The following is a 284,395-nucleotide window of genomic DNA, read 5'->3' on the forward strand; positions in this document are numbered from 1 at the left end:
TACTTTCAGTCATTCAGTCAAGAGTTAACACATTTACATGAATTGTGAGTGTTCTAAAGCCTAACTGTTTACAGGTAGTACTTGTGGACACATAATGCAAAATGTATGTAGTTGAAAGATGCTTGATAAGTCCGTTAAAATTGTTGGAACAATTTTGAAGCAGATTTATTTGTTCAACAGTCTCTTTGGCTTTCCTGTGAAGTAAGGAAACAAAAGGGTCTGGATTGTCTCTCTGTCTTCTTGGGTGACCCTTTGGTATGTCGCTTCTGCTATCAGGAAGCATGTGTCGTAAAAGTAATCAGCCTGGCTTTATCTGCAGACGGGCCGGAGCCGGAACCTTGATTCTAAATTAGAAATATGTTTTGAAAGAATCATCTGAATGATTCATTTGTCTGGTTCGACCACAGTTCCTACATCCCCCCCTTTGTTCGGCGATGTGTTGAGATGAAGACATCGGCGGACACTGTAGACAAATGGACAGAAGCAGACACACACAAAGCACCAACAAAACAACACCTCCATGATTGACCACTATACTGGTGCAGGGAATTAGATTATCTGAGTATTAATGGACTAAGTTTGAATTTTAGGAGTGTTATTCTACCTTGTCTCATTATGTTAATACTTGGATCAAATTGTGTGATTAAATTGTTAGTTTCCAACTCTTCTAAATTGTTCTAGGTTGTTCTGGTGACATCATTTATGGTAAAAATGATGTGACCCATCATGGAGCTCTCTCGGGCTCACATTCAAATTTTCAAATGGCTTTCAGACCTTAGGCGTGGTGCGTCAATCCTAATGTCATGACCTTGACCCTTATGGGGCAGACAGGTATTTTACCTTATAAAGAAGAAGGGAAAGAGAGGAAGAGGAAACAAAACAAAATAAAACAGTTAAGTGTTTCCTGGTATGGCTAACACTACTGCGTGCATCTAAGGTGTCATGTATCAGCTTAATGAAAGGTGTTCTACTTGTGCAGATGGTTGCATGTTTCTTATGGTGAATGTAGCTAAGTCAATGTTGAGCTAGGTTCTGAAACCAATATCTGTCTGTAGGAAGAGCATGTTGGTGAGTATGTTAATGTAGTGTAGTGTAAAATGTAATGTAGTGCAGTGTATGTATGGTCAGATCTGGTTCAGTCTGTCTTGCTCCCCCCTTTTCTTGAAGGGCTTAGATGAAGATTGGCTCTTTGCATCTTGGACTTGGGACGAGGGATCATCCCTAATTTGATGGGAGTCAGTCCAGTGAGGCAGGAAGTTCTTTGGCAGAAGGTGGGAGGAAGTTTGACATGGCTGTGTTGAGCTGTGGTGCAAAACTTTGTCTCCTACGTTGCATTCCTTTTGTAATGCCTTCTGGTTGTGACAGACTGTCTGACCTTCTGTGCTTGCTGTTGTTACTGTTGCACAAGCATGGTTCTTGAGATGGGAACCCGTTGGGTTTATTGCTGGGTGATGAGTAACCAGAACTGTGTTCTCTGGTACTACTGAGTTTTCAGCGGTGTTTGGCTGCAAGAGACCGCTTGTTCTGTGCTGATGTAGAACAGGTGGCAGTCATCTCCATTTGGAAGGTGGATCAGATGATCACTGACCTTCCGTTCTGTCTCTAGTCATAACGAGGGTGAATCATCCTTGTGATCATCCCTATTCATGTTGTTTGCCAAGAAAACTGACATCTGCCTCATCAGTTGTTCCATGTCTTCTGAGGTAGAACTGTCTTGTTCTTGGGCATGCTCAGTGCTGTGTTTAACTGAGTGAATGCGAGGTGGGTTCCGTCGTCGCTTACCCACAGCGGTTGCATTTGAATGGGTTGGTTGATGGACTTTGGCTGTCCAGTTTGGATCCCAGATGTTTCTTTCTGGTGGGTTTCTTGAGAAGTGTGGCTGGTCCCATGACATTTTCCAGCTGTCGGTGTGGAAGCTGTCAGTGGCATGGGGGTCACGTTCTCCGTGTCCTTTATGATGGGCTGTGGCGTTGTCATGCCACTGGCCGTCTTGCAGTGCACGGCTTGGATCTTGGCTGCCGGAGTTTGAAATTGTGGCTGTTTTCAAACCTTTCTTTGAGTTCATCTTCTGTTTGATGTAGGCCTTGTGTGTCAAGTCACGTAGCTGTTGGATTGACATTGTGTTTGGGCAGGCCATGACGCCTAGATGGTGACTTAGTCCAGGGTGCAGGTTTCTCAGGAAGAGGGTTTTGAAGTTCACATCCTCTTCAAGTTCAGGTTCGTGATGTGCACCTAAGTAGGCTTGTCGGAAACGGTTGTAGTAAGCTTGGGGAGTCTCTTGTCGACCTTGTTTGGTTTCCAAGGCGACTAGCAGTCCATGTTCAGACTCTGGGCCTGTAAATTCTTTGATCAGTGACTCACGTAATAGCTGGTAGTTGTGCTTAACGTGAACAGGTTGTCGGTCTAAGAAGCTTCGTACCTCGGGGCTGGATGTGGACCTGAGGAGATACAACCTGTCCCTGTCAGTCACATTGGGTCTCACCTCTAGGTAGAAGTCAATATCTCGGAGGTAAGTCTGGATGTTGTGGTTCTCCATGGAGTTCGGGTTGAACTGTGTGATGTTCTTAGCCAGCTTGTTAAGGTCTTTAAGGGTCATCTCGTGTGCAACTTTGGGGTCTGCATGGATGAGCTCTCTTTGGTTGATAGGGAAGAATTCTGTAGTGAAGGCCGGTGATGTTGTGGGTTGTGGCCACTCACTTCTTCCGTTGCATGGCAGTTCTTGGATGGGGGACTCTGTTGTGCTCAGCAGTGGTGATGCTGAGGGAGGCCCCTCCCTTCTTGACTCTGGTTTCTGGGTGTGAACATGTTTAAGTTCATTTCTGACCATGTAGAGCTTGCCGTTGGCATCGTCTAATTGTTGGTTTAGATGGTCCATTTCAGTGCTGTACCATTTCAAATGGTCTTCCAGAGCATTGATTTTAAAGTTCTTATCTTTAATGTCAGAATTGGCATTTTCTAGTTGGTTTACCAGGTGACATTGGACAGTCTTTAATTCTTGCTTGTCACGTTCCGCAACTGCAAGGGCTTCTTGGAGCTTGTCGACTTGTTCCTTTGTTTCTTGCTCCACAAGTTTGTCTTGAGCTTTCACCTTGTGCTGGTCTGTGCAGCGTTGGATGTGCATTAGCTCTCCCAGGAACTCCGTGGTCTGTCGCTTGAAGTCGTCCTGGACTTTCACTTCCAGCTTGTCTATGCGGCTCTGGGCACGTGTCAGCTCCTCCTGTAGGTGGGTGATGTGCTTGTCGCTTAGTTTCAGCTGGGCTGTGAAGGCAATGCTTAGAGAATTGGTTATCTTGCCTAGTTCAGTGTGGTCTTGGTTCTGGCTTGAATCATGTGTCGGGAATCTTCTCAGAATTATGATTATTATTAAAAATAATAACAGTTCAATTGTCTTTGGCATGAGGCAGTTTGTAATGCCGCTGAGCCAGGCGTCCACATCTTGGGCAGTGGGGTTTTCCGTCTGCGACATGTTGGCACGCTGGGGAGAAGAGACTGACACAGATCTGTGTGGGGTGCAAGCCTATATGTGGTGGAACAGCTAAGTGTCGTTTCAGTGAATGTACACCAATAGTGAAGTGTGGCTACGTGTTGGTCTCAGTGTGTAGACAGGTAGGCTAGTGATGAGAAGGCTTTGTCGCTCAACTGAGTGAGAGAGAGAGAAAGAGAAAAGGTTAAAACAAATTTCAATAGATGAAATATTTCCTATAAATATTTTCTATCAATGAAAAACTCTTTTCAACTCGTGATGTGAGGACTTTGCCACTCAACTGAGAAAGGGAAAAGAGAGAAAATGTTAAAACAAATTGTAAGTTTTTTTTTCCAATTTAGAAAAACATTTATTTCCAATAAATATTTTCTATTAATGAAAAACTGTTTCTAAAATAAAAGAAAAGAAAATATATATATTATTGTTTACGTTCGCAAGGACAATAAGACAATAATAATGCCGATACCTCTTTTCTTAGTTTGACAGGATTGACACCACACACCTTCAGTTGAACTGCTTACCAGGGATGCTGTGAAGGCAACGGTTGCTCAACACTTGTCTCTGTTAAATGTTCTTGGAGGAAGTGTCCAAATTTTAAATTGCGTTTACAAATGCAGGGAGTATGGAGAACACAAAAGGGTTTGATTAGAATCAAATACCTAATGGATTGTTTCTTTGGAAAGATTGTGTTTCTCTTTCTTTAGAATTGATTGATGGTTCGTCCAAGCTTGATCCCTACAAATGTGAAGAATAGGATGGAAGAAAGCAGGAGAGAACAGGAAAGACGTGAGGAAAAGGAAAGGAGAAGGAAGGAGACCAGATCCACAAATGGCTCTGAAGCCTTTGTCTAATTACGAGTATAGAATTGGTAGTTGATGAACAACTAACACATGAGAATAAATTTTAGTAAGAGAGGGTTGTCTCTGATTGGTTTGAAACTCGTAATAATTTATCAATGTCTCCTACAAAGGCTCAGGTGTGTCGTTCCTAAGCTAGAATACAAAGAGGAAAGGAAAAAAGGTAAGAAAATGAAAGGATGAAATAAGGAAAAGGGAATTAAACAGAGGTAAATGAATAAATAAAATAGAGTGGCTAAGTGAATAACCAAGAAGGGGAAAAAGGAAGATACAACGCAATAAAATAATGAGCAAGTGTGAGTCAAAATTAGGAAAAACTTTGGTGGAATAAGTTTGCTTAAACTTCTAAAGTTCAAGGCTTATTCATACCTAAAGTAATTCGATCTAAAATAGAATTTTAGATTTATGAAAATTGTGAAATTAGAAATAATGGAAATTTGGAAATGTAGAAATAATTTAAAATTACTTTCTAGAAAAATAGGATTTCAATTTAAATTTAATTGGTTTTATTAAATTCAACTTTGACAATTAAAAATTGTAAACCAGTATTTCTTTTTCAAGTCAAATGTAGGTAAAGCAATTAGTAACTGTAAACCAATATTTTCCTTTTCAAGTAAAATATAAAGTAATCAGTGAGAAAGTCAAGGGGAAAGTATGAAGGAAAGACCAACAAGTGTACAAGTTGAAGTGTTTTAAGTGGTTAAATCACTTTATAGTTGCTAAAGCAGACACTGCGTTCACACAATGTTAACTAGCTTAGCTTTGAGGCTAAAGGCTTTAGCATACGAACTTCAATGTAAAAACTACAGAGGTTAGCTTAGCAACACTGTGCGGTTTGTTTACAATGACGTTCTTCCGGAAGCGTTGGTTAAGACTTCCGTGCCACGACTGTAACTATGGCGACCAAACAAAATGATAGTGGCGAACATGTGAATTACATCAAATACATGTAACTGTACAAATGAAAGACACATGCACGTACAATCAAGCATTACGTGAAATGTCGGCGCATTTCAACTCTATAAATAAGAGACACCACTCGTAGCTGTTTTACGATGTGGGGCTTAAACTTAAAGTGATAGCTTCTGCTGTAGGCTAATAGATGAAAAATCGCGACCTCGGCGGGTCTCTATGTGCACGCAAAATATAACAGTTTCAAAAGCTTCACTTGATCAGTTTCAAATCACTTAAATTGCGCTCGGACACGTATTACACAAGCTCAAACAAGCAAGCATATAGCGTTTAGCAAACGGGAGAATATAGCACACTGAAACCAGTGGAACACGCACTATAATCAGTTTGGCTATAAATATAAAACAAGCAAGCGTATAGCGTTACTGCTTAACAAAGGGAGAATATAGCAGATTGAGTACAGTGGAACACGCACTATAATCAGTTTGGCTATAAATATAAAACAAGCAAGCGTATAGCGTTACTGTTTAACAAAGGGGAAAATATAGCAGATTGAGTACAGTGGAACACGCACTGACACTAGCTATAAATATATATAGTTTTAGAAACAGATCGAGGAACACGCTCGATCTTGCCGTTCTGTGAGGAGAGTATTCGTCCTACACAGAGGTATTTTAACTATTGCAGTTTAGTTTCAATTCAGCTCTCTGATACACAATAACGTTATTATAGCTATATGAATGACGCTGGAACACGCAGACATCAGGATAGCTATAAACAAGGCATTCTAGAATTTAAGGAACACGCTTAATTCTTACCTTATGTGTGATATAGATCTGAAATTTACTGCAGACTGGAGTTTAGAGACAAGACAGCAGACTGGGGTTACAGCTCTCACTCATTCAGGCACTCGTTCAAACGGGCCGCGCCGCGCGCGCTGCATACGTCACACAAACACTGAGGGATTTAATAATTTGCGTTGATAAAAAGAAAAATGACTTGATATGTGCTCCAAATTTAGATTAAACTGCCCAAATTATCCTCCACCATTACTGTAGGGAAAACACCCTAGGAAGTAAAATTAGCTCAAATGAATAAAGAGTTGTTTAGATTACGACCGAGCAACTGATTCGTCCAGCGTTCATTTGCTCGAGCCGTAATAAGCTCTTGTAACGGATATAAATATCCAACAATCGTGAAAACACTGATTAGAACACAGTAACTTGAAATCGACAGTTTAAGACATTAAATCATAAAGCACATAATACAAGACACTTTCTATTTAAAATCTACAAGAGATTTTATTTATTCTAACACAAACTAATCTAACACAAAGGCACGCACATACACACACACACACACACATACATTCATACGCGTTGCAGTAAGAAGGAAATGAGAGAGAAAGAGTTTTGTAAGAGAGAGAGAGAGGGAGAGAGAGAGAGTGATCTGATTAACCGAATTCCTATCAATGCATGTCAAAGACCCGAACGAACCATGAATCATTCATTTAAATGCACCAGTTCAATTTTCATCTGGAGGTACTTGCTTGCGTTGACTTAAAGGTGAATCTCCCTCGTCGTGCAGAGGAGGGTTTCCCAAGTCGATGATTGGTCCAGATCAGGTCCGTGTGGAACAATGAGAGGAAATCTCTTTGTCGCTGGAGTTGAAGCGGCCAAAGTCGTTGGTTGAACTTTGCGGCGAAACTTAGGACACGAGACTTTCAGCGGTAAAGGAGAATTAAGTAAAAGAAAAGAAAAGTGAGTGAAGGTTGGATGGCTTGAACGAGCTGCTTGTCTGTTCTTCTTGTTACTCCATAGCTCTTGGTACTTGTCTTGGCTTCTCTTCCCAGAACTAACCAATTCCTTTCGTTTACTGACCAACTTCTTCCCCCCGTTCACTATCTTGCAATATGATCATTTAAACTTAGTTGTGTGTCACACCTCTGAGGAGTCCTGGCCAATCAGACATTGTCCTGTTTCAAGAGGGCCTTCCTCTGACCCCAATAAAACATAAGTGTTACATCCTGTTTCTGCTTCAGCAGAGAGTGCCATTTTAACATAATTTCTATTAAATGGAATACAATACATTTTAAACAGATTTCATTCAAGCCATGATTTAAGAAAGATGAAAAGAAATAGATCAAGTCCAAATAAGGCATACTTTCAGTCATTCAGTCAAGAGTTAACACATTTACATGAATTGTGAGTGTTCTAAAGCCTAACTGTTTACAGGTAGTACTTGTGGACACATAATGCAAAATGTATGTAGTTGAAAGATGCTTGATAAGTCCGTTAAAATTGTTGGAACAATTTTGAAGCAGATTTATTTGTTCAACAGTCTCTTTGGCTTTCCTGTGAAGTAAGGAAACAAAAGGGTCTGGATTGTCTCTCTGTCTTCTTGGGTGACCCTTTGGTATGTCGCTTCTGCTATCAGGAAGCATGTGTCGTAAAAGTAATTAGCCTGGCTTTATCTGCAGACGGGCCGGAGCCGGAACCTTGATTCTAAATTAGAAATATGTTTTGAAAGAATCATCTGAATGATTCATTTGTCTGGTTCGACCACAGTTCCTACAAACAGGTACTGTAGTCCTGGCCGTAACAGGTTATATGGTCAATGTAAGACAAACTCTTGGTCTTTAGACAGTTTTAATGTGTATGAACATCCTCTAGCATAATAGGATTAACTTGTAGCTTGAATTGTTATTGGGATCTTTTACAGCTCAGAAACTTCAATCCAGAAACGCTTTGAATCGTGTAGTAGACGGTACAGCAATGGCCATGTGTCTTTTCAAATAAAATATGAGTCTTTAAGTATCTCTTTATGGAAGTATTATTCTATGTACTATATTAAAATAGACAGATAATATTGTCACATCTGGCAACAACAAATATGTTTTCAATAGTATAGTATAAAATGAATATTAATATGAAAATGAATGATCTGTAAGTATTTTGGAGATTTTTTTTTGCAATCTAATTATATTGGGCTTTATTAAACTTTATGAAACTATAATGAATTTAGGCCTGTATGCATTTTTTTATACTACAAGTCAATCTATTGAACCATTTACAGACTTTCATAAAGAGATCTGAAAGGATTTGTTGTCCTGTGGCTCCCTCTGGTGGACAGCATTAGTATTATGACCTTCATCCCTGAATCCCATTCATATAAATGACTGATTTAAAAAAAAAGTTCCTGAAACTCGGCATGTTTACTCAAGAAAGTCTTGTTGTCCATGTGTATGAAGTTCTGTGAATTTTGGATTCAAACATTCAAACTGATGGAAACTGATAGAAAAATAGATTTCTTCTCCTGTGGTTCCCTCTAGTGGACAACATTAGTACAACATGTTGTAGTCCGTCGACCATTTTGAGTTGCTAAAAACTTTTTTTCGATCTCCTAAACCACTCGACTGATTCACATGAAATTTTGCATGTCATCTATAGACACTAATGACAAAAGTTCTCAAAAGAATTTTAATTAGTCAAAGCGTTTAGAAGATAGTTCATTTAGCCATGGCTCAATACACTTATAAAACTATATCTTCTCAACAATCTGATGAATCCAAATTCTGTTGATCACTTGTTTGATGTCTTCAGGGTATCTAGATGATAAATTTGGGGTTAAATAGACAAATGGTCTAGGATGAACCCTTCAGTGTTTGGATCTCTGATAATCTCACCTGTGCTCGATATTCTCAGTCGTCTGAAGCTCTAAAATGATGTTATTGACTTAAAATCTTCTCATCTGCTGCAGCCCTCATATTTGTGAATGAACTTATTCAGTGTTTCTAGCACAAATCACTGTGACTCTGACTGACAGAGGTTTTTGACTCTTTATCACTGAACCAGGATAGAGGTTGATGATCCCAACTCTGATAGACGTCAGGACTGCTTTTACAGGACATGGTGAATGTGTTTCCTAGATGAACAGATTTCACTGCAGGCGTCTGAGTCGCTTCACCAACTGATTTATTATTATTTATAATGTTTCCTGAGGTGCACTTATAATGTTAATATGATTTTTACATCAAATAATTGTCATAATTTTGAAATAAATGGCTATTTCCACTCTGATTTTAGCGCTCTGATTGTTTACATGTGAAACCTTCTCGAATACTATCACTACATTTTTACTATTACAGCTGTCTAAATGAACGAATGGTGAAAAGTGTTGATTATTGCCTTATATTTAGATCTGTTCATCACAGGGAAGGTTGCAGTGATGAGAAACTGAGCAGATGACAGACAGTCTGTTGATGGTGTGAATGCAGTGATCTCGTCATTACAACTAAATTTCTGCACTCCAGAAATGCTTTCACCATAATTAACAATGCAAACACGATGTAAATCCAGTCAGAGATTTGTAACCTATGTGGGTATTTGTTATGGGTTTCTGATTAGATAAAGTTTTGTTTGTAAATTTGTATAAAGTTAGGTTAAAATGTACTGTGGAAAATGTGCTCTGAGATAACCTAAATTGCTGGGTCTGTCATTTTAATTTCTTTATTATTTGATTGGGCGCTTTGTGAATAATAACCTATCAGGTATCAGGATATGTAGGAGGGGCGGGACAAGGAGGAGAAGGAGAGAACGCACGAGAGAAGCAGAACAGGTGTGAGATGTCGGCGAGACAACTCTCTGAAAGTGTGAATTGTCTATAGAATAGTGCACTTTATAGTTCATCTCGAGGATATTAGAGTGGACTTTGAACTGTGTTACTGCTGGCTAAGCGTGACCGCGATGTTCGAGTTTATTTAAAGTGCGTCACAGACGAGAACGGAAGAACCACTGGCGGCGAGCCAGTACATTCTACGTGAACTGTCTATATCGTGCTAGTTATGGAGGAGAACGACAACGACTGTTGTGTTCATGGTACATTCGGGAGTCTCGTGCACTGTTGAACGGAGCGGGAGGATACCGCGTTGAGAACTGAGCTACCGGATGAATACGCTGACGGCTGCTCGTGAGTGCGGCTCGCGACTGATGGATTCCGATTGACCTGACGGACTGTGCCTGATCCTAACTAAAGAGAGCAACATTTTCTATAAAGGTACCTGTTTATTTTCTTTTCTTTGCGGCTCAATTGAGTGAAGCGGCCGTGTGTTTTTTGGCCTCTACGATCACAAGCAGCGAAACAGGCCTGCAACAGATACTAAGGGTTATTTAAATTATTTGCCGGCTTAGGAATTTATTTTATTGAGTTGGAAACATTTTTATTTTTGTTTTATTTTTTCCTTGATACTGTTGACTGTTTATTTTTCAGGTAAATGTCAATTTGAAAAAGGGACTCATACACTTGTTTTAATAGAAGCTTTATTGAAAAGAATACATCACATATATATTTTCTTTCTTTCTTTCTCATTGATACCATTTAAGTAAATTCAAGTCTGATTTAACTTTATTTGTATTTGTGGTAATTGAGTAATTCATTTTTCCTGCTATATTGAGATAAAAACAAAATAGATAGCATTACAAATTTAAGTCAATACAACCCATCATATTAAAGACCCAGGGCGTCACCCATAAAATTCACAGTTAGAGGAAGGGGGCGCTACACAAAATGGAGGCACCGCTGGGATGGGTTTTATAAATTTGTGGTCATCTAGGCTGTTCAATTGCATCTAAATTTCCTTGCTTTAATTGCGAGAACAATCATGGAGTCTGTATTGTACAAAAAATACCAAGATACACTCAGCAGTTGGTGTAAAGGAGAAGAACTTGATCCAGCTCATGCTATACTGATTGCTGGGGTGGCAGAGGATGTCAGCATTAGTCAAATTGAAGAATTGATGCAAACTGTGCGCTGTTGGGGTCGTGTAAGAGTAAGAGGAAGGACCTACAGTGTTGAAGCAGGAGGTTTGCTGGTTCTGTGTGAATGTAAAGAGGAAATAAAACCACAGATTGTTCCTGAAGTGCGGAGTGATGATGGTACTATTGTGTGGCACATAGTGGTGGTTGATCCAAGGCCTGATTCATCAGATGCATCAGAGGACTTTGTTGGCAAGCTACAAAGTTTTTTGCAAGCTGAAGGTAAAACAATTGCTGACCTCCAAGATTATGTAGCTACCTCAGCACCCGCTAAAGGTACTGAAGAATTCTTCATTCATGCTATGGCTGAAGTGATGAAGCAGTCTAACAGAGGTATGGCTGAAAGTCACAGTTATCGTCGACTTCGAGTGTTTTCTGGGATCACCCCTACCCCAATGGGAGAGGAACAAGTTGAATATTGGCTTGAACAAGCAACAGTGATGGTAGAGGGCAGTGATTGCCCTGAAAAAGAGAAGAGACGTAGAATAATAGAAAGTCTGAGGGGTCCTGCACTAGAAATTGTTAGGTCTTTGCGGTTTAGCAACCCTGAAGCTAGCTCAGATGAGTATATTTCTGCAATTGATAGGGCTTTTGGATCTCCAGAGACTGGAGAAGATTTATATTTTGCATACCGTCTCATTCAACAAAAATCTGGAGAGATGTTATCTGATTATGTACAGAGGCTGGAACCTTTTCTAGCCAAGGTTGTCAGAAAGGGGGGTGTAAGAGCTCAGGATATGAACAGAGTGAGAATTGAGCAGTTGTTGCGAGGAGCAGTCGGGGCTGACATTATGCTTTTACAGTTACGTCTCAAAGAGAAAAGAGCTAACCCTCCTACATTTCTTGAGCTGCTCAGTCAGATTAGGGTAGAGGAAGAACATGAACGCTCACGGCGTAAAGTCCATGCAAGGGTTCGGAGTGTTGGAGCACAGGATTGTGTATCTGCAACTGATCTTGATTTGCAAGAGCTTAGAGCTGATGTGAAGGCTCTACAAGATAAAATGTCTGAATTGAAAGTGAAGTCCAACCCTGTCAGCAAAGTAAGTGTCAGCACAAAAGAACAGGTTAGGCAGTGTACATCAGATGATAAAGCAATTGGAGCCTCTGAATTACAGAAAAAAGTTGATAGACTGAGTCAGAAAGTGAAGACATTGGAGAGTAGAGAGCCAGCTCAACCTGCTTCTGCCTCTGCTGTGAAAGTAAAAGTCGGTGATATTGGCAGTAAGAAACCTCTCTCCCAACAGGAGGATGATTTCTTTTGTTATCGTTGCGGGGAGGATGGTCACATTTCAACTAAATGTACTGCTACGCAGAATGAGAAGAAGGTAATCAGGAGGCTTATTGCTTCTCTTCGGAAAGCTAAGGAGAAACAAAGTAGTTCTGAGGTCAGTTCCGACAAGGAAACCACACACTGCTCTGCTAGAACACAAATGGTCCAGAACACAGCATCAGTTGCAATTCCGACTGGGTTGGTGGGACCAATTTCTACTGTGACATTGAAGGTAAATGGTAACCCTTGTACTGCGCTGTTGGATAGTGGGTCACAAGTGACCATTGTATTTGAGAAATGGTACCAGGAACATCTGTCACATATCCCTATTCAACCAGTATCAGGATTGGCTATTTGGGGACTTAGTGACGAAAGTTACCCCTACCAAGGTTATATAGTGGTGGATGTTCAGTTTCCTAAAGAATTAACTGGCACTCTAGAAACCTTGTCAGTGCTGGCACTTGTGTGCCCTGGTCCAAATACTCCTGATCAGACTCCTGTAATATTGGGGACTAATGCCAGTTTGTTCCAAAGACTGTTTGCTCTTTGTGACAAAGAGAAGGGTAGCAATCTGGTTCATGTTTTCAATATAAAAAGCTTTCTGCCAGACAGCCTACCTGAGTCTACTGTGTTCAAAGCAAGGCAGGGTGGTGAGGATGACATTGTGGGTCGGCTGAAATGGAAAGGGCCTGGCTCTATAACCATTCCACCAGAAGACATTTGTTGTGTTAGCTGTCAAGCAGAGTTTTCTCAACCAGTGACTAAGGGTATAGTTTTGGTGGAGGCTGATGAAGTAACACCATTGCCGCAAGGATTGATGGTTCAACCTATGGTAGCTTTAGCTTCAGCTGTAAATGGAGAGAATTTCTCTGTGCTTGTGCAGAATGAGACCAAGCGAGAGGTTATCATACCTGAAGGTGCTTTGTTAGGGAATGTGCAAGTTGCAGATATGGCTGTTCCACCGGCGAGAGTGAGTAAACCTGAGGAGATAGATCCAAGTCTTTTTGATTTTGGGGATTCTCCCATTCCTGTGGAATGGAAAGAAAGGCTTAGACAAAAATTAATGCAGAAACGAAATGTTTTCTCCCTACATGAGTGGGAAGTGGGACTGGCAAAGGGGGTGGAGCATTGTATCCAATTGTCGGACACCCGTCCTTTCCGTGAAAGATCAAGGAGGATCGCTCCTGCAGATATAGAGGATGTACGTAGACACTTGAAGGATTTACTAGAGGCAGGGATAATCAAGGAGTCTAGGAGCCCATATGCTTCTCCTATAGTAATCGTTAGGAAGAAGAGTGGCAAAATCCGTATGTGTATAGACTACAGAACCCTCAATAGTAAGACTATTCCTGATCAATATACAACCCCACGGATTGACGACGCCCTGGATTGTTTGGCTGGAAGCCGCTGGTTCTCTGTGTTAGACCTTCGAAATGGGTATTATCAAATACCCATGTCTGAACCAGACAAAGAAAAAACAGCCTTTATCTGCCCGTTAGGGTTTTATCAATTTGAAAGAATGCCGCAGGGGGTTATGGGGGCCCCTGCGACATTCCAACGTCTCATGGAAAAGGCTGTTGGAGACATGAACTTGCTCCAAGTGTTAGTATATCTTGATGACCTCATTGTGTTTGGAGCTACATTGGAGGAGCATGAGGAAAGACTCCTCAAGGTGTTAGATTGTCTGGAGGAGGTAGGTCTCAAGGTTTCATTGGACAAGTGTCAGATATGTAGGGATAAAGTCAAATATGTCGGTCACATAGTCTCAGCAGATGGGGTATCAACCGACCCAGACAAAATCGAAGCAGTTGCTAAGTGGCCGCAGCCAACTGATCTGAAGTCCCTCCGCTCTTTCCTGGGCTTCTGTGGTTATTACAGGAGATTTGTGGCAAACTACTCTGCCATAGTTAAGCCTTTGACAGAGCTTACGAAGGAGTATCCTCCCATTCGAAAAGGAAAGAAACAAAAGTCTCTCCCTGATCAGACATATCATGATGAATCAGAACCTTTTGGTTCTAGATGGACTGATTCCTGTACTGAAGCCTTCCATAAGATCATTGACTGTTTGACTCATGCACCTGTATTAGCGTTTGCTGATCCCACCAGGCCATATGTCTTACATGTGGATGCCAGCCTAAAAGGGCTGGGGGCTGTGTTGAATCAGGTGTATCCTGAGGGGTTACGTCCCGTTGCATTCGCTAGCCGAGGGCTCAATGTCGCTGAACAAAAGTATCATATCCACCAGCTTGAATTTCTCTCCCTTAAGTGGGCGGTGGTAGAGAAATTTCACGACTATTTGTATGGTGTGAAATTTACTGTGGTGACGGATAACAATCCGCTCACTTATGTGTTGACCACTGGAAAGCTCAATGCCACTGGGCATAGATGGCTTGCAGCCTTGGCGACTTATGATTTTGAGATAAAGTATCGTCCGGGCCATACAAACATTGATGCAGATCTACTATCAAGACGTTGGAATGACTCGCATACTGAAATGTGGAAACATCTTTCAGAGGTTGAGGTGAAAGGAATATGCAATTGTATCCAGTTGGGAGACTCAGCCAGTGCAGAGCGACTAGTTGACAGGTTAGGGGTGCCTGCAGAAGGTATTCCCAAGCTATATGCATTTGCAACTAATCTTGGAATGGCGCAGTTGGAACAATTCACTAGAAGTGATTTGAGGAGGGCCCAAGACATGGATGATGTCATAGGAGTGGTAAAGAAGTTTGTGAATGCAGATCTCTGGCCATCTAATTTGAGTCAGTATCCCCAAGAGGTAACGTTAATGAAGCGTGAAAGTGAAAAGCTGAGAATCAAAGATGGATTATTGCACAGAGTTCTGAAAGATGTATCAGGAAATGAAACGTTTCAGTTGGTGTTACCTGACAAGTTTCGGTTACAAGTGATTAAAGCTTTACATGATGACTTGGGCCATTTGGGGGTGGAACGCACGACAAGTCTAATTAGGGACAGGTTCTACTGGCCTCGGATGGCACAGATGGTAGAAGCTTATGTGAAAAATTGTGGCAATTGTGTTTCATGGAAGAGTACTCGTACACGGGCAGCTCCACTGCATCAGATAACTTCAGGGGGTCCTATGGAACTGGTGTGTATTGATTTTCTGACACTGGAGTTTGATACAGCAGGGTTTAGTAATATACTTGTTGTCACAGATCACTTTAGTAGATATGCACAAGCATATCCTACCAAAGATCAAAAAGCAGTCACTGTAGCTAAGGTGTTGGTCGAGAAGTTTTTTGTCCATTATGGATTACCCGCCCGAATCCATTCGGATCAGGGTCGGGATTTTGAAGGACGAGTGATCCAAGAGCTCTTAAAGAGTTTAGGGATTCGTAAATCCCGAACAACACCCTATCACCCCCAGGGTGATCCACAGCCAGAACATTTCAATAGAACGTTGCTGTCGATGTTAGGAACTTTGAACACTACACAAAAAAGGCAGTGGAGCCGTTATGTGAGTCAACTTGTACATGCATATAACACTACGAAGAGTGACGCCACTGGGTATTCACCATATTATCTCATGTTTGGTAGGGAGGCTAGGCTACCGGTGGATATTTGTTTTGAGACTGAGGCAGAGAGAGTCAGTCATTCTCAATATGTAGAAGGACTGAAGAGAGATTTGAAACGAGCCTATGATCTTGCAGAGGAAACAGCGACTAAAGTGCACATAAAAAACAAAAAAGCTTACGATAAAGTCGTGCGACACCAGACATTGGCTGAAGGTGACAGAGTGTTGGTGGAGAATCTTGGTCTTCGTGGAAAACATAAACTGCAGAGTAAATGGAATCAATTGCCGTATGTAGTGGTGAATAAATACCAAGATTTGCCCGTATATACGATCAAGCCAGAGAATGGGATGGGTCGCACAAGAGTCCTTCACAGAGATCACTTGCTGCCTATTGGGCAGACGGTTAGGATCCCCCAAGAGAACGACCCACCGCCTTCCGTGAATAGGCCTATAACTCGAAATCAGAGAGGTACCTGTTATAGTGATGATCATAACATGCAGTTTTCAGTATCACAGAGTCTGAGAGAGGTTGATGAGAATAGTGAGACAGAAAACGAGTTTGAAACATGTTTTCATGGAAAAGAACACCATGAGACTCTTGAAAAGCAAGTTCCTGAAACAATTGAGAATGATAATTCTGAGGAAGGTGAACTTATAGAAATCCACACTGCAGATATGAGTGATGGTGTAGAACATTTTCAGGATGGGGAAAAACCAGGTAGTCAAGAGAGAAGCCCAGAACCCCTACAATTAGAAAGCGATGGTTCAGTATCTGATGTAGAAGAACAGATTGAGGTGAATTTCCCTAGAAGATCTCAGAGGAAAGTGAAACCTGTCCTTAAACTTACTTATGATGAGTTGGGGAAGACGACAGATCATCCTCTGACTATTGTACATAGGGGAATAATTATTAAAATAGGTTCAAATTAAATTAAGTACATTGGTCTCATGGGGCATGAGGACCATTTAAAGGGGGGGGAGAGTGTAACCCATGTGGGTATTTGTTATGGGTTTCTGATTTAGATAAAGTTTTGTTTGTAAATTTGTATAAAGTTAGGTTAAAATGTACTGTGGAAAATGTGCTCTGAGATAACCTAAATTGCTGGGTCTGTCATTTTAATTTCTTTATTATTTGATTGGGCGCTTTGTGAATAATGACCTATCAGGTATCAGGATATGTAGGAGGGGCGGGACAAGGAGGAGAAGGAGAGAACGCACGAGAGAAGCAGAACAGGTGTGAGATGTAGGCGAGACAACTCTCTGAAAGTGTGAATTGTCTATAGAATAGTGCACTTTATAGTTCATCTCGAGGATATTAGAGTGGACTTTGAACTGTGTTACTGCTGGCTAAGCGTGACCGCGATGTTCGAGTTTATTTAAAGTGCGTCACAGACGAGAACGGAAGAACCACTGGCGGCGAGCCAGTACATTCTACGTGAACTGTCTATATCGTGCTAGTTATGGAGGAGAACGACAACGACTGTTGTGTTCATGGTACATTCGGGAGTCTCGTGCACTGTTGAACGGAGCGAGAGGATACCGCGTTGAGAGCTGAGCTACCGGATGAATACGCTGACGGCTGCTCGTGAGTGCGGCTCGCGACTGATGGATTCCGATTGACCTGACGGACTGTGCCTGATCCTAACTAAAGAGAGCAACATTTTCTATAAAGGTACCTGTTTATTTTCTTTTCTTTGCGGCTCAATTGAGTGAAGCGGCCGTGTGTTTTTTGGCCTCTACGATCACAAGCAGCGAAACAGGCCTGCAACAGATACTAAGGGTTATTTAAATTATTTGCCGGCTTAGGAATTTATTTTATTGAGTTGGAAACATTTTTATTTTTGTTTTATTTTTTCCTTGATACTGTTGACTGTTTATTTTTCAGGTAAATGTCAATTTGAAAAAGGGACTCATACACACCGATATAAAGTTGGTTTGACGTTGGATATTAGATATTCGATAGATATTCGGTCACGAAAATTTTCAATAGATTCTTTGTGAATAATTATAAATGTAAAAAAAGTGCCTTATTTGAAAGGTATTATAACATAGAACTAAGCACACATCGCAGTTTGTGAGTTTTAATCCTCTTTAATGTGTAGCAACATATTTTATCTCTAGCAGTGATGCGCTAGCGCTTAGGCCAGATAGGGACCGTCTACAAAGTACATGTGGAAGAAAAAACGATCTTATTTTTTTTTTTCACTTAAAAGCAATTTAGTGAACACACACAACGCTCACTCACAGAATAAACAATTTCAAAGACCTTATGTAGCTCCGCCCCTTTTCAGCGCTGCGCTCGCTCGTTATATTACATATTCTTGTAAAGTAAATATTCTTTGACAGTGATGCCATTGAAATGTAGATCTACCGCAAAATGTAATTTCAAAGACAATTTTATAAAGATGGCGGTGCGCTTGTATACTGTACACAAAATATGTAATTGGTTATGTTATTAGTGCTACCAATACAATCCTTTCATAATTCCCACTAAGCAAAGTTATGTCCAGAAGACGTCTCTTCACAAAAGTCGTACATTGAAAAGATATCCACTGAGGAGCCAGAATAAAAGTTTTTATGACGTCTTCTGAACGTCCAATATAGACGTTCGTTGAAACTCTGTACAAGGTTAAAAAATGAGCATAGACAGTAAAACACATGTTCACACCTTTAGACAACTTGGCATCTGTAATTCACACATCTTTGGATTATCAAGTCAAGTCACCTTTATTTATATATCCCTTTTTACAATGCAGATTGTGTCAAAGCAGCTTTACATTGATAACTGGTATATAATTTTGGCTATACAACAGCTCTTAAAGAATGGTGTTAAAGCAGGCAGATCAAAGCACTGTTGAATATCAAATGTCAAGTGTCCCCAACTAAGCAAGCCAAAGGCGACAGCGGCAAGGAACCCAAACTCCAACAGGTGACATCAGGTGTTAAAATGGAGAAAAAAAACCTTGGGAGAAACCAGGCTTAGTCGGGGGGCCAGTTCTCCTCTGGCGAACAGTCCTTTGTTACGACTCGGGTTGCTATCATAAGTCGGATAGGATCGCAACATTCAAAGTATTTATTTCAGTTCCATCCAGTTGAGGATCGTATTCATCATGCCGGTATGGACGGTTTGTTGAGGAACTGTGCTACTGGCTATCGTGTTGATGAGGCCTTCACAATGGATGATCTAGTTGACTCGATCTCTGCTGATACTTCAGGGCTGCGTTGTGGTCGTGTCAATGTGCAGGTCCTCAATCTCACCTGGATATGGCCCGGATCCGGCTGACTACGATAAGCCTCGGGATAAACAGAAAGACTAATATTAGCGTAGATGCCATTCTTCTTCTGATGTAACGAGTACATCTGGTGAAGTGTTCCCGGTTCGGGCTGACCTAATTTATGCAGCCTAATAATCCTTTAACGGATTTGAAAATATAAATTCGAGAGAAACCAGATCTGAACAAAGACTTTCTAGCTCAGCTGGGATTCGAACCAGGAACCTTCTTGTTGTGAGGAGACAGTGTTTTCCACTGAGCCGCTTGTGCTTCCCTTATGCATAGACATACATACAAACATACATATATCATACTATTTTTCATGTTTATATGTAAAATAAAATAAAATTAAAAACATTTACAGGAACAAAACTCTGTGTAGATATAAACACAGATCAGTGTTTACTGAGGATTTTACTGTGAATGTTGTACATTTCAGCATCTATCCAAACAATGTTAAAAGAAACACTGAGACAATGTTTTTGAAGCAGTTAATGAGATAATTAAAGGGATAGTTTACCCAAAAATGAAAATTCTATAATTTACTCACCCTCAAGTTGTTCAAAATCTGTATAATTTTCTTTGTTCTGCTGAACACAAAAGAAGATATTTTGAAGAATGTGTTAAACTGAACAGTTTTGGGGCACCATTGACTTCCATAGTAGTTTTTTTCCTACTATGGAAGTCAATGGTGCCCCAAAGTGGCCTGGTAACAAACTTTCTTCAAAATATCTTCCTTGGTGTTCAACAGAACAAAGAAAATTATACAGATTTTGAACAACTTGAGGGTGAGTAAATGATGATAGAATGTTCATTTTTGGGTGAACTATCCCTTTAAGTGATCAAATAATAGATGATTGAACATTTGCTAAAATCAAGCAGAGGAGGATTAAACAAACAGCATTACCATCTTTACTTATTACTAACCAGACTGACTTTATTTCTGTCGCACATCTACAGAAGTTATTATTGAGAATTAACAGAAGTTTAGATGTTGATGTTTGTTTCATTTGAAGTCACCATCAAGGTGGAGAGTGTTGCTAGTTGGGATCTTGGTCCTCATTCTTCTTCTGTTAGCTTTTATTTGGCTGTTATAACTGTGTTTGTAAAACACATTTGTTGTGGCAAAAAAAAAAAAGCCTAGATGAAGCAGGATAAGTTGTTATCAACTCCTTGTTATAGAAAAATTGTAAAATGAGCATCTAATGGTATGTTTTTAATTAAACTGATCTGAAGGTGGGTAAAAAGCATGCACAAGATTTGATTGAGTATATCATGAAGTCACACACATAGACATCATTATTTTGGATATGATTCACAATAATGGTGACAATCAAAACTAAAAAACTCATCCTTGTTTTGATTGTCACCATTGTTGTGAATCACATGCAAAATCTTGATGTCTGTGTGTGACGACATGATTACTCCCGCTCAAATATCTTGTGCACATGCTTTTTATCTAGCTTCAGGATAACTGATAATTTAATGCTATTGGTGCAATAATGCAGTTTCACAAGGTTGGTGGACGTAAATGCCAAATATAAACAGAAAATTAAAAACCGAAAAGTAGATTTTTGCTCTGTGATGATTTTGTTATCAACAAGAAGTTGATTTGGCTTTATCTGGACTTTCTTCGCCAAAACAAATGTGTATTGTCACAAGACATTGTGACAAATGTGTCCCACAGCTACAGCAGCCAATGAAAAGTTAACAGATGAAGTACAAGGACCAAGATCCCAACTAAAGCAAACACTCTCCACCACGATGGTGACTTCAAATGAAACAAACACCAACAAATAAATCTGTTAATTCTCAATAATTTCTGTATACGTGTGACAGTAATAAAGTCAGTCTGGTTACTAATAAGTGAAGCTGGTAATGCTGTTTGTGGAGTTTAATCAGATTTTGAGAGGTTCAGCGTCTTTTACTTGCAGTTGATTTTATCAAATGCTGAATCATCAGTTAATTATCTCATAAACTTCAACATTGTTTCAGTGTTTCTTTTAACATTGTGTAGATTGGACTTATATAAACACAGATCAGTGTTCACTGAGGATTTTACTGTGTATGTTGTACATTTGAGCATCTATCCAAACAGAGTTTTGTACCTGTAAATGTTTTTTATTTTATTTTATATACAAACATGAAAAAAGTCTGAAATATATATAGTTTAAATATATATAGTATAATTTTTAAGTAATTATTCTATAAGTATGTGAATTTTATGAATGTGTCTAAGGGCAGAACAAGTGTCTCAGTGGAAAACACTGTCTCCTCACAACAAGAAGGTTCCTGCGGTTCGAGTCCCAACTGATCCAAAGATGTGTGAATTACAGAGGCTAAGTTGTCTAAAGGTGTGAACATGTGTTTTACTGTCTATGGATGGATCCATGGCTCTTTTTTTTTAAACCTTGTACAGAGATCCAACGAACGTCTATATTGGACATTCAGAAGATGTCAAAAAAAGACGTCATAAAAATTTTCATTCTGGCTCCTCAGTGGACATCTTTTCATTGTACAACTTTTGTGACAAAGACATTGAAAAGAAATCTTTTGGACATAACTTTGCTTAAGCTCAAGTTAATTCAGTTCAGTTCAATATCAAGATTGATGTAGCATGTAGTTTATCAATTATGAAAGAAAATTTGAAAAAGCTATTATGCAACTTTACTGATATCACTAAGCTAAATATAAGAATTTAGCTCCAGCCAAGCAAGCCCAATGTTACAGTGGCATTGAAAAATGTTTTTCTGATGGTTTTACTGTCAAAAGTGATGCTGAAGGCATGCTATTGAAACGCAGTAATTGTGAAAAATCTCGCAAAGCCTCCTAAAGACTGAGCGTTATTACTGCCCCCTAGAGGAGCATGATGAAGTTGTTCTGAATGAGTTTGACATTCAAAATTTAAATAAATTAATGTAAATTCATACAGTGTTCAATCTCAACTTCACAGGGTGTGTCCTGTTACCTGGACCTAAAAGAACATTTCCATGCAGGTTTTTCTCTCATTTGTAAATCAGGGTAAATGCTATTGAATTAAATTCAAATCTGATAATAAATTCATTTAAAATACATACAGTTTTCTATGTCAACTTCAAATGTTGTGTGTTGTTGCTGGCTCCTAGAAGAACATTTTTATGTTGCTTTTAGTCACAGAACTGTAGCACAAGGCGAGCTATTGATATTCAAAGAAAGACATGAGCTCAGTGAAAATAAATAAAGTGTTCTAACTCGCATTCAAATGCTGTGTGTCTGTACTGGTTTCTAGAAGAACATTTTAAGGTTGGTTTCATCCAGGAAACAATAGCATAACATGTGTTATTGAAAGCAACAATTGAGAAAAATCTCGCAAAGCCTCCTAAAGACTGAGCGTTATTACTGCCCCCTAGAGGAACATGATGAAGTTGTTCTGACTGACTTTGATATTCAAAATTTAAATAAATTCATTTAAATTCATACAGTGTTCAATCTCAACTTCACAGGGTGTGTCCTGTTACCTGGACCTAAAAGAACATTTCCATGCAGGTTTTTATCTCATTTGTAAATCAGGGTAAATGCTATTGAATTAAATTCAAATCTTATAATAAATTCACTTAAAATACATACAGTTTTCTATCTCAATTTCAAATGTTGTGTGTTGTTGCTGGCTCCTAGAAGAACATTTTAAGGTTGGTTTCATTCACAGAACTGTAGCACAAGGCGAGCTATTGATATTCAAAGAAAGACATAAGCTCAACTCAACTCAACTTGTATTCTAACTCAACTTTAAATGCTGTGTGTCGTTATTGGTTCCTAGAAGAACATTTTAAGGTTGGTTTCATCCAGGAAACAATAGCATAACATGTGTTATTGAAAGCAACAATTGAGAAAAATCTCGCAAAGCCTCCTAAAGACTGAGCGTTATTACTGCCCCCTAGAGGAACATGAGGCAATTGTTCTAACTGAGTTTGATATTCAAACGTTTAATACATTTATTTCAAAATCATACAGTGTTCAATCTCTGCTTCACATGTTGTGTCTTGTTACTTGGACCTAAAATAACATTTTCATTCATATATTTATGTCATTTGTAATTCAGGATAAATGGTATTGAATTAAATTCAAGCCTGTTGAGAAATTAATTTAAAATACAGTTTTCCATAAATTCCAAAGGGTGTGTGTTGTTGCTGGCTCAAAAAAAAAAAATAAGAAGAAAAAGAAAAGGTTTTAGTCACAGAATTATAGCAGAAAACTTTTTTGTTTATTTGTTTTTAAAAAAAACAATGTTATTATCCAATTAAATAATCGCATATTTCCCCACATGCAATGTTCACACACAAACACACATAACTCACACAGCAAAAAAATAATGTGTTTACATCTTATGTGGTTACATCTAAAATTAATTTATTGTACTGAAGTAAAAGTGTTATTTAACATTTAGAAAGCATTAAGTTACACCAACAAAATTAAACCTACGCTTGGGATGAGGTAAACAGCTCTTTCACCAGTTGCAGTATGGGTGACCACCTGGTTATTGCTCTGTCACAGGGCATAGATGTGAGTTGTAAGAGATATATTTTTACTACTGTTATACCATGTAAATATTGATTTAAATTATTTGTAAAGCATGTTTGCTTTGTTGGATTAAAACGTGTTTTAAATCGCTAATAAGCTTTGTTAATTTTAGTTAAAATGAATTAAACAGGCTTGAATTTAATTCAATAGTATTTAACCTGAATTACAAATGACATAAATATATGAATAGAAATGTTGTTATGGGTCTAAGTAACAAGACACAACCTGTGAAGCAGAGATTGAACACTGTATGATCTTGAAATAAATTTATTAATCGTTTGAATATCAAACTCAGTCAGAACAACTGCATCATGCTCCTCTAGGGGGCAGTAATAACGCTCAGTCTTTAGGAGGCTTTGTGAGATTTTTCGCAATTATTGTGTTTCAATAGCATGCCTTCAGCATCACTTTTGACAGTAAAACCAACATCAAATTATTCTTCTAGGAACCAGAGACTAGACACGCCCTTTGAAGTTGAAACAGAGCATTGTATTTATTTTTAATTCATTTATGTATTATCTTTATTTTCAATAACATGTTTTCTGCTGCAGTTCCGTGGATAAAACCAAAACCAAAATGTTCTTTTAGGTCCAGGTAACAGGACACACCCTGGGAAGCAGAGATTAAACACTGTATGAATTTAAATGAATTTATTTACATTTTGAATGTCAAACTCAGTTAGAACAATTGCCTCATGTTCCTCTAGGGGGCAGTAATAACGCTCAGTCTTTAGGAGGCTTTGCGAGATTTTTCTCAATTGTTGCTTTCAATAACACATGTTATGCTATTGTTTCCTGGATGAAACCAACCTTAAAATGTTCTTCTAGGAACCAATAACGACACACAGCATTTAAAGTTGAGTTAGAATACAAGTTGAGTTGAGTTGAGCTTATGTCTTTCTTTGAATATCAATAGCTCGCCTTGTGCTACAGTTCTGTGAATGAAACCACCCTTAAAATGTTCTTCTAGGAGCCAGCAACAACACACAACATTTGAACTTGAGATAGAAAACTGTATGTATTTTAAGTGAATTTATTATAAGATTTGAATTTAATTCAATAGCATTTACCCTGATTTACAAATGAGATAAAAACCTGCATGGAAATGTTCTTTTAGGTCCAGGTAACAGGACACACCCTGTGAAGTTGAGATTGAACACTGTATGAATTTAAATGAATTTATTTAAATTTTGAATATCAAAGTCAGTCAGAACAACTTCATCATGTTCCTCTAGGGGGCAGTAATAACGCTCAGTCTTTAGGAGGCTTTGCGAGATTTTTCTCAATTGTTGCTTTCAATAACACATGTTATGCTATTGTTTCCTGGATGAAACCAACCTTAAAATGTTCTTCTAGAAACCAGTACAGACACACAGCATTTGAATGCGAGTTAGAACACTTTATTTATTTTCACTGAGCTCATGTCTTTCTTTGAATATCAATAGCTCGCCTTGTGCTACAGTTCTGTGACTAAAAGCAACATAAAAATGTTCTTCTAGGAGCCAGCAACAACACACAACATTTGAAGTTGACATAGAAAACTGTATGTATTTTAAATGAATTTATTATCAGATTTGAATTTAATTCAATAGCATTTACCCTGATTTACAAATAAGAGAAAAACCTGCATGGAAATGTTCTTTTAGGTCCAGGAAACAGGACACACCCTGTGAAGTTGAGATTGAACACTGTATGAATTTACATTAATTTATTTAAATTTTGAATGTCAAACTCAGTCAGAACAACTTCATCATGCTCCTCTAGGGGGCAGTAATAACGCTCAGTCTTTAGGAGGCTTTGTGAGATTTTTCGCAATTATTGTGTTTCAATAGCATGCCTTCAGCATCACTTTTGACAGTAAAACCAACATCAAATTATTCTTCTAGGAACCAGAGACAAGACACGCCCTTTGAAGTTGAAACAGAGCATTGTATTTATTTTTAATTCATTTATGTATTATCTTTATTTTCAATAACATGCTTTCTGCTGCAGTTCCGTGGATAAAACCAAAACCAAAATGTTCTTCTTGGATCCAGTAACAGGACACACCCTGTGAAGTTGAGATTGAACACTGTATGAATTTAAATGAATTTATTTACATTTTGAATGTCAAACTCAGTTAGAACAATTGCCTCATGTTCCTCTAGGGGGCAGTAATAACGCTCAGTCTTTAGGAGGCTTTGCGGGATTTTTCTCAATTGTTGCTTTCAATAACACATGTTATGCTATTGTTTCCTGGATGAAACCAACCTTAAAATGTTCTTCTAGGATCCAGCAACAACACACAACATCTATATTTGAAAAATTAGTCTATATGTATTTTATACAAATGTATTATCACATCTGAATCTCAATAGCATTGCTTTTGCATCACTTATGATAGTAAAACCAACTGAAAGCAGTTCTTTTAGGACATAGTAATAGATCACACTATTTGAATTTGGGATTGAATATTATGGTTTTTCCTCAAAATGTAAAACTTCTTTTTCTTAATAACATTGCTATTACCACTACTTTTATTCTTTCCAATATGTAACATTTACAGTCTTTTACCAGGTGAGACTGAGTGTGTGTATGTTTCAAAGTTTTGTGTACACAGTTTGATCGCCTTTTTCCCAAGAGTAAAGTATATGGATGGAAAAATTGAGCGTATTTCCTCTTCGTTTTGTACTTTGTAGACGGTCCCTATCTGCTATTTTACATTACAAAATGAATAGGTTTCTGATACAGCAAAGCAGATTAAACACATAAACTACATTGTGTGTCCTCTTCTACTTTTTCAAACAATTCGAACACAACTTGTTTTTTGTTCTTATACTGAATCGTTATTGATCTATTGAAGTATTTTCGAAGTTGAATCTCTGACGAATGTCAAACGTCCAATGTCAAACCAACTTTATATCGGTCTCATACACTTGTTTTAATAGAAGCTTTATTGAAAAGAATACATCACATATATATTTTCTTTCTTTCTTTCTCATTGATACCATTTAAGTAAATTCAAGTCTGATTTAACTTTATTTGTATTTGTGGTAATTGAGTAATTCATTTTTCCTGCTATATTGAGATAAAAACAAAATAGATAGCATTACAAATTTAAGTCAATACAACCCATCATATTAAAGACCCAGGGCGTCACCCATAAAATTCACAGTTAGAGGAAGGGGGCGCTACAGATTGATTGTGTAGTGTAAGAGCGTCACTGATTATAACAGGAGTTTTGGGAAGTGTCCAGATAAACTCTCGCTGTGTGATCGACAGCTTCAGTTCCTCAGATCTTTACTGTATAACTAAGATTAGGAAGAAAAAATAATAAAAGAACATGATCGAAAATTAGGGCTGCACGATTAATCGCATGCTATTCTCACGCGCATTTCGTCAGTAAAGCCGGTTCCCTGATTACCGCTAAATCGCCATCACCTGTTTTTAAACGGAGCGCCTTTTAATAGACGGAGCCGTAGTTCACGGACAAGCCACGCAATATCGCGTTCATTATCGCAGGCGATTCATCTGCGATATGAACGCGATATTGCGTGGCTTTTCAGTGATCTACGGCTCCGTCTATTAAAAGGCGCTCCGTTTAAAAACAGGTGATGGCGATTTAGCGGTAATCAGGGAACCGGCTTTACTGACGAAATGCGTGTGAGAATAGCATGCGATTAATCGTGCAGCCCTATCGAAAATATCAGTGACTTTAAAATATTGAGTGAGTGGAAATGAGGATAAATAAACCATAAATGATATAAAAATGATGATAACATCAAAAGAATTTCTAATTATCTGAAGAAATACTGATGAAACTCAACAAAGCTGATATTAAGATCATATTTGTGTTTCTGCACTGTTGAGTGTGTGTGAAAGTGTGTGAAAGTGTGTGAGCAGCTGCAGTATCAGTTCAGTCACTGTGACCAGGCCTGGATTAAGAACACGCTGGGCCCTGGGGCTATAGCAACACCAAGGGCCCCCTTTCATCTGATTGCCATTCCACAGTGTCTTGTACCACAAGAATATTTTTTTTTTATTGTTATCATTTTTATATTTTTACAAATTTCATTTTATCAAATCATTTAATATAAGCACAAGCACACTAAATATTCCATGCTATTTAACATATTTTAAAATATATTTAACATATAAAATATTTAACATATTTTAAAATTGTATTGCATATATTGCTGACACAATAATTCTTTCCTCTGATTAACACAAAATAAACTATTTTGAAGAATGTGGGTAACCAAACAGTTGATGGTCCCCAGTGATTTCCACATTATATTTTTTTCCTACTATGAAAATTAATGGGGACCAGCAACTGTTAGGTTACCCACATTCTTCAGAATATTTTCTTTTGTGTTTAACAGAAGAAAGAAACTCATTCAGGTTTAAAACAACTTGAAAGTGAGCATGTGATGACAGGATTTTAATTTTTGGGTGAACTATCCCTTTAAGGACAAGGGTCCGCATGCTAACTATTAGGATGCTGTCACTTTAAGACCTGCACGCGTCCGATTTTCTCAACTCATTTCAGACATAACCAACTGTGTTTATGTAAACCTTTTGTGTATTTGAGAGTATTGTAGCGCAATCAGACGCGAAAGATGAAGTCCATAGTCAGGTGCTGTTTGACAGGCTTAAGTGTGTGCACGCTTCGGGTGTATGGGGTCAGAAAAAGCGCATCTCAGAACAGCACACGAACTACAGGTTTAACTGGCAGGGCTTTAAAGCACATGCAAATAAAGAACTTTTGTGATTGCGAATAAGTGCAGTGTCCCGTGAGTAACTCTACCGCTGTGTTAACATGTTATGTGAATGTGTCGAGGTCGAGTTGTACGGATGGAGGCACCAGAACTGCAACTGATAGAATGTGCTTCAAAGGCAGATAGTGGAGACAAGTCACACGACATTGGTGTTCGTCAAAAAACAGTAGGAAAGTTAATTCGGGATTTTTACATGGGTGATGATGATGAGAGAAAAACACTGACATTCTGAATTCAAACGTCAATAAAATCAATCGACTCGTCCCTGTAAATGTTGAAAACACCTTACGTTTTCATGAGAAACAATTACCATCCGAATAGGGCTTAACTCGTTATAAGAATAATAACTTGCTGCAGTTGCTATCTCACCTTCTTCAACGTGTAAAGCACGCAGATCGGCGACGGTGTAGGTGGGTGAAGATAATTGTGAGCTGCCGCTGCACGCGGGGTCTTCCACTGGCTCGGATGTTTTATGTGAACTGAAGTAGTTAGTTAGTTTTGGAATTTTTGCTGTAAGATTAGCATCCCTTTTATCCCTTTCAAGCTTATTTTTCCTTTTTTGCGCACCACTATCACTTTTTTTTTATCATTTTGAACACCAGCGAGGCTGAACAAGCAATAAGCAAAGAGGCGTTTCCCGATGTCATAGCGCGAATTGTAAGGTGATTTTGATTGGACGGTGATTTATCAGTCAGGCACATTTTCCAATAATTTTTTCTTGTTATTTTATTAGACACAAATCAACCACCTTTGACTTGTCAATCTCATTTCCTCCAGCCAATCACGGGCCCCCTCTACCCGCGGGCCCTGGGGCTTCAGCCCCACCTAGCCCTCATGTTAATCCGGCCCTGACTGTGACTCGGAGGTTTTTGTACGACTCTTTATCACTGTGTGAACACATAACCACTGTGATAACTCTGACAGTGATAACGTCCAGCATCTTCAGTCTGGACTCCACTGATGGTCAGAGTGAAATCACTGTTAGATCCACTGCCACTGAATCTAGATGGAGTTCCTGACTGGAGGGTGTTTGTATAATAAATCAGTAGTTTAGGAGCTTCTCCAGGTTTCTGTAAGTACCAGGACACACAGTATGCTGAGCTGCAGCCAGCAGCACTTCTACTGAGTTTACAGCTTATCACAACATTTTCTCCTGGTGTTGCAGTTTTCACTGCAGGAGTCACTGTGATCTGAGCTCTACAGCCTGAAAAACAAATCATTTATGAGTCCAAAAAATACATTACTTGACATTTTTAAGATGTATTAAATTAGGCTATACAACTTAAATGATTTATTTTAAATTTATAGTGTTCACCTTGTAGTATAAAGCAGTATAAGAGCGTCCAGATGATGATGAAGGTCATGTTGATGAAGATTGTTGTGTGTGTCAGTGATGAAGTGTTAAACTCACAGCACTATAAACACTCTCAGAGCACTGAAGCATCTGATCAATATGCAAACACACTCCAGATCATTTACCTGAAGACAGATACTCAAAAAAGTGTAGATTCTTGTTTGTAAAACTGATGCACAATGACCTGAAGTTGTTTTTTTTTCCAGTCAAAATTTTCTTTTTCCAACTTGTTAAAACAAAAGAAAAAAAATCTAATTTATAATTTTATATTCAAAACCCTAGCGTTTTGAATGGTGTAACTTAAATGCCTCTGATTGGCCACTGTATTCAAGAAATCATCAGTGATTGGCTACATTGCTCAGCGCTGCAACAACACCTTCTCTCTCCACACTCTCCAGACTGGAAACACAAATACACACTGACGCATCGCATTTGCAAAATCTGTTTGTCCTGTTTTGTACCCTCTAGCACCCCTGTAGAACCGGGTCTGATCGGGTCAGTCGCACTGGTGCTTCTAAACACTTTTTCACAGTCGCACTGTAGAGCCCTGCCATTGGTAGCGTGGTTTATTGTAAAACTTTTTTTCCTCAGTCGTTCAGAACAAAAGTGGCAGACATGTTACGTACTTGTTCAGATGACATTTTCCAGTGAAAGTTCTTATTTTGAACAAACTTCCAAGACGTGAATCAGTAATTGTGAAGTAAGTGAAGATCCACACTGGTGCGGTGACTGACAGCCACACAAACACCTCAAAACATTAGATTCGTCCGCGCTGAGGAGCCGTGCCGACGCACAACCCATGTGTGGAAGATCATTCCACAAATAACTGCAATTGCAGGTTTCAAACAGAGATGGAGACAAAGAGACAAACTTACAGACTGCAGCTTTAATAATTAATCAGCATATTTACCAGAATGTGAAATGAATTCTGAACATTTTCTCTTTTCATGTGTAGGAGTTTGTGAGCATTAATGTGTTGAAGGAATAATGATGGGATTTTCTTTGACTGTTTTCTTCATGTTGTTTCTCTCGCTGTTGGAGAATTTCTCCTAGTTTTCTCTTGAATCCTAATGGAAAGCCACTGGTAACTGATTTCTCTGTGCTTCTCTCAGGCGTCACTCCTCCTAAAGTGAGCGTCCTGCCGCCCTCCAGCGCAGAGATCTCCTCTCTGAACACAGCGACACTGGTGTGTGTGGCCAACAAGGGCTTCCCGTCAGACTGGAGCCTGAGCTGAAGGTGGACGGGAGCAGCAGGTCTCAGGAGAGCAGCGCTGGGCTCCTGGAGAAGGACGGTCTGTACAGCTGGAGCAGCAGCCTGACTCTCTCTGAGGAGGAGTGGATGAAGAGCGTCTCGGTGAGCTGTGAGGCCACACGGAGCGGCCAGTCTGCGTCCACTGGAGACACTGTGAGGAGACAGCAGTGTTCAGAGTAGATCTGCTGACTATATGTGTGCTTTTACAGTCTTGATTTCATTACAATTCAGTCAATAAAACATAATTGTAACATTATGTCCTTTTTGTGTCATTTTTGTTTCGGCTCTTTCATTGGATCAGGGCTTTAGCTCATATTTTATAAATAAACTTCACTCAATGGAGCATGAAAACACCTGCAGATACATGATGAAACGAGATCTGCTCAATTCTCAGAGGAACACAATCACAAATGTGATGCAAATGAGTTTAACTCCACTCAGTTTCACTGTTTGACTTGATATTCTGAGCCATATATATATGAAATAAAATAAAATGATATGATGTCAAGAGGATTGGAGCAATAATTAAATTAATAAGGGAAACACATCTACTGGTGTAAAGATGTAACTTGCAGAAAGAGTCTGTAAATCACCAGCACTAATGCTGCAGGTAAACACATCTGTCGTGTCCATGATGGAGGATCTGCTTCTGTCACAAGACTCAACTATGAACATCAGGACTTCTGAAATGAACTAAAATGGACATAAAGGTGGAGATGGAGTGATGGAGGGACGCAGGAAGAATATTCTCACTGGAGTGACGTAAGCTGCTGTTTATATATGCTGCTCTTGTGTTATGATTGACAGCTGAAGATGAATGAACATACATGCTTCTGTTTACAACTACATTTGCTGAAGTTTGTGATTGTGTTCAGTTTACAGTGATCTAAAGAAACCTTTCTGAGAGAATCTGTTGTTGAGTGTGTGTGAAAGTGTGTGAGCAGCTGCAGTATCAGTTCAGTCACTGTGACTCTGACTGACGGAGGTTTTTGTACGACTCTTTATCACTGTGTGAACACATAGCCACTGACGTAGTGTAAACTCTGACAGTAATAATGTCCAGCATCTTCAGTCTGGACTCCACTGATGGTCAGAGTGAAATCACTGTTAGATCCACTGCCACTGAATCTAGATGGAGTTCCTGACTGGAGGCGGTTTGCATAATAAATCAGGAGTTTAGGAGCTTCTCCAGATTTCTGTAAGTACCAGGACACACAGGGTGGGTTACAGTATCTACCACCACTGAGTGTTGTAGCAGTACTGAGTTTACAGCTCATCTCAACATTTTCTCCTGGTTTAACAGTTTTCACTGCAGGAGTCTGAGTCACTGTGATCTGAGCTCTACAGCCTGAAAAACAAATCATTTATCAGTCATTAAAATATATATTATTTTTCACATTTTAAAATTGTGTTAAATTTATATAATTTAACTTGTTCCAAATACATGCTGTTTACCTTGTAGTATAAAGCAGTATAAGAGCGTCCAGATGATGATGAAGGTCATGTTGATGAAGATTGTTGTGTGTGTCAGTGATGAAGTGTTAAACTCACAGCACTATAAACACTCTCAGAGCACTGAAGCATCTGATCAATATGCAAACACACTCCAGATCATTTACCTGAAGACAGCAGAAACACTGTTTTGTCATTTAGTATCTTTGCTAATAAATTTCTATTGATCATTTTCAGAAACAGACACTCCTGATTTACTTCATGTTATTTTGGGTGGATCTTCTCCCTCTAAACACTGTTTTAATGATCAGTTTCATTCAGACTTTGATGCTGAGAGCATTTAATACCTGTGCTGCAGATTTGATATCATCATGATACTGTAGAACAGGTCAAAGGTCATCCGATAGAGAATGACCATCTCAATCTGGCTAAAGATTTCATTATAAAGCAGTTTAATAGAAGTAGTGGAGTTTAAATCACATGTGTTTGTAAATTTGATAAATGTAGTTTTTGACTAATTAATTATAAAATTTCCTCCTTCATGCAATAACAAGTATTTCCTTTAAAGATGAATATTTAGTGTGTGTTTTCAGCTCAATCATGTTGATGTTGAGAAGAGCTGCTGTTGAGTCTCATATCAGTGTGTGTGAGTGTCGTTCGTCTCTTTCTCTGCTGGAGTTTGTGTTCATTTGAGTGTGACGGAGGTTTTTGTACGACGCTTTCACTAGAATGAAGCACTGTGGTACACTTTCGGTGGAGGAACTGATCTGGTGATCAGAAGTAAGTCTTTCTTAAATTATCTTATTAATTCATTTTTATTTATTTTTTTGATTATTTCAGCAAACATTTGTTAAGAAAAAATGGGTTTTTAAAAAGTTTCTTTAATAATTGCAATATTTGATTTCATAATTTACATCATGTAAATTATTTTACATGAACAATTTAACATTATTGGTGACATTTGATTGCATTTTAATGTGTGGATGGCAGTATTTTATGATATATTCAATTATTTCTTGATATATATAATTTTGTCTATAATTAATGGTAAATTTAACAATTAAGGGTTTTTAAAGTCATGACAGCAAAGTTTGATAAAACAGACAAAATAAATCTAATTGTGTAATCATCATCATCAGACAAAGACAAATTTAGTTATTGAACATTTTAAAAATCAATCATTTAAACTATTAAGTTTGCTGATAATTATGATTGTGTCGTAACAGATTTTTTTGAAAATGTATAATTGAAACTGCTGAAAATTACTATTATGTCAAAAAAGAAGAATAGTTTTAAAAATACAATTAATGCTGAAATTATTATTTAAATTTATTTTTTAAATCTTGTGAAGAAATCACAGTATATTGATCAACTTTCATGTGGATGTTTTTAAAAATTAGATTGAGATTCAAATGTTTTGTAACTTAATTCTGAAAAAAAATCAAACAAGTATATTTTTCATATTTTTCATTATTTATTTAAATTTTAATGTTCCTATTGTCTTTAAATGTCATTGTTTTACATTAATAATTTAAGTTTGTATTATTGCTAAAGTTTCATTTTATTTTATGTATTGACTGCAGGACTTTAACCTCTATTCACTTATTTCTTGATATGTATATAATTGTCTATAATTCTTGATAAATTTAACGATTTAGTTTTTTTAAAATGCATGAAACAAAAGTTTTATAATACAAATATAACTTTGTTGGGTTCATCAGACAAAAAGAAACTTAGTTGAAGAGCATTTTGAAAATTAATATAAATTTGATATAAATTTAAAATATCAAATTTGAATCTGATGATTATGATTATGAGTGTCTGAATAGCAGAATATTTTTTAAAATACAATTAATATTGAAATGATCATTTAAATTTGTTTTCTAGATCTTATAATGAAATCTTAATATAATCATCAATTTACTTCGACAATCATTCTGGGGATCATTTTAAAATGTAACTTATATTTGAAGTCAAATCATAATTTCTACAGTTGTTCATGTGTGTTTGTGTGTGTTTGTGCAGCTGGTCCCGCAGTGAAGCCCTCCGTGTCTCTGCTGCCGCCCTCTTCTCTGCAGATCTCTGGAGACTCAGCCGCACTGCTCTGCCTGCTCAGCTCTTACTCTCCACAGGGGGCGACGGTGAGCTGGACGCTGGACGGGTCAGAGGTCACCGAGGGGGTTCAGACCAGCGCAGAGAGCGAGCGGGACGGACGCTACAGCCGCAGCAGCGTCCTGAGCCTCAGCAAAGCACGCTGGGAAGGCGCGGATCACTTCGTCTGCAGAGTAAGACATGACGGAGCTGATCACGAGGCCTCGTTCCTCAAGAGCTCCCAGTGCTGATGTTTCTCCGGTCCAGACGAGCCGTATCCGAGCGTCCGGCAGGATTCACAGCAGTCACGTGATTTACAGCTCAATACTGAAGCAGTCTTTCAATGTGCTGCCATTGCTGTTCATTCAATAAAGCTTCTGAACGCGTTACATTTGTGTCCGACTGCATCATTGATCAGTGTGTCGTTCATTCAAAGTCCTGCACTAAAGTTTCAGCTGCTTTTGATTGATTGTAATAGTTGAGAACAGCTGCATTTAGCAGGAAATGTCAAATGAAGCTCTTGGGGTTTGAACATGGTCACTGGAGACGGAGCTGCTCTATTCTGAGAGGATCACAATCACTAAACCTGCCAATGCAAATGTGATTTTCACCTCAAACTCACAGTTTCACTCTTTGATTGGTTCAACGCTCTCAACTGGAACACTTTCACTTCTGCTCATGAGAAATGAGTTATGAGTAATACATTTAGAAACAGCTTTAGATGAAGGAGCTGCTTGAAAAACATCTGCATGTTACTGATACACCATGACTTTAGTGTAGTTTAATGTACAAAAACAAAATGTAAGGCTTGATTTTCCTGCTAAACAAAAACTGAGATAAAGCGTCCTGCAATAAAGTAATAAAACTTTAATCTGGAAAAAAGATCTCAAAAAAGTAGCAATGGACAACGTCTTGCCCTAACCCCAAAAGGACAACGCCTCCCCCCACCACACACACACCTCCCCTTCCTCTGGCTCAAGTCACTGAAAGTTATTCAAAACATATAATGTAACTTGTGTATCTATTGTTTTTCCCTTTTCGTGTTTGGTATCATTTAATTTGTCTCAGTGCGATTGGTAAAACGGTCTCAATTTCATAGCAGTCACTAGAATTATGAAGAAGAAATTAAGGAAAATTCTGTCCTCTTTTTTTGGGGGTGTCTCTTCTCCTCTCCCCCAAAACAGGTGTTGGTGTAATAAACATTTACGATCCTTTTGTTCTGGTTCTGGTATAAAAGGTAAAGAGCAAAGTAGTCATGTGGGATCATCTGTAGGAGAGGCCCCCCAGAGATGGGTGAATGTCTGAGGACATTCACCCATCACTGTGTATATATGCATTTCTTTGAGTAATCGATGTTATGCATTTATCATTTCTGAATTGGCTTTAATTGGTTATGTGTGTAATTGACACGATACACTGTTACCTGACAAATAAAATGTTATATTTGATTTGCTCTGGATTCTCCTGATATCATTATTACCAGTAAATTATGGGAGGCTAATGCTACCGTAAATCTGTGTCCAGGGTAAAACAAACTGAAGGCACATGAATGAATGAGCAGTAGGCACTTCATCTGAAGACCTTTTGATTTCTGTTTACCGCTGATTTAGCAAGTTGTATGGAAGTGGCTAAATTAAAATACACTTTTGTTCGAGTGAGCAGTAGGCAACCGACTAAAGGTATTAGCCAACTTATTACACCCTCTGACGAAGATCAGACTGGCGAGTTTATGTCCGTGAGTTTACCGCGAAATCCCGGGGCGAGTATCTCTGTGCGGCATCGGGTCCCTAATGACTGAACAATTGAAATATGGAATATCCGGAATCATCAAATATCTAAACTAATGATGAATTTCTAATTGGAAGCACAACCTAAGTGTAAGAATCATTTGAAATTGGAGTCAGATTAAGCGAGTGAAATTAAGTGAACTTAATAGAGACGCTGAAAAGGCATACACGCGTTAACCTTCCCCGTCCTGTGGGAAACCGTCATTGGGCCCATTAGGCGGGCCTTACAAAAACAACATATGACACCATTATTGTTAGTTTGATTTGATATTAATTTACACACTCTGTTTTCTCTGAATCTGAGCATATTTGAGTCAAACCCGTCTGTCACAGGACAGATCACAGTCTAATAGAGCTGATTTCAGTCATAAGTCAGTTTTGAGCACATGTGTAGTTCCTGTGTTTGTCCTCTGTGTGTCAGTAGTGTGTGAAAGTGTGTGAAAGTGTGTGAGCAGCTGCAGTATCAGTTCAGTCACTGTGACTCTGACTGACGGAGGTTTTTGTGCGACTCTTTATCACTGTGTGAACACATCTTTACTGTTGATGTAGTGATAACTCTGACAGTAATAATGTCCAGCATCTTCAGTCTGGACTCCACTGATGGTCAGAGTGAAATCACTGTTAGATCCACTGCCACTGAATCTAGATGGAGTTCCTGACTGACGGGTGCTTGCATAATAAATCAGGAGTTTAGGAGCTTCTCCAGGTTTTTGTAAGTACCAGCTCAGGAGGTCTGGATCACTGCTAGTTTTACAGGTCACAGTGACTGATTGTCCAGTTTGAGAGAGCAGCTCTGAGGGAGTTTGAGTCACTGTCACCTGACCAACAGATTCTGACAAGAGAGAAAGATTAGAAATCACAAACACTTTCACAACCATATATCTTCACAACACATAAAAATAACAAGTAAATAATGTCTGTAATCTTTACTGACACAAACCTCGACATAATACTGCCAGCGTCCAGATCAATATGGTGCTGAAAGTCATTTTTGTTGGTTGTAGGTTCAGTTCTAGTGAAAAACAGTTGTTGATCATGTTTGATGTTTGACAGAGTTATAAACACATGCAGAGCACTGAAGCGTGTGTCGCTCATGTAAAACACTCTCTCTACGCAAACGCTTCAGCAGTGACAGGTTTAAGATGGTTTAATGTGGTTTCATTGAGATTTCATAAAACATTTCACATGTTAATATAATCCTTTATTGATAAAGCAACATCAGACCAACATCACGAGTACAAGTGTGATATTGCTTTTATACAACAGTTTAATGAACAGGAATCTATTATTGAGAATTTTACATTTTAGTAATTTATATTGCCAGTTTTTGTTCTGCTAACTGAAATATTTCCAAACTAAGCCGCAGAAGAACAAACTGCAGCGACTCTGAGAAACACAATAATTCCTGTTTGATTAATGATATAATATAATAATGATTAATTGACTCACTCATGAAGTCAGTCTCTTGTCTCCATCTACTGGTGAATCACTATAAAATCACCAGCACTAATGCTGCAGGTAAACACATCTGTCCTGTGATGATGGAGGATCTGTTTCTGTCATGAAACTCAACTCAAGCTTTATGTATCACTGGAGCCATATGTTTTAGGCATGAAACGTTATCATTGTTGAGATTCATATGCTGATTCTTGATATCTGTGTGTATTCAGAGTGTCTGTTTTAAAAAAAATATATGTGAACAATTATTCATATTTTTCAAGTTATGATCACCAGGGATGAGTATCAAGAGATGCAGTCACAATACTGTTATCAATGATGTGCAGTTTTTAAAACATAACCTATATAATCAGAAACTAGACTCTGAATGAGATCAGTAAATGAGAGGATTACATGTTGATTACATTCTTATCATCAAGCCAACATCATCAGATCACATTTTCTTTTGCTGTTCTTGCCATTACAAACACAGTTAAAACAGCCAAAGAAAAAGTAACATTAAAAAGTCAAGAGTCAAACTGCTTAACTAAAGCAAGCACTAACCACCATAATGGTGACCTCAACCAGAACTTATTTTCAATGAGACATCAACATCTAAACCTCTGTTAATTCTCAATAAGAACTGCTGTAGACATCTGACAGAAATAAAGTCAGTCTGGTTAGTAATAAGTGAAGCTGGTAATGCTGTTTGTGGAGTTGTTTAATCAGATCTTGAGAGATTTAATGTCTTTTATCTTCAGTTGATTTCATCTGACTGAAATCAGTTATAGTTCTTGTGTTTCTTTTTCCTTCAGTGATTCTGCTTGTTTACAGCAGGTGTTCATCACTAATGCTCAATCATTACTTACTTAATTAATCACTTAATTAACTTCAACACTGATTCAGTGTTATCTTTTCAGCCTTAGTGTTTAATGTTCTGATGTCTGAGTTTTTTGAGGTCACCATTGTGCAGAAGAGTAGAGCCTGTGCTTCAGTCCAGCAAAGGAATGAAAGTTAGGGATGTTGTTTTGTCTTATTTAAAAGCAGTAGCTGTATAGTTGTTGATGCAGTGATAGTTATATCAGCTCATGTGTGTGCTGTTGTTGGCTAATGGTTAACTGCAAGAGATGTACTTTTTACAGAGAATGTTTCACAAAATTAATTCTAGAAAAACCTGTAAAGTAACTATTTTTGTAAAAGCTTCAAAGAAAATTAGGATATGAATTAGGATGTTTTTGTTTGGCAGACACTTTTGCCAGTCATTGACCGTTATTAGTGTAAACATTTGGCGCCCTGTGCTGCCCTGCATTTAACTGTTTTTTAGCGTTTATTTTTTTAACAGTGCAGCTGCAGTATCAGTTCAGTCACTGTGACTCTGACTGACGGAGGTTTTTGTACGACTCTTTATCACTGTGTGAACACATCTTTACTGTTGATGATGTGCCAACTCTGACAGTAATAATGTCCAGCATCTTCAGTCTGGACTCCACTGATGGTCAGAGTGAAATCACTGTTAGATCCACTGCCACTGAATCTAGATGGAGTTCCTGACTGGAGGAGGTTTGTTGCATAAATCAGGAGTTTAGGAGCTTCTCCAGGTTTCTGTAAGTACCAGCTCAGAGCGTCTGGATCACTGCTAGTTTTACAGGTCACAGTGACTGATTGTCCAGTTTGAGAGAGCAGCTCTGAGGGAGTTTGAGTCACTGTCACCTGACCAACAGATTCTGACAAGAGAGAAAGATTAGAAATCACAAACACTTTTACAACCATATATCTTCACAACACATAAAAATAACAAGTAAATAATGTCTGTAATCTTGACTGACACAAACCTCGACATAATACTGCCAGCGTCCAGATCAATATGGTGCTGAAAGTCATTTTTGTTGGTTGTAGGTTCAGTTCTAGTGAAAAACAGTTGTTGATCATGTTTGATGTTTGACAGAGTTATAAACACATGCAGAGCACTGAAGCGTGTGTCGCTCATGTAAAACACTCTCTCTATGCAAACGCTTCAGGAGATTGTGGGCAAGTTTAAGATGGTTTAATATTCTGTTTCATTCAGACTTCAGAAACATGTTAATAATCCAGAGCCCCTTTTTTTTCAGAAAATCTGCACAAATTTAATTGTGAATTTGCTGCTGTAAAACAGTTCAGTAAACAAGAAGCTTAAAATTTAGACACAATATTAACAGTTACTTGGTCTGTTTTTGTACGGCCAACTGAAATATTTGCAAAAAAACCACAGTGTGACTCATAATAGTTCCTGAATGAAATAGTGTTTTGAATGAATCATTTGAGTGAATGAATCAATTATTCACCCATGAAGACTGTCCCTTGTTTCCAAAGACATAATAGGTGCTTCTCAATACTAAAAATTGATGCTTCCTCATTTCCTCACTCCTCCATCCTCCAGCCCGTGACCCGGAAACCGATCGAACACCTCAGGGAGGTGTGTATGCTTCCCTCGCATCCTGAGGGGGTGGAGCTAAGACGCAAGGAAAAGAAGTGAGAGGAGGAAATGAGGATGCAAAAATAATAAATGAGAAGAACCCTATGGCTGTGTCCCAATTCAGAGGCTGCATCCTTCGAAGGCCACATTCAGAGGTCAGTTGCGTCTCTGCTGTGCGACGAAGGCTCCTTCAAATGCGTCCCACTGAGCAAATTACGTCCAGAAGACGTCTTTTTGAGGTCTTGTCTCAGGTTGAAAAGACGTCCACTGAGGGGCCAGAATGAAAGTTTTTATGACGTCTTTTTTTGACGTCTTCTGGACATCCGATATAGACGAACAAGCAGAATCACCAAAGGAGAAAAATCACAATTTTTAAGCCACCATCGTGGAGATGAGTGTTTGCTTTAGTTGGGCTCTTGACCCTTCTTAATAATAGTTTTTGTTTGGGCTGTTTCAACTGAGTCAAAACAGCCAGATAAGCAAAGAGAAATGATCAGGTGTCGGTTATGTTTTCACTTAATCATTATTTGATCTGAATCACTGAACTCATTTAGAGCCCAATCTCTGAGTTATATTAATGTTATTGATTACAGCAGCACTGTGATTCTACAGCACAAGATCAGCTTTATCAATATAATCTGAAAGATTTTACATGATAAAAAAAAAATCTTTCTTTTAGACACACACAGACATCAAGAATCAACCTGTGAATCTCAACAACGGTGACAAGCAACATATTCTGATCAACAGATCAACTCTGAACATTAGAAAACAAGCTACTAAAAAGTCACAAAAAAACAGCAAAATTTAAATAGTGAGAATAAAGAAAATTACTAAGACAATTCAGCTCATAATTTATTCATGAAGCAATGCATGATGGGAGCCATGGGTGAATTTTGATTGGTGGCTCCCAGAATGCACTGCAACATGCTTTTTGATGGTCACCACTGTTGAGATTCACAGGCTGATTTTTGATGTCTGTGTGTGCCTAAAAGAAATATATTTTATTTTTTGTTCAGCACACCTTTTCTGAAATCATTTGAATCATATTGTAAAAGCTCAGAGGTTGGACTCTAAATGAGTTCAGTGATTCAGATCAAATAATGATTATGTGAAAACATAACCAACACCTGATCATTTCTCTTTGCTTATCTGGCTGTTATGACTCAGTTAAAACAGCCCAAACAAATTTTAACATAATAAGGCAAGGGACAAGAGCCCAACTAAAGCAAACACTCATCTCCACAATGGTGGCTTAAAAATTTAGATTTTTCTCCTTTGGTGATTCTGCGTGTTCGTCTATATCGGATGTCCAGAAGACGTCAAAAAAAGACGTCATAAAAACTTTCATTCTGGCCCCTCAGTGGACGTCTTTTCAACCTGAGACAAGACCTCAAAAAGACGTCTTCTGGACGTAATTTGCTCAGTGGGGTCCTTCATTTCCTGTGAAATGAAATATACAAAGATGCTCTGCGTCTGAAATCGAATACTTCCCTATCTGGTAGGTGAAAAACAGTACACCAACATGTTATGTCCGAATACATAGTATTTGAAAAACTCTAGGCGAAAAGTCCCTGGATGACCTACTACTTCCAGCGAGATTCTGCGGTGTGCATTCGATGGACACTTTACTATCCCATGAGGCCACGGGAGAGGATTTATGAATGGAGGTGAAGTGACGCAACTGACGCTGGTAGGTCACATGATAATGACGACATGGCGAATGTAGTACTTCTGGATTAAATTAATACTACACATATAAAACATACTTTTTGAATGATCGCAAAATAAGTTTAAATTCAAATGTAGTGTAAGGCCCGCCCAATTGGCCCGATGGCGGTTTTCCACCGGGCCGGGAAGGTTTCTTGCGCATTCAGTCTTTTCAGTGTGGCAAAGTAGTTTAATTCCAAGTAAACTTTTATCTGACTCCATGTTATTATGACCTCGAATTTAGTTTAGAATGTCAATTAATTATTGGTCATTTGTATAACAATTTAGCTATACATTTGATTACTCTATTTAACTCTTTACTCTTATTGTACTCGTTCATTCGGATTCCTATAACGCTTTGAGTCTCGCACCGGCCGGGCATATGATCTCATACGCACAATCTCGTCAGTCTTGGTCATTAGACAGAGGCGATGACTAATATTCTAGAGGCCGTACCCACTTTGCTCATTCTAGAATACGTTTATTTAGTCCCCATAGATCTGAACACACCGAATTAAGGTAAGATTACTTTTAACTAGGGGCCATGACCATTACCATAAAATCAGGCTGACCAATTTAGCTTCCTCTAGTGGTAACTTTACATAATCACACAGTGGTTTACCCACAGACACTTAGTTAGAATAATCTCACCATAACCAGAGGTTGAGGCCCATCCTGTTTAGATTGATCTAGCAACACTTTGTTGCTCTAAAAGGAAAAAACCCATTATTAGCCTACACAGTCTAAGTATACTTAACTAATGCCAATGTGCTAGTCGGAGCTCTAAAACATCAGCTGGTGTGCCCCACTGCTCCACCTAAACTGTACTTTAGTCCGTTACTAACCTGAGCGTAGATTTGTGGGGTTATGGACTTAACGTAATCTACTGGAGTCAATAATTTCAGAGTAAGTCAGAATAAAGTCAAATGTAACAATTTATTAGTCAGGTAAATGTATCATGCCAATTACATAATAATCTCAAAGATGATCAATACAAACATCAAATGCTCAGAAACAGAGTAAAAGATGAATACCTGACATTAGAAAAATGCACATTGCAATGTGGGCTCATCTGCACAGGATCGAGCCCTGAGCCTCCTGCAACATCTCTTTAAATACCCAGACCAAGACAGAAACTTCTTTCAAATGGAAACATGACTTCACAATGGTAATTTGCATTAATCAGGGTCCCAGACTGAGTAGTTTACACCTTTTAGGGACACACCCATTACAGAGAGCAAAATATCTCTAAAGTCTTTAAACCTTTATTACTTTCTGGTTTACTTCTATGGGAATGAGACCCTTGTACCAGTCGCACTGAGACATTTCAAATGATACCAAACATGTATAGTATTGTATGATAACTGTTCACATTGAACCATATAGATTTTGGGTGAATTTCAGGTCATCTCCGTATGTAGAGAGAAGAGATGGGGGAAGAGGGGGTGAAGGAAGGGAAATGTAGATTAAGGCATTGCTGAGGTGTGATCGACTCAGTGTGATTGCGTCTCGAATGGGGACGCTAATTTTGCAAGAGAGAGTTCAAATGTTAATTTCCTTTGTTTTCTCAAAGAGTGGCCCTTTCTTGGTCCAGGCACTCTGGCATCAGTCTTACAGGAGCATGAAAACACCTGCAGATACATGATGAAAAAACAAGAACATGTGGCCAAATTATGAACCTCATAGATAAAAGAATATATAAATGTATTTTTTTTTTGAGGTGCACATGCATGACAAACACATTTATAGTTATTTTGAGTGTTTCTCCCAGCCAATACAGATATGTGGGGCCCAGATGGGTGTCACCTGGGCTGCCTAACTGGGGCCCAGCCGATTTTGTCCACGGTTTCCAAGGCCCCACATGGGTTAGTCCAGATGAATTGAACACTGCTCAGTGTGCACACTACAGGCTGTTAAATGTAACACAGAAACATGCTGGAGTTAATGAGATAATTAGGTGATAATGAGCAGAATCACTGAAGGACAGAGAAACAACAAGAACTATGACTTCAGCCACAGCCTTCGATGAAATCAACTGAAGATAAAAGACATTAAATCACTGAAGATCTGATTAAACATCTCCACAAACAGCATTACCAGGTTCACTTATTACTAACCAGACTGACTTTATTTCTGTCACACACCTACAAAAGTTGTTATTGAGGTTTCCAGAGGCCCAGACAAAATCGGCTGGGCCCCAGTTAGGCAGCCCAGGTGACACCCATCTGGGCCCCACCATGCTGTGTTGGCTGGGCTGGAGTCACAGGATCATCAAACTTTGAGACAGTTGAGTTTGACTAACAGAGAGACGAGGTTTGTTCATATTCATTAGTTTACATCTGAAACATAAATTCGGTTAAAAGTTTAAAATAAATTCTTATCTTGCTTATCAGTTAAAACTTGGTGTCAGTAAGTTAAATAAAACACAAAATACATGCTTAAATAAATACATGTGTAGTTAAGTCCATAAATAATGCATTTATATTTTTAATTTATAGAGTTATGCATAAATAATTTCATAAATATGAATGCATGCATACATAAACAAATAAAGTAATTATTCCAGAGGCTTAGATATGTATCCTTCTTATTTTTCAGTGCAGATATAGACTGTTTTCTGTGAATGAACAAGATTTCAGATTCATTAGTGAAATAACGAGAAGAATAATAAAGTGCAGTAAACAGTGAAACTATTCACACTACAGACCAGTGTGTTTATAATGAAGACAATACATTAAAATAATATGTCAGTTTGCAATATCAAGCAGCACAATGAGCTGTTTTATACATCTGAAAATAAGTGTAAGCGGATCATACCGGAAGACACACACTGAATTTAAAAATGATGTTAAACATAAGGTGGTGTCATAGAGGCCCATTCGACCGCTCCGGACACATCGACACAACGTTCAACATGACGCTGTTCATCACTCACACTTACAAATCAATGACTTTCATCACAAATATCACAGCATTGTGCAGCATATAAACCACTGAGCTTTAAACTCCAGAGGAAAACCTTTCAGAGGTGAGGATGTGCTGGTTTGTGTTTTTGTATAACTCAATATGTAAAATCACATTAATGATCAACTAAATGCTGTGAAAATAGCAGCTAATGTCTATTGCATATATAGATATTCATATGTGAATGAGGTTATGAAGGGAATGAGGCAGTAGAGGGCGATACTGATTATTCCTTAAATATCTGCCACACATCTTCCTCTTGGAGCTCGTGGACATGCTGGAAATCACTAGAATGAGAGTTGAGGTCTGGACTGTGTTCTGATAGAGGACTGTGTGTGTTCATCAAGTGGAAGTTGATTTGATTGTTTTGCTGCTTGAGGTTTCTGCAACTATTTATGAGTGTTTGATGTTTTTATACTTGTGATTTATGTCAGTGTGCAGGACTGTGTTGATTTAGATTTTGATGGGACTTATTTTATGTATATCTACGCTCAGGACTTTAATTTTGAAAAGATGTCACAATTAGCCTCTTAGTTCAGGAAGCAGGAAGTACTAGTTGTACTACAAAAGTTTAGAAAAATTGTGGTAGCTGTGACATCCCCAAACATCATCTTTCTTTGCATCTGTTAAATGCAATGTCTGTAAGTACACAGTGTTCATTTCTTGTGTGATATGTTTGAGATGGTTATTTTGATATTTTGATGTACATTTTTTTAGTTTATTTAACTTTACTTTATCATCAATCTGTAATCTTTCAGTTTCATACTTGGTAATAGTGTCTTTTGTATATTTTTACAGTTTCACAGTTGAATCATAAACTTCATAAACGACTTGATGTCTCCAGCGAGGTTTTTTGAGTCACTGTTTAACTTACTGGATAGTTAGATGCTAGAGAATTCTAACAAGGCCAGTACAGTGAAAAGACATTAATACAACAGACTGAGAAGGACGCTCAAGAATTGTGTGGAATCAAGATTTAGACATTCCAAAGACTCTGTCACATCAATCTAATTTTTCTGCATATCAAGTCCTATATAAGCATGGCAGAAGGTCAGACAGACTCAGCAGATCTTAAAGGCACAGCCGAAGAGGTGCACTCTGTCAGCGTACATTCCTCAAAAGCATCCAGTCGTTCCTCAAGAGCATCCAGTCGTCACTCAAGTGCCAGCATAGCGGTCTTTAAAGCAAGAGCAAAAGCAGAAGCCGCGCAAGCCAGAGCAGCGTACGCTAAAAGAGAAATAGAATTGAAAGTTGAACAGGCACGTCTTCAAGCAACACAGGAGGCTTTGCAAGAGGAAAAAGAAAAAGATGCTGCTTTAGCAGAAGCTCATGTACTGGAGGAAGCATTGTTAGAAACGGAGCGTAGCGCAGCCAGTAGAGTATCAGTTCCTGTTCCCATCGAGGACAGTCGAAGTCGAACAGCAGATTATGTGAAAACACAATCTAAGGTCAGTAGTGGTACACTGCCATCTAGTGGACGGAAAGAAATGCAACCAGCAGTTCAAGCTTCTCACATTGTAAGTCCAATTAAAAGTGAATCAGATTTCAAGGACTTACCAATTAGTTCACAAATCATGGATTTTGGTGCAGACATGTCTCAGAATGTCACCAGAATGCAGTCTCCTTATCACTACCAAATGCAGAGTAGACCTCCTGATAAAGAAGATTCCTTGTCCATTACCTATGACCTCGCAAAGTATTTAGCTCGTACGCAGCTTGTGTCAGCAGGGCTTACTTACTTTGATGACAAGCCCATTAACTACTGGGCATGGAAATCATCTTTCCAAGGTGCTATTTCTGGTCTTGGTCTTTCTCCTGCAGAAGAGCTTGATCTCTTAATTAAATACCTGGGTAGAGAATCTTCTGAGCATGCACGGAGACTGAAAGCTGTTCATATCAGAAATCCATCAGCTGCGCTAATAATGACATGGCAGAGACTTGAGGAAATATACGGTTCTCCAGAAGCAATTGAGCATGCTCTTTTTGCTAAACTTGAAAACTTTCCCAGAGTGACAAACAAAGACCCACAAAAGCTTCGAGATTTAGGAGACATCCTCTCAGAACTAGAAGCTGCTAAGCTTGAAGGATACTTACCAGGTCTGGCATACTTGGACACTTCTAAGGGAGTGAATCCTATTGTGGAGAAACTTCCATATAACATTCAAGAGAAGTGGATGTCATTTGGATCCAAATATAAGCAAGAATATCATGTTGCTTTTCCACCTTTCTCAGTGTTTGCAAATTTTGTTCGTTCAGAAGCAAAAGCACGTACAGATCCGAGTTTCAGTACATTTCCTCACACGAAATATGAGAAAGGAGAAAGATTTGAGAGACAAACACAAATGCCAATATCTGTTCACAAGACTCAAGTTAATCCTTCAACTAAAGTCAGATCTGAACAGGGAAAGAGATCAGTTAGCCCGAACAAAAGCTGCCCAATACATGGAAAACCTCATCCATTGAGAAGATGCAGAGGGTTTAGAGAAAAGTCTCTACAAGATAGAATGCAATTCTTGAAAGAGCAGTCTGTGTGTTACCGTTGCTGTTCTTCTACAGACCACTTTGCCAAAAACTGCACCGTAGAAGTTCAGTGCAAAGAGTGTGGTAGTGACCGTCACCCCTCGGCACTTCATCCAGGTCCTGCACCCTGGAAATCTCAGGCATCTACCCCTTCCTCAGACTATGGCGGGGAGAATGACAAATTATCTAGTCATGAGGTTACATCTGAATGCACAGAAGTCTGCGGAGAAGGTCTGAGTGCACGGTCTTGTTCAAAAATTTGTCTCGTTTCTGTCTATCCAGCCGGACAAAAAGAGAAATCAAAGAGGATGTATGCTATCCTGGATGAGCAAAGCAATCGCTCTTTGGTGAGAAAAGATTTTTTTGACATCTTCAACATCAAAACAAGTCCATTGCCCTACACACTGAAAACATGTGCAGGCCTTTTAGAGACAGCAGGTAGAAGAATTTCTGATTTTGTTGTGGAGTCCATTGATGGAAAGATAAGTCTACCTCTCCCTACTCTTCTAGAATGTAATCAGATTCCAAACAATCGTGCAGAGATTCCAACTCCTGGTGTAGCATTCCATCACAGCCACCTGAGACATATTGCACAGGAAATACCACCTCTCGACTGCGATGCTGAGATTCTTCTTTTACTGGGCAGAGACATCCTGCAAGTACACAAAGTACGCAAACAAATTAATGGCCCAAATAGCGCCCCCTTTGCTCAAAAACTGGATTTGGGCTGGGTTGTCGTCGGGGATGTGTGTCTCAAAGGAGCTCATAGGCCCACTTCAGCTCATACTTTCAAGACTTTCGTCTTAGAAAATGGCCGTCACAGCTTTCTGAGTCCATGCTACAGTCAAATCAAGGTAAAAGAGAAGTTGGGTGTTAATTCACAGCAGCAACAACCTCTAGAATCCACATCTGAGGATTCCGTTCTGTTGGTGCCTGATGGTGAAAGCATTGGTCATTCGGTTTTCTCTTACACTGCAAATGATCATAAGATGGCTCCATCTGTGGAAGACACTAGGTTTCTCCAGATTATGGACAAAGAATTTTTTCAGGACAGCGGCAACAGTTGGGTTGCTCCACTACCTTTTCGTGAGCCCAGACAAAGTCTACCCAACAACAAAGACTACGCGTTGAAACGTCTTCTTGTGCTGCGACACACTCTGAGCAAGCGACCGCAAATGAAAGCACACTTCCTGGATTTTATGAAGAACTTGCTAAAAAATGAACATGCTGAGATTGCACCGTCTCTTCAGCAAGGTCAAGAAGTGTGGTACCTGCCGCTGTTTGGGGTGTATCATCCTAAAAAACCTGACAAAATTCGAGTTGTCTTCGATTCAAGTGCACCATATGAGGGAGTTTCACTGAACAGTGTACTTCTCACAGGCCCTGATTTGAATAACAGCCTGATAGGGGTCCTGATGAGATTCCGTAAAGGGTCTGTGGCTATTACTGCTGACATACAGCATATGTTCCATTGTTTTCTGGTTAGGGAGGACCATAGGAATTATCTTAGGTTCCTGTGGTACAGAAACAATGACCTTGACAGTGAAATCGTGGACCACAGAATGCGTGTGCATGTTTTCGGGAATAGCCCATCACCAGCTGTGGCTATTTATGGTCTAAGGAGAGCGGCTAAAGAACATGAAGAGAGTTTCGGCAGTGACACCAGAAAGTTGGTGGAAAAGGAGTTCTATGTTGATGACATGCTGAAATCATGTGCTACACAGGCAGAGGCGATCGACCTTCTCAAGCGTACACAAGAGATGCTTGCAGTGTCTAACCTTAGACTGCACAAGATTATCTCTAACTGTCCAAACGTGATTGAAGCCTTTCCTTTAGAAGATCGTGCCGAGGGCATTAAAGATCTACAACTTTTCTCTAATGGCCTTCCCATCCTACGTAGCCTTGGTGTGTCCTGGAATGTTGCAACAGACTCTTTCATGTTTCATGTTTCGGATGATGACAAGCCTTTCACTCGGAGAGGGGTCCTATCTACTGTAAATGGCTTGTATGACCCTCTTGGATTCCTTGCGCCTGTTACCATACAAGGGAGATTACTGTTGAGGGAACTTACCAAACAAGGTGAGGGCTGGGATTCCCCTTTGCCAGAGGACATGGAGGCTGAATGGAGAAAATGGAAAAATTCTCTTCAAGATTTGAAAAAGCTTCAAATACCACGTGTTTGCACATCCATTCCTCTGACTGATGTCCAAAGTAAAGAACTTTGTGTTTTTGCGGACGCATCAGTTAAAGCCATTGCTGCTGTAGGATACCTGAAGGTAACAGATCAACAAGGTCACACGGATGTTAACTTCTTATTTGGAAAATCCAAATTGGCACCACAGCCAGACATTACTGTCCCAAGACTGGAGTTGTGTGCTGCTGTATTAGCAGTGGAGATTGCAGAGATGATTGTAGAAGAGATGGACATGACCTTTGATCACATCTGGTATTATACTGACAGTAAAGTAGTACTAGGCTACATCCATAATCAAACACGGAGGTTCTATGTCTATGTGAACAACAGAATTCAACGAATCCATAAATCCAGTTCACCTGCACAATGGCGATATGTTCCCACAGGACTTAACCCAGCAGACCATGGATCCAGATCTGTGCCTGCAGCACTCTTGGGTACCAGTTCATGGCTCACGGGCCCACACTTCTTGCATAATTCTCAGCTTCGACCTGAATCACAAGAATCATTTGAGCTTGTGGATCCTACCTCAGATTCTGAAATACGCCCACAAGTGTGTTCGAACCTTACTGAAGTTCCAAAGTTTACATGGAACTCCGTGAGATTCAGTAGATTCTCTAACTTTAACACTCTCATAAGAGCAATAGCACGTCTGATTCACATTGCCAATTCTTTCTCCAAACGTTCACAAGATGATAGTTGCAGAGGATGGCATATCTGCAGCAAAGGTCCATCTAAAGAAGAGCTGGAGAAAGCAAAAATTCTTGTTTTGAAGGGTGCGCAATACGAGAGTTATCCAACGGAGATTAAGAGCATCACTGCAACTCACAACCTTCCTCGTAAGAGTGTGTTGAGGAAACTATCTCCTGTACTTGACAGCAACGGCTTACTTCGAGTAGGGGGTCGTATTAAAAGGTCTGATCTGGAAACTTGTGAAGTTAACCCTATCATTATCCCGGGTACACATCATGTGGCAACAATGATTGTGCGACATTATCATGAGGCTGTGAAGCATCAAGGCAGACACTTTACAGAAGGTGCTGTCAGAGCTGCTGGATTTTGGCTAGTAGGAGGTAAGAAGTGCATACGTGGTCTGCTTTTTAAGTGTGTAACATGCAAGAAGCTGCGAGGGAAGACTGAACATCAGCAGATGTCAGATTTGCCAGTGGAACGGTTGACAGTAGCTCCACCCTTCACCTATGTGGGTGTTGATGTCTTCGGGCCATGGGAAGTGACGGCCCGTAAGACCAGAGGAGGTCAAGCTAATTCCAAGAGGTGGGGAGTTATGTTTGCATGTATGTGCACGAGAGCCATCCACATTGAAGTAATCGAAGCAATGAGCTCTAATTGTTTCATCAATGCCTTAAGGAGATTTTTCGCGATCAGAGGGCCAGTTAAACAACTACACTCGGATCGTGGCACAAATTTCGTTGGAGCTTCTCGAGAACTCAAAATGGATGAAACTTGTGTCAGTTCGGAGGATGTGCAGAAATATCTGAAAGAACAGCATTGCACCTGGATATTCAATCCACCTCACGCCTCTCATATGGGTGGTCACTGGGAGCGAATGATCGGGATTGCTCGTCGCATTCTTGATTGCATGTTACTTAATGAGAAATCTTCCCGTCTCACACATGAGGTCTTGACCACGTTCATGGCGCAAGTTACTGCAGTGATGAATTCACGACCTTTAATCCCAGTGTCCTCCGACCCAGAATTTCCCTTTATTCTCACCCCTGCTACTCTTTTGACACAAAAGACAGGTGCAACACCTCCCCCACCTGGAAACTTTGAGAATAATGAGTTGCTTAAAGAACAATGGAAACAAGTACAAAGATTAGCTGACATCTTCTGGACAAGATGGAAAAAGGAATACCTCAGTACTTTGCAATCCCGACGAAAGTGGCAAGACAGAAAAACTAATTTGAAAGAAGGGGATATTGTCTTGGTAAAGAACATTCAAGTTAACAGAAATGAGTGGCCAATGGCAATCGTTGTGAAAACGTCACCAAGCAAAGATGGATTGGTAAGGAAAGTGGATGTTAAAGTGACTAAGGATGGCATTCAAAAAATCCTGTCACGTCCTATCTCCGAACTTATCCTCCTACTGTCGCCTGATAAGTTATAAATCGATTTGGGATTCTTAAAATCCCAGAAGGGGAGTGTGCACGACTGTGTTGATTTAGATTTTGATGGGACTTATTTTATGTATATCTACTCTCAGGACTTTAATTTTGAAAAGATGTCACAATTAGCCTCTTAGTTCAGGAAGCAGGAAGTACTAGTTGTACTACAAAAGTTTAGAAAAATTGTGGTAGCTGTGACATCCCCAAACATCATCTTTCTTTGCATCTGTTAAATGCAATGTCTGTAAGTACACAGTGTTCATTTCTTGTGTGATATGTTTGAGATGGTTATTTTGATATTTTGATGTACATTTTTTTAGTTTATTTAACCTTACTTTATCATCAATCTGTAATCTTTCAGTTTCATACTTGGTAGTGTAGTGTCTTTTGTATATTTTTACAGTTTCACAGTTGAATCATAAACTTCATAAATGACTTGATGTCTCCAGTGAGGTTTTTTGAGTCCCTGTTTAACTTACTGGATAGTTAGATGCTAGAGAATTCTAACAAGGCCAGTACAGTCAGTATTGTTGTTCTTTTGTATTATAACCACAACTTGATCCACATGTTGATCCATATCTCAAATAAAAGCAACTAATGGAACTTTGTGTTTTATAATCGATGCCCCACAGTGACTTTACTATTTAAGTTCTCATGAAACTTTATTACAGAGGTTGCAGATGCAGTCAGGAGTTCACTTGCTCTCCAGTGTTCACGGACCAGATCTGACTGATCCAATATGGTGGACGACTCACATGTAGATCTCAATCATGTCACTGATCTATAAGAGCACAAAATCTCAAGGCAGATATACATTTTCCACAACATTTTTAGTCTCCCTAAAGAGGGTATGAATATGAGGAAATTTAACAGTGACACTGATGGACTTTGTCTGTTTCTCTCAGCTAATGCTTTGAATTCTGACTTCAATAATTTATTAAAAAAAGTTTAATTTAGATGATTTTATTTCAGATGTTTGTGTGACGATGTTGTTTCAGATCCTCCTTTGAGCAGCTGCAGTATCAGTTCAGTCTCTGTGACTCTGACAGACGGAGGTTTTTGTACGACTCTTTATCACTGTGTGAACACATAGTCACCTGCACAAGAAAGACCACTTGTTCTGCAATGGAAACTCTGACAGTAATAATGTCCAGCATCTTCAGTCTGGACTCCACTGATGGTCAGAGTGAAATCACTGTTAGATCCACTGCCACTGAATCTAGATGGAGTTCCTGACTGGAGGGTGCTTGCTTTATAAATCAGGAGTTTAGGAGCTTCTCCAGGTTTTTGTAAGTACCAGCTGAAATAGTGTGTCCCATAAAGACTGTACACATTTCTGCTGGTTTTACAGTTGATGTTCACAGTTTGTCCTGGTTGAGCTGCTGTCATTGAGGGACTCTGAGTGACGGTGATCTGTCCTCTACACTCTGAAACACACAACAAGAAGAAAATCAACTCAAAACTTTGACAATATACTTGAAGAAATGAACTGATATCAAACTTGTGCTCCACAAACCTTGAGCAAACGCTGTGAGAGTCCAGATGAAGATGATGATGAAGGTCATGTTGATGAAGATTGTTGTGTGTGTCAGTGATGAAGTGTTAAACTCATAGCACTATAAACACTCTCAGAGCACTGAAGCATCTGATCAATATGCAAATGAACTCATTCTGTATTTAAATGAGGCTCTAAATGAAGGTTCAGGAGGAGCTCGTTCATCTCATCCTGTCAATCACAACATCAAATATGTGTCATGAAATCATGATAAATCAAAAAGTGTGAACTTTAAAAATGTAGCATAAAATTTAGAATAATTCAAACCCCATGTTAAAGCTGCAGTCCGCAACTTTTTTTGGTTAAAAATTATCCAAAATCAACTTTTGAACAAGTACATAACCAGCCAGTGTCTAATTATCTTGTCTCGATTCACAACAGTAAGCTTGTAATAATGTTTTATAATAAGAGCGGCATGGCGGATTTCCGCGGGAAATTCAAGCATGCAGCAGTTCATCTGTGCGTCATTACGTCACGTCCGTAAACAAAGGAAGGAGTCCCGTCCAGTCCCATCCAGGCTAGTTGGTTTTATCATGTGAGGAAGCTGCCGGTAGCGGCACAATTATAGCCTTTTCTCACAGCAGCTGAAATAGTTAAACTTATCATTTTGATGGCAGATTGTAATCCTGAAAGATCCAAATGACAATCATCAGTGACAACTGGAGATTCACCCGTAGTCAAAAAGCAAAAGACTTTGGACTGTGGAGTGGATACAGAAATTGAAACCTACAGGTAACGCTAATACACACTAAATACACAGTCATGTAGTGCTGATGTTGTTAACATTAACAATTTGAGAACAATATAACAGTAATAATAATTTGCACGGTTTGACATGATCTGAACTAAACGATCGTTAGATTTAATCACTATTGGCAGCGTGATTTATTGTAGTGTAACAGGATTAGGTGATTGACAACAGTGTTTGCCTATCAGTGAATAGTACCTCCTATTTAAAGGCCGATTGGCTGTTACCTGGGATGCGTCACGTCCGTTTTTCCCCTTTGTTTTGGCTGTGTTGACGGTGGCTGTGGAGTGCAGTTTCTATATTCTGGTGCTGCTGCCCTTTTGGTGCTGCTTAGTGGGTTTGATGACTGTTTGCCTCTCAGTATACATGACTTCCTGTACCCCATGGTGGTAGCGGTGGGTATGACTGTGACAAGCCCGTGCCTATGAAGCATTTTATTCGGCGTGATATCCTGATGGAGCTGGGGTCCCACGGGTGGTTTGATCTTCCTCCTTGTGGTGGTGGTTCTCCTTCATCGTGTGTGGTGTACACCTTGAGTGTTTGATAGTGTGATTAGAGTACACGGGTGTGTGTGCGCGTGGAAGTGTGGTCTTGTGAAACCAAACTCTACATTGATCCCAGCCGTTGGGAGCCTCAGCCCCTGCTGGTATTACTCCGTCTTTGTTTTACATATACATACACAAATACATACTACCTCAAGTTGGTTTAGTTTGATATCTTTCTCTTTTTGTAATTTGTGTTCTTGTGTTTGAAGTGGGGTTTCATGTATTTTTCTGTGATTCATTGTTTTGTATTTTAATTAACTTTTGTATTAATAAACATTTTGTATTTTTTTTTATACTTGCGTCTCTGGCCTAATTTTGAGGGAACCGAACCTGTGTGCTCTATTATTCAATTTGATTGGTTTGAGTATTTTCCCTGGGGTTAATCCTTAGGGTGGCGTAGTCGGACTTTATTACTGGTGAACAAAAACTTGGGCTTGTGTCCCAAAATTACACCGCCCCGCCACATTCGGCCTAATGCTTTTTTCCTCAGCTGGTCAAAACAAAAGTGGCAGACATGTTACTTACTTGTTCAGAGGATATTTTCCAGTGAAAATTCTTATATTGGTCATACTATCAGGACGTAGAATCTGTGATTCTGAAGTTCAGTATCCACACCGGTGCGGTGACTGACAGCAAGCATTAGATTCATCCGCGCTGACGAGCTGTGCCGATGCACAACGCATGTACAGATAACTGTTCCGCATATGACTGCAATCGCATGTTTCAAACAGAGATGGCGACAAAGAGGAAAAACTGCGGACAGCAGCTTTAAAATAGTAATTTAATATAGTGCCCTACAAATTGGATGTAATATGGCCAATGTAAGACAAACTCTTGGTCTTTAGACAGCTTTAATGCACATGTACATCCTCTAGTATAATAGGATTAACTTGTAGCTTGAATTGTTATTGGGATCTTTTACAGCTCAGAAACTTCAATCCAGAAACACTTTGAATCGTGTAGTAGACGGTACAGCAATGGCCATGTGTCTTTCCAAATAAAATATGAGTCTTTAAGTATCTCTTTATGGAAGTATTATTCTATGTACTATATTAAAATAGACAGATAATATTGTCTCTTTCCTTCAATCGAACGGCAATACTTTCAGTTACGTCTGGCAACTTGACAAATATAGTATAAAATGAATATTAATATAAAACAAATGATCTGTAAGTATTTTGGAGATTACAGTTTTTTTTGCAAACTAATTGTATTGGGCTTTATTAAACTTTATAAAACTATAATGAATTTAGTCCTATATGCATTTTTTATACTACAAATCAATCTATTGAACCATTTACACAGACTTTCATAAAGAGATCTGAAAGGATTTGTTGTCCTGTGGCTCCCTCTGGTGGACAGCATTAGTATTATGACCTTCATCTCTGAATCCCATTCATATAAATGACTGATTTAAAAAGTTCCTTAAAACTCGGCATGTTTACTCAGAAAGTCTTGTTGTCCATGTGTATCCATGTGTATTGTAACTGGTACATAATTTTGCTGCACAGCAGCTTCTTAAAGAATAGTGTCAATGCAGGCAGATCAAAGCACTGTTGAATAAATGTCAAGAATACTGTTGAATATCAAATGTCAAGTCAAATGTCAAGTGTCCCCAACTAAGCAAGCCAAAGGCGACAGCGGCAAGGAACCCAAACTCCAACAGGTGACATCAGGTGGTAAACAATTGGCAAATAGGTGTTAAAATGGAGAAAAAAAAAACCTTGGGAGAAACCAGGCTTAGTCGGGGGGCCAGTTCTCCTCTGGCGAACAGTGCTTTGTTACGAATCAGTTTGCTATCATAAGTCTGATAGGATCACAACAATCAAAGTATTTATTTCAGTTCCATGCAGTTGAGGATCGTATTCATCACGCCGGTATGGACGGTCTGTTGAGGAACTGTGCTACTGGCTGTCGTGTTGATGATGTCTTCACAGTGGATGATCTAGTCAACTCAATCTCTGCTGATACTTCAGGGCTGCGTTGTGGTCGTATCCAATTGAGGATTGTATTCATCGTGCTGGTAATGGATGGTCTGTTGAGGAACTGTGGCACTGGCTGTCGTGTCGATGAGGCCTTCACTATGGATGATCTAGTTGACTCGATCTCTACTGATACTTCAGGGCCGCGTTGTGGTCGTGTCAAGGCGCAGGTCCTTGGTCTCAGCTGGATACGGCTCGGATCCTGTTGACTACGGTAAACCTCGGGATAAACAGAAAGACTAGTATTAGCGTAGATGCCATTCTTTTTCTGATGTAACGAGTACATCTGGTGTTATAGGAAGTGTTCCCGGTTCCGGCTGACCTAATTTATGCAGCCTATTAATCCTTTAACGGATTTGAAAATATAAACTGATAATGTGTTATGTGTATTCCAGGTTAAAGAGATGCGTTTTTAGTCTAGATTTAAACTGACAGAGTGTGTCTGCATCCCGAACAATGCTAGGAAGATTGTTCCAGAGTTTGGGTGCCTAATAGGAGAAGGATCTACCACCTGCAGTTGATTTTGATATTCTAGGTATTATCAGTTGGCCTGAATTCTGAGATCACAATAAACGTGAAGGATTATAATGATTTAAGAGCTCGCTCAGGTACTGGGGAGCTAAACCATTTAGTGCTTTGTAAGTAATTAGCAAGATTTTAAAATCTATACGATGTTTAACAGGAAGCCAATGCAGTGATGACAGAACTGGGCTAATATTGGCCATACTTCCTAGTTCTAGTAAGAACTCTAGCTGCTGCATTTTGTACGAGCTGTAGTTTATTTATCAAGCGGGAGGAACAACCACCCAGTAGAGCATTGCAGTAATCTAGCCTTGAGGTCATGAACGCATGAACTAACTGTTCTGCATTTTTCATTGAGAGCATATGTCGTAGTTTAGATATATTTTTAAGATGGAAGAATGCGGTTTTGCAGATGCTAGTAACATGGCCTTCAAATGAAAGATTGGTATCAAAGAGCGGTACTCCATATTTAACTTGTGATTGATATGAAATCTCATCGCTTACTATTACAAACTGATAACGGTCAGATAAGTATGATTTGAACCATACCAATGCAATTCCACTAATGCCAACATAGTTTTCGAGTCTATTTTGAAGAATATTGTGAACGATAGTGTCAAATGCAGCACTAAGATCCAGTAACACTAATAGAGAGATACAACCACGATCTGATGATAAGAGCAAATCATTAGTAACTCTAATGAGAGCAGTCTCAGTACTATGGTATGGTCTAAATCCTGACTGGAAATCCTCACAGATACTAGTGATAAAGATGAATTAACAATATTAAGAAGAGGATCTATGACCCCCGGAAGCATATCTTTTAATAGCTTAGTCGGTATAGGATCTAACATACATGTTGTTGATTTTGATGATTTAACAAGTTTAGACAATTCTTCCTCTCCTAAAGCAGTAAATGAATTTAATTTTTCTTCAGGGACACTACAATGCACTGTCTGACACAATACTGTAGTAGACGGTTGAATGGTTATAATTTTCTCTCTAATATTATCAATCTTGCAAGTAAAGAAGTTCATAAAGTCATTACTGCTGTGCTCTTTGGAAACATCAGAAGTTGAAGCTTTATTTCTTGTTAATTTAGCCACTGTATCAAATAAATACTTAGGGTTGCGTTTATTTTCTTCTAAAAGTTTTGAAAAATAGGCAGATCTAGCAGGCCTTTCTGTACTCAATCATTCTCTCTCTCCACGAAATGCGAAATACTTCTAGTTTTGTTTTCTTCCAGCTGCGTTCCATTTTTCTAGCTGCTGTTTTTAGGGCCCGAGTGTGCTCATTGTACCATGGCGTTGGATTAATTTCCTTAATCTTTTTTAAACGCAAAGGAGCAACTGAGTCTAATGTGCTGGAAAAGACAGAGGCAATAGTTTCTGTTGCAACATCGAGGTCTTCTAAGCTGTCTGGTATGCTAAGGCGATGAAACTGATCAGGAAGATTATTTATAAAGCGTATATGGTGGCTGGTGTCTCTATTTTCACGTTCCGTGTAATAGAATCGCCAATAACTAGGGGACTTTCAACAGGATTCTCAGTGGGTGCGTCACTGAGTGGGAAGAACCTGTTTGATGTTCTTATTGGAACGGAAGAGTGGTGTTTTCCGCGGCTAGGCTGCCTCACCGTTACCCAAGTACAGCCGGAACCGAACAATGTACAGAGTTCACTAAGCTAGTCGCATCCAAAACAGTATCTGAAGCCCCTGCATTCTTACTATCCTCGATTAAAGTTTGGATGCGTGTCTCTAATTCTGAGATTCTCTCTGTCAGCCTGACTATTTCCCTACATTTATGACATGTAAATCCCTCGTCGCTGACAGAGAGAGCTATGCTGAACATGTGACAGATGGAACAGGAGACGATGCTGGGAGAGGATGACATGACTCACCGTGTTTGTAGACTGATCCGATCCGAGTTACCACAGCTGTTTGATGAACGCGTTGAAAGAGGAGCGCGCGAGTCTGATGACAAGTTAACAAGCTAGCGAGATGCAAACGCGTTGTAACAGCGATTTAGATTCAAAGATTACAAGCTAGCAATGTCAGATTAATGTGGTAGGCAATAATAATAATATAAGCAACAATGAATAAAGTCAAGTCAAGTCAAGTCAAATTTATTTATATAGCGCTTTTTACAATTTGTAATTGTTTCAAAGCAGCTTTACATATTAGGAGCACAGAAAAAAGAGAAATGGTTAAAAATAAGCTGTACAAGCAAGCGTGGTAATATGTAACATATACAAGATGGTGCTACATTAAGCCAATGTCGGCTGACTCCCAGGGGTGGAAAAAAACCCCTAGGAGAAAAACCCAGCGTGCTAGCACTGGGAAAAAAGTCCTAGGAGGGAAAAAACCCCTTGGAAGATATATATAATATATGTAAATGGATATGGAGATCAAAATCTGAATTATACATTTTTATTATAGAGATTAAAAATAGATTATATATAAATATATGTAAGCGGATACGGAGATTTAAAAATCTGAATTATAGATGCAGCCAGAACTGGATCTGTAGGCCCATTGTCTCCTGGGCTACGTTGTAGTCAGGTCCAGACACAGGTTCTCCATCTGATCTGGATACGGCCTGGATCCAGCACCCGGCAAACCTCAGGATAAGCAGAGAGACTGATATTAGCGTAGATGCCATTCTTATTCTGATGTACAGGTATATCTAGTGTTATAGGAAATGTTCTCGGTTCCGGCCAACCTAATTATTGCAGCGTAACAATCCTTTAACGGATTTGAAAAATGTTAATGTATTGATAATGTGTTATGTGTATGCAAGAGCAAAGAGATGTGTTTTTAGTCTAGATTTAAACTGACAGAGTGTGTCTGCTTCCCGAACAATGCTAGGAAGATTGTTCCAGAGTTTAGGTGCTAAATAGGAAAAGGATCTGCCGCCTTCAGTTGATTTTGATATTCTGGGTATTATCAACTGGCCTGAATTCTGAGATCGCAATAGACGTGAAGGACTATAATGCACCAAGAGCTCGCTTAGATATTGGGGAGCTAAACCATTTAGAGCTTTATAAGTAAGTAGCAAGATTTTAAAGTCTATACGATGTTTAATAGGGAGCCAATGTAATGTTGACAGAACTGGGCTAATATGGTCATACTTTCTGGTTCTAGTAAGAACTCTAGCTGCCGCATTTTGGACCAACTGTAGTCTGTTTAAAAGCCGAGCAGAACAACCACCCAGTAGAGCGTTACAGTAATCTAGTCTTGAGGTCATGAATGCATGAACCAACTGTTCCGCATTTGTCATTGAGAGCATATGTCGTAATTTAGATATATTTTTTAGATGGAAGAAGGCGGTTTTACAGATACTAGAAACATGACTTTCAAATGAAAGATTGGTATCAAAGAGCACACCCAGGTTCCTAACTGAGGACGAAGATTTAATGGAGCACCCGTCAAGTGTTAGAGAGTATTCAAGGTTTTTTCGTGAGGAAATTTTTGGTCCAAAGATTAGGATATCAGTTTTTTCTGAATTTAATAATAAGAAATTTCTTGTCATCCAGTTTTTAATGTCAGCTATGCATTCTGTTAGTTTTGTGAATTTGTAGGTTTCGCCAGGGCGCGAGGAAATATAGAGCTGAGTATCGTCAGCGTAGCAGTGAAAACTAACACCATGCTTCCTAATTATCTCTCCTAAGGGCAGCATGTACAGAGTGAAAAGCAACGGTCCTAGTACTGAGCCTTGTGGTACTCCATATTGAACTTGTGATCGATACGACATCTCTTCATTAACTACTACAGACTGATAACGGTCAGATAAGTAAGATTTGAACCATGCCAAAGCAATTCCACTAATGCCAATATAGTTTTCAAGTCTTTTTAAAAGAATGTTGTGATCGATAGTGTCAAAAGCAGCACTGAGATCTAATAACACTAATAGAGAAATACAGCCACGATCGGATGATAAGAGTAGATCGTTTGTAACTCTAATGAGAGCAGTCTCAGTACTATGGTATGGTTTAAATCCTGACTGGAAATCCTCACAGATTCCATTTCTTTCTAAAAAGGAGCACAGTTGTGTTGAAACGGCCTTTTCTAGTATCTTTGACAGAAAAGGTAGATTCGAGATTGGCCTGTAATTTACTAAATCTCTCGGATCTAGTTGAGGTTTTTTAATAAGAGGTTTAATAATAGCCTGCTTAAAGGTTTTTGGCACGTATCCTAGTGTTAACGATGAATTAATTATATCAAGAAGTGGACCTACGACCTCTGGAAGCATTTCTTTCAGTAGTTTAGTCGGCATTGGGTCTAACATACATGTTGTTGATTTTGATGATTTGATAAGTTTAGATAATTCTTCCTCTCCTATAGCGGCGAATGATTCTAGTTTTACCTCAGGGACACTACAGTGCACTGTCTGAAGCGAAACTGTAGACGGTTGCATGTTTATAATTTTCTCTCTAATATTGTCAATCTTGCAAGTAAAGAAGTTCATAAAGTCATTACTGCTGTGCTCTTTGGAAACGTCAGCAGTTGAATCTCTGTTTCTAGTTAATTTAGCCACTGTGTCAAATAAGTACCTAGGATTATGTTTGTTTTCTATTAAGAGATTTGAAAAATAAGTAGATCTAGCATTTCTTATAGCCGTTCTGTACTCAATCATTTTTTCTTTCCACGAAAGGCGAAAAACTTCTAGTTTTGTTTTCTTCCAACTACGTTCAGCTTTTCTCACAGCTCACCGAGTGTGCTCATCATACCACGGCGTTGGATTAGTTTCCTTAATCTTCTTTAGACGTAAAGGAGCGACTGCATCTAATGTGCTGGAAAAGAGAGAGCCAATAGTTTCTGTTGCAGCATCGAGTTCTTCTAAGTTGTCAGGTATACTAAGGCGATGAAACTGCTCGGGGAGATTATTTATAAAGCAATCTTTAGTGGTAGAAGTGATGGTTCTACCATATTTATGGCTGGGTGGTGGTTTTGTAGCCTTGGCTAACTGTATTATACACGACACTAAATAATGATCTGATATATCATCGCTCTGCTGTAGAATTTCAACAGCATCAATATCAATTCCATGCGACAGTATTAGATCTAAGGTATGATTACGACAATGAGTGGGTCCTGACACGTGTTGTCTAACTCCAATAGAGTTTAAAATGTCTGCAAATGCCAATCCAAATGCGTCTTTATTATTATCTACATGGATATTAAAATCACCAACAACAAGGACTTTATCCGCAGCCAGTACTAACTCTGATAGAAAATCAGCAAATTCTTTGATAAAGTCAGTATGGTGCCCTGGTGGCCTGTATACAGTAGCCAGCACAAATGTCAACTTACATAATGTTACATAAAGCACCATCACTTCAAAGGAGTTATATTTGAAATTCTTTTGAATGATTCTGAATATATTACTATAAATTACAGCAACACCTCCCCCTTTGCCTTTCTGTCGAGGATTGTGTCAATAGTCATAACCTTGAGGACTAGACTCTTTTAGCCAGGTTTCTGTCAAACACAGCAAGTCTAGTTTATTTTCTGTGATAATTTCATTTACAATAAGTGCTTTTGAAGAAATAGATCTAATATTCAGTAGCCCAAGCTTTATCATTTGTTTATCTAATTTATCTGTGATTTTCATTTTTTGAACATCAATTAAATTTTTACCCTTAAAAGGTTTCGGAAGTTTTTTGTATTTACTAGTTCGAGGTACAGACACAGTCTCTATGTGATAATATCTAGGTGAAAGAGTTTCTATGTGCTGTGAATTATTTGAGTTCTGTGACGTGAGGCAGCTAGCAGACGGTCGGTTTAGCCAGTTTGTCTGCGTCCTGATCTGGGCCCTGGTTTGTCATGGTTTAGCTCTAAGACTATTTGCCAAATTTCTAGATAGAAGAGCAGCACCATCCCGGGAGGGATGAATACCATCTCTTTTCAACAGATCAGGTCTGCCCCAAAAGCTTTTCCAATTGTCTATGAAACCTATATTATTCTGCGGAGTAATAAAAGTAAGAGATTCAATAAAAGTAAGAGAAAACAAAGCTATACGGAGACACAAACCACCAGCAGCGAGGCAGCGAGCAGAGGCAGCTAGGCCTGAGTGAAAGTCCTTTATAGTCCTGGTAATGAGCTGCAGCTGGGTGTGGTGATTAGTGTGGAGTGTGTGAATGTGACTGGCAGAGAGGATGATGGGGAATGTAGTCCGGGAAGAGACAGGAACAGACGGTGATCATAACATAACGCCCCCCTCCCGGAAGGCGCGTCCTCGCAGCATAAAAGGAACAGCTAGGGAGGGGGGTGGGTGCATTGGAGACCTGCATGCAGACAGGAACGGGGTCCCCAATGCAGGTCCAGGAACTTGGGCAGCCATGGCGGGTCAGGTGCCGCGGGCAGCCAGGGCAGGTCAGTAGTGCCAGGAATCCACGGCAGGTCAGGTGACCTGGGCAGCCACGGCAGGTCAGGTGGTTCAGGCAACCACGGCAGGTCAGGTGGTTCAGGCAACCACGGCAGGTCAGGTGGCTTTGGCAGACATGGCAAATCAGGTGGCTTGGGCAACCACGGCAGATCAGATGCAGTTGGCGGCCCTGGCAAAACAGAGTCTGTAGATGACCACGGTGAGCCAAAGTCCATAACTGGCCATAAGGAGTTATAGTCCATAGACGGCCATAGCAGCTCAGAGGCAGTTGCTGGCCACGGCCGTGCAGGGTCCCCACCCGTAGGCTCCCCACCCTCAGGTATACTGCCCCCCACCCTCAGGTATACTGCCCCCCCTCCAAAAAAAATTCTTGGAGGATTCAACGGAGGCCGTGGCGGGCTCGTGGGCAAGGAGTTCGGGTGGCGCTGGCAGGGCAAGGCGCTTGGATGGCGCTGGCAGGGCAAGAAGCTTGGATGGTGCTGGCAGGGCAAGCAGCTTCGGTGATGCCAGCAAGGCAAGGAGCTCGGGTGGTGCCGGCAGGGCAAGACGCTTGGGTGGAGCAAGAAAGATCTCTGGAGTGGTCTCCGGACCCACAACGGGCTCTGGGAAGGCCTCTGAGCCTTGCAGAATGAAAGAAGCCTTCTTCCTCCTCTTCCTCCTCTTACGTGTATGAGGCGGTGGCTCTGTGTTCACCTCTTCTGTGGATGCTGCAGCGAGCTCACGGGCTGAATCGGACTCTGGAGCGGACTCACTGGCTGGAGCCGGCTCTGGAGTGGACTCACTGCCTGGAGCGGATTCGGGAACAGACTCACTGGCTGGAGCGGGCTCTGGAGCGGACTCAACGGCTGGAACAACCCCTTTGTTCACTGACACTGAAGGGGCAGCCATCTTGCCCGTGGGCACTGGCGAAACGGCCATCTTGTCCAACGCATCCAGAGAGCTTGATTACGTTGCAATCGGCGAAATCGAGTGCGTTGTAACCGACGATTTTGAGTGCGAAGCGACTGGCTGGCTTGAGAGTGAAGCGGTCGGTTGACTTGAGAGCGAAGCGGCAGGCGGAGGCTTAGGAATGCCAGCCGCTCGTGTTGAAGTCAGCGGTGGATCAGCCACACTGGAACGCAACCCTCTCCGCTCCCGGACAGACCCAGAAACGTGACGTGATTCTAGACGATCAACGGGGACTTGACTTGGCTCAAGAAGATCAGCGAAGACGTGACAAGATTCTGGGCGTTCAGCGATGACTTGACTTTGCTCCTGAAGATCAGTGGTGACTTGAATTTGCTCATGGAGATTGACTATGACTTGACTTGATTCAGGATACACAGTACTGACTAGACTTGGTGTTGTTATTATGGTAGCCGCCATTTTGTGAGTGTCCTCTGGCGCGGCAGCCATTACATGACTAGACGAGGTGTCGCATTCCTCCGTGACACCCACAGTAAACAGAGAGCCAACAGACAACAAAGCATAGTCCATAAAGCTGCTAAGTGATGAACGCGGTCCCTCTCGTCTTGATTTATTCAGGAGAGGTTGGTTGACGCCATCACAAAAAAAGTCAATCAGTGCACAGTCAGGCAGATCTGAGAAGTAAGCAATGTCCAAATATTCTTTCACATATTCCTCTAGCGATCGTGTGCCCTGCGTACTCCACAATAACAATTGTGTAATGTTCATACCGGACCAATGCACTCCGGGAAAGCTACTGGATCGTGGTGGTGGCGAAGTCTTCTGTAACGATGCAGGACTCATGGTAAGATCCATCTGCAAGCTTTATTGAAGTCAGAGTGGTCGTACAGGCAGGGTCAGAAAGGAGCAAACAGGAATCACAAGGAACAGGCAGAATCGTGGTCAGAATACAGGCAATGGTCAAAGGCAGGAATAGGAACAGACAGGAAAACAGGATAAACACGGGATACCGCTCGGAATTTGACACACAGGGTAATCAAGACTTCGCGGTGAGGTGGTGTGAGTGAAAGTCCTTTATAGTCCTGGTAATGAGCTGCAGCTGGGTGTGGTGATTAGTGTGGAGTGTCTGAATGTGACTGGCAGAGAGGATGATGGGGAATGTAGTCCAGGAAGAGACAGGAACAGACGGTGATCATAACATCTATGAAGTTCTGTGAATTTTGGATTCAAAGATTCAAACTGATGGAAACTAATAGAAAAATAGATTTCTTATCCTGTGGTTCCCTCTAGTGGACAACATTAGTACAACATGTTGTAGTCCGTCAGCCATTCAACTTTTTTTCGATCTCCTAAACCACTTGACTGATTCACACGAAATTTTGCATGTCATCTATAGACACTAATGACAAAAGTTATCAAAAGGATTTTAATTAGTCAAAGCGTTTAGAAGATAGTTCATTTAGCCATGGCTCAATACACTTATAAAACTATATCTTCTCAACAATCTGATGAATCCAAATTCTGTTGATCACTTGTTTGATGTCTTCAGGGTATCTAGATGATACACAGATAAATTTGGGGTTAAACAGACAAATGGTCTAGGATGAACCCTTCAGTGTTTGGATCTCTGATAATCTCACCTGTGCTCGATATTCTCAGTCGTCTGAAGCTCTAAAATGATGTTATTGACTTCAAATCTTCTCATCTGCTGCAGCCCTCATATTTGTGAATGAACTTATTCAGTGTTTCTAGCACAAATCACTGTGACTCTGACTGACGGAGGTTTTTGACTCTTTATCACTGAACCAGGATAGAGGTTGATGATCCCAACTCTGATAGACGTCAGGACTGCTTTTACAGGACATGGTGAATGTGTTTCCTAGATGAACAGATTTCACTGCAGGCGTCTGAGTCGCTTCACCAACTGATTTATTATTATTTATAATGTTTCCTGAGGTGCACTTATAATGTTAATATGATTTTTACATCAAATAATTGTCATAATTTAGAAATAAATGGCTATTTCCACTCTGATTTTAGTGCTCTGATTGTTTACATGTGAAACCTTCTCGAATACTATCACTACATTTTTACTATTACAGCTGTCTAAATGAACGAATGATGAAAAGTGTTGATTATTGCCTTATATTTAGATCTGTTCATCACAGGGAAGGTTGCAGTGATGAGAAACTGAGCAGATGACAGACAGTCTGTTGATGGTGTGAATGCAGTGATCTCGTCATTACAACTAAATTTCTGCACTCCAGAAATGCTTCCACCATAACTAACAATGCAAACACGATGTAAATACAGACAGAGATTGATTGTGTAGTGTAAGAGCGTCACTGATTATAACAGGAGTTTTGGGAAGTGTCCAGATAAACTCTCACTGTGTGATCGACAGCTTCAGTTCCTCAGATCTTTACTGTATAACTAAGATTAGGAAGAAAAAATAATAAAAGAACATGATCAAAAATATCAATGACTTTAAAATATTGAGTGAGTGGAAATGAGGATAAATAAACCATAAATGATCTAAAAATGATGATAACATCAAAATAATTTCTAATTATCTGAAGAAATACTGATGAAGCTCAACAAAGCTGATATTAAGATCATATTTGTGTTTCTGCTGTGTAGTTCCTGTGTTTGTCCTCTGTGTGTCAGTAGTGTGTGAAAGTGTGTGAAAGTGTGTGAGCAGCTGCAGTATCAGTTCAGTCACTGTGACTCTGACTGACGGAGGTTTTTGTACGACTCTTTATCACTGTGTGAACACATAACCACTGTGTAAACTCTGACAGTAATAATGTCCAGCATCTTCAGTCTGGACTCCACTGATGGTCAGAGTGAAATCACTGTTAGATCCACTGCCACTGAATCTAGATGGAGTTCCTGACTGGAGGGTGTTGGTCCAATAAATCAGGAGTTTAGGAGCTTCTCCAGGTTTCTGTAAGTACCAGGACACACAGTATGCTGAGCTGCAGCCAGCAGCACTTCTACTGAGTTTACAGCTCATCTCAACAGTTTCTCCTGGTTTAACAGTTTTCACTGCAGGAGTCTGAGTCACTGTGATCTGAGCTCTACAGCCTGAAAAACCAATCATTTATGAGTCCAAAAATAAATTATTTGACATTTTTAAGATGTATTAAATTAGGCTAAACAACTTAAATGATTTATTTTAAATTGATAGTGTTCACCTTGTAGTATAAAGCAGTATAAGAGCGTCCAGATGATGATGAAGGTCATGTTGATGAAGATTGTTGTGTGTGTCAAGTGAAACTCACAGCACTATAAACACTCTCAGAGCACTGAAGCATCTGATCAATATGCAAACACACTCCAGATCATTTACCTGAAGACAGTCACTCATTAACAGAAACAAAATACAATTACTGAAGTGAACATCTAGTGATGATGAGTTCTCTCTGAACACAGCGACACTGGTGTGTGTGGCCAACAAGGGCTTCCCGTCAGACTGGAGCCTGAGCTGAAGGTGGACGGGAGCAGCAGGTCTCAGGAGAGCAGCGCTGGGCTCCTGGAGAAGGACGGTCTGTACAGCTGGAGCAGCAGCCTGACTCTCTCTGAGGAGGAGTGGATGAAGAGCGTCTCGGTGAGCTGTGAGGCCACACGGAGCGGCCAGTCTGCGTCCACTGGAGACACTGTGAGGAGACAGCAGTGTTCAGAGTAGATCTGCTGACTATATGTGTGCTTTTTCAGTCTTGATTTTATTACAATTCAGTCAATAAAACATAATTGTAACATTATGTCCTTTTTTGTGTCATTTTTGTTTCGGCTCTTTCATTGGATCAGGGCTTTAGCTCATATTTTATAAATAAACTTCACTCAATGGAGCATGAAAACACCTGCAGATACATGATGAAACGAGATCTGCTCAATTCTCAGAGGAACACAATCACAAATGTGATGCAAATGAGTTTAACTCCACTCAGTTTCACTGTTTGACTTGATATTCTGAGCCATATATATATGAAATAAAATAAAATGATATGATGTCAAGAGGATTGGAGGCAATAATTAAATTAATAAGGGAAAAAAGGAGTTGATTTCCTGCCTTCAGAGACTGACTATAGCGTGAACCAATAACATTTCAGCGCGGCTGTGAAGGATCATTTCATTGGTTGATCTTCAGAACGAACATGCAGCCTCTTCATTGGGACAGAGCCATCAAATATGCTTGTTTCTTTCCTGAATGATTCAGTGTTTTGAACAAATCAGTTGATTAATAATTGATTGATTCACTCATAAAGTCAGTCTCTTGTCTCCATCTACTGGCGTAACGATGTAACTTGCAGAAAGAGTCTGTAAATCACCAGCACTAATGCTGCAGGTAAACACATCTGTCGTGTCCATGATGGAGGATCTGTTTCTGTCACAAGACTCGACTATGAACATCAGGACTTCTGAAATGAACTAAAATGGACATAAAGGTGGAGATGGAGTGATGGAGGGACGCAGGAAGAATATTCTCACTGGAGTGACGTAAGCTGCTGTTTATATATGCTGCTCTTGTGTTATGATTGACAGCTGAAGATGAATGAACATAAATGCTTCTGTTTACAACTACATTTGCTGAAGTTTGTGATTGTGTTCAGTTTACAGTGATCTAAAGAAACCTTTCTGAGAGAATCTCTTTATGATTTAGTGTGTCTGTTGTTGAGTGTGTGTGAAAGTGTGTGAAAGTGTGTGAGCAGCTGCAGTATCAGTTCAGTCACTGTGACTCTGACTGACGGAGGTTTTTGTACGACTCTTTATCACTGTGTGAACACATATTTACTGTTGATTTCATGGAAACTCTGACAGTAATAATGTCCAGCATCTTCAGTCTGGACTCCACTGATGGTCAGAGTGAAATCACTGTTAGATCCACTGCCACTGAATCTAGATGGAGTTCCTGACTGGAGGGTGTTTGTATAATAAATCAGGAGTTTAGGAGCTTCTCCAGGTTTCTGTAAGTACCAGGCTAAACAGTATATCCCCAAAAGACTGTACACATCTCTGCTGGTTTTACAGTTGATGTTCACAGTTTGTCCTGGTTGAGCTGCTGTCATTGAGGGACTCTGAGTGACGGTGATCTGTCCTCTACACTCTGAAACACACAACAAGAAGAAAATCAACTCAAAACTTTGACAATATACTTGAAGAAATGAATTGATCTCAAACTTGTGCTCCACAAACCTTGAGCAAACGCTGTGAGAGTCCAGATGAAGATGATGATGAAGGTCATGTTGATGAAGATTGTTGTGTGTGTCAGTGATGAAGTGTTAAACTCACAGCACTATAAACACTCTCAGAGCACTGAAGCATCTGATCAATATGCAAACACACTCCAGATCATTTACCTGAAGACAGCAGAAACACTGTTTTGTCATTTAGTATCTTTGCTAATAAATTTCTATTGATCATTTTCAGAAACAGACACTCCTGATTTACTTCATGTTATTTTGGGTGGATCTTCTCCCTCTAAACACTGTTTTAATGATCAGTTTCATTCAGACTTTGATGCTGAGAGCATTTAATACCTGTGCTGCAGATTTGATATCATCATGATACTGTAGAACAGGTCAAAGGTCATCCAATAGAGAATGACCATCTCAATCTGGCAAAAGATTTCATTATAAAGCCGTTAATTAGATTTGGCAGAATTTAAATCACACGTTTTGTAAATTTGATAAATGTTTTTGACTGATTATAAAATTTCCTCCTTCATGCAATAACAAGTATTTCTTTAAAAGATGAATATTTAGTGTGTGTTTTCAGCTCAATCATGTTGATGTTGAGAAGAGCTGCTGTTGAGTCTCATATCAGTGTGTGTGAGTGTCGTTCGTCTCTTTCTCTGCTGGAGTTTGTGTTCATTTGAGTGTGACGGAGGTTTTTGTACGACGCTTTCACTAGAATGAAGCACTGTGGTACACTTTCGGTGGAGGAACTAAACTGACCATCAGTAAGTCTCTAAAATTCTCTAAAAATCTTTATATATAATTGTTTTGTTTTTAGATTGTTCAAACAAGCATTTTGCAACAAGGTTTTAAAAATTATAAAATAGTTTGAAAAAAATTAACTGCAATATTTCATGGTGAATTTAATAGTTTCATAGTTTCTATAAATTTGTCTGCTGTTTCACAATTACATGTTCATATTCAGTGATATTTCATGATATTTATTTTTTTTTCATTGCAAGGCATATTTTATGTTGCTTTTATAATATTTATTTCTTTTTACAAAAGTAATTTCAGATATTATAATAACTAACATTGTTTGTTTTTTAATATATTGATTGTGATGTTTTCTGACATTTTCAATTATTTCTTAAAATACATAATTGTGTCCATAATTTTTGGTAAATTTAATAATTCAGAAATGTTGTAATGCATGAAACAAAAGTTTGATGATACGGACAAAATAATTCAGTTTTGTAGACGTCATCATCAGACAAAGAGAAAGATTTGAAAAATTCATAATTTGAACTTACATTTGCTGATAATTATGATTGTGAGTGTCTTAAGTTAATAATGAAATGATCATGTAAATTTGTTTTCTACATATAAATCATCAGTTTGTGGAGTTTTTAAAATCAGTTTGAGATTAAACTGAACCTTATTCAGAAAAGATGAAATGACTGTAATATTTGCTGTATATCATGTCTGCTTCAGAGAACTGATTTATATTTATTCATATATCTTATACTTCATATATTTAGTATCAGTGAATATTTTATTTGAACTGAGAATATTGAAATTTAAATGCAGGATCATTACTATGTGGTTTATGAAAGAAAGCAGTGATGTGGAATTTCTGTAAAGATGAAATGATTGTGATTTTTCCTCCATTACTGTGTGTGACATCTGACTAATTGATGATCTAAAGACGTTGGTGTTGTTTGTGTGTGTTTGTGCAGCTGGTCCCGCAGTGAAGCCCTCCGTGTCTCTGCTGCCGCCCTCTTCTCTGCAGATCTCTGGAGACTCAGCCGCACTGCTCTGCCTGCTCAGCTCTTACTCTCCACAGGGGGCGACGGTGAGCTGGACGCTGGACGGGTCAGAGGTCACCGAGGGGGTTCAGACCAGCGCAGAGAGCGAGCGGGACGGACGCTACAGCCGCAGCAGCGTCCTGAGCCTCAGCAAAGCACGCTGGGAAGGCGCGGATCGCTTCGTCTGCAGAGTAAGACATGACGGAGCTGATCACGAGGCCTCGTTCCTCAAGAGCTCCCAGTGCTGATGTTTCTCCGGTCCAGACGAGGCGTATCTGAGCGTCCGGCAGGATTCACAGCAGTCACGTGATTTACAGCTCAATACTGAAGCAGTCTTTCAATGTGCTGCCATTGCTGTTCATTCAATAAAGCTTCTGAACGCGTTACATTTGTGTCCGACTGCATCATTGATCAGTGTGTCATTCATTCAAAGTCCTGCACTAAAGTTTCAGCTGCTTTTGATTGATTGTAATAGTTGAGAACAGCTGCATTTAGCAGGAAATGTCAAATGAAGCTCTTGGGGTTTGAACATGGTCACTGGAGACGGAGCTGCTCTATTCTGAGAGGATCACAATCACTAAACCTGCCAATGCAAATGTGATTTTCAGCTCAAACTCACAGTTTCACTCTTTGATTGGTTCAACGCTCTCAACTGGAACACTTTCACTTCTGCTCATGAGAAATGAGTTATGAGTAATACATTTAGAAACAGCTTTAGATGAAGGAGCTGCTTGAAAAACATCTGCATGTTACTGATACACCATGACTTTAGTGTAGTTTAATGTACAAAAACAAAACAACATATGATGCCATTATTGTTAGTTTGATTTCATATTAATTTACACACTCTGTTTTCTCTGATTCTGAGCATATTTGAGTCAAACCCGTCTGTCACAGGACAGATCACAGTCTAATAGAGCTGATTTCAGTCATAAGTCAGTTTTGAGCACATGTGTAGTTCCTGTGTTTGTCCTCTGTGTGTCAGTAGTGTGTGAAAGTGTGTGAAAGTGTGTGAGCAGCTGCAGTATCAGTTCAGTCACTGTGACTCTGACTGACGGAGGTTTTTGTACGACTCTTTATCACTGTGTGAACACATAGTCACCCTCACAATCACCATCAGAATCTGTTCTGCAATGGAAACTCTCAGTAATAATGTCCAGCATCTTCAGTCTGGACTCCACTGATGGTCAGAGTGAAATCACTGTTAGATCCACTGCCACTGAATCTAGATGGAGTTCCTGACTGGAGGGTGCTTGCTAAATAAACCAGGAGTTTAGGAGCTTCTCCGGGTTTCTGTAAGTACCAGGCTAAATAATGTCCCAAAGAACTATAATAATACACATCTGTGCTGGTTTTACAGTTGATGTTCACAGTTTGTCCTGGTTGAGCTGCTGTCATTGAGGGACTCTGAGTGACGGTGATCTGTCCTCTACACTCTGAAACACACAACAAGAAGAAAATCAACTCAAAACTTTGACAATATACTTGAAGAAATGAATTGATATCAAACTTGTGCTCCACAAACCTTGAGCAAACGCTGTGAGAGTCCAGATGAAGATGATGATGAAGGTCATGTTGATGAAGATTGTTGTGTGTGTCAGTGATGAAGTGTTAAACTCACAGCACTATAAACACTCTCAGAGCACTGAAGCATCTGATCAATATGCAAATGAACTCATTCTGTATTTAAATGAGGCTCTAAATGAAGGTTCAGGAGGAGCTCGTTCATTTCATCCTGTCAATCACACAATCAAATATATCAAATCATCAAGATTCTGAAATAAGTTCATACACAGCAAAATCCCCAGAGTTAAATCAACTCTACTCAGATAACATATGGTCCCTCTCTATATAGAGTTAAAGTAACACTGAAGCAGAGTTAAAGTTAATGAGATAATTAAGTGATTAATTAAGTGATGATTGAGCATTAGTGATGAACACCTGCTGTTAACAAGCAGAACCACTGAAGAGAAACACAAGAACTAAAAATGACTTCCAGCCACAGCCTTAGATGAAATCAACTGAAGATAAAAGACATTAAATCTCTCAAGATCTGATTAAACAACTCCACAAACAGCACATTATCTCATTAACTTTAACTCTGCTTCAGTGATATTTTAACTCTATGTAGAGAGGGACCATATGTTCTCTGAGCAGAGTTGATTTAACTCTGGGGATTCTGCTGTGTAGATGACGTTTTTATTAATATTTATGTGCTATTCTCATTTCATTACTGTACCATTTTATTATTATTTGAATTGAGTTTGCTTCATAAATGATGAACCTTGCAACATTAAAACGTTGCTCTCATATTTTCTTCCCTATTGTTGTGATATATATCCTAGTGAAATTAATAAATGTAGGGCGGGGCTTGATTTTGTCTGTGGGGAATTGATTGGATGGTTGTGGTTTGCTATTGGTGGATCTCATGTGAGTGACAGGTTGCCCCATTCTCCTTTCAGAGAACAGATGTCGCTGCATGTAGATTACAAGGCACATGAAGTTAAAAAATAATGATTTGCAATCATAAATCTTTTATAATCAATATCATAGTATTCCATAAAAAAACATAAATTGTCCATTTTGATTTCATGGTGACTAAATGCAACAGAATCTGTGAGTTTTTGAAAACTTGCAATGGAAGTTCGGAAGGCAAGAGAGGAGCTCCAGTAATGTGTAAAAAATAGGGAGGAGGGAAAAATTCAGGAGGCTGAACGAGCTTCATGCTGGATATGGAGTAAGAGAGAGGAAGAAAGCTGGAAGCCAGGAGTAGATGGGCAGTGATTTGGCCACCACTGCCGACCCACCAACTGGAGAGTGTTGTGGTTAAGGGTCGAAACACTCAAGGAAGGTTGGGTACCACCTGGTGACATCTGCTGCTGGCAGAAAGCTATGGTTACTAAACTGGTAACTGAAGAAAGCACCGAACATGGCATGAAATTTCCAACCTTGACTGGAGAGCAGTACTAAAACATAATACGTTTATATATATATATATATGTATATATTAAAAATAAATAAATAAATAAAAATAACGAGTGCAAAGCCGCTATATTGATGAATGGAATTGCATTTGTCTGAATTGTCTTAGCAAAGATGTTTTTATAAATAAACAATTACACCTGTTCCAGAAGTGGTCAAATGAGCAGCAGGAAAACTGAGAATTCATTCTTATATAAAGATATAATGAATATGAAATGTCAGTATTATGTGTTATTTTATTAAATTGTTGTTACAATTATCTTGTTTTGTTTGCTTTATGAAGGTCGCCAGCAAGATCAGAGCACAGATTTGATCTGAAATTCAGGCTGCAGGCTCCAAAGGTGGACCCTGACCCAACCTATTCACTTTTCCAAATAGTTCAGTTTGCATACAGTGGTGTGCAGTGAAGACAATGAAGGCAGATCAAAACATTGTTGAATATCAAGTGTCCCCATCTAAGCAAGCCAGAAGCAACAGCGGCAAGGAACCACAGCTCCCCCAAAAGGCCTCTCCAAGCATCAGATTCAAACACTCTAGTCGCTGGCCATCAGAGGCTTTAAAGATCTATATCCTATCTAATCCAATCGCTTCCATGTTAATGAAGCTCAGCAAACCCTTTCCAGCCAAATTCTTCAGCTTCAGCTTGTTCTCTCGCTCAATCCTACAAGCTCACCATATCCACCGCAATTCACACCATCAATCCACTAAAATAGTCTCGCTGCAGCAGCATCTGCTCACCTGATTCCGCAGGAGCCCACTCTGCTGCGAGAGCCCTCCCGGTCAGTTTCCATCTTTTCTCCTCCTTTGTCCGGCGAGGCTTACCCATCCTATGCCATGAGTGTTGATCTCCCATTGGATGCAGCGAGAGCCCTCCCGGTCAGTTTCCATCTTTTTAACTTTTTCCATCCAGTGAGGCTTACCCATCCGACACATTGAGTCTTGATCTCCCGTCGGATGCAGCGAGAGCCCTCCTGATCAGTTTCCATCTTTTCTCATTCTTTGTCCGGCGAGGCTTACCCGTCCAATGCCACGAGTATTGATCTCCTGTCAGATGCAGCGAGAGCCCTCCCGGTCAGTTTCCATCTTTTTAAATTTTTTTCCGTCCAGTGAGGCTTACCCATCCGACAGAGTGAGTCTTGATCTCCCTGTCAGCTTCCATCTTGCTATCCTTCTCTGTCCGGCGAGGCTTACCCGTCTGATGCCACAAGCATTGCTTTCCTGGAGCCTTGGTCTCCCATCTGATGCCGCGAGAGCCTCCCAGTCAGTGCTTCTTTCCTCGTCTGGCGAGGCTTACCCGTCCGAGGCCTTGAGCATTGGTCTCCTGGAGCCTTGGTCTCCCGTCGGATGCCGCGAGAGTCGCCCGGTCGAGCCTCTGCTCTTTACTTTACCCCTGTGTGCTAGTGAGGTTTACCCATCCGATGCCATGAGCATTAGTCTCCTGGAGCCTTGGTCTCCCATCGGATGCTGCGAGAGCTCTCCTGGCCAGGCATTCCAATTTCTTTCATCCCGCCATCAGCCAATGGAACCCACTCACCTGTTGCCGGGGGCCGCTCCCGGCAGAAGCTGAGTGGGCCCCTTTTGGCTGGTCATTCCTAAACCATGTTGCCCCTTGTCTTTCGGTTGGTAGGGCTCACCCGTTTGACACTGAGCATTGGTCTCCTGTCGGACGTAACCAGAGCCCTCCCGATCAGCCGCTCCAAATCACGTGCTCCCCGTCAATTGGTCGGGAGGGCCCGTCTACCTGGCGATGCACGATCCCATCAGAGGCAGCCCTCTCCCTGGACAGCATGCCAAATACGCATAACTTTACTCTATTTAATTATATGGATATGTGAACTCGTGAAACGAGATAAATGTCAGACCGGGTCTCATCTTACTGGATGTTGAATGAAAATGTAATATGATGTTCCTGAAACATTCTTTCAATCATTCAAACACCTTCTGAACAAGCACTGAAAGAAAGAGAAATAAAAACACAAACTACAACTTTCTTCAGCAACAGCCTTAGATGAAAAAAAAAACAAAAAAACAATGCTGTTTGTGAAATTGTTTAATCAGATCTTCAGAGATTTGATGTGTTTTTTTATCTTCAATTGATTTCATCTAAGGCTGTGGCTGAAGAAAGTTTGTGTTCTTATTTCTCTTTCTTTGAGTGTTTGTTCACAGCAGGTGTTTGAACGATTGAAAGAATGTTAAATTGTTAATCAAAATTAAGTTTAAAGAACATTTGAGGAACATCATACCTTTTAAAACAAGTTCCTCTAACATCAAGAAAACTGGACATGTTTTACATTCCCAGAACCAACACTGAATATTTGGAGAACGTTCTTATAACAAAAATCTGTTAGTTCGGGAGACTCTCTCTATGCAAACGCTTCAGGAGTGACAGGTTTATGTTAGTATAATGTGCTGTTTTCGTTGAGACTTTAAACATTTCACTAATTCATATGATAATATGATCATATTTTGATTTAAAGCAACATCAGACAAGTTGTTTCCCCCCTGAATATCAGACCAGAAATGGAGTATTTACTGCAGACATTCTCTTCAGTTTTGTGTTTAGACATTCAGAATCCTCATTGCCAATTTTGTCTTGTGCAGATGAAATTAGACAAGGAAAATGTGATGACGTAAGATACTGATTTTAATAGTCTCATACAACAGCACAACCATATCCCTTATTAAAATAAACCATAGTTTTATTACAGTAAAAGTGTAGTAAAGTCCAATAAAAGCTTTAATTGACACCAGACCCAGAAAACGATAGGATTTAGTGGGGATCTATGACGTCAAAGGGCAGCAAGCACCGCCTCTGCAGAAGAAGATCAACGCCTACTTCATCACTGCCTGTTTAGCCCCGCCCACCGATTTGCGCATGACATGCAATAAGCAGACTAAGTAACATAGGTCTACGTGGAGCTAAACCAGATCGAGCTTCCAAACAATAAACATGCCGTTGAGGATTACAAAATATTGTGCAGTGCCTGGACTCGACAGTAATGCAACAACATGTCAGAAACTGTGTTCATTCTAATGCCTGATCTGATATTAATGATTCATGTACAGTCAGATGATCTTTGTCTGTGTGTCAGTAAATCAAACCAGTGACTAAATGTCAACCTGCATTGTTTCTCTTAGTAAGATGAAAATAATCTGTTATTTAACGGCGATTAAATTATATAAAGAAAGCAATCAATGAAAGCTCCCTTTGCAATCGTAGGAGCAGCACGAGTTTATCAGTGACTGACACACAAAACTCCCGTTTAATTCAATGAATCTCTTAGTTATATTGCATTTGCACTGTTAGTGAAGATGAAAGCATTTGTTAGTGTACAGATTACTGCTTTCATGCGCTCAACATTTTCTGTGATCGGCTACAATGTTCATCTCTGCAACCTTTCATGCCACGATCTTAATATAATGCCATAGATCTAAATGTAATGCAACACTTTTCACGATTAGTTAACCTTGAGAGCTGTAATAGTAAAAACACGTTAAATGGAAAGATGTTAGCCAATCACAGCAGTGGGCATTTACACTGAACACTTTACAGTCTCATAGCAGACACGCCCCTTAAAACGGAGCGTTCAAACCAGAGGGCTAAAATCAGGGTAGGAAAAATGCCTTTTATTTATAAATTATGACAATTTTGGATGCAAAAAGCATACTAACATTATAAGTGCGCCGCAGGAAATATTATAAAACAATAAACCAACGCAGTTCATGACCCCTTTAAAGTGCTCTATTTTCATGCACTAATTTTGTACTTAATATACTAAAAATTCTTCTTTAGTACTTCTTAAGATAATCTTAAGAACATCTAAGGGTACTCAACTGTGATATTTTGAGACAGCATGTATAAACAATACACAATATAAACTAAAATGTGCTTTTAACATACTATCTCTGTATTAAAAAATGTATTTAGTTGAAGACTTGTAGTACACTTGAACCCATAGTGTATCCTTTTCTGTGTACTTTATGTTTCAGGTCTTTCATTGGATCAGGGCTTTAGCTCATATTTCATAAATAAACTTCACTCAGTGGAGCATGAAAACACCTGCAGATACATGATGAAACGAGAACATGTGGCCAAATTATGAACCTCACAGATATAGTGTTAGATTGATTTAATAAGATAAAATTATAGTTTAAAGTTTTTAGTATGTGAAAAACTTAATGAATGCTATATATTTAATATCCATGAAAATGTTCACTGTTGAGTGTGTGTGAAAGTGTGTGAAAGTGTGTGAGCAGCTGCAGTATCAGTTCAGTCACTGTGACTCTGACTGACGGAGGTTTTTGTACGACTCTTTATCACTGTGTGAACACATCACCACTGTGGCGACTCTGACAGTAATAATGTCCAGCATCTTCAGTCTGGACTCCACTGATGGTCAGAGTGAAATCACTGTTAGATCCACTGCCACTGAATCTAGATGGAGTTCCTGACTGGAGGTAGCCTGACTACGTCAGACTTCCTACTTCCGCTCAATTTCATTTCGCTTCTGTACTCAGTCTGAGACAGCGTCAGAGCTTTCTGTTTACCACCGGTCTGGAAACAGCCGGGCCAATCAACGAACAGAGGGCGGGCTGAGAGCCGTGACGTAGATGCTAAGCGCCGAGTTTTACATTGTAGGTTAGAGAAATCGAAAACCGAAACGACCGCGGAAATGGGAAACGAGACACGGGATGCAATTCGCTCTGTTATGGAGAACATTCAACTCTTTTTCAAACTGAAGCCAGAACAAGAAGAGTGTTTGATAAACATTTTAAATGGAGGTGATGTTGTGGCCCTACTCCCGACTGGTTTTGGGAAAAGTTTAACAGGGCTCTCAAGTTTTGAAGACAGGCAAGAGTGACAAGTTGTCATTGTTTGTGTCAAACAAGTTGTGAATTTGTTGTAACATTAAAACAGGAGATCATGACTTACTCTGTGCTCAAAGTGATGCTCAGAGCTCCAGTGGTTTCCTCTGTGGGTGAACGAGGATGATGGTGAACAATTCCAGGATATGCTTTTTTTTTTCATTGGTTGTTGCGTTAAATCTTACCCAGATACAATAGTGCTATTTTCTGATTGGCTATTGTGTAGCCTCTTTCTTTTTTTTTGATTGGCTGATAAGTGGCAGGTTCGAGACGCGCTTGATTCCTGCCCGGTTCCAGAGAGAGAGCGGCGCGGCCAGATACATTTTGGGCGCTGCGGCTTATTAAATATATGATAAATAGTTTTTCTGCGTGAGAAATACAATGTGTGGCGGGAGTGCGTGACAAAAGACCGAAATGAGTGACTGTCACGCTCAATGCGTGACACTTGAGAGCCCTGGTTTAATTTATCAATTGTTACCGTGTATGCGTAGATTAACTTCGCATAATCTGCAAAAGTCGTTTACAGCCATGTTCACTCCGGTATTTCGCTCGCATCATCATGTGTTTACAACAGGTTTACAGTGGAAGTTCAATTATAGATTTGAGTTCGATGCATGATGTCTGTGCTTCGATGCGGCTGTACAGGCACATAACATACGTCATAACTAAACGTATCTGATTGGCTTACGGGTAACCAATGATTTTAAACTTCAGACAAGCGCCCCCTAGCGAGAGAGAAAACACTTCTCTATTATGCCATTCCAGACTCTGTCTACGAAGCAAAGTGAAGTAGCAGAGTCTGGTATTACCAGGCTAGACTGGAGGCGGTTTGTGTAATAAATCACGAGTTTAGGAGCTTCTCCAGGTTTCTGTAAGTACCAGCTCACACAGGGTGTCGAGCCACAGGATGCAGCAGCAGTACTGAGTTTACAGCTCATCTCAACAGTTTCTCCTGGTTTAACAGTTTTCACTGCAGGAGTCTGAGTCACTGTGATCTGAGCTCTACAGCCTGAAAAACGAATAAATTATTAGTCTGTAAAGTATATATTATTTGACATATTTTTAAGATATGTTAGGATTATATAATTTAAATGATTTATATTAGATAAATACTGTTCACCTTGTAGTATAAAGCAGTATAAGAGAGTCCAGATGAAGATGATGATGAAGGTCATGTTGATGAAGATTGTTGTGTGTGTCAGTGATGAAGTGTTAAACTCACAGCACTATAAACACTCTCAGAGCACTGAAGCATCTGATCAATATGCAAATTAACTCATTCTGTATTTAAATTTAGGACCAATTTAAATTATGAAGATTAAATTTCAAATCTATATTATCATTATCTAAGCATCATCAGCTCGACTGTAATTCGACTGCAGGTACGAGACCACAGGTGATCACAGCTGTACTGATGACAGAAACCCTTCAACAGTTTTATTCATGTTATCTTGCACTACATCACTGTGCCACTAGAGGGCGGTGTGAACAGACAGACACACTGATGAACAGGATCGGACAGAGATTAAAAAGGACAGTTAATACAGTGATGAATTATTCAATGGGGCTCCTGTGTGTGTAACTGTATCGACTGCAAAAGTGACAAACAGTATTTTAGTTCTGGCCTAAAGTCATTGTTTGAGCCAAAGAGTACAAGCCCTGCAAAGTTTACTTAACAGGTTATATGGCCAACATAACACAAACACTTGGCCTTTGGATAGCTTCAATGCACATAATAAGTTAACATAATATGTTTAGCATGTAGCTTGAATTGTCTTTGGGATCCTTTACAGCTCAGAAACATCAATCCAGAAACACTTTCTATAGCTGTGAGAAACAAACGTGTATAAAACACATCAGGGGTTGAATACAGGTGGAGTTTATTCTGTAGGAAGAACATCATCAGACCTTCTCTGAGACTTTCTGAACTGTGTCATGTCAGATAACGTGATCACATCATTGAACCAAAACACACACATATTCCCTTACATGCAGGGGGCGCAGGTGAGCTGGACGCTGGAGGGGTCAGAGGTCACAGAGAAGGTTCAGACCAGTGCAGAGTTTCATGTACAAAAACAAAACAACCTACTGTATGGTACCATTATTGATTGTTTGATTTGATATCAGTTTACTCTCTCAGTTTTCTCTGATTTTAGTTGAGTCAAACCCGTCTGTCACAGATCAGATCACAGTCTAAGGGTCAGATTTACTAACAGCTAGCGCAAGTGCAAACCCTCTTTTGGCGTTAAAACACTACTGTCAGGATTTACTAAAGACATGCAGTGGAAAATTAGAGCTGAAAAGTGTGAGCAGTTATTTTTGTACCTGACATTATTGCACATGCATTTGTAGGAGTTTCCCTTTCAGACATTTATGAGAGGAGAATATTTAAATGAATCACGCAAGGTGATTTACTAAGGTTTGTGTTAGTCAATTTACTGGTATTTGCACCATTATTTACTGCCCCAAAAACATGTCCTAAACTAAACGATAAATGGCGCTGCTCTTGGTTGATTGTGTTGGTCATTATGGAAATGATCCGGCTGTGTTCTTTCATTTGAGCGTCTAAAGTAGATTCAGTGCAGAACTTTACACTCACATCAGCACTTTTTTTGGAATTGTGCTCTAACTGTAATTTGTCTTGTTTAGTGAATCTGTTCTAATAGAGCTGATTTCACTCATAAATCAGTTTTGAGCACATGTGTAGTTCCTGTGTTTGTCCTCTGTGTGTCAGTAGTGTGTGAAAGTGTGTGAAAGTGTGTGAGCAGCTGCAGTATCAGTTCAGTCACTGTGACTCTGACTGACGGAGGTTTTTGTACGACTCTTTATCACTGTGTGAACACACCACCACTGTGATAACTCTGACAGTAATAATGTCCAGCATCTTCAGTCTGGACTCCACTGATGGTCAGAGTGAATTCCTTTCCAGATGATTTACTGCCACTGAATCTAGATGGAGTTCCTGACTGGCGGCTGTTTGTATAATAAATCAGAAGTTTTGGAGCTTCTCCAGGTTTCTGTAAGTACCAGCTCAGACCGGGTTGTCCATTACTATAACAGCAGTTCACATCACTGCTAGTTTTACAGGTCACAGTGACTGATTGTCCAGTTTGAGAGAGCAGCTCTGAGGGAGTTTGAGTCACTGTCACCTGACCAACAGATTCTGACAAGAGAGAAAGATTAGAAATCACAAACACTTTTACAACCATATATCTTCACAACACATAAAAATAACAAGTAAATAATGTATGTAATCTATACTGACACAAACCTCGACATAATACTGCCAGCGTCCAGATCAATATGGTGCTGAAAGTCATTTTTGTTGGTTGTAGGTTCAGTTCTAGTGAAAAACAGTTGTTGATCATGTTTGATGTTTGACAGAGTTATAAACACATGCAGAGCACTGAAGCGTGTGTCGCTCATGTAAAACACTCTCTCTATGCAAACACTTCAGGAGTGACAGGTTTAAGATGGTTTAATGTGGTTTCATTGAGATTTCAAGTTCATGTTATAATCCTTTACTGATATAAAGCAACATCACATGAGCAAGATGTTGTTTATGAATATCAGACCAACATCAAGATTGTGAATGTGATATTGCTTTTGCCGTAAAACAGTTTAATAAACATGAAGCTATTATTGAGTAACTTACATTTTAGTAATTTTTAATTTTCACAGTTTCTTTGTCTGTTTTTATTCGGCCAACTGAAATATTTCCAATTGAAGTCACAGTAGAGTAAAGTGTCTAAAATGAATCAGTGCTTTGAATAAATCATTTGAGAATGATTCAATGGTTCATTCATGAAGACTGTCGCTGCAAATACTTCTTTACTATATAGTAGGCCATGTGAAAAACAGTATGCCAACATAGTATGCCCCAATTCATAGATTTTGAAAAAGAGTAGGTGAAAAATATGTGGACATACAATGGACATTTTACTATCCCATGAGGCCACGGGAGAGGACATGAATGGCACTGAAGCCAGAGATTGTATTATTATAGGGAGATACAGTAAGAGGGTCTCCACTGGAGAAAGCGTAACGACTGACTTAATCACATGTGGCACTTCTCAGCCTATCGTTCTGCAGCAAGTTCTTCTTTCCTGAATGAATCAGTGTTTTGAGCAAATTAGTTCAGGTAAAGATTCATTGACTCGCTCAAATCAGTCTCTTGTCTCCATCTACTGGCGTAACGATGTAACTTGCGGAAAGAGTTGCTGTAAAATCCAACAATAATGCTGCAGGTAAACACATGATGATAACTGCTTCTGTCACGAGACTCGAGATCTTGAGTACATCAAGACTTCTCTACTGGATTAAAATGGAGATAAAGTTGGAGAATGAGGACCCTGGAGGAATATTCTCATTGGAGTGATGTTAAGCAGATGATAATATATGAAGCTCTTGCGTAATGATTGACAGGTTCAGATGAACAAGCTTTCTGTTCATAGCATACAACATTCAGTTTACAGCTACACCTATAAAAGTTTTGTGATCATGTTTTTCTTGGCAGTGATCTATGGAAACCTTTCTTAGAGAATCTCTTTATGATTGTAGTATTTTGAGTGTGTGTGAAAGTGTGTGAAAGTGTGTGAGCAGCTGCAGTATCAGTTCAGTCACTGTGACTCTGACTGACGGAGGTTTTTGTACGACTCTTTATCACTGTGTGAACACCCAGTTACTGTTGATCCAGTGTCTACTCTGACAGTAATAATGTCCAGCATCTTCAGTCTGGACTCCACTGATGGTCAGTGTGAAATCTGTTCCATAATTTGCTCCATTTCCAGTGAATCTAGATGGAGTTCCTGACTGTCTTGATCTAATGTCATAAATGAGGAGTTTAGGAGCTTCTCCAGATTTCTGCAGATACCAGGCGAGACAGTCTCCACAACCCGCTGAACGATCTCCGATTCCTCTGCTAGTTTTACAGTTTATAGTAACTGTTTCTCCTGGTTGAACAGCTGCTGCTGAGGGAGTCTGAGTCACAGAAACTTGTCCTGTAATTCCTGTGAATGACATTTCATAAGATCATAATTACAACACTTATTAAAGTTAAAGTGTCCAGGACAAAATCTGTACTGAACATCGAACATGCATATAAATCACATTTTGAGTTATTAAAGAGTAAATGAACCTTGAACAGAAAGAATGAGAGTCCAGATACAGACGCTGATGATCATCATTCTGCTTGTTGATGGTTTAATTTCAGTTTGAATGAAGAAAAGCTCTGAGTGATGAAGTGTTAAACTCACAGCACTATAAACACTCTCAGAGCACTGAAGCATCTGATCAATATGCAAACACACTCCAGATCATTTACCTGAAGACAGCAGAAACACTGTTTTGTCATTTAGTATCTTTGCTAATAAATTTCTATTGATCATTTTCAGAAACAGACACTCCTGATTTACTTCATGTTATTTTGGGTGGATCTTCTCCCTCTAAACACTGTTTTAATGATCAGTTTCATTCAGACTTTGATGCTGAGAGCATTTAATACCTGTGCTGCAGATTTGATATCATCATGATACTGTAGAACAGGTCAAAGGTCATCCAATAGAGAATGACCATCTCAATCTGGCTGAAGATTTCATTATAAAGCAGTTTTTTCTTTTAAAGATGAATATTTAGTGTGTGTTTTCAGCTCAATCATGTTGATGTTGAGAAGAGCTGCTGTTGAGTCTCATATCAGTGTGTGTGAGTGTCGTTCGTCTCTTTCTCTGCTGGAGTTTGTGTTCATTTGAGTGTGACGGAGGTTTTTGTACGACGCTTTCACTAGAATGAAGCACTGTGGTACACTTTCGGTGGAGGAACTGAACTGGTGATCAGAAGTAAGTCTTTCTTAAATTATCTAAAAATGCATGATATTTTAATTAAATAGTTTTATTTATTATTTTTTTTCGATTATTTCAGAAAATATTTGTTAAAAAGATTATTCATTTATTAGAAAAAAATTTTTTTTGCAAAGTTTCTTTAATAATTGCAATATTGAATTATTATATAATTTACGTCATTTTTCATTTTATGTGAATTAACGGTATAAGGGTTATAATTAAGGGTTTTTAAAGTCATGACACCCAAGTTTAATAATACAGACAAAATAAATGTAATTGTGTAAGCATCATCATCAGACAAAGACAAATTTAATTTAAAAATCAATAGTTTAAACTATTAAGTTTAATGATGATTATGATTGTAAGTGTTTTAACAGAAGAATTAAAAAATGCATAATTGAAACTGCTGAAAATTATGATTTATTGTGAGTATCAACATATGAAGAATTTAAAAAATATATATAATACTGAAATGTAAATTTGTTTTTGTTTTTTTCAAATCTTATGAAGAAATCACAATATATTAATCATAGATTGAGATTAAAATGTTTTGTAACTTTTGAAAGAAATCCAATATTTATCTCATTCATTTCATTATTTATATAAATTTTAAAATTTCATATTGTTTCTAAATATAATTTTTAATTTTACATTAATAATTATTAATCTTATTATTGCTAACATTTCATTAATTTCATGTATTGACTGCAGTACTTTAAAATCTATTCAGTTATTTCTGATACATAATTTTGTCTGTAATTCTTGGTAAAATTAACAATTAAGAGTTTTTTTTAAATGCATGAAACAAACGTTTTATAATATGGACAAAATATAATTTTGTTGGGGTCATCAGACAAAAAGAAACATAGTTGAAGAGCATTTTGAAAATTAATCATTTAAACAACTTAAAATATCAAATTTGAATCTGATGTTTGAATAGCAGAATATTTTCGAAATGCAATTAATATTGAAAAGATCATTTAAATTTGTTCTCTTATAACGACATCACAATATAATCATTAATTTACTTGGACAATGTTTTTCAAAATCATTCTGGGGATCATTTAAAATTTAACTTATATTTGAAGTCAAATCATAATGTTCATGTGTGTTTGTGTGTGTTTGTGCAGCTGGTCCCGCAGTGAAGCCCTCCGTGTCTCTGCTGCCGCCCTCTTCTCTGCAGATCTCTGGAGACTCAGCCGCACTGCTCTGCCTGCTCAGCTCTTACTCTCCACAGGGGGCGACGGTGAGCTGGACGCTGGACGGGTCAGAGGTCAGCGAGGGGGTTCAGACCAGCGCAGAGAGCGAGCGGGACGGACGCTACAGCCGCAGCAGCGTCCTGAGCCTCAGCAAAGCACGCTGGGAAGGCGCGGATCGCTTCGTCTGCAGAGTAAGACATGACGGAGCTGATCACGAGGCCTCGTTCCTCAAGAGCTCCCAGTGCTGATGTTTCTCCGGCCCAGACGAGCCGTATCTGAGCGTCCGGCAGGATTCACAGCAGTCACGTGATTTACAGCTCAATACTGAAGCAGTCTTTCAATGTGCTGCCATTGCTGTTCATTCAATAAAGCTTCTGAACGCGTTACATTTGTGTCCGACTGCATCATTGATCAGTGTGTCGTTCATTCAAAGTCCTGCACTAAAGTTTCAGCTGCTTTTGATTGATTGTAATAGTTGAGAACAGCTGCATTTAGCAGGAAATGTCAAATGAAGCTCTTGGGGTTTGAACATGGTCACTGGAGACGGAGCTGCTCTATTCTGAGAGGATCACAATCACTAAACCTGCCAATGCAAATGTGATTTTCACCTCAAACTCACAGTTTCACTCTTTGATTGGTTCAACGCTCTCAACTGGAACACTTTCACTTCTGCTCATGAGAAATGAGTTATGAGTAATACATTTAGAAACAGCTTTAGATGAAGGAGCTGCTTGAAAAACATCTGCATGTTACTGATACACCATGACTTTAGTGTAGTTTAATGTACAAAAACAAAACAACATATGGTGTCATTATTGTTTTGTTTTGTTTTTGTTTTTTTTAGGAGTGCAAAACTTACAACATAGGGTGAACACAAAACACAACAACAAAACACAAAAACAACAATAAAACAGCAGTGATAGTAACAGCAATGAAAACTAAGCAGAAATTACAAATAATAGTAGTAATAGTAGAAGTATTTAAACAGTAATAGCATTGATAATAACAGTAATGATTATAATAATGATACTAAAGATGGTGATGATAAGTAGTAATATCAGTAACAATCATAGATAACATTGATAATAATAATAACAGAAGCGGTACTAATACTGAAGATGGTGATGAAAAAATTTGTGTTGACAGAAAAAGTAAAATCAATAATAATAATAATAATAACAATAACATTTGTATCAATAATAATGGCAACAGTGATAATTGTAATACTAAATATGGTAATGGTGATAATTTTGTATTGACAATACAACTGCAATAGTAGTAATATAATAACATTAATAACAACAATAAATAATAAAATAAATAATAATAATAATAATAACAACAACAATAGTAATTAAAAACATTAGTAATGCTAAAGATGGCGATGATGATGTTTTGCGATGACGGGACAGTGATATCAATAATAATAATAATAAAATGACAGTTATAATGAAAGCATGACATATACTTTAACACATACCACACCTCTCCTAGTTTCTGTGTCAGTGTGCTTTTTTTTTCTTTCTTTTTTTTCTCTTCTTTCTTTTTTCTTCTCATTCACAGTACAATTACTATTTGTAGGTATGCCTAAGCTGAGGTGGTGCATTAAAATCAGCATTTGGTGCATTAAAATCAGCATGTAATATATGTTAGGTGTTGGTTTCATTTGGTTATATTTTTATATTTTAGATATTTATATTATTATTCCCATTATTATTTTATTCATTTATTCATTTTTTAATTATTAAAGATATACATTATGTCACAGTCACATGGACTTTCAGTTTGTTTGTTTGCATTGTCACGTGTTCCTTTGTTCTGTTTCCCGCCACATTCCGTCACCATGGACACCCATTGGACCACGCCCCCTTGTTAACCTGTTTAGCTTGTTTGTGTCAGTGTATTTAAGTTCCTGTCTGTGTTCAGTTGTTTGTCGGGTCTCGTTTTGTATTTGGATATGTTTGGTGTATGCTCTACTCTGGATTCTGTGTTTCTCCCTGTGGATTATCTAGTAAAGACTTATTATACGTTACTCTTCCTCGTCGTGTGCTTTGTACACCAGCAAACGTAACACATTATACCATTACCGTCCTTATATCAAGCAAAACATCATCTCATCATAATTTCAGTACTGCTAAATGTTTCTGTAATATAACAACAATGTCAATAATAATTATAATAATGAAAATACTCACATTACTAAAACCTTGTATAAATATGTATAATAACAAATGATTAAACAGGATGAGTGTGTCAGATTTGTAATAGTTGAAGGAGGTCTGATCTGGAGTGTTGTGGTTCTGATATACAGTTGTAATGAGATGAAAAATATTCTAAAGAGATGTAGTCTATGAGCAAATTTTTCCAGTGCGTTATGTGAATAGTGTTTCTGGATTTCCAGTTCAAGATGGCGATGGTTAGGGCTACAAGAAGCATCCTTTTGTTTGTTATTTCCTGATTGAGAGTTGATAGATCGCCCAGTAGACAGAGGGAGGGGGATAATGGGATGTGGCAGCCTATGAGGCGGGATAGGAATTCAGTGACGTCTTTCCAAAAGTGTTTAATGGGTGGGCAGTGCCATGTGGCGTGGATATATGTGTCCGGGCAGTTTTGTGAGCAGTGTGAGCAAATTTCTGATGTGAATCCCATTTTAGACAGCCTTTCCCCAGTGTAGTGTGTTCTACTGTATGAGTTGAAGGTTGGCGTTTTTAGTCATGGAATAAATATTTTTACAAATTTGAGTCCAGAAGTCGGTATCAGGAGCAATCGAAAGGTCTTCTTCACCATTTAATTGTTGGTAAAGTTATGGTTTTATTTGAATTAGTTATAATTTTGTATATTTTGGAAAGTAATTTTTTCGGAGAGGATATATTAACTAAATCTGCTAATGCGGTAGGAAGGTGAAAATTGATAGTTCTATTGTTGATTTTGGAAAACACAGCTGATTTGAGTTGCAGATAATTCAAGAATTGATTGCTCCCGATACCGTACTCCTGGACTAAGTAGGAAAATGAAACGAAGTTGTTAGACTGAAAAATGTGATTTATATGTGTGATGCCCTTTTGTGCCCATTTATTGAAATTAAGTGTTTTTTGTTACTTGTGAAATCAGGGTTGTTCCAGAGTGGGGTGAGTTTAGATGGGGCCTGATTGGAGTTTGTGATTTGATGATATTTCCAGCAGGCTGTCAGAGCAGAGGCTATTGTCAGTGCTTTGAAACATGGGTGGCGTTTAATGGACTGACTAAAGAATGGGATGTCTGATATGTGCAAGTTTTCGCAGAGTGATTGTTCTATGTCTAGCCATATAATGTCTGATTGAGTGGAGTGAATCCATTTATATATGTACTGAAGTTGGTTTGCTAGTGAGTAATGGTAAAAATGCGGTGCTTCTAATCCTCCTAAGGATTTGGGTTTTTGTAACGTGCTTAATTTTATCCGAGGTGGTTTATTTTTCCAGTAGAATCGGGTAATGATGGAGTCTAAAGATTTGAACCAATTGAGAGAGGGTTGGGTTGGGATCATTGAGAATAAATAGTTTATTTTTGGAAGTACTGTCATTTTGATTATAGCTATTCTGCCCTGGATGGAAAGTGGTAAGTTGTGCCAGCGGTGAAGGTCGTCTTCTATTGTTTTCAGTAGAGGAGTGAAGTTGAGTCCAGTCAGCTCTGACAGCCTGGAGGAAACCCTAACACCTGAATAAGTGATGTGGCCTGTGCATAGAGGAATGGGTGATACCTGGGCTACCACATCACATTTGGTTTGATGTAATGGAAGAATTGCGGATTTATTCCAATGTATTGCATAATCTGATATTGTAGAGTATAAATCAATGGTTTTAATTATTTCTTGCAGAGATGATTGAGGATTTTGCAGAAAGAGTAAAATGTCATCAGCATATAAACTGATCTTATGTTGTGTTTGGGGTGTGTGGATTCCTCTGATGAGGGTTCTGACGGACGGCTGCTGCTAAGGGTTCAATGAAGATGGAGAGAGTGGGCATCCTTGCCTAGTCCCCCTGTGCAGTGTGAAGCTTTGTGATGTTAGTCCATTGGTTGTGACTGTGGCAGATGGTGCTGTGTATAAAATTTTAACCCAATTAATAAACGACTCACCAAAGCCAAATTTTGTGGTGAATAAAAATTTCCAATTGACTCTGTCAAAAGCTTTTTCTGCATCTAAAGTGACTATAATGGTGTTTTCCTGTGGTATTGATGAATAATGGATTAAATCGTATAGTCTGCGTGTGTTGTTGGATGCCTGCCTACCTTTAATAAAACCAGTCTGATCCGGGTGGATTATGAATGGGATAATTTTTTCAATTCTATGTGCAAGAACTTTACTGATTATTTTGATGTCTACGTTGATGAGAGATATAGTACGGTAGTTTGACGGAAGGGTTGGGTCTTTATTAGGTTTAGGGATAAGTGAAGTAGTGCACCGGTAATCTTGAATTTTCTTTTATTTCCGTTACTGCTCTGATGAATAATGGAGATAAAATGGAGCAGAAATGTTTATAGAACTCAGCAGGGAAGCCATCGGGTCCTGGTGCTTTATTGTTTGGCATTCGACTGAAGGCAATATGGAGTTCTTTTTCTATGATTGGTTCATCCAGTGCGCTGATTTGTTCGGTGTTGAGTTTTGGGAGTTGAATATTATTGAAAAATGAATTAATATCGTCTTGTCTTGTGTTATTATCAGATGAATAGAGTTTAGCATAAAAGTTTCGAAATATTGTATTTATTCCTTGTGGAGAGTTAGTAGGCTTCCCTGCTGAGTCCTTAATAGTTGCAATTGTTACTTTTTCTCTGTTTCTTTTAATCTGATTGGCCAAATATTTACTGGATTTGTTGCTATGATGGTAGGTTTCTTGACGGAGTCTATGAATTAGAAATTGAGTTTTTTTATTTATGATTTCGTTTAGCAGGAATTTTTGTTTTCTTAATTCATTATATATTACTTCTGTTGGGTTATTTGCATGTAATATTTCAAGTTCTTTTATTTTATTTTCTAGTCTGATTTCTTCTTGTTTTTCTATTTTTTTTTATTTATTTTTTTTTATGGACGGAGAATGAAATGATTTTACCTCGTAATACTGCTTTGCCTGTTTCCCAAAGTAATGAAGCTGATAACTTTGGCGAGTCGTTTATTTCTAGGAAGGATGTCCACTCTCTTTTAAGATAACTGTCAAACTCTGGGTCTTTAAGGAGTGATATGTTAAAGCGCCATCTACTGATGTGTTTATGTAAATTAGCTGGATTCCATATGAATGTTACTAGGGCATGGTCACTGATGCTGATGGAGTGGATTTTGTGCTCAGAGATATTTGGTAAGATTGAATTGCTAGTTAGGAAAAAAGTCTATGCGAGAGTAGCTGTGATGAACTGGTGAGTAAAATGTATATTCTCTGTCAGATGGATGTTGTAGCCTCCAACCATCGCCGAAGGCCAAAATCTCTCATGGACTGTATTATTGTGTCAGTGGATTACAAGTGTCTTTTATTACTTGTGGATCTGTCAAGTGATGGGTCAATTACGGTATTAAAATCTCCTCCTATAATTACCGGGCCGTAGGAAAGATTTGAAATGGAAGAAAAACAAGTGTGGAAAAAGTCAGGGTTATCTGAATTTGGGCCGTAAATGTTGGCAATTGTTACTGGGTTATTGTTAATTGTTATGTTTATGATAATAAACTGTCCTTCTGGGTCTGAAATAGTTGTATTATGAACAAATTGAATGTTTTTGCTTGCTTATTATTGTTAGTTTGATTTCATATCAATTTACACACTCTGTTTTCTCTGAATTCTGAGCATATCTTGAGTCAAACCCGTCTGTCACAGGACAGATCACAGTCTAATAGAGCTGATTTCAGTCATAAGTCAGTTTTGAGCACATGTGTAGTTCCTGTGTTTGTCCTCTGTGTGTCAGTAGTGTGTGAAAGTGTGTGAAAGTGTGTGAGCAGCTGCAGTATCAGTTCAGTCACTTAGTGATGGGATTTATGGCTCTTTGAGGGGATCCGGATCTTCGCGATCCGTTCCTTTCAAAGAGCCGTTCAAAAGAACGGCTCTTTTGGCTCTTTTTAAATATTTAGTCAGTTTTAAGAAGCCAGCTTGGGGGCATCTCAGTTTATCCTGGAAATAATCACTGGGAGGAATGATGAGGTGAGATTTGTAGTCAAATAATTAAAACTCGGATATCACACACCAATATCTGAGTTTGAATTATTCTGAAATATTGATTATTACCTCATTTGTCATGTGTGGACTATATTCCATAGGGTTGCACAAATCCCTCTGCTTAGAGAGTGACATCACTATTTTGGATTTACCTTTAGTACAAAGTGTGTGTGTGTGTGTGTGTGTGTGTGTGTGTGTGTAAAGCTACGTTGACTTTTGTTATTCATACAATACCTACTCACAAATAAACATCAAAAACAAAGCCGGCTACAATGAATTTCTGTGCAAAACAGCTTTTACTACAAACACTTCCACACAAGAACATTGTTATCACACAAGAACATTTTGATAGAAAACAAAAAATATTTAAAGTAGATAAAATTAGAATAAATAAAATGGAAATGTCTACATACTACATACTATTACTACTGTAAACTTTGCAAATAGGACATCAGCCCCTTCAACTTCCGCTCCTACCCAATGACAGAGGAACGCAGGGTTTTTTTCCACTGGAGTACTCACGTGAAGGATGCGTGCTCAACTAATAACTAATATCTGCGCTGGGTGCGCCCCTCCCCCTATAACTGTTCTGTCTCGCGGAGGAGCTCATTTGTGTGCATCTGTGTGAAACACGCATAGGAAAAAAGAACGACAGAAAGAACGGCTCCCCTCCAGCCGCGACTCGGCTCCCATCGTTCATGTTTATGAGCCGTTCAAAAGAATCGGTTCGTTCGCGAACGTCACAACTCTACAGTCACTGTGACTCTGACTGACGGAGGTTTTTGTACGACTCTTTATCACTGTGTGAACATCCATTTACTGTTGATGTAGTGATAACTCGGACAGTAATAATGTCCAGCATCTTCAGTCTGGACTCCACTGATGGTCAGAGTGAAATCACTGTTAGATCCACTGCCACTGAATCTAGATGGAGTTCCTGACTGGAGGGTTTTTGCACTATAAATCAGGAGTTTAGGAGTTTCTCCAGGTTTCTGTAAGTACCAGCCAAGACACTGTCCACTACACCAGGAGACTGGATCACTATTAAATTTACAGTTTACAGTGACTGATTGTCCAGTTTGAGAGAGCAGCTCTGAGGGAGTTTGAGTCACTGTCACCTGACCAACAGATTCTGACAAGAGAGAAAGATTAGAAATCACAAACACGTTTACAACCATATATCTTCACAACACATAAAAATAACAAGTAAATAATGTCTGTAATCTTTACTGACACAAACCTCGACATAATACTGCCAGCGTCCAGATCAATATGGTGCTGAAAGTCATTTTTGTTGGTTGAGTGTGTGTGAAAGTGTGTGAAAGTGTGTGAGCAGCTGCAGTATCAGTTCAGTCACTGTGACTCTGACTGACGGAGGTTTTTGTACGACTCTTTATCACTGTGTGAACACCCAGCCACTGTGTAAACCCTGACAGTAATAATGTCCAGCATCTTCAGTCTGGACTCCACTGATGGTCAGAGTTAAATCACTGTTAGATCCACTGCCACTGAATCTAGATGGAGTTCCTGACTGGAGGGTGCTTGCTAAATATATCAGGAGTTTAGGAGCTTCTCCAGGTTTCTGTAAGTACCAGGCTAAAGGCTGATTACCCCAACCCTGGTAAACTTCAGTACTGGTTTTACAGGACATGGTAAATGTGTCTCCTGGACGAACAGATTTCACTGCAGGCGTCTGAGTGGCTGTCACTTCACCAGCTGATTCTACATCATGAAAAATGAATAAACATTCAGAATTCAGTATTTACTGAAAGACAATATTTCAAGCACTGAAGATTAGAGTATGTTTAACTTCAGATTTCCTCACCTGTGAAACAGTAGCTAGTGAACATCCAGATGAAGATGGTGATGAAGCTCATGGTTGCTGTTGGTTCAGATTCTCATTGTTCAAACTCACAGAGCTTTAAAACCTCCTGAAGCTTGTGCTGCGATGCAAATAATCTCTATGTAAATCTGGGAAATGGTTTAGACAGAAGAGGCACATAAAACATAACAGTGTTTAGGATCTTTTCTCATGTTATGAGTCAGAAACATCGATTCAATTGTCTGAAGATTCAGGCTTTCTGATGATTCAAATGACAGAGTTGCATTACTAAGAGAAACAAGTATGTCACTGTGAACTTCATTAGAGGGCAAAGGTCACTCCAGAGGTCACAGGTCATCAGAATCTATTAAAATCTAACAATGCATTGAGAACTGCATGATAGCTTTTCTGAGCCAGTAGTTATGATAATGTTATCCTATGAATAATATATTCATTATTAACTTGATAAACTTGGAGGGGGGGTGAAGTCACTACTTGAAAAACTTCAAGAACATATAATAGGATTTTTCTTTGTTTTTTTTGTTTTTTTTTAATTTGCTAACATTCATTGTTTTTTAATATATTGATTGCAATATTTTCTGACATTTTCAATTATTTCTTATAATACATAATTGTGTCCATAATTCTTTGGTAAATTGAAATATTAAAAGTTTGATGATATGGACAAAATAATTCTAATTTTGTAGGCGTCATCATCAGACAAGGAGAAAGATTTGAAAAATTCATAATTTGAATTTACATTTGCTGATAATTATGATTATGATTAACATTAATAATGATCATTTAAATTTGTTTTCTACATATAAATCATCAGTTTGTGGACAATATTTTTAAAATCAGTTTGAGATTAAACTGAACCTTATTCAGAAAAGATGAAATGACTGTAATATTTGCTGTATATCATGTCTGCTTCAGAGAACTGATTTATATTTATTCATATATCTTATACTTCATATATTTAGTAGCAGTGAATATTTTATTTGAACTGAGAATATTGAAATTTAAATGCAGGATCATTACTATGTGGTTTATGAAAGAAAGCAGTGATGTGGAATTTCTGTCAGTTTTGAGCACATGTGTAGTTCCTGTGTTTGTCCTCTGTGTGTCAGTAGTGTGTGAAAGTGTGTGAAAGTGTGTGAGCAGCTGCAGTATCAGTTCAGTCACTGTGACTCTGACTGACGGAGGTTTTTGTACGACTCTTTATCACTGTGTGAACACATATTCACTGTTGATGTAGTTGTAGTAGAAACTCTGACAGTAGTAATGTCCAGCATCTTCAGTCTGGACTCCACTGATGGTCAAAGTGTAATCACTGTTAGATCTACTGCCACTGAATCTAGATGGAGTTCCTGACTGGAGGGTGTTTGTTTCATAAATCAGGAGTTTAGGAGCTTCTCCAGGTTTCTGTAAGTACCAGCTAAGAGTGGCTGGATCACTGTTAAATTTACAGGTCACAGTGACTGATTGTCCAGTTTGAGAGAGCAGCTCTGAGGGAGTTTGAGTCACTGTCACCCAGCCAACAGATTCTGACAAGAGAGAAAGATTAGAAATCACAAACACTTTTACATTCATATATCTTCACAACACATAAAAATAACAAGTAAATAATGTCTGTAATCTTTACTGACACAAACCTCGACATAATACTGCCAGCGTCCAGATCAATATGGTGCTGAAAGTCATTTTTGTTGGTTGTAGGTTCAGTTCTAGTGAAAAACAGTTGTTGATCATGTTTGATGTTTGACAGAGTTATAAACACATGCAGAGCACTGAAGCGTGTGTCGCTCATGTAAAACACTCTCTCTATGCAAACGCTTCAGCAGTGACAGGTTTAAGATGGTTTAATGTGCTTTCATTGAGACTTCAGAAACATGTTAATAATCCAGAGCCCCCTTTTTTTTCAGAAAATCTGCACAACTTTAATTGTGAATTTGCTGCTGTACAACAGTTCAATACACAAGAAGCTTAAAATTTAGACACAATATTAACAGTTACTTGGTCTGTTTTTGTACGGCCAACTGAAAATATTTGCAAAAAAAACACAGTGTGACTCACAATAGTTCCTGAATGAAATAGTGTTTTGAATGAATCATTTGAGTGAATGAATCAATTATTCACCCATGAAGACTGTTCCTTGTTTCCAAAGACATAATGGGTGCTTCTCAATACTAAAAATTGATGCTTCCTCATTTCCTCACTCCTCCATCCTCCAGCCCGTGACCCAGAAACCGATCAAACACCTCAAGGAGGCGAGGAATAAGGGGCGAGGAACCTTCCTGAGGAGTCATGAGTGAAGATACACAGGTCAAGTCAAGTCAAGTCAAATTTATTTATATAGCGCTTTTACAATTGGTAATTGTTTCAAAGCAGCTTTACATATTAGAAGCACAGAAAAAAGGGAAGTGGTTAAAAATAAGCTGTACAAACAAGCGTGGTAATATGTAACATATACAAGATGGTGCTACATTAAGCCAATGTCGGCTGACTCCCAGGGGTGGAAAAAACCCCCTAGGAGAAAAACCCAGCGTGCTAACACTGGGAAAAAAGTCCCAGGAGGGAAAAAACCCCTTGGAAGATATATATAATATATGTAAATGGATATGGAGATCAAAATCTGAATTATACATTTTTATTATAGAGATTAAAAATAGATTATATATAAATATATGTAAGCGGATACGGGGATTAAAAAATCTGAATTATAGATGCAGCCAGAACTGGATCTGTAGGCCCATTGTCTCCTGGGCTACGTTGTAGTCAGGTCCAGACACAGGTTCTCCATCTGATCTGGATACGGCCTGGATCCAGCACCCGGCAAACCTCAGGATAAGCAGAGAGACTGATATTAGCGTAGATGCCATTCTTATTCTGATGTACAGGTATATCTAGTGTTATAGGAAACACTAATTATTGCAGCGTAACAATCCTTTAACGGATTTGAAAAATGTTAATGTATTGATAATGTGTTATGTGTATGCAAGAGCAAAGAGATGTGTTTTTAGTCTAGATTTAAACTGACAGAGTGTGTCTGCTTCCCGAACAATGCTAGGAAGATTGTTCCAGAGTTTAGGTGCTAAATAGGAAAAGGATCTGCCGCCTTCAGTTGATTTTGATATTCTGGGTATTATCAACTGGCCTGAATTCGCAATAAACGTGAAGGACTATAATGCATTAAGAGCTCACTTAGGTACTGGGGAGCTAAACCATTTAGAGCTTTATAAGTAAGTAGCAAGATTTTAAAATCTATACGATGTTTAATAGGGAGCCAATGTAATGTTGACAGAACTGGGCTAATATGGTCATACTTTCTGGTTCTAGTAAGAACTCTAGCTGCCGCATTTTGGACCAACTGTAGTCTGTTTAAAAGCCGAGCAGAACAACCACCCAGTAGAGCGTTACAATAATCTAGTCTTGAGGTCATGAATGCATGAACCAACTGTTCCGCATTTGTCATTGAGAGCATATGTCGTAATTTAGATATATTTTTTAGATGGAAGAAGGCGGTTTTACAGATACTAGAAACATGACTTTCAAATGAAAGATTGGTGAATGAATCACCTTCCCTCGCATCCTGAGGGGGTGGAGCTAAGACGCGAGGAAAAGAAGTGAGAGGAGGTAATGAGGATGCAAAAATAATAAATGAGAAGAACCCTATGGCTGTGTCCCAATTCAGAGGCTGCATCCTTCAAAGGCCACATTCAGAGGTCAGTTGCGTCTCTGCTGTGCGACGAAGGCTCCTTCAAATGTGTCCTTCATTTCCTGTGAAATGAAATATACAAAGATGCTCTGCGTCTGAAATCGAATACTTCCCTATATAGTAGGTGAAAAACAGTACACCAACATGTTATGTCCGAATACATAGTATTTGAAAAACTCTAGGCGAAAAGTCCCTGGATGACCTACTACTTCCAGCGAGATTCTGCGGTGTTTAATCAATGGACACTTTACTATCCCATGAGGCCACGGGAGAGGATTTATGAATGGAGGTGAAGTGACGCAACTGACGCTGGTAGGTCACATGATAATGACAACATGGCGAATGTAGTACTTCTGGATTAAATTAATACTACACATATAAAACATACTTTTTGAATGATCGCAAAATAAGTTTAAATTCAAATGTAGTGTAAGGCCCGCCCAATCGGCCCGATGGCAGTTTTCCACCGGGCGGGGAAGGTTTCTTGCGCATTCGGTCTTTTCAGTGTGGCAAAGAAATTTAATTCCAAGTAAACTTTTATCTGACTCCATTTTATTATGACCTCGAATTTAGTTTAGAATGTCAATTGATTATTGGTCATTTGTATAACAATTTAGCTATACATTTGATTACTCTATTTAACTCTTTACTCTTTTTTGTACGCGTTCATTCGGATTCCTAAAACGCTTTGAGTCTCGCACCGGCCGGGCATACGATCTCATACGCACAATCTCGTCAGTCTTGGTCATTAGACAGAGGCGAGGACTAATATTCTAGAGGCCGTACCCACTCTGCTCATTCTAGAATACGTTTATTTAGTCCCCATAGATCTGAACACACCGAATTAAGGTAAGATTACTTTTAACTAGGGGCCATGACCATTACCATAAAATCAGGCTGACCAATTTAGCTTCCTCTAGTGGTAACTTTACATAATCACGCAGTGGTTTACCCACAGACACTTAGAATAATCTCACCATAACCAGAGGTTGAGGCCCATCCTGTTTAGATTGATCTAGCAACACTCTGTTGCTCTAAAAGGAAAAAACCCATTATTAGCCTACACAGTCTAAGTATACTTAACTAATGCCAATGTGCTAGTCGGAGCTCTAAAATATCAGCTGGTGTGCCCCACTGCTCCACCTAAACTGTACTTTAGTCCGTTACTAACCTGAGCGTAGATTTGTGGGGTTATGGACTTAACGTAATCTACTGGAGTCAATAATTTCAGAGTAAGTCAGAATAAAGTCAAATGTGACAATTTATTAGTCAGGTAAATGTATCATGCCAATTACATAATCATCTCAAAGATGATCAATACAAACATCAAATGCTCAGAAACAGAGTAAAAGATGAATACCTGACATTAGAAAAATGCACATTGCAATGTGGGCTCATCTGCACAGGATCGAGCCCTGAGCCTCCTGCAACATCTCTTTAAATACTCAGACCAAGACAGAAACTTCTTTCAAATGGAAACATGACTTCACAATGGTAATTTGCATTAATCAGGGTCCCAGACTGAGTAGTTTACACCTTTTAGGGACACACCCATTACAGAGAGCAAAATATCTCTAAAGTCTTTAAACCTTTATTACTTTCTGGTTTACTTCTATGGGAATGAGACCCTTGTACCAGTCGCACTGAGACATTTCAAATGATACCAAACATGTATAGTATTGTATGATAACTGTTCACATTGAACCATATAGATTTTGGGTGAATTTCAGGTCATCTCCGTATGTAGAGAGAAGAGATGGGGGAAGAGGGGGTGAAGGAAGGGAAATGTAGATTAAGGCATTGCTGAGGTGTGATCGACTCAGTGTGATTGCGTCTCGAATGGGGACGCTAATTTTGCAAGAGAGAGTTCAAATGTTAATTTCCTTTGTTTTCTCAAAGAGTGGCCCTTTCTTGGTCCAGACACTCTGGCATCAGTCTTACAGGAGCATGAAAACACCTGCAGATACATGATGAAAAAACAAGAACATGTGGCCAAATTATGAACCTCACAGATAAAAGAATATATAAATGTATTTTTTTTGAGGTGCACATGCATGACAAACACATTTATAGTTATTTTGAGTGTTTCTCCCAGCCAGTACAGATATGTGGGGCCCAGATGGGTGTCACCTGGGCTGTCTAACTGGCGCCCAGCCGATTTTGTCCACAGTTTCCATGGAGGCCCCACATGGGTTAGTCCAGATTAACTGAACACTGCTCAGTGTGCACACTACAGGCTGTTAAATGTAACACAGAAACATGCTGGAGTTAATGAGATAATTAGGTGATAACGAGCAGAATCACAGAAGGACAGAGAAACAACAAGAACTATGACTTCAGCCACAGCCTTCGATGAAATCAACTGAAGATAAAAGACATTAAATCTCTCAAGATCTGATTAAACATCTCCACAAACAGCATTACCAGCTTCACTTACATGAATTACAACATAAATTCAGTTAAAAGTTTAAAATAAATTCTTATCTTGATTATCAGTTAAAACTTGGTGTCAGTCAGTAAATAAAACACAAAATACATGCTTAAATAAATACATGTGTAGTTTAGTCCATAAATAATGCATTTATATTTTTAATTAGTAGAGTTATGCATATATAATTGCATAAATATGAATGCATGCATACATAAACAAATAAAGTAATTATTCCAGAGGCTTAGATATGTATCCTTCTTATTTTTCAGTGCAGATATAGACTGTTTTCTGTGAATGTACAAGATTTCAGATTCATTAGTGAAATAATGAGAAGAATAATAAAGTGCAAGTAAACAGTGAAACTATTCACACTACAGACCAGTGTGTTTATAATGAAGACAATACATTAAAATAATACAGCAGTTTGCAAAATCAAGCAGCACAATGAGCTGTTTTATACATCTGAAAATAAGTGTAAGCGGATCATACCGGAAGACACACACTGAATTTAAAAATGATGTTAAACATAAGGTGGCGTCATAGAGGCCCATTCGACCGCTCCGGACACATCAACACAACGGTCAACATGACGCTGTTCATCACTCACACTTACAAATCAATGACTTTCATCAAAAATATCACAGCATTGTGCAGCACATAAACCACTGAGCTTTAAACTCCAGACGGACAGAGGAAAACCTTTCAGAGGTGAGGATGTGCTGGTTTGTGTTTTTGTATAACTCAATATGTAAAATCACATTAATGATCAACTAAATGCTGTGAAAATAGCAGCTAATGTCTATTGCATATATAGATATTCATATGTGAATGAGGTTATGAAGGGAATGAGGCAGTAGAGGGCGATACTGATTATTCCTTAAATATCTGCCACACATCTTCCTCTTGGAGCTCGTGGACATGCTGGAAATCACTAGAATGAGAGTTGAGGTCTGGACTGTGTTCTGATAGAGGACTGTGTGTGTTCATCAAGTGGAAGTTGATTTGATTGTTTTGCTGCTTGAGGTTTCTGCAACTATTTATGAGTGTTTGATGTTTTTATACTTGTGATTTATGTCAGTATTGTTGTTCTTTTGTATAATAACCACACCTTGATCCACATGTTGATCCATATCTCAAATAAAAGCAACTAATGGAACTTTGTGTTTTATAATCGATGCCCCACAGTGATTTTCTATTTAACTAGTTCTCATGAAACTTTATTACAGAGGTTGCAGATGCAGTCAGGAGTTCACTTGCTCTCCAGTGTTCACGGACCAGATCTGACTGATCCAATATGGTGGACGACTCACATGTAGATCTCAATCATGTCACTGATCTATAAGAGCACAAAATCTCAAGGCAGATATACATTTTCCACAACATTTTTAGTCTAAAGAGGGTATGAATATGAGGAAATTTAACAGTGACACTGATGGACTTTGTCTAGTTGTTTCTCTCATCAAATGCTTTGAATTCTGACCTCAATAATTTATTAAAAAAAGCTTAATTTAGATGATTTTATTTCTGATGTTTGTGTGACGATGTTGTTTCAGATCCTCCTTTGAGCAGCTGCAGTATCAGTTCAGTCACTGTGACTCTGACTGACGGAGGTTTTTGTACGACTCTTTATCACTGTGTGAACACATATTGACTGTTGATGTAGTGATAACTCTGACAGTAATAATGTCCAGCATCTTCAGTCTGGACTCCACTGATGGTCAGAGTGAAATCACTGTTAGATCCACTGCCACTGAATCTAGATGGAGTTCCTGACTCAAGTTTTTTTGCATAACGAATCATGAGTTTAGGAGCTTCTCCAGGTTTCTGTAAGTACCAGAATAAAGCTTCATCCCCATCACTATATCTGTACACATTACTGCTGGTTCTACAGTTGATGTTCACAGTTTGTCCTGGTTGAGCTGCTGTCATTGAGGGACTCTGAGTGACGGTGATCTGTCCTCTACACTCTGAAACACACAACAAGAAGAAAATCAACTCAAAACTTTGACAATATACTTGAAGAAATGAATTGATATCAAACTTGTGCTCCACAAACCTTGAGCAAACGCTGTGAGAGTCCAGATGAAGATGATGATGAAGGTCATGTTGATGAAGATTGTTGTGTGTGTCAGTGATGAAGTGTTAAACTCACAGCACTATAAACACTCTCAGAGCACTGAAGCATCTGATCAATATGCAAATGAACTCATTCTGTATTTAAATGAGGCTCTAAATGAAGGTTCAGGAGGAGCTCGTTCATCTCATCCTGTCAATCACAACATCAAATATAAGTGTGAACTTTAAAAATTTAGCTGAATATTAACAAATAATGATGTACATTGATAAATCATTTATAATAAATACTGCAACATTCCAGAAAAAACAATAATTGTCCATTTTGATTTCTCAGTGACTTTAAACACAGAGAGGTGAATGATGTATTTTCTCTTGTTTGGACGTCAACACACTCAAAGCTTCTTAGTTTATCAGTATTTTCCATGAGATTTATTTGATTCCACATGGAAGTCTCTTTGTTTTGGTGTTGAGGAACTGGTTTGGTCCTTCTTAGGCTGATTTTTACCATCAATCACAACAGTCGCTGGTAAAATGTACGCTAATGTGACTGTAGGATGTTCGTTAAAATAAACTGAATCCATTTTTCTCTGACATCAGGATCCTTCAGCAGCTTATGCAAAGATGATGTTTTTCCACAGACAGGAACAGCACAACGTCTTTGTGACATCACAATCTTGTTATTATATCATAAACATCTCGGCCTACTTTAGATCCACTCGCTGCTCATCGACTGAACACCAGTGGGCGGGGCCAATGATGCGATGATGTAGAAGTATGTGTTGTTTTGCTCTACAGGCAGTCGTATGCAAATGATTGTGCCCATGTGACGTCATACGCACCTCTGTTCCAAACTAATCTTTTTTACAGCTTGATTATATATGATTTTTTATTGACGACGAGGACGTTTTAAGTTATGGAACTTGCAGGATGTAATAATGATACAAAGACTCTTATATGCCAAAAGACCAAGAATAATTTCTCATGTCATGAACCCTTTAAACAGCGAGTGTAAAAGATCATATTCTTCTGTGGTGTATCCACAATTAACCACTAGTGAAAATGGCCTCCGGCGCTGTGTCAGATGTTACTGAGACAAAATGCAGAAGTGATCCTGCAGAGAGTTGGTACATCAAGATGGCTGCTTCTGTTTTGAGCTCTGCAGTATTTTCACTGTTTTTGTTTGTCCTGTTTTGTCCTCCTTTACTGCAGAACAACCCATTATGTCTATATAAAATGACAGGAACCATCTTTGGAAAAAATTATTTGAGGTGCAATTTCATTGTTTAGTTTGTCTCACGTCTCATTTGATTACATGGAGAAGGCGGGGTTTATGATCTATACTGCATCCATCCATCGAGATGCTTTGGCTTCACTTTTCAGGACTTGTGCTGCACATTTGGGTGGAGTAATGTAGGGAATAGTGAAGGGTTCAAACAGAGAAGAGGTTCTTCTCAGAGTCTTGAAGGGATATTTAACCTAAAAATCTCTTATTCTCCTTCATATGCATGTTCCAAACCTGTATGATTTTCATTTCTACTGCATAATTTTGAAAAATGTCTTAATTTTTGTTTGAATGCATGCATTGTGAATATGTGGTGCTCATGGGACCAATGACCAACAGGGGGAAGCAAAAACCATTAATCAGGAACAGAGAAGATAAAAGTTTGTAAATGTAAAACAAAGCCAAAGACTGAGTTCTAAATATTTTAGTGGTTAGAATTTGCTTTATGTGAATGAATGAGTGCAAATATGATTTTCATGATGACAGATGACTGGAAAAGTCATGGAAATTCATTGATCAAAAGATGAGGAGAACCTACTGAATACTACGAAGTATAAACCTGAAAGTAATCTTTGCAAACGATAGTATGTGACGTTGTTGTTTTCACACGACCTCATCTGAAATCTGTTTAAATTAAGCCATAAAAGAAATTGTGGATTTAATTACTTCAAGATCATTTGATTAGATTGTTCACTTTCTCAATCTGTTTTCCTGATGTGTGGTATAGGCTTTTTACTGAACATGAACAGATTATGTTCAGTCATTTTGTTCATTTTGTTTATTTGAATAGAGTTAAATTCAATATTTCTTTTTCCTATAGTCAAAATCTCTGAACACATTCACATACCCAATCTTTGTCATATGCTAAATGTGGCCAAAGATAAATTATTAGAAACAGAAATTAGTCCATCAGGTCCATTTTGTCTGGTTTCAGATGTGTTTGATCTGCTGACTTGACTTGATGAAAGTTTATGAGAGAGAAAACGTTTGTAGAAGAATGTTTAGATCTGTGTGTTTGAAAACCTTCTGCTGTTGAGTGTGTGTGAAAGTGTGTGAAAGTGTGTGAGCAGCTGCAGTATCAGTTCAGTCACTGTGACTCTGACTGACGGAGGTTTTTGTATGACTCTTTATCACTGTGTGATCACTGGACCAGTGTGGAAACTCAGACAGTAATAATGTCCAGCATCTTCAGTCTGGACTCCACTGATGGTCAGAGTGAAATCACTGTTAGATCCACTGCCACTGAATCTAGATGGAGTTCCTGACTGGAGGCTGTTTGTTCCATAAATCCAGAGTTTAGGAGCTTCTCCAGGTTTCTGTAAGTACCAGCTGAAAAAATATGTTCCGGAATAACTGGCCACATCTGTGCTGGTTTTACAGTTGATGTTCACAGTTTGTCCTGGTTGAGCTGCTGTCATTGAGGGACTCTGAGTGACGGTGATCTGTCCTCTACACTCTGAAACACACAACAAGAAGAAAATCAACTCAAAACTTTGACAATATACTTGAAGAAATGAATTGATATCAAACTTGTGCTCCACAAACCTTGAGCAAACGCTGTGAGAGTCCAGATGAAGATGATGATGAAGGTCATGTTGATGAAGATTGTTGTGTGTGTCAGTGATGAAGTGTTAAACTCACAGCACTATAAACACTCTCAGAGCACTGAAGCATCTGATCAAAATGCAAACACACTCCAGATCATTTACCTGAAGACAGTCACTCATTAGTGAAGTGAACATCTAGTAAAAATCAGTCTTTTTCATATCATTCAATCTTCTAATAGACAAACTGTTACAAATCATTCAGTTCAATTCTGAATCATCAAGACCAACTTTAGTATATTAATCTGAATATCTGCTGTGAGATATTTAGAAACCAAACTGGATGTTGGCAGTAAGTAAATCATCAGATATTAATATTAATATTTTTAATACAACAGCTGACTCTTAAATACTTTGTAGCACTTTATAGAAATGAAGCACTTTCAGCTTGTTCATATTTTTAAACATTTTTTTATGCAGTTACACATTGAATGTTTGTCAGTAAACACTGTAAAGATGATTTTCTTTATTTTCATTGGATCTTTGTTTTCATTCTGAACTAGTAACAATCATTTCTGTCATTTCTACTTGATTTTATGAATTTTCAGCTCTTTTTTCCTCACAGATAATTCAAAAATTATAAATGGTTAAAAGTGAAAGAAAAAACACCAGGTTGGTATTTTGGCACCACTTGACAACAATTAAACTTAAAATGTCAATGTTAGTGTGTTGATGTTTTTACTAAAGCTGTTTTAAAGGTGCAAATTGATCGATTTTTTAATAGTCGATTGTTAAATGAACTTTAATATTTCCAAACTGCAAATTATGTTCATTATTGTATTTTCTCTTAATGAAGCAGCTCTATTGGATACATCAAGAGAAAAAAGGTTCATATTTGAGGAAATTTACTTTAAAGTTATCATGGATGAGACACACAATGTTTCCTTTGTGATTTTAAACAAAGTTTTACCCACAATTTTAAATGTTGTTGTCTTGAATTCCTGCATTTTTTTGTGGTGATTCAAAACTCCATGATAGATTATTTTTATATCATAATTAATATTTACCATAATGTGAACGTTATTTTCTCTTTTCAAGTGTAGGAGTTTGTGAGCATTAATGTGTTTATGGAATAATTTGATTTTTTTCTTCATGTTGTTTCTCTCGCTGTTGGAGAATTTCTCCCAGTTTTCTCTCGAATCCTAAAGGAAAGCCGCTGGTCAGTGTGATTTCTGTGTGAGCGTCAGCGCAGAGATCTCCTCTCTGAACACAGCGACACTGGTGTGTGTGGCCAACAAGGGCTTCCCGTCAGACTGGAGCCTGAGCTGAAGGTGGACGGGAGCAGCAGGTCTCAGGAGAGCAGCGCTGGGCTCCTGGAGAAGGACGGTCTGTACAGCTGGAGCAGCAGCAGGAGTGGATGGAGACACTGTGAGGACACACGGAGCGGCCGGCCTGTGTGAGGAGACGGCAGTGTTCAGAGGAGATCTGCTGCTCTTCTCACTCATGGAGACCAACAGTGTGTTTCTCTGCAGCACATGAGGGACTCGTTCATTCTCCATCAGCTTCAGTCGCTTCATCTGCATCTGCTTTCTGACTTTCACACAAGACTATGTGTGTGACTTTATTAAACTTCAGTCATTAAATGAAATACAATTGTGTCTTTGAGCTCTTCTTTGTGTCATTTTTGTTTCGGGTCTTTCATTGGATCAGGGCTTTAGCTCATATTTCATAAATAAACTTCACTCAATGGAGCATGAAAACACCTGCAGATACATGATGAAACAAGAACATGCGGCTAAATTATGAACCTCACAGATATAGTGTTAGATACATTTATTAAGATAAAGTGTTAAAATACTTAACGTGAAAAACTGAAGTTAATTTCAGTTTGTTCAGTAGTGTGTGAAAGTGTGTGAAAGTGTGTGAGCAGCTGCAGTATCAGTTCAGTCACTGTGACTCTGACTGACGGAGGTTTTTGTACGACTCTTTATCACTGTGTGAACACATTACCACTGTGATAACTCTGACAGTAATAATGTCCAGCATCTTCAGTCTGGACTCCACTGATGGTCAGAGTGAAATCACTGTTAGATCCACTGCCACTGAATCTAGATGGAGTTCCTGACTGGAGGGTGTTTGCTAAATAAATCAGGAGTTTAGGAGCTTCTCCAGGTTTCTGTAAGTACCAGTGTAGAGGTTGATTACTCCAACCCTGATAGACGTCAGGACTGGTTTTACAGGATACAGTAACTGAGTCTCCTGGACGAACAGATTTCACTGCAGGCGTCTGAGTGACTGTCACTTCACCTCTTGATTCTACATCAAGAAGAATTCAGAATTAAATATTTTGACAATATTTCTAGCACAAATAATCAGTTCTAATAGAGTTTGTTTAACTTCAGATTTCCTCACCTGTGAAACAGTAGATAGTTAATATCCAGATGAAGATGGTGATGAAGCTCATGGTTGCTGTTGGTTCAGATTCTCAGTGTTATAAAGTTCTTATAAAAACAGAGTTATAAATCCTCCTGAAGCTTGTGCTGCGATGCAAATAATCTCTATGTAAATCTGTGTAAGGATTACAACAGATAATGCAAATAAAACTAACAGTGTTTAGGATCTTTTCTCATGTTATGATTCAGAAACATGGAATTATGAGTTTAGAGGCTTTCTGAGGATTTTCTGAAGTTGCATCACTATCAGAAACAAGTACATCACTGTGAGGGCAAAGGTCATTCCAGAGGTCACAGGTCATCAAAACTTAAAATTGCTTTAATAATTAAAACTTGCTTTGAGAAACACATGATTATTTAAATCCCATACTTAGGATATCTAATGTGTGATTAATACATACATACATACATACATTTTCTGAATTATTTAATTTTTTTTTTTAAACTTTGATTTGTTATTTGTTTACAGTTATATTCTTATTTTTCATGCATCAAGAGACATTTAGAGATGATGAGGCTGTTTCTGTGAAAGTCACTTCAGTCCAATAATCATTATTTAATGTTGAGAAGAGCTGCTGTTGAGTCTCATATCAGTGTGTGTGAGTGTCGTTCGTCTCTTTCTCTGCTGGAGTTTGTGTTCATTTGAGTGTGACGGAGGTTTTTGTACGACGCTTTCACTAGAATGAAGCACTGTGGTGGACTTTCGGTGGAGGAACTGAACTGACCATCAGTAAGTCTCTAAAATTCTCTAAAAATGTTCATATATAATTGTTTTGTTTTTAGATTATTCAAACAAGCATTTTGCAACAAGGTTTTAAAAAGTATAAAATAGTTTGAAAAAATGTAACTGCAATATTTCATAGTAAATTTAATAGTTTCATAGTTTCTTTAAATTTGTCTTCTGTTTCACAATTACATATTTATATTTAGTGATATTTCATGATATATTTTTTTTTCATTGCAAGGCATATTTTATGTTGCTTTTATAATATTTATTTCTTTTTACAAGAGTAATTTCAGATATTATAATAACTAACATTGTTTGTTTTTTAATATATTGATTGCAATATTTTCTGACATTTTCAATTATTTCTTAAAATACATAATTGTGTCCATAATTTTGGTAAATTTAATAATTCAGAAATTTTGTAATGCATGAAAGAAAAGTTTGATGATACGGACAAAATAATTTAGTTTTGTAGGCGTCATCATCAGACAAAGAGAAAGATTTGGAAAAATTCATAATTTTATCTTACATTTGCTGATAATTATGATTGTGAGTGTCTTAAGTTAATAATGAAATTATCATTAAAATTTGTTTTCTACATATAAATCATCAGTTTGTTTGTGGACAATGTTTTTAAAATCAGTTTGAGATTAAACTGAACCTTATTCAGAAAAGATGAAATGACTGTAATATTTGCTGTATATCATGTCTGCTTCAGAGAACTGATTTATATTTATTCATATATCTTATACTTCATATATTTAGTAGCAGTGAATATTTTATTTGAACTGAGAATATTGAAATTTAAATGCAGGATCATTACTATGTGGTTTATGAAAGAAAGCAGTGATGTGGGATTTCTGTAAAGATGAAATGATTGTGATTTTTCCTCCATTACTGTGTGTGACATCTGACTAATTGATGATCTAAAGACGTTGGTGTTGTTTGTGTGTGTTTGTGCAGCTGGTCCCGCAGTGAAGCCCTCCGTGTCTCTGCTGCCGCCCTCTTCTCTGCAGATCTCTGGAGACTCAGCCGCACTGCTCTGCCTGCTCAGCTCTTACTCTCCACAGGGGGCGACGGTGAGCTGGACGCTGGACGGGTCAGAGGTCACCGAGGGCGTTCAGACCAGCGCAGAGAGCGAGCGGGACGGACGCTACAGCCGCAGCAGCGTCCTGAGCCTCAGCAAAGCACGCTGGGAAGGCGCGGATCGCTTCGTCTGCAGAGTAAGACATGACGGAGCTGATCACGAGGCCTCGTTCCTCAAGAGCTCCCAGTGCTGATGTTTCTCCGGTCCAGACGAGCCGTATCCGAGCGTCCGGCAGGATTCACAGCAGTCACGTGATTTACAGCTCAATACTGAAGCAGTCTTTCAATGTGCTGCCATTGCTGTTCATTCAATAAAGCTTCTGAACGCGTTACATTTGTGTCCGACTGCATCATTGATCAGTGTGTCGTTCATTCAAAGTCCTGCACTAAAGTTTCAGCTGCTTTTGATTGATTGTAATAGTTGAGAACAGCTGCATTTAGCAGGAAATGTCAAATGAAGCTCTTGGGGTTTGAACATGGTCACTGGAGACGGAGCTGCTCTATTCTGAGAGGATCACAATCACTAAACCTGCCAATGCAAATGTGATTTTCACCTCAAACTCACAGTTTCACTCTTTGATTGGTTCAACGCTCTCAACTGGAACACTTTCACTTCTGCTCATGAGAAATGAGTTATGAGTAATACATTTATAAACAGCTTTAGATGAAGGAGCTGCTTGAAAAACATCTGCATGTTACTGATACACCATGACTTTAGTGTAGTTTAATGTACAAAAACAAAACAACATATGACGCCATTATTGTTAGTTTGATTTCATATCAATTTACACACTCTGTTTTCTCTGATTCTGAGCATATCTGAGTCAAACCCGTCTGTCACAGGACAGATCACAGTCTAATAGAGCTGATTTCAGTCATAAGTCAGTTTTGAGCACATGTGTAGTTCCTGTGTTTGTCCTCTGTGTGTCAGTAGTGTGTGAAAGTGTGTGAAAGTGTGTGAGCAGCTGCAGTATCAGTTCAGTCACTGTGACTCTGACTGACGGAGGTTTTTGTTCGACTCTTTATCACTGTGTGAACACATTACCACTGTGATAACTCTGACAGTAATAATGTCCAGCATCTTCAGTCTGGACTCCACTGATGGTCAGAGTGAAATCACTGTTAGATCCACTGCCACTGAATCTAGATGGAGTTCCTGACTGGAGGGTGTTTGCATAATAAATCAGGAGTTTAGGAGCTTCTCCAGGTTTCTGTAAGTACCAGGCTAAATACTCCCCATTACTATCCTTGTACACATCACTGCTAGTTTTACAGTGTATTATAAGTGTTTGTCCTGGTTGAGCTGCTGTCATTGAGGGACTCTGAGTGACGGTGATCTGTCCTCTACACTCTGAAACACACAACAAGAAGAAAATCAACTCAAAAGTTTGACAATATACTTGAAGAAATGAATTGATATCAAACTTGTGCTCCACAAACCTTGAGCAAACGCTGTGAGAGTCCAGATGAAGATGATGATGAAGGTCATGTTGATGAAGATTGTTGTGTGTGTCAGTGATGAAGTGTTAAACTCACAGCACTATAAACACTCTCAGAGCACTGAAGCATCTGATCAATATGCAAACACACTCCAGATCATTTACCTGAAGACAGTCACTCATTAACAGACACAAAATACAATTACTGAAGTGAAGTGAATATATAGATTAAAAATAATCCTTCTAATAGCCAACATGTTGTAAATTGTATTAGATCATTCAGTCCAGAATAAATCTGCAAGATTTAGTATATTAACCTGAATCTGTGAGACTTTAATTATATTTTTTACTGTAGTTGGATTGAAACATCACTGTTAATGGCCAAATTTACACCAAATCCATGTGTGTTCCTGCAGTTTCTGAACAGACATGAGGATCATCACACACAAGTCTCTGTCAATCACTGAATCAACTGAGTTTGATTGTGAGTCACATGATAGAAACATCTTCACTTTTAGAAATATTTATGAAATAAATGTAAAAATATATGGTGACATGCATATATCTGGTCTTTAATTTTAAAATTATTTTTTATATCATTGTTAATTCTTCCATACATAGATATTTATATCAATTCTATTCATTATCATCTGCTCTGAAGTTGAGGAATGTGTTTATATGATGCTGTTAATATCTGCATTATGAGGGATGAACTTAATAAATCAATAAATCAATAGACTTATTAAACTGATCAAGCAGAACATGTTTATGACGCTGATGATGATTCAGTTTCGAAAGAAGAATAAAGATAAATTATAAATGCAGAAAATCAAAAAATGTAAAGGGAAGACTGGAAAAATATCCACTGAAGTGAAGATCAAAAGTGACTGAATTTCAAAGAATGTAATAGGATAACAGGAGACAAAAATGACTTTTGAAAAATCACAATCAAAAAGGTAAAAAATTGATTCAGCTCAACAAATATGATGTTCAATAAGATCATACTGAGTTTTTCTTCACTGTTGAGTGTGTGTGAAAGTGTGTGAAAGTGTGTGAAAGTGTGTGAGCAGCTGCAGTATCAGTTCAGTCACTGTGACTCTGACTGACGGAGGTTTTTGTACGACTCTTTATCACTGTGTGAACACATATTGACTGTTGATTTCATGGTAACTCTGACAGTAATAATGTCCAGCATCTTCAGTCTGGACTCCACTGATGGTCAGAGTGAAATCTGTCCCACCTCGTGCTCCATTTCCACTGAATCGACTGGAAATGGTACCATATCGATCATTTACCCCAGTAATGATGAGTTTAGGAGCTTCTCCATGTTTCTGCTGATACCAAGCTAAACCCCAGCTATATATCCCAGGATCAGTTTTACACTCTATTTTGGCGTTTTGTCCTTCAGAAACAGTCACAGCTTCAGGCTGAGTCACAGTGATTCCTCTGGATGCTGTCGACAACAACATTAATGTGTTTAATCAGATGAAATGAACATTAAAGACTCAGAAATGACGAGCTTTCACGTCTGTTACCTGGAATAAAAGCTGCCAGAATCCAGATGAAGCTGCTGAAGAGATTCATGGTGTTTGTTGGGTTTGTACCGTGGTAAACAGCAGTGTGTTATAAAGTGTTTGAGTCTGAACGCTATAAACACTCGGAGCGCTGAAGCATGAGCCGATGCAAAGTGACTCTCTGAGCAAAAACCCTGCTGGAGTAAAACACACGTGAAAATGAGCACATGCAGATGAAACTGATCAGTTTTGAGGCTTTAAATGTGTTTTATTCTCATGATCCGACAGACGAGTGTTTTCACTTCTGAACACGTTTATAAATCATTTCTTTTTCATTCAGTCTCTGGTTCAGACTACAGGTTTCTGATGAATCAAATGACAGAGTTGAATCTCTAAAAGAAACAAGTATTTCACTGTGAACTCCATGAGAGGTCAAAGGTCATTCCAGAGGTCACAGGTCATCAAAACTTATTAAAATGCTTTGAGAAATACATGATCATTTAGAAACTCACAGTTCAGATGTGTGATGATCAGTACAGAGTCTTTCTGATTATATTATTAATTCAGATTTAATAGTTTTCATGCATCAAGAGACATTTAGAGATGATGAGGCTGTTTCTGTGAAAGTCACTTCAGTCCAATAATCATTATTTAATGTTGAGAAGAGCTGCTGTTGAGTCTCATATCAGTGTGTGTGAGTGTCGTTCGTCTCTTTCTCTGCTGGAGTTTGTGTTCATTTGAGTGTGACGGAGGTTTTTGTACGACGCTTTCACTAGAATGAAGCACTGTGGTGCACTTTCGGTGGAGGAACTGAACTGGTGATCAGAAGTAAGTCTTTCTTAAATTATCTAAAAAATGTATGATATTTTAATTAAATAGTTTTATTTTATTTTTCAATTATTTGAGCAAACATTTGTTAACAAGATTATTCATTTATTAGATTTTTTTTTAATTTATTTTATAATTTTTTTTTATTTTTTATTGCAATTGTCATTAATAATTATTGTCTATAATTAATGGTAAATTTAACAATTAAGGGTTTTTAAAGTCATGACACCCAAGTTTAATAATACAGACAAAATAAATATACTTGTGTAAGCGTCATCATCAGACAAAGAGAAATTTAGTTCATGAGCATTTTAAAAATAAATCATTTAAATTATTACGTTTAATGATGATTATGATTGTGTCTTAAAAAATGTATAATTTAAACTGCTGAAAATGATGATTGATTGTGAGTATCAAAATATGAAGAATATTTTAAAAAATATATAATTAATACTGAAATTATTATATAAATTTGTTTTCTAAATCATGAATAAATCAATGTATTAGTCAATTTTCATGTGGACAATTTTTTTTTTTTAAATAGATTGAGATTAAAATGTTCTGTAAATTCTGAAAAAATCAAATGAGTATATTTTTTCATTCATTTCATTATTTATTAAAAATGTTATGACGAATTTACATGAATTTACATGAATAATTTAACATCTTATTGCTAACATTTCGTTCATTTCATGTATTCACTGCAGTACTTTAAAATCTATTTAAATATTTCTTGATATATACATAATTTTGTCTGTAATTCTTGGTAAATTTAGCAATTAAGGGTTTTTTAAATGCATGAAACAAAAGTTTTATAATATGGACAAAATATAATTTTGTTGGCTTCATCAGACAAAAAGAAACAGTTGAAGAGCATTTTGAAAATTTGTCATTTTAGCTATTTAAAATATCAAATTTGAAACTGATGTTTAAATAGCAGAATATTTTCAAAATAAAACTGAAATTCAAAATTAATACTGAAATGATCATTTAAATTTGTTTTCTTATAACGACATCACAATATAATCATCGATTTACTTAGACAATGTTTTTAAAATAATTCTGGGGATCATTTTAAAATTTAACTTATATTTAAAGTCAAATCATCATTTCTGCAGTTGTTCATGTGTGTTTGTGTGTGTTTGTGCAGCTGGTCCCGCAGTGAAGCCCTCCGTGTCTCTGCTGCCGCCCTCTTCTCTGCAGATCTCTGGAGACTCAGCCGCACTGCTCTGCCTGCTCAGCTCTTACTCTCCACAGGGGGCGACGGTGAGCTGGACGCTGGACGGGTCAGAGGTCAGCGAGGGGGTTCAGACCAGCGCAGAGAGCGAGCGGGACGGACGCTACAGCCGCAGCAGCGTCCTGAGCCTCAGCAAAGCACGCTGGGAAGGCGCGGATCGCTTCGTCTGCAGAGTAAGACATGACGGAGCTGATCACGAGGCCTCGTTCCTCAAGAGCTCCCAGTGCTGATGTTTCTCCGGTCCAGACGAGCCGTATCTGAGCGTCCGGCAGGATTCACAGCAGTCACGTGATTTACAGCTCAATACTGAAGCAGTCTTTCAATGTGCTGCCATTGCTGTTCATTCAATAAAGCTTCTGAACGCGTTACATTTGTGTCCGACTGCATCATTTATCAGTGTGTCGTTCATTCAAAGTCCTGCACTAAAGTTTCAGCTGCTTTTGATTGATTGTAATAGTTGAGAACAGCTGCATTTAGCAGGAAATGTCAAATGAAGCTCTTGGGGTTTGAACATGGTCACTGGAGACGGAGCTGCTCTATTCTGAGAGGATCTCAATCACTAAACCTGCCAATGCAAATGTGATTTTCACCTCAAACTCACAGTTTCACTCTTTGATTGGTTCAACGCTCTCAACTGGAACACTTTCACTTCTGCTCATGAGAAATGAGTTATGAGTAATACATTTATAAACAGCTTTAGATGAAGGAGCTGCTTGAAAAACATCTGCATGTTACTGATACACCATGACTTTAGTGTAGTTTAATGTACAAAAACAAAACAACATATGACACCATTATTGTTAGTTTGATTTCATATCAATTTACACACTCTGTTTTCTCTGAATCTGAGCATATCTGAGTCAAACCCGTCTGTCACAGGACAGATCACAGTCTAATAGAGCTGATTTCAGTCATAAGTCAGTTTTGAGCACATGTGTAGTTCCTGTGTTTGTCCTCTGTGTGTCAGTAGTGTGTGAAAGTGTGTGAAAGTGTGTGAGCAGCTGCAGTATCAGTTCAGTCACTGTGACTCTGACTGACGGAGGTTTTTGTACGACTCTTTATCACTGTGTGAACACATAATCACCATTACAAACACCAAGCCAATTAGTTATGCAGTGTACACTCTGACAGTAATAATGTCCAGCATCTTCAGTCTGGACTCCACTGATGGTCAGAGTGAAATCACTGTTAGATCCACTGCCACTGAATCTAGTTGGAGTTCCTGACTGACGGCGGTTTGCATAATAAATCAGGAGTTTAGGAGCTTCTCCAGATTTCTGTAAGTACCAGGCTAAACCTTCCTCCCCACCACTCCATCTGTACACATTACTGCTGGTTTTACAGTTGATGTTCACAGTTTGTCCTGGTTGAGCTGCTGTCATTGAGGGACTCTGAGTGACGGTGATCTGTCCTCTACACTCTGAAACACACAACAAGAAGAAAATCAGCAGAAGACATTAATGATCTTTACCAGAACAAGTTCATGTACTGTAGTAAATGTAGTAAATGCAGTAAAGTGAGTGTCACCGTTGAGCAGCAGCAGCAGAGAGCAGATGATCAGAGCGTGTGTCCTCATCTTTACTGGGAATGAGTGAAACTGAAGGACAGTGATGTTGGATTTACAGTCGGACTGACAGACGCTCTGATATTGAGCTCCAATCACAGGGGTGGGACACAAATTCAAAGCGTTTCCTCTCAAATGTGTCTCAGACACTGACAGCAGAGCAGAAATGTTAAGAAATTAAATTTCCCTCATCAAACACTGCTGCAGCAAACTGGATGTTTAGAAATAATTGTGACATTTTTGTCTTTATTTTGACTCTCACAATTACATTTTTTATTTTAAAGCCACTTTCATTTCATAAATAAACTTCACTCAATGGAGCATGAAAACACCTGCAGATACATGATGAAACGAGAACATGCGGATAAATTATGAACCTCACAGATAAAAGAATATATAAATGTATTTTTTTTTTGAGGTGCACATGCATGACAAACACATTTATAGTTATTTTGAGTGTTTCTGGTGTCACAGGAGCATCAAACTTTGAGACAGTTGAGTTTGACTAACAGAGAGACGAGGTTTGTTCATATTCATTAGTTTACATCTGAAACATAAATTCAGTTAAAAGTTTAAAATAAATTCTTATCTTGCTCATCAGTTAAAACTTGGTGTCAGTATGTTAAATAAAACACAAAATATATGCTTAAATAAATACATGTGTAGTTAAGTCCATAAATAATGCATTTATATTTTTAATTTATAGAGTTATGCATAAATAATTGCATAAATATGAATGCATGCATACATAAACAAATAAAGTAATTATTCCAGAGGCTTAGATATGTATCCTTCTTATTTTTCAGTGCAGATATAAACTGTTTTCTGTGAATGAACAAGATTTCAGATTCATTAGTGAAATAACGAGAAGAAGAATAAAGTGCAGTAAACAGTGAAACTATTCACACTACAGACCAGTGTGTTTATAATGAAGACAATACATTAAAATAATACAGCAGTTTGCAATATCAAGCAGCACAATGAGCTGTTTTATACATCTGAAAATAAGTGTAAGCGGATCAAACCGGAAGACACACACTGAATTTAAAAATGATGTTAAACATAAGGTGGTGTCATAGAGGCCCATTCGACCGCTCCGGACACATCGACACAACGGTCAACATGACGCTGTTCATCACTCACACTTACAAATCAATGACTTTCATCAAAAATGTCACAGCATTGTGCAGCATATAAACTACTGAGCTTTAAACTCCAGACGGACAGAGGAAAACCTTTCAGAGGTGAGGATGTGCTGGTTTGTGTTTTTGTATAACTCAATATGTAAAATCACATTAATGATCAACTAAATGCTGTGAAAATAGCAGCTAATGTCTATTGCATATATAGATATTCATATGTGAATGAGGTTATGAAGGGAATGAGGCAGTAGAGGGCGATACTGATTATTCCTTAAATATCTGCCACACATCTTCCTCTTGGAGCTCGTGGACATGCTGGAAATCACTAGAATGAGAGTTGAGGTCTGGACTGTGTTCTGATAGAGGACTGTGTGTGTTCATCAAGTGGAAGTTGATTTGATTGTTTTGCTGCTTGAGGTTTCTGCAACTATTTATGAGTGTTTGATGTTTTTATACTTGTGATTTATGTCAGTATTGTTGTTCTTTTGTACAATAACCACACCTTGATCCACATGTTGATCCATATCTCAAATAAAAGCAACTAATGGAACTTTGTGTTTTATAATCGATGCCCCACAGTGATTTTACTATTTAACTAGTTCTCATGAAACTTTATTACAGAGGTTGCAGATGCAGTCAGGAGTTCACTTGCTCTCCAGTGTTCACGGACCAGATCTGACTGATCCAATATGGTGGACGACTCACATGTAGATCTCAATCATGTCACTGATCTATAAGAGCACAAAATCTCAAGGCAGATATACATTTTCCTCAACATTTTTAGTCTAAAGAGGGTATGAATATGAGGAAATTTAACAGTGACACTGATGGACTTTGTCTAGTTGTTTCTCTCAGCTAATGCTATGATTTCTGACCTCAATAATTTATAAAAAGATTAATTTTGATGATTTTATTTCAGATGTTTGTGTGACGATGTTGTTTCAGATCCTCCTTTGAGCAGCTGCAGTATCAGTTCAGTCACTGTGACTCTGACTGACGGAGGTTTTTGTACGACTCTTTATCACTGTGTGAACACATATTGACTGTTGATGTAGTGATAACTCTGACAGTAATAATGTCCAGCATCTTCAGTCTGGACTCCACTGATGGTCAGAGTGAAATCACTGTTAGATCCACTGCCACTGAATCTAGATGGAGTTCCTGACTGGAGGAGGTTTGTTGCATAAATCAGGAGTTTAGGAGCTTCTCCAGGTTTCTGTAAGTACCAGCTAAAACAATGTTTGCCATCACACCAGGAGACTGGATCTCTGCTAGTTTTACAAGTCACAGTGACTGATTGTCCAGTTTGAGAGAGCAGCTCTGAGGGAGTTTGAGTCACTGTCACCTGACCAACAGATTCTGACAAGAGAGAAAGATTAGAAATCACAAACACTTTTACAACCATATATCTTCACAACACATAAAAATAACAAGTAAATAATGTCTGTAATCTTTACTGACACAAACCTCGACATAATACTGCCAGCGTCCAGATCAATATGGTGCTGAAAGTCATTTTTGTTGGTTGTAGGTTCAGTTCTAGTGAAAAACAGTTGTTGATCATGTTTGATGTTTGACAGAGTTATAAACACATGCAGAGCACTGAAGCGTGTGTCGCTCATGTAAAACACTCTCTCTATGCAAACGCTTCAGGAGATTGTGGGCAAGTTTAAGCTGGTTTAATATTCTGTTTCATTCAGACTTCAGAAACATGTTAATAATCCAGAGCCCCTTTTTTTTTCAGAAAATCTGCACAAATTTAATTGTGAATTTGCTGCTGTACAACAGTTCAATAAAAAAGAAGCTTAAAATTTAGACACAATATTAACAGTTACTTGGTCTGTTTTTGTACGGCCAACTGAAATATTTGCAAAAAAAACACAGTGTGACTCACAATAGTTCCTGAATGAAATATTGTTTTGAATTAATCATTTGAGTGAATGAATCAATTATTCACCCATGAAGACTGTTCCTTGTTTCCAAAGACATAATAGGTGCTTCTCAATACTAAAAATTGATGCTTCCTCATTTCCTCACTCCTCCATCCTCCAGCCCGTGACCCGGAAACCGATCGAACACCTCAAGGAGGCGAGGAATGAGGAGCGAGGAACCTTCCTGAGGAGTCATGAGTGAAGATACACAGGTGTATCCTTCCCTCGCATCCTGAGGGGGTGGAGCTAAGATGCGAGGAAAAGAAGTGAGAGGAGGAAATGAGGATGCAAAAATAATAAATGAGAAGAACCCTATGGCTGTGTCCCAATTCAGAGGCTGCATCCTTCAAAGGCCACATTCAGAGGTGGCCTTGTGGCTTGTGCGACTGTGCGACGAAGGCTCCTTCAAATGCGTCCTTCATTTCCTGTGAAATGAAATATACAAAGATGCTCTGCGTCTGAAATCGAATACTACCCTATATAGTAGGTGAAAAACAGTACACCAACATGTTATGTCCGAATACATAGTATTTGAAAAACTCTAGGTGAAAAGTCTCCGGATGACCTACTACTTCCAGCGAGATTCTGCGGTGTGCATTCGATGGACACTTTACTATCCCATGAGGCCACGGGAAAGGATTTATGAATGGAGGTGAAGTGACGCAACTGATGCTGGTAGGTCACATGATAATGACAACATGGCGAATGTAGTACTTCTGGATTAAATTAATACTACACATATAAAACATACTTTTTGAATGATCGCAAAATAAGTTTAAATTCAAATGTAGTGTAAGGCCCGCCCAATCGGCCCGATGGCGGTTTTCCACCGGGAGGGGAAGGTTTCTTGCGCATTCGGTCTTTTCAGTGTGGCAATCCAAGTAAACTTTTATCTGACTCCATTTTATTATGACCTTGAATTTAGTCTAGAATGTCAATTGATTATTGGTCATTTGTATAACAATTTAGCTATACATTTGATTACTCTATTTAACTCTTTACTCTTTTTTGTACTCAGATTCCTATAACGCTTTGAGTCTCGCACCGGCCGGGCAAATGATCTCATACGCACAATCTCGTCAGTCTTGGTCATTAGACAGAGGCGATGACTAATATTCTAGAGGCCGTACCCACTTTGCTCATTCTAGAATACGTTTATTTAGTCCCCATAGATCTGAACACACCGAATTAAGGTAAGATTACTTTTAACTAGGGGCTATGACCATTACCATAAAATCAGGCTGACCAATTTAGCTTCCTCTAGTGGTAACTTTACATAATCACGCAGTGGTTTACCCACAGACACTTAGAATAATCTCACCATAACCAGAGGTTGAGGCCCATCCTGTTTAGATTGATCTAGCAACACTCTGTTGCTCTAAAAGGAAAAAACCCATTATTAGCCTACACAGTCTAAGTATACTTAACTAATGCCAATGTGCTAGTCGGAGCTCTAAAATATCAGCTGGTGTGCCCCACTGCTCCACCTAAACTGTACTTTAGTCCGTTACTAACCTGAGCGTAGATTTGTGGGGTTATGGACTTAACGTAATCTACTGGAGTCAATAATTTCAGAGTAAGTCAGAATAAAGTCAAATGTGACAATTTATTAGTCAGGTAAATGTATCATGCCAATTACATAATCATCTCAAAGATGATCAATACAAACATCAAATGCTCAGAAACAGAGTAAAAGATGAATACCTGACATTAGAAAAATGCACATTGCAATGTGGGTTCATCTGCACAGGATCGAGCCCTGAGCCTCCTGCAACATCTCTTTAAATACCCAGACCAAGACAGAAACTTCTTTCAAATGGAAACATGACTTCACAATGGTAATTTGCATTAATCAGGGTCCCAGACTGAGTAGTTTACACCTTTTAGGGACACACCCATTACAGAGAGCAAAATATCTCTAAAGTCTTTAAACCTTTATTACTTTCTGGTTTACTTCTATGGGAATGAGACCCTTGTACCAGTCGCACTGAGACATTTCAAATGATACCAAACATGTATAGTATTGTATGATAACTGTTCACATTGAACCATATAGATTTTGGGTGAATTTCAGGTCATCTCCGTATGTAGAGAGAAGAGATGGGGGAAGAGGGGGTGAAGGAAGGGAAATGTAGATTAAGGCATTGCTGAGGTGTGATCGACTCAGTGTGATTGCGTCTCGAATGGGGACGCTAATTTTGCAAGAGAGAGTTCAAATGTTAATTTCCTTTGTTTTCTCAAAGAGTGGCCCTTTCTTGGTCCAGGCACTCTGGCATCAGTCTTACAGGAGCAGGAAAACACCTGCAGATACATGATGAAAAAACAAGAACATGTGGCCAAATTATGAACCTCATAGATAAAAGAATATATAAATGTATTTTTTTTGAGGTGCACATGCATGACAAACACATTTATAGTTATTTTGAGTGTTTCTCCCAGCCAGTACAGATATGTGGGGCCCAGATGGGTGTCACCTGGGCTGCCTAACTGGGGCCCAGCCGATTTTGTCCACGGTTTCCAAGGCCCCACATGGGTTAGTCCAGATGAACTGAACACTGCTCAGTGTGCACACTACAGGCTGTTAAATGTAACACAGAAACATGCTGGAGTTAATGAGATAATTAGGTGATAACGAGCATAATCACTGAAGGACAGAGAAACAACAAGAACTACGACTTCAGCCACAGCCTTCGATGAAATCAACTGAAGATAAAAGACATTAAATCACTGAAGATCTGATTAAACATCTCCACAAACAGCATTACCAGCTTCACTTATTACTAACCAGACTGACTTTATTTCTGACATACATCTACAAAAGTTGTTATTGAGGTTTCCAGAGGCCCAGACAAAATCGGCTGGGCCCCAGTTAGGCAGCCCAGGTGACACCCATCTGGGCCCCACCATGCTGTGTTGGCTGGGCTGGTGTCACAGGATCATCAAACTTTGAGACAGTTGAGTTTGACTAACAGAGAGATGAGGTTTGTTCATATTCATTAGTTTACATCTGAAACATAAATTCAGTTAAAAGTGTAAAATAAATTCTTATCTTGATTATCAGTTAAAACCTGGTGTCAGTAAGTTAAATAAAACACAAAATACATGCTTAAATAAATAGTTTAGTCCATAAATAATGCATTTATATTTTTAATTTATAGAGTTATGCATAAATAATTGCATAAATATGAATGCTTGCATACATAAACAAATAAAGTAATTGTTCCAGAGGCTTAGATATGTATCCTTCTTATTTTTCAGTGCAGATATAGACTGTTTTCTGTGAATGAACAAGATTTCAGATTCATTAGTGAAATAACGAGAAGAATAATAAAGTGCAGTAAACAGTGAAACTATTAAACACTACAGACCAGTGTGTTTATAATGAAGACAATACATTAAAATAATACAGCAGTTTGCAATATCAAGCAGCACAATGAGCTGTTTTATACATCTGAAAATAAGTGTAAGCGGATCATACCGGAAGACACACACTGAATTTAAAAATGATGTTAAACATAAGGTGGTGTCATAGAGGCCCATTCGACCGCTCCGGACACATCGACACAACGGTCAACATGACGCTGTTCATCACTCACACTTACAAATCAATGACTTTCATCAAAAATATCACAGCATTGTGCAGCATATAAACTACTGAGCTTTAAACTCCAGACGGACAGAGGAAAACCTTTCAGAGGTGAGGATGTGCTGGTTTGTGTTTTTGTATAACTCAATATGTAAAATCACATTAATTTCATTTCATTTATTTATTTATAAAGCACAAATAAACACAACAAAAGTTGACCACTGTGCTGTACAGAGAAAAAAAGAAATAAAAGACAGGAGTAGTAAAAGACATCGCTAAAATTTTAAAAATAAAACAAGAGTTAGAATGAATGAAATGCAAGACTAAGAAGATGAGACTGTAACTTTGATTTAAAATCATATAAAGACGAAGCAGATCTTACAGATAAGGGAAGACTGTTCCATAACTTCGGGCCAGCCACTGCAAATGCACGGTCACCTCTCATCTTCAATCTTGATCTTGGATACGACAGAGTAATACTGTCTGAGGATCGCAAGCATCTAACTGATGAATTCACGTTTAAGAGGTCTGACAAATAAGAAGGTGCCAGACCTTTTAAAGACTCAAAAACAAACAGCAAAATCTTAAATTCAGCTCTATAACGCACTGGCAACCAATTAAGAGACATTAAAATTGGAGAAATGTGTTCTCGTTTACGAACCCCAGTTAAAAACCTGGCTGTGGCATTTTGGACCATCTGAAGTCGTGAGATGGAGGATTGGGGTAATCCAACATACAACGAATTACAATAGTCCAATCGAGATAAAACAAATGCATGTGTGGTTCTTTCAAGATCCTTATAAGACAGAAAAGATTTAACTTTAGACAGAAGTTTAAGATGAAAAAAACATGACTTAACTACTGAATTTATATGTTGGTCAAACTTAAGGGAAGAATCAAAAAGAACTCCCAAATTTTTCACGGTTGGTTTGATACAGGAATTTAAAAGACCACAATTAAAATTTGGTTTTCCTTTTCCCACTGAGGGCCCAAAGACAATCACTTCAGTCTTACCCTCATTTAAATGCAAAAAATTCAGAGACATCCAAGATCGCACATCGGCTAAGCATGCAAGCAAGGTTTCTAGGCCTTGCTTGTCATTACGTTTCAAAGGTAAATAAATTTGGGTGTCATCTGCATAAAAATGAAAAGACACTCCATGCTTCCTAAAAATTGAACCTAATGGAAGCATGTAGAGTGAAAACAAAATAGGAGTCAGGATAGATCCTTGGGGAACACCACAAGTTAGAGGTGCTACAGATGAAACAGCACGACCAATACCTACTGAGAAGGTTCTATTACTAAGATAAGATCTGAACCAGCTAAGGCAGTTCCCTGGATGCCCACACACTTTTCAAGACGTGATAAAAGAATATCATGATCAACTGTATCAAAAGCTGCACTCAAATCTAAGAGTACCAAAATTACTGAGTTCCCAGAGTCAACAAATAATAAAATATCATTTAATACTCTAAGAAGTGCAGACTCAGTACTATGTTTTTTCATAAATCCAGACTGGAATTTTTCAAACATACTATTTTTTGCCAGAAAACTCTGTAGCTGCATAAATACAGCTCTCTCTAAGACCTTTGCAAGAAAAGGTAAATTTGAAATTGGCCTAAAGTGCGATAAAACAGTTGTATCCAGATTTGGCTTTTTCAACAGAGGTTTTACCATAGCATGTTTACACAGAGCTGGAACAGATCCAGAAAGAAGGCTCTTATTTATAATTGCTAAAATCCAGTCCCCAACACTATCAAATACCAATTTTAAGAATTGGGTAGGAACAATATCAAGGGCAGAAGTAGTAGGCTTCAGCTTAACAACTGAGTCCATTAAACCCAACATAGTAATAGGCTCAAATGAATTTAAAAAACTAGTGGGACTCAAAAAATCTACAGGGTCATCAGTAGACGGAATAATGGACTGTCTAATTACATCTATTTTATCCACAAAAAATCTTAGAAAGTCTTCACATAAAGTTGAGGATTCAACTAAATAGATATTGCTTGTTGGATTAAAAACAGAATTCAATATATTAAATAGAGTCCTGGGGCTGTTAGTGCTTTTAGAAATTAACTCGGAGAAGTAGTCAGATTTGGCAACTTTCACAGCTTTTTGATATGAAATTAAAGACTCCCGTAGGATTTCATAAGATATTTGTAGTTTATCCTTTTTCCACCTGCGTTCTGCTCTTCTGCAGGCTTGTCTTAAACTACGAGTATTGCTGTTTAGCCATGGTTCAACTTTGCTTTTATGTTTTTTTAATTTCATAGGGGCAACAATATCTAAAACACTGGTGCATACAGAATTAAACATGTTAAGAAGCTCATCCACATTTAACACATTAGCAAGGAAATCCACAGACAGCAAATGACAAGCCTCATTGAATGCTACTGAAAAATTGTCCACAGATGTTGGACCAAACAGGCCAACACGTGACCATTTTGCAGGTCTAATAATTTCAGTAGTATGACAAGAGATATCAATGGTAAACATAATAGGCTTATGATCTGAAAAACTTAAGCCACCAATATTAACATCCGAAATAGAAAGGCCATGTGTTAGCACCAAGTCTAAAATATGACCATGTGCATGTGTAGGTTCTTTCACCCACTGACAGAAATCACAAGCATCAATGAGACTAAGAAACTCTTTCACTAATGCTGTGTCACAACAGACATGAATGTTAAAATCACCAACAATTAAAATTCTGTCAAATTTAGGAGTGATTCCCCCTAAAAATTCAGAGAACTCGGTAATGAAGTTTTCTTTCGTTTTTAATAACATTAACATTAATGATCAACTAAATGCTGTGAAAATAGCAGCTAATGTCTATTGCATATATAGATATGCTGCTTGAGGTTTCTGCAACTATTTATGAGTGTTTGATGTTTTTATACTTGTGATTTATGTCAGTATTGTTGTTCTTTTGTATAATAACCACACCTTGATCCACATGTTGATCCATATCTCAAATAAAAGCAACTAATGGAACTTTGTGTTTTATAATCGATGCCCCACAGTGATTTTACTATTTAACTAGTTCTCATGAAACTTTATTACAGAGGTTGCAGATGCAGTCAGGAGTTCACTTGCTCTCCAGTGTTCACGGACCAGATCTGACTGATCCAATATGGTGGACGACTCACATGTAGATCTCAATCATGTCACTGATCTATAAGAGCACAAAATCTCAAGGCAGATATACATTTTCCACAACATTTTTAGTCTAAAGAGGGTATGAATATGAGGAAATTTAACATTGACAGTGACACTGATGGACTTTGTCTAGTTGTTTCTCTCAGCTAATGCTATGATTTCTGACCTCAATAATTTATAAAAAGATTAATTTTGATGATTTTATTTCAGATGTTTGTGTGACGATGTTGTTTCAGATCCTCCTTTGAGCAGCTGCAGTATCAGTTCAGTCACTGTGACTCTGACTGACGGAGGTTTTTGTACGACTCTTTATCACTGTGTGAACACATCTTTACTGTTGATCCAGTGATAACTCTGACAGTAATAATGTCCAGCATCTTCAGTCTGGACTCCACTGATGGTCAGAGTGAAATCACTGTTAGATCCACTGCCACTGAATCTAGATGGAGTTCCTGACTGGAGGCTTTTGGTCAAATAAATCAGGAGTTTAGGAGCTTCTCCAGGTTTCTGTAAGTACCAAGCTAAATAATGTCCATAAGAACTTTGATAATACACATCTGTGCTGGTTTTACAGTTGATGTTCACAGTTTGTCCTGGTTGAGCTGCTGTCATTGAGGGACTCTGAGTGACGGTGATCTGTCCTCTACACTCTGAAACACACAACAAGAAGAAAATCAACTCAACACTTTGACAATATACTTGAAGAAATGAATCGATATCAAACTTGTGCTCCACAAACCTTGAGCAAACGCTGTGAGAGTCCAGATGAAGATGATGATGAAGGTCATGTTGATGAAGATTGTTGTGTGTGTCAGTGATGGAGTGTTAAACTCACAGCACTATAAACACTCTCAGAGCACTGAAGCATCTGATCAATATGCAAATGAACTCATTCTGTATTTAAATGAGGCTCTAAATTCATGTTATCTTGCACTACATCACTGTGCCACTAGATAGCCACAGCACACACTGATGAACAGGAAGTTTATTCCATGACTTATATATATTTATATATTATAACACTGTATGCAATTGCGCCACCCAAAGTGACAAACAGGTACTGTAGTCCTGGCCGTAACAGGTTATATGGCCAATGTAAGACAAACTCTTGGTCTTTAGACAGCTTTAATGCACATGAACATCCTCTAGCATAATAGGATTAACTTGTAGCTTGAATTGTTATTGGGATCTTTTACAGCTCAGAAACTTCAATCCAGAAACACTTTGAATCGTGTAGTAGACGGTACAGCAGTGGCCATGTCTCTTTTCAAATACAATATGAGTCTTTAAGTATCTCTTTATGGAAGTATTATTCTATGTACTATATTAAAATAGATAGATAATATTGTCTCTTTCCTTCAATTGAACAGCAATACATTCAGTCACGTCTGACAACAACAAATATGTTTTCAATAGTATAGTATAAAATTAATATTAATATAAAAATGAATGATCTGTAAGTATTTTGGAGATTACATTTTTTTTTTTTGCAATCTAATTATATTGGGCTTTATTAAACTTTATGAAACTATAGTGAATTTAGGCCTATATGCATTAATTATACTACAAGTCAATCTATTGAACCATTTACACAGACTTTCATAAAGAGATCTGAAAGGATTTGTTGTCCAGTGACTCCCTCTGTCCTTCATCATAAGCTGGGACGCCACTCTCTCATGAATGTGCGTATGACAGTTAGCGGAAGCTAGAGATTACAGTTTATAAAGTTTTAAATATGGATATTTTTCTTACACAAATGCATCGCTTTGTTTCAGAAGGCCTTTATTAACCCCCGGAGTCGTGTGGACTTCTTTTGTAATGGATGGCTGCATTTTTTCTGTCTTTAGAATTTGACCCACCATCTACTCCCATTATAAAGCATGTGTAACGAAACGCTAAGTCTCGCTCCGTAGGGGAAATGAAAAACGCTACCCTGGGTGACTTGAGAGTGGAAGGATCTTGGTCCCCACTCTGGTGCTTTGAGTCTCAATTATACACAATATGTGAATATGTTTTACCTTAGACTATTATATTATATGTTACAGGAATAGGTAGTGTGGCTTCAGGTCAGTAAATGTCAACGCGGTGGTTTCCTGAAGTATAGATTTGTGATATAAAGTGACAACTCAAATTCACGTTCCCACCCTCCTAAACCTAATAGTCTAAGTGAGACGCCCCTACCCCAAGGTAAGTAAAAAATAAAATAACCTTCAAATGTATTGTTTTTAACAATAATTAATTTATTCCTTCTTTCCTTAGGAAACTGTATTTTTGTCTTTGTATCTTGTCTCAATAGAATGAAATAAAATGAAAATAAAAAATAAAAAATAAAAAAAAAGGTTTCTTGGAATTTCTTTTGAATATTGGTACACCTTGCAAAAGGCAAACAATCTCAAACTGTAAAATACTTCAAATATAAATTTCACAAAATTATTTTCAACACCAGTTTCCAAACTGCTTATCGAACACTGGACAGGTCACAGACTCTTCAAGTTTTAACTTAATAACTCTTTTCAAATAACTCGTTTTCTATGTGAAATGAGTTAAGTGAAACACTATGGACTTCACTCCAATGACTCTTATGAATCAGTTAATGATTCAATTTCCTTTTGATTCAGTTCGCATGGACACGGTTCAAATTGACACTCTCAGTGCATTTCAAATAACTCAGTTCGGTTCAATCAGTATCAGCAAAGTGTGTGTGTGTGTAACGAACTCTTGTACCAGTCTGTAGCGACGATGACTTGAGATGAGACCACTTGAGATGAGAACAGGGAGATGTCGTAAGGATGGCAGGGTAATAAAAAAACAACAACAAAAAAAGTTTCAGCACGGCCCAAAAAAACTCGAACCCTCTAGAACAAAATGGCGCTCGACCACGGGCGCACGCGACTCACTAAACAGCGTCTGGCTTATAGTGTTTCTCGTGGGTTTCAGAAGTAAAACTTGTTTGTGACGATCTCAGTCTCTCCAAAAGTGCAAAAACACTCAAAAAAAATAAAAATAAAAAATAAATCACTCCGTAGGAAAACTGTAGTTCAGAAACACTCAGAAACACTCGCGCACTAACAAGTGCACTTAAGCAACTCGCAGGAGGAAATCAATATCTTTCGCTCTGTAAGGCAGTTCATGGGTGACTTATAAATTCAGTCTCTAGAAAAAGGCAAAAATACTCCGAAAAGAAATCACTTGATAGAAAATTAGAGCAGTTCAAAACACCTTCTCGCGCACTAACAAGTGCACTCAAACAACTCGCAGGAGGAAATCAATGTCTCTCGTTACAAAAGACAGTTCACGATGACTCGAAAAAACAGCAGAACTCTCAAAATGTTCAGTCGAACGATGCAAAAAAACAAGTGTTCTTGATGAAACTCACGGCTCCAGCAGCTCTCTCTCGTGCTCTCGGCCAGTCTCCAACACCGCTACTTGGGTAAAGTTGGTTTTATATTCGCACATTCGGGCATCCGTATTCAATAGNGGAGCAGTACTTGCCTGTTCATCAGGATGAGGGCTGTCTGGATTTGCAGCATCTCACAGAGGAGCAGAGGGAACAACTGCTGGAGAGCATCCCTCACCAACTGTTTCTTAACTCACCTGGTAAGACAGACCTTGTTCATCACAGTATCTACTTGAAGGATAATAAGCCGATCCACCAACACCCATACAGGGTACCACAAAAACTGTTGCCTTTGTTGAAAGAGGAGATTGAGGCAATGCAAAAACTTGGAGTTATAGAACCCTCCAGTAGTGAATGGAACAACCCCATCGTATTAGTTCCTAAAAAGGATGGAACAATAAGGTTTTGCTTGGACTTTAGGAAATTGAATGCAGTGAGCAAATTTGATCCTTATCCAATGCCCAGAGTGGATGAGCTTATAGAAAGACTGAGTAGTGCACAGTTTCTCACCACTTTGGATTTGTGCAAAGGCTACTGGCAGGTTCCTTTAAGTCCAGAAAGCAGAGAACTGACTGCTTTTAAAACTCCAGTAGGCCACTACCATTTCCGGGTCTTACCGTTTGGGCTTCACGGGGCACCGTCAACATTCCAAAGGTTGATGGATCAGATTCTGAGGGGCACGCAGGACTTTGCGGCCGCGTATCTGGATGATATAATTATCTTCAGCGAGACCTGGGAAAGAGCATGTGCGGCATGTGAAAGAGATACTGTCTAGAATCAAAGCAGCAGGACTGACGATACGACCAGATAAATGTAACATTGCTAAAGCTGAGACTACATACCTGGGACATGTCCTTGGTCATGGGGTCATACGACCGCAAGTTGGGAAGATCGAGGCTGTTAAACATGCAGAACGGCCAACCACAAAAGAAACAGGTACGATCCTTCCTGGGATTAGTGGGGTGGTATAGACGTTTCATCCCACACTTTTCTTCAAGGGCAAAGGCTCTCACTGACCTTACAAAAAAAAACAAATCCAATAAAATTGTATGGACTAAGGACATTGATAGTGCTTTTATGGACTTGAAAAATTCTTTGTGTGCTGAACCTGTTTTGCAGAGTCCGAAATTTGACCAACTATTTACAGTACAAACTGATGCTTCGGAGTATGGACTGGGTGCAGTGCTTTTACAGTCACAGCGTGGGCAGTTATGCCCTGTTGCCTACATCAGCAGGAAGCTCCTGCCAAGGGAAACGAGGTACTCTGTTGTTGAAAAAGAGTGTCTGGCTGTAAAGTGGGCACTGGATTCTTTTAAGTACTACCTGTTGGGTAGGAAATTCACTCTAGAGACAGACCATTCGAGCCTTAACTTGGTTGGACCGAATGAAAGATACCAACTCTCGCATTACACGATGGTTTCTAGCAATGCAACAATTTGACTTTGAAGTATGCTATCGCAAGGGCCCACAGAACTGTACAGCTGACTTCCTCTCCAGGACACCACAAGCGGTGTCCAAAGGAAGGGGGAGGAGATGTCACGAAGATACTCCGTGACCATGTGCGGACTATGGGGCACGTTCCCTCATTTCACATGTACATGCACACTTTTTACATTTACACTGACCGGGGATTTTGGGAAGAGATATGTTGGGGGCAAAATATCTGAAGTTGTGTAAATATATAGTTATTTGTGGTGGATGTATGTTGTCTGTATTATGGTATCTTCCATAGGTGGGGCCAGGATGTTAAGATGGCCACCGGAAAGGTTCAGTGAGGGGTGTGGTAAATTGGCGTGAGCGTGGTCGGAGTACCGCCACTTTTTATACTGTTTGGTGTCCTTTGTTTGTATAATTTATTATTTATTTTTGGGTAACACTGTTTATTTTTTTTTCTTTTTGCATCTTGGGATTTATTTTTTTTGTGAAATAAATTTTTTGGGCGTCAAATGGAAATTCTGTTGTCTTCGTCACCTTAACCGCAAGGTTCATCCACGACACAGATATACATTTTCCACAACATTTTTAGTCTAAAGAGGGTATGAATATGAGGAAATTTATCAGTGACACTGATGGACTTTGTCTGTTTCTCTCAGCTAATGCTTTGATTTCTGACCTCAATAATTTATAAAAAAGATTAATTTAGATGATTTTATTTCAGATGTTTGTGTGATGATGTTGTTTCAGATCCTCCTTTGAGCAGCTGCAGTATCAGTTCAGTCACTGTGACTCTGACTGACGGAGGTTTTTGTATGACTCTTTATCACTGTGTGAACCACCGAATGCTCCCAGGATAGTATAAACTCTGACAGTAATAATGTCCAGCATCTTCAGTCTGGACTCCACTGATGGTCAGAATGAAATCACTGTTAGATCCACTGCCACTGAATCTAGATGGAGTTCCTGACTGGAGGGTGTTTGCATAATAAATCAGGAGTTTAGGAGCTTCTCCAGGTTTCTGTAAGTACCAGGCTAAACAATTACCACCGAACACATTACTGCTGGTTCTACAGTTGATGTTCACAGTTTGTCCTGGTTGAGCTGCTGTCATTGAGGGACTCTGAGTGACGGTGATCTGTCCTCTACACTCTGAAACACACAACAAGAAGAAAATCAACTCAAAACTTTGACAATATACTTGAAGAAATGAATTGATATCAAACTTGTGCTCCACAAACCTTGAGCAAACGCTGTGAGAGTCCAGATGAAGATGATGATGAAGGTCATGTTGATGAAGATTGTTGTGTGTGTCAGTGATGAAGTGTTAAACTCACAGCACTATAAACACTCTCAGAGCACTGAAGCATCTGATCAATATGCAAACACACTCCAGATCATTTACCTGAAGACAGTCACTCATTAACAGACACAAAATACAAAAAGAAAAATCAGTCTTTTTCATATCATTCAATCTTCTAATAGCCAAACTGTTAAAAATGGCATCATTCAATTCTGAATACATTTACAAGACCAACTTTGTTATATTAATATATATTTTAGAACATTTTTACTGTAGTTGGAATGAAACATCACTGTTAATCCCCAAATTTACTCCTGTGTTCCTGCAGTTTCTGAACAGACATGAGGATCATCACAAACGAGTCTCTGTCAATCACTGAATCAACTGAGTTTGATTGTGAGTCACATGATAGAAACATCTTCACTTCTTTATAAAATAAATGTAAAAATATATGGTGACATGCATATGTTTTTGATGGTGGACAACAGCTGTTGGGTAATCTGGTCTTTAAATTTAAAATTAATTTTTATATCATTGTTATTTCTTCCATACATAGATATTTATATCAATTATTTTCATTATCATCTGCTGTGAAACTGAGGAATGTGTTTATATGATGCTGTTAATTTCTGCATTATGAGGGATGAAGGTAATAAATCAATAGATTATTAAACTGATCAAGCAGAACATGTTTATGATGCTGATGATGATTCAGTTTAGAAAGAAGAATGAGGATAAATTATAAATGCAGAAAATCAAAAAATGTGGTGAAGAATGGAAAAATATCCACTGAAGTGAAGATCAAAAGTGACTGAATTTCTACATAAAGAATGTTAGCAGGAGAAAAACATGTCTTCTAAAAAAAATCACAATCAAAAAGGTTAAAAACTGATGAATCTCAACAAAAGTGATGTTCAATAAGATCATATTGAGTCGTTTCTTCACTGTTGAGTGTGTGTGAAAGTGTGTGAAAGTGTGTGAGCAGCTGCAGTATCAGTTCAGTCACTGTGACTCTGACTGACGGAGGTTTTTGTACGACTCTTTATCACTGTGTGAACACATCTTTACTGTTGATTTCATGTACACTCTGACAGTAATAATGTCCAGCATCTTCAGTCTGGACTCCACTGATGGTCAGAGAGAAATCAGTCCCTCCAGATCTTCCATTCCCACTGAATCGGCTTAAACTCTCATCATAGAGATCATTTACAGCATAAATAATGAGTTTAGGAGCTTCTCCATGTTTCTGCTGATACCAAGCTAAACCCCAGCCATCTATCCCAGGATCAGTTTTACACTCTATTTTGGCGTTTTGTCCTTCAGAAACAGTCACAGCTTCAGGCTGAGTCACAGTGATTCCTCTGGATGCTGTCGACAACAACATTAATGTGTTTAATCAGATGAAATGAACATTAAAGACTCAAAAATGACGAGCTTTCACGTCTGTTACCTGGAATAAAAGCTGCCAGAATTCAGATGAAGCTGCTGAAGAGATTCATGGTGTTTGTTGGGTTTGTACCGTGGTAAACAGCAGTGTGTTATAAAGTGTTTGAGTCTGAACGCTATAAACACTCGGAGCGCTGAAGCATGAGCCGATGCAAAGTGACTCTCTGAGCAAAACCCTGCTGGAGTAAAACACACGTGAAAATGAGCACATGCAGATGAAACTGATCAGTTTTGAGGCTTTAAATGTGTTTTATTCTCATGATCCAACAGACGAGTGTTTTCACTTCTGAACAAGTTTATAAATCATTTCTTTTTCATTCAGTCTCTGGTTCAGACTACAGGTTTCTGATGAATCAAATGACAGAGTTGAATCTCTAAAAGAAACAAGTATTTCACTGTGAACTCCATGAGAGGTCAAAGGTCATTCCAGAGGTCAAAGGTCATCAAAACTTATTAAAATGCTTTGAGAAACACATGATCATTTATAAACTCACAGTTCAGATGTGTGATGATCAGTACAGAGTCTTTCTGATTATATTATTTATTCAGATTTAATAGTTTTCATGCATCAAGAGACATTTAGAGATGATGAGGCTGTTTCTGTGAAAGTCACTTCAGTCCAATAATCATTATTTAATGTTGAGAAGAGCTGCTGTTGAGTCTCATATCAGTGTGTGTGAGTGTCGTTCGTCTCTTTCTCTGCTGGAGTTTGTGTTCATTTGAGTGTGACGGAGGTTTTTGTACGACGCTTTCACTAGAATGAAGCACTGTGGTGCACTTTCGGTGAGGAACTGAACTGGTGATCAGAAGTAAGTCTTTCTTAAATTATCTAAAAAATGTATGATATTTTAATTAAATAGTTTTATTTTATTTTTCAATTATTTGAGCAAACATTTGTTAACAAGATTATTCATTTATTAGAATTTTTTTTTATTTATTTTATTAATTTTTTTTATTGCAATTGTCATTAATAATTATTGTCTATAATTAATGGTAAATTTAACAATTAAGGGTTTTTAAAGTCATGACACCCAAGTTTAATAATATAGACAAAATAAATATACTTGTGTAAGCGTCATCATCAGACAAAGAGAAATTTAGTTCATGAGCATTTTAAAAATAAATCATTTAAATTATTACGTTTAATGATGATTATGATTGTGTCTTAAAAAATGTATAATTTAAACTGCTGAAAATGATGATTGATTGTGAGTATCAAAATATGAAGAATATTTTAAAAAATATATAATTAATACTGAAATTATTATATAAATTTGTTTTCTAAATCATGAATAAATCAATGTATTAGTCAATTTTCATGTGGACAATTTTTTTTTTTTAAATAGATTGAGATTAAAATGTTCTGTAAATTCTGAAAAAATCAAATGAGTATATTTTTTCATTCATTTCATTATTTATTAAAAATGTTATGACGAATTTACATGAATTTACATGAATAATTTAACATCTTATTGCTAACATTTCGTTAATTTCATGTATTCACTGCAGTACTTTAAAATCTATTTAAATATTTCTTGATATATACATAATTTTGTCTGTAATTCTTGGTAAATTTAGCAATTAAGGGTTTTTTAAATGCATGAAACAAAAGTTTTATAATATGGACAAAATATAATTTTGTTGGCTTCATCAGACAAAAAGAAACAGTTGAAGAGCATTTTGAAAATTTGTCATTTTAGCTATTTAAAATATCAAATTTGAAACTGATGTTTAAATAGCAGAATATTTTCAAAATAAAACTGAAATTCAAAATTAATACTGAAATGATCATTTAAATTTGTTTTCTTATAACGACATCACAATATAATCATCGATTTACTTAGACAATGTTTTTAAAATAATTCTGGGGATCATTTTAAAATTTAACTTATATTTAAAGTCAAATCATCATTTCTGCAGTTGTTCATGTTTGTGTGTGTTTGTGTGTGTTTGTGCAGCTGGTCCCGCAGTGAAGCCCTCCGTGTCTCTGCTGCCGCCCTCTTCTCTGCAGATCTCTGGAGACTCAGCCGCACTGCTCTGCCTGCTCAGCTCTTACTCTCCACAGGGGGCGACGGTGAGCTGGACGCTGGACGGGTCAGAGGTCACCGAGGGGGTTCAGACCAGCGCAGAGAACGAGCGGGACGGACGCTACAGCCGCAGCAGCGTCCTGAGCCTCAGCAAAGCACGCTGGGAAGGCGCGGATCGCTTCGTCTGCAGAGTAAGACATGACGGAGCTGATCAACGAGGCCTCGTTCCTCAAGAGCTCCCAGTGCTGATGTTTCTCCGCTCCAGACGAGCCGTATCCGAGCGTCCGGCAGGATTCGCAGCAGTCACGTGATTTACAGCTCAATACTGAAGCAGTCTTTCAATGTGCTGCCATTGCTGTTCATTCAATAAAGCTTCTGAACGCGTTACATTTGTGTCCGACTGCATCATTGATCAGTGTGTCGTTCATTCAAAGTCCTGCACTAAAGTTTCATCTGCTTTTGATTGATTGTAATAGTTGAGAACAGCTGCATTTAGCAGGAAATGTCAAATGAAGCTCTTGGGGTTTGAACATGGTCACTGGAGACGGAGCTGCTCTATTCTGAGAGGATCACAATCACTAAACCTGCCAATGCAAATGTGATTTTCACCTCAAACTCACAGTTTCACTCTTTGATTGGTTCAACGCTCTCAACTGGAACACTTTCACTTCTGCTCATGAGAAATGAGTTATGAGTAATACATTTAGAAACAGCTTTAGATGAAGGAGCTGCTTGAAAAACATCTGCATGTTACTGATACACCATGACTTTAGTGTAGTTTAATGTACAAAAACAAAACAACATATGAATCTACATATTAATTTACACACTCTGTTTTTCTCTGATTCTGAGCATATTGAGTCAAACCCGTCTGTCACAGGACAGATCACAGTCTAATAGAGCTGATTTCAGTCATAAGTCAGTTTTGAGCACATGTGTAGTTCCTGTGTTTGTCCTCTGTGTGTCAGTAGTGTGTGAAAGTGTGTGAAAGTGTGTGAGCAGCTGCAGTATCAGTTCAGTCACTGTGACTCTGACTGACGGAGGTTTTTGTACGACTCTTTATCACTGTGTGAACACATATTTACTGTTGATGTAATGTCTACTCTGACAGTAATAATGTCCAGCATCTTCAGTCTGGACTCCACTGATGGTCAAAGTGAAATCACTGTTAGATCCACTGCCACTGAATCTAGATGGAGTTCCTGACTGGAGGCGGTTTGTGTAATAAATCAGGAGTTTAGGAGCTTCTCCAAGTTTCTGTAAGTACCAGCTGAGAAGAGGTTTTCCATCTCCATAACAGCACTGTGGATCACTGCTAGTTTTACAGGTCACAGTGACTGATTGTCCAGTTTTGAGAGAGCAGCTCTGAGGGAGTTTGAGTCACTGTCACCTGACCAACAGATTCTGACAAGAGAGAAAGATTAGAAATCACAAACACTTTTACAACCATATATCTTCACAACACATAAAAATAACAAGTAAATAATGTATGTAATCTTTACTGACACAAACCTCGACATAATACTGCCAGCGTCCAGATCAATATGGTGCTGAAAGTCATTTTTGTTGGTTGTAGGTTCAGTTCTAGTGAAAAACAGTTGTTGATCATGTTTGATGTTTGACAGAGTTATAAACACATGCAGAGCACTGAAGCGTGTGTCGCTCATGTAAAACACTCTCTCTATGCAAACGCTTCAGCAGTGACAGGTTTAAGATGGTTTAATGTGGTTTCATTGAGATTTCACAAAACATTTCATGAGTTCATATGTTACAGTTTTTCTCGATTGCTTAAACACATTTCCAGAAACTATGCCTCATATTCTCAAAATAGTAAACACAAATCCATAACGTCTCACTCAATTCCCCAAACATCCTATTTTCAGGTCAAAATGAAGCTCTACACTCAAAACCATTCACTCTTGCTGAAAAACCAAACTTTGCCCTCGGACAACACACACACTACAACATAGTCTTACACACTGGTGAGATAAATTCAAAAACTGGTAAGTTATGTTGCTTGTGCCCACCCCACAAAAAAAAAACAAAAAAAAAAACACCTTTTCACATGATGAACAATGAACACAAAAGACACAACCAATGTATACATTGACACATTTTTATTCATTATTATTCAAATCATTATTATTAAAAAAAAAAAAAAAATATTCCACCTCAGCATCCCGTGTTTGGTCTGGGTCAGGCCAGAGAATCTCGTCCACATCACAGGCTATATTGGCCCTAGCCAGGCAGCAAGGGTAAAATCCTCGTGCATGCCTGATCCATCCCTGGCATGCATCTACTGTTATGTCATGGCAGGCTTCTTCCATGGCCTGGAGGAGGTGAACTCGGACATAAGGTTCTCGGTCATAGACTTTCCAACGCCATGCCGAAAAAAGCTCCTCTGTTGGGTTTGAGAAAGGGAGAGTATGCAGGCAGAAAGATGTTTGCAAACCTTGGGTTATTAGTAAACCAGTCACGAAGAAGAGCAGCACGATGGAAGCTGACGTTATCCCAAACAACAACGTAGTGAGGCTGCTCTGGCTGTGCTGGTTCCCTGAGGTCCAGCTGGAACATATGCTCTCTTAGACCATCAAGGAAAGCAAGGAGAAGCATAGTATTATAGGGTCCTAGAATGGCATGGCAGGAGAGTATCCCTCGTTGGCTTATGGCTGCGCACATAGTGACATTCCCTCCGCACTGACCAGGGACATTTACTATAGCCCGATGGCCAATTATGTTCCTCCCCCTTCTTCTTTTGGTCAGATTGAAACCAGCCTCATCCACAAAGATGATTTCATGGGGAACAGGCCGGCCTTCAATTTCAAAGATTCTCTGCAAAACACGAAACACAGTAAAGTAAATCACTTCCCTGAAGCACAGTTCAAGAGGGCACAAATGGCAGCATAAACTGCTATACTGTGATTGTACACAATACTTCATACAATATCAAAACTCATACCTGAACATATTCCACTCGTTGGTCTTTCACTCTGTCAGACTTTCATTCGAAAGGGACGCGGTACGCCTGTTTCATCCGAAACTGGTTCTTTCGGAGGATGCGATCAATTGTGGAGAGGCTGATGGAATTTATCCCTCGAAAATGATGATTATCCTCAATCGCTCTCCTTTGAATTTCTCGCAGGCGAAGTACATTATTAAATTATATAATTGTACATTAATGTACATTATATAAGTACATTACACCTCTCCCTCCTCCTCTCCCTGAACTATAAACTTTGATCTCAGTCCTTCTGTGAGGATTTGAGGATTTGTAAAACAGAAATATTCTGTGAAAAACAGTGACGTGATCTGTCCTCTACACTCTGAATCACAATAAGAAGAAAATCACCAATCGTCATCAGCTGCGCTCAAAGGATCTGTCCTTATGTTTTTGAAGTTTGGTTAAGGAAAACATAAATTAAAATGATTGTGACAGATGTGAAGCGGGAGGAGAATTCATACATACAGTTTTTTTTCTTTCAAAGACCTGTGGATCCTTCATTTGTCTGAATCTCCAGGTTCTCTGTTAATTATGATACAGGTCCGGATTGGCTAATCGGGAGCACCGGGAGAATTCCCAGTGTTGTCATGGCACTGGGTTGAAATATGGATGCTCTAGAAACTGTGGACGCGGCCAAATGTAGCTACTAAGCTGAGTAGCCTAACTTTTTCCTAAAAGCCATTCAGTGATGGATTTAGGCCTGGATGGCCCAGGGTGGCACGGGGCACCTGCGCAAGAAAAAACAAACAAACAATCAAACAAATGAATGCGCGATCGGGTTTTTACCGCTCATTTGCACGTAACGTCAGTGATATCATGTCACTCGGTGGGTAAATTAACCTGGTCGGGAGGGACTCGGAGTGTGCGCCCGGAGAAGACAACTCACTCAAAAGTATACGAGAAGAAAGGATGAGGTGACGTCTGTAGGGACAGCGGGACAAGTTCTAAATCAACGCTAAATTATGGTAAGGCAAAAGGTCTAAGCCACCGGAGGCCGATTTAAGTAACATAAATAAATAAAAAGGAAGAGGGGAAAACATGCAAAAGATAAAGGCATGTATGCAGCTTACTCATATCGTAATAATAGTAGGCAAATAATAAAATATGGCCCGGCCATCACTTATGTTATATTGCTTGCTATGCTATTACACATTGGCCAACAATATTCATTTTTCTGTCCAACTAGCTTACATAACCAGACAGTAAAATGTGATTTTGTAACATGTAACTTTTTTTTTAAACAAACGTAATAGCCTACTTTAATATTTTACTGTAAAGTTGTGCAATTTTGTAGGATTTATGGTATTTTGTGTTATTTATTTGCCTCAATTTGTAATAATTTAAGTATATACATTTATATAAATAGCAAAATTTTATGTTAAATCCACTTTAATAAAGATCTACATTTCTAAATTTCATTCATGGAGATAGACATGAAAAATGTGCCTGGGTTTAGTGGACGATTACTGCCATCTACTGGAAAGCAAACACTTAATTAAATTAAAATTAAAATAACATGAATTTTTAACTACAGCCACTAGATGGCTAGAGAATTAATCAGTGGTTCACATTATAAAATCATTATTATAACTATAAAAATAACTCTATATCAAATTTTAGCATTTTTAGCATTTAGCATCATTTGTACTATCATGGGTATTTGAAGATATTTTTGAAAAATACAATTATTTACAAGGTTGTAGAGAACAGTGCACTATTGCAGACTTATATACTGAGGTTCTAATTACATTATTTTAATATAGTCAGTCGTGAATTAAAGTGGGCCGGTCTAAGGCATGAAACTCCAGGGATGAAAATGAGTCCCAATCCGGCCCTGTTATGATAATTGAGCTGCATATGAGAGACAGAAGCATCACGACAAACTCTATATTGGCAGAGGTCAGAGGTCATCTGTGGCATTGCTGACGGGTCTGAAAACACAATTTTACACCATAAAAATTATTGGATCTTTTCACTCTTGAATATTATGAAAATGAAAGTGTTATTGATAATAAGAGGTAATTAGGACAAACTGAAATCACTCAGATCTCAATCATGTAACTGATCTATAAGAGCACAAAATCTCACAAATAAAACAATTTCAAAGTATAAGAGAAGGAAAAGACACAAATAATAATAATAATAATGAAACAATATAAGTGAGTCTGATAGAGACATTGATGGACTTTTTGTCTAGCTGTTTCTCTCGACTAATACTTTGTCTTCCGACCTCTATGATTATTAAGAGAAACAGCTTAATTTAGTTAGGGCTGCACAACGATTAATCGTTTGCAAAATAAAAGTCTGTGTTTACGTAATATATGTTTGTGTTCTGTGTATAATAATTATGTATATATAAATACACACACATACATGTATAAATTTAAGAAAAATTTTATATTTATATACAAAATATTTATATTTATATATAATATAAAATATATGTAAATATATATATTTATTTATACATGCATATATTTCTTAAATTTATACATGTATGTGTGTGTATTTATACATAATTATTATACACAGAACACAAACATATATTACATAACCCAGACTTTTATTTTGCAAACGATTAATTGCGATTAATCATTGTGCAGCCCTAGATGATTTTATTTCAGATGATTGTGTGATGATGTTGTTTCAGATCCTCCTTTGAGCAGCTGCAGTATCAGTTCAGTCACTGTGACTCTGACTGACGGAGGTTTTTGTACGACTCTTTATCACTGTGTGAATGTTTCATCACCCTCACAATCACCATCAGAATCTGTTCTGCAGTGGAAACTCTGACAGTAATAATGTCCAGCATCTTCAGTCTGGACTCCACTGATGGTCAGAGTGAAATCACTGTTAGATCCACTGCCACTGAATCTAGATGGAGTTCCTGACTGGAGGGTGTTTGCTCCATAAATCAGGAGTTTAGGAGCTTCTCCAGGTTTCTGTAAGTACCAGCTGAATAAGTATATCCCAGAATAACTGGTCACATCTGTGCTGGTTTTACAGTTGATCTCCACAGTTTGTCCTGGTTGAGCTGCTGTCATTGAGGGACTCTGAGTGACGGTGATCTGTCCTCTACACTCTGAAACACACAACAAGAAGAAAATCAACTCAAAACTTTGACAATATACTTGAAGAAATGAATTGATATCAAACTTGTGCTCCACAAACCTTGAGCAAACGCTGTGAGAGTCCAGATGAAGATGATGATGAAGGTCATGTTGATGAAGATTGTTGTGTCAGTGATGAAGTGTTAAACTCACAGCACTATAAACACTCTCAGAGCACTGAAGCATCTGATCAATATGCAAATAATGTCCATGATGGAGGATCTGCTTCTGTCATGAGACTCGACTCGAGATTTAAGTACATCAAGACTTCTGCAATGAATTTAAGAGTGATGGAGGGTTGCCAGAAATATATTCTCAACATGCTCAACTGAACTTCTGTTTACAGCTTCATTTGTTAAAGTTTTGTGATCATGTTCTGCTTTGCATTTGTCAGATAAAATAATTTTGGTGATTATTATGTTCAGATGAGTGCTGACACATGTATAACTTACAATGCTTCACTTTTGTGAAGGTTTTTCTGACAATGTCAACTACAGAATTATTGCCACGTTTCATAAAACTGTTAAATATTATTACATCCAATATGACATGATAAATGTATAAAATGAACAGCACATATGGGGAAACCATATACTTTGCAAGAATTCTCAAATTCTGAATGGGCCACAACTCACACACACACACTTCATAATTCTGATATCTTTGTCTCTCTCATGATAATGAATTGTGTGTGTGTCCAGGTGCTGTGTAAGGAGTCTGTCTGGGCGTCGCGCTGTTATTGGGAGGTGCTGTACTCTGGCTGGGTGGTTATAGGGGCGACATACGAGGGTGCGGGGAGGAGGGCAGGAGACGAGGAGTCCTGGGGTCTGGGTTGGGCCGGATCCTGCTATGAAGCCTGGCATAAAGGAGTCAACAGCAGGGTGGAGGACGCTCATCAGTGCTGCACTATAGGAGTCTATGTGGATCAGCCCGCCGGCCTGCTCTGCTTCTACGCCGTGGAGACAGAGCAAGATTCACAGAAGAAACAAGTGAAACTTCTTCACAGGTTTAAGAATCCCATAAAGGAGAAAATTCTGCCAGGATTCTGGGTGGGAAGACAGTCCTCTTGTTTAATACTCAACAAAGAGGAATGAGGAGAACAGGTGACAAAATCACACAACTGGACAGAGGTCAGGGAGAGAAACTGTGGATTAAAAATGTATATAATAAATACAATTTGCTGTATGTAACATGGTTTTACAGTTCAGAGTCAGACTGCTCTTTGGTTGCTTCAATTATATATGATATTGAACTTTAAGTTTTGTTTTAGAAACAAACATTACATCATCTAATAATAAACCTGGCATTGTACAGTATATTACAATTGTTGGTTCTCTGATGAATTGCTTTTGTTCCTCTTTTGTAAGTCAAGAACATCTTTATATTGCTGGTGATACACAATGACTTTATGTGTAGTTTAATTTTTTGTTGATTTTGTATCATTTTATATACTGGTTTCTCCGAAGATAGTTGAATGAAACCCGTCTGTCACAGGACAGATCACAGTCTAATAGAGCTGATTTCAGTCATAAGTCAGTTTTGAGCACATGTGTAGTTCCTGTGTTTGTCCTCTGTGTGTCAGTAGTGTGTGAAAGTGTGTGAAAGTGTGTGAGCAGCTGCAGTATCAGTTCAGTCACTGTGACTCTGACTGACGGAGGTTTTTGTACGACTCTTTATCACTGTGTGAACACATGTTTACTGCTGATGACATGGAAACTCTGACAGTAATAATGTCCAGCATCTTCAGTCTGGACTCCACTGATGGTCAGAGTGAAATCACTGTTAGATCCACTGCCACTGAATCTAGATGGAGTTCCTGACTCAAGTTTTTTTACATATATAATCAGGAGTTTAGGAGCTTCTCCAGGTTTCTGTAAGTACCAGAACAAACCTTCATCTCCATCACTCCATCTGTACACATTACTGCTGGTTTTACAGTGTATTATAAGTGTTTGTCCTGGTTGAGCTGCTGTCATTGAGGGACTCTGAGTGACGGTGATCTGTCCTCTACACTCTGAAACCCACAACAAGAAGAAAATCAACTCAAAACTTTGACAATATACTTGAAGAAATGAATTGATATCAAACTTGTGCTCCACAAACCTTGAGCAAACGCTGTGAGAGTCCAGATGAAGATGATGATGAAGGTCATGTTGATGAAGATTGTTGTGTGTGTCAGTGATGAAGTGTTAAACTCACAGCACTATAAACACTCTCAGAGCACTGAAGCATCTGATCAATATGCAAATGAACTCATTCTGTATTTAAATGAGGCTCTAAATGAAGGTTCAGGAGGAGCTCGTTCATCTCATCCTGTCAATCACAACATTAAATATGTATCATGTAATCATCAATAAGTGTGAAATTTAAAAATGTAGCATAAAACTTAGAACAATTCAAACCACATGTGAAAAAACATTGTGTGAAAATGAAATGTAGATGAAACTTATCATCATCTAAGCAAAATCACATGAGCAAAAAGTGCTTTAGTGATCATCAGCTCGACTGTAATTCGGCTGCAGGTACGAGACCGCAGGTGATCACAGCTGTACTGATGACAGAAACCCTTCAACAGTTTTATTCCTGTTATCTTGCACTACATCACTGTGCCACTAGAGGGCGGTGTGAACAGACAGACACACCACTGATGAACAGGAACAGACGAGGTGAATACAGTATTTCACAAATGCTAAAACACATTTCTTGAAACCATCACTCATTTTCTCAAAACATTAAACACAAATCCAATCTTCAAACTAATTTCACAAAACCTCTGACTCTTATGGCAAAATCAAACAAAGCTTTCAGATCATACACACATTAAACAATATATAAACACTACAGATCATTCATTAGACACTACATTAAAAAATGGAAAACACAACATCCAGAACATGAGGTTACAGAAAAAGTATATTGTAACACAGTAAACACATTTTGCCATTACATAAAATGTATAGAAATCACAAGTAATTTGAATTTAAAGTATACTGTATGTACTGCAAGTACAGTATTATATTCAATATTATATAGTATTGAATGTCTGTATATACAGTACTTACATACTGCAAACATACAGCAGTCTAAAATGCAAATGACAAAAAGGTCAAAGAAAACTCTATGAAAAGGATGATACAGTACACACACACACACACACACACACACACACAAAGTTCAGAGTCAGTGAGAGATTCATTCTGCTTCAGCATCACGTCTTCATGTTGGGTCCGGCCTAAATCAAGTCAAGTCACCTTTATTTCAATTGCAATTTATACTACACAGATACTAGTCTAGTCTAGTCTAGTATAGTCTAGTCTAGTCTAGTCTAGTATAGTATAGTATAGTATAGTATAGTATAGTATAGTATAGTCAAAGCAGCTTTACAGTGATAACAGGTACATGATAATCAATGCAAAGAGGGTTCATTTTGGCTGTACGGCTCTAAAAGAAAATAGTGTCATTGTTCAGCTGAAGTCAGTTCAGTGTTGATTCACTTACATAAGACCATCAATTATTATGTAAATTACTGTAATTATTTTCCTCTATAAAGCAGTTCTGCAGAAAACAGTGATGTCATCATCTAGGCTAGCTTAGTTCAGTTCTCATCCTATAATGTCAGTACTGTCAGATCAATAATATTGGTGAATATTACAGTTTTTTACGATTGCTTAAGCACAATTTTGAAAAACAAGGCCCGGTTTGCCAAAACACTATACACAATTAACACAACCCTACACCAAAGTAGCACAACACTTCAGATCATTTGCAAAATGAAACACTTCATTCAAAACTTTACATTAATTTAACAAAACCCAACTTTGACACCGTATGAAACACACATGGTTCATACATTCTGATTCTGTTTGATTCATTTACACACTGCTGTGCTCAATCTTAAACACTTGTAACTTTTATACTTTTCTAATTATATAGTCTGGGTTTGATTTTTCAGAGATATTGTTAGAGTAAAGTACATGAATATATATATATATATATATATATATATATATATATATATAAAAACACAAGATCAATATTTTTTTCTCACCACATTGTAAAACCATTCAATACATCAATGCCTTTCCAAAGGTTATATTTTGCACTGAAAATTAGAACATATTCTAAATATAATATATTACATGAACAAAAATATTTGTGGAGACAAAACACCAAAGCATCATCTCTTGGCCTAGCTGGATCTGGCCATAGCGCTTCATCCACATCTCAGGCGATGTCCTTTCACGCAAGACAGCGAGGGAAGAATCTTCTTGAAAGGTGAATCCATCCTTGCACAGACCCTGCATCAGTTCGGTCAGGCCTTCTCCATGGCTTGAATGAGGCACATCCTGACACAGGGCTGGAGATTGTACCTTCCATGCCAAAAAAAACAAACAAACAAACAAAAAACTCCTCAATGGGTTTAAGGAAGGGACCGTATGGTGGGATGTATTGGAGTGAAAATTGTGGATGCTAGAAACCAGTTTTTTGACCAGGGGCAGATAGGTGGGAATTTACATTGTCCCATATGACAATGTATCTCATCTGCTCTGCATCCATTTGGTCTTCTGCTGTGACGATTTTTTGCAGTCTGTCTAAAATGTGATTATGTGGGCCGTGTTGTAAGACCCTAAGTTGGCATGCAGGTGGAGGACCACATTCTGTGTGATTGCAACATACATTGGGATGTTACCACCGCGTTGGCCCGGGACATTCAAAATGATTCAAAATTATGTTTCTCCCTCTTACTGCAACATTGCCTTTCATTTTGTTGAAGACTCATAAACTCACATTTTGCCTTTTTATAGTACTATAGCACCTGATTGTTGAGTTTACAGTTAAGCACCCAAGTGTCTTCACACCTGACGGCTGTGTTTGATCAATTGGTTTATAGGGGTGGTATTTTGGAAAGCAGTGTCTTGAAATTGCAAAGAAGTGACATTATGTTAGATTTCTGTGTCTAATGTAGAGAAGAGTGTTTAGTGTTGTGCAAAACAATGTGTGTAGTGTTTTGCAAAAAGTGTGAGGCTGAGAATGTGCTTATAGTTGTGCAGATCTAGCTTTGTGTTTTGCTCCTTGAGTGTAAGGTTTTGCTAATTGTGGGAAAAGTTTAATTTTAGTGTGTAAGCAATCGTAAAAAACTGTATTGAATATTGTTGAGGACATTTTCCACATCACAGGCAACGTCGTCTCTTGCCAGGCAAAGGGAAAAACCTGTGCCGGATCCAGCCTTGACAGCCTTGTCTCCACACCCCTTGCTCTTTCTCCTCATCATCCTCTTACACATACTCTTTCAGATTGTTTCCATCTATTGTTGGTATCATCATTCAGCACCTGTGTCACCTGTGCACTCTGAACTGACCTATATTTTATACAGTTGATTTGATCACTTCATTAGAAATGAGTGTGAATAATTTTGAGTCATTGTGTTTAAAGGATGACAGCTGTGTTGTAGTTGTGTTTAACTTTTGCCACATGTATTTACCATTTTGAAACACAGTGCAAAATGTGTTTTAGTGAGTAAGAATGTGTTTAGAGTTTTGCAAAAAGAGTGGATGAGATTTGCAAACAGTGTCTTAACTACCTGAACTTGTTTAAGGTTTTGCCTACAAAGTGACTGATTCGACAAATGGGTTTAGGCCACTGAGCATTGAGTTCAGAGAATGGGGTTTAGTGTTTTAGCAATTGTGAAATACTATAATAATTGATGGTCTTTACAATGTAAGTGAATCAACACTGAACTGACTTCAGCTGAACAATGACACTATTTTCTTTTAGAGCCGTACAGCCAAAATGAACCCTCTTTGCATTACTGATCATCATGTACCTGTTATCACTGTAAAGCTGCTTTGACTATACTATACTATACTATACTAGACTAGACTAGACTAGACTATACTATACTAGACTAGACTAGACTAGACTATACTAGACTAGACTAGACTAGACTATACTATACTATACTATACTATACTAGACTATACTATACTATACTAGACTAGACTAGACTATACTATACTATACTAGACTAGACTAGACTATACTAGACTATACTATACTATACTAGACTATACTATACTATACTATACTATACTATACTAGACTATACTATACTAGACTATACTAGACTAGACTAGACTAGACTAGACTATACTAGACTATACTATACTATACTATACTAGACTATACTATACTATACTATACTAGACTATACTATACTAGACTAGACTAGACTAGACTAGACTATACTATACTATACTATACTAGACTAGACTAGACTAGACTAGACTAGACTATACTATACTATACTATACTATACTATACTATACTATACTAGACTAGACTAGACTATACTATACTATACTATACTATACTAGACTATACTATACTATACTATACTAGACTATACTATACTATACTATACTATACTATACTAGACTATACTATACTATACTATACTATACTAGACTATACTATACTAGACTAGACTAGACTAGACTAGACTAGACTAGACTATACTATACTATACTAGACTAGACTAGACTAGTATCTGTGTAGTATAAATTGCAATTGAAATAAAGGTGACTTGACATGATTTAGGCCGGACCCAACATGAAGACGTGATGCTGAAGCAGAATGAATCTCTCACTGACTCTGAACTTTGTGTGTGTGTGTGTGTGTGTGTGTGTGTGTACTGTATCATGCTTTTCATTTAGAGTTTTCTTTGACCTTTTTGTCATTTGCATTTAGACTGCTGTATGTTTGCAGTATGTAAGTACTGTATATACAGACATTCAATACTATATAATATTGAATATAATACTGTACTTGCAGTACATACAGTATACTTTAAATTCACATTACTTGTGATTTCTATACATTTTATGTAATGGCAAAATGTGTTTACTGTGTTACAATATACTTTTTCTGTAACCTCATGTTCTGGATGTTGTGTTTTCCATTTTTTAATGTAGTGTCTAATGAATGATCTGTAGTGTTTATATATTGTTTAATGTGTGTATGATCTGAAAGCTTTGTTTGATTTTGCCATAAGAGTCAGAAGTTTTGTGAAATTAGTTTGAAGATTGGATTTGTGTTTAATGTTTTGAGAAAATGAGTGATGGTTTCAAGAAATGTGTTTTGGCAATTGTGAAATACTGTAAAGGTGATAGAGAGGATTTTTTTCGTCGACTGAGAATCCAAAGACTGTTAGTGAGTTTTTGAAATGAGCGCATGCGTAAGAACAACCCCCCTCCTTCACAGCTCATTTCAAAGGAACGCCTCCCAAAATTCGTGCACGAGTATTGGAACACGAGTGTTTACCACCGGCATTCGCTGTGTTGTGTTAGTGGATTCATTATGTCGGACTCACCGCAGGTAACTCATAATCTGCAGTTGTTACTCCTGTCTCCTGACAAAAACATTGCATGCGGCGCCTGTGGAGTGTGGAAAGTTACTGGAGCGCGCAACCGCGCTCGTCTCTCACAAGGAACTTCATAGCAGTGATTGACAAGCCAGAGGCCCAATCGTTTACGCGATGATCGCGTAAATGATTGGCTGATGTTTTTAAGGCCCTACCTCATGCACAGATGATGTTTATTAATATTATTACTTTCATAAAGTGAACCCTTGTACATAAACATTATATAGGAATTACCGTGATCTCATGAGAATACGTGTGTATTTTTACATAAAATGTGGTTTAACCACACGTACGTTTTCATACACACAAAAACATACAACACTGACGTATTTAGAGGACTAAAACGTAAAAATACTTACGTATTACAGTTTTTCTTGATTGTTTACACACATTTTCTGAAAGCATGCCTCATACTCTCAGAACTCTACACACAAATCAAAAAAACACACACACAATGGGCAAAACCCCTCAATTCTCCTGCAAAATGAAACTTTACATTCAAAACAATGTTCTTTCTTCTCAAAATGGTATTTTATTTTCAAATGACACACACAAACCATCATATGAATAGACATTTATAAGAACCAGTTGAACACTGATGTGCTCTATGTAAAACACTATGATGAATGGAAAACACTTCTCCATTCATCATAATGACTTTGGTCTTTATTTGGTTCAGTGTTACACTTACTACAGACAGTACATACATAAGTGTGTTGTAAAATATTTGTAGTATATATATATATATATATATATATATATATAATAGTTTTTATAGTCAGAACACACAAATACACGGTAACAAATATATTTTATTTTTCCAACAAAAATAATGTACAGTGCACATCCCAACCAACGCAAAGTTGCACATACAGTACAAAACAACAGAAGAATTTCCTGTATACAGTTACAGTAAAAAAAAAACTATGCTGCTCTGCCTCTGTTTCCATTGTTGGCATCCATTGCTCCAAAACAGAAGAGCTCACCTGTTGCCCTTTTATGCTAAAGCTCTGTTTGCTAATTGTAAAAAAGTGTGACAGGTGTTTGTCCATGTGATGAGTCAGTGTGCATATTTGAATGGCAGTGTGTTCCTTGTGAAAACAAGAGATTTTTCTGCCCGAAAATTGTGCCAAATGCAGAGAATTGTGTGTAGTGTTTTGAAAAAAGTGTGTTTTAGAACTGCAATGTGAGTGTAAAGCAGGAATTGTGCTTGTAGTTTAGCAGAATTGGTTCAGGGGGTTGGTGCATGAGTTACATGTTGTGGTCATTGTGTCTCAAGTACCAATATTTGTGTGTAAACAATTGAGAAAAACTGTAACAGCAATAATAAATCATGTAACGTAAAGTTTGAATGTAAATGAATTCCCCTGTAATAAAATCATGGGATTAATGTTTTAAATCTGTTGTATGTATTCAATTGTCATATCAAAACGTTATGTTTTCAGTCACATTTTTTGAATGCAGTTTACTCATCTACTTAATATGAAATAACATTTCTGTTCGTGACTTGTAATTGTAACCCACACCAACTCCCGAGTGTGTTGGAATAAAGGTTCTTTACTGTGCTTAAAGGTGATAAAGAGGATCTTTTCGTCGACTGAGAAACCAAAGACTGTTACTGAGTTTTTGAAATGAGCGCATGCGTAAGAACAACCCCCCTCCTTCACAGCTCGTTTAGAGGGAACGCCTCCTAAAACTCGTGCACGAGTATTGGAACACGAGTGTTTACCACCGGCATTCGCTGTGTCGTGTTAGTGGATTCATTATGTCGGACTCACCGCAGGTAATTCATAATCTGCAGTTGTTACTCCTGTCTCCTGACAAAAACATTGCATGCGGCGCCTGTGGAGTGTGGAAAGTTACTGGAGCGCGCAGCCGTGCTTGTCTCACACAAGAAACTTCATAGCAGTGATTGACAAGCCAGAGCCCCAATCGTTTACGCGATGATCGCGTAAACGATTGGCTGATGTTTTTAAGGCCCTACCTCGTGCACAGATGATGTATATTAATAATATTCCTTTCAGTGCACCTAATAAATAGTCTTTTATCAGTTAGTAAAGACAGTTTCAAGTAATATTGCAAAAATGTATAAAACAAAACATCCTCTTTAGCACCTTTAACACTGAAATTACAAAACATGAACAGCACATGAGATTCCGATGCTCACGCACGCACATGGCAACATATTACAACAAATGCGCATGCGCCTATCACCCATGACCCTTAGCTGTTAATGTGCACCTATCAGAACTTGTCTACGCATTATTATGCAATTAATTATTCCTTTACACCTCTGACAATAACATTATATACAATAATAGACATGGGAAAACATGAAATGAAATAATAATTACAGGTGGTGAGGGGGGGGGGTCTCATATTATGCACTATATTCTTTACCATCTTACATAATATTTAGTTTGTTTGCTGTGAGACAGAAGGCGTTTTCTTCTGCAGCGACTGACAAAACAACCATAAGATACATCAAAACACAACATACATTCACAAATCACACCCATTTTATTTGTTTGCTGTATACTTTAGAATCCATATGTTTGTAAGGAACAGATCCAAATGCAGCCCTTTATCCATCAATCTTCATCTTCATTCTCAGCAGCAGCGACCGTCACAGTCAAAGCTCGCGCTCGTTATAATTTAAATTTGAAAGTAGCGCCACCCTCGAGAAGCGTTACGACATGGTTTACGGCACTGTTATCGAACGCTCGTTGGCTCTCACATAGACATATATACGTAGACGCCTCATGACGTGCTGGAGCGTGATCCAGCGTCGCCGCCATATTGGTTGGGTCTCTCCACTCAACGCTAGCACCAAAGTCAATCGGAGTCAACGGAGAGCGAGCAATTATGCCCGTATTTTGTGCAGTTTACGGTTGCAATAACCGACGTAGTATTGATACCAGATCGCATGGGATTACATTTCACAAGTAAGATTGAACAATGATTTAGGTTATTTTACTATTTATAAAATTATAAATGAGTGAGTGAGTGTGAGTGAGTGTGAGTGTGTGTGTGTGAGAGAGAGAAAAATAAATTCAAATTAACAATCAAACTTGTTTCTTTATTAAAATATAAAATTCATTCATTTATACCATGGGCATCGGAAGCAAAAAAAAAATGTGGGTGGGTCCTCCCTCCAAATTTTATTTATGCAATTATATATATATATATATATATATATATATATATATATATATATATATAAATTAGATAGATAGATAGATAGATAGATAAAATGCCAATCAATCGGTAGTTATTGATTTTTTTTTTTAATAGTACGAGACACAAACCTTTGCATTCAATTGCGTTTTTGCTCCATTTATTTTCACACATTAGTGCATACAAAGAAATACACGATTACCTTTGATTTCGTTAGATAGAAAATAAGCAGGGCCGTACGCAGGGTTTTATATTTACCGAGGTCACAAAAAGTATTATGCTAGGGGGGTTCGGGGGCATGGTCCCCCGAGAAAATTTTGATTTCCTTGGTGTACATATATGCATTTTAAGACATTTTAAGGTCAACAAATTGGATAACAATAGCTTTAAAACCATGTCAACAAATACATACATGCACGCAGTTTTGAGGCAGCTTTAATCGCATGTTTGGTAATTCCATGACTTAATTTACCTCAGAATAATGATGGCGCATGCCGTAGTTTCTTTAGCGCTTTAGTTAAACTATAATAAAGTAATATGCAGCGCGCGCCGGCGCATTTGCGCGAGCAATTCTTGAGTTCACGCTTCGAGCACAGTAGGCTATAGCCTAACGGCTGATTGGAGTTTTACTGACATAGCCTGACAACATCTCATCTGACCACAGTTCACTGTTGTTCAGCTGAAGCTACCTTTTCCGCGCTCGTTTGACTTGCGCCTGGCGCTGAGGCGAAGGTGGAATGCGCGTCTGAAAAGTGTCCTGTTTGTTGTGGTCGTAAAGAAACATTTCTTTATAAACGCAGCGTTTTACTTTAAATATTTTATAAATAAATATTTTTATTTTTGGTATTTTTTATGCTCTGTTGGTGGTTTGTGGAGTAGCATCACCTTAGGGGGATTAGACAAATGCTGAATTAGAGACGGTAAAAGTGAGTGGGTCCAATATCATTGGTCTTAAAAAGTGGGTGGGTCTTGTCCCACCCACATACAATGGCTCCGACGCCCATGATTTATAGACCAATTTGGTGTTTGCAAACAGCGATGACGTTTTTTATGGGCGGAGCCTACCTGGTTGCAGAAAATGACAGTTGAGCAGTAGCAGTCTATGGAAGCCACGAAATAAAAGAATAAAAAAAAGTTAATTTCGAGTTTATATCTCACAATTCTGACTTTTATTTCTCGCAAACCTGAGTTTATATCTCACATTTCTTACAAAGAAAAACAGAATTGTGAGATATGCTCGTTATCCTGTAACTCGTTATACTCGTTTTCTGAATTGCAATTTATCCCGCAATTCTGACTTTTTTCCCCTCAGAATTGTGAAATAAACTCACAATTGCGAGTTATAATGGCCGAACTGGGAGTCATAAACACGCAAATGCAAGAAAAAAAGTCAGAATTGTGAAATAAAAATTTTATAGACTATGTTTAAAAGTTATCTATGTAAAATGTTATAGGTTTAAATATTATTTCATGCTGTAACTGCTATGTATGTATGTCCTCTGAACTGCATATGTGAATATTGTAATAATATGTAAACTTACTGTTTACATCAAATTCCTGCTTTAATAGTAGACTAATCCTTGCAGGTGTCATCAGTGCAGTCTGTGAAACGTCTCCATTTAGCTTCAAAGGACGTTTTCAACGATGGTTTTTCTTTAAAAATGAAGACTATATTTTTTTGCATTCCGATTCCAACATCCAGAGGCACAACAAAACGTTTTTCTCTTATTCTGTGGATTTTGCACATTTTCCTCCAATTGCTACCGCTATTTTTCTGCAACCACTATGCGCGCGCAGCTGCAAGTGACGTAATTGTGACGTCTGCTCTAAAGAGGTCTATACATTTATCAATATGCCATTGTGTGTGTGTGTGTGTGTGAGAGAGAGAGATAAATAAATTCAAATGAACAATCAAACTTGTTTCTTTATTAAAATATAAAATTCATTCATTTATACATTTATCAATATATGCCATAGCCTACCATATGTCTTTGTTAAAGAGCGTAATACAAAGTCTTTCAACATGAAAGCAGAATTTTTCAATGTGTGACAGCGTCCTGTATCATAACTAAGTCTCTGCCGTTTGTAACAAACCAAACCGTGTGAAAATCCGGTAAAAACTCGGGGAGTTATGATTATTGTAGTTGAGGATACATCTTCCTCAGTAGAAATAAATGCGGGGGGCGGCGCATTGGGGACCCATCCAAGATGGCGCCGCGCTGATACGTCCGCTCCAATAGGCAGCGTCAGTCTATGAGGCGTCTACGTATATTATGTCTATGGGCTCTCACCTGCTTCGTCACAGATTGCGACATGCCGTGTTTCAGTGGATTGACATTTGAATGAGTGCACATGGAGTTTTAATAAATGTTTATGGGTTACTTAGGTTTAAAGGTAGGTGTAGGATTAGCAGCTTAAAATATCGTTTTGATGTTATATTTTTAATAAAATTATCATTTTCATTTACAAAAATGTACGTTTTGTCTTTGAAAGTTACATATGCTCTTACCAGGTGTAACTTACACATTAACTGGTATAGGCTACTGGTAACTAACTGGTATAGTCACTAGTACGTTCAGAGTAAGTACATGGAAATAGGACTGTAAAATAAAGTGAACCCTTGTACATAAACATTACATAGGAATTACCAGCTCTTACCAGGTGTAACTTACACATTAACTAACTGGTATATTCACTAGTACGTTCATAATAAGTACATGGAAATAGGACTGTAAAATAAAGTGCATCCTTGTACATAAACATTACATAGGAATTACCAGCTCTTTAACCTTTGCAGTAATAAGCTTAAGCATTTTAAACAATTAGTAAGTACAGTAATGTGTCTTACAAGTTACCATAAATAAGTGCCTGTTATTACCCACACTTGTCTGTAAGTACAAAATATTTACCATGCACGTACTATTAGTAAGTACAGTAATGTGTCTGTTACCATATACGGACACTATAAGTAAGCACCTGTTATTACCCAACACTTGTCTATAGGTACAAAGTAGTTACCATGTATGTACCATTGGAAAGTAAAGCAGTGTTTCTTATTAGTTCCCATGTACATACATGTCAGGTAAGTACCTTGTGTTACCACTCTTTTACCTGTATGTACAATATAATTACTATATATGTACCAGGAAAGTACACGTACTGTAAAATAAAGTGCTACCGAGATTTCAAGTTCATGTTAAAATCCTTTACACATATATAAAGCAATATCACATGAGCAAGATGTTTTTTCTGAATATCAGACCAACATCAAGATTGTGAATGTGATATTGGTCTTACTGTATGAAACTGTTTAATAAACAAAAAAAATATTATTCAGTAACTGAGTTTGATAGTAATTTACAATTCTGCAAGTTACTTTGTCTGTTTTTGTTCAGCTAACTGAAATATTTACAAATGAATCACAGTAGAATAAAGTGTCTCTGAACAACAGGCTGCTTCAGAAATCACATGCTCTCTTGAGTAGGTACTTATTTTGAATAGTGAGTAATTACTTTGTTCACAAATCTTCTCCTGTGGCCTCATGGGATAGTAAAGTGTCAGTCATATTCACACTTTCTCGCCAGAAGTAGTAGGTCATCCGGGTAAAATTCAGTAGGTCATACTGTAAATTCAGAAATACTTATTTTGTCACATACAGTTTTTCACCTGTGTCTACCCAGTTTTCATTTTCAACCAAAATCCAATGTCTGACTGATGTTGGAGTCTACATCCTGTGCCTGCTGGGTAAAGGAGGAGATGGAGTGATGTAAGCAGTTATGATTGACAGGTGATGAACATGTACAACCCAACTTCTGTTTACAGCTAAAAGTGTTAAAAATTTGTGATCATGTTTTGATTTACAGTTATCTAAAGAAAGCTTTCTGAGAGAATCTCTTTGTATTTGTTGTGTGAGTGTCTGTTGTTGAGTGTGTGTGAAAGTGTTTGAACACACTGTTAAAAAAAAAGGTACAGTTCTGTCACTGGAGCGGTAAAGAGAAGATTTTTGTTATAAGAACGTTCAGTGAGGCGTGTCTGAACTGAACTGAACTGTTGATCAGGACTACAACTAAAACAGCAGCTGATATAAAACTCTTACTGTCTGCAGTATATAGTATGAATACAGTGTATAGTGTACAAATGACATGTTAGGATGAGATACTCAAATCAAATAACCATGGAGAATTATGAAAATTAACATCTATTATTTATAAAAGGCGGCAACTGAAATCACTCAGATCTCAATCGTGTGACTGATCTATAAGAGCACAAAATCGCTTTCTGACCTCTATAATTATTAAGAGTGGCAGATTAATTTAGATGATTTTATTTCAGATGTTTGTGTGACGATGTTGTTTCAGATCCTCCTTTGAGCAGCTGCAGTATCAGTTCAGTCACTGTGACTCTGACTGACGGAGGTTTTTGTACGACTCTTTATCACTGTGTGAACACCAAGCTAGTGGTGACGTGGAAACTCTGACAGTAATAATGTCCAGCATCTTCAGTCTGGACTCCACTGATGGTCAGAGTGAAATCACTGTTAGATCCACTGCCACTGAATCTAGATGGAGTTCCTGACTGGAGGTGGTTTGCTTTATAAATCAGGAGTTTATGAGCTGTAGGTTTCTGCAAGTACCAAGCTAAAAAATCATGCCCCGAAATATGACCTCTGCGCACATCTGTGCTGGTTTTACAGTTGATGTTCACAGTTTGTCCTGGTTGAGCTGCTGTCATTGAGGGACTCTGAGTGACGGTGATCTGTCCTCTACACTCTGAAACACACAACAAGAAGAAAATCAACTCAAAACTTTGACAATATACTTGAAGAAATGAATTGATATCAAACTTGTGCTCCACAAACCTTGAGCAAACGCTGTGAGAGTCCAGATGAAGATGATGATGAAGGTCATGTTGATGAAGATTGTTGTGTGTGTCAGTGATGAAGTGTTAAACTCACAGCACTATAAACACTCTCAGAGCACTGAAGCATCTGATCAATATGCAAATGAACTCATTCTGTATTTAAATGAGGCTCTAAATGAAGGTTCAGGAGGAGCTCGTTCATCTCATCCTGTCAATCACAACATCAAATATGTATCATGTAATCATCAATACCAATACTGTGAACTTTAAAAATGTAGCATAAAATTTAGAACAATTCAAACCACATGTGAAAAAACAGTGAAAATGAAATGTAGTGAAACTTATCATCATCTAATCAAAATCACATGAGCAAAAGTGCTTTAGTGATCATCAGTTCGACTGTAATTCGGCTGCAGGTACGAGACCGCAGGTGATCACAGCTGTACTGATGACAGAAACCCTTCAACAGTTTTATTCATGTTATCTTGCACTACATCACTGTGCCACTAGAGGGTGGTGTGAACAGACAGACACACTGATGAACAGGAACAGACGAGGTGAATAATAATGAGTTAATGCAGTGATGAATTTATTCGATGGGGCCCCAGTGTGTATTTAAACAGTTAAACACTATATATTATAGCACTATAGCAATTCGCCACCCAAAGTGACAAACAGGTACTGTATCCTGGCCGTAACAGGTTATATGGCCAATGTAAGACAAACTCTTGGTCTTTAGACAGCTTTAATGCACATGAACATCCTCTAGCATAATAGGATTAACTTGTAGCTTGAATTGTTATTGGGATCTTTTACAGCTCAGAAACTTCAATCCAGAAACACTTTGAATCGTGTAGTAGACGGTACAGCAATGGCCATGTGTCTTTTCAAATAAAATATGAGTCTTTAAGTATCTCTTTATGGAAGTATTATTCTGTGTACTATATTAAAATAGACAGATAATATTGTCTCTTTCCTTCAGTTGAACGGCAATACATTCAGTCACGTCTGGCAACAACAAATATGTTTTCAATAGTATAGTATAAAATGAATATTAATATAAAAATGAATGATATGTAAGTATTTTGGATTAAGGTTTTTTTTGCGAATTAATTATATTGAGCTTTATTAAACTTTATGAAACTGTAATGAATTTAGTCCTATATGCCTTTTTTATACTACAAGTCAATCTATTGAACCATTTACAGACTTTCATAAAGAGATCTGAAAGGAATTTGTTGTCCTGTGGCTCCCTCTGGTGGACAGCATTAGTATTATGACCTTCATCTCTGAATCCCATTCATATAAATGACTGATTTAAAAAAAAGTTCCTGAATCTCCTCATGTTTACTCAGAAAGTCTTGTTGTCCATGTGTATGAAGTTCTGTGAATTTTGGATTCAAACATTCAAACTGATGGAAACTGATAGAAAAATAGATTTCTTCTCCTGTGGTTCCCTCTAGTGGACAACATTAGTACAACATGTTGTAGTCTGTCAGCCATTTTGAGTTGCCAAAAACTTTTTTTTCGATCTTCTAAACCACTTGACCGATTCACATGAAATTTTGCATGTCATCTATAGACACTAATGACAAAAGTTATCAAAAGGATTTTAATTAGTTAAAGCGTTTAGAAGATCAGTTCATTTAGCCATGGCTCAATACACTTATGAAACTATATCTTCTCAACAATCTGATGAATCCAAATTCTGTTGATCACTTGTTTGATGTCTTCAGGGTATCTAGATGATACACAGATAAATTTGGGGTTAAATAGACAAATGGTCTAGGATGAACCCTTCAGTGTTTGGATCTCTGATAATCTCACCTGTGCTCGATATTCTCAGTCGTCTGAAGCTCTAAAATGATGTTATTGACTTCAAATCTTCTCATCTGCTGCAGCCCTCATATTTGTGAATGAACTTATTCAGTGTTTCTAGCACAAATCACTGTGACTCTGACTGACGGAGGTTTTTGACTCTTTATCACTGAACCAGGATAGAGGTTGATGATCCCAACTCTGATAGACGTCAGGACTGCTTTTACAGGACATGGTGAATGTGTTTCCTAGATGAACAGATTTCACTGCAGGCGTCTGAGTCGCTTCACCAACTGATTTATTATTATTTATAATGTTTCCTGAGGTGCACTTATAATGTTAATATGATTTCTACATCAAATAATTGTCATAATTTAGAAATAAATGGCTATTTCCACTCTGATTTTAGCGCTCTGATTGTTTACATGTGGAAACTTCTTGAATACTATCACTACATTTTTACTATTACAGCTGTCTAAATGAACGAATGGTGAAAAGTCACAGGGAAGGTTGATTATTGCCTGTTGATGGTGTGAATTATATTTAGATCTGCTTTCACCATAACTTCATCACAGAGATTGAGGGAAGGTTGCAGTGATGAGAAACTGAGCAGATGACAGACTAAGATTAGGAAGAAAAAATAATAAAAGTACATGATCAAAAATATCAATCTTTAAAATATTGAGTGAGTGGAAATGAGGATAAATAAAAATTATGATAACATCAAAATAATTTCTATCTATCTGAAGAAATACTGATGAAGCTCAACAAAGCTGATATTAAGATCATATTTGTGTTTCTGCACTGTTGAGTGTGTGTGAAAGTGTGTGAGCAGCTGCAGTATCAGTTCAGTCACTGTGACTCTGACTGACGGAGGTTTTTGTACGACTCTTTATCACTGTGTGAACACATAACCACTGATGTAGTGTTCACTCTGACAGTAATAATGTCCAGCATCTTCAGTCTGGACTCCACTGATGGTCAGAGTGAAATCACTGTTAGATCCACTGCCACTGAATCTAGATGGAGTTCCTGACTGGAGGGTGTTTGTTCTATAAATCAGGAGTTTAGGAGCTTCTCCAGGTTTCTGTAAGTACCAGGCAACACATGGTGGACTGCAGCCTGGAGCTGTACTGAATTTACAACTCATCTCAACATTTTCTTCTGGTTTAACAGTTTTCACTGCAGGAGTTTGAGTCACTGTGATCTGAGCTCTACATCCTGAAAAACAAATCATTTATCAGTCATTAAAATATATATTATTTTTCACATTTTAAAATTGTGTTAAAATTATATAAATTAACTTGTTCCAAAGACATGCTGTTCACCTTGTAGTATAAAGCAGTATAAGAGCGTCCAGATGATGATGAAGGTCATGTTGATGAAGATTGTTGTGTGTGTCAGTGATGAAGTGTTAAACTCACAGCACTATAAACACTCTCAGAGCACTGAAGCATCTGATCAATATGCAAATGAACTCCAGATCATTTACCTGAAGACAGATACTCAAAAAAAAAGAAAAAAAAAAAGCATTTTTTTAGAGTATAGGACAGGTTCTTGTTTGTAAAACTGATGCACAATGACCTGAAAAGTTGTTTTTTTCTCAGTCCAAATTTTCTTTTTTTCAACTTGTTAAAACAAAAGAAAAAAATATTTATAATTTTATATTCAAAACCCCAGTGTTTTGAATGGTGTAACTTAAATGCCTCTGATTGGCCACAGTATTCAAGAAATCATCAGTGATTGGCTACATTGTTCAGCGCTGCAACAACACCTTCTCTCTCCACACTCTCCAGACTGGAAACACAAATACACACTGACGCATCGCGTTTGCAAAATCTTTTTGTCCTGTTTTGTACCCTCTAGCACCCCTGTAGAACCGGGTCTGATCGGATCAGTCGCACTGGTGCTTCTAAACACTTTTTCACAGTCGCATTGTAGAGCCCTGCCATTGGTATCGTGGTTTATTGTAAAAGTTTTTTTTCAGTCATTCAGAACAAAAGTGGCAGACACGTTACGTTCTTGTTCAGATGACATTTTCCGGTGAAACTTCTTATTTTGAACAAACTTCCAAGATGTCGAATCTGTAATTGTGAAGTAAGTGAAGATCCACACTGGTGCGGTGACTGACAGCCACACAAACACCTCAAAACATTAGATTCGTCCGCGCTGAGGAGCCGTGCCGACGCACAACCCATGTGAGGAAGATCATTCCACAAATAACTGCAATTGCAGGTTTCAAACAGAGATGGAGACAAAGAGACAAACTTACAGACTGCAGCTTTAATAATTAATCAGCATATTTACCAGAATGTGAAATGAATTCTGAACATTTTCTCTTTTCATGTGTAGGAGTTTGTGAGCATTAATGTGTTGAAGGAATAATGATGGGATTTTCTTTGACTGTTTTCTTCATGTTGTTTCTCTCGCTGTTGGAGAATTTCTCCTAGTTTTCTCTTGAATCCTTAATGGAAAGCCACTGGTAACTGATTTCTCTGTGCTTCTCTCAGGCGTCACTCCTCCTAAAGTGAGCGTCCTGCCGCCCTCCAGCGCAGAGATCTCCTCTCTGAACACAGCGACACTGGTGTGTGTGGCCAACAAGGGCTTCCCGTCAGACTGGAGCCTGAGCTGAAGGTGGACGGGAGCAGCAGGTCTCAGGAGAGCAGCGCTGGGCTCCTGGAGAAGGACGGTCTGTACAGCTGGAGCAGCAGCCTGACTCTCTCTGAGGAGGAGTGGATGAAGAGCGTCTCGGTGAGCTGTGAGGACACACGGAGCGGCCAGTCTGCGTCCACTGGAGACACTGTGAGGAGACAGCAGTGTTCAGAGTAGATCTGCTGACTATATGTGTGCTTTTACAGTCTTCATTTTATTACAATTCAGTCAATAAAACATAATTGTAACATTATGTCCTTTTTTGTGTCATTTTTGTTTCGGCTCTTTCATTGGATCAGGGCTTTAGCTCATATTTTATAAATAAACTTCACTCAATGGAGCATGAAAACACCTGCAGATACATGATAAACGAGATCTGCTCAATTCTCAGAGGAACACAATCACAAATGTGATGCAAATGAGTTTAACTCCACTCAGTTTCACTGTTTGACTTGATATTCTGAGCCATATATATATGAAATAAAATAAAATTATATGATGTCAAGAGGATTGGAGCAATAATTAAATTAATAAGGGAAAAAAGGAGTTGATTTCCTGCCTTCAGAGACTGACTATAGCGTGAACCAATAACATTTCAGTGCGGCTGTGAAGGATCATTTCATTGGTTGATCTTCAGAACGAACATGCAGCCTCTTCATTGGGACAGAGCCATCAAATATGCTTGTTTCTTTCCTGAATGATTCAGTGTTTTGAACAAATCAGTTGATTAATAATTCATTGATTCACTCATAAAGTCAGTCTCTTGTCTCCATCTACTGGCGTAACGATGTAACTTGCAGAAAGAGTCTGTAAATCACCAGCACTAATGCTGCAGGTAAACACATCTGTCGTGTCCATGATGGAGGATCTGTTTCTGTCACAAGACTCGACTATGAACATCAGGACTTCTGAAATGAATTAAAATGGACATAAAGGTGGAGATGGAGTGATGGAGGGACGCAGGAAGAATATTCTCACTGGAGTGACGTAAGCTGCTGTTTATATATGCTGCTCTTGTGTTATGATTGACAGCTGAAGATGAATGAACATACATGATTCTGTTTACAACTACATTTGCTGAAGTTTGTGATTGTGTTCAGTTTACAGTGATCTAAAGAAACCTTTCTGAGAGAATCTCTTTATGATTTAGAGTGTCTGTTGTTGAGTGTGTGTGAAAGTGTGTGAAAGTGTGTGAAAGTGTGTGAGCAGCTGCAGTATCAGTTCAGTGACTCTGACTGACGGAGGTTTTTGTACGACTCTTTATCACTGTGTGAACGTAAGATCACCCTCACAAGCACCATCAGAATCTGTTCTGCAATGGAAACTCTGACAGTAATAATGTCCAGCATCTTCAGTCTGGACTCCACTGATGGTCAGAGTGAAATCACTGTTAGATCCACTGCCACTGAATCTAGATGGAGTTCCTGACTGGAGGGTGTTGGCCCAATAAATCAGGAGTTTAGGAGCTTCTCCAGGTTTCTGTAAGTACCAGCTGAACAAGTATAAAGTCCCAACACTGGTCACATCTGTGCTGGTTTTACAGTTGATGTTCACAGTTTGTCCTGGTTGAGCTGCTGTCATTGAGGGACTCTGAGTGACGGTGATCTGTCCTCTACACTCTGAAACCCACAACAAGAAGAAAATCAACTCAAAACTTTGACAATATACTTGAAGAAATGAATTGATATCAAACTTGTGCTCCACAAACCTTGAGCAAACGCTGTGAGAGTCCAGATGAAGATGATGATGAAGGTCATGTTGATGAAGATTGTTGTGTGTGTCAGTGATGAAGTGTTAAACTCACAGCACTATAAACACTCTCAGAGCACTGAAGCATCTGATCAATATGCAAATGAACTCATTCTGTATTTAAATGAGGCTCTAAATGAAGGTTCAGGAGGAGCTCGTTCATCTCATCCTGTCAATCACAACATCAAATATAAGTGTGAACTTTGAAAACTTAGCTGAATATTAAAAAATAATGATGTGCATTGATAAATCATTTATAATAAATACTGCAACATTTCATAACAAAACAAGAATTGTCCATTTTGATTTCACGATGACTTTAAGCACAGAGAGGTGAATTATGTATTTGTCTTTCTCTGTATCTGAATGGCTTTTGTTGGACTGAAGATTGTTGTCAGCAGACGGTGGTCTGTAAGTGTTGTAAACTCTCACCCGTACAGATATTGGTAGAAATTCAGTACTTTCTTGTGTAATTTCTTGCTAACACTGATGCAAGGTTAGTGATAAATCGACTGTAATAGTTTACAAGTCTCAGAAATGAATGAAGTTGAATGACGTCCTTTGGTGCAGACACATCCACGATTGTCCTGATCTTTTCTGGTGTCTTATGAAGATCCTGAGCATGAATGATGTCCCCAAATACTGCAGCAAATCTTTAAAGAATTCACATTTCTCGTGTTGGACACACAGCCCAAACTCATCCAGACGACTGAGGACTGCGTCTACATTCTTGAGATGTCACTAGATAGCAATGAACATTGGGAAGGCCTTGTAAAATCTGATCCATGGCCCTTTGAAAAATTGCAGGAGCCAAAGCAATACCAAATGGTAATCGATTGTAACAGAAGAGCCCCTTTGACGTGGAGATAGTGAGGCATTTGTGTGAATGTTTCTGCCAAGGGCACTTGTAAGTATGCACTGGAGAGGTTCAGTTTGGTGAAGCGTTGACCCTCTGCTAATGATGTGAATAAATCCTCTATTCGTGGAATCAGGTAACGTTCAACACAAAGGCCCGGATTCACTGTTACCTTCAAATCTCCACAAATCCTCACATCTCCATTCTTTTTAACAACTGGCTCGATCAGCTGCGGTTGACTCTGGTTATGACACCTAAATCTTTCTGCAATCATGATCAGTTTCTGAGAGAAATGTTATTTCAAAACAGTTATCCGGAGCAATTAAGCTTCACAGCAGTCCTTATGAACCCATTACACTCATCAACACCGCAACTCGTTTCTCATTTGCAATGTCATTTGCAGAAACAAACTGTTCAAACCTTTCTATGTAGGTAGCTCTGTGTTCAGCTTACTCATCAAAGGCATCCATATGACCAATAAACAACCATTTCATTGGGTTGTTGTTCCATGTGTTCACTACATTCATCAGATCTGCCGTATTCAGTAGCCAGTTCTCCATCTTTGCATTAAATCATGAGTTCGCCAGTATGTTATATATTTATCCTTTTATATAACATGAACGTTATGCTGAGACGAGTGCCGTGTTAATTCACTTTTGTTTACTGGGTCTTCTTTTGTTACTTCAACACAACATACAAAGCAGTGAACTAGAGCACCCTCTGGTGCACAGAAACATTAAGGTCATATATTACAAATAATAAATTCATTATAGGCCCTGTCCCAAATGGCGCACTTCATGTGGACTTTCGGTCTCGTGGACTTAAAGCTGCTGTAGGGAGTTTTTAGAAAACGTTGACTTAGCCTGAAAATTTGAACAAGCACAACTCACAGGTCACTCCCCCTTGCTCTGTGCTGCGCTACAGCCCTCCCTCCACAGCTCCTCCCCCATCACAACGGAGCCTGCCGTGAACGCGCAGGCTAGTAAGGCGGATAAACAGTTGTGGCACATTCACTGGTACAGACAAAACATCAACAATATGATTTACACTGACTATGGCCTGCCCATACTTTGACTACAAACTTGGTCCTCAAAACATTACGTATTTTGCAATACATGTAATGTAACTATATGACGTTGCACTATTTCTATGAGTAATAAATAGCTAGTATAATAATATAGCTAATGGTAACTAACGTTACAGTATGCAAGTAATTATTCTATCGATATGTAATGCTAAATAAGGTTTGCTAGTACATTATTTCAGCAACATGACAAGCCAGTGAATTAGTAGGTTTCAATAGTTGCTTTGCACAGTGCGTGACATTTTATCTGTATGTTATGCGGCTAGAGTTTGACACCGAGTCAATGGGCTCCGACGAGGAATTCACACCCACAGCGTCTTCGAGGAGTCAACGGGCGGGGAGAAGAGGAAGCATCAGGCAGGGGACGGGCAGGCCTGTTTTTAAATGATCTTAGTTGTGTAGTTCTTAAAAAATGAAACAAATCAAGCAGGGATACTTACTTGTCAAGCAGAAATGTGGCTAACTCTGCATCGGTTTTTAATCCTTTCAGGACATGTAGCTCCCTCCACCTCAGAAAAGCCGCTCCGATATTTACCCTCGTTTTATTTCGGGCTCTATCTAATTCTTTCTTTTTGGCTTTTTTATCATCGTCATCTGTCTTTTTCCGTTTACCCGTCTTTATTTTATGAGCAGGTGCCACTCGAGGAATTGGCAGTTTGGATTGTTTTTCCGCCATGAGCAAAGCTGCGGCACACCGGTAATCAATGTTCCCTCTAATTTTTTTTCTCGCCGAGCAAAACTTTTCTCTGTTGAGCGCACATTTTGGCCACCTGAGCAAAAACATACTTTATATCAGACCTGTACAATAAACGTAAACACACACACACACAAAAAATGGTTTTATCATGCAACTGTAACATTTAACTTTAATGTGCCATTTCTATTTTATTTGACCCTTGATGTAACTTAGTGATTTATTAAATAATATGTTTGAAAACAAGCAGTTCAGTCACTAAATTAAGCACATTTTAAGTTACTTGAGATTTTTTCACATTGCTGTATTAACTGTACCAGTCTTTATCAAGAAATTCTATTAAAAAATAATTTCTGTCCTCCTGCAGGACAGTTCAATTCTTTATAATAATATAATATGAGCAGTTACAAAGATATTGTTTGGGACAACCATAATGTGTTTTTGTACAGTCAATTATTAGCAACAGACAGCGTTAAACCATCAAATTACATGTTTATTGCTTATGAATTTCCCAGATTTTATATACCGGGAGGAGATTTTTCGTGGCAAAGAGCCCTAAACAATCCCCTTGTGAGATTTTTTTTATTTATCAATTTTTTATTAGGCTTACATTATAATATAATAAAATATAATATAATATTTAAGTATTTAAACTGATATACAGTATTATATCAGTTTAAATGCTTCCATTTGTTTTAATATATTATATAGTGAAAACAAACTGAAGCATTTAAACTGATAGCTAAATATTTTTAAGAAAAGTGAACGTTAACTCGTTTATAGTTATCTAAACATCCCTGAAACCCACACCACCACACACAAAAATCTATTTAAACTGAGGTATATAACTGATGTATTTTGAGTTTGCACGCTTCACCTGTGGTGGGTGTGTGATTGTAAATGTCTCAGAGTTTTGTTAGCATTCTGTGCCCATCATCCGTTATTTCCACCACTTTTCATTAAAACATGACGTTTTATTTCACATTTCTTTTCGTTTCGCGTTGCCTCTCGTATTGATGTATTTCAGGGATGGACAACTCCGGTCCTGGAGGGCTGGTGTCCAGCAGAGTTTAGCTCCAACCCTAATCAAACACACCTGAACCAGCTAATCAAGGTCTTTAGGATTAGTACACAGCAAAAACTGCAGTGTTAAATTAACTCTCCTGGGAGTACATGTGAGACCATACTCAAGAGTGTTAAAGTGTTAAAATAAGAGTGTTAAAAGAACACTGAAAAGTGTTAAAGTTAATAAGATAATTAAGTGATTAATTGAGTAATGATTGACCATTATTGAAGACACCTGATGATAACAAGCAGAATCACCAAAGGAGAAAATCACAATTTTTAAGCCACCATCGTGGAGATGAGGGTTTGCTTTAGTTGGGCTCTTGTCCCTTGACTTTTTAAAATAATATTTAGTTTGGGCTGTTTTAACTGAGTTATGACATCCAGACAAACAAATGGAAAAAATGATCAGGTGGTGTTGGTTATGTTTTCACATAATCATTATTTGGTCTGAATATCTGAACTCATTTAGAGCCCAATCTCTGAGTTAGATTGACATTATTGATTACAGCAGAACTGTGATTCTACAGCACAAGATCAGCTCTATCAATATTAATCTGAAGGATTTCACAAACAGTTGTTCTGAGCAAAAAAAAAAAGAATCTTTCTCTTAGGCACACACAGACATCAAGAATCAGCCTGTGAATCTCAATGACGGTGACAAGCAACATATTCTGATCAACAGATCAACTCTGAACATTAGAAAACAAGCTACTAAAAAGTCGCATAAACGGAACAAAATAAAATATGAGAATAAAGGAAATTACTAAAACAATCCAGCTCATAATTTATTCATTCAGCAATGCATGATGGGAGCCATGGATGAATTTTGATTGGTGGCACCCAGAATACACTGCAACATGCTTTATTATTCTCACCACTGTTGAGATTCACAGGCTGATACTTGATGTCTGTGTGTGCCTAAGAGAAACATTTTTTTTTTGCTCAGAACTGTTTGTGAAATCCTTCAGATTATATTGATAAAGCTGATCTTCTGCTGTAGAATCACAGTGCTGCTGTAATCAATAATGTCAATCTAACTCAGAGATTGGGCTCTAAATGAGTTCAGTGATTTAGGTCAAATAATGATTATGTGAAAACATAACTAACACCACCTGATCATTTTTTCCATTTGTTTGTCTGGATGTCATAACTCAGTTAAAACAGCCCAAACTAAATATTATTTTAAAAAGTCAAGGGACAAGAGCCCAACTAAAGCAAACCCTCATCTCCACGATGGTGGCTTAAAAATTGTGATTTTCTCCTTTGGTGATTCTGCTTGTTATCATCAGGTGTCTTCAATAATGGTCAATCATTACTCAATTAATCACTTAATTATCTTATTAACTTTAACACTTTTCAGTGTTCTTTTAACACTCTTATTTTAACACTTTAACACTCTTGAGTATGGTCTCACATGTACTCCCAGGAGAGTTAATTTAACACTGCAGTTTTTGCTGTGTACTAATCCTAAAGACCTTGATTAGCTGGTTCAGGTGTGTTTGATTAGGGTTGGAGCTAAACTCTGCTGGACACCGGCCCTCCAGGACCGGAGTTGTCCATCCCTGATGTATTTAGTCCGCAAACATGACAGTATTCTTACAGCGACTGATTTGGCTCAGGGCCAGCCAGCTCACACGCGCTCAATCGTTCTCTTTCTATGAAACCTGTAAACCGCATTCACCGGTTCCAACTCTATAGCGACAATAACTCTATAGCGGTTGTCCAGAGCACTGCAATTATTTCTCATTTAAACTACTACAATCATTTTCATGTCTGTTCTCTGCGCGGCAATTATTTCTTCTGCGCGGCCGCGGCTTCAGAAGTGCGCGGCCGCGCACGCGCACAGCTTAGAGGGAACATTGCCGGTAATCTTGAATTTAAACGCCTGTATGCGCTGTGCATGAGAGGGGTGAGATCAGCGCACACGCAAGCTTGATTGACACTGCTAAGACACTCCTCCTGGCTCTGATTGGTTGTTTCTTACCGGGAGCTGTGTATTTCTGCAAATGGCAATAGGACCACTGGGAGGAGCCAGAGGAGCTTAATTTTTTCACAGATTATCTGTCTCATATTCTACTGTCAGGACATAATGACAGGTTTAACAAATATGTAAAAAATACATTTTTACAAAAGTTACCTACTGCAGCTTTAAATCACGCGTGCTCACCGAGTCTACGAGTCCGTAGGCCGTCCCATTCAGCATTTTAACGCTCTGAAGTGTGCTCAGCAGCGCCCCCTTTGTACCCTTGAAGCGGTCTTCCGCGAAGCCCGCATAGATGCAGGCTCCGCACACTTTAACTACCCATGAATCCTTGCGAAATGCCAATCAGACAACGGATGGGAGGAGATTGATGACATGACTGAGAAGAAAATATTTAAGTATAGGTATCATTACGGTTTTTATGACCTAGGTGTACATTTTACCTGTTGTTACCTACAGTTTATACAAACATTATGGTCATTGACCAGTGGTTGATATCTCAAACATAATAATAGCGTGTTGAATAATACAATCGCATTATGATTCATTAAATAAATAGAACCGAATGTCAGGGCTTTACTGAGTCATATGTAAACCTAGTATTTATATTTAAACCTGTAAATTCATCTGAAACTCACGCACAGACCAGACCGATATTTCCGCCGTGACGATCGAGTCTGTCCCAAAAATACCTCTCAATGCGCCCTCGTGGACTCGCGCCAAGAGCCCTATAGGTCGCACTACATGACGTCACCAAAGTGTGGACTCTGAGGAAGTCCACAAGTCCGGAGTGTGCCATTTGGGACAGGGCTATATGGTGCCCCAGGGATGACGCGTTTTTGTAGGCCAACCCGGAAGTTAGCGGCGCACGGGTTCCCTCGGTTGAAAGCCTATGCATTTTTCCCATAGACTTCTGGAAAATCGCAGAAAATAAGCTCTGTGTTTAACAAAGGGTTATGACACTTACACGTTTTGTCTATCAAGATGATCTTTACGAGTTAACACAACATTTATAGATTTTGAAGCCTAAATAAAGTCGTCAGATATAAAAGGCTAACAGTAGGCTATAAACGGACTACAGCACACCATAGTCGCAGATCAATGTCACCACCACCAAGCTTACTCAAACTGTATTTAAAAAACAACTTTATTTAAAAACATGCTCGCTGATTATGATCTGCGCTGTTATTAATACTTATCCACTTTTTCATGAGAAATGCTGTCCAAATGTCCCGTTTTTAATGATGACGTCTAAAGTCCCCGCCAAAGGAAGTAGTCCCTTTTAGCAACTTGTTAGCAACCGCCGATTTTAAGACACAGTAAAAGCTTAAAAAAATCACAAGTGGGTTATAACTGGTGTGTTTTATGTCATAGATCAAAACGTGAAAGTATTTAGAGGCTTTGTTAACCACAGACCTTATTTCAGGCGATTCAGCAGAAACCCATTCAAAAAACCCATAGACTTCACGGCGTTGGAACCGGAAGTCCTAAAATGCTAACTCGCTTCTGGATTTTGCCTACAAAACTGCGTCATCCCTGGGGCACTCTATTAGCTTGAGATGAAGCAGCTACTTGGAAAAACTGCTCAAGAACATCTTTATGTTGCTGGTGATACATAATTACTTTACTGTGAAGTTTAATGTACAAAAACAAAACAACATGATGACATTATTGTTTGTTTGTTTTAATATAATTTTACAAACAATTCTGAGCATATTTGAGTCAAACCCGTCTGTCACAGGACAGATCACAGTCTAATAGAGCTGATTTCAGTCATAAGTCAGTTTTGAGCACATGTGTAGTTCCTGTGTTTGTCCTCTGTGTGTCAGTAGTGTGTGAAAGTGTGTGAAAGTGTGTGAGCAGCTGTGAGCATTTTTATAGTTTCTACATTTCAAAATGCAAAAAACCCTTTTCTACATGTTTTTCTGCTCAATAGTTATTTTGAGTGTTTCTGGAGTCACAGGATCATCAAACTCCTCTGAGGACGATGAACATCTGCTCTATTCTGAGAGAAACACAATCACTCCACCTGATGATGAAATATGAGTTTAACTCGCTCAGATTCACTGTTTGACTTCAGTAAATGACACTGTTGAGGCAGTTTGTGGAATAAATCAGGAGTTCAGGAGCTTCTCCGGGTTTCTGTAAGAACCAGCTGAAGAAGTTTCTCCTGTTCCAGTTTCTCTCCATTGGATCAGAGGTTTGTTCATATTCATCAGTTACACTGAGGTTTATCAGCTCATGTTATCATCAGATACCAGTTTGTATCTTCTCATAGTGTTGTGAATAAGTTTTCAATAAAAAATCAGTTAAAAGCACAAATTAATATTCTTATCTTGCTCTTTCTTATCGGAGGCTGTGATTGGTGCAGAGGAGGGAGAGGCGTGTCTGAACTGAACTGTTGATCAGGACTACAATTAAAACAGCAGCTGATATAAAACTCTTACTGTCTGCAGTATATAGTATGAATACAGTGTATAGTGAACAAATGACATGTTAGGATGAGATACTCAAATCAAATAACCATGGAGAATTATGAAAATTAATATCTATTATTAATAAAAGGCGGCAACTGAAATCACTCAGATCTCAAACGTGTGACTGATCTATAAGAGCACAAAATCTCTTTCTGACCTCTATAATTATTAAGAGTGGCAGATTAATTTAGATGATTTTATTTCAGATGTTTGTGTGACGATGTTGTTTCAGATCCTCCTTTGAGCAGCTGCAGTATCAGTTCAGTCACTGTGACTCTGACTGACAGAGGTTTTTGTACGACTCTTTATCACTGTGTGAACACCCAGCCACTGATATAGTGTGCACTCTGACAGTAATAATGTCCAGCATCTTCAGTCTGGACTCCACTGATGGTCAGAGTGAAATCACTGTTAGATCCACTGCCACTGAATCTAGATGGAGTTCCTGACTGGAGGGTGTTGGCCCAATAAATCAGGAGTTTAGGAGCTTCTCCAGATTTCTGTAAGTACCAGGCTAACCAATCATCAGAACCATCATTGTACACATCTGTGCTGGTTTTACAGTTGATGTTCACAGTTTGTCCTGGTTGAGCTGCTGTCATTGAGGGACTCTGAGTGACGGTGATCTGTCCTCTACACTCTGAAACACACAACAAGAAGAAAATCAGCAGAAGACATTAATGATCTTTACCAGAACAAGTTCATGTACTGTAGTAAATGTAGTAAATGCAGTAAAGTGAGTGTCACCGTTGAGCAGCAGCAGCAGAGAGCAGATGATCAGAGCGTGTGTCCTCATCTTTACTGGGAATGAGTGAAACTGAAGGACAGTGATGTTGGATTTACAGTCGGACTGACAGACGCTCTGATATTGAGCTCCAATCACAGGGGTGGGACACAAATTCAAAGCGTTTCCTCTCAAATGTGTCTCAGACACTGACAGCAGAGCAGAAATGTGAAGAAATTAAATTTCCCTCATCAAACACTGCTGCAGCAAACTGGATGTTTAAAAATAATTGTGACCTTTTTATACTTTCTCACAATTACATTTATTATTTTAAAGCCAATTTTATTTCATAAATAAACTTCACTCAATGGAGCATGAAAACACCTGCAGATACATGATGAAACAAGAACATTTGACCAAATTATGAACCTCACAGATATAAAATATTTAAATGACATTTTTTTGAGGTAAACATGCATGACAGACGCATTTCACTCATCTCTCATGGTGTTTTATAGATATTTTCAGTGTTTCTGGTGTTTCAGGAACAGCTCTATTCTGACAGGAAAACAATCACTCCACCTGATGATGAAAAATGAATTTAACTTGCTTTGAGACACGAGTTTGACTAATAGAGAGACACGGTTCATATATAAGGTTCATATAACAATGAATTAATGCATTTTCATTGCAAATGTCACAGCACTGTGCAGCATATGGCTGTAAAAACCAATGAGCTTTAAATCACAGATGGATAGAGGAAAATCTGTAAAAATCTGAAAATCTAACTTGATATGCAGAAAAATCACATTAATGATCAACTAAATGCTGTGAAAATAGCAGCTAATGTCTATTGCATATATAGATATTCATATGTGAATGAGGTTATGAAGGGAATGAGGCAGTAGAGGGCGATACTGATTATTCCTTAAATATCTGCCACACATCTTCCTCTTGGAGCTCGTGGACATGCTGGAAATCACTAGAATGAGAGTTGAGGTCTGGACTGTGTTCTGATAGAGGACTGTGTGTGTTCATCAAGTGGAAGTTGATTTGATTGTTTTCTGCAACTATTTATGAGTGTTTGATGTTTTTATACTTGTGATTTATGTCAGTATTGTTGTTCTTTTGTATAATAACCACACCTTGATCCACATGTTGATCCATATCTCAAATAAAAGCAACTAATGGAACTTTGTGTTTTATAATCGATGCCCCACAGTGATTTTACTATTTAACTAGTTCTCATGAAACTTTATTACAGAGGTTGCAGATGCAGTCAGGAGTTCACTTGCTCTCCAGTGTTCACGGACCAGATCTGACTGATCCAATATGGTGGACGACTCACATGTAGATCTCAATCATGTCACTGATCTATAAGAGCACAAAATCTCAAGGCAGATATACATTTTCCACAACATTTTTAGTCTAAAGAGGGTATGAATATGAGGAAAATTAACAGTGACACTGATGGACTTTGTCTAGTTGTTTCTCTCAGCTAATGCTTTGAATGCTGACCTCAATAATTTATTAAAAAAAGCTGAATTTTGATGATTTTATTTCAGATGTTTGTGTGACGATGTTGTTTCAGATCCTCCTTTGAGCAGCTGCAGTATCAGTTCAGTCACTGTGACTCTGACTGATGGAGGTTTTTGTACGACTCTTTATCACTGTGTGAACACATTTTTACTGTTGATGTAGTGATAACTCAGACAGTAATAATGTCCAGCATCTTCAGTCTGGACTCCACTGATGGTCAGAGTGAAATCACTGTTAGATCCACTGCCACTGAATCTAGATGGAGTTCCTGACTGGAGGCTCCTTGTTTGATAAATCAGGAGTTTAGGAGCTTCTCCAGGTTTCTGTAAGTACCAGGACACACAGGCTGGGCTGCAGTCTGTAGCAGCTCTACTGAGTTTACAGCTCATCTCAACAGTTTCTCCTGGTGTTGCAGTTTTTACTGCAGGAGTCTGAGTCACTGTGATCTGAGCTCTACAGCCTGAAAAACAAACCATTTATCAGTCATTAAAATCGATATTATTTTTTACATTTTAAGATTGTGTTAAAATTATATAATTTAACTTGTTCCAAATACATGCTGTTCACCTTGTAGTATAAAGCAGTATAAGAGCGTCCAGATGATGATGAAGGTCATGTTGATGAAGATTGTTGTGTGTGTCAGTGATGAAGTGTTAAACTCACAGCACTATAAACACTCTCAGAGCACTGAAGCATCTGATCAATATGCAAACACACTCCAGATCATTTCCCTGAAGACAGCAGAAACACTGTTTTGTCATTTAGTATCTTTGCTAATAAATTTCTATTGATCATTTTCAGAAACAGACACTCCTGATTTACTTCATGTTATTTTGGGTGGATCTTCTCCCTCTAAACACTGTTTTAATGATCAGTTTCATTCAGACTTTGATGCTGAGAGCATTTAATACCTGCTGCAGATTTGATATCATCATGATACTGTAGAACAGGTCAAAGGTCATCCAATAGAGAATGACCATCTACATCTGGCTAAAGATTTCATTATAAAGCAGGTCATTAGAATTGGCAGAGTTTAAATCACACATGTTTTGTAAATGTGATGAATTTAGTTTTTGACTGATTATAACAAGTAACAATAACAAGTATTTCATTTAAAGATGAATATTTAGTGTGTGTTTTCAGCTCAATCATGTTGATGTTGAGAAGAGCTGCTGTTGAGTCTCATATCAATGTGTGTGAGTGTCGTTCGTCTCTTTCTCTGCTGGAGTTTGTGTTCATTTGAGTGTGACGGAGGTTTTTGTACGACGCTTTCACTAGAATGAAGCACTGTGGTACACTTTCGGTGGAGGAACTGAACTGGTGATCAGAAGTAAGTCTTTCTTAAATTATCTTATTACTTAATTTTTAATTTTTTTATTATTTTAGCAAAAATTTGTTAAGATTATTTATTTATTAGAATTTTTTTTTAAAAGTTTCTTTAATAATTTCAATATTTGATTTCATAATTTATGTCATGTAAATTATTTTACATGAACAATTTAACATTATTGGTGACATTCGGTTGTATTTTAATGTGTGGATGGCAGTATTTTATGATATATTTAATTATTTCTTAATATATATATAATTTTGTTTATAATTAAATGTCAATTTAACAATTAAGGGTTTTTAAAGTCATGACAGCAAAGTTTGATAAAACAGACAAAATAAATCTAATTGTGTGCGTCATCATCAGACAAAGACAAATTTAGTTATTGAACATTTTAAAAATCAATCGTTTAAACTATTAAGTTTGCTGATGATTATGATTGTGTCGTAACAGAATTTTTTGAAAATGTATAATTGAAACTGCTGAAAATTACTATTATGTCAAAAAAGAAGAATAGTTTTAAAAATACAATTAATGCTGAAATTATTTACATTTATTTTCTAAATCTTGTGAAGAAATCACAGTATATTGATCAACTTTCATGTGGATGTTTTTAAAAATTAGATTGAGATTCAAATGTTTTGTAACTTAATTATGAAAAAAAATCAAACAAGTATATTTTTCATATTTTTCATTATTTATTTAAATTTAAAAATTACTATTGTCTTTAAATGTCATTGTTTTACATTAATAATTTAAGTTTGTATTATTGCTAAAGTTTCATTTATTTTATGTATTGACTGCAGTACTTTAACTCTATTCACTTATTTCTCAATATATATAATTGTCTATAATTCTTGATAAATTTAACAATTAAGAGTTTTTTTAAAATGTATTATAATAGTTTTATAATACAGACAAATATAACTTTGTTGGTTCATCAGACAAAAAGAAACTTAGTTGAAATTTGAAAATTAATATAAATTTGATATAACTTTAAAATATCAAATTTGAATCTGATGATTATGATTATGAGTGTCTGAATAGCAGAATATTTTTTAAAATACAATTAATATTGAAATGTTGAATAAAAATAATATTGAAATTAAATTTGCTTTCTAGATATTGTAATGAAATTTCAATATAATAATCAATTTACTTCGACATTGTTTTTCAAAATCATTCTGGGGATCATTTTAAAATTTAACTTATATTTGAAGACAAATCATAATTTCTACAGTTGTTCATGTGTGTTTGTGTGTGTTTGTGCAGCTGGTCCCGCAGTGAAGCCCTCCGTGTCTCTGCTGCCGCCCTCTTCTCTGCAGATCTCTGGAGACTCAGCCGCACTGCTCTGCCTGCTCAGCTCTTACTCTCCACAGGGGGCGACGGTGAGCTGGACGCTGGACGGGTCAGAGGTCAGCGAGGGGGTTCAGACCAGCGCAGAGAGCGAGCGGGACGGACGCTACAGCCGCAGCAGCGTCCTGAGCCTCAGCAAAGCACGCTGGGAAGGCGCGGATCGCTTCGTCTGCAGAGTAAGACATGACGGAGCTGATCACGAGGCCTCGTTCCTCAAGAGCTCCCAGTGCTGATGTTTCTCCGGTCCAGACGAGCCGTATCTGAGCGTCCGGCAGGATTCACAGCAGTCACGTGATTTACAGCTCAATACTGAAGCAGTCTTTCAATGTGCTGCCATTGCTGTTCATTCAATAAAGCTTCTGAACGCGTTACATTTGTGTCGGACTGCATCATTGATCAGTGTGTCGTTCATTCAAAGTCCTGCACTAAAGTTTCAGCTGCTTTTGATTGATTGTAATAGTTGAGAACAGCTGCATTTAGCAGGAAATGTCAAATGAAGCTCTTGGGGTTTGAACATGGTCACTGGAGACGGAGCTGCTCTATTCTGAGAGGATCACAATCACTAAACCTGCCAATGCAAATGTGATTTTCACCTCAAACTCACAGTTTCACTCTTTGATTGGTTCAACGCTCTCAACTGGAACACTTTCACTTCTGCTCATGAGAAATGAGTTATGAGTAATACATTTATAAACAGCTTTAGATGAAGGAGCTGCTTGAAAAACATCTGCATGTTACTGATACACCATGACTTTAGTGTAGTTTAATGTACAAAAACAAAACAACATATGACACCATTATTGTTAGTTTTTTTTTTTTTTTTTTTTTTTTTTTAGGAGTGCAAAACTTACAACATAGGGTGAACACAAAACACAACAACAAAACACAAAAACAACAATAAAACAGCAGTGATAGTAACAGCAATGAAAACTAAGCAGAAATGACAAATAATAGTAGTAATAGTAGAAGTATTTAAACAGTAATAGCATTGATAATAACAGTAATGATTATAATAATGATACTAAAGATGGTGATGATAAGTTGTGTTGACGGCAGTAGTAATATCAGTAGATAACATTGATAATAATAATAACAGAAGCGGTACTAATACTGAAGATGGTGATGAAAAAATTTGTGTTGACAGAAAAAGTAAAATCAATAATAATAATAACAATAACATTTGTATCAATAATAATGGCAACAGTGATAATTGTAATACTAAATATGGTAATGGTGATAATTTTGTATTGACAATACAACTGCAATAGTAATAATATAATAACATTAATAACAACAACAACAATAATAATAAAATAAATAATAATAATAATAATAATAATAATAATAACAACAACAATAGTAATTAAAAACATTAGTAATGCTAAAGATGGCGATGATGATGTTTTGTGATGGCGGGACAGTGATATCAATAATAATAATAATAATAATAAAATGACAGTTATAATGAAAGCATGACATATACCTTAACAAATACCACACCTCTCATAGTTTCTGTTTTTTTTTTTTTCTTGCTTTTTTTTTCTTCTTTCTTTTTTTCTTCTCATTCACAGTACAATTACTATTTGTAGGTATGCCTAAGCTGAGGTGGTGCATTAAAATCATGTGTGGTATATGTTAGGTGTTGGTTTGATTTGGTTATATTTTTATATTTTAGATATTTATATTATTATTCCCATTATTATTTTATTCATTTATTCATTTTTTAATTATTAAAGATATACATTATACCATTACCGTCCTTATAGACCTTATGTAGCCCCGCCCCTTTTCAGCGCTGCGCTCGTTGTCTTTTGACTTCCGGCTTGTATTTCCACAGCGATCGTATGTATTTATGAATGAACTGCTCATTTTAAAATCTTCCCGTTCTACTGACATTTGTTAAGACATCCGCTTTAAACATTACAATGCTCATGATAACTTTTGTTAACTCTACAACACGTAAATCCACTTCACCAGCTAATTATTCTTTAACAGCGATGCCATAGAAATATACAGGGCTACCGCGAAAACGTCTCGGGTTACAGATGTAACACCTGTTCCCTGAGTAAGGGAACGAGACGCTACGTCGAATGACGTGATGGGAACCCTCTGCATTTTGTGTTCGTGAAGCACCTCTGTATCCAACCAATGAGGAAACGTGACGTCAGAGGCGGGTGACGTCACGGATCAGGAAACTATAAAGCATACCCAGAACAAAGAACGCTAGCTTCTGGAATATGTCTGAAGCAAGACGCTCACAGGTATGCCGGGGGTATGGCAATGTGACGTAGCGTCTCGTTCCCTTACTCAGGGAACAGGTGTTACATCTGTAACCCGAGACGTTCCCTTTCGTGGGAACTATCGACGCTACGTCGAATGACGTGATGGGAACGCTATCCCAACTACGCCGTATCACCAAGTACCTGTCTGTTATCTTGTAGACAGAACTGAGGACCCCGGAGAGGAGCCTACGTCCAGGTTGTAAAACCAATAAATGTGTGCTGGGATGATCATCCAGCAGAACCACATATGTCATTAATGGATACTCCTGACATTAAGGCCTTTGAGGCCGCCATACCCCTAGTCGAGTGAACACTGACAGCTAATGGAGATGGCTGTCCGGCCCCCTCATAAGCAAGTGAGATAGCCTCGACCACCCACTTGCTCATTCTCTGCTTAGATGCTGGACCTCCTTTCTAATGAGACCCATAAAACACACAAACAATTGATTGTTTTGCCCCACAGGGCAGCTCTGTGGACATATGCATCTAAAGCCCTCACTGGGCAGAGCAGATTGAGTTTCTCCTGATCCGAAGTTGTAAATGGAGGAAGATGGAAGGCCTAAAGTACGATGGAACCTGGGACTTTGGTGGGGACCTTAGGCATATAGCCTGGTCTAGTGTGCAGGAACGCTTTGACCATTCCAGGTGCGAATTCCAAACACAAAGAAGCAGCTGAAAGTGCTTGAAGATCTCCTATTCTTTTAAGAGATGAAATAGCCAGTAGAAATATGGTCTTTAAGGGTGAGGAATTTCTCTGAAACTTCCTCTAGTGGTTCGAAGGGAGCCTCGGCTAACCCTTCTAATACCACGGCCAAGTCCCAGGCCGGAGTCCTTGTACGTACTGAAGGCCTCAGCCTCAGAGTACCACAGAGGGAGCGTATAAAAAAGGGGGTTTCGACCTACCGAGGAATCCCCCAGAGGAGTATGGCCAAAATGGCCGCATACACTTCCTCGTGGAGGGAGCTCTGGAGTGGAGTATGGTCTCCACAACCTCAGTTGGGAGAGCAGCATCTATGAGCCTGGCCCCCTCAGAGACCAGGCCCACAGTCTCCATAGTTCTGGGCGTGGATGAATTATCATGCCGCCCGCTTGAGACAGGAGGTCCTGCCTGAGAGGAAGCTCCATCAGGGAGCCATCTAGAAGTGACACTAGGTCTGAGAACCATATTTTGGTTGGCCAGTACAGGGCTATCAATATTAGACTGACCCCTTCCTGGCGTACTTTCTCCAGAACTCCCGGGAGCAGAGCGAACGGGGAAATGCATACAGACGCAGCCTCGGCCACGTCTGTACCATGGCATCCAGACCCAGTGGTGCTGAATGAGATAGGGAGAACCACAGTGGACACTGGGTTGATTCCCCTGAAGCAAATAGGTCGATTTCAGCTCGACCAAAGTTTTCCAAAGTGAGCTCCACACCTCAGTATGGAGACTCCATTCCCCGGGCCTCGGCCCCTGCCTCGACAGGGCGTCTGCTCCCACATTTTAATGCCCTCAGGTCTGGGAGGAAGTATTTTACTGCAAGAAATACCGCCATCATTTCCAGCCGATTTAAGTGCCAGGAACTGATGGTCCTCCCAGAGACCCTGAGCTGAGCGACCACTCATGATCGCCCCCCAGCCCGTGAGGGAAGCATCCGTCGTAAGCATTACGCGACGACGAGAAGTCCCCAACATGGGTTCTGGGACAGGAACCAAGGCTTTTTCCACATGACCAGAGCACGAAGGCATCGCCGCGTGACTTTGATCATGCAAAAAGGATTTCCCCTCAGGGAAAAACCCCTTGGTCCTGAGACACCACTGTAAGGGTCTCATGTGCAGAAGGCCAATAGTAATCACGTTGGACGCAGCTGCCATCAGACCCAACAGTCTCTGAAACTGTTTTACAGTGAGTGACTGGCCTAACTTCACCCCATTCACGGCTCCGAGAATGGAATTCACACGAGCAGGAGACAGCTGTGCCTGCATCGTGGTAGAATCCCAGATTACTCCTAGATAGTTTGCAATCTGACTCGGAACCAGCACACTCTTTTTGGCATTGAGCCTCAGCCCAAGCTTTTTCATGTGCGACAGAACAACATCTCGATGTTGAACTGCCAACTGTTCTGTTTGAGCTAATATCAACCAATCATCGATATAGTTCAGCACGCGGATGCCCTGGAGTCTCAATGGAGCCAGCGCTGCATCCACGCACTTCATGAACGTGCAGGGTGATAATGATAGGCTGAAAGGAAGAACCCTGTATTGGTAAGCTTTGTCCCCAAAAGCAAACCTGAGGAACTTCCTATGAGAAGGATGGATGGATACATGAAAGTAAGCATCTTTCAGGTCTATCACAACAAACCAGTCCTCGGACCTGATCTGTCCCTTCTTTGGAACAATGAAGTATAGGTTGTAAAACCCTGACAGCTTGCTGGGAGGAGAACCCCTTCTATAGCTCCTTTTTGCAAGAGCGTCATAACCTCCTGTTCCATTACCAGAGACTGCTCGGGGCCACCACTGTGGGAAGGACCCCATTAAACTGGGGCGGGCGAGACCCGAATTTGTAACCCTTTTCTATTGTGAGCAGCACCCATTTTGAAATATTTGGGAGAAGTTTCCATTCTGCCTTATTTACAAAGGGAACCAGTCTCTCGAGACTGGCCTCTGGTGTTTTTTGAACACTTGACTCGGCACCTTGAAGCGGCGAACCGGCAAGGAACAGCCGAATCAAGTGATGACCGGCCCTCCTCGGAGGATCGTTCGAGACCGCTGCGCCCTGAAGCACACTGGGTGGCAGGGTTAGCAGAACGCCCCCTGAGGGCACCAAAGAGGAATGGGTACCAAGTATTTTAATACCCAACCCTCTCTGGAGGGGACTGCCCTCCAATGTCCCGCGCCACTGGCATCAGGACCTCTTCGAAGCCTTCTTGGTGATAATTACAGTCCGCAGATCTGTGTTACCCCACAAAGACTTCGGCTGTGTCGCCTGTCCCTGTCCCCAAGCTTTCTGCGGGGGACCAAGGGTGGCGACACTTTCTTTTAAATTCCTCAGAATTTAATGTATTCAATATTTCATTTAATCCTCAAATTAAATGCAGCCAGTTCTTATATAAATATATATTTTTGAACAGACTGAATATATTTAGAATACAAAAAAGAATTATAGCTCGTAATAATTCGCAAGGTATTTTAGGGAAAGAGAGAAAGGGAAACTCCCGTCTGCTCAGATCCCTTAATATATAAATATATATACATATACATACACACACACACATGCATAATTACGGACACGTGATACATGCGCAGCCTCGGCAAATGCAAGACCCAAGCCGTATATTCATTCTTGCAGACTTAATCTACGCGCTGCCTCGGCAACGCGAGATCCGAGCCATATATTCTTTAATGAAAACCCAATCCACGCGCTGCCTCGGCAAGCGCGAGATCTGAGCTATATTCTTTAATGAAAACTCAATCCACGCGCTGCCTCGGCAAGCGCGAGATCCGAGCTTAGACTTTTATTCCCTCGAGAATAAAGCCAACAGGAGTGGAGCTACAAAACTCCCGCTAGTGCATAGGCTACTTTTCTTCGGGACATTTTTATGAATGAACACTGTCACTGTCAGTTGTTGTTTTTGTTTTTTTTGAGCTGACGTGCATGCCCCACTCCCAGCAAACGACACATAAATCGTGTGTATCCCCACTCGCTTTGTAGTGTAGCACAGGGGAAAAATCAAACTGCTGTTCACGATTGATTTGTTATAAACGTGTGATTTTGAAACACGATATGTGTGTGACTGTGAGGTGGCGATCCTCAGATGATCGATATCACAATATCCACCTCCTCAGAGCTGGACATGTGAGTATCGGTGCCTCAACCCGGGGGAAGAAACCGCAGAGTGTGCTTCCACCTGGGAGACGGCACTGAACCTGGCAGGTGAAGGCAGAGAAAGGGCGGCGCCCGTCTCTAACCCCTCTGTCAGATCCATTTGTGAACCCCACGAACGGAGCCTCCGCCCTGCCTCAGCAGAAGCGGGACCCGAGCCGCGGGGAACACTGGAGCACAGTGTCCTTAGAGTGAGTTTTTACAGTGCACACAGACGGCTCCCTCGAGAGCTGCCTGGGCATACTCACTCCCACTTCACTGCTGTTTCTCGCCATAATACGTGTCTTTTTTATATATAAATATATGGATTGGTGTGAGATACTCTTGTCCTCAGACGAAGAGATCGTGATTATTTATATATGATAAGACAAACAACACCAAATAAGACACACAAGATACAGAGAGCGCTTGCTGAAGACAACAGAAGCTAGCGTTCTTTGTTCTGGGTATGCTTTATAGTTTCCTGATCCGTGACGTCACCCGCCTCTGACGTCACGTTTCCTCATTGGTTGGATACAGAGGTGCTTCACGAACACAAAATGCAGAGGGTTCCCATCACGTCATTCGACGTAGCGTCGATAGTTCCCACGAAAGGGAACGGAAGTTCAAAGACAATATTCTAAAGATGGCGGCGCGCATGTTTCTCTGGAAAATAAGGTCTATATCAAGCAAAACATCATTACATCATCATAATTTCAGTACTGCTAAATGTTTCTGTAATATAACAACAATGTCAATAATAATTATAATAATGAAAATACTCACAATATTACTAAAACCTTGTATAAATATGTATAATAATAAATGAATATATGATTAAACAGGATGAGTGTGTCAGATTTGTAATAGTTGAAGGAGGTCTGATCTGGAGTGTTGTGGTTCCAATATACAGTTGTAATGAGATGAAAAATATTCTAAAGAGATGTAGTCTATGAGCAAATTTTTCCAGTGCGTTATGTGAATAGTGTTTCTGGATTTCAAGTTCAAGAAGATAGTTTTCTTGGCGATGGTTAGGGCTACAAGAAGCATCCTTTTGTTTGTTATTTCCTGATTGAGAGTTGATAGATCGCCCAGTAGACAGAGGGAGGGGGATAATGGGATGTGGCAGCCTATGAGGCGGGATAGGGATTCAGTGACGTCTTTCCAAAAGTGTTTAATGGGTGGGCAGTGCCATGTGGCGTGGATATATGTGTCCGGGCAGTTTTGTGAGCAGTGTGAGCAAATTTCTGATGTGAATCCCATTTTAGACAGCCTTTCCCCAGTGTAGTGTGTTCTACTGTATGAGCTGAAGGTTGGCGTTTTTAGTCATGGAATAAATATTTTTACAAATTTGAGTCCAGAAGTCGGTATCAGGAGCAATCGAAAGGTCTTCTTCACATTTAATTGTTGGTAAAGTTATGGTTTTATTTGAATTAGTTATAATTTTGTATATTTTGGAAAGTAATTTTTTCGGAGAGGATATATTAACTAAATCTGCTAATGCGGTAGGAAGGTGAAAATTGATAGTTCTATTGTTGATTTTGGAAAACACAGCTGATTTTAGTTGCAGATAATTCAAGAATTGATTGCTCCCGATACCGTATTCCTGGACTAAGTAGGAAAATGAAACGAAGTTGTTAGACTGAAAAATGTGATTTATATGTGTGATGCCCTTTTGTGCCCATTTATTGAAATTAAGTGTTTTTTGTTACTTGTGAAATCAGGGTTGTTCCAGAGTGGGGTGAGTTTAGATGGGGCCTGATTGGAGTTTGTGATTTGATGATATTTCCAGCAGGCTGTCAGAGCAGAGGCTATTGTCAGTGCTTTGAAACATGGGTGGCGTTTAATGGACTGACTAAAGAATGGGATGTCTGATATGTGCAAGTTTTCACAGAGTGATTGTTCTATGTCTAGCCATATAATGTCTGATTGAGTGGAGTGAATCCATTTATATATGCATTGAAGTTGGTTTGCTAGTGAGTAATGGTAAAAATGCGGTGCTTCTAATCCTCCTAAGGATTTGGGTTTTTGTAACGTGCTTAATTTTATCCGAGGTGGTTTATTTTTCCAGTAGAATCGGGTAATGATGGAGTCTAAAGATTTGAACCAATTGAGAGAGGGTTGGGTTGGGATCATTGAGAATAAATATTTTATTTTTGGAAGTACTGTCATTTTGATTATAGCTATTCTGCCCTGGATGGAAAGTGGTAAGTTGTGCCAGCGGTGAAGGTCATCTTCTATTGTTTTCAGTAGAGGAGTGAAGTTGAGTCCAGTCAGCTCTGACAGCCTGGAGGAAACCCTAACACCTGAATAAGTGATGTGGCCTGTGCATAGAGGAATGGGTGATACCTGGGCTACCACATCACATTTGGTTTGATGTAATGGAAGAATTGCGGATTTATGCCAATGTATTGCGTAATCTGATATTGTAGAGTATAAATCAATGGTTTTAATTATTTCTTGCAGAGATGATTGAGGATTTTGCAGAATGAGTAAAATGTCATCAGCATATAAACTGATCTTATGTTGTGTTTGGGGTGTGTGGATTCCTCTGATGAGGGTTCTGACGGACGGCTGCTGCTAAGGGTTCAATGAAGATGGAGAGAGTGGGCATCCTTGCCTAGTCCCCCTGTGCAGTGTGAAGCTTTGTGATGTTAGTCCATTGGTTGTGACTGTGGCAGATGGTGCTGTGTATAAAATTTTAACCCAATTAATAAACGACTCACCAAAGCCAAATTTTGTGGTGAATAAAAATTTCCAATTGACTCTGTCAAAAGCTTTTTCTGCATCTAAAGTGACTATAATGGTGTTTTCCTGTGGTATTGATGAATAATGGATTAAATCGTATAGTCTGCGTGTGTTGTTGGATGCCTGCCTACCTTTAATAAAAACCAGTCTGATCCGGGTGGATTATGAATGGGATAATTTTTTCAATTCTATGTGCAAGAACTTTACTGATTATTTTGATGTCTACGTTGATGAGAGATATAGTACGGTAGTTTGACGGAAGGGTTGGGTCTTTATTAGGTTTAGGGATAAGTGAAGTAGTGCACCGGTAATCTTGAATTTTCTTTTATTTCCGTTACACGCCGTTTTCACGGCGCTACCGGCATTTTTCAATGCCTCACCACTGTGCTACGTGCAGAGCCCCGCTGCACGAAGATGACGGACACGGGGAGTGCGTTGGATGTCTGGGCGTTGCCCACGCGGATGACGCGCTTGCCGGCGGCTCATGCCCACACTGTGAGCGCATGAGTTTAGCGTCTCTGCGCTCGCGGGCCGCCTTCTTCTCCGAGAGCGACCCCCCTGTTCATGCCCTCCCGTCTCCCGCGCCTGCCAGGAAAAGACCGCGGGGCAGAACAGTTCAGCGCATGGAGACGGGCGAGCACACGTCGGCCCAACACCCGCGTGCCTCGTCCTCTCCCCACAGAGAGCAGACCTCCGTCTCATTCTCCCGCCCAGACCAGCGTCCCTTGGTAGATGCGAGCGACCTCGTCTCCTTCGGTGGATCGGATGAGGAGCCGCTCTTCGACTCCTTATCCATGGCAGCCTCTGAACATGAAGCGTGGGCTGGCGAGCCGGACGACCCCGCCCCCTGCCTTCATTGGAGCCTATTGATCACGGCACTGGCATGGACGCCAAGTTATTCCGCGTCCTGTCTAAGGCCGTAGAGGAACTGGACCTCGACTGGGCTCCGCCAGAGGAGCCATCGCGGAGCCGCTTGGACGAGTGGTTTCTTCCAGGCCGCCGCCAGGCCCCTCGCCAGCGCTCCGTCCCATTCTTCCCCGAAGTCCACGAGGAGCTGACAAAGTCGTTGCGCGCCCCTTACTCTGCCCGCCTACACACGACCCACCGCTCGGCCCTCACCGCCGTGGACGGCGCGGAGGAAAAAGGGTACGAACACCTGCCGCCCCTGGACGAAGCAGTGGCCGCTCATCTCTGCCCTCCCGCGGCCGTGGGATGGAAAGCCAAGAGAGCCCTCCCGTCCAAACCCTGCAGGACCACCTCCGCCCTAGCAGGAAGAGCCTACGCCTCAGCGGGCCAGGCCACCTCAGCACTTCACTCTATGGCCATCTTTCAGGTTTTTCAAGCCAAACTCCTCCGCTCTCTGGACGAGTCCGGTATTGATGCGCCTGCCTTTAAGGACCTCCGCAGCGCTACTGACTTAGCCCTGCGGGCCACGAAGGCCACGGCCCAGGCCATTGGCAGGTCAATGGCCAGCCTTGTTGTGCTGGAGCGCCAACTATGGCTGAATCTGACGGAGATCAAGGAGCAGGACAAGACGGCCTTCTTGGATGCCCCCGTGGAGGGTTTCACAGAATGCTTTACTGCGGCGCAGAAGTGATCAATGAAGTGTCAATGAGACACTTTTTGCCGAAACGTTCTAGCTCCGCGTCTGCCTGTAGCCGCCCCAGGCCTGCGCCAGCTCAGCAGACCAAGCCCGCCCCTTCTGCTTCCCAAGCAGCACCGCCCAAGGAGCAACGCCAGCGCTCGCGCTCTTCTAAGCACTCCTCCTTCCCCAGGTGCCAGGGACCCCGGCCCAGGATTGTGCTGGACCCTGTGACTCCTAAGTCATCCTAGTCTGAGAAGGAAGAGGATTGGGGCAGGTCCCGCCGCGGCCGGACCCCCCCAAAAACGCTCCCGTGCAAACTCCCCTCCGCCTCGTTTATATCTGGGCGCGGAAGAAACACAACCTGCTGTAATAGGGCCCACATGTGCTGCGCCCTCACCAACCGCCGTTTTCACGGCGACCCATTTTTTAAATATTTCACAAAAGAGCAAATTTCCTCTTCCACCCAATACGGTGCTCGACCCCCTTCTAAGCGGGCCGTCATCCGATATTATTCTCCCTCTCGCCACCCGGGCCGAGGCTTGGAAAGCCATCCCCGGCGTGTCAGAGTGGATTCTGAAGGTCATAAGCCAGGGCTACTCGCTCCAATTTGCCAGAAGACCTCCACGGTTTGGCAGGGTCATTCAGATTTCGGTACAAGCGGACGACGCACATGTCTTCCGAACCGAGGTTTTAACCCTGTTGAGAAAGAGGGCTATAGAAAAAGTTCCCTTCCCAGAGAGTGAGTCGGGCTTCTACAGCCACTACTTCTTGGTGCCGAAGGAAGACGGCAGTCTCAGACCCATTCTGGACCTCAGGTTACTGAACCTTTCCCTCATGAAGCGAAAGTTCAAAGTCCTGACGCTGAAGCAGATCCTCACGCAGATTTGCCACGAGGACTGTTTCTGTTCACTGGATCTGAAGGATGCTTACTTTCACATCCAGATAGCCCCCCATCACAGGCGATTCTTGAGATTCGCGTTCAAGGGTGTGGCTTACCAATACACGGTCCTCCCCTTCGGGCTCGCCCTGGCTCCTCGCACTTTCACGAAGTGCATGAACGCGAGACAGATGGGAATACGTGTTTTAAACTACCTCGACGACTGGCTCATTTTAGCCAGCTCGCGCACAGAACTAGAGCACCACAGATCCATGCTTCTCAGCCACTTACAGTGCCTGGGTCTCAGGGTCAACCCAGCCAAGAGCTCGCTGCTTCCCACTCAACGTATCCCGTTCCTGGGTGCAGTTTTCGACTCTGTCCAGACTCTGGCCATTCAGCAGCTCGCGGCCTCCATCAGGAACGAAGCCTATCTCCCTCTGAAGCTATTCCAGAGGTTGCTAGGGCTCATGGCTTCCGCCTCTCCAGTTCTTCAGCTTGGCCTATTTCGCATGCGGCCTCTGCAGTACTGGTTGAAGGTTCGGGTACCTCCCTACGCTTGGCGCCACGGTTGCCTGCACCTCAAGGTCAATCAGGCCTGTCTGGCAGCCCTGAAGCCCTGGATGAACCCCACTTGGTTCACACTCGGAGTACCCCTTCAGGCGGTATCACGAAGAACGGTACTTTCGACAGACGCATCCAACTCGGGTTGGGGCGCTCTGTGCGAGGGCAGTCCGGCCTTCGGCTCGTGGACACACGAGGAAAGCCACCTACATATCAACTGTCTCGAAATGCTGGCAGTGGCACGAGCCCTCCATGCCTTTCGGGCTCATCTGACGGATCGCCACGTCTTAGTCCAGTCGGACAGTATGACAGTGGTCTCCTATATAAATCGCCAGGGAGGTCTTTCGTCCAGCCGCTTATGCGCTCTGGCGAAAAGCCTTCTGGAATGGGCATCCCCAAGGGTTCGGTCGCTCAGAGCAACTCATATTCCCGGAAAGAACAATCTGGGAGCAGATATGCTGTCTCGGAACAACGTTCCCTCAGATGGGTGGATGCTCCACCCCCAGACGGTTCTCACTATATGGGAGCTCTTCAGGAGAGCGGAGGTGGACCTCTTTGCCTCAGAAGACAACTCTCATTGCCCAACCTATTATTCGAAGGAGGACGATGCATTGGCCCACACATGGCCCAATACCCTTCTTTATGCCTTTCCTCCGATCGCCCTGATCCCTCAGGTTATCAGGCGAATCAAAGAGGATGAGCACAGAGTTCTGTTAGTGGCCCCACTCTGGAGGAGCCAGATTTGGACCTCGGAGCTTTTTCGGCTTTCCACAAAAGCCCCATGGCCAATCCCCCTGAGACGGGACCTCCTCTCTCAGGCGAACAGAACAATCTGGCACCCGCAGCCGGAGCTTTGGGCTCTACATCTGTGGATTCTCGACGGGAATCATCTGACCTTCCGAAGGAAGTGCTAGATACCATTTCACAGGCGAGAGCCCCGTCTACAAGACGCCTCTACGCCCAGAAGTGGTCGGTCTTTGTTAGCTGGTGTTCCACACGCAACATCGACCCAGAAGGATGTGATGTTTCTTCCATCCTGACCTTCCTCCAGGAGCGTTTAGAGTTGGGACGAGCCCCCTCTACGCTTAAGGTCTACGTAGCAGCCATTGCAGCGTTTCATTTGCCCATTGCTGGACAATCAGTAGGGCGGAACGATTTGGTCATTAAGTTCCTGAGGGGCTCTAGGCGATTGCATCCTCCTCGTCCCCTCACCTTTCCCCCCTGGGACCTCTCTGTGGTCCTCAGAGCTCTTAAAGGTCCTCCTTTTGAGCCACTGCGTCTAGCGGGCCTCAGACCCTTAACGCTCAAAACTGCCTTACTACTTGCTCTGGCATCAGTAAAGCGAGTTGGCGATCTGCAGGCACTCTCGGTGAGCCCTGCATGCCTTGAGTTCGGTCCAAACTACTCCATGGTCGTTTTGAAACCAAAAATTGGCTACGTTCCCAAAGTGCTCTCAACGCCGTTCAGAGCACAAGTGATTTAACTCTCTGCGCTTCCCTGTTCATCGGACGAGCCAGAGCTGGAAACTTTATGCCCCGTTAGGGCTTTACGCGTCTACATTGAGCGATCACAGCCTTTCCGGCAGTCTGATCAGCTATTCGTTTGTTTCGGTGGTCGCACCAAAGGGTCCCCGGTCTCGAAACAACTTCTATCACGATGGATCGTTGACGCTATAGCTCTTTCATACTCTTCTGTGGGTGCTACTTGCCCCATCGGAGTTAGGGCCCATTCCACTAGAGGCATGGCTTCGTCGTGGGCCTGGTCCAGTGGAGTCTCAATCAAAGACATTTGTGAAGCGGCCGGCTGGTCTTCGCCGTCCACCTTTGTCAGATTCTACCAGTTGGCCGTTCCGACCTTACATGCTCGGGTCCTTTCAGTGTAAATTTGCGGCCTTCTAGGTGTTCCGCTTTTTGCACAAACCCAGGAGTTCTCTCCTTTGTAGTGTAACAGGGTAACGGCGGCTTCGGCCTACACTTGTCCTTGGTCCCCCCTAATGGCGTCCGGTCAAGTTCTGTCGTTCCCCAGCCGTGGCACGGCGTGGTTGAATTCGTTCCCCCATACGCAGTACGAGTGAAATATCGAAAGGGTACGTACTCGTTACTAACGTAACCTCGGTTCCCTGAGATATGGAACGAGTACTGCGTTACTTGCCGTGCCACGAGGCTGCGGCTTAGGTCGTCGCTTCAGTCGATATGGCCTGATGGCCTATGGCGAAACGCTCACTTATATAGCACATTACGCTCTCTCTTCTCATAGGCCGCGCAGCTGAGCCGCGCCGCCATTGGTTCAACAACTTGTCTATGAGTGAACCAATGACGGTGCAGTTACACTGCGTTATTGAAAAGGCTTCAGTAGCGGGGAAAAACGCATACGCAGTACTCGTTCCATATCTCAGGGAACCGAGGTTACGTTAGTAACCGAGTACGTTCACATTATGTTTGTTAGACTGTGTTTTGTTTTTTGCGGTCAACATTCAGAATAGGAACAAAAATGAAGAATTTAAGTGATAATCTTTCTGCTTGAGAGTGTTTGATTAAATTGATGTTTCTTTTAGTGCAACTTTCCAGCTTTCTATGATATGGGATCACATGAAGCATCAACACGAAAAGTAAGTCTTGCTGTTTTACACTTAAGTACACTATCACTTACACTAACCAACGCCCTGAAAGCTGCACATTCATTAAAGTTTGAAGTTGTTCAACAGCATTTCACACTCTGGTAAAACTCAAAGATAAAATTAAAAAATATATGCACAAATCACCATGTAAATTCAAGTGTCAAAACACTAAGAAAAGGGTACAACATACAAGAGAAGCACCATTTATAATAAATACAGAAAACAGAAAAAGCCATTCGTGAGCGATTTGGTTGTTACAAGTTTGTAAATGACGTTTTTATTACTCCACTAAATTTAGACATCTTGTTCAGATAGCAGATGACACTATTCACATTTTGTTGGTTGGGATGTGTTTTTGTTTTAGGTGAAGACAAAACAGTGTAAGTGCTTTTCCTCACATGGGAAAGTATGTGTGATGAAACTTTTTAAATATATGACTGAACTTTCTTATTTGACAAACCAGCATTTCAAACTATTTTCCTAAGTTGTTTAACGTCTGCAGAATAATTTCTTTCAATTTCTTCCGCTTGAGGTGAAAGATTATAGTATGTTTTCAACTATTATCACCATCTTCTCTGTCTCAAATAAAGCTACTGTATGCGCTAAAAATCTTTGTACATTTTTGCTCTTCTGTCAAATTTGTTAGAGGGACTATGCTGCAAACACATTAAGAACCATAAAGTTACATGCCCTTGTAAAGGCTATATATAAAATCAAACAATCTTTATACAGGTATTATATTTGCATAAAAGTACATTCAACAGACTAATTTACTATGAACGTGTGTAAGGCATATAGGAAAAAAACAATTAGCTATAAAGAATACAGAAATCCTCTCTCCTGGTCTATTGTGAAAGTTTATGTTGTTTTGTAAATGACATTTTTCCACTAGTCGATGATGTTGTTTACATTTTGTTTCTTTGCTTTTGTATGTTTGTACAGTTTGTAAAGACTACTCTCAGAATGTGGTCAAACATGTTCACAGGAGTTAATGAAAACACTATCGAATACATCATAAAGAGAATTAAACGGCTTCTTCTAGTTCTACCAGAAAGACTCGGATAGCAAAGAAATGTTTGAATACAATTTATTCAACAGTATGAATGTAAATAAGTAAAGAAAATAAATGATAAAGTTCTTTGGCCTAGGCCCCGTCCATAGTACAATCCGGAGGGTAGCAGACGTTTGCAGATCCTGCCTGAAGATGAAGGCAGGGGCGGAGCCTACCCCAAAAGAACTGGGAATGTGAATGAAATACGCACCAGTTGGAGGATTCTTTGAATACATTCCTAAATATTACCAAAGAGAAAGAGATAATGAATGCACAGACATTAATGAATGTTTAATCATTAACAGAAAGAATCATTATGTCATAGCTTTAAGGATGTCAAGAATGCTGCATAGGCCATAACATTGCCACATTAGGTCGAGCATGAAAGCCAAGTAGGCTGATAGGCCAGCGTATAAACATGCCATGTAGATCATGTATGATGCCACGACAGGCCATAGTGAGGGGAAGACAGAGTGGATGAATGAGATACCCTGATATGCCGAATAAAGCAAGCCATATAGATGTAAATAGTAGGAATAGAAACTGACGCCGTAACAGGTAGTTTGTCTCAAGATTTAAATATAGGATTTTATGATAAGCTATAACCTTACCTAATGCTTGTTATAAACATAGCCTTGGTAATCCTAGATTAACAAAAGAATACCAGTGATGTGAATAGTGATTTGATGCTATGGTCAGAAAGACAATTTAGTCTGCGATTCTAGAAGACTGCATATGAGGACCATGGTCCATAGAGATAAAATTCACTTGACCCTGAGTGAGTATAGGGAAATCATAACGAGTGATATTAAATCGTATGAAAACACCACCACCAGTAGTTTGCATTAGTAACGTACTAGTATTAAATTATGACAAATAAATGACATACATAATGAATAACATTGACTGATAAAGATATGGAGTGAGGCTACGTTAATCTGATTTATGTGTAAAGACCGCAAAGGTCCTGTACCTTGAAAAGTCAATATAGGCCAATTCGAGGAGACCTTGGAGTTACGTAAAACAGACTACCTGGTGGCCATGACAGGTTTTAATTATATGAAGAGCTAAGACAGGCCTTTGTGTAGAACCGCGATATGCCATTTGATGCAAAAATGAAAACCATTTAATGTGAGGTAATAAGCCATTTGATGTGATGGCAACGATATGCCCAATGGCAACTATATGCCCGATGGCCGATGGCAACGATATGCCCGATGCAAACAATTTTCCCGATGGCATCGATATGCCCGATGGCAACGATATGCCCGATGGCAACGATATGCCCGATGGCAACGATTTGCCCGATGGCCGATGGCAACGATATGCCCGATGGCCGATGGCAACGATATGCCCGATGGCAACGATATGCCTGATGACGACGACCTGCCATGATGGCCATTATATTAAACCTTTAATGTTATAGCAACAATATTCCATGTAGCTAAAAGTTATGATTGCCATCAAATGTGAATGCAATGAGAGGCCATACAATGTAAAGCAATGATAGGCGATTTTAAGAGATGTTAACAGTAAGCCTGATAACAACGATATACCTATAATGCTAAGAGTCAAAGCAATAATAGGCAATTTAGTATGATAGTGTGATATATTCTATGTAACGCAAAAGTCATGGGGCCATTCCAAGCAAAGCAACAATGTGCTATGTTACACGAAACCATGATTAGGCAGTTATAAGTAAAGGCCACGAAGGGCCCATAATGAATACTGATTAAATGTCACGATAAGCCAATGATATAAAAAGGTACACATTTGTGAAGACCGAAGCTGAAGATAGAGTAGAAAACAATGACACCACCGCTAGTAACTACCAGCCAATAATCAACGTAATTTGATTGCTATGAGTGAATGAGCATTTGAGTAATTTTAAGTAAATAATGAAAAGGTATATATATTTTCTATAGGAAAGACTCTTTCAATATGCTTAGGCATGACTCACGCTCACAGCTAGATAGAACTAAGCAGAGAGAACTTTGTCTAACTGTCAGAACCTGCTAAGAGAACCCCCAAAGAAATTAACCAGTTTGGCATGACATAAGTACAAGAATACTTAATGCATGGGCAGATAAAGATTGAGAAACCTTGTTGTACGATGCCCTTGCAAAAGGGAAGCACTTTACTTGACAATGCTGAACCTGGCTGAAGCTAGCAAACCTTTGCAAAAGTATAACACCATGAGCATCATTGTTCAATACCTTAGTAAAGTGAAGAGATATTCGGGAGTGCCCTGCACAGAAGGGGCACAATGAGCACAAGTGAAATGCTTATGACCAGGCGGGTGTGGAGTAGCCTACGGAGCACAGTAACTCTGATGTTCGATGTGTAGTAGGCAGCACAATATATCACTTTAGATATGACGCGATGTGCGCATCCACAAGTCATGACGCAAGGATAGCATAGTTGCACATGTTTAGGTCCTGTCAGTTTACGCGCTATTCTATTCTGTCTGTGTCATGCATGTTAACCAACAAAGTACAGAGACATAACTTTGCAGCTTTAGAGATGATATGAAAGATAAAACCACTTGCTCTGATAATTTTTTTTTTTATAATATATAGAACACTTTATGTAAATTGTGTGCGTACATATCGTAATGTTACCAAGATTTGTAAATTCAGAGAAAGTCACAAATTTAAAATAACGCCCGTCAATGGCGTAATAACTGCAATTCTGCATTATCCCTGGATTCTTCTTGTACTGCAAAGTAACAAAGCCCCTTTAAAGACAGTCATTTCACTCGGTGGCCATCTTTGAAATGGCTCTCGGGCCGTTTCTCAATTCCTAGAACGCAGAGTTGCAGACTTGCGTTCTTGTGGAGTCCGGTCTTGCCAGCGACCTGAAAGAACGAACTCGGAAGGAGGCAAGGACACAGAACGTATTGTTTACGAATTGAGATGTGCTGCAAACTTGTAGCTCAACTGACCCCCCCAGCATGTTATAAGGCTAATGCACAATAAATACAACATAACATCTCGAACAAATGTCATAATCTATTAAAAGATTTCTTTCAAATTATTAGACATTATTTTCATATAATTTTATATATTTTTATTTCACCGCGTGTATTTATGAAAATGAGTAGCCTTAGTGTTACATGCTTTGTCAATGTTAAGATTTTTTATATTCCAATAAATATACTGCAGGCTTTCGGGTTATCACTTTATTAAAATTAAGCGAAACGAACGGTAAGTTACTTTCACGAGCCGTCACGTATTTGCGAGCTTGTAGCGGGAATCTCATAAGTGAGAACGAGAAATGAAGCTCTAGCGCAAGTTCTGCCGGCAAGACTCAAATGTTACGTCACTTATTAATTCAGATCTAACCAATCATTATCTAACACTTGGAGTATAAAAGATTGGTACTTACACTTGTCTGAGTTCGCAGATGCTGACGCGAACTTTCACCTCCATCGTCCCCACCACCACCAGGATGGTCCCTGTCCATACTCCCCGGGGGTTGGCTACGCCCCTGCCTTCAGCTTCAGGCAGGAAATGCAAAGTCTCCAACCCTCAGGACGTGAGCTACGGACGGGGTCTACGCCAAAGATCATTAACCTTATATATTCTGCTTGCTGTTTGGTAATAAATATCAGTGTTCCGTTATCTTGCCTCCCGAGTCTTTCTGGTAGAACTTTAAAGCTTATACAGCTTCCGTATGTCGACCGCCCGCAGACCTTTCTGAGGCGCGCGTCTGACCATTTCTATAGAAACCGGTGCTTCTAAGAGCCGCTGCTGTGACGTGATGACTTTAGCAGTCGGCGATTGGCTCTTATTTAGAAGGCGGGACATATTCCGCCATATTGCGCAATACACTTCTCCCATTCAAAAACGAGTGACACGTCCTGTGTTATTCTAGTCTTTGATAGTAACCGTGGAAACAGGCATTGACAGCTGCGTGATGTCTAGTGGCACGCGGTTTCATCCAACACTATGGAACATGGCAAGCAAACTTGAATAAGAATTGGAGCGAGGATCAACATCAGCATGGCGTTTACGAAATGCAACAGCTTTGAACTCGTCTTGACGGATGCCGCTCTAGCACATTAATGGACAGGTGAGCAAAAGTACACGAGACATTGATGTTATGTAGCTCAACACCATAGATGGCTCAATATCATGCTGTTGATCTTTCTTACAGTCAACAGACTAATAGATAGCAGTCTACAACTTTAACACTCAAATGCAGTTTAATATGATAGTGTAACGTTAGACCAAGTGAAACAGCGATGCGTTACCTCAGTTTAATTCATAAAATAAACTTACCTGTATGAGTAGTATTTAAGCACTTGCAAGTACTTCAGTAGAATGAATTGACTCATTCCTATTCCTGGAAGTGCAGGCTGGGACTCGCGTGTGGCACTGAAATCAGTCTCTCGTTGGCAATCGCGCCCGCGATTCCTCGCCGAGATTGTGCCTTTAGCACAGGTAAATTAAATTAATTTAATACAGTATAGACTATGCAGTGTCATTTTATATTAATCATTTCCTGGATCTGAATACTTACCTGAAATATGTAAAACACCATTTATTTCGTTTAAATCACCCTAAATGTTCTAGAATTAGGCTACTTTCCGAAAAGGGTTATTCAAATAATCTGTTAAATTTGTCATATCACAATATATGACGTTAGTCGCAGAAAGATAACACAATATCTATGGAATGAAATCGACTGTCCCTTTTTTGCACAAAGAAAATCTGGTGCACGTGCATGAAGCTGAGCACATAGGACATCTACGGAGACTTTAACTGCAGAAATGTAACACGTACCGGAAGGCTTTTTTTTTTTTTTTTTTTTTTTTTTTTTCCCTTCATTCAACAATAAACACGTTTATAAGCAGTATGCAAACGACATAGCCTTATTACCACGCAGGACATAAATAATCATGTTTCTGCCTCTAACGTTATAAGGGAAGTCACTCGACACTATGCGCTATGCATACCCAAGTTACAAAGCGTGTCGTTCTATCTGCTGCTTTAGACGACGAGTCCAACTCCGCTTTCAAGCGGATCATTATGACATGCTATGAATGTAACAATGCGAACGAGCAACGTTCCGTCTCAAATAAATGCGTGCGACTGCTGATGTTATGTAAAGAACAAAAGAGTATGATTATACACCCAACGACATCAAAATGCATAAAACGATGAAAATACTTATCACTGAGATGAGGTGGCTGTTGTAATGATGACGAGAGAATATTGAAGATTGCTTTGATGATAGCTATAGGCCCTGGCTTTGATGATACTGCTGAAACGAAATTCGAAAATAGAATCCGCGGGTAATGGCGCTCCCTTTATGAGGGGTGACACATTTAACATTTTAGCACCTCAAAATCGCTGAATATTTCCCCATTCCTAATTTTGTTTAAATATGTTGACGAAAACATGGCCTATTAGCCAATCAACTGACATTAAAAGATGTGCTATTGCTTAACTTGAAAATGCTTGGGTTTAATGTCCTACAATGACAACCATAGACAACTAATCAACACATTTCTCCTGCCATAAACACTACAATGATATTACTGCATTATCCAAGTAAAACATGTTGTTTCAGAGTTTTGTCCCCCATAGAAATCCTTTAGCCTATATATATATATATAAATGCATGATGCATTAAAGACAGTTAAATTAAAAGACCAAATTCGAAATTAAAAGATTAATCCAGAGAGCAAGCTATGGCCTTTATGGCCTTTAAGTGTTTATCAAACACTTTAATCTGTAATATTTTAATAGAAATTTTAATTTAAGCTATCCTATAATACTGGAAAAAATAAATATACATGCAGAACAAACTTTCATAGCCTATTAGTTAAGGCAGCATATTAGAATAAATTAAAATAATTATTCATGGGATAAGCATTTCACATATGTCAATGTACAGTAAAACTATATTGTCAGAACATGGTTAAAGAAATTTAATGGTTACATTCAAAAGTATGGAAACAAATAAGCTTAAAAATAAGGAATATAAGCTTAAAATATTCCTTATCCTGTGGCTCCCTCTATTGGACAACATTTTCAGGTGAACCTCTTTCAGATAAAATGCTGATCGTTAAGAAATTGCTGTTAGCTTCCCGAGCATCAATAACTGTATTTGGCTTCGATGAGTCTGCGACTCCCGGCCTGAGATTGTGTCCCAGACGGCAATAATTAGTTCGTGAATATTTGTAAATATTCATGGCTTAAACAGCTGGAAAATTGACTGCAGTTCTGTGGATGTTTTTCCCAGGCAGGGTTATTATACTTAACTAACAAAAACTAAAACTATTAAAACATTTATGCTAATCGAAATAAACCTGAATATAAGAAGAAAAAAAAAAATTGTTAAAAAACTTAAACTAAACGAAAACTAGAAATGTCGCCTTGTCGATGTCATTTCGTTTTTCCCCCTGACTTTCAACCGACGAGATCATTATCTTTTCATTAACCGACAAAGTAAAATAAAATTAGAATTCAACGAAATTACAATGGATACCTGTCTGTGACCCATTAATACAATCCCAGGGGTTTAATTCGTTTTAGCATACATGAAGAAATAGCAGAATAAACAACAGAACATGAGGATTCATCATTATCATCATCATCGGGCAGCAGCGCTTCTGAATGGAGAAAAACAGGATTAAATCCTAAAGGAATAAATAACCTATGCGCAAATTTATTTGACCTAATAAACATATTAACAAAATGAAATGAACAAAATGCGACAAGTAATAGACTGCTATATATGCTGAGTTTCGGTTCATTTTTGAGAAGTCCAGAGAAAGGAAATTCTTTTTGTTTTCTTTATTTTACAGGCAAATTTTTCTTTTTATTGTGAGTGTACAAAAATAATAGGCCTATTTAACCCTTCACAGATTCGAAATGTGTTACATAAATGTGACCGTAAATGTCTGAGTATTTTAATTTTTTCCCCGCTTTTATAAGAAAATATAAGTGATCGCGCCGGCGCCTCACACTCACACACATTTTTTTTTTTTTTTTTTATGACTGAGCACTGTTCTTAATTCACTTGCCCAGCAACATCACCTAAAATATAACTAAAGCTTAAATATAATAATTCAATTTATTAGAAAAATCGAATGCAAGCACATGAGAACAAATAAATAAGTCTTCCAATAATAATTAATGCAACACATCTCAAACGAGCGTGTATAACCATGCAATATATTTGTTTATTTTGTTGTTCTAACCTTAAGGTTGTTTATGCCATTGCAGCACTTTTCCATTATTTTTCCAAGTAGCCTAAACATGCTAAAATAAATAAATAAATAAACACGTTTTGACCGTCGAGCTCGACTCTGTTGTGTTTTATTTGTTTTGCTGCTTCAAGCCAAGCGCGCACTTGCAGTGTTACCATGGCCACTTATATGCATTTTTGGGCTTGTTATTATTATTATTATTTTCCATATTAAGAGGTGGAGGCCTTAGTTCAGCTGGAATTCCCCTGTGTGTCCTTTGAACGGAGAAAAGTCAGCCGTTAATTCGGTGCTTGCTCAACAGAGGTGGCCGGAGGAATGGCCAAGCTTCAATCAGGGAGACAGATTTGTAATGCTTCCTCCAACTTATGAACATTTACACCTTAAAGCTTCCTTTGGGCAAAATAGGAATAAAGCTAATATCATTAGTGTTATCCACACATACATTATCCAGACGTTAGTCCACGCGTACGTTATCCAGACGTTTATCCACACGTACGTTATCCAGACGTTTATCCACACGTACGTTATCCAGACGCAAAGTACTTTCTCAACTACGTCGCCGCCATCGCCGCCGCGCACTTTGAGCGCAGCTCCAACACGTGACCGTGACGTCTAACTTCTCATATCTTACGTCTGACGCCTGAATACTATGGGATTTCGGCCAGACGGCTGGCGTGCGTATACACGTTAGTTCTCCTCTCAGTTTGCTTAGCAATCATCAAATTTTGTTGAATTCACCCCTCATATGAGACCAACGCCGGAGAAGGAGCACGTCGCAACACAGACGCGTGAGACCAACGCCGGAGAATGAGCACGACGCATCACAGACGCGTGAGACCAACGCTATAAATTTTACGTGGTTGAATTTGAAGTTGGTAGGCCTAATAATCGTGAACATAACATAAAATTGCGAGTTTGGTGGTGTATAATTTGCCCCTTGCACGTCGCCACCACAATAAATTAATATCTTACCCTCATGTTTTTCCTATGTTTTCGTATTTTCTTTATCAATAACTTTTTTTCTTTTACTTTCCTGTTCTGATGACACTGGATATATCCTTGATACAAATGGTGTATTGCATGCAAAGTTCTCTGTAGCCTACTGTTAAAAAACCTAATAATTAAAAAAAAAAAAAAAATCATTCACTTTCTCTTTGAGATTAATGACTGTACCAAATTATACACCAACAAACTCGCAATTTTATGTTATGTTCACGATTATTAGGCCTACCAACTTCAAATTCAAGCACGTAAAATGTATAATTATAATCTATGCTACATAATATTCTGGGATATGTCATTCTGAGCTTTTACTTTTGATAGTGGTAAGAATTTAATTAATACAGCTGACTATACAATGTGTGAATAGATCAGCTCACAATATCAGACTATATGCGATATTATTTTCAGAAGATTAAGTCATTTTAATAGCCTATTATTTTCAAGAAATCAAATAGGCCTATAACAAAATATAGGAAAATATTCTAATCACAAATTTCATAACAATGCAGGTTAATTTTTAAGTGTTTTAACTAGGGCTGTCAGTAATGATTGTTTTGTTAATCATCTGCTAAATAATTTATTTATATATGTTTTGTAATTATTAATATTGCAAAGGGGGACTGATAAATGAAAGTGGGCAAAAGAGGCACATTATTATCACTTTTCCAACATTATTCTTAAAAGTAATGTAAATTTAGTTTTCAACAATAGCTGTAGGTTTATTGGCCTCGATGAGCGTGAGACTCCCGGCCTGAGATTGTGTCCCAGACGGAATTAAATAATTCGTGAATCTTTGTAAATATTCGTGGCTTATACAGCGGGAAAATTTACTGTTATGCAGTTCTGTGGTTTTGCAGGGTTATTATAGTTAATAACAAAAACTATTAAAACATTTATGCTAATCGAAATAAACATGAAATATAAGAAAATATAAATATTAGTTGAAAAACTTAAACTGAACGAAAATTATTGTTGCCTTGTCAATATCGTTTCTGTTTTTTTCCCCCTGACTTTCAACTGACCCGATCATCTTTTCATTAACCGACAAGATTAAATTAAATTAATTAAACGAAATTAGAATTGATAAGTGTCTGTGAATAAAAAGTCCCAAGGGGTTTAGTTTTAGCCTACATGAACAAATAGCAAAATAAACAACAGAACATGAGGATTCATTATAATCACGCATCTGCAGCGCTTCTGTGAACGGAAAAAAAGATTAAATTATATAAAAGGAATAAATAGCCAATGTCTATGCGCATAACTTAACATAGCCTATTAACAAAATGAAAGGGGGAAGAATGCGACAATAGACTAGACTATATGAGTTTCGGTTCATTTGAGAAGTTCACAGAAAGGAAAATTCTTTGTTTATTTTACGAGCAAAGTTGTCTTTTTATTTGTGAGTGTACAAAACTAATAGGCCTATTTAACCCTTCACAGATTTGAATGGTGTTGCATGTGTGTCTCTCTCAAGTTATTACACCATAAATGTGTTTCCGCTTTTATAAGAAAATTCAAGTGAACGCGTCGGCGCCTCATCACGCGGACACAAAACATATCAGTTTTTGTAACTTGACATCGCAGTTGTTAATTGTCAAAATAACATACATTCAACCAAACATATAAAAGGTTATACTGCTAATTTTAAGTAGTCAGTGTAAAAGCGTTTAAATAATAAATATAGTTTAGCCTCCAAATCGACATTTGGATTTGTGCCAAATTAGAGAGGTTATAACGCAGGTTTAGCTTTAAATGAATTAGTTGGCTTAACGTTTATATATATATATATATATTTTTTCATAACTAAAATAGCTATGTAGTGGTTAATAAAATAATACAAGACCGCAAATGGTTCTGCCACAAACTCAACTGTTGAACTGAACAGTACCAGAGGGTTAAAGGGATAGAAATGTTTATGTTGTCCCAAACACCTATTTCTTTTTCTTTCTTCTCTGGAAAATAAAAATTAAAAGTAGACTTATGGAACACTTTCCTATGTCCCTCAGAAATATGATAATAGTAACAGTTCTATTTAGAACCGCATCGCCCTCATGAATAACCCCTTTTTATGCATTTCTTTATTCCTGCTTTTTTGTTTTTCAAAGCTGTAACTGTCATAGCCACCTCATTAATGGTTTTCTGGAGCTCAACCATCAAACTACACAGTTTTATAATTTATAAAATAAAGATAATAATATACTGATCGTATTGAAAGAAAAAAAAACTATTATTAAACACATTATTTACAACACCAGGGTCCTTTATAGCACTTTCAAAGGATAAAAAATTAGAAGTTTATTTCTTTATGGATCCTTGGATCTATTTAGCACAAAAACGGGTTCTGCTATTGCTACAAGCTGAAGAACCATAATTTGGTACTGTTTAAAACCATTTTTCTTTAGAGTGAAGGGAGGAATGCATTTTCTCCAAGTGATGGACTTGATTTTTTTATTTTCAAAGCAATAGCCTACTTGCTACTACGAATATTTATTGAAATCACCGCCTGTTAAATAAAACTTTACTAAATTAATAATAAATAATTATAAATAATGAAAAATACAAAAATATGGGAAAATGCAGGTAAGTTAACACATCTCATCATGTATATGATTTAACATTAATCATATTAAAAAATATATTTTTCCACCATCAAATAGGCTATTAGTGATTCACATTTCACAAACTTACATGAAAATGAACTATACTGTTAATACACAAGTTACACAAATTAATTAGATAAATACATGCATTTATTTCTATTCAAAGGGATAGAAAACAAATTAATAATATTAGTCTAAAACGATTCCTTATCTTTTAGCTCCATCTAGTGGACAAGGTTAATATCCAAGCCTTCAGGTTGCAGTTGAAATTGCTGATGATTTAGAGCACTGGTTATAATACCAAAAATAAAATTATAATAGTTCAGGGTGAGAACAGCAAATTCTAAACCAGGAGTTCTCAACTGAATAGGATTGGAGCTAAACTCTGCAGTAAAGTGGACCTTAAAGACTATAGCTGACAACCCCTGGTTTAGAATTTGATGTTCTCCTGAGCATCAGAAATTCATACATCTATTATAACTGCTCCTCTTTTTGGTCAGAAGTTACCATGTTAGTATTCCTTCGTTGTAACAAATGTAATAATAATAATAATAATAATAATAACCCTTTCTACCATCATCTTTTTTCTGTTTATACTTTTTGTAACTTATTTTCCCAAATAGATAAACTATATCCATGAAACCAAGAATGTTTTCTCAGAATAACTTGTTCTCCACCTCATGTTGAAGAAAATGTTAAATGACAAAGGAAATTCAGGCAAGATCACGAAAGAACGAAAAAGATATAGAAAAAATTGAGCATAGGCTTTTAGGGCTACACTGTAAGAAATGATTCTGTGGTCATGTAGATTTGAATTAATGTTTTTGGTTAAAATGTATTCAACATAATTGTGTTTATGATTTTGAGGCAAATATTTAATTAAATTTCAAATAAAAATGGTTGGAATAAAATCTACCCATTGTAGTTAAATAAAACATAAGCATTATATTTACCTAATCCCAAATGGAGAGAATATTGAGTGAATTCAAATTAGGCTATTTTTAATTGAAAAGCACTTCCTGTCAAAGTACGCCTTTTTTATGCAGCAGGCCTACAAGACATTTGAAGAGAGTAACATTAGGCTACAGACAGTGAATGTTCGTTTTCTTCTATATTGCTCATCTTGCAAAATTTAACTGGTTGACTTTAGGTAAGAAAACTTATTTTGTTATCACTGGGCTAGTAAGAAGAATGCATGCATTCTGTGTGCCACCAATCAAAATTCATCCATGGCTCCCATCATGCATTGCTGCATGAATAAATTATGAGCTGAATTGTCTTAGTAATTTCCTTTATTCTCATATTTTATTTTGTTCTGTTTATGCGACTTTTTAGTAGCTTGTTTTCTAATGTTCAGGGTTGATCTGTTGATCAGAATATGTTGCTTGTCACCGTCGTTGAGATTCACAGGCTGATTCTTGATGTCGCTTCAGTGTTCATGTAACACTCGTATTTTAATACTTTAACACTCTTGAGTATGGTCTCACATGTACTCCCAGGAGAGTTAATTTAACACTGCAGTTTTTGCTGTGTAAAGCACAAAAGTGAATTGTTAATAAAATTCTTATTTGAGTAGAATGTAGAATTAAATTAATTTTTATTAGTACTATTTACACATTAGGGAGTTTATCTTTTTCAATTCAACTCAATATTTTTGTTTAGGTTCTAATTAATTCTGTACTGTTTTCTATTCAAATCTACTAATATTAAATGGATAACTATTAAGGGTCTCATTTAATTAATATTTACTCAATACCAAACCTTGTGAAATTTAATTAATAATATTGCTTGTAATCTGTTGCCTCATTTTTATTGAGTAGATATGGTGTATTTTTTCTTACAGTGTATGGCATCTAAGTTAAAATAATGCCTTTAAATTTTTAAAACATGTTTAATCTGTTCACTTCAACACTAACATAACAGCCAACACACACACACACACACACACACACATACACACACTCATAATACATGAAATAAATTTAGAATTCTTATGCACTGTTGCCACTAGTTAGTTAACTAATTATTGTAAAATCAATAGTCTATAACAAATAGCCTACATCTACTAATGGAAATGTGTTTAAAGGCGTCATATGATGCCACATATGATGCGACGTATGATGATCACGTGTCATATGATGCGACGTACATATTTCAGACGTACCAATCACACGTCATTTTTTTATGCAAATTTCTCACGTACGCCGCCGTCACGTCGCCACCTACGATTACTTTTATAGTGACGTCGCCGTGACGTCGCTGCGGGTCTATCGTCTGCCCTCCCTATCAATCCCATTCAAAATTTGACACGATCTGATGGCGACGTAAGGGTAGACTGCGCCTTATCCTTCGCCTGCTTAGCCTTAGAAGTGGCACGTTTGGCCTCCCATAATCATCACATTTTGTTGAAGTCACCCCTCATAGTGCTTAAGGTAAAATTGATCAACCAATCAGATTACTCACGTGACATCTGCCAGCTTGAGCGCCACTTTTTGAGTTGTGCCTCGATAACGTCTCCTTCATTTCACAGAGGTAACGTTAAGTGCATTTTATTTAAAATGTGCCATTTCAAATGTGTCCATCCCTGCTCAGCATGATGTATTATTTTCAATTGCACAATGGATTCATAACTAACGCCAACATTAGCTAAACTGCTTATATAAGGTGCAAATCGCCGAGCCCTTCTCCTATCGGGCAGGAAGGCGCCCGCGACCGTTTCGCCCTGATCCGGTGTAACTGTGTTTCCACTGTGATCGCGTCATTGGATCTTTTCGTCCGATGATTTATATCACTTTTTTCATGTATTCGTTTAGCAGATCCTTTTGTAAAAGAGAAGCTTTCACGGATCGATTGCCGTTTGCCGTCCATCAACAGCTAGGAAATATTGTGTTGACATTATTAGCTCATCCAATATGAGACAAGCATTAATCAAGGACAGTATTTAAATAATAATAATAATAATAATAATAATAATAATAATAACTAGATTAAAAAGATTTGTTGAGACAAACTTTAAGTTGCCTTGAAAAAGCCTAGCCAGAAAGTTTAAAGTAGTTTTAAAATTATTCAATTTGAAAGTTTAAGTTTTAGATAGATAGATGATAGATAGATAGATAGAGTCAGGGTATTCAAGGTGGTTGCTAGGATTTTACTATGTGGTTGCTAAGGTACTTAGGATGGTTGCTAGGCTGTTGCTATGTGGTTGCTAGGGTACTCGGGGTGGTTGCTAAGGTGTTGCTATATGGTTGCTAGGGTACTCGGGGTGGTTGCTAGGGTTTTGCTATACGGTTTCTAGGGTACACGGAGTGGTTGCTAAGGTGTTGCTATGCGGTTGCTAGGGTACTCAGGGTGGTTGCTAGGAAGTTGCTATGATAACCTGGGTGGTTGTTAAGGTGTTGCTAAGCAGTTGCTAGGGCGTTCTGGGTGGTTGTTAGGTGGTTGCTATGGTAACTTGGGTGGTTGCTATGATGTTGCTAGGTGGTTGGTAGTTGTCACAGATAGTTACTATGGAGTTTTTATAGAGCATGTTCTTAGACCACTTTAGCACTTAGCTAATCACTATTAGCATGTAGTTATTCACTGCTAGCATGTGTAGCATGTTAGAAGTCCAGATTGCTAGCATGAGTCAAAAGAGCCAAACGCCATGTCTCTACGATGTTCTGATGCAGAGATATAGGTCTTGAAAAACAGTTGCTAAGGTACTCTGTTTGGTTGCTAGGGAGTGGCTTGGCAGCTACCAATGATGATACTCCAAAGGCTGCTTGACAATATAAACCAACCCCCATGTCTGTACGATGTTCTGATGCAGAGATATAGATCTTGCAATACGGTTGCTAGGGTACTCTGCTTGGTTGCTAGGGAGTGGCTTGGCAGCTACCAATGATGATACTCCAAAGGCTGCTTGACAATATAAACCAACCCCCATGTCTGTACAATGTTCTGATGCAGAGATATAGATCTTGCAAAACGGTTGCTAGGGTACTCTGTTTGGTTGCTAGGGAGTGGCTTGGCAGCTACCAGTGATGATACTTCAAAGTCTGCTTGACAATATAAATCAACCCCCATGCCTCTATGATATTCAGATTTGAAGATATCCCTCTATGCTTTGGGTTGCTAGGGTTCTCTAAATGGTTGCTAGGGCGTGGCTATGAAGTGTTGAAGGTGATTTGTGATTGGCCATTTGCTGGCCCGAGTCAAATGAGCCCACCCTCATTTTTCTATGACACTTCTGTCCAAAGATATTCATTTGATCTTTTTCAAAGGAAGTCTATGGAACTTGTTGCTATGGTGCTCTATATGGTTGCTAGGGCGTGGCTTGATAGCTTCACAATGATCCTGAGAGACTGATTGGTTGCCTGAGTAAAATGAGCCCACCCCCTTGTCTCTATGACATTGTGATCCAGAGTTATGTTCAGTACAAAATCACTATGTAATTTCCCATAGTAGGAAAAACACAGTACTTCCTGGTTCATGGGCACGGCTTCACCATAGTATGTCTATGGGGCAACTTTGGGCAGCTCTTGCCCCCCAGGGGTACAACTTACACCCCGTTTTGAGGTATGGTCTGACAGAGCCTGCCAGCCTCTTCAAATGTGGTGACCCACATGTTTCTACGAAATTCTCGTTAGGAGCTATGACTCGTCAAAGTTCGTTGCAATGTTAAGTCTATGGGATTTTTCGGCTACTTTTTTGCCCGCCGGATGAACATCGTACACCCGATCGCTTATAAAAGTTATAGCACACCACTCCTCAATAAGCCGGTCGATTTGACACCTCATTCGTGGGTCTATGACAAAAACTGCGGGACGAGTTACGCGCCGATATTTTGGCCAGAAGAAGAAGAAGAAGAAGTATGCAGGGGCCGGTTGCACCAGCTGTGCGCAAGTTACAACGTAGACTAGTTTTGACGTAAATGGGCACTAAGTTACAACTTACGCACTACTAAATATATTTGTGTTGCACCATTAAACTTAGTTGAAGCGTAACTCTACGTATACACTAAATATTTACGGAAGCCTCCTATCATGAATAACGGTTGGAATAAAATAGCTGACTGACTGAACTGCATCAGTAAGCTCTTTTACCTGACAGACTTCATTATTTACACATATATGATGCTGCCGAGTCTGACATTTACACTACATTTTAAGAAAGAGAACATTATGTGAAAAGATTACTTTGTCAGCCACACTTCAACACGAACCCGTCCTAAACAGCGCGCCGCTGTGTGCATCGGTCCTTTCACTCCGTGTTGTGCACGTCAAATAAAATCAGTCATAATCAATAAATGTCATTTCTTATGTTTTTTGGGTTTTTTTTGTATCAGTATTTATTTATTGATCCTTATTAATTTAGTTTCAAATACAGTTTCTGAATGTTATTTACATATAAAAACATTTATGATTAAGTAGTAAGCTATTATATTTAATGGAAACTTATTTTTACTGTTAGCTACGTGAGGCAAAATAAGTCAGAATGAAGGATAAACTAAAATTCACGGAATTTCAACAACTTCTGCTCACGTATTTGAAGGATCATTGAGGGTAAACGTCATATTATGCGACTACGCATTACTTAACGGAGAGCTTACGACCTACTAGCTACGTTCTGCCTTAAGAACAAACGGTGCAACCGAATAAAGTTCAGAGTTAGTTATAAACTAGCTAGTAGTTACTAAGCCTCTAGTTTGGACTTTACGTTCCAGTTTAAGTAAGAACTTACGAACGGCTGGTGCAACCCTACCCAGGAGAATAAGAATGGATGCTTTGCAAGCACCATTAATAAGTATGCAGGAGAATAAGAATGGATGCTTTGCAAGCACCATTAATAATAAGTTTAATAAGCATTTCAGTAAGTTGGCTTTTTCAAGCCAACTTAATAATAATAATGAAATATCTTGTGTTGATCCAGGGACATCATATTCTTATGTTGATCCAGGGACTTCATACTTGGGTAAGTTGGTTTTATATTCACACATTCGGACTTCTGATAAATTCAGACTTTCCAATAAATGTGCAATAAATTAATGTTTGCGAATTTTAAGCAGCGACATGATATTGACAACCAACGATTGTCAACTTACATTTTTCACAGTCGATCAAAATAGGCAAGTATTGTTTTAATGGCATATTTACTTGTGAATGTCCACTGAATGTCCAATTAGTGTGATTAACAAGGCTATTGAATACGGATGTCCGAATGTGCGAATATAAAACCAACTATACCCAAGTGGACTTCATTCCTTAAAGCTCATCTAATATAAGACAAATAGTAATTACTGTATTTTAATAATAATAATACAATATCTAATATAAGACCAAGAGTAATCTATCACTATATTGCAATAATAATAAAATAACAATAATTATAATAATAATAATAATAATAATAATAATAATGAATATCTTGTGTTGATCCAGAGACATCATATTCTTATGTTGATCCAGGGACTTCATTCCTTAAAGCTCATCTAATATAAGACAAACAGTAATTACTGTATATTAATTATAATAATACAATATCTAATATAAGACCAAGACTAATCTATCACTATATTGCAATAATAATTAAAATAACAATAATATCTTGTGTTGATCCAGGGACTTCATTCCTTAAAGCTCATCTAATATAAGACAAACAGCAATTACTGTATTTTATTAATAATAATAATAATAATAATAATAATACAATATCTAATATAAGACCAAGCGTAATCTATCACTATATTGCAATAATAATAAAAATAATAATAATAAAAATGAAATATCTTGTGTTGGTCCAGGGACATCATATTCTTATGTTGGTCCAGCGACTTCATTCCTTAAAGCTCATCTAATATAAGACAGTTATTATTGTATTTTAATAATAATAATAATAATAATAATAATAATGAAATATCTTGTGTTGATCCAGGGACATCATATTCTTATGTTGATCCAGGGACTTCATTCCTTAAAGCTTATCTAATATAAGACAAACAGTTATTACTGTATTTCAATAATAATAATAATAATGAAATATCTTGTGTTGATCCAGGGACTTCATTCCTTAAAGCTCATCTAATATAAGACAAACAGTTTATTACTGTATTTTATTAATAATAATAATAATAATAATAAAAATAGTAATAATAATAATGAAATATCTTTGTGTTGATCCAGGGACATCATATTCTTATGTTGATCCAGGGACTTCATTCCTTAAAGCTCATCTAATATAAGACAAACAGTTATTACTGTATTTTAATAATAATAATACAATATCTAATATAAGACCAAGAGTAATCTATCACTATATTGCAATAATAATAATAATAATAATAATAATAATGAAATATCTTGTGTTGATCCAGGGACATCATATTCTTATGTTGATCCAGGGACTTCATTCCTTAAAGCTCATCTAATATAAGACAAACAGTTATTACTGTATTTTAATAATAATAATAATAATAATAATAAAAATGAAATATCTTGTGTTGACCCATTGACTTCATTCCTTAAAGCTCATCTAATATAAGACAAACAGTTATTACTGTATTTTAATAATAATAATAATAATAATAATAGTAATAATAATAATGAAATATCTTGTGTTGATCCAGGGACATCATATTCTTATGTTGATCCAGGGACTTCATTCCTTAAAGCTCATCTAATATAAGACAAAACAGTGATTAATCACTGTATTTTAATAATAATAATAATGATAATTAATACTACTACTAATAATAATAATTACATTTATTTTGTTGTCCCACGTTCCTTATAGCGCATTCAATAAGTTTTCTCTCATTTTACAATTATCACTGCATGAAACCAATTTAAATTTCTTAATGTTAACATTACTTTTCTTCTTTGCACAGATAGCGTTCATCTATGGAGAAAGATAAAGAGTAAACATTAAACAATATTAAAATATTAAAATACAATTAAAATATTTTCTGTATATAAACCAGAAATCGTACTCGGTTACTAACGTAACCTCGGTTCCCTGAGATACGGAACGAGTACTGCGTATGAGGAAAAGTCTCCCTTTTTCCCCGTCACTGAAGCCTTTTTCAATAACGCAGTGTAACTGCACCGTCATTGGTTCACTCATGAGAAGTTGTTGAACCAATGACGGCGCGGCATAGCTGCGTGGCCTATGGCGACAAAGCGCGCGAATATTCCCGCCGAAAGGGGTGGGGTTTAGTGCTATATAAGCCGGCGTTTCGCCATAGGATTTCAGGCCAAATCAACTGAAGCGACGACCCTGAAGCCGCAGCCTCATGGCACGGCAAGTAACGCAGTACTCGTTCCGTATCTCAGGGAATCGAGGTTATGTTAGTAACCGAGTACGTTCCCTTTCGATACTTCACTCGTACTGCGTATGGGGAACGAATTCAACCGCGCCGTGCCACGGCAGGGAACGACTGGACATGTTTGGGACGCCTAGAGGGGTCCACGAAACTAGTAAGAAGGCCGAAGCCGTCGAACCCTTAGTTACACTACAAGAGGAGATCACTCCTGAACCGGTTGAGGCGGAGCTCGAAGAGGCCGCTGCATCACACCGAAAGGACCCGAGCTTGCAAAGTCGGAACGTCCAACTGGTAAAATCTGACAAAGATGTCTTTGATAGAAACTCCACTGGACCAGGCCCAAGAAAAGGGCCATTCCTCTAGTGGAGTGAGCTCTAACTCCTATGGGGCATTCCAAGCCCATGGAGGAGTAACAAAGAGCTATGGCGTCGACAATCCAACGCGAGAGGCATGGCTTTGAGACCGGAGACCCTTTGATCCCCACCAAAGCAAACAAAGAGCTGATCCGATAGCCGAAAAGGCTGTGATCTCGTGGAGAGCCTGAACAGCTCTGAGGACCAAACCTGACTCCTCCAGAGTGGGGCCACCAGGAGGACTCTGTGCTTGTCTTCCCTGATTCGTCTGACAACCTGAGGAATCAGAGCGATCGGGGGAAACGCGTAAAGAAGGGTGCTGGGCCAATGGTCGGCCAGCGCGTCGTCCTTCTTCGAGAAATAAGTTGGGCAATGAGAATTGTCTTCTGAGGCGAAGAGGTCGACCTCTGCCTTCCCGAAGAATTCCCATATCCTGAGAACCATCTGGGGGTGGAGCGTCCACTCGTCTGAGGTGGCCTCCCGTCAGGTGAGCCTGAAAGAAGTGAAGGGCACGTATCACTGCCAGCATCTCGAGGCAGTTGATATGAAGATGGTTCTCCTCGTGTGACCACGAGCCGAAGGCCAGACTGCCCTCACAAAGAGCACCCCAACCCGAGTTGGATGCGTCTGTCGAGAGCACCGTCCTTCGCGACGCCGCCTGAAGGGGTACACCACGCTTGAACCACTCGGGGTTCAACCAGGGCTTCAGGGCTGATAGACAGGCCTGAGACAGAAGCGGCCATGCCGCCAAGCGTGGGGGGGGAACCGAAACCTCAGCCAGTACTGCAGAGGCCGCATCCGAAGAAGGCCGAGCTGTAGAACTGGGGAGGCGGAAGCCATCAGCCCTAATAACCTCTGGAAGAGCTTCAGAGGAAGGTAGGCTTTGTTTGTGATGGAAGCCGCGAGCTGCTGAATGCCAGGGCGCGCTCTGGCGAGACTACTGCCGTCATGCGGACAGAGTCGAAAAGCCCGACTCGCTCTCTGGAGGAGAGACTATTTCTATAGCCCCTTTCCTGAGCAGCGGCAAGACTTCGGTTCGGAGAACGTGAGCGTCGTCCGAAATCACTGAAGTTTGAAGCACCCCGCCGAAGCGTGGGGGTCTTCGGGCGAACTAGAGCGAGTAGTCCTGACTTACGATCCCTAGAACCCACTTCGACAGCCCGGGGATGGCCCACCAAGCCTCGACCCGCGTGGCAAGAGGTTGAATGACATCGGCTGACGGCCCGCCTGAGGGGGGGCTGTACACCGAGGGGAGTGGAAGAGGAAATTTGCCCTTTATTAGAAAAGGTAAAAATGTGTTCACCGTGAGAACGGCGGTTTGTGTGGACGCAACATTTGCGGGCCCATCTGTAACACTGAGCATCATTCCCACGCCCGGATGTGAACGAGGCGGAGGGGAAACTGCACAAAAGAGCTTTGGGGGTGGTCCGGCCGCAGCGAGACATTCCCCCGTCCTCTTCCTTCCTCTTAGATCAGGATGACTTAGGCGTTAAAGGGTCCAGCGCAATCTTGGGCCGGGGTCCTTGGCGTCTCGGGAAGGAGCGTTTGGCAGAGCGAGAGCGCTGGCGGTGCTCCTTTGGCGGTGCTGCCTGGGAGGCAGAGGGGGCAGGCTTGCTCTGCTGAGCCGGCGCAGGCCTGGGTCGGCTTGAAGCAGATGCGGAGCTGGAGCGTTTTGGCAGGAAGTGTCTCATGGCCTGTGTAGTGAATTCCAGGGCCCAGTTTACGGCCGGGCCCCTCTCTCTCTGTAACAGTGGACAAAGGTTTGCTACATTTTGATTGGATCTCGGTGGACTAACACAAACAAACTGTCCAACACCATCAGATAAAGATGTAAGGACAACATCCAGACCTCTCTTAGAGGGTAAGAAGAAGACCTCTTGTACCAAGCCTGGGAAGGACAAGACTTCTCATTGGTCCACAGGCAGTTATTACCCTTCACCCATCTAAACACTACTTCCTAAAGTTGGCCAGAGACTGCCATAAAAATTCCTTGGGACCTTGGCAGAAATGGGTGAAACAAAGAAAGATCACAAAGATCCATCCAAATCCATTCAAAACTATGTTTGAAAACCTTAGAACTGATGCAAACTACACATCCATTTCACACTTATTCACAGAAATAAGTATTCTCAGTGACAGCCATTTGTAGTGCAACATCTGATACAAATACAGCTGTTAATGTACAATTGAATGACAGTTCAATCTTTTTCCATCATGTTTAGTCTCTATTTGTTTAGAATATTGCCAAAGGTATTCTGGTGGTGGTTTGGAAAGTGAGAAATGCATTGGTAAACTTTAAAGACACTGTAAAGACTTCCAACTTTGTGCTTCATGCAAATGAGTTCCACAGGGGAGAGAAGGGTGGGCCACACTGTGTGTGTCCCCTCTGATGCCAGCAGCCAATCACAGCACTCGAATGGAGAAGCGCCAAAATGCAATCTCCTCCTCATCGGAAAGGGATAAAGGTACCCTTTCTACCGACACTCCTTGTTCTGAGTCTCCCATCGGGTGAGACATAACAGATATTGTTCTGAGTCTGTCCGGCTTGCGAAGCTGATAGACACAACAGATACACCGGTTCTGAGTCTTAACTCTGTAAGGAGTGAGACATTAACAGATATACCGTTCTGAGCCTCTGGTCCATCCAGAAGAGACAACAACAGAGACGACCATGTTCTAAGCCTCCAGCTTTTGAGGAAAGAGACGTTAACCAACACTACGTTCAAAGTTTCCATCCAGCGAAACAGTGACGACATCCGCAACAAGGTTAAGCTCAGGAGAGCAAACCTTCACTTCAAGGTACCTTCGTCTGCGTGTTCCAGATTGTTAAGGACCTTCTGCACCTACACCAGGGCCTCATCTGCGTGTTCCAGATTTTAGGACCCTTTGGTGCTCCAGGAGATCAGCATCCCACAGAGCTTCGTGTTCAAGACTGTTGAAACAGATTCTGGCTCCTCTCCCCACTGCACTGTCACCCAGCACAAACAGTGGAAGACGTCACCATCATCGGACTCGACCAAGTGGAACGTAAATATCACTTAACCAAACCTCTTTCCAGAGACCTTGGCATTGTTGTATATTATCAGTACATAATTTCCTAACTTCCATTAGATGTAATATAGCTGATTTTAGTTAATAACAAATAATCGTTCGTTTATTTGTTTGGTGCATAATAAGGTTCTCCACCTTATTATTTTCAGAGAAACAGTTTATCTTTCCATAAGATAGCGTAACTCTTCCATAGCCACACCCAACTTAACCACTTGTATTCTATGTATCTTATGCACTTTATTCCTTTATCATTCATGATATTCATTTAGTAGTTGTGTTAGTTATTCTTGTTTATCTTTTTGTTAATAAAATTTATTTTATTACACTTGTGTCTTCCTTGTGCTGATAATACAGAAAAGGTTCTACAAGTTAGCAATATCACCAATCTTTCAGATAAATCAGCTGACCACTTTACATTAATTCTAAATGAATGAAAGCCCCTGTTGGGAGTGTTCTCATACTGCCAAGGTAACAGACCTTGACTGGTGCCCTGAACTAGGTAAAAAGGGGAAAGTGGTCATCTGATGTACTCATAACCACACCTCAAGAGACGTATGATCCAAAAATCACAACGTCAGCGGTGACTTGAGTACCAATCCCTATTTTACTTTGTGTCCTTTGATGGACAAAGTAAAAATCACTACATAATTGGCGTCCCTGGGTGGGCTAACTTAGATTGAAATGAGCCTTCTGTTTTATCAACACAAGTTAATACACTGAAAGATAACAAACGAAGTAACTTTAGCAGGAAACAAAGTCTTTCACCAAATCAGAAACCAATTGCATAGCAAGAGTGGTTCTCTCTAAGCCTGATTGATAGTTTCCCTGCTAAACTCTTTGGTACTATTTATGAATATGATTGGTTGCAAAGTGTATAGAATTGTGATTTTAGTGTGGCATAGAGCTTGCATTATTTTTGCAATGTTGTAATTGTTGATTATAACTAATTACTACTAGAAACATAGCATATGGTGTTCACCTTTTAAGTCTATCATATGGTTTTGGAATTTTTATGTGAACCTGTCAGGTAAGGGTAGTGCCCTCTGACAAGTTATAGACAAGTGCTAGAATTCTCACCCCCTAGTGTGTGTGACATTCATTGTCTAGAGCTGCTTAGAGCTGCTAGTGGTAAACTTTCAGAGTTTAGCTAGTTTGGGTGGTGTATTTATTGATTATATATACAAGACAAGTATATATATTAAATAAAGATGGCTGATATGACCGCTGAAGCAGTAAGCCAGGCCTTAAAGGGTGCTTCACTGATAAAGCTTCTTTCCAGCCTAGCACTAAACTGGCCTGTACAACCAAACCAGGCCACAGACAAAATATCCCTTGCCTAAGAACAGAACAAAGATTTGTTCCAGGAACTCAAAAATGAGCTGGCTGATCTGCGTAGGGATAATTTGAAATTAAGGGCTAAAATATGTAGATTGTCATCAGAGACAAAAAGCTTACAGTCCATTACTGACAGTCAGGAAGTCGAACTTAAAAAAGTCAAAACTGACATGGGCACTCTGCAAACAGAGTTAACCCATACTCGAAATGACCTGCTGGTACAGACAGAGAAGTTAAATTCTCTAAGCTCTAGTGAGACTAGGACTAAAGCTGAGTTACGTTCAGCTTTGCTTGAAATTTCTGAGCTGAAAAAGCAACAAGAAATAGAAAGCGAAACTTGTGTTTTGTTCAAACAACAGCTTCCAGACTTAAATGGTACCCAAATTCAGCATAGGGAACACTTGGGTAGAGTAGGAGCTGAGACTGCAGCTAAAACATCAATGTTGGTAAACAAAGATAGCATTGCAAGGCAGAGATGTGAAGGAATAGGAACTAGGATCAGTGAATTGGAGAAAGGCAGGCATCTCCCCCACCAGCAACCTGAACCACAAAGTGTGCACCCCCACTCCTTTGGTTCAACTGTTAGGGACACACTGTTTTATGGCTTTGAGCAGAGAAAGCATTATCAGGACAGTGATGTCACAGCCTCAAGCAGCCTAACTGTGAGGGACTCTCCTAAAACGGTCCACTCCTTACCTGAGTTTCCTAGCATGCTACCATCTAGCAACAGACTGCAAATTCTTAGAGAATTAGCACGTGACATAGAGGTTTTTAATCCTAAGACCACCGATAACAACATAGAGTTGTATTTAAAGGATGTAAATGCAGCCTTGACATACTTTCCTGAGGCTAGCATGGCTGACAAAGTCTTTCTTCTGAGAAAGACCACAGCCCAGATTGTCCATGGCTTCATGGATAGACAAAGCCCAGCTATCGCTAACAATTATGACAAATTGTGTAAAGCCCTTCTGGTAGAGTATACCCTGTATCAGAACCCATCTGCCTCTCGCCTCTCAGCTTTCCGAATTAAGCAAGGCCGCCATGAGTCTCCCAGAGAGTACTATGAGCGATTGAGGAAAATGTATTTTGCTGGCAAAGATGACCCTAGGGCAGAGGAGGATGTAATGTTTAAGAGCCTGTTTGTAAGTAACCTTTACCCCACTGTTAGGAAACCACTCATACTCATGGTAGATGTTGAAAACATGTCCGCAGGAGAACTGAGGCAGCTCGCCATTCGAGCCTGGGACAGTATAGGCACAGACAGGGAAGACAGAGAGCCATTTGCTTCTGTGCATGAATCTAGACATGACTCTAAAACTCCCATTCAAATGGAGTCAGAACTTCCCCAAAACAGCTATGCCCATTGCAGCAATCTCCAGCAGAGCACAGAGAGCCCAAGGTTCTCAGGTTACAGGGGACATAACAATCACAGGTATGCCCCCAGAAATGAGAGCAGGCAGTGGGATGACAGAGGGCAAAGACAGAAGAAGGATAGAGATAACTCTGAGAATGGCCAAAAACAGAGTAGTCATAATAGAAGTAGGAAATCTAGAGGGACCAAAAGTAAAGATGCTGAGAACTTAGCAGAGATCCAGCACATACTTCTTAAAGCCCTCAAAGACCTTAAGTCAGAGGAGTACATTTCCACTGACAGAGACCTGGTTTTCTCAGCATAACCAGTTCGGGGCCCCTCCCCCTCCACCTTACATCTCAGACTGTGAACAACAGCCAGGGAAAGGGGGGTAGCTCATAACTGAACAGGGTCTTTCAGATTCAGCAGACATCAAGTCCCTGTAACGTTTAGACCTCAACTTCAGCCTAAGAAGGATTCATTACTTTCCACTTTATTTTTGCTTCAGACTCTTCAGTCAATTTCTATAAACCACAAGGTTTATTTTGCATGCCCATGACTATCCCTTTGGATGTCAGGAAAGGGGGGTCAAAGCCTCCTGTGAAATTCCCATTCAGCTAGTTTACTGGCCACATGTAGAGTATTGCAGATCACAGCCAGGGTTGTTTATTTTGTTCTCCATTCCAGTCATTCAAACTTCCTTATAGGAGACCTCCAAAATAAGAGATAGTGGATTGGACCTGTGGTACAGCCCTCCAGAGGAAGCTGCAGACTTTAGACAGAACACTTAAATTCCCAACCCCCACTGCTGGTCAACATACAGCCCCTTGAGCTACACCATCTAGGGTAGCCAAGATAATGGATGTCACACAGTAGGACTACTCCCATTAATTTGTCTGTATATTAGTGCAATTATTACTTGTGAGCTTTGCTCCTGATAAGGTGACAATAGATACAGTCTTGTCATTTGTGGTACCAGGTGAACTAGTTGAGGATTCTTGTAATCAGGCAATGCAAGGAACTATTTATACAAAGCAGGTGCACTTAGCTTACAGCTTGAAAAGTGCCATACCAAATTAAATTTAAAATTAAACCAAATTAATTTAAAGAACTGGTTTCCTGCTAAATTTGCTTAAACATTTTTTTTAATGTTTACTCTCACTCGTAATACTCTTTAGAGATTTTCATTCACACATAGATACCTTCTCTAGAATGCTTCTAACCCATTTAGAAATTATTCTAACAGACATTCCATTTAGCTCATTGAACTCTATGAAGAACATATCGAGCCAAATGTTACTTCCAATGCCATTGGTCAGATGGAGGAGGTGAGGTGTGTGTGTTTTGTTCCAACTGTTCCTTTTCAGTGCCTCGCCCCAGATCAACGACTTCAGGTCCTCGATCGAGCCGATCAGGGGGGATGTAGTGAATTCCAGGGCCCAGTTTACGGCCGGGCCCCTCTCTCTCTGTAACAGTGGACAAAGGTTTGCTACATTTTGATTGGATCTCGGTGGACTAACACAAACAAACTGTCCAACACCATCAGATAAAGATATAAGGACAACATCCAGACCTCTCTTAGAGGGTAAGAAGAAGACCTCTTGTACCAAGCCTGGGAAGGACAAGACTTCTCATTGGTCCACAGGCAGTTATTACCCTTCACCCATCTAAACACTACTTCCTAAAGTTGGCCAGAGACTGCCATAAAAATTCCTTGGGACCTTGGCAGAAATGGGTGAAACAAAGAAAGATCACAAAGATCCATCCAAATCCATTCAAAACTATGTTTGAAAACCTTAGAACTGATGCAAACTACACATCCATTTCACACTTATTCACAGAAATAAGTATTCTCAGTGACAGCCATTTGTAGTGCAACATCTGATACAAATACAGCTGTTAATGTACAATTGAATGACAGTTCAATCTTTTTCCATCATGTTTAGTCTCTATTTGTTTAGAATATTGCCAAAGGTATTCTGGTGGTGGTTTGGAAAGTGAGAAATGCATTGGTAAACTTTAAAGACACTGTAAAGACTTCCAACTTTGTGCTTCATGCAAATGAATTCCACAGGGGAGAGAAGGGTGGGCCACACTGTGTGTGTCCCCTCTGATGCCAGCAGCCAATCACAGCACTCGAATGGAGAAGCGCCAAAATGCAATCTCCTCCTCATCGGAAAGGGATAAAGGTACCCTTTCTACCGACACTCCTTGTTCTGAGTCTCCCATCGGGTGAGACATAACAGATATTGTTCTGAGTCCCGGCTTGCGAAGCTGAGACACAACAGATACACGGTTCTGGGTCTTAAATCTGTAAGGAGTGAGACATTAACAGATATACCGTTCTGAGCCTCTGGTTCATCCAGAAGAGACAACAACAGAGACGACCATGTTCTAAGCCTCCAGCTTTTGAGGAAAGAGACGTTAACCAACACTACGTTCAAAGTTTCCATCCAGCGAAACAGTGACGACATCCGCAACAAGGTTAAGCTCAGGAGAGCAAACCTTCACTTCAAGGTACCTTCGTCTGTGTGTTCCAGATTGTTAAGGACCTTCTGCACCTACACCAGGGCCTCATCTGCGTGTTCCAGATTTTAGGACCCTTTGGTGCTCCAGGAGATCAGCATCCCACAGAGCTTCGTGTTCAAGACTGTTGAAACAGATTCTGGCTCCTCTCCCCACTGCACTGTCACCCAGCACAAACAGTGGAAGACGTCACCATCATCGGACTCGACCAAGTGGAACGTAAATATCACTTAACCAAACCTCTTTCCAGAGACCTTGGCATTGTTGTATATTATCAGTATATAATTTCCTAACTTCCATTAGATGTAATATAGCTGATTTTAGTTAATAACAAATAATCGTTCGTTTATTTGTTTGGTGCATAATAAGGTTCTCCACCTTATTATTTTCAGAGAAACAGTTTATCTTTCCATAAGATAGCGTAACTCTTCCATAGCCACACCCAACTTAACCACTTGTATTCTATGTATCTTATGCACTTTATTCCTTTATCATTCATGGTATTCATTTAGTAGTTGTGTTAGTTATTCTTGTTTATCTTTTTGTTAATAAAATTTATTTTATTACACTTGTGTCTTCCTTGTGCTGATAATACAGAAAAGGTTCTACAAGTTAGCAATATCACCAATCTTTCAGATAAATCAGCTGACCACTTTACATTAATTCTAAATGAATGAAAGCCCCTGTTGGGAGTGTTCTCATACTGCCAAGGTAACAGACCTTGACTGGTGCCCTGAACTAGGGAAAAAGGGGAAAGTGGTCATCTGATGTACTCATAACCACACCTCAAGAGACGTATGATCCAAAAATCACAACGTCAGCGGTGACTTGAGTACCAATCCCTATTTTACTTTGTGTCCTTTGATGGACAAAGTAAAAATCACTACACCTGAGACGACTTCTGCGCTGCGGTGATTCGCTCGGTGAAACCCTCTACCGCTGGCCCAAAGAGACCGGAAGGCGAGACAGGGGCGTCTAAAAAGGCCATCTTATCTGCGTCCTTGATCTCGGTCAAGTTGAGCCATAAGTGGCACTCTAAAACCACCAGGCTGGCCATAGATCTTCCAATGGCCTGGGCCGTGGCCTTTGTGGCTCGCAGGGCTAGGTCAGTGGCGCTGCGGAGGTCCCTGAAGGCGGGTGCATCAAAGCCGGACTCGTCCATTGAGCGGAGAAGCTTGGCCTGAAACACTTGGAAAATGCGTGTGGAGCGCCGAGGCAGCTTGGCCTGCGGAGGCGTAGGCTCGCGAAGCCAGGGTGGAGGTTGTCCTGCAGGGCTTTGAAGGAAGGGCCCTCTTTGTTTTCCAGCCCACAGCCGCGGGAGGACAGAGGTGAGCTGCCACTGCTTCATCCAGGGGCGGCAGGTGCTCGTAACCCTTCTCTTCAGCGCCGTCCACAGTCGTGAGGGCTGAACGGTGCGTGGTGTGCAGGCGGGCAGAGTAGGGGGCGCGCCATGACTTAGTCAGCTCCTCGTGTACCTCGGGGAAGAACGGGGCAGCACGTTGGCGAGGGGCCTGGCGTCTTCCCGGCAGGAACCACTCATCCAAAAAGAAAAGAAAAGAAAGCAACCCGCGAGTGCAGAGAGGCCAGACTCATGCACTCGCAGTGCGGGCATGAAGCCTCGGTGAGCGCGGCTTCCGCATGGGGCTTACCCAGGCATCCGACGCACTCATCGTGTCCATCGTTGTCCTGCAGAGGGGCTCTGCAGGTGTCACAGAAGTGACGCGGCATTTGAAACAACGCCGGCGCCGTGAAAACGGCGATTGGGGGGCTCTTTTAGAGCGGCGAGGGCCGCGGAAGCTCTTTTAGAGCGGACAAATCCGCTTGAAAAAATGCTCTTAGAGCGGTATTGAACTGCGAGGAAACGCTCTCAAAGGGGGCGCCGGATGGCGGCAGGAGACGGCTGAGACGGCAGCCGGAAACAGGAAGCAGGCGGCGGGCGTCTAGCAGGCGGCGGGCGCTCGGGGCAGCAGTCCACGAGGGCGCCGGCGCTGTCGTCGTCCGGCGGCTCAGCTGGGTCCGCTGCGGGGCCTCTTCAACGGCGGCGAGATCTGCTTCTTCCAGGCGGCGAGCTTCTTCGGCTTCAGCACGGAGATCAGCGAAGAGATGTGTAGTCATCGCTGAAGGAGAAAGGACTGAAATCCTATGGCGAAACGCCGGCTTATATAGCACTAAACCCCGCCCCTTTCGGCGGGAATATTCACGCGTTTTGTCACCATAGGCCGCGCAGCTATGCCGCGCCGTCATTGGTTCAACAACTTCTCATGAGTGAACCAATGACGCTGCAGTTACACTGCGTTATTGAAAAAGGCTTCAGTGACGGGGAAAAAGGGAGACTTTTCCCCATACGCAGTACGAGTGAAGTATCGAAAGGGAACTGACTTTGTGTAACATTTGTACCAAAAATATGTTTTTGTATTTTTTCCTTTGTGGTCCTTTGGTGTGCCTTTATTGACGAAAGAGTCACTTGCAACATTAGACGATGGAATGTGGCTGAATGACATTGTCATGGACATTGTATTGAGGTAATTCTTTTGAAGCATCATAAAACTACAAATCATAATATTCTTAGCAATAATTTTATAATAAATCTTTCTAGGTCTGTTCATGATGAACTAGGACGTCATAAAAGGCAGAAATCTTTGATCTACCCAGTGCATTTTTACAATAAATTGAAAAACAGGTAGGAGTTACTGATATGTTAAGAAAGATCATTAAATTCATAAAAAGGATCATTTAATTAATTTGAATTACACTGCAAGTTTATCTTTATATATGTTTGTAGATTATCATGCTACAGTATCTAGCATTGCATGGGCTTTGAAGAAGCCATGTACTGTCATAGTTATATATTGAATCGTATTATTTAAAAAATTCTGTAACCATATGATTTATCATGTCATCTATGCAATTGTAGTGGATTTTCAGGTGTCATCAACTGGACAAAACATGAGGACATTTTTCGAAAGGACTATCTTTTGATAGTCGAGAATGTTCTTGGGTGAGAACTTTACATTATTTGCTGGTTGTTATGACTTATTACACAGCTAAGATATGACTGGTCAGGCGCACCTTCTTGCAGTCTGTTGATTCTTAGTAACAACACCTGTTGGGGTTTATTATGCAATAACCAGTTGAATGTACTTTTCATATTACATATTACATGTCCATATAAATGTTTATAATAAAGGAAGTGATTGTGCCCCTTAAAATAGTAGCACTGTGTATGGCATATGCAATTATCAAAACTTAACTTACTTATATTGTCTATTCATGTTTTTCAGAAACCACTGGAGACTCATGATTGTGTACTTCCCTGGAAACGAAGAAGTGGAACATATCAAAAGGGGGCGAAAACTGGTGCAATCAAGGAGGTAGATATGTATGTTACATTGGGGTAATTACATTCGGTACTATTGCCCCTACTATGGAATAATGCTGCTACTTTTAATCATTTACCTAACATTTATAATATTCAATTTCTCAGTGTTTAATCAGTTGTGTTGTACATTTAGGCCTTGCATTTTAATGCTAGACTCCCAATCTGGGCAAGTGAGTGACAGCATGGATGTGTTTCAAAACATTCGAAGGTTGGTTCTGTTTTATTTTTATGTAAACACAGCTCAAAATCCTAACATTTTTTTTTTTTTTTTTTTTACTCATTTTGTTTTAAACATGCATGCCTTTCTTCTATGGAACACAAAGGAGGAATTTTAAATGATTACATGGGATTAGTCATGACTATAACAGTGACAATTATAAGTATGTTGGCTTTTGAACTCCATATAGCATGTAAAAGGACCACAGGATTAGTTATGATGAAAAGTTGCAAAGTAGTAGTCATTACCCATTTATTGTATATCAAGTCTTCTTAAACCATACATTAAATTTGTAACAGTAAGAGATCAAATTGAATTATAATTTTACTATCAGCAACCTTGAAAAGTCGATAATGATCAGTAAACAATAATCTTAGTTTCCTAGCTGTCCTGTTAATTTTATAAAGTAACAGCTGTCCTGTTAAAGTGATAAAAAGTGCCGTCTGTTTGGCAAAACAAAGAATTAGAGTGTGGTCCACAGACACTTTTATTACAGTCTAAGGCTGTCACAGAGATAGATGTAATTTCAGGACTGTTCATTCTCTATTATAAAGCTTGAAATAATTAAGCTTTATAATGACAATTGCCATTGACTGAGAAGGACAATCTTCAAAGATGACAATGTTCTCATGTTGTGTTCGGCAGAAGAAACTCATTTAAAGTTCATGAGGGTGATTAAATGATTGATAAAGGATATATTTTTTATTTTAGGGCGAGCTATCCCTTTAAGATATGAGTAAGCGTAATGTTGCAAAACCAGGACAAGAAGCTGTCATAGAGATATACATTTAATACGATTTTTTTTTCTTTCAGTTACTTAACAGAAATGTGGAAAAACACAAGAAAAACACCCCGGATATTTTCTGCAGAGTCTATGCCAGCCCTGAAATTGAGGGTACCTGAACAGCAAGGAAACACTTCTGAGTGTGGCATATTTGTATTACTAAATTTTATTATTAAATTTCTGAAGGTAAGTTCTGAAAGTAAAAAGTAAAATCATGGCACTGTGCATGTCACTAAAAGAAAACAAATGATTAATGTTTCAATTCCTTCCTCTAGGATCCTCCCAAAGAACTAATCAATGAGCTTGACTGTACATCCTGGTTTACACTGGCCGATGCATTTTCAAGGCGTGCGCAGATCAGGGACAAAATGCGAAGCAGTTTATAAGGTGTATTTTTTTTTTTTTTTTTTTATAATTTTTTTTATGAACATTACCGAATTCTTATGAAATTAATTCAGTTAAAATATCTAAAATCATGTGCCACTATTTTCTAAAATTTTAGGAAGTTATTTAAAATGCAGCATAGGGTGCACAAGCATAACATTCTGATGTTTTGATATGGCAGATGATATGTATTTAACTTGTGCTACATTAATCTTGTAATACTGGTGATTGACTGTGAGTTTTGCTTATGCAGCACAGAGAAGTGAAGCAGAGGAAAACAAAGCAGAAGAAAGAGAAAGTGAAGAAGAGCAAACAGTTAACGAGAGAGGGCAAGAGGAAAACATAGCCAAGAAAAGAAAAATAGAAGGTAGAGATGAAGAAAACATACCTGAGGAAAGAAAAGATGACAAAACAGCTCAGGGAGGAAACTATACAGTTCTGGGAAGGCTGTCAGTGCCAGGCACCAAAAGAAAATACACAGTGACTCAAGATGAACTGAAGAGGAGAATAAAGGCAGAAAACATGTCAAACAACATGTTGAGAAACTTGATTAGGGTTTGTATATACTCTAAACCTTATAGCAATTTGCTATACTTTTACAGAACAAAACATTTATAAAACATTAACATATTGGTTTACCCAAAGGTTCGTAAAGAGGATCTCCCTCAGGAGCTCAGAGAGCAAAGGCCAGTAAAAGCCAAGACAAAAATTTGCATATTCTCAGCTCTCAGTGAAGGGGAGGCCACAGATTTAGCCCAGGAGCTGGGAGCCATGCTTGGAAGGCATGTAAACCTAGGCATGCTTACAGGTGTTCCCAGTGCGCATGCAGACATTGCAAAGTAAGTTGCTTTCTGCATATGGATTTTTTTTATTTTTTATCTGCTTCTTGCTTACAAAACCTGCTTCTTGCTTACAAAACCTGCTTCTTGCTTACAAATCTGTCCATTTATGTTTACAGAAATACACTCTGCACTCTCCAGTCCTTGCTCCGAGAAAAATGGGAGAGGAATCTCCTTTTAGTCTGCTGACCCATACATTAGGACCCCGAATCATAGATGTTGTTATCTCATTTCACGTTTCACGTTCTTTTATATTTATTCATTTACTTTTCATTATTAATATTCTAAGTAAATCTATGTAACAGTATTCTGTTTATAAAGAAAAGTTCAATAAATACACATTTTAAATGTTTTGTTTTTCATGTTGTTAAGAGGACCAGCAGCCATTTGCATGCTGCAAAGTTTCGGAAGTGACAGCTACATGTAAATGCTGGAATCACTCTGCAAGGGACAGAAATATGACATGTTAAAATAGTAACGCATTAAAACAACGTAAAGGCAGACATTAGATTAATAGAAAAATATTCGCAGCACAATATGTTTTAAATTCTATTCCAATTATTGGTAAAAGTGATGACTTAAAAAATCTTAAATGTCTCACTTGTACACTGCTATGGTAGAGCCGTTTGCTTAGCCTACACCTGCACTTTACAAGAAGTAATTTCAGAAGCACCATCAGTGATTTGATTCTGGAACCGGGCCTGTGTAGAAATTCATTCCTACATTGTGGGGAAGCACTTCCCAACATCTATTTTAAATCATGGATCTGATGGCGGACAAATATGGACAATGATTCCGATAAGAGAATCATGCACAGGAGAAGTATATCCTCTTCAAACTTCTCTTTAATAGCACTTGTCAGGCAGTCAGTAATATCCATTTACAATATAATTGTGTGGAGTTATGGAAAGTTGTGTTGTGGTCTGTAAAACAATAAATGAATATAATATGAATACAATATTTCTGTACAAATGTCTCAAAGTATCAATAACTGATTAAAACAGTCATTACAAATGAATAATCAACTTTCAGATAATATATGAACCTTATATAAGATGATAAACATCAATACACGGCATGACGCAGCATATAATAACAAGGCACGTGTTAACTCAACGTGATCATACTGATGCGGCTGACAAGATTAGCGTCTATCCGCGATCGCGCCGCGATCGTCATTTGCATATCTCAAACACTCGCCAAACATCTGACATTTACAATAACAACTTGTTGAATAAACAATATTCACATGATTACTCACAATTTTGCATGAATGCACAACACTGAACAATATCGGGAAGAGCGCGGCTGGAGCTGGCTCTCGCATCAGTCTGATGGAAGTAGCACGCTCATATCAGTCCGTCAGAAACCGTTGTGTATTTTCCGTTCCGGGATGGGCTTTCTGACACAGCCGCCCCCAATTATCTGTCAGGATAATTGTATTTGTTAAGAAAGTCCGTCCGGAGGGTTTGTATCATCATCTGTCATTTGGGGGAGTTGAATTAGTTTCACAACAGGGCGTGTGTACATCTTGTCTCTGACTTGGACTTTGGCTGTCCGAACCTTCCCATCGGGCCCTGCATAGGTCTCTGCCACGGTACCCACAGGCCACAGAGCTCGTGGTAGTTGATGATCAATTAGGAGGACCACATGTCCCACTGCCAACTCTTTGCCATCCAGTCTCCACTTCTGTCTGCCCTGTAGTTCTGGTAAGTAGCAGCGGATGAAAGCGGTCCAGAACTGATCAGCCAATACCTGGCTATGTCGCCACCTGCGTTTCCCCAAGAGCTCACATGAGTCATAAAGGACTTGTGGCAATGAAGCATCACGGCGTCCCATGAGTAACATATTTGGAGTCACGGGATCCAGGTCTGCAATGTCCGATGAGACATAGCCAAGCGGCTTGGAGTTGAGTATGCCCTCAACCTCCACTAGTAGTGTTTGCAGGACAGATTCAGTCACAGATTGTTCTCGTAGAATGACTCGCAAGGCAGCCTTAATTGATTTCACTTCTCGCTCCCATGTTCCGCCGAAGTGAGGGGCACTCGGTGGGTTATAGCGAAACTGGATCTGCTGTTTAGCCAGCTGTGTCTGAAGTTCAGGAGCCATTTGACTAAAGCTGTCCTTTAACTCATGATCGCCTCCAGTGAAGTTTGTGCCATTGTCACATAATAACTCGAAAGGCTTCCCTCTACGGGCTATAAAGCGTCGTAAAGAAAGGAGGAAGGCATCAGTGTCCAAGTGTTCAAGGAGATCAAGATGTAAACATCTGGTTGTTAAACACTTGTATAAAATCCCCCATCTCTTTTCTTGGCGCCGGCCTATCTTTACATGAAAGGGCCCAAAGCAGTCTACACCGGTGGAGTAGAATGGTGGTTTGAAGAGGCGTAACCTACAGAGTGGGAGGTCAGCCATCTGTGGATTCTGTGGCTTGGCGCGCCAAAACTGGCAATCCTGACAGGAATGTTGGTGTTTGCGTACAGCTTCACGGCCTCTAAGCACCCAGAATCTACGGCGTAGCTCTGCTAGAACTCGCTCTGCACCAGGATGATGGAGTTGTTGATCTATGTCTTGAATGAGTAGCTTTGTGACCTGATGTTTAGGGTCTAGGACAATTGGGTGGATGGTATCGGAAGGCAGGGTTTCGATTTGACGAAGTCGTCCACCCACTCTGATAAGACCAGTATCTTTATCATACTCTGGAGCGAGAGAGCTCAGCCGACTGTCTGTTGGAATGGACTGACCAGCTTTCAAAGCTCTGAATTCGTCTGGGAATGAATCAAGCTGTGCCTGTGCTAAGAGAAACTTCTCTGCCTGAATAAACTTTGAGGCTTCACCAGCGGCGTCAGTATTGGCCGCCCCATCACAGGAATCGACAGCAGCTTGAACTAGCTCCTTCCAGGTTCTGAACTGACTGAGGTCTGAAAGCACTGGACTAGGAACAGTGACTGCTCCAACAAAGAATGACCTTTTCATCTCACTAAGGTCAGGCTCAGTGCCTGTGCTGGGTATTAATGGCCACATATCCAGTGATTCAGTCAGAAAGGATGGCCCAGATCTCCATTGGTGAGAGCTTACTAACTCTGTTAAGGTCAGACCTCTGTTGATGTGGTCAGCTGGGTTTCGAGCGGAGTCAACATACCTCCACCTAGTAACATCTGTCAAAGTCTGAATCTCGGCTACTCGTGACCCCACAAACACCTTGTATCGGCATGACTCCGACATTAACCAATGCAACACAGTAGTGGAATCAGTCCAATATGTAACTTGGTTTATGGGAAGGGTCAGTTCAGCCTGTATCACTTTGGCCATCTGGGATCCAGAAAGCGCAGCGCACAGCTCTAGACGTGGCATGGATAGGCATTTACGTGGGGCCACTCTAGACCGAGCTAGGACAAAAGTGACATGGACTTTCTCACTGTTGTCTGTGATCCGAAGATAGGCCACGGAACCATATACCTTCTCCGAGGCGTCACAAAAGACATGCAACTCCCTAATGGTGGAAGGAGTGTCTGATTTGCCAGGAGCATAAGGTCGGGGGAATTGTACTTCGGTGATACTGGAAAGCTCTGCGACCCATGTGGACCATTTCTCACGCAGATGTAGGGGTTCGATAGGGTCATCCCAGCTGAGGTTGTGTTTCCAAAGATCCTGAATAAGAATCTTAGCCCTTGTGGTGAATGGTATGATAAAACCCAAAGGGTCGAATTGGCTTGCTAAAGTTTTATACAGATTTCTCATGGTGGGCTGAACAGGCTCTGCTAAGCGGTTCTTATACCCGAGGGTGTCATCAAGGCAATTCCACTGTAGACCGAGGGTAGGTTCCTGCATGTCTGTGCCACTCTGAGACAACCAGCACTCACTACTAGCTGATCTGGCTTCCGATGGGAGGTGCTTGAGAGTGGATGGTATATTGCTCGCCCACTGTCTGATCTCAAATCCTCCCTGTAGCAAAGACTGACGCAATCCATCTATTATGGCTCTGGCCTCACCTTGGTCAGGAGTGCTGTGAAGACAGTTGTCGACGTAGAATGAGTTCTCCACGATTTCAGCTAAGCCAGCCATGGTGTCTTTGTGTTGCTGGGCATGATACTGAAGAGCATAAATGGCGCAGCACGGGCTGCAGGTCGTACCAAAGGGAAGTACCTGCCACTCGTAGATGTCTGGGTCAGCTTCCCTATCCATGTTCCTCCAGATGAATCGCAGCACTGACTTGTCACCAGGTAAGAGACGTACTTGGTGGAACATGCCTTTGATGTCCCCACTCACTGCAACGGCATGTTGCCTGAACCTCAGTATGACGCCTAGCAAAGATGGACCCAGAGTTGGCCCTGGAAGGAGTTGTTCATTTAAGCTTTGACCATGGTACTGGAAGGAACAGTTGAAGACTATTCGGTCCTTCCCGTTATGATGCACCATGTGGTGCGGAATGAACCATGACTCTGCGGACTTGTCTGCCTCCTCTGGTGTTATCTTGGCAATATAGCCTGCTGATTCAAGCTTTTGAATTTCAGAACAGTAAGTTTGAGCTTGCTCAGGATTCTTGGCCAGCTTTCTTTCTATGTTTCTAAGAGTGGAGAGCACAGCCTCTTTGCCTGCATGCAGCAAGGTGATAGGAGTACGCCTTAATAGCGGAGTAGCATATCGTTGGATACCATTCACGTCTACTCTGACAGTAGCAGACTGCAAGAGGTTATAGCATTGTTGGTCTTGTTTTGATCTTGTGATCAACTTTTCATTGTATGGCAAGGTGTCAATTTGCCACAAACGCTCCACATGCTGATACAGCTCGTCACGTGTTGGGGCTGTCATAATATGAAGGCATTGTTGCTGGCCTTTAGGGGGCTGAATTGGACACATTGGGCCTTGCAATACCCAACCAAGCTTGGTACATATGGCAACAGGGCCACCCTCTGTTCCGCTACGCACTGGCTGAATCGGAGTCAGGAGGTGGGGCATATCAGACCCTATGAGGAGTAAGGGTTTGACTTTGTCTACGGGTTGTAGTGGTAGACCTTTCAGGTGCCGATATGCTTTCTGAAGAGCTGCCACAGGGTAATTGTGTTCAGCAAGACATAGACCAGAAGCAGTAAAGGCATTACGAATGACATACCTCTCTGTTGGTTTGGTGATGGGAGAGACCTCCAAGGTTACTGTGTACCCTTCAAGTTTGGTATGACTTTGTTGGATTGTCTGTAGAGGGAGAACTTCTGGAGCTCCATTTAGCCCAAGCTGCTGAATTACTGGAGGAAAGATGATGGTTCTTTCAGAGCCATCATCTAGGACAGCATGAGCTTCAATTGCTTGGCCACCACTGTGCAAGAGAACTTTGACAACTTTAAGCATAACTTTCTGTGAGCGATTGGGCCTATCAAGATAGATCAGTGTGGATGGCAAACTCACCATAAGCACTGCTCGGGAAGTATCTTTGACAGACTCGTGTAGGACAGTAAGGTGCAATTCTTTGCAGACTTTGCAGGGCCGCTTAAGGTTACAGGAGTCCACTGGATGATTTCGGCCACATTTCCAACAACGTTTACCTTCTGTGATCCAGGTGACGATCTGTGTGGTGGTCAGCCTCTTGAATTTATCACAGGAGTTGAGATAATGATCTTGGTTGTTGCAATGAGGACAATAGGGCTTTGGCTTGGAGCTGACTTTCGCCTGCGCAGGTTCAGAGGGCTTGGCATTTTTCTCTGATGTCAGAAGTACAGGTGTCGACCGCTCCCGATAAGGTGTGGTTCCCTTGTTCTTGCTATGTGACTTGGTTGTGTCAGATTGAAACATGGCAGCAGCTCGACTAGAGATACGCTTTGCTTGTGACTTTGTTTGTAACCAAGCTGCCAAGTCGGGGAGGGTGTAGGTTCTATCTGTACCAGTCTGAAGAATACCATGGCTTAGACAGTATTCTACAAAGCCATCTCGGTAAGCGGGTGACATCTTTCCCAGAAGGCGGTCTACATGAGAACCACACATAAGCTCATATCCATTCTGACCCTCCAGAGTCCTTAACATGCCTACCAGGGATTGAACAGACAAGGCAAACAAGTCAAATGCATTGGTATCACCCATTCTGAGAGGCGGAGTACTCATGATAGCACCTAATTCTGCTTGCACAAGCTGCCTTGGCTGGCCATACTTCTCCTGCAAAGCCTGCAATGCTGCGGTGTATGGTTGTGGGTGGTGCATATATGCCTTAGCCAACTGTTGAGCGCTAGCAAATTTCAGATGACTCAGCAACACTTGATATTTGTACTGCTCGCTAATGTGAGTATGGTGGCTTAATAGATTATCCAAGGCCAATTTTAACAAAGCAAAGTCACTTTCGGTGCCACTCTCAAACACTGGTAGTGTGGGGCGAGGGATACCATAAGCAGCTGCCATCAGAAGCTCTGTCCCGGGTTGAGGCAAGTAACCAGTTTGAGGAACAGATGCATTTGGATAGGGATGAGGGCCGATGGGTGTTTTATGTGATACTGTCACTTGCTGCTGTGTGGCTGAAAAGGGATTAGTCTGACCCATAGGTGAGGTTACCTGGCTTGGTAACAGAGTATTCACATTTGAGGATGATGCAATGGTTGCGACAGGGGGTACAGTCTGTGACACCAGGACGCCATCTGTGTGTGATGTCACTGCTGGTTGCATAGGGTTTAACGAGGGCAGTGGCAGTGAGACTGGGCTGGCCTGCTGTGGAACAGGTGACATGTTTTCCACAGGGTATGCGGCTTGTGGTCTCCCTTGGACTTGAGTGACTGCACACGGGAACTGCGCTGTGAGAACTGGAGCTTGTGTAGGCATAATCGCTTGTAATGGTAAGGGAGAAGTTTTAGGTGTTGACTGAACTGTGTGCAAGTCTCTTAATGTGCTCTGTGCCTCTGGAACAGTCTGTGTGGCTTGCATCACTGAAGTTGAGGGGCAGGGAGACTGCTGACATACAGGTGAGAGGGCTGAGCTGGCATGAAGGAACCGAGGTGGTGGCCCAGTTGTGTCAGGTGATGCTTGGGTCTCTGGATCAGTCAAACTTGTATCTTTGCTGAGTAGGGAACACACCAGCTTGGCCACTTCTAGATCAGTTTCTGCTTTTTTCAACTTGCGGCGTCGTTCTAACTGGTTAGATAAGGCCTCCTTTGCCATAAGAGCCTCTTCCTGAGCCCGCTGAGCCTCTTTAGCTTGGGTTTGCAGTCTCTGATATTCCTTTTCTGCCAGTGCGTCCTCCTGTATTTGGTGAAGTAGCTCGTCATACTGCCGCTGTTTGATTCTCTCCTCCACTATGGCTGCCTGACTGCTTGTGAGAGCAGAAGTAGCTGACACACCAGAGATAATGGAATGACAACTGGATCTGGAATGAGAGCTGGCTTTACTATGGGACGTTTTCCTCGATTGGCTCTTATGTTGGCTGTGACAGCGAGAAGAAGCGATTGGAGGAGGGTCCACTGGAGGTATGTAGCCAACCTCATAGTCACCCAGATGAGAAGGCAGTTTACTCTGTCTTTTGGGTCTTATCCACAGTCTCTGATGCATCACTAGCTGCAGTGTCCATATTGTTTGCTGTTGCCAGATCCGGCTCGAAGGACCAATTTATGTGGGGAAGCACTTCCCAACATCTATTTTAAATCATGGGTCTGATGGCGGACAAATATGGACAATGATTCCGATAAGAGAATCATGCACAGGAGAAGTATATCCTCTTCAAACTTCTCTTTAATAGCACTTGTCAGGCAGTCAGTAATATCCATTTACAATATAATTGTGTGGAGTTATGGAAAGTTGTGTTGTGGTCTGTAAAACAATAAATGAATATAATATGAATACAATATTTCTGTACAAATGTCTCAAAGTATCAATAACTGATTAAAACAGTCATTACAAATGAATAATCAACTTTCAGATAATATATGAACCTTATATAAGATGATAAACATCAATACACGGCATGACGCAGCATATAATAACAAGGCACGTGTTAACTCAACGTGATCATACTGATGCGGCTGACAAGATTAGCGTCTATCCGCGATCGCGCCGCGATCGTCATTTGCATATCTCAAACACTCGCCAAACATCTGACATTTACAATAACAACTTGTTGAATAAACAATATTCACATGATTACTCACAATTTTGCATGAACGCACAACACTGAACAATATCGGGAAGAGCGCGGCTGGAGCTGGCTCTCGCATCAGTCTGATGGAAGATATGGAAGTAGCACGCTCATATCAGTCCGTCAGAAACCGTTGTGTATTTTCCGTTCCGGGATGGGCTTTCTGACATACATATTAATTTCTTATTAGATTTACGCTTAGCTTTATAGTATCGTTTATTAGAGAACATTATCCAACACTGACGGGCAAGACAGAAACAGGTGAAATTCCAAATCCGTCGGCTACTTCAGCACCAAGGACAGCATCATGGATTTATCATTTAGTGTTTTTGGAATAAAATTGCTAGTGAATTCATTTGTATGTTGCATTTCACTGATGTAGCCTACATTTTTACGGTTGAGATGTTAGGTAGAAACTTAATTCGTTATAAATCTTGAAATACTTTGGACCACAGACTTAGGTTTGGTCAAAAACGAAATCAAAGCCAAATATCTGAACGAGTTGTGTTCCAAAGGTTAGGCTGATATCTCAAAAAAAAAAAAAAAAAAAATCAGTAAGATTTTTTTTGGGTGCAGTATCAAACTCTTCCACTAGATGACATCCAGGCTCCATTGGTGACCATATAAGGACTCTTCCATTTCCATATAATAGTTTTAGTGATCTGAACAATATTTGCATACTTTTCATACTGTTTATGAAGTAGACATCCTATTTAGAATAGCATGGGCAGTTTGGCAGTATTTGATTTGAATTCTTTCTCTAACAAACACAAAAAGCTCAACGTTTATAGCTCACCGCTGCATTACAAATGGAGAATCTATCATTTTTTTCTGCTTTTTCTCAAAAATAGAAAGAATATTATCTTTTAAACTCTTGGCATGAAAATAAACTGAGGTTTATACCAATCTTTAATTATTTTTCACGTTAATCACTAATTCAAATTGTGTGAAATATTTATTCCTTATGTAAATTATTTATTTCCTTGTGTGAGAATTATTTATTTCTTGTTGCAAATTAATATATTACTGCTCCTCTGTAATTTGTTTGTAAATCAGTCCCAAAATTTGAAAACTACAGTTTGTAAGCTTTCAAATATAGTTTGTCAATATTACTTACGATATTATTGTTTTATGGCAAACATCCCACCGTTTAGGGGTTAACATACAGGAATGCATCAAATTTTATAACATCATCATACACTTAATTCAGAATCAGTACATTACAGTTTTTCTCAATCAATTTGACACATTTCTCCAAACTCAGATCACTGTTCTCAAAACACTTAACACAGTTATCTGAACACTTTGTAATTGTCCTAAACGGTTTGTAAGTTTTCATTCATTTTACACGAATTGCAAATCATGTGAATCCTTTTCTCAAAACACTATGCACAAAGTTCTCAAACTTTTTCATAATAGTTAATACATCCAATCAAAAATGTAATAAATCAGGAAAAAAACGATCACAGCTTTTTTATTATTGGCTTTACAAAATTCCCAAACATTTATGTACCATTTGGCCAAACACAACAAACAAAACTCTGGAATTTGTCATATTATCAAATGCATGTGGTATGTTTTCAGTAAGCCCCAAACTGATATCTGCTTGATTATAGTTTTTCTCAATCGATTTGACACATTTCTCCAAACTCAAGTCACTGTTCTCAAAACAGATAACACAGTAATCTGAACACTTTGTAATTGTCCTAAACAGGTTGTAAATTTTCCTTCATTTCATGCAAATTTTAAATCACATGCATCATTTTCTTAAAACACTGTGCACAAAATTCCCATGTTTTCACAGTAGTTCATACAGCCAACCAAAATTTTAATTTATCAGGCGAAAACAGATGCAGCTCTTTTTATTGGTTTTACAAAAATCCCAATCATTTGTGCACCGTTTTTCCAAACACAACAAACAAAACTCTGTTTGTTAAAATCGCAGTTGTACTTGGAATGATCTCAATTAGCTCCAAATAAATATCTACTGAGTACACACAACACAGGAAATGCAAATTAAAAAACTATAAAAGGGGAAAGAAAAACAACAACAAAAAAGGAAGAATGGGTAAAGGAAGAAATGTAAGAGTGAGAGGCTTTGGAAGGGATAGAGGAAGGGTAATACTGAGAGGGAGGGGAAGAGAAGAGGTAGAAAGAGATGAGGGGAAAAGGAATAGGAAGAGGAGATGGAGCAAGAAGAGTTGAGGATGTAGGGGAAGCCAGAAGAGCTGAGTATGTAGGAAGACGAGAAGATGGAGGAGAGGGAGAAGATATGGTAGAATGGAAGGCAATGGTATTAGAGCAAGAGAAGAAAATATTAGAAGACATGGACAAAGGGAAAGAGAAGGGCAAGGTTTAAGAAGAAGGAGGAGAGGTAGAAGAATAGGGTACAGACAAGTTTCAAATGAAATCAGAGCCAACCTAATTGACCATGTCTGTGTCATAAATTATAGTTTTTCCTTGAGAGAAGCTGGACAGATAGTTCAGCTCAATATAAACTTTGTCAATGTCCCTGGTCAACAAATGCTCCAATCCACTGGTGGTGTGGCACACAACACTGTCTTGGGGCCACATAACACAGAAAGGCTTTCCAACTTTCCACAGGGTGATCAAGAGCAAACTGGGCGAAATTGTGGGACAATATGGGACAATAATGGGACAATATCCACTTTCACCATTCAGCACAGGTACAAGAGTGGTTTGAGCATCACCCACATTTCATGATGGTGATCCTTCCAGCATATTCTTCTCTTGGATATAGAAAGCATATGATCACAACCCTTACAACCAAGTAAGTCTTCTTCAAGTGATGGAAGAGGCTTGTGGAGAAGTTGAGGCACAAGGATGGATCCAACATTCACTGCTTTTTTTCCCATGATGCATGACTTGTGAAAATGTATGCTGAGATGTTGATTTGCCATTCTTTGGCCAGATGTAAATGAGAGGCAAGATCTATAAAGTTCATTGATTCAATGATTACAGTACATTTATTTATTTACTCATTTACTCACAATTGCATTATGTAATAGGGAAAATATAAAAGGGAAAGTATACATAGAGCAAGAAAATATGCAAGAGAAGTGGGAAATAAAGAGGCGTAAGTGAAAAGGTGATGGTGTGGGTAGAGGAAGGGGTGTAATGAGAAGGAAAGGAAGAGTGGAACATAGAAGGAGATTATATGAGGAGAGAGGAAGAAGTAAAAAAGGAGGATTGGAGAAGAGCTGAGAACAGCGGAGGGCACTGGTGTAGTGGAAAGAGCAAGAGGAGAAATTGTAAGAAGACATGGACATAGTGAAAGTAGACAGCAGGGTGGAAGGGGAGGGAGGAGAAGTGGATTTGAAATCAGAATTACTCTGTGTTTCTGAATCCTGGACCTGGGGAGCCCTATTTGAGGGTATGGGGGATTTTGGATTCAGCCCCCACATTTTATTTTTTGTTTATAAGAAATTCAAGATAAAATACTTTGGCATTATGTTATGTTTGAATATTTATATAATCAAATTTTATAAATTTTTGTAGTTTTAAAGTTGTTGAGATAATTGAAAAACATTTGCTCAGCAATTTGTATGTTCTCAAATGTCAGGGTGGCACAACTGCAAATATTTTATTATCAACTAACAAAGTAATAACCTTAAGCCTAATGCAACGTCCAGAGGACCCCAAAAGATCATTGTGGCAGAGTGAAAAGGGCTGTAGATATCTCTCAAATACTGATAAAAACAGCTAATTTCATGTATGGGTAGATATATTTACAAATATTTGGTTGTACCACCTAACAAAAAAGTAAAAAAAAAAAAAAAGAAGAATAAATTTAAATACTTTGAAATGTTATGTAACAACTGAATCTTGTTTAAACACATTGTTCATGACTCAAAAATATGCATTACATCAGTTTTTAAAGATTTTTTTTAAAAAAATACTGTTTTGAAGCTTTATTTACTGAATTACTCATATAACAAAACCTGTTGGAAAAACATTACAATGTATTTTTGTGTATAAGTGTATTTGTACATCCACAGCTGAAATCAATAGACAATATGCCTGTAGTTTTGATGTTAGTATTTACTTTTAATAAATGCATTACTAGAAAAAAAATGCTCAAGTTGAACTGTTGAACTGTTCTGCAAATGTAAGAGTGTGTTTAGCACTGTGTTAACTGTTTTGAGAGCAGGTACATTACTTTGGAGAAATGTGTCAAATCAATTGAGAAAAACTGTAAGTGAATGTGTCTGGGATAGAAATCGTGTATTGGATCCACACATTACTGTAGTTCTTAAAGTGACAGCCTAATAAAACATTCAGTAGAATCAGTATACGTTTTATTCATACAGTGAAGAATACACAGTTTTATTTTTCTTACTTGAATGCTGCTTTTAGGTATACCTACTGTACATGGAAATTTTAAAGCAGTTTATTTCATTTGTATCTTTCTTTTATTGTATTTGTGCTTGTTTTTTTTTCTATGCAGATGTTATTCTTTGCCTTCTACAAAATAAAAAAAACATGATTCAAGGAAAAAAGTTATAAAGTTATAAAGTTATAAAGTTTATAAAAAAGTTATAAAGATGGATGTGTGATATAGTGCAAGAATACGGATGTAATATTGCAAAAAAATTATATTTTTATGCAAAAGATAAACAACTTAAGCTCATTCAAGAACATTTGTCACCATGTCGTTTTACAAAATAATAATTATTATTAATAATAATAATAATCTTTACAAACAAATTTCTTGGTTAGTGAGGCACTACAATATAAGTGAATGGGATCAAATTTTGGCCATAGGGTCAGCCATCAAACACTGAACTGGTCTAGATCCAAAAAGCAACAGTATAAACACAAAGGGGTCTGAGACCACATTCCTACTTACAGTTTTTTTTATTCGCTTTGGTACTATTTTCACATCTAAGGTGTACATTTTCAAAACTCTTGTGTGGCAGTCCCCAGAGGAAAGGAAAATCAAACATGAGATGTCCTTCTCAACTCACATCTTTCTCCTAGACAGAAATGAGATCAAGTGAACATCAAACTGAGACATAAGGCTAAGTCTCCTGCTTCTCACATGTTTCTCCTGAGACAAAAAATGACATTCTTTCATGTTTGTCCCCTCTAAAGCTTCATAAGAGATCTCTGTAACATCACTCACTGTGCTCAGATTATTCTCCATAACCAGAGACACTCACACTCCCACATTTATCTCCTCTAAAGCTTCATAAGAGATCTCGGTAACATCACTCACTGTGCTCAGATTATTCTCCATAACCAGAGACACTCACACTCTCACATTTATCTCCTCTAAAGCTTCATAAGAAATCTCAGCTACATCACTCACTGTGCTCAGATTATTCTCCTTAGATAGAGACACTCACATTCTCACATTTATCTCCTCTAAAGCTTCATAAGAGATCTCGGTAACATCACTCACTGTGCTCAGATTATTCTCCTTAACCAGAGACACTCATATTCTCACATTTATCTCCTCTAAAGCTTCATTAGAGATCTCAGGTGCATCACTCACTGTGCTCAGATTATTCTCCTTAGATAGAGACACTCACATTCTCACATTTATCTCCTCTAAAGCTTCATAAGAGATCTCGGTAACCACTCACTGTGCTCAGATTATTCTCCTTAACCAGAGACACTTACATTCTCACATTTATCTCCTCTAAAGCGTCATAAGAGATCTCGGTAACATCACTCACTGTGCTCAGATTATTCTCCTTAACCAGAGAAACTCACATTCTCACATTTATCTCCTCTAAAGCTTCATAAGAGATCTCAGCTACATCACTCACTGTGCTCAGATTATTCTCCTTAACCATAGACACTCACATTTATCTCCTCTAAAGCTTCATAAGAGATCTCGGTAACATCACTCACTGTGCTCAGATTATTCTCCTTAACCATAGACACTCACATTTATCTCCTCTAAAGCTTCATAAGAGATCTCGGTAACATCACTCACTGTGCTCAGATTATTCTCCTTAGATAGAGACACTCACACTCTCACATTTATCTCCTCTAAAGCTTTATAAGAGAGCTCGGCTACATCACTCACTGTGCTCAGATTATTCTCCTTAGATAGAGACACTCACACTCTCACATTTATCTCCTCTAAAGCTTCATAAGAGATCTCGGTAACCACTCACTGTGCTCAGATTATTCTCCTTAACCAGAGACACTTACATTCTCACATTTATCTCCTCTAAAGCTTCATAAGAGATCTCGGTAACATCACTCACTGTGCTCAGATTATTCTCCTTAACCAGAGAAACTCACATTCTCACATTTATCTCCTCTAAAGCTTCATAAGAGATCTCAGCTACATCACTCACTGTGCTCAGATTATTCTCCTTAGATAGAGACACTCACACTCTCACATTTATCTCCTCTAAAGCTTTATAAGAGAGCTCGGCTACATCACTCACTGTGCTCAGATTATTCTCCTTAGATAGAGACACTCACACTCTCACATTTATCTCCTCTAAAGCTTCATAAGAGATCTCGGCTACATCACTCACTGTGCTTAGATTATTCTCCTTAGATAGAGACACTCACACTCTCACATTTATCTCCTCTAAAGCTTCATAAGAGATCTCGGCAACATCACTCACTGTGCTCAGATTATTCTCCTTAGATAGAGACACTCACACTCTCACATTTATCTCCTCTAAAGCTTCATAAGACATCTTGGTAACATCTTGCACCGTGCTCAGCCCTTACGAAACAATAATATATGGGAATATATTGAAAAATATATAATGTGACATATTACATAATACATTTCCAAATATTATAACCGGTGCTAATATATTCAATATACATCAATATAAGCATTGACAATATAGTATGTATTGAACATATAAATATATTTAGAATCAAAGACTAAAATAAATCTCAGATGTGATCTTTTATTGAGTAAATTGCATATAGAGGTTTCCACATAAATGTGAATTAATTTATACACATACGTATATATAGACTTATTCATGGAATGAGTCAAAGCAGATTTCTGGTTCCTTGCATGATTTGCATGAATATGAATATAGGGGGAGATCTGCTAGTATTTATTGTTGTATTACTTTGAATTTCAGAAGGGTTTGTGGTGTGTGTATATTCATGGAGTTACCGTGGTGCTGAAGAGTAGAGCCTGTATATAGAATAACGATTGGACAAACACTTGTAAGATATGATATGTTTAAAAAATAATGGCTAGGCACTTCTTACAGTGATTCCCTAAGTGCTTTAGTATAAGAAGGTGTGCTATTTTAAACTATATATGTTCGAAAATATAAAACATGTATGCAACAGTTCGTAGAGTTGGGAAGAAGAAGGTAGGAACCGGTGTAGATTTAAAGACTTTAATCCAAATAAATAAACAAACTGAAAGTAATGCGGTAAGCCCCTCATGGACAACTGCCACGCGCACACATAATAAAAGATAAACAAAACACAACGTAAAATCCAGGCCTGGTCCTCTATATTATTCTGTATTTTTAATTTACAATTATTTAATTTAAACATATTTATCCTTCATATATTAGGAAATATATTTTCTTTCCGTAAAGGTGGCTATTATTCTTAGCTAGAGAGTTAATTTTTCCATTTTATTTTAAACTCACAATCAAATTACATACATACATGATAATAAAATCCATTGATTTTACTACAGATATATTAAACAAAGAAAAATGTTATGTAGCAACCATAAAGAAATTGTATACAATTGTATACCATACCATTATTCATCTACAATTACAACAAATTCTTGTTGTGGTTATGCATTCATTCAATCAATCAATCCCTTTCCAATGTGTTTGGGAAATGTGATGCATATGCAATTCCTGGCATTGAAGACAAATTTAAAAACATTAGTTTGCTTAAAATATTTTCAAGAACTAGAACTTTTCTTTTTATAGGATTCTCAAGTAAGCTTACAATGTGAAAACAAGTTGCTCCTAAAAATACAATGTCCTGCTGGAGATCTAGTCCTGTGCATGACAATTCATTCACAAAAGCAAGATGTCTCTCATTTGAAAAATTGTCTCCATCTTTATAAAAGAAAAAGAAGTCAATTTGACCATAACATACTTCATTTCCATCATGAAATGTCACGGTGCAATTGTTTCTTCTTTTGGCTCTGACATACTGCTTTGAGGAATAGATAGTTCGGCCTATCTGAACTCTGCTAAATGCCTTCACAACATTACTATGTAAGCTATGTCCTAAAAACATTTCTAATGTAGACATGTCTGCGCAATCCAGCAAAAGATTGAAGGGAACACCCATTTCTTTCACTCTAAAGGCACCTGTGTTTGAAAAACAAAAATGACTTGTGTCATTTGTCATCTTGGCAATGAAATCAGCAGTGGTATTACCAATTTTGGTGGTTTGAGCAATATTTGGGAGACACTGAATAAGTTTCACTGCATTTACCATTTGTAGAGGAATATTTTGAGTTCCATGAATGAGACGAAGCAAATGTCCATTTTTGTCCTCAAAGTGAAAGCAAGAATGGGTCCACAAAGGTCCAAGAGCTCTAACACTGTGTGCTAAATTAACTAATAAGTGAACATTGGCTGTCAGGTATCTGTCACCATAAAGCTCATTCATCTGAGAACAAAACTTCCACAGAAGTTTCTCAGCGTGATCTATTTGTGCAAAGGTTATGGAATCCAAAAGAAGAATGAACATTGCTTCACTTAGCAGCAGAAAGTGATTGTAGTACACGTTTGCAAGAATACCTCGAAAAACTACTGGCCCAAAGAACAACAACATACACCGGTACTCTGAAGCTTTATAGTACATTCTGTGGACAGAAACAGAGCGAGGGAAACGTGTTTTAAATGGTGGTTGAATTTCACTCATGCGTTTGTCTACTTCACTAATTGATCTGACCATGCTAAAAGAACAGCGTGAGAATTCTGTGGAAAACCACAAATGCATCAAAAGTCGCATTACACCAAGAAGCACAGAATGCATGTAATCAACACCTGTGCCTAAGATCAAATCAAAGCTATTTACTGTGCTGAGGTATGTGGGACCCTTAACTCCACGCACTATGGTTTCTGAATCAAATGACAACTTGGCATCTTCCACAAATCTCGTATGAGTAACTGCAGGACCCTTTGGATTTTCAGTTTGAAAGGGGAAAGTATGCACATGTCCCCTTTCTCCTGTTTTAATTGTCTTGCCAGGCTGTTCACATTTTAAACATCCAAAATGTCCATTGTACTGAATAGTATTTAACACTAAAGATTTTGCAGGTAAATCACAAGTACCTCTGTCCCTTTATCACAAGTACCTCTGTCCCTTTATTTGCAGAGTTAATACTCTGCAAATAAAGGGACTATCTGATTCATAAAATTTAACAAGGACTCCATCTCTTTGTATATTATTAAGAGTGTCACACAGCGGTTTAAGGAAAGTCAGCATAGATGGTTTTGACTCACCAAACCAAAGACCTGCAAGAATCATGTTTTCTCTGTTTGTACGCTCAACAAAATTTTGTTAATTTATGATACAATAAAAAGGCCACACTGAGAATTTAGAGGACTTGAAAACAGGAATGCCATCTGTGTTCCAGAGTAAGGAAATATTGTGGGAATCACTAAGTAACCCACCACCTGCCAAAAACTTCTGATATACTTGTCCATTATATATACCCTCTACATTGCACTGGCCCTTTTTTTGTCTAATGAATCTAAATTTTAACTTTTCCTCAAAACGTCTCGGTTACGTATGTAACCCTCGTTCCCTGAAGGAGGGAACGGAGACGTACGTCAGTAGTGACCGACGAATTGGGATATCGCTAGAGAGCCCCTATCAGCTTCGAGAAGACTAAAACAAGCCAATGAACATTGGCGTGTGATATTTGCATAACGCACCCCTCCCCATCCGGGGCATATAAAAGGGGGAGGAGATGCAATCGCACTCTGTTTTTCGCTGAGGAGACAACTGGTGTCCGCACAACAGCGAGGGTACAGAAACTGTGGCGACGGGACGTACGTCTCCGTTCCCTCCTTCAGGGAACGAGGGTTACATACGTAACCGAGACGTTCCCTTTCAGTCGGTCACGTTCGACGTACGTCAGTAGTGACCGACGAATTGGGATCCCAAATAAAACGCCACAGTTACGAACCCCTTCCAGTGCCCAGCGCAAGCTCAGCCGCCCGTCGCACCAATTGGGACGGTGAAGGGGGCGAGCTTACGCCGGGAAGTCTACTGCTGTTCCGATATACCCACTAAGTAAACTAGACTACACTGGGGAAGCGAACCCGTAGGGGGGGCGCTGCGGAGCCACTACCCACCCAGTGGGGAAGGAATTTACGTGGAACATATGGCCTGGCCCGAAGGGCAGAACGCATATGAGTCCCTGGGATGGCTCCACCTGAGTAGGGGGAGACTCATCTGGCAGGTGACAGCAGAAACTCTGCTAAGGGGAAGACACGGGCTCACCGTAGGGAGTAACCGTGGACAATACACATATGGAGTCACTCACCTAGAGGGATTGCAACATATGGAACCCAACCAACAGACAACATCGAAGATGGATGTTGGTCTGGCATCAGACACTCCGCAATGTCCGAGCCGAAAGGGGAGGCGGAGGAACTCGACAGGGTTCACCGATCGGGGAACACGACTGGAGTCAAAGATGCACGTATCCAGCCCAGAGGGCGGGAATGGCATTGCAAGCCGACACATAGAACAGGTTCAACGCGTCTACCGGCTCGTGGAAGCGAGTACACGGGAAGAAACCGGTTCCACACGTAAGCTATAAAACCTAGCAAACGTGTTTGGTGTCGCCCAGCCCGCAGCTCTACAGATATCTGTCAGCGAGGCGCCCTGAGCCAACGCCCAGGAAGAGGCCACTCCTCTGGTGGAGTGGGCTCTCAACCCGAACGGGCAAGGCACGCCCTGGGAATCATAAGCCAGGGCGATGGCATCCACAATCCAGTGGGCCATCCTCTGCTTGGAGACAGCCTTCCCTTTCTGCTGGCCTCCGTAACAGACAAAGAGCTGCTCTGAGGTCCTGAAGCTTCGAGTTCTATCCACGTAAACGCGCAGAGCGCGGACTGGACAGAGCAAAGCCAGGGCTGGGTCTGCCTCCTCCGAAGGCAGCGCTTGCAGGTTCACTACCTGATCTCTGAAGGGAGTGGTAGGAACCTTGGGCACATATCCAGGCCGGGGTCTCAAGATAACGTGAGAATCACCAGGCCCGAATTCCAGGCACGATTCGTCGACCGAAAATGCATGCAGGTCCCCTACCCTCTTGAGCGAGGCCAATGCAACCAGGAGGACGGTCTTAAGGGACAGTACTTTTAACTCGACTGATTGCAAGGGCTCGAAGGGATGACGCCGAAGGGATGAAAGAACTAAGGAGAGATCCCAAGAGGGTATGGAGGGGGGACGAGGCGGATTCAGTCTCCTCGCTCCCCTCAGGAACCTGACGACCAGATCGTGCTTCCCCAAGGACTTCCCATCAACTGCATCGTGATGTGCGGCAATGGCGGCAACATACACTTTGAGGGTGGAGGGAGACAGCCTTCGCTCCAGACCCTCCTGCAGGAAGGAAAGCACGGATCTGACCGAGCATGATCGGGGGTCTTCTTGGTGAGAAGAGCACCAGTCAACGAACAGGTTCCACTTCAACGCATAGAGACTCCTAGTGGAAGGAGCTCTTGCGGAAGTGATAGTGTCTACAACCGCTTGCGGGAGATCACTTAGAACCTCCGCATCCCGTCCAGGGACCACACGTGGAGGTTCCACAGGTCGGGACGCGGGTGCCACAGGGTGCCCCCTCTCTGAGTCAGAAGATCCTTCCTCAGAGGAATGGGCCAGGGAGGGGCTGTCGTGAGGAGCATCAGGTCCGAAAACCAAGTCCGGGTGGGCCAATAAGGGGCCACCAGCAAGACCTGCTCCCCATCCTCCCTGAGCTTGCACAAGAGTTGAGTAAGAAGGCTCACTGGGGGAAACGCATACTTGCGAAGACCCCGGGGCCAACTGTGTGCCAGTGCATCCGTGCCGAGGGTACCTGCGGTCAGGGAAAAGAACCACTGGCACTGAGCATTCTCCTGGGAGGCAAACAGATCTATCTGAGCCTCGCCGAAGTAATGCCAAATCAGCTGGACCACCTGGGGATGGAGTCTCCATTCGCCCGCAAGTGGAGGCTGCCGTGAGAGCTCGTCGGCTGCACGGTTGAGCACACCCGGGACATGAATGGCACGAAGCGACCTCAGATGCTTCTGACCCCATAACAAGAGATGGCGGGCGAGTTGCGACATGCGGCGGGAGCGTAGACCACCTTGATGATTGATGTACGCTACGGTCGCGATGTTGTCTGAGCGGACTAGAACGTGCTTGCCTGACAACAGCTCCTTGAAGCGGCCCAGCGCAAGACGAACTGCCAGCAACTCGAGGCAATTGATATGCCAATGCAGCTGAGGCCCCGTCCAAAGACCTGAGGCTGCATGCCCGTTGTACGTGGCGCCCCACCCTGAGGTCGAGGCGTCTGTGTGAACCACAGCATGCCTGGACACCTGTTCGAGGGGAACTCCTGCCCGCAGGAACGAGGGGTCTGACCATCGAGTGAGGGCACGGCGGCAGCTCAGTGTCACAGAAACACGGAACGTGCCGCGTTGCCACGCCCATCTCGGGACCCGGCCGTGGAGCCAGTGTTGGAGCGGCCTCATATGAAGCAATCCGAGCGGCGTGACTGCGGCTGCGGATGCCATATGCCCCAGGAGCCTCTGAAACATTTTCAGTGGGGCCGCTGTCCTGCACTTGAGCGCACTCAGGCAGTTCAACACCGACTGGACGCGCTCCTCTGTGAGTTGCGCAGTCAGGGCGACCGAGTCCAGTTCCATACCGAGATAAGAGATCCTCTGCCCGGGGGAGAGTTTGCTCTTGTCCCAGTTGACCCGAAGACCCAACCGGCTGAGGTGAGCCAACACCAGATCCCTGTGTTCGCACAACTGCTCCCGCGAACTGGCTAGAATAAGCCAGTCGTCGAGATAGTTGAGAATACGAACGCCTTGTTCCTTGAGGGGAACAATGGCCGCCTCCGCAACCTTCGTAAAGACGCGGGGAGACAGGGCCAGCCCGAAGGGCAGGACTTTGTACTGATATGCCCGACCCTCGAACGCAAACCGTAGGAAGGGTCTGTGACGAGGCAGAATCGAGACATGAAAGTATGCGTCCTTCAGGTCTATTGCTGCGAACCAATCTTGGGGACGGATGCATTGAAAAATGCGTTTCTGCGTCAACATCTTGAACGGCAGCCTGAGAAGGGACCGATTCAGGACTCGCAGATCCAAGATTGGCCGTAACCCACCTCCTTTCTTCGGTACAATGAAGTAGGGACTGTAAAACCCTGACTTCATATCGGCTGGAGGGACCGGCTCGATTGCACCCTTCGCCAGGAGGACAGCAATCTCCGCCCGAAGAACAGGAGCACTGTCCAGTGACACCTGAGTGTAGTGGACACCTCTGAACACCGGGGGACGCCGGGCGAACTGAATCGCATAGCCGAGCCTGATAGTGCGGATGAGCCAGCGGGACGGGCTGGGAAGCGCTAACCAGGCTTCCAGACACCGAACGAGCGGGACCAAGGGCACCACAGGTGCACCGGAAGTGGGGCAGCGAGGCAGAATACTGGGACTCGACTCGGACAGCGCAGCGGCCCGAAGTGGAGTCAGATTCTGCGGGGTGACAGCACCGATGGGAGACAGTACACGTGGTACGACCTGCACCATCGGGGCGCCCCCCACTGGCGAAATGAGAGGGGGCTGCGGACACCGAGGCAGAGCCCCGGGTCCTGACAACCGCGCCCTCTTGTGACCTGGAGGATGGAAGGGAAACAGCTCTTTCTGTGAAAAGGTGGGTACCGCTGGACTCCGGAGAGCCAGCGGCGGGACAGACACAACAAGTTTCTCCCGGCCCTCCCCCGGGAGTGGAGGGGCAGATGGAATCCCCCCCGAAGAGCTGCAACTTCCTCCTCCAGGTCGCCCGCTTCAGGATCGCGACTTCCTCGACCTCTTGCCACCTGGCTTGGCTTGAGCGGGCTGGGCGCCCCGGCCGGCGCCGGCTCCCCGCTGTTTGGCTGGTGGAGGCTGCTGCTTGGCCAACTTAGCAGGGGTGGAGGACGACGCGGGTGGGCGCCCTCGGCGACGAGCAGGCTGAGGTTGCGCCGCCGGCGGGGTGGCGAAGCTCTCCACCGCGTCGCCGAATAGGCCAGCCTGGGACACGGGGGAGTCCAGGAACCGATATTTATCGGCTTCCCTCATGTCAGCCAGGTTTAGCCATAGATGGCGCTGCTGGACTACCATAGTAGCCATCGCTTGACCAACGGAGCGTGCTGTCACTTTAGTCGCCCGGAGGGCGAGATCGGTGGCAGCGCGCAACTCCCCCAACAGATGTTGGTCAAGACCACCCTGCGGCATCTCCGATAACGCTTTTGCCTGGTATACTTGCAAAAGGGCCATGGCATGCAGGGCGGAGGCGGCCTGCCCACAAGCTCTATAAGCCTTCTCCGTCAGAGAGGAAGAAAACTTACAGGCCCGGGACGGAAGGCGTGGGTCACCACGCCAGCCGGCGGCCGTAGGGCACAACTGCATCGCTACAGACCGTTCGACTGGAGGGATCCCCGTATAGCCTTTAGCCTCTCCGCCATCCAGGGTGGTGAAGGCGGACGAGGGGCCTGGTCTCGAACGAACACTATACGGCGTCCGCCAAGACCTGGTCACCTCGTCGTGCACCTCCGGGAAGAAAGGCATCGGGGCGGGACGCTGAGGACCAGCGCGGCCCGCCCCGAGGTACCAATCGTCAAGCCGAGAGGGGCCGGGACAGGGTGGAGGGTTCCACGCGAGCCCGACGCTCTCGGCTGCCCGGGAAAGCACAGCCATCAACTCAGGATCCGACTCGGCCACAGCCGCCACGCCATGAGACGGGGGCTCAGCCGAGTCATCCTCTCCCGAGGACTCGTGCTCGCCTTCCGATACCGTGATCGACATCTGGTCCTCCGCAGGTGCACCGAAGGACAATACTGGACGCTCCGAAGAGGGCCCGGCATGACACGGCGGTAACACCACTGGCTGCGGTGCTGTAGAGGCGGCAGGGGCCCGCGGAGCAACGCTCGGCGGGGAAGCCCTAACCGTGACCCTCAAGTCACCCTGCCTACACGCCGACGAACCGTCACTCCGACCGAAGCCAGAGAAAACGGCCGCACGGGGCATAGGGGAGGGGACCCCCGCTCCCTGAGAACCAAGGAACGAAAGTCTCGACCTCAGCACCGCGATAGTCATGTTCCCACAATGAGAACATGAACCATCTACAAACGCGGCCTCAGCGTGCTGAACGCCCAAGCACGTGATACAGCGATTGTGCCCATCAGCAGGGACCAGGGAACGACCACATCCAGTAGCGCACAGACGAAATGCCATCTCCCCAGATGCAGGGTTCGTCTGTAAAGTCTAATAGAGGGGGAACTCACAGCTCTTTTGTGAATGAGACACACAGGGAGTGTCACGAAGTGTGTTAAACACACACACACAGGACCCGGCCAAATCGCAGACCAAACAATGTTGGGATTACAGCGGAACGCTGTCTCACAGCCGATGTTGCTGCCCGGACCCGGAAGCTCGTGGACTCGCTGCAGTGTCGTAGCGCCAAACACGGTAAGAGTGTGCTGTTTTTCTTCTTTTTTGAAGATCTTCTCAGCCGTAGGACACCAAAGCTTGGCTCCGAAGCGAAAGACAGAGTGCGATTGCATCTCCTCCCCCTTTTATATGCCCCGGATGGGGAGGGGTGCGTTATGCAAATATCGCACGCCAATGTTCATTGGCTTGTTTTAGTCTTCTCGAAGCTGATAGGGGCTCTCTAGCGATATCCCAATTCGTCGGTCACTACTGACGTACGTCGAACGTGACCGACTGAAAGGGAACCTTTTTTTGCGAACAATGCCTTAATTTGAGATTCAATTGGAACTTCAATGAAATATGAAGTTGATACCTCTGCTTCACAGACCTGACACTGGCCGTTATCGCTCTCTACTGACATGTAACAACCGTTGCAATATTTGTGCACAATAAATGAGGGACCTGCATTATCAAAGATTTGTTTGATTTTTTTTTAGATTTCCCAGGCACTCTGTTTGATGTTCTACTGGACAATGCAGGGAGATCAATTTGACCAAGTCACTCAGGGCTTTCCCTGTAATTTTGTGTCTATTAGCAAAAGCTAGTATAATGAGAACGCTTTCTGCAGTAGATACAGGAGCATTTTTGTAAAGTGAACAATCACCAGGCTTTTCCTTAAATTGAATTTCTGCATCATCATTAAGGTCATTGTCAAATAAAGTGCCATCATTCCAATCATCATCAATACCATAGTGAATAGGATCAAAATGTTCCACATCACAATCAGTAGTGTACGGAGTGTAGTCTTGTTTTGTATAAAACTCTTCATTAACATTACAAAGTTCAGGTCCGTACATCATAGAAGATCCCTCTGTCTGAGAAATGTCATTGTCCACCTCAAGCACTTCTGCAGAGCAATCATCTGCTCTGTAGATTGACATGTCTCCTAAGGTTGCAGTGTTTTTTTGCTGCAAGAAAAGAACAAACACCAAAGTGTGCAAACTTTCAAAAAACAAACAAACTAAATAAAACTAAAAAAAATAAATTCTCACTTTGATGATTTTTCTTCTATATCTTTTGATTTTTGATGGGTCCTTAATTTTCCTTCTCCAACGAGACTGATTAATGGTTATTTGCGCCATCCTTTCTCTTGTGACTCAAGAGTATATACTGTACTAAACCAAATAACTTGCTTAAAAAATTAAATCAAACAATACAAATAAACTTATTTGCACTGCTTCTTTTATAAATTAGCCAAACACATCTGGGGTGTATTCCAGAAAGCAGGGTTAACTTACTGTCACATATACCCTGAACTCTCGGTTGATTAACCCAAACCTTGCTTACTCGAGGTATGCTGGTTCCAAAAATGCATCCGGGAATAAGTTCAGCCAACCCAGAGTATGTTCCCGGTTAACACACAAGACATTCTAAACAGAGCGACGAAACGATGATTCACCATGGAAACAGACGCTAAGAAAAAGCGCGCCATTCTACTTCATTCTTCTTCTTTTGTTTAATGGCGATTTACATAACCTACTTGGTGCACATCACCACCTATTGGGTGGTTGTGCAATAATTTTTAATCTTAATATTGTTTGTTTGATGCTAATTATTTAATAAAATATCACATATATGATATGTATTTTATTATAGAAATTATAGCATAGAAAATGTCCTGTTATAAAGATTAAGAAGTAGATCCATGTGTGCTATGACAATAAAATTCATATATTAGAATTGAATAAACATTTATATATTGTATAATATAACATTGTGTATATAACTGTAACTATATAACAAATTTAGATACATTAATATAACCATATTGATAATATAACACACATCTAAATTCCTCTTAAGCTAACTAACCCTTGAACATAACCTGCTCCGGAGCAGGTTATGTTCAGAGAGCAAGTTGCTATGGTTACTTACATACCCTAAAAGTTACCTCCGTTTTTGGAACCGAAAGTTGAGGTTATCCGCTTACTTACTCTTAAACATACCCAGGTATGTCACATAACCTGCTTTCTGGAATACCCCCCTGACATTGTTAGCTAAAGTATTTTGCCTCACTTGGCAGTATAGGTGTTGCACTGATTACATCAGGTGTGCAGTTCACCTGTGAGCAATGATTGCCATGAATGTCATGGTGCACTTAAACAAGTAGGAGATGGTTCAAACCATAGATACAAATAACCATAAACACAACATTTATATTGCCCATTGTAAAAACTGGCATTTTACCACCAAGTGTAATGGCACTAAACAGTGAGGGAAGCAGAAAGAGAAGGTAAGTAGCCCACAAAGATCTTTTTATTAGGCATAGTTTATGGTACTGAGAATTTGTTTGTTATAATTTGGTCTTATCCACAGAACAGAGATCAGTGTGATGGAGATACCTAAAAGAATCTGTAACCCAATCAAAAAAACAAAAGTCAGTGAGCCAGCCACTGCCCTACAAAATGAAGAACGAGAAGGTAAATAAGTTTAATAGTTTTGACAGTCAATTGTATTAAAGGCTTCATTTAAATTAAGTCTGTACATCAATAAGCCTTTGTGTGTCCCTTAGGCTTGCCTTGAACCCATGACTTTTTGAATTGCTGACACTGCCAATTAAGCTATATGCTTGCTTACAGTGTTTGGGAAATTTGTGGTGGTTGGATGTTAAATGTAATGTGCAATATGTATTGGGGTTTATTATGAATCAAAAAGCTTCAATGTTGTATTCCTAGTGACTGTTTATTGACTTTGGATTTATTCTTACAATTACAGGACTTTGTTTTTCTAACATTTGAAGATGGATATACTGCAAGAATTTGTAAGACCTGCGACATACTTACAGAAAAGGAGTCGCCAATTACTAGCTTTGAGGGACTCATTCCAGGAGCTCGAGTTCTTGCAAGATGGTCAGACAACAAATTTTATAATGCCACTGTAGATCACATTGGGTTCTGTGACCAAAAGCAGGACCCGAGAAAGGGTGCAAAGAAGGACATAAAAAGAAATTATGCATCTGCTGAATCATTTTATAACCAGAATCGGGTCGCTTCTGCACCAGCTGAACATGGTCCTTCCTCTGCACTAACCCAGCCTCTGTCTCCAGGATTGCCACCAACCCAACATCAATCTGTGCAATTACCATGCTCTGTTAAGCCTTTTAATCCACAGACCATGACACCATCTGAGTATTGTAATCAAGACCAGCCAGGTTTATTAGATTTAGATGAACATCAAAGACAAACCATTACACATAATTCAACCCCAAAAGAAACATTTTTGGGGCTTCTGTATAACCCGTCTATACCTCACCCCTCAGCTGAAGTTACAATTCAGGATGACCAGCTTGGGTTAGAGCCTGAGGAGGAGTATGAAGATCCCACAGTCAGATCACAGAATGCTTCCTATGAAAATGAACAATGGGAGCCATGTGAAACATGCAAGCTGGAGGTACAGGCATTACTTAAAGAGAATAAGATGATGAAAGATGTGCTTTCCAGCATGAGTAAGCAAAATGATTGCATGTAAAGGGACATTTCTGATTCATTAATAATTCCTCAACCACTGTAAAAGCTTTTACTCCTACCTTTTCTGTTTCAGATCTTGAACACCTACAGGCACTCAGAGACTTTATAGATAAGATGGAAGACTACAAATCACGTGAAAGTGGGGTGCTGATGCCTCAAACCAGACCTGGCCAACAAGAACTTTACCCAGACAGTGGGCTGCTCTTGTCCTCTACCAAACTAGCAGCTATTCACCAAGAGTCAAAGAAGGACTGTCTTTGTCTTTTCCATCTACTGTTTGATCAGTTCTTCACTCATGAAGAATGTTCAAACTCTGTAGCATTTGGAAAGCATGGCAAAGTCCCAGAGGGCAAGACAATTTTGGATTAAAGTAAATGGAATACTAAGTCAGTTCCTAAATCCTTTTTATCAAATGTGTCAACTTCATGTTCCATACATTTAATCTAATGTTTGGTCATGTTATAGGCACAATGGGATTAAAAGTATAGTTACAGTATTTCCCTTGACCAGTTCATGTAACATTTTCCCTTTTTCCCCAATTGTAGCTTATGTCATGAGCTGCGGCAAATGTCATGGATGGAAACCAGTTGAAAAGTCAAAGCTGAAGAAAGCCCTTATAAACAAGTGTCGCATGAGATCAACTTAAATGTTTATGTAATTGTAGTGTTACATCAATGATGTTGTGTCATTTATTGGTCTTTTATTTTGCTGTTTCTGTATTTAAGTATCTAAATGTAGCTGTGCTGCAGTCTAGAATTATTTTTTATTTTTTTTTTTTTTTTAAATGCTGCTTATAAAGTGTAAAAAAGAAACAATATATATTTTAGTTTGATATTGTAGAAAACTTTAAAATCTGTGTCTTTACAGAGATTGCAAAGTATAAACATAACTCATGTGCAGCATCTAACACTACTTAATTTCTTTTTTTTTTTTTTTTTTTTTTTTTTTTTTTTTTTTTTGAAGTGCCTTGTAAAAGATTTCCATATTGTATTTTCTTGCCATTGTAATAAGCATGTAAAATGAAACTTGAAACCTACATGAGTAAAGAAAATGTTAACCTCATACTGAGCACAGTAAAAGCAGCCTAACGTCTGAGCAATAAAACTTTCTGCAAGACACTAAAGAGCTCTCCCATCTTCATTTTAATACAGTCTCATGGATGTCTTGTCTTCTCCAAATTTACTTTAGTCTCATTTATGTCTATTTGTATGTTCCCTGGGCAATTTTATGAGGAAAATGTGAAGTCAAATCTGAAACCTAAAGTGGACACAGATGAGAATCCCAACCATAAATACTGAGCTTAGTAAGAGCAATCTCTGAGTGAAAACACTTTCTCTAATCAGTCTTGAAAGAGATTACAGCAACACAATAAAGAGAGTTTTAGGAGAAACATCTGAGACACTGCTAATACTACAACAAGAGCTAAATACGAATCTCAATTAAGTCTCAGATATTTCTCATGTCTCAGTTGTGTCTACTCTTATTTCTCCTAATGGATTTTAGGAGAAACATGGGAAGACAAAGCTGACACCTAATTTAGACAATAAAGAGATAATTCAAGCTTCTCTCACCACAATCTCAGTTTTGACTCTCTTAGACATCTCTCATTTGCGTCTATATTTGTTTCTCCTAAGGAATTTTAGGAGAAACATCTGATAAACAGCTGACACTTAATCAAGAAACATAGGAGAATCACAACTATGTCTCCTCAGTTTAGAAAAAGCAACCAATGAGCAAATAGTTTTTCCTCTGGGATACAGTATATTTGACCTACAGTAGTGCATAGTTGACCTAATGGTCTTATGTCTTGGCAAAGTGTACTCGATCTTGAAGTTTTTTTATACATAATGACTTATTCTGATGTTACTTCAACCAGACAGAAGCCCAAATTAGACTTATTGAAAACATGAGAGATTAGTTAGAACTTTCTGACATTCTCATTGACTCCATCTGATGTTACATGAGCCATAATATATATTTGATGAACTTAATTTTTTTTCTGGCCTAAGAGTCCACGATCATGAACTTTCTATACATACTCCTTGACTCCTGATTTTACATCAGCCATTCAGTAGTCCATATTTGACCAACAAAACATATTTCATGCCCAAGAGTCATCAATCATGAACTCTCTATACATACTCATTGACTCCTTCTGATGTTACATCAGCCATTCAGTAGTCCCTATTTGACCTTCTGAACACCTTTCTGACTAAAGAGTACTCGTTCATGAACTTTCAAAAGACACTTTCATTGATTCTTTCTGATGTTACATTAGCCACAGAGGTCCACATTTGACCTACTGATCATATTTCTGTCAAAAGAGCCGTCCATCATGAACTTTCTGTATATTCTCATTGTTTCCTTCTGATCTTATATCAGCCATTAGAAGTCCGTAGTGCATATTTGACCTAATAGACATATTTCAGGCCAAAGAATACTCAATCTTGAACTTTTTTAACATACATATTGACTTTGTCTGATAATACGTCAGCCATAGAGTTGTCAATATTTGATAACAATATTATACATATTTCTGGGCCATGAATCATGAACTGTTTATACATACTCATTGACTCTTTCTAAGGTTACATCAGCCATACCTGTCCATATTTGACCTAATGGACATATATCTCGAATTTTCTATTTCTCCTCATTGACTCCTTGTAATGATACGCCAGCCATACAGTAGTCTACATTTGATCTAATGGACATATTTCAGGCCAAAGTTTACTCTATATCTTGAATTTTTGTATATATACTTATGAACTCTGTCTGATGATATGTCAGCCACACAGTAGTTAATATTTGACCTACTGAACATAACTTCTGGCTCTGGCCTCGATCTTAAACTTTCTATTTCTACTAATTGACTCCTCATGATACGTTATGATATGGCTATACAGTAGTCAATATTTGGCCTATTGAACATATTGGGTCCTTGATCATAAAAGGGTCCTCTTCAAAGGGTCCTTGATCATAAACTCTGTACATACTCATTGACTCCTTCTGAGGTTACATCAGCCACACAGAAGTCCAAATTTTACCTAATGGACATATTTCTGGCTCAAGAGTCGTTGATCATGAACTTTCTTTTACTGCTCATGGACTCCTGATGTTAAATCAGCCATACAGAAGTCAATATTTGACTTACTGAACATATTTCTGGCAAAAGGGTCCTCGAAATTGAACGTTCAATACATTTTCATTGTCTACTTCTGGACTCAAAGACTCAGAGTATGTAAAAAAAGTTCATGATCAAAGACTCTTTTGCCAAGAATATTTTCAGTTGATCAAATATGGACTTCTTTATGGTTTATTTAACATCAGAATGAGGCAATGAGTATGTATTGAATGTTCATGATTAATGACTTTAAGAATTTAAGAATTGTAAGTATTGTATGTATTGTAAGTATTATTGTCTGACTGATGACTGAATGAGACTGTATAGAAAGTTCAAGTTTGAGGACATTTTTGCCACAAATATGTACAGTAGGTCAAATATGGACTTCTGTATGGCTGAAGTAACATCAAAAAGATGCAATGTGTATGTATAGAAAGTTCAAGTTTGAGGTCCCTTTTGCCAGTAATATTTTTAGTAGGTCAAATATGCGCTACTGTATGGCTAATGTATCAGAAGGAATCAATGAGTATATCTAATAAAGTTCAAGATCGATCACTCTTTGGCCAAAAATATGTCCATTAGGTCAAATATTGGACTTCTGTATGGCTGATGTTATGTCAGAAGGAGTCATGAGTATGTATTGAAAGTTCATGATCGATGACTCTCGGTCCAGAAATTTGTTCTGAAGGGCAAATATGGACTACTCTCTGACTGATGTAACATCAGAAATAGTCAAGGTATATGTATAGAATGTTCAAGTTCGTGGACCCTTATTCCAGAAATATTTTCAGTAGGCTATATGGCTGATTTAACTTCAGAAGGAGCCTATGATTATGGATAGTACATTCATATATGAAGACTCATCGACTAACGAAATACGTTCAATAGATCAAATATGGACTAAGGTATGGCTGATGTATAAATCAGAATGTGCAGTATGTTATAGAAAGTTCATTATCGAGGACTAATTTGTCAAAAATGGGTCTAATTTGGACTTCTGTATCAGATGGAGTCATTATGTAAAAAAAAAATTAAAGATTGAGCACTCTTTGACCAGAAATATGTCCATTATGTCAAATATGCACTACTGTATTTCTGATGTATCATCAGCAGGAGTCAATGAACAGAAAAAGAAAGTTCAAGATCGCCGATTCTTGGATATATGTCCTTTACATCTCATATATGGACTTCTGAATGGTTGATGTAACATCAGAGGGAATCAATGAGAATGTACAGAAAGTTCATAATTGTGATCTCATTTGCCAGAAATATGATAAGTAGGTCAAATGTGGACTTCTCTATGGCTGATGTAACATCAGAAAGTCAATGAAATTGTTTTGAAAGTTCATAAACGAGTACTCTTGAGCCAGAAATATATTCAGAAGGTCAAATATGGACTACTGGATGGTTGATGTACAATCGGAATGAGTCAATGAGTATGTATAGAAAGTTCATGATCGAAGACTTTTGGGCCTGACATATGTTCAGTAGGTTACTGTCTGTCTGATATAACATGACAAGGAATCAATGAGACTTCACAGAAAGTTTATGTTTGAGGGCTGTTTTGACAGAAATATGTTCAGTAGGTCAAATGTGAACATCTCTATGGCTGAATGAGTTTGATTTGAAAATTCATGAATTTTTGAGTCAGATATATGTCCATTAAATTTTTATTATCGAGGACTCTTTGGCCAGAACAATTTTTTAAGTTTGTCAAATATGCACTACTGTATGGCTGATGAATAATCAGAAGGAGTCAATGAATGAACAGAAATAGAAAGTTCATGATCGACGACTTTTGGGCCACAAATATGTCCATCATTTGCAAGAAATATGATCAGTAGGTCAAATATGGTCTTTTCTATGGTCAAATATGGACAACTGAATGGCTGATGTAACCTCAGGAGTCAATGAGTATGTACAGAAAGTTCATGATCGAGGGCTCTTGGGCCAGATAAATGTCCATTAGTTCAAATATGGACTACTGTATGGCTGACATAACATCAGATGGAGTCAATGAGAATGCTAGAAAGTTCATGATCGAGGACTAATTTGTCAGAAATGTGTTCATTAGGTCTGATTTTGGCTTCTGTATGGTTGAAGTAACATCATAATTAATCATTATATATAAAAAAAAGTTCAAGATCGAGTACACTTTGGCCAGATATATGTTCATTAGGTCAACTATGCAGTACTGTATGGCTGACGTACCTTCACAGTGAGTGAAATATAAAGTTCATGATCGATGAATCTTGGGCCAGATCTACGTCTGTTAAGTCAAATATGGACATGTATGGCTGATGTAACCTTAGAAAGAGTCATTGAGTATGTATTGAACTTGAATCATGATTCATGGGCCAGAAATATGTACAGTAGGTCAGATATTGACTACTCTGTGGCTGACGTATCATCAGACAGAGTCAATAAGTATGTATAAAAAAGTTCAAGATTGAGTATTCTTTGGGCCGAAATATGTCTATTAGGTCAAATATGCACTACCGTATGGCTGACATATTATCAGAAGGCCTGAATTAACTGAAAATGAAAGTTCCAGATCGACGACTCTTGAGCCAGATATATGTCCTTTATGTCAAATATGGACTTCTGAATGGCTGATGTAAGATCAGAAGGAAACAATGAGAATGTACAGAAAGTTCATGATGGGGACTCTTTTGACAGAAATATGATCAGTAGGTCAAATGTGGACTTCTCTGTGGCTGATGTAACATAAGAAATTGTGACAATGAAATTGTTTTGAAAGTTCATGAATGAGTACTCTTGGGCCAGAAGCGTATTAAGAAATTCAAATATGCACTTTTGTATGGCTGATGTAACATCAGAAGGAGTCAATGAGTATGTATAAATAGTTCATGATTGAGGACTCTTGGGCCAGAACAGAAGGTCAAATATTGACTACTTTATGGCTAACGTATCATCAGACGGACTCAATAAATATGTATAAAAAAGTTCAAGATTGAGTAATCTTTGGCCCGAAATATGTCCATTAGGTAAAATATTGACTACTTTATGGCTGATGTATCGTCAAACGGGCTCAATTAATATGTATAAAAAAGTTCAAGATTGAGTAATCTTTGGCCCGAAATATGTCCATTAGGTAAAATATTGACTACTTTATGGCTGACGTATCGTCAAACGGGCTCAATTAATATGTATAAAAAAGTTCAAGATTGAGTAATCTTTGGCCCGAAATATGTCCTTTAGGTTAAAATATGGACTTCTGTATGGCTGACATATTATCAGCATTGAATGAACAGAAATTGAAAGTTCCAGATCGACCACTCTTGGGCCAGATATATGTCTGTTCGTTCAAATATGGACTTCTGAATGGCTGATGTAGTATCACAGAAGGTATCAAAGAGAATGTCCAGAAAGTTCATAATCGAGGGCTCTTTTGCCAGAATGATCAGTAGGTCAAATATGGACTTCTGTATGGCTGATGTAAACGCAGAAGGATTTGAATATGTATCGAAAGTTCTGGATCGACAACTCCTGGGCCTGAAATATGTTCATTAGGTCAAATGTGGACTTCTCTATGGCTGATGTAACATCAAAAACAGTGAAGAATCAGTTTGTTTTGAAAATTCATGAAACAGTACTTTTTGGCCAGCAATATGTTCAGAAGGTCAAATATGGACTACTGTCTGACTGATGTAAAATCAGAAATAGCCAATGAATACTTATAGAATGTTCAAGGTCGTGGACCCTTTTTCTGGAAATATGTTCAGGTGGTCAAGTATGGATTACTGTGTGCCTAACGTATAATCTGAAATAGTCAATGAGTAGAAATACAAAGTTCAAGATTGACAATTCTAGAGCCAGATATATATATCCAGTAGGTCAAATATGGACTTCTGTATGCCTGACACAACATCAGAAGGAGTCAAAGAGTATGTATAAAAAGTTCATGATCGGAGATTCTTGGTCCAGAAATATTTTCAGTAGGTCAAATATTGACTACTTTATGGCTGATGTACCATCAGATGGACTCAAAAAGTATGGATAAAAAAGTTGAAGATTGAGTATTCTTTGGCCCGAAATATGTCCATTAGGTCAAATATTGACTACTTTATGGCTGACGTATCATCAAACTGGCTCAATTAATATGTATAAAAAAGTTGAAGACTGAGTAATCTTTGGCCCGAAATACGTCCTTTAGGTTCAAATATGGACTACTGTATGGATGACATATAATCATAAGGAGTCAATGGTTAGAAACAGAAAGTACATGATCCATATATGTCCATTAGTTCAAATATGGACTTCTGTATGGCTGACATATTATCAGCATTGAATGAACAGAAATTGAAAGCCAGATATGTCCTTTACGTTAAATATGGACTTCTGAATCTCTGATGTAAGATCAGAAGGAAACAATGAGAATGTACAAAAAGTTCATGAACGAGTACTCTTGGAAAAATGTTCAGAACATCAAATATGGACTACTGAATGGCTGATATAACATCAAAAAGAGTTAATGAGTTTGTTTTGAATGTTCATGAACGAGTACTCGGGCCAGAAGCGTATTAAGAAAGTCAAATATGGACTTCTGTATGGCTGATGTAACATCAGAAGGAGTCAATGAGTATGTATAAATAGTTCATGATCGAAGATTCTTGGGCCAGAAATATATTCAGTAGGTCAAATATTGACTACTTTATGGCTGATGTATCATCGGACGGACTCAAAAGTTTGAATAAAAAAGTTCAAGTTTGCGTACTCTTTGGCCCGAAATATGTCCTTTGTGTCAAATATGGATTTCTGTATGGCTGACATATTATCAGAAGGACTGAATGAACAGAAATTGAAAGTTCCAGATTGACGACTCTTGGGCCAGACTCTGTTAAGTTAAATATGGACTTCTGAATGGCTGATGTTACATCAGAAGGAATCAATAAGAATGTCCAGAAAGTTCATGATCAAGGGCTCTTTTGCCAGAAATATGATCAGTAGGTCAAACGTGGACTTCTCTATGGCTGATGTAACATCAGAACTAATGAATGAGTATGTATAGAAAGTTCATGAAACCATACTCTTAGGCCAGAAATATGTTCAGAAGGTCAAATATGGACTACATCAGATGTCAATGATTAAATTATATTATATTATAAGTTATAAGCCAGAAAAAAAGTTTAAGTTCATTAAATATGAAGTACTTTATGGTTGATCTAACATCAGATGGAGTCAATGAGTAAGTTATAGAAAGTTCATGATCAAGCACTAATTTGGCATAAAAGTAAATGTTCATTATATCTCATTTTGGCCTCTGTATTGCTGAAGCAACATCATAATTAGTCATTATTATAAAATAAGTTAAAGATCGAGTACTCTTGGGGCAGAAATATGTCCATTAGGTAAAATATGGACTTCTGTATGGCTGATGTATCATCAGACGGATTCAGTAAGTATGTGTAAAAAAGGTCAAGACTGAGTATTCTTTAGCCAGAGATATGTCCATTAGCTCAACCATGGACTACTGAATGGATGACATATCATCAGAAGGAATCAATGAGAAGAAATAGAAAGTTCAAGATTGATGACTCTCGGTCCATATGTCCATTAGGTCAAATATGGAATTCTGAATGGCTGATTTAACATCAGAAGCTCCCCGAGATAATGTATCGTACATTCATATTTGAAGACTCGTTGAATAACAATATTTTTTAATAGGTCAAATATATGGCTGTATGGCTGATGTAATATCAGTTGGAGTCAATGAGTATGTATAAAATGTTCCTGATCGAGGTCTCGTGGGCCAACAATGTGTTCAATGGGTCAAGTATTGACTAATGTATGGCTGATGTATCATCAGAAGGAATCAATGAGAAGAAATAGAAAGTTCAAGATAGACGAATCTCGGGCCAGATATATATCCATTAGGTCAAATATTGACCTGTATTGCTAATGTAATGTAACAGAAGGAGTCATTATGTATAAAAAAGTTCATAAAGAAGCACTCTTTGGCCAGAAATATGTCCATTAGGTCAAATATACACTATTTTACGGCTGACAGAAGGAATCAATAAGGAAATAGAAAGTTCATGATCAACGACTCTTGGGCCTAAGAACTAAGTTCAAGATTGATTATTCTTTGGCCCGAAATATGTCTATTAGGTCAAATGTGGACTACTGTATGGATGACGTATCATCAGACGTAGTCAATGAGTATGTTCTAAAAAGTTCATGATCGACGACTAATTTGTCAAAAAATATGTTCTTTTTGTCTAATTTGGACTTTTGTATTGCGGAAGTAACTTTAGAAGGAGTCAATGAGTATGTCTGAAAAAGTTCAAGATCAAGTACTCTTTGCCTAGAAAAATGTCCATTAGTTCATAAATGCACTCATTTATGGCTGACATATCATCAAAAGGAGTCATTGATTAGAAATAGAAAGTTCATATACTATTTGGCCAGAAATAAGTTTATGTCAAATGTGGACTACTGTCTGTCTGACGGAATGTCAGAGAAAATGTACAGAAAATTCATGATCGAGGGCTCTTTTCCCAGAAATATGATCAGTAGATCAAATGTGGACTTCTCTATGGCTGATGTAACATCAGAAAGAGTCAATATGAGTTTGTTTTGAAAGTTTATGAATGAAGCCAGAAATGTGTTCAGAACGTCGAACATGCACTACTCTCTGACTGATTGTAACATCAGAAGTAGTCAATGAATATCTATAAAATGTTCCTTTTGCCAGAAATATGTTCAGTAGTATCACAAGAAGGAGTCAATGTTTAGAAATAGAAAGTTCAAGATTGACTACTCTTGAGAAATGTATGTCCAGATATAAGATCATGAATATTATCTAATAATATTATCTAATTATCTAATAATGAATATTATTAGATAGTGAACATGGACTTCTGAATGGCTGATGTAACATCGGATTCAATGACAACATTGAAAATGTATAGAACGTTCGAGTTCTAAGATTTTTTTTGCAAGCATTTTTGTCCATTAGGTCAAATATGGACTATTGTTTGGCTGATATCGTCAGAGGGAGTCAATGACAATAAGTTCATGATTGACGACTCTTTAAGTCAGAAATATGTTCAGTTGGATAAATGTGGACTTACTGTCTTTCTGATGTAACATATCACAATAACATATATATGCTGTGGTATTGCTTTGCATACTACTAACATACATTTGTTTATTGAAGAGGTAACATGATATTAGCCTTTGCATTACAATGCTTCGCGTTGTGCAATGAAGAATAAATATATTAAACGATGCACTTTGTTGCGTTGCATAAAGATTTAACTGGTGTTAGATCCTTAACATCTAGAATAATACATAAACTATGCACTTGCTGCATAGCACAGTAAAATATGTAGACAACACAATAACACATGTGCTATCGCATTGCTGTGCATACAGCTAACTTATACATTTGTTTATTGAAGAGATAACGTGATATTAGCCTTTGCATTACAATGCATCGCGTTGATTCGCACATAACTACTTTATTTGTGTATTGAAGAGATAACAACTTGATCTTTGCATTACAATGCATAGAAGATGCATTAAAAAGCAATGCATACATACAAATTGGAAATGTGTTTCCCTGTTACCTGTCTTGTATAATTTAAAAAAAACAATAAACACACACACACAAAAAAAAGCAATGCATACAAGACGTAACTTATTCCGTTAAGATAACATATGTGCTTGATGCTTTGCATTTGCACATAGTTGTGCAACTAAATAACATATAAGCTACGCACTTTTTTCGTTGCATACAATCACTAACTCATTCCACTGTGCACTGAAGAGTTTAACATATGTGCTGTTGCAGATATAGAATTGCACAAAAGATTTAAGTCATTTGGTTGTGCATTGAACACAGTTGTGCAACGAAGAATAATATGTAAGCTATGCTCTGTGCACTGAAAAGACAACAACATAAGCCTTATTACAATGCGTAGAAGATGCATTATAATGCAATGCGTACAAGAACTATAACTCATTCCGTTAAGATAACATATTGTGCTGTTGCATTGCATTTGCACATACGGTCCAACGTTGTGCAATGAAGAACAAATATATAATCTATGCCCTGGTTGCGTTGCAGTGCATACAAGAACTAACTCATTCCATTGTGCATTGGAGAGTTAACGCATGTGCTGTTGAAGAGATCACGCATAGAATAGTATAAATATCTAACTGATCCTAGATCCTTAATATCTAGAATATCATATAAACTGTGCACTTGTTGCATAGCACAATAAAATATTTAGACAACACAATGACAAATGTGCAAATGTGCATTGCTTTGTATCCAACTAACTAATACTTTTGGGTGTTGAAGAGATAACATTGAAAAGATAGCAACATGAGCATTTGCTTTACAATGCTTAAGAACATGCATTACAATGCAATGCAATGCATACAATAACTGACTCATTCCGTTAAGGTAAAATATTTACCGTTGCATTGTGTTGTGTAATTGAAGAATGACATGAGCTATACACTTGTTGCTTTGCTATTGTAAACAAGGACTAACTAAGTCAGATTTGACCTTAAGAATAACACAATGTAGAAAATTCCATAGTGTAGAAATATGCATTGCATAATGCATAGCAGAAAACAACTAACTTTTGTATATCAAATATGTAACATAAGCATTTTGTAATTGAAATGCGTAGCAGATCTAATTCAATTTGTTGTGCAATAAAGAGATAACATATGTGCTGTTGCAGTGCATTGCGCACAGTTCACTCTTTGCGTTGCAGTGCATACAAGAACTAACTTATTCCATTGTGCATTGAAGAGTTAACGTTTGTGCTGTTGAAAAGATCACACACAGAATTGCATAAAGATCTAACTTATTAATCTGTGCACTGAAAAGACAACACACTTGTGGATTGCTTTACATTCAACTAACTCATACATTTGTGTACTGAAGATATAACAACATGAGCTTTTTATTACAATGCATACGAGAATTAACTCATTCCGTTAAGATAACAAATGTGCTGTTGCATTGCATTTGCACACAGGTCTTATCGTTCTGCAATTGAAGAGTAGTATAAGCTATGAACTTATATTGTTTACAAGCACTAACTTATTCCCCTGTGCGTTGAAGTGTTAACATTTGTACTGTTGAAGAGTACATCAGACTCATTTGATTGTGCAATGAAGAGATAACATATGTGCTGTTGTAATGCATTGACCTAACAAAGGACCTAACGTTGTGCAACGAAGAATAACATATAAGCTCTGCGCTGTGCACTGAAAAGACAACCCATAACATATGTCCTCTCGCATTGCTTTGCATACAACTAACTTAACCTAAACATCTGTGTACTGAAGAGATAATATGATCCTTTGCATTACAATGCATAGAAGATACATTTAATGCAATGCATACATGAACTAAAGAGACAACACAGAGTTGCACAGAATATCTAACTCATTTGGATTTTGCAATGATAACAATATGTGCATAAGTACATTGTGACCTAACACAGGACCTAACGAAGAATTGACGTATGCTCTGTTGACTGAAAAGACAACCCATAACATATTTCATGTAGCTTTGCTTTGCATACAACTTAACCAATTTATACATTTTTGTATTGAAGAGATAACACAATGCAAGCTAACACAATTCTATGCATCATAATGCATTGAAGAACAAACTCATTCCGTTAAGATGACATATGTGCATTGCATTGCACCTACGATCCAACGTTGTGCAATGAAGAGTTAACATATGTGCTGTTGCTGTGCATTGCACACAGGACCTATCGTTGTGCAATGAAGAATAACATATAAGCTATGCACTTGCGTTGCAGTGCCTACAAGAGATCACACACACACTTTGGAATGAGTCCACTGAGCATTTGAATTATCGCATATGCTATTGAAGAGATCACACATAATTGCACAAAGATGTCCCTCTTATCCCTCTGTGAACTGAAAAGACAACACAATAACACATATGTGCTGTGGTATTGCTTTGCATACTACTAAACATACATTTGTTTATTGAAGCGGTAACATGATATTAGCCTTTGCATTACAATGCTTCGCGTTGTGCAATGAAGAATAAATATATTATACTATGCAGTTTGTTGCGTTGCATAAAGATTTAACTGATGTTAGATCCTTAACATCTAGAATAATACATAAACTATGCACTTGCTGCATAGCACAGTAAAATATGTAGACAACACAATAACACGTGCTATCGCATTGCTGGGCATACATCTAACATACAATTGTCTATTTGAAGAGATAACGTGATATTAGCCTTTGCATTACAATGCATCGCGTTGAATCGCACATAACTACCTTTTTTGTGTACTGAAGAGATAACAACTTGATCTTTGCATTACAATGCATAGAAGATGCATTAAAAAGCAATGCATACAAGACGTAACCTATTCCGTTAAGATAACATATGTGCTGTTGTAGCGCACTGGCCTAACACAGTTGTGCAACGAAGAGTAATATGTAAACTATGCTCTGTGCTCTGAAAAGACAACCCATAACATATATCCTCTCGCTTTGCTTTGCATACAACTAGCTAACTTGTAAATTTTTGTATTGAAGAGATAACATAATATGATCCTTTGCATTACAATGCATTTTCTATGGATTATAATACAATGCATTTAACAAATAACTACTTTCCTTAAGATAACATCCGCTCGCACTTGTTTCGTTGCACAAGCATTCTCATTCCGCTGTGCACTTTTAACGTTGTGCTGTTGACGAGATCACACATACCATTGCATAATGATCTAAACTATTCTGTGCACTGAAAAGACGACACAGCATATGTGCTATCTCATTGCTTTGCATACAACTTATACATTTACGTATTAAGAGATAACAACATAAGCCTTATTACAATGCGTAGAAGATGCATTATAATGCAATGCGTACAAGAACTATAACTCATTCCGTTAAGATAACATATTGTGCTGTTGCATTGCATTTGCACATTCGATCCAACGTTGTGCAACTGCATATTTTATTCTAGCTATGCACTCATTCCACTGTGCACTGAAGAGTTAAACATATGTGCTTGTTAAATATATATCACGTAGAATTGCACAAAAGATTTAACTCATTTGGTTGTGCATTGAAGAGATAACATATGTGCTGGTGTAGTGCACTGGCCTAACACAGTTGTGCAACGAAGAATAATATATAAGCGCTGAAAGGTGCGCTGAAAAGACAACTCTCGTTTTGCTTTGCATACAACTTAACTAACTTATACATTTTTGTATTGAAGAGATAATATGATCGTTTGCGTTACAACGCATCTTCTATGCATTATAATGCAATGCATTCAAGAACTAATTCCCTTAAGATAACATGCAACGTTGTACACTTGCACTTGTTTCGTTGCATTGTATACAAGCATTCTCATTCCGTTGTGCACTTAACGTGTGTGCTGTTGAAGAGATCACACAAACAACTGCATAAAGATCTAATCTATTCTGTGCACTGAAAAGAAAACATCTCATTGCTTTTGCATACAACTTATACATTTGCGTATTAAAGAAATAACAACATAAGCCCTTGCATTACACTGCATAGAAGATGCATTATAAAGCAACGCATACAAAAACTAACTCATTCCGTTAAGATAACATGTGCTGTTGCATTGCACACGTTGCATCACGAGCCAACGTTGTGCAATGAAGAATAAATATATAAACTACGCACTTGTTGCATAGCACAATAAAATATCTAGACAACACAATGAGACATGTGCTATCGCATTGCTTTGTATCCAACTAACATTTGGGTGCTGAAGAGATAACAACATGAGCCTTTGCATTTACAATGCATTGCGTTGATTTATACACAACAACTAACTTATTCATTTGGGTATTGAAAAGATAGCAACATGAGCCTTTGCTTTAAAATGCATAGAACATGCATTACAATGCAATGCATACAAGAACTGACTCATTCCGTAAAATATGTACTGTTGCATTTGCTGTGTAATTGAAGAATAACATGAACTATACACTTGTTGCTTTGCTATTGTAAACAAGAACTAACTTAGTCAAATTTGACCTTAAGAATAACACATGTAATTGCATAGCAGAAAACAACTAACTTTTGTATGTCAATATGTAACATAAGCATTTTTTGTATTGAAATTCATTTTGTTGTACAATAAAGAGATAACACGTGCTGTTTGCAGTGCATTGCGCACAGTTCACTCTTTGCGTTGCAGTGCATAAAGATCTATTTTATTAATCTGTGCACTGAAAAGACAACACACGTGGATTGTTTTACATTCAACTAACTCATACATTTGTGCATTGAAGATATACCAACATGAGCTTTTTATTACAATGCATAGAAGATGCATACGTGAACTAACTCATTCCGTTAATATAACAAATGTGCTGTTGCATTGCATTTGCACACAGGTCTTATCGTTCTGCAAATGAAGAATAGTATAAGCTTATGCACTTATTTCGTTGCATTGTTTTACAAGCACTTATGTGCTTGTGGTATTGCTTTGCATACAACTAACATAAACATTTGTTTATTGAAGAGATAACATGAGATAACATGATTACAACTGCATCGCGTTGATCTGCACACAACAACTAATTCATTTGTGTATTAAAGAGATAACAACATGAGCTTACAACGCATACAAGAACTAACTCATTCCGTTAAGATAGCATATGTGCACTGTATTGCACATACGATCCAAAGTTGTGCAATGAAGAATATATAAACTATTACAGCAATATATAAACTATGCACTTGCTGAGTGCACAATGAAATATTTAGCAACACATGTGCTATCGCATTGCTTTGCATCCATTTGTGTATTGAAGAGAAAACAACATGAGCCTTTGTATAACAATGCATAGATGCATAATCCAATGCATACAAGAACTAACTCATTCCCTTAAGATGAATTGTGCAATGAATAATAACATTTAATAATAACATTTAAGCTATGCACTTGCTGCGTTGCATAAAGATTTAAATGATACTAGATCCTTAAGATCTAGAATAACACATAAACTATGCACTTGCTGCATAGCACAGTAAAATATGTAGACAAAACAATACACATGTGCTATCGCATTGCTATGCATACAACTAACTTATACATTTGTTTATTGAAGAGATAAAGTGATATTATTAGCCTTTGCATTACAACGCATCGCGTTGATTTCGCACATAACATTCATTGCATACAAGACGTATAAGATAACATATGTGCTGTTGCATTGCATTTGCACATGCAGTACGATCCAACGTTGTGCAACTCAATAACATAAGCTATGCACTTGTTTCGTTGCATACAATCACTAACTCATTCCACTGTGCACTGAAGATATAACGAGATAAGATTTAACTCGTTTGGTTGTGCATTGAAGACATAACATACGTGCTGTTGTAGTGCACGGTTGCAGTTGTGCAACGAAGCTATATATGTAAGCTATGCTCTGTGCACTGAAAAGACAACCCATAACATATGTCCTCTCGCTTTGCTTTGCATACAACTATGTAACTAATACATTTTTGTATTGAAGAGATAACATAATATGATCCTTTACATTACACTGCATAGAACATGCATTATAATGCAATGCCTTCAAGATAATGTGTAATTCTTTGTATATCTTCAACAGGACATTAAGATAACATACGATCCAACGTTGGACTTGCACTTGCACTTGTTTCGTTGCATTTGTATAAAGCATTCTCATAACGCTGAGCACTTAAGGTGCTGTTGAAGAGATCTCATACAATTGCATAAAGATCTAATATATTCTATACACACATATGTGCTATCTCATTGCTTTGCATACAACTTATACATTGAATAAAGAGATAACAACATAAGCCTTATTACAATGCGTAGAAGATGCATTATAATGCAGTGCATACAAGAACTAACTCATTGCGTTGAAGAGTTTACGTATGTGCTGTTGAGATCACACATAGAATTGTATAAAGATCTAACTGAGCCTAGATCCTTAATGTCTAGAATATCCTATAAACTATGCTTGTTGCATAGCACAATAAACTATTTAGATAACACAATGACACATGTGCTATCGCATTGCTTTGTATCCAACTAACTAATACATTTGGGTGTTGAAGAGATAACATTGAAAAGATAGCAACATGAGCCTTTGCTTTACAATGCATAAGAACATGCATTACAATGCAATGCATACAATAACCGACTCATTCCGCATAGCAGAAAACAACTAACTTTTGTATATCAAATATGTAACATAAGCATTTTGTACTGAAATGCGTAGATCTAATTCATTTTGTTGTACAATAAAGAGATGTTGCAGTGCATTGCGCACAGTTCACGCTTTGCGTTGCAGTGCATACAATTATTCCATTGTGCATCGAAGAGTTAACGTGTGTGCTGTTGAATAGATTACACATTAGAATTGCATGAAGATCTAACTTATTAATCTGTGCACTGAAAAGACAACGCACATGTGGATTGTTTTACATTCAACTAACTCATACATTTGTGTATTGAAGATATAACAACATGAGCTTTTTATTACAATGCATAAAATATGCATACGAGAACTAACTCATTCCGTAACAAATGTGCTGTTCCATTGCTTTTGCACACAGGTCTTATCGTTCTACAATTGAAGAATAGTATAAGCTATGCACTTATTTCGTTGCATTGTTTACAAGCACTAACTTGTATTCCACTGTGCATTGAAGTGTTAACATATGTCCTGTTAAAGAGATACAAAGAATTGCACAGACTCATTTGATTGTGCAATGAAGAGATAGCATGTTGTATGTTGTAGTGCATTGACCTAACGAAGGACCTAACGTTGTGCATTGCATTGCATTTGCACATACGATCCAACGTTGTGCAACTAAATAAGTTATAATCATAAGCTATGCACTTGTTTCGTTGCATAAAATCACTAACTCATTCCACTGTGCACTGAAGAGTTAAAATATGTGCTGTTGAAGATATAACACATAGAATTTCACAAAACATTTAACTCGTTTGGTTGTGCATTGAAGAGATAACATATGTGCTGTTGTAGAGCACTGGCCTAACACAGTGCAACGAAGAATAATATGTACACTGAAAAGACAACCCATAACATATGTCCTCTCGCTTTGCTTTGCATAACAACAATCTAACTAATACATTTTTGCATTGAAGAGATAACATAATATGATCCTTTGCATTACAATGCATCTTCTATGCATTATAATACAATGCATTTAAGAACTATTTCTTGTTATCTGTGCCCTTCAGATAACATACGATCCGCTCGCACTTGTTTCGTTGCACAAGCATTCTCATTCCGCTGTGCACTTTTAACGTATGTGCTTGTTGAAGAGATCACACATAACATTGCGTAATGATCTAAACTATTCTGTGCACTGAAAAGACGACACAGCATATGTGCTATCTCATTGCTTTGCATACAACTTATACATTTACGTATTAAAGAGACACCAACATAAGCCTTTGTATTACAATGCATAGAAGATGCATTACAATGCAATGCATACATGAACTAACTCATTCCGTTAAGATAAACATATTGTGCTGTTGCACTGCATTTGCACATACGATCCAACGTTGTGCAATAAAGAATAGTTAGATATAAGAATAAGAATTATATAGATATAAGAATAGTTATTAAAAACTATGCAGAGCCTACAAGAACTAACTCATTAGTGCAATTGAAGAATAGTATAAAAGCTAACTTGCATCGAAGTGTTAACATGTCCTGTTGAAGAGACACAAAGAATCGCACAGACTCATTTGATTTTGCAACGAAGAGATAACATGTGTGCCTGTTGTAGTGCATTACTCGTGACCTAACGTCGTGCAACGAAGAATAAACATTATAGCTCTGCGCACTGAAAAGACAACCCATAACATATGTCCTCTCGCATTGCTTTGCATACAACTAACCAACAATACATTTTTGAATTGAAGAGATAAAATAATATAATCCTTTGCATTACAATGCATAGAATATGCATTATAATGCAATGCATTCAAAACAATGTGTAATTCTTTGTATTTCTTCAACAGGACATTAAGATTAACATACGATCCAACGTTTTATACAAGCATTCTCATAACGCTGAGCACTTAAGGTTTAGCATTTAAGGTGCTGTTGAAGAGATCACGTACAATTGCATAAAGATCTAATATATTCTATACACAGCAACATATGTGCTATCTCATTGCTTTGCATACATCTTTCATTTGCGTATTAAAGAGATAACAACATAAGCCTCCGCATTACAATTCAAAGAAGATGCATTATAATGCAATGCATGCAAGAACTAACTAATTCATTCCGTTATGGCATAATGTGCTGTTGCATTGCATTTCACGTATTTTACGTTGTGCAATGAAGAATGCAATGAAGAATGACATATAAAAACTATGCACTTGTTGTGTTGCTATGCATACAAGAACTAACCCCAATTCCTTTGTACAATTGGAGTTATCGTATTATAATGCTATGCCTACAAGAACTGACTTATTCCATTAAGGTAAAATATGTACTGTTGCATTGCATTGCACATACGATCCAACGTTGTGCAATTGAGGAATAACATGATCTATGCACTTGTTGCGTTGCATTGTATACAAGAACTCATTAAGATGTGAACTGAAGAATAACACATGTAAAATGGGTTGTTTCATTGCACTGTAATGCAAAATGATCATGTTTACGTATTATATCTTCAATACACAAATGTATAAGTTAGATGTTTGCAAAGCGATGCGATAGCACATATGTTAAAAATATCTTTTCAGTACACAGAGGAATGAGTTAGAGCTTCTTTGCAACTCAATCCTCTCAAGGGCACATATGTTTAACTCTTCTATGCACAACGGAATGAGTTAGTTCTTGTTAGTTCTTATATGAACTAACTAACCAAGTGCATGGCTTATGTCATTCTTCAGATGCACTACGCTGAATCGTGTGTTCAATGCACAAGCATAGCTTATATGTTATTCTTCATTGCACGATTATAGGTCCGGTCCACTTCAACAGCACATATGTAATCTCTTCATTGCACAACAAATTTAGACATTCTATGCATTGTAATGTAAAATGCTCATGTTCACATGTCATATCTTTGATATACAACTGAACTTAGTTGTTTTATGCAATGCGAAAATGCAAACGAAATAACCCATATTATATATGCTATTCTTCAACACACACACCTGAGTTAGTTATTACATACAATGCAAAAAAACTTATATGTTATTCTTCATTGCACAACCATAGGTTCTGTGCGCAATGCACTGCAACAGCACATATGTAACATCTTCATTGCAAAATTAGCTAGATCATCATCTATGCTTTGTAATGCAAAATTCTCGTTACATCGATATGCAACGGGAGTTAGTTGTATTATGCAATGCAATGAAACACCCCATAGTATAGATGTGTTATTCTTCAAAGCACACAACGAAAAACGAAAGTGCATATGTGCAATCAAGTGCAATAGTACATAAGTTATCTTAACGGAAAGAGTTAGTTCTGCATTGCATTGCATTGCATTGTAATGCAAAGGCGCATGTTATGTTATCTCTTCATTACTTCAAATGTATATAAGATAGTTGTATGCAAAGTAAATCTATAGCATATATGTTATGTATTGTGTTTTTCACATATGTTATTGTCTTTTCAGTGCACAGTGCACTCTTCAAAAGCACATATATTTAACTCTTCAATGCACAATGGAACTAGCACTTTTCATCCATTCTTCAATTGCATAACGATAGGTTCTGTGTGCAAGTGCACTACAACAGCACATATTTTAAATAACAAAATAGTTTTCTGTACATTGTAATGCTAAAAGCTTATATGTTTCAAGATATATCTTCGACATACAACGGAAGTTAATTGTTCATTGTAAAGCATATTTCATATTATTCTTAAAATGCACAACGCATGTTATCTCTACAATGCGTAAAAGAATAAGTTTAGTGACCGTGAATGCAAATACGGTGCAGCAAATATGTGATGTGTAATATGTTCAATGTACATCGAAAAAAGCAATTTCTTGTATGCAAAAGCAATAAAACAGAGAGTGTCTCTGTCATTCTTCTGAATGTTATTCTTCAATTTAAAAGTCAATACAAGTGATGTTATGTGCAATGCGAAAATATACGTCTTTGCTCTTCAGTGCACAACCTTAGCTGTATGCAATAAGGTGAAAAAATTGGAATGGAATGGAATGTTTTGTGTTTCGAGATAGTTTGTCTGATGATATGTCAGCCTATGTTACCTATTGAACATATTTCTTGCCCATGAATCCTCAATCATGAACTGATTATATATGCTTATTGACTCCTTCTGATGATACATCAGCCATACAGTAGTGCATATTTGACCTACTAAACAAATTTCAGGCCCAAGAGTCGTTGATCATGAACTTTCTATTTCTGCTCATTGACTCCATCTGATGGTATGTCATCCATACAGTAGTCCACATTTGACCAAATAGACATATTTCGGGCCAAAGAATACTCAATCTTGAACTTAGTTCTTAGGCCCAAGAGTCGTTGATCATGAACTTTCTATTTGTACCCATTGACTCCATCTGATGATATGTCATCCATACAGTAGTTAATATTTGACCTACTGAACATATTTCTTGCCCAAGAGTCTTCGATCATGAACTTTTTATTTCTAGTCATTGACTCCTTCTGATGACTCCTTCTGATTGACAGCCCATGATGATCATGAACTTTCTATTTCTACACATTGACTCCTTATGAGGATACGTCATCCATACAGTAGTCCATATTTGAAACTAATGGACATATTTTGGGCCAAAGAATACTCATTCTTGAACTTTTTTATACATACTTGTTGAATCTGTCTGATGATACATTAGTCATAAAGTAGTCAATATTTGACCTACTGAATGAACATATTTTTGGCCCAAGAGTCTTCAATCATGAACTTTTTATTTCTAGCCATTGACTCCTTATGAGGACACGTCAACCATAGAGTAGTCCATATTGAACCTAATGGACATATTTCGGGCCAAAGAATACTCATTCTTGAAATTTTTTATACATACATATTGACTCTGTCTGATGATATGTCAGCCATAGAGTAGTCATTATTTGACCGTTTGAACATATTTCTTGCCCATGAATCCTCAATCATGAACTGTTTATACATACTCATTGACTCCTTCTGATGTTACAACTGCCATTCAGTAGTCCATATTTGACCTTCTGAACATTCTTCTGGCCCAAGAGTCCTCGATCATGAACTTTCTATTTCTACTCATTGACTCCTTATGAGGATATGTCATCCATACAGTAGTCCATATTTGAACCTAATGGACATATTTCAGGCCAAAGAATACTCATTCTTGAAATTTTTTATACATACATATTGACTCTGTCTGATGATATGTCAGCCATAGAGTAGTCATTATTTGACCGTTTGAACATATTTCTTGCCCATGAATCCTCAATCATGAACTGTTTATACACACTCATTGACTCCTTCTGATGTTACATCTGCCATTCAGTAGTCCATATTTGACCTTCTGAACATACTTCTGGCACAAGAGTCCTCGATCATGAACTTTTTATACATACTCATTGACTCTTTCTGAGGATACGTCAGCCATATGGTAGTGCATATTTGACCTACTGAACAAATTTCAGGCCCAAGAGTCGTTGATCATGAACTCTCTATGTCTACTCATTGACTCCATCTGATGATATGTCATACATACAGTGGTCCAAATTTGACCTAATGGACATATTTCGGGCCAAAGAATACTCAATCTTGAACTTAGATCTTAGGCCCAAGAGTCGTTGATTATGATCTTTCTATTTGTACCCATTGACTCCATCTGATGATATGTCATCCATACAGTAGTTAATATTTGACCTACTGAACATATTTCTTGCCCAAGAGTCTTCGATCATGAACTTTTTATTTCTAGTCATTGACTCCTTCTGATGGCTCCTTCTGATTGACAGCCCATGATGATCATGAACTTTCTATTTCTACCTATTGACTCCTTATGAGGATACGTCATCCATACAGTAGTCCATATTTGAAACTAATGGACATATTTTGGGCCAAAGAATACTCATTCTTGAACTTTTTTATACATACTTGTTGAATCTGTCTGATGATACATTAGTCATAAAGTAGTCAATATTTGACCTACTGAATGAACATATTTTTGGCACAAGAGTCTTCGATCATGAACTTTTTATTTCTAGCCATTGACTCCTTATGAGGATACGCTAACCATAGAGTAGTCCATATTGAACCTAATGGACATATTTCGGGCCAAAGAATACTCATTCTTGAAATTTTTTATACATACATATTGACTCTGTCTGATGATATGTCAGCCATAGAGTAGTCATTATTTGACCGTTTGAACATATTTCTTGCCCATGAATCCTCAATCATGAACTGTTTATATACATTCATATTGACTCTGTCTGATGATATGTCAGCCATAGAGTAGTCAATATTTGACCTTTTGAACATATTTCTTGCCCATGAATCCTCAATCATGAACTGTTTATACATACTCATTGACTCCTTCTGATGTTACATCTGCCATTCAGTAGTCCATATTTGACCTTCTGAACATACTTCTGGCCCAAGAGTCCTCGATCATGAACTTTTTATACATACTCATTGACTCTTTCTGAGGATACGTCAGCCATATGGTAGTTTGTTTTGAATGAACAATCGGCCAAGTAGAAAGTCATATGGACTCTGTATGTGTAACATCAGGGAGTCAAAGTATGATAATATACATATATTCAGGGTCAAATATTGACTACTTTATGGCTGATGTATCATCGGACGGACTCAAAAGTTTGAATAAAAAAGTTCAAGTTTGCGTACTCTTTGGCCCGAAATATGTCCTTTGTGTCAAATATGGATTTCTGTATGGCTGACATATTATCAGAAGGACTGAATGAACAGAAATTGAAAGTTCCAGATTGACGACTCTTGGGCCAGACTCTGTTAAGTTAAATATGGACTTCTGAATGGCTGATGTTACATCAGAAGGAATCAATAAGAATGTCCAGAAAGTTCATGATCAAGGGCTCTTTTGCCAGAAATATGATCAGTAGGTCAAATGTGGACTTCTCTATGGCTGATGTAACATCAGAACTAATGAATGAGTATGTATAGAAAGTTCATGAAACCATACTCTTAGGCCAGAAATATGTTCAGAAGGTCAAATATGGACTACATCAGATGTCAATGATTAAATTATATTATATTATAAGTTATAAGCCAGAAAAAAAGTTTAAGTTCATTAAATATGAAGTACTTTATGGTTGATCTAACATCAGATGGAGTCAATGAGTAAGTTATAGAAAGTTCATGATCAAGCACTAATTTGGCATAAAAGTAAATGTTCATTATATCTCATTTTGGCCTCTGTATTGCTGAAGCAACATCATAATTAGTCATTATTATAAAATAAGTTAAAGATCGAGTACTCTTGGGGCAGAAATATGTCCATTAGGTAAAATATGGACTTCTGTATGGCTGATGTATCATCAGACGGATTCAGTAAGTATGTGTAAAAAAGGTCAAGACTGAGTATTCTTTAGCCAGAGATATGTCCATTAGCTCAACCATGGACTACTGAATGGATGACATATCATCAGAAGGAATCAATGAGAAGAAATAGAAAGTTCAAGATTGATGACTCTCGGTCCATATGTCCATTAGGTCAAATATGGAATTCTGAATGGCTGATTTAACATCAGAAGCTCCCCGAGATAATGTATCGTACATTCATATTTGAAGACTCGTTGAATAACAATATTTTTTAATAGGTCAAATATATGGCTGTATGGCTGATGTAATATCAGTTGGAGTCAATGAGTATGTATAAAATGTTCCTGATCGAGGTCTCGTGGGCCAACAATGTGTTCAATGGGTCAAGTATTGACTAATGTATGGCTGATGTATCATCAGAAGGAATCAATGAGAAGAAATAGAAAGTTCAAGATAGACGAATCTCGGGCCAGATATATATCCATTAGGTCAAATATTGACCTGTATTGCTAATGTAATGTAACAGAAGGAGTCATTATGTATAAAAAAGTTCATAAAGAAGCACTCTTTGGCCAGAAATATGTCCATTAGGTCAAATATACACTATTTTACGGCTGACAGAAGGAATCAATAAGGAAATAGAAAGTTCATGATCAACGACTCTTGGGCCTAAGAACTAAGTTCAAGATTGATTATTCTTTGGCCCGAAATATGTCTATTAGGTCAAATGTGGACTACTGTATGGATGACGTATCATCAGACGTAGTCAATGAGTATGTTCTAAAAAGTTCATGATCGACGACTAATTTGTCAAAAAATATGTTCTTTTTGTCTAATTTGGACTTTTGTATTGCGGAAGTAACTTTAGAAGGAGTCAATGAGTATGTCTGAAAAAGTTCAAGATCAAGTACTCTTTGCCTAGAAAAATGTCCATTAGTTCATAAATGCACTCATTTATGGCTGACATATCATCAAAAGGAGTCATTGATTAGAAATAGAAAGTTCATATACTATTTGGCCAGAAATAAGTTTATGTCAAATGTGGACTACTGTCTGTCTGACGGAATGTCAGAGAAAATGTACAGAAAATTCATGATCGAGGGCTCTTTTCCCAGAAATATGATCAGTAGATCAAATGTGGACTTCTCTATGGCTGATGTAACATCAGAAAGAGTCAATATGAGTTTGTTTTGAAAGTTTATGAATGAAGCCAGAAATGTGTTCAGAACGTCGAACATGCACTACTCTCTGACTGATTGTAACATCAGAAGTAGTCAATGAATATCTATAAAATGTTCCTTTTGCCAGAAATATGTTCAGTAGTATCACAAGAAGGAGTCAATGTTTAGAAATAGAAAGTTCAAGATTGACTACTCTTGAGAAATGTATGTCCAGATATAAGATCATGAATATTATCTAATAATATTATCTAATTATCTAATAATGAATATTATTAGATAGTGAACATGGACTTCTGAATGGCTGATGTAACATCGGATTCAATGACAACATTGAAAATGTATAGAACGTTCGAGTTCTAAGATTTTTTTTGCAAGCATTTTTGTCCATTAGGTCAAATATGGACTATTGTTTGGCTGATATCGTCAGAGGGAGTCAATGACAATAAGTTCATGATTGACGACTCTTTAAGTCAGAAATATGTTCAGTTGGATAAATGTGGACTTACTGTCTTTCTGATGTAACATATCACAATAACATATATATGCTGTGGTATTGCTTTGCATACTACTAACATACATTTGTTTATTGAAGAGGTAACATGATATTAGCCTTTGCATTACAATGCTTCGCGTTGTGCAATGAAGAATAAATATATTAAACGATGCACTTTGTTGCGTTGCATAAAGATTTAACTGGTGTTAGATCCTTAACATCTAGAATAATACATAAACTATGCACTTGCTGCATAGCACAGTAAAATATGTAGACAACACAATAACACATGTGCTATCGCATTGCTGTGCATACAGCTAACTTATACATTTGTTTATTGAAGAGATAACGTGATATTAGCCTTTGCATTACAATGCATCGCGTTGATTCGCACATAACTACTTTATTTGTGTATTGAAGAGATAACAACTTGATCTTTGCATTACAATGCATAGAAGATGCATTAAAAAGCAATGCATACATACAAATTGGAAATGTGTTTCCCTGTTACCTGTCTTGTATAATTTAAAAAAAACAATAAACACACACACACAAAAAAAAGCAATGCATACAAGACGTAACTTATTCCGTTAAGATAACATATGTGCTTGATGCTTTGCATTTGCACATAGTTGTGCAACTAAATAACATATAAGCTACGCACTTTTTTCGTTGCATACAATCACTAACTCATTCCACTGTGCACTGAAGAGTTTAACATATGTGCTGTTGCAGATATAGAATTGCACAAAAGATTTAAGTCATTTGGTTGTGCATTGAACACAGTTGTGCAACGAAGAATAATATGTAAGCTATGCTCTGTGCACTGAAAAGACAACAACATAAGCCTTATTACAATGCGTAGAAGATGCATTATAATGCAATGCGTACAAGAACTATAACTCATTCCGTTAAGATAACATATTGTGCTGTTGCATTGCATTTGCACATACGGTCCAACGTTGTGCAATGAAGAACAAATATATAATCTATGCCCTGGTTGCGTTGCAGTGCATACAAGAACTAACTCATTCCATTGTGCATTGGAGAGTTAACGCATGTGCTGTTGAAGAGATCACGCATAGAATAGTATAAATATCTAACTGATCCTAGATCCTTAATATCTAGAATATCATATAAACTGTGCACTTGTTGCATAGCACAATAAAATATTTAGACAACACAATGACAAATGTGCAAATGTGCATTGCTTTGTATCCAACTAACTAATACTTTTGGGTGTTGAAGAGATAACATTGAAAAGATAGCAACATGAGCATTTGCTTTACAATGCTTAAGAACATGCATTACAATGCAATGCAATGCATACAATAACTGACTCATTCCGTTAAGGTAAAATATTTACCGTTGCATTGTGTTGTGTAATTGAAGAATGACATGAGCTATACACTTGTTGCTTTGCTATTGTAAACAAGGACTAACTAAGTCAGATTTGACCTTAAGAATAACACAATGTAGAAAATTCCATAGTGTAGAAATATGCATTGCATAATGCATAGCAGAAAACAACTAACTTTTGTATATCAAATATGTAACATAAGCATTTTGTAATTGAAATGCGTAGCAGATCTAATTCAATTTGTTGTGCAATAAAGAGATAACATATGTGCTGTTGCAGTGCATTGCGCACAGTTCACTCTTTGCGTTGCAGTGCATACAAGAACTAACTTATTCCATTGTGCATTGAAGAGTTAACGTTTGTGCTGTTGAAAAGATCACACACAGAATTGCATAAAGATCTAACTTATTAATCTGTGCACTGAAAAGACAACACACTTGTGGATTGCTTTACATTCAACTAACTCATACATTTGTGTACTGAAGATATAACAACATGAGCTTTTTATTACAATGCATACGAGAATTAACTCATTCCGTTAAGATAACAAATGTGCTGTTGCATTGCATTTGCACACAGGTCTTATCGTTCTGCAATTGAAGAGTAGTATAAGCTATGAACTTATATTGTTTACAAGCACTAACTTATTCCCCTGTGCGTTGAAGTGTTAACATTTGTACTGTTGAAGAGTACATCAGACTCATTTGATTGTGCAATGAAGAGATAACATATGTGCTGTTGTAATGCATTGACCTAACAAAGGACCTAACGTTGTGCAACGAAGAATAACATATAAGCTCTGCGCTGTGCACTGAAAAGACAACCCATAACATATGTCCTCTCGCATTGCTTTGCATACAACTAACTTAACCTAAACATCTGTGTACTGAAGAGATAATATGATCCTTTGCATTACAATGCATAGAAGATACATTTAATGCAATGCATACATGAACTAAAGAGACAACACAGAGTTGCACAGAATATCTAACTCATTTGGATTTTGCAATGATAACAATATGTGCATAAGTACATTGTGACCTAACACAGGACCTAACGAAGAATTGACGTATGCTCTGTTGACTGAAAAGACAACCCATAACATATTTCATGTAGCTTTGCTTTGCATACAACTTAACCAATTTATACATTTTTGTATTGAAGAGATAACACAATGCAAGCTAACACAATTCTATGCATCATAATGCATTGAAGAACAAACTCATTCCGTTAAGATGACATATGTGCATTGCATTGCACCTACGATCCAACGTTGTGCAATGAAGAGTTAACATATGTGCTGTTGCTGTGCATTGCACACAGGACCTATCGTTGTGCAATGAAGAATAACATATAAGCTATGCACTTGCGTTGCAGTGCCTACAAGAGATCACACACACACTTTGGAATGAGTCCACTGAGCATTTGAATTATCGCATATGCTATTGAAGAGATCACACATAATTGCACAAAGATGTCCCTCTTATCCCTCTGTGAACTGAAAAGACAACACAATAACACATATGTGCTGTGGTATTGCTTTGCATACTACTAAACATACATTTGTTTATTGAAGCGGTAACATGATATTAGCCTTTGCATTACAATGCTTCGCGTTGTGCAATGAAGAATAAATATATTATACTATGCAGTTTGTTGCGTTGCATAAAGATTTAACTGATGTTAGATCCTTAACATCTAGAATAATACATAAACTATGCACTTGCTGCATAGCACAGTAAAATATGTAGACAACACAATAACACGTGCTATCGCATTGCTGGGCATACATCTAACATACAATTGTCTATTTGAAGAGATAACGTGATATTAGCCTTTGCATTACAATGCATCGCGTTGAATCGCACATAACTACCTTTTTTGTGTACTGAAGAGATAACAACTTGATCTTTGCATTACAATGCATAGAAGATGCATTAAAAAGCAATGCATACAAGACGTAACCTATTCCGTTAAGATAACATATGTGCTGTTGTAGCGCACTGGCCTAACACAGTTGTGCAACGAAGAGTAATATGTAAACTATGCTCTGTGCTCTGAAAAGACAACCCATAACATATATCCTCTCGCTTTGCTTTGCATACAACTAGCTAACTTGTAAATTTTTGTATTGAAGAGATAACATAATATGATCCTTTGCATTACAATGCATTTTCTATGGATTATAATACAATGCATTTAACAAATAACTACTTTCCTTAAGATAACATCCGCTCGCACTTGTTTCGTTGCACAAGCATTCTCATTCCGCTGTGCACTTTTAACGTTGTGCTGTTGACGAGATCACACATACCATTGCATAATGATCTAAACTATTCTGTGCACTGAAAAGACGACACAGCATATGTGCTATCTCATTGCTTTGCATACAACTTATACATTTACGTATTAAGAGATAACAACATAAGCCTTATTACAATGCGTAGAAGATGCATTATAATGCAATGCGTACAAGAACTATAACTCATTCCGTTAAGATAACATATTGTGCTGTTGCATTGCATTTGCACATTCGATCCAACGTTGTGCAACTGCATATTTTATTCTAGCTATGCACTCATTCCACTGTGCACTGAAGAGTTAAACATATGTGCTTGTTAAATATATATCACGTAGAATTGCACAAAAGATTTAACTCATTTGGTTGTGCATTGAAGAGATAACATATGTGCTGGTGTAGTGCACTGGCCTAACACAGTTGTGCAACGAAGAATAATATATAAGCGCTGAAAGGTGCGCTGAAAAGACAACTCTCGTTTTGCTTTGCATACAACTTAACTAACTTATACATTTTTGTATTGAAGAGATAATATGATCGTTTGCGTTACAACGCATCTTCTATGCATTATAATGCAATGCATTCAAGAACTAATTCCCTTAAGATAACATGCAACGTTGTACACTTGCACTTGTTTCGTTGCATTGTATACAAGCATTCTCATTCCGTTGTGCACTTAACGTGTGTGCTGTTGAAGAGATCACACAAACAACTGCATAAAGATCTAATCTATTCTGTGCACTGAAAAGAAAACATCTCATTGCTTTTGCATACAACTTATACATTTGCGTATTAAAGAAATAACAACATAAGCCCTTGCATTACACTGCATAGAAGATGCATTATAAAGCAACGCATACAAAAACTAACTCATTCCGTTAAGATAACATGTGCTGTTGCATTGCACACGTTGCATCACGAGCCAACGTTGTGCAATGAAGAATAAATATATAAACTACGCACTTGTTGCATAGCACAATAAAATATTAGACAACACAATGAGACATGTGCTATCGCATTGCTTTGTATCCAACTAACATTTGGGTGCTGAAGAGATAACAACATGAGCCTTTGCATTTACAATGCATTGCGTTGATTTATACACAACAACTAACTTATTCATTTGGGTATTGAAAAGATAGCAACATGAGCCTTTGCTTTAAAATGCATAGAACATGCATTACAATGCAATGCATACAAGAACTGACTCATTTCCGTAAAATATGTACTGTTGCATTTGCTGTGTAATTGAAGAATAACATGAACTATACACTTGTTGCTTTGCTATTGTAAACAAGCTAAACTAACTTAGTCAAATTTGACCTTAAGAATAACACATGTAATTGCATAGCAGAAAACAACTAACTTTTGTATGTCAATATGTAACATAAGCATTTTTTGTATTGAAATGCGTAGAATTCATTTTGTTGTGCAATAAAGAGATAACATATGTGCTGTTTGCAGTGCATTGCGCACAGTTCACTCTTTGCGTTGCAGTGCATAAAGATCTATTTTATTAATCTGTGCACTAAAAAGACAACACACGTGGATTGTTTTACATTCAACTAACTCATACATTTGTGCATTGAAGATATAACAACATGAGCTTTTTATTACAATGCATAGAAGATGCATACGTGAACTAACTCATTCCGTTAATATA

General features: G+C 39.0%; 5 protein-coding genes, 4 long non-coding RNA genes, 1 pseudogene and 23 gene segments (V, D, J or C); 11 read left to right on the forward strand and 22 right to left on the reverse strand.

Annotated features, from left to right (window-relative positions):
* The first annotated feature begins 10,193 nt into the window (after positions 1 to 10,193).
* On the forward strand, positions 10,194 to 31,056 carry LOC125277351. The gene is made up of 2 exons (XM_048205759.1): positions 10,194 to 17,540; positions 30,920 to 31,056. Exon 1 carries the CDS (start codon positions 10,913 to 10,915, stop codon positions 16,796 to 16,798), a length of 5,886 nt encoding a protein of 1,961 aa, XP_048061716.1. The 5' UTR covers positions 10,194 to 10,912; the 3' UTR covers positions 16,799 to 17,540; positions 30,920 to 31,056.
* LOC125277384 lies at positions 28,803 to 33,042 on the reverse strand. The segment is given in 3 exon segments: positions 28,803 to 29,657; positions 29,769 to 29,932; positions 32,678 to 33,042. Coding segments are annotated over 2 exon segments (369 nt in total).
* Positions 30,817 to 31,286, forward strand: LOC125276380 (annotated as a pseudogene).
* On the reverse strand, positions 32,063 to 32,684 carry LOC125276381. The segment is given in 2 exon segments: positions 32,063 to 32,406; positions 32,514 to 32,684. Coding segments are annotated over 2 exon segments (393 nt in total).
* Positions 33,043 to 33,239: 197 nt separating the features above from the next.
* Positions 33,240 to 34,852, forward strand: LOC125276382. The segment is given in 2 exon segments: positions 33,240 to 33,252; positions 34,536 to 34,852. Coding segments are annotated over 2 exon segments (330 nt in total).
* A 1,824-nt stretch (positions 34,853 to 36,676) lies between these two features.
* Positions 36,677 to 37,475, reverse strand: LOC125277364. The segment is given in 2 exon segments: positions 36,677 to 37,220; positions 37,329 to 37,475. Coding segments are annotated over 2 exon segments (414 nt in total).
* A 1,464-nt stretch (positions 37,476 to 38,939) lies between these two features.
* Positions 38,940 to 39,797, reverse strand: LOC125276383. The segment is given in 3 exon segments: positions 38,940 to 38,943; positions 39,378 to 39,549; positions 39,658 to 39,797. Coding segments are annotated over 3 exon segments (273 nt in total).
* A 5,208-nt stretch (positions 39,798 to 45,005) lies between these two features.
* LOC125277405 lies at positions 45,006 to 52,071 on the forward strand. The gene is made up of 2 exons (XM_048205766.1): positions 45,006 to 45,592; positions 45,750 to 52,071. The coding sequence occupies exon 2, from the start codon at positions 45,992 to 45,994 to the stop codon at positions 51,791 to 51,793; it is 5,802 nt and encodes a 1,933-aa protein (XP_048061723.1). The 5' UTR covers positions 45,006 to 45,592; positions 45,750 to 45,991; the 3' UTR covers positions 51,794 to 52,071.
* A 350-nt stretch (positions 52,072 to 52,421) lies between these two features.
* Positions 52,422 to 53,356, reverse strand: LOC125277409. The segment is given in 2 exon segments: positions 52,422 to 53,218; positions 53,308 to 53,356. Coding segments are annotated over 2 exon segments (402 nt in total).
* A 13,839-nt stretch (positions 53,357 to 67,195) lies between these two features.
* LOC125277414 lies at positions 67,196 to 68,508 on the reverse strand. The segment is given in 2 exon segments: positions 67,196 to 67,521; positions 67,632 to 68,508. Coding segments are annotated over 2 exon segments (375 nt in total).
* A 695-nt stretch (positions 68,509 to 69,203) lies between these two features.
* On the reverse strand, positions 69,204 to 72,979 carry LOC125277419. The segment is given in 2 exon segments: positions 69,204 to 69,541; positions 72,945 to 72,979. A coding segment is annotated over 1 exon segment (297 nt).
* LOC125277421 lies at positions 69,651 to 71,805 on the forward strand. Its single transcript, XR_007186897.1, has 2 exons — positions 69,651 to 70,396; positions 71,351 to 71,805. It is a non-coding gene; the product is annotated as an uncharacterized LOC125277421 (long non-coding RNA).
* Positions 72,980 to 78,718: 5,739 nt separating the features above from the next.
* Positions 78,719 to 80,442, reverse strand: LOC125276384. The segment is given in 3 exon segments: positions 78,719 to 78,853; positions 80,077 to 80,276; positions 80,388 to 80,442. Coding segments are annotated over 3 exon segments (390 nt in total).
* A 1,653-nt stretch (positions 80,443 to 82,095) lies between these two features.
* LOC125277407 lies at positions 82,096 to 82,709 on the reverse strand. The segment is given in 2 exon segments: positions 82,096 to 82,430; positions 82,539 to 82,709. Coding segments are annotated over 2 exon segments (432 nt in total).
* Positions 82,710 to 84,509: 1,800 nt separating this feature from the next.
* LOC125277422 lies at positions 84,510 to 86,689 on the forward strand. Its single transcript, XR_007186898.1, has 2 exons — positions 84,510 to 85,101; positions 86,235 to 86,689. It is a non-coding gene; the product is annotated as an uncharacterized LOC125277422 (long non-coding RNA).
* Positions 86,690 to 92,123: 5,434 nt separating this feature from the next.
* On the reverse strand, positions 92,124 to 93,839 carry LOC125277413. The segment is given in 2 exon segments: positions 92,124 to 93,608; positions 93,717 to 93,839. Coding segments are annotated over 2 exon segments (384 nt in total).
* A 33-nt stretch (positions 93,840 to 93,872) lies between these two features.
* On the reverse strand, positions 93,873 to 96,002 carry LOC125276385. The segment is given in 4 exon segments: positions 93,873 to 94,198; positions 94,302 to 94,373; positions 95,756 to 95,845; positions 95,954 to 96,002. Coding segments are annotated over 4 exon segments (537 nt in total).
* A 5,948-nt stretch (positions 96,003 to 101,950) lies between these two features.
* LOC125277410 lies at positions 101,951 to 105,508 on the reverse strand. The segment is given in 2 exon segments: positions 101,951 to 102,414; positions 105,351 to 105,508. Coding segments are annotated over 2 exon segments (387 nt in total).
* Positions 105,509 to 107,215: 1,707 nt separating this feature from the next.
* On the reverse strand, positions 107,216 to 107,825 carry LOC125277420. The segment is given in 2 exon segments: positions 107,216 to 107,665; positions 107,762 to 107,825. Coding segments are annotated over 2 exon segments (378 nt in total).
* Positions 107,826 to 107,859: 34 nt separating this feature from the next.
* LOC125277423 lies at positions 107,860 to 109,947 on the forward strand. The gene is made up of 2 exons (XR_007186899.1): positions 107,860 to 108,532; positions 109,493 to 109,947. It is a non-coding gene; the product is annotated as an uncharacterized LOC125277423 (long non-coding RNA).
* A 1,184-nt stretch (positions 109,948 to 111,131) lies between these two features.
* Positions 111,132 to 112,782, reverse strand: LOC125277416. The segment is given in 2 exon segments: positions 111,132 to 112,507; positions 112,590 to 112,782. Coding segments are annotated over 2 exon segments (372 nt in total).
* Positions 112,783 to 113,149: 367 nt separating this feature from the next.
* Positions 113,150 to 115,001, forward strand: LOC125276386. The segment is given in 3 exon segments: positions 113,150 to 113,194; positions 113,345 to 113,396; positions 114,547 to 115,001. Coding segments are annotated over 3 exon segments (414 nt in total).
* A 217-nt stretch (positions 115,002 to 115,218) lies between these two features.
* Positions 115,219 to 116,584, reverse strand: LOC125277408. The segment is given in 2 exon segments: positions 115,219 to 116,053; positions 116,161 to 116,584. Coding segments are annotated over 2 exon segments (408 nt in total).
* Positions 116,585 to 118,336: 1,752 nt separating this feature from the next.
* On the reverse strand, positions 118,337 to 118,955 carry LOC125277406. The segment is given in 2 exon segments: positions 118,337 to 118,698; positions 118,807 to 118,955. Coding segments are annotated over 2 exon segments (435 nt in total).
* A 7,220-nt stretch (positions 118,956 to 126,175) lies between these two features.
* Positions 126,176 to 126,806, reverse strand: LOC125277412. The segment is given in 2 exon segments: positions 126,176 to 126,668; positions 126,758 to 126,806. Coding segments are annotated over 2 exon segments (387 nt in total).
* A 4,769-nt stretch (positions 126,807 to 131,575) lies between these two features.
* Positions 131,576 to 132,277, reverse strand: LOC125277415. The segment is given in 2 exon segments: positions 131,576 to 132,001; positions 132,091 to 132,277. Coding segments are annotated over 2 exon segments (375 nt in total).
* Positions 132,278 to 141,221: 8,944 nt separating this feature from the next.
* LOC125277417 lies at positions 141,222 to 143,871 on the reverse strand. The segment is given in 2 exon segments: positions 141,222 to 141,708; positions 143,840 to 143,871. A coding segment is annotated over 1 exon segment (318 nt).
* A 16,077-nt stretch (positions 143,872 to 159,948) lies between these two features.
* Positions 159,949 to 160,482, reverse strand: LOC125277418 (the record flags this gene model as incomplete). The annotated part of the segment is given in 2 exon segments: positions 159,949 to 160,232; positions 160,340 to 160,482. Coding segments are annotated over 2 exon segments (333 nt in total), but the record flags the coding sequence as incomplete, so codon positions are not given.
* A 13,466-nt stretch (positions 160,483 to 173,948) lies between these two features.
* On the reverse strand, positions 173,949 to 174,542 carry LOC125277424. The segment is given in 2 exon segments: positions 173,949 to 174,295; positions 174,403 to 174,542. Coding segments are annotated over 2 exon segments (381 nt in total).
* On the forward strand, positions 174,486 to 176,892 carry LOC125277425. Its single transcript, XR_007186900.1, has 2 exons — positions 174,486 to 175,165; positions 176,438 to 176,892. It is a non-coding gene; the product is annotated as an uncharacterized LOC125277425 (long non-coding RNA).
* A 45,300-nt stretch (positions 176,893 to 222,192) lies between these two features.
* Positions 222,193 to 225,748, forward strand: LOC125277651 (probable ubiquitin-like-specific protease 2A). 2 transcript variants are annotated; one of them, XR_007186959.1, is made up of 8 exons: positions 222,193 to 222,344; positions 222,419 to 222,502; positions 222,737 to 222,820; positions 223,104 to 223,409; positions 224,232 to 224,589; positions 224,840 to 225,141; positions 225,232 to 225,425; positions 225,545 to 225,748. XR_007186959.1 is itself a non-coding variant. In XM_048206116.1 (8 exons), exons 1-6 carry the CDS (start codon positions 222,307 to 222,309, stop codon positions 224,410 to 224,412), a joined length of 552 nt encoding a protein of 183 aa, XP_048062073.1. In that variant the 5' UTR covers positions 222,193 to 222,306; the 3' UTR covers positions 224,413 to 224,589; positions 224,840 to 225,425; positions 225,545 to 225,748. The 2 variants fall into 2 exon arrangements, 1 of the variants encoding a protein (XP_048062073.1); XM_048206116.1 differs by having other exon boundaries at positions 223,104 to 223,193; positions 223,335 to 223,409; positions 224,840 to 225,425.
* Positions 225,749 to 226,135: 387 nt separating this feature from the next.
* LOC125277426 lies at positions 226,136 to 233,619 on the reverse strand. The gene is made up of 3 exons (XM_048205769.1): positions 233,543 to 233,619; positions 226,687 to 233,204; positions 226,136 to 226,348 (listed from the first exon to the last, which is right to left on the reverse strand). Exon 2 carries the CDS (start codon positions 232,944 to 232,946, stop codon positions 226,872 to 226,874), a length of 6,075 nt encoding a protein of 2,024 aa, XP_048061726.1. The 5' UTR covers positions 232,947 to 233,204; positions 233,543 to 233,619; the 3' UTR covers positions 226,136 to 226,348; positions 226,687 to 226,871.
* Positions 233,620 to 251,886: 18,267 nt separating this feature from the next.
* On the forward strand, positions 251,887 to 253,530 carry LOC125277652. Its single transcript, XM_048206117.1, has 2 exons — positions 251,887 to 252,669; positions 252,765 to 253,530. Exons 1-2 carry the CDS (start codon positions 252,339 to 252,341, stop codon positions 253,058 to 253,060), a joined length of 627 nt encoding a protein of 208 aa, XP_048062074.1. The 5' UTR covers positions 251,887 to 252,338; the 3' UTR covers positions 253,061 to 253,530.
* Positions 253,531 to 284,395: the final 30,865 nt, after the last annotated feature.

Source organism: Megalobrama amblycephala, linkage group LG10 (assembly GCF_018812025.1).
Source record: "Megalobrama amblycephala isolate DHTTF-2021 linkage group LG10, ASM1881202v1, whole genome shotgun sequence".
In the NCBI taxonomy this organism is placed as follows: domain Eukaryota; kingdom Metazoa; phylum Chordata; class Actinopteri; order Cypriniformes; family Xenocyprididae; genus Megalobrama; species Megalobrama amblycephala.

What these genes read in the sequence shown, in the direction of transcription:
- LOC125277405 (XM_048205766.1), top strand. Translation starts at nt 45,992, where the DNA reads ATGGCAGAAGGTCAGACAGACTCAGCAGATCTTAAAGGCACAGCCGAA.
- LOC125277652 (XM_048206117.1), top strand. Translation starts at nt 252,339, where the DNA reads ATGACACCATCTGAGTATTGTAATCAAGACCAGCCAGGTTTATTAGAT. An exon ending in AGATGTGCTTTCCAGCATGA is followed by an intron (nt 252,670 to 252,764) that starts GTAAGCAAAATG and finishes TTTCTGTTTCAG; the next exon opens with ATCTTGAACACCTACAGGCA.
- LOC125277651 (XM_048206116.1), top strand. Translation starts at nt 222,307, where the DNA reads ATGTGGCTGAATGACATTGTCATGGACATTGTATTGAG. An exon ending in AAACTGGTGCAATCAAGGAG is followed by an intron (nt 223,194 to 223,334) that starts GTAGATATGTAT and finishes TTGTACATTTAG; the next exon opens with GCCTTGCATTTTAATGCTAG. An exon ending in GTGTTTCAAAACATTCGAAG is followed by an intron (nt 223,410 to 224,231) that starts GTTGGTTCTGTT and finishes TTTTTCTTTCAG; the next exon opens with TTACTTAACAGAAATGTGGA.
- LOC125277351 (XM_048205759.1), top strand. Translation starts at nt 10,913, where the DNA reads ATGGAGTCTGTATTGTACAAAAAATACCAAGATACACTCAGCAGTTGG.
- LOC125277426 (XM_048205769.1), bottom strand. Translation starts at nt 232,946, where the DNA reads ATGCATCAGAGACTGTGGATAAGACCCAAAAGACAGAGTAAACTGCCT.